A 288,358-nucleotide genomic window follows, 5' to 3' on the forward strand; every position below is an offset into this window, starting at 1 on the left:
ACTGAGACAGCCTTGGTCGCGTTGGTTGATGATCTCTGGAGGGCCAGAGATAGAGGTTGTTCCTCTATCCTGGTCCTATTAGATCTCTCAGCGGCTTTTGATACCATCGACCATGGTGTCCTTCTGCGCCGGCTGGAGGGGATGGGAGTCGGAGGCACCGTGTTACGGTGGTTCGACTCTTACCTCTCCGGCCGGATGCAATATGTGTTGACAGGGGGGCAGAGATCGACCCCGAGGCCACTCTCTTGTGGGGTGCCGCAGGGGTCGGTTCTCTCGCCCCTTCTGTTCAATGCATACGTGAAGCCGCTGGGCGAGATCATCCGTGGTTTTGGGGTTGAATACCATCTGTACGCTGATGATACACAGCTGTACATTTCAACCCCAAACCACCCCAACGAGGCTGTTGCAGTGATGACCCGGTGTCTGGAAGCCGTCGGGGTCTGGATGGGGGACAACAGACTCAAACTCAACCCCTCCAAGACTGAGTGGCTGTGGCTTCCGGCACCTCGGTTCAGCCAGCTGACTCCATCGCTGGCCATAGGGGACGAGCTACTGCCCCCTGTGGAACGGGCGCGCAATTTGGGCGTCCTCCTTGATGCCCGGCTGTCAATGGATGACCATGTGGCAGCCGTGGCAAGGGGGGCGTTCCACCAGGTTCGCCTGGTGCGCCAATTGCGCCCCCTACTGGACCGAGATGCCCTACGTACAGTCACTCATGCGCTGGTGACGTCTCGCCTAGATTACTGTAATGCTCTCTACATGGGGCTTCCCTTGGGACGCGCCCGGAGACTGCAGCTAGTCCAGAACGCGGCCGCGCGGGTTATCATGGGGAGGTCTAGATACTCCCACGTAACACCGCTCCTGCGCGAGCTGCACTGGCTACCTGTGGTTTTTCGGGTGCGTTTCAAGGTCCTGATTACTATCTTTAAAGCGCTCCATGGCTCAGGACCTAGTTACTTGCGGGATCGCATCCTCCCACATACATCCCTGCGGCCAATCCGCTCTCACAGGGAGGGCCTTCTCCAGGTGCCGTCCACTAGGCAATGCCAGCGGGTGGCGCCGAGGAGTAGAGCCTTCTCTGTGATGGGCCCAACCCTCTGGAATGACCTCCCCCCCGACATTAGAACCACCTCGGACTTCCGCTCCTTCCGTCAAAAATTGAAGACTCACCTGTTCCGACTAGCTGGCCTGGCATGATTATAAATGTTACATCTATGAACTCCTGGTAGTATATTCTCATCTGGTTATTTTAAGGGTAATGTTTTAGTTTTAATTGTTTTTAGGGCTTTTAGCTTCATATTTATTTATTCTTCTGTACAGGACTCTTAATTTTAACCTCCTCCACACATATACATACATACATATATTTATAACCCTATTTATATTTGTATTTTATCTGTGATTTATTGTGGAATGTACACCGCCCCGAGTCCCTTTTTGGGAGAGGGGGCGGTTTAGAAATGTGAATAAATAAATAAATAAAATAAATAAATAAAATCCCAAAGTTCAGCTCAATATAAATGCATCGTGGTAACTTTGGCTTTTTATACTTTAATAATTCAGGCTAACAAGGCCGCATAGCTATGATTTTTAAAAATTCTTTTAACAGTGTGTTCACTTTTCCCTTCATTGTAAATGAGCTCCTTTGATGTTGAGGGAGCCAAGATCCAGTCACAGAGAAAAATATCCAGGTAAGGAAAGGTGTGAACTTGCTTCAATTCAATTTCAATTTATTAGCGCTTATAGACCGCCCCCTCTCCCGAAAGCGACTCGGGGCGGTGTACAGTCCATGTCAAAGAACAAAATTAAAACAATTAAAATTACTACATGGAAAATATATATATACAAATATAAAATGGATAGATGCATAAGAGGAGGATAAAAGATGTGCAGGACTGTATTGCTAATAAATAATTAAAATAAACAGACATTAAGATCCCAATACCCAATAAAATTAAGACTATAGAATAATACCCTTAAAAACCAGTAAAATATAAATGCCAGGAGATAGGCGTTGAAATTATGCCAGGCCAGCCAGTCGAAACAGGTGAGTCTTTAGTTTCTGCCGGAAGGAGCGGAAGTCGGTGGTGGTTCTGATGTCAGGGGGGGAGGTCATTCCAGAGGGTTGGGCCCATCACAGAGAAGGCCCTACTCCTTGGCGTCGCCCGCTGGCATTGCCTAGCGGACGGCACCAGGAGAAGCCCCTCTCTGTGAGAGCGAATTGGCCGCTGGGATGTATGTGGGAGGATGCGATCCCGCAGGTAACTGGGCCCTATGCCATGGAGCGCTTTAAAGATGGTGGTCAAAACCTTGAAACGCACCCGAAAGACCACAGGCAGCCAGTGCAGCTCACGCAGGAGCGGTGTCACATGGGAGTACCTGGTACTCCCCATGACCGCCCGCGCGGCTGCGTTCTGGACTAGCTGCAGTCTTCGGGCGCGTCCCAAGGGAAGCCCCATGAAGAGAGCGTTACAGTAGTCCAGGCGAGACGTCACCAGTGCATGAGTGACCGTGCGTAGGGCATCCCGGTCCAGGAGGGGGCGCAATTGGGGCACCAGGCGAACCTGGTGGAACGCCCCCCTAGCCACGGCTGCCACATGATCGTCCATTGACAGCCGGGCATCTAGGAGGACGCCCAAATTGCGCGCCCGTTCCACAGGGGGCAACTGCTCGCCCCCTATGGTCAGCGTTGGAATTAGCTGACTGAACCGAGGTGCCGGTAGCCACAGCCACTCAGTCTTGGAGGGGTTGAGTTTGAGTCTGTTGTCCCCCATCCAGACCCCGACGGCTTCCAAACACCGGGACATCACTTCGACAGCCTCACTGGGGTGGTTTGGGGTTGAAACGTACAGCTGAGTATCATCAGCGTAGAGGTGGTACTCAACCCCAAAACCACGGATGATCTCACCCAGCGGCTTCACATATGTGTTGAACAGGAGGGGCGAGAGGACCGACCCCTGTGGCACCCCACAAGTGAGTGGCCTCAGGGTCGACCTCTGCCCCCCTGTCAACACACATTGCGACCGGTCGGAGAGGTAGGAGCCGAACCACCATAAAACGGTGCCTCCGACTCCCATCCCCTCCAGCCGGCGCAATAGGATACCATGGTCGATGGTATCAAAAGCCGCTGAGAGATCTAATAGGACCAGGATAGAGGAGCAACCTCTATCTCTGGCCCTCCAGAGATCATCAACCAGCGCGACCAAGGCTGTCTCTGTGCTGTGTCCGGGTCGGAAGCCGGACTGGCGTGGGTCTAGATATTCGGATTCGTCAAGGTGTCGTGGAAATTGCTGCGCCACCACATTCTCAACAACCTTCGCTAAAAAAGGAAGGTTGGAGACTGGACGATAATTAGCCAGCTCCATTGGGTCCAGTGAAGGCCTCTTGAGTAAGGGCCTCACCACCGCCTCTTTCAAGGCAGTTGGTAAGGATCCCTCACCCAATGAAGCGTTTACCAGGCCCAGAAGCCAGCCTCGTGTCACCTCCCAGGATGCCAGTACCAGCCGGGAGGGGCACGGGTCTATTAAACATGTGGTGGATTATCCACGGACGCAATAAGAGCGGCACTCTTCATTGGCTCATCATCGAATAGCCCTATATGGCAATATGTCATTTTCCAAAGACCCTAATTTTTGATTTTGACTTATCAATAATCAGATAATTCTTATGAGAATAGGAGCCAAGTCTTCTTAACAATATATGAAACCCAAATGTCATATTGGCAGCACCCTTGTATTACCTTCTGGTAAGGATCAATCGTACTTCTCAGAGCTCCATTGAGCCCAAATCACACTCTCTAACAAATGAACAAAGAACATGGAATAATTGGGATGGAAGGGATCTTGGAGGTTTTCTAATCGACCTGTGACAGATTAATTGTTAATTAATTGTTCTCGTTGTCAGTGCTTGTAGAGAGGGCGTTGAGCAGGGTCAACATTCTGAGTTCCATTTTAAGGGCAATCAGTTTCTTCTATGTTTCTTACTTTGTTGTAGTAAATACTCTAAAAGCAGCAAAACATTATTTCCTCTGATCGATATTTTTAGAGTTAGATTGTTCAAGATGACAGAATTGTCAATACTGGGTCAAATCTGGTTCTTCTACAAGGAATGCACTTTTCATTATTCAAGGGGAAGCTGATGTATATTCTAGTCACAATGTCTGTTAGAGATATGGGCCTGGAATTGCTTTTTATTCCATGTCTTTATCTATCAGAATTATTTATGACCCATATGGGCATGGCAGATATTATTTGTATGTGTAAATGAAGTTGCCAATAGAGGGTCCCACAAGTTGGGATATTTCTTGAATTGTTCAGCTGGTAGAAAATCCTCTCCACTAGCAAAGTTGTTCTTCAAACCTTTTATGATGAATTTGATCATGAGCATTTCAGGGTAAAAAATAATTAACAGCATGGCTAACCTATTTGTAGTTTTATGTAAAATGATTAATTAATGTTAGTGGTTCTAACAGGTTCATAATACCTAGTGATTTATCAACAGTAGGAAAGATAATCCAGTAAGGCTCTGTTTATACATCTTGGATTTGTTTGTGATTGAAAATACCATTATTTTGACTAAGATGATATTTTTAAAAAGTGAGCTTTCTTTTAGTGCTGCACCTTCCAATTGTACAGAAAACCCTTTGATTGAACACAGAACCTCTCCTCACCTTCACAATTATGCAGCAGCAGACTTCTAAGCAATGAGGATGGGGTCATGAGAAGAAATGTTTCTTCTGATCATTGCTCCCCCCTCACTGTATATCCCAATCCCTAGTCATGACACCTACAAATGACATGGTGAAAAGCAGTTCTTAAATTCCATAAAGAAGACATGGTTGGATCTATTCCTCACAAACCGACACCCCACTTACTTTATCAAATACAGAAATGCAAACACAAACCTGTGGGACTTTGTAGGGGCCTGCTAACGTTGACATCTGGATGGAGATGTTATCAACAGTTCCATCAAGAAGAGCCAAAAGGTTGTCCTTCCTTCCACAGCTGTAGTTGGGAACATTGGCTTCTCCGGTAGAGAGCACATCCAGCAAGGCATTTGAAGTTCCAAGTGTGTTCTAATAGTTGTCATGGATGTTATAGCCAAGTGTGAGATTGAGCAGGAGCTGGTATTCTTTGTTAACCATTTCAACGTTGAAAATCATTATTTCTTTTTGATAAAGTAAAGTTCTGTAAAACCATGCTCATGTTAACATTAAGATCATCAACAGCAAAAACTAAATACTTCTCTCTATTTAATCCTTTTTTTTCTCCACAAGCTAATTGAGACTTAAGCCAATATTGATCCAAAACCTGAGGTACATTATAGTGACCTATCACCCTTCAATATTTCCTAGTATTGAGAAAACCAGATAGAGATAGTTTTAGGATTAAAAATTCAGACATACACTAAAAGAATTTTTTTAAAAAAAATCAGGCATACACCATTATTTGTAGAAATCCTAATTTTCCTCAGCCCAGTAAAAGGTTGCAGAATAATCATTAAAGTAGAACAATCATAAATGGAAGATAATTTTTGATGAGCGATCCAGAAAAGTTCTAAAAACAAGTTATTCCTATAAAAACCAGGCACAGAATATCAGTGAGAGGTTATAAAAATATGGAAATGAGCTGGGCAGGGAAAATTACAACAATCACTACTTTCATGGTCAGAAGCATTTGTGACCAGAGGTTCTACTGTATTCAAGTCATGAATTTAGGAATGAATAGAGAGAGGAAAATAGTGTGGACTTCTTTCAGGTTTTATTTTCCTTATGTTGGGATTTGAGCCTCCTCCATATAATAAAACAAAAAAGTGAGAGGCCGTGGAACTCAAAAGGATTCAATAAATTAGTCAGGTCCTACATTACAGGAGTAAGTAAAATAGGAAAGAAAAAAAGGAGTGTAAGAACTGCAAATGGGGGGACTGAAACTCCATCACAGTGAATGACTTACCCCCACATCTGAATAGAAGGAGCCACGTTTGACCAGGTCTGTGTCCATAGTGTGGTGGATGGTGTGACCCAGTGGTGGGTTTCGGCAGCTGCTACTGCCGGTTTGTTCAGGGAGGTACTGCACGTGTCAGCTTGATGCGCGCTGTGCATGTGCAATACAATGAAAATTGCTATGTGCATGCACAGTAGCCAAAAACAAAATGATTGTGCCTATGGTGCCTATGGTGCCTATGGTGCCTATGGTGCCTATGGTGCCTATGGTGCCACCGGGACCAGCCTTGGTGTCTGCCAGGTTCCAGCAACCCAGGCTGCCAACCTACTACCGGTTCTGCCAAATTGGGCCGAACCGGTAGGAACCCAGCACTGGTGTGACCTGATTTCTTGCCACAACCATCCAGAAATTGGCTTAGGGGGACCTCTTAGCAGTTCCTCTGTGGCTTCTTACCCCCTTGCATCTTCACAGAAACCTCTAAGGAGAAGGTGAATCATCTTTCATTGGCCATGGAGTCCCTGAAAATATTACTGAGTTTTAAAAAGTATTTCATACATTGCAGTAGCTGGGAATCTTGTCCTGTGCGGATGTGCAAAGCAGAGCATTGTGCTAAGACCAGTGTTTTGTTTATATATTTTGGCATGGCACATTATGCCAATGTAGCAGTTCTCTTTCCTTAACCTAAGTTAAGGGTGTTGTGTGAAGTCACCCAGATTTACCACAAACCATCTATGCGATGGCCAATGCAGTCTATTTTCAAATACAATTGAAAACTTTCTATATGATCTGCTTTTGGATTCAGGGTCCATGGTTCTCTACCATGGGAACATTCACAAAGGAATGTTGGGGAAAGGAGATGGAAAAGGGGGCCCTTTTGGTGAGGGTTGAGCCCAGCAGGTAGAAACATGGCTGAATTTGCATTCAGCTCTTATTTTCCCCAGTGTGGCACATTTTGATGTGTAGGAAGACAGACAGCCCTGATCTTTACTGGGGAGGGAATCCAAAGTCTGAAATCATCCAGTGACACCTTTTGCCTTGTTGGAAGAAATGTCCTTCTGGGTTCAGTTCCAAGTGGGGAAAAGAGACTGGAGGCTGCTTGGAAAGATGGTTTAATGGTGGACAGGATCACATGGCTTGAGCCTGAACAGAAAAGGAGGATCACATGCTTCCAGATGTTGGGTGAAGAAGAAAAGAGAGTGAGATGCTGAAAGTTCCTGGTTTTATGCCCTCTCTAGCGTTTGATCTTGAGCTTGTATTCTGATTGGTTGTCAGACTCCCATGGGGCCATGCAGGGGCAACTCTGTTGGCTGTGAGTCCATGTTTGGTTGAGCATTGCTTCTTCCCAGGTGCCCTGTGGTGAGATAGGTAAAGGGCTAATACTATCATGCCTTAATCCCATCACCCAGGAGCTGAAGGGGGAGATCTTTGTTATGTAGAATGGACTGGCCCAGGCTTTTTGATTGGCCCATTGACAAAGGTGGGGGCTATTAAGAGTGAGTCTGCTTCCTGCCTAAAAACACATTTCTCCATTTCTGATCCAGGGAAATATAATATTCTGCCTTTTCAATATTTCCCAGGATATTTCATTTTTGTAGGAGGGGGTGGATTTTAACCTACAATCCCTCCTTTTCTTTTCCCAAAACATGTGCATGGAACACACATGTTCTTGGAAAAGTTTAAAAATTGTTCATATCAGGGAGGTTTTAATTTTTTTTTCTGATACAAAGGGAGAGGTATTGAGAGAGGCAGCAGAGTGAATCCTTCAGTGGCTCCCAAAAGGAGAGCTTTCAACAATGAAGGTCTAGCAGCCAGGGCAAAAGTTATGGAAATAAATTCACATTATCCAATTTTCAATGCCACTTAATTTCAGATGTTGGATGTTACCTTCTGTGAGCTTCCAGACAGGTTACAAGCAAGCAGAAGTCCCAAAATTCTTCACAGCCATGGTTTTGCCTTTTAAATAACCATAGGTTGCCCATTTTCAAAGGATGATTCTTGAACCTGACCTAGCTCGTATTTTAGTGAGGCCAAATTGAGTTTAGCCAGTATGCAATCCAGGGTATTTAGTATTTTTAAAATTACACACAATGAGCCCTGGGACTCTTACTTATGAGACCACCAGTGCAACATATCCTGCTTTACTGGGCAACTGAGCATCATCATTTGTGAGTCACAGTCATAGCTTTGGTTTTGGAGATCCTTTCTGCTAAATGTTCAAGTGGGGGAATTGCCTGAGGGGTATTGCCCTTTCCCCCATGGGATTAACAGGCAGCGTGTTTAGCGACGACCCTTGTCCCTCCAGTCCAGTCTTACCTGTCCTGCTGCCTTGCTGCCTGCCTGCTCCCTGCTGCATCCATCCATTGCATCGGAGAGCTGCTGATTCTGCTTGCTGGTAAGTGACCAGGTTTTTTTTTCTTTTTTTTTAAATGTATTTTAAAATAATATTTTATTTATTGTGCATAGAATTTTTTAAAATAGTGGAGACAACTTCCGGTCCCCGAAGGCGACGGACGTGCGTGTCCGCTGCTCATCTCTTCGGTGGGCTCCTTTTAGGAGTACAGGGGGCCTTGGAGGGGCCCCCTGCCGTAGGGCGGCTTGTTGGGACCCCCTGGATCGGCAGCAGCTGCGGGGGGGGTTTCCAGCCTCGCCCCAGGAGCCGGGGAGTGTGTGGGGTGCATGGCGTCGCTGTGCGCTGTCACTGTGCGCCTTCGCCGAACGGATTCCAGAAGGAAAGAATGAATCAGATGTTACAGCTGAAGTGCGAGAGGTGAGAGGTTTGCCTGAATCTCTTTTAATTCTACGTAATTGATGAACAGCAGCTTTTCTAAATTGTGGATTCAATCCTTTGAAGTTGTAAGATTGGAGGGAGGATTTTCCACACACCCCTCGGAAAAGGCAGCATTCGGAATATCTCTCTCTCTCCAAGGAGAGAGAGTTAAAAGCTAACTGTTCACTTCTACTAGCAATGGGAGAATGATTTTTACTACAATTGCAAGAGATGACTGCTGAGTTGCTTTTCTAATTCACCTTATGGAAACTTTGGACATTTTGCTCCCTGGTCCCCTGTGAAGGCAGAGCCAAGATGGCCAACTTCCTCCTTCTTCTTTGATCTTATGAATGAAGTTTCCCCTTTGAAAGAATTTCTGGCTTTATATCTTCCTACACACCGGAGATCTCCTGGAGCCTCTCTTGTTATGTGGTCCCTTTGGATTTGGAGTATTTGATTCTTATCCCCTGGTTTGGAACTGTGTATGAGGACTGACTTTTACTTCTGGGCTTGTTTGCCTCCACGGACTCTCCCAGCTGTGCATTCCACAGACGCCATTTCTTTTGTACAAGATTTATAGCTATCTCTGAACTTAATATGGGATCTAAAAAGCCACCCCCTGGGAAGGCATCTTCGGCACTGACATCCTCTACGTCTAGCCCAATTACACAACAGACACAAATTGCCTCATTTCTACAACCTAAAACAACTGAAGAGAGTTCAAAGGACTTATCTGTTGCTCAAATGTTTCAAACTATTATGAAGGGGCAAGACGAACTGAAAAAACAACTGGCAGACCTAAATGAACAGCTCAGAGAAACGCAACAACAAGCAACACAAAATAAACAGAGAATTGGTGTGTTGGAGGAAGACACGACTGGGTTGAGGGAGGAGGTCAAGATAATCCAGAAGGGGAATAGAGAACTTGAAAATTTTATGATAAAGATGGACCTTGAAAGAATGTCTTTTTTTCTTAGATTTCAAAACTTACCAGAGACAGAAAATGAAGATCTCAAGGAGATCATGACTACAATTTTAGCAGAATATATCAAAAGAGATAAAGAACAGCTGTGGTGGGATATTGATTTGATTTATAGGATCAATTCAGCATATGCTAGAACACACAATGTTCCAAGGGAAGTACATGTTAAATTTCTTAGAAAGACTACAAGAGATGAGGTTTTAGGACCTCAAAGGGTGGGACCATTAAAATATAAAGATAAAGAAATAACCATTCTTAAGCAAATTCCGAAGAAAGTAAGAGATAAGAGGAAGAAATATTCCTCTTTATCAAAGAAACTATATAATAAAGGAGTTTGGTTTAGATGTTTATTGCCAGAAGGAATGTTGATTTTCTGGGAGAGCAGTATTTATTTATTTATTTATTTTCAAAATTTATAGACCGCCCCCTCTCCCCGAAGGGACTCGGGGCGGTGTACAGGCATCACATTAAAAACAGATACAAAAAATAAATACCCTTACATACCCTTAAAAGCGAATTAAACCTAAATTCAGCTGTACAGAACAATAAAAGTTAAAATCAGCTAAAAAGCGTATCCCTAAAAATTTAAAAATGCAGACTTGAGGGACTAAAATTGGGATTAGGCCAGGCCGGCTAGGTTGAACAGGTGGGTTTTAAGTTTCTTACGGAAGGAGCGGAGGTCGGTGGTAGTTCTGATGTCCGGGGGGAGGTCATTCCAGAGGGTCGGGCCCATCACAGAGAAGGCCCTACTCCTGGGTGTCGCCCGCTGGCATTGCCTAGTGGACGGCACCCGGAGGAGTCCCTCTCTGTGAGAGCGGATCGGCCGAAGGGATGTATGGGGCAGGATACGATCCCGCAAATGGCTAGGTCCTGTGCCATGGAGCGCTTTAAAGATGATAACCAGCACCTTAAAACGCACCCAAAAAGCCACAGGCAGCCAGTGCAGCCCGCGCAGCAGAGGTGTTTCGTGAGTATCTAGTGACTCCCACAATTGTCCGCGGGGCCGCATTCTGAACCAGCTGTAGCCTTCGGGTGCATCTCAAGGGGAGCCCCATGTAGAGAGCATTACAGTAGTCCAGTCGGGACGTCACAAGCGCATGGGTGACTGTGCAGAGGGCGTTCCAGTCCAATAGGGGATGCAATTGGCGCACCAGGCGAACCTGGTGAAACGCCCCCCTTGCCACGGCTGTCACATGGTCATCCATTGACAGCCGGGCATCCAGGAGGACGCCCAAATTGCGTGCCCGATCCACGGGGGCCAGCTGTTCACCCCCAATGGCCAGTGATGGACGCAACTGGTTGAACCGGGGTGCCGGTAGCCACAGCCACTCCGTCTTGGATGGGTTGAGCTTGAGTCTGTTACTTCCCATCCAGATCCGTACGGCTTCCAGACATCGGGACATCACTTCGACGGCATTGTTGGGGTGGTCCGGGGTAGAGATGTACAGCTGAGTGTCATCAGCGTACAGATGGTAATCTACCCCGAACCCACGAATGATCTCGCCCAGCGGCTTCATGTATGTGTTGAACAGGAGAGGCGCGAGGACCAACCCCTGCGGCACCCCGCAAATGAGCGGCCTCAGGCTCGACCTCTGCCCCCCTGTCAACACACATTGCGCTCGACCAGAGAGGTAGGAGGAGAACCACCGGAGAACAGTGCCCCTCACCCCCAACCCCTCCAAGCGACGCAGTAGGATACCATGGTCGATGGTATCGAAAGCCGCCGAGAGATCTAATAGGACCAAGATGGAGGAACAACCCCCATCTCTGGCCCTCCAGAGATCATCCACCAACGTGACCAAAGCCGTCTCCGTGCTGTGACCGGGCCGGAAGCCGGACTGGCGCGGGTCCAGATAATCAATTTCCTCCAAGTGCCGTGGGAACTGTTGCGCCACCACACTCTCTACAACCTTCGCCAGAAAGGGAAGGTTGGAGATGGGACGGTAATTAGCTAACTTGGCTGGGTCCAGAGAAGGCTTCTTGAGTAGGGGCCTCACCACCGCCTCTTTCAAGACGGCCGGCAAGAACCCCTCTCTCAGTGAAGCGTTCACTAATTCCTGGAGCCAGCCTCGTGTGACCTCCCAGGATGCCAGTATAAGCCAGGAGGGACACGGGTCCAGTAAACATGTGGTGGCTCGCAGTCGTCCACGTAACCTGTCCATATCGTCGGAAGTAACAGAGTCAAACTCGTCCCAGGATGGCACCTCAAGACCCACCTCTGACTTCTCTTCTAGACCGCTAACGGAGACCCACTCGCTGTGAATCTGAGCGATTTTGTCCTGCAGATATTCCCCAAATTCCTCTGCTCTACCCTGCAGGGGGGCTTCCCACGGCCTCTGTGAAAGGAGGGAGTGGGTCACCCTAAACAGGGCAGCAGGGCGGTTATCTGCAGATGCAATAAGAGTGGCACAATATTGTCGTTTGGCCACTCTTAATTCTTAAGTAGAATTAGAATTAACACAGTTGCGGAGGCGGAGGCCTTCATTAAAAAACACAGTGCTCTTTTAGATGGAACAGGGGACAGTACACAAGATATGAAGGAGGGAGGGGCTGTGGCTCTGCCAGAAGACAGGGGGGAGGAAGCAATATTGAAAAGACTCAGGTCAAAAAAATAAGTATATTTGAAACATTATTGCAATTGTTGATATAATGTAATTGTTGGAAGTGACATATGAGATAATTGAATATATGGTTGATACAATGTAAAACAAAAAGCTGGTAATGTTTATCTCTTACTTTTTGTTTTTTTTTTTCTGTAAAAGTTGTGAGATTTGGGGGGATTTATACCTTTTGCACGATGTAGCTGTCAAAAATTTTTGTATACCTACTTACCCTTTCCCATAAATGTTTGTAAAAACTAATAATTTTTTTTAAAAAAAGAATTTTTTAAAATAGTTTTACTTAAAAGTATTGAGTATAGAATATTTTAAAATGGTTTACTTCAATTTATTGTGTGTGGATTCTTTTTTAAAATTGTCTTAGACTATTTAAAAAAGATTCTATCCAAAATAAATTAAAATAAACCATTTTTAAAAATTCTATACTCAATACTTTAAAATGTATTGTGCTTGGAATTGTTTTAAATCATTTTATTGTAATTTATTGTGTATGGAATATTTTTAATGGTTTCATTTTAAATTATTGTGTGTGGAATAGTTTGAAATGGTTACAGTATAAATTATTGCTGTACCCTTAAAATGATTACAGTATAAATTATTGCTGGTGGAATAATGGTTACAGTATACTATTGCCTGTACAATACCTTAAAATGGTTACAGTATAAATTATTGCTGGTGGAATACTTAACAATGGTTTTTAAGGATTTTTTTTAATTTATAGAATATCCTTTTAAAAAATTATTTTTAGAGAATTTTTATTTTTTAATTGTTTATAAAATATATTTACTACAAGAAATGTTATTCCTTTTTGCAAATGCTTTCTTTGTGATGCAATATGTTGCTTTTAAGTGTTCAGACCAGGTTTATGTGTCTCAAAGTGGCTGTTTTTCTATGGGCAGGCCAGGTTGGTGCAAGGCAGCTTTGCCAGATTTAGTGTGTTTCACCCTTGTTGTTTAGGTAATTCTGAGGTGGTTGCTGGTTCTGTGAGCTTCCTGGCACTGTCCTTTATACTTTTCCACAATGACTTGATGGTTTTTATTCCAGTGGCTTTGTCTTTCCTGTCCTTAGGGTTAGGGAAAAAAACTGGTTTCATTTGCAGTCTTTTTTTTTTGGGGGGGGGGGGGGATTCTTATTTTTGGGTGTTTTCCTGGCACTGTCATAGTTTGTGTGGGTGTGGGTGTGTAATGTCCCACAGTTATCTATGCATTAATAATGATCTAGTAATATTTCCTTATACATTTTAGTGACCTTTCCTTATATAATTGGTGTTTTCTTTCATACTTTTGGATTTCTAATTTCTGTTTCTTTTAGTTAGCAATTGCTAAAACAAATCCCATGTGAAAAAGTATTCAAAGCCTTCTTGATTTTAATTGACAATTTATTTATTCCTGCAGATTGTAATGTTTATTCATTTTCATATTTGTTTTTCCACTGTTGTGCAAACACAATTCCAGCAGCTGATAACATATGTAAAATTAAATATATATTGTACTCCCTTTCAAATAGCCAACAAAATATTTCTGGTTTTAATTCCATATCTTGCTTTACCATTGCTTCTAACCGCTAACTTCTGAATAGCTACTTGGACTGACCTAAGTACTGAACTTAATTCATATATTCCTGTTTTTTTGAACTGAGAACTACATTTCAGAAAAAGGAAATCTGTATTGCTCTGGGAATATGACATTCATTCCTGAACTATCTTCTTGGATGAAAGACTATATCTTTCCTGTTTGTTTATATCTTTCCTGTTTCTCATCCTTCCTGGAAAGACTGTACATTGTTGGTTGAAAGCAGAGGTCCCTTCTGTTACCTGTAGTCCTCAGCTTACAACCACAATTGAGTCCAATATTGTTTTATTTCTTTGGCAGGCAGTTAGTATTACTTAGCATAATGAAGAAGAGGCAACAGAGTATGACCGCTTTCTTCTCCAAAAAAACAAGAGTTGAGGAATCAGCTGATCCACAACAATCACCAGCACCAGCACCACAAGCACCAGTCCCACAAGCACCAGCACCACAAGTACCACCAGCACCAGCACCACCAGCACCAGCACCACCAGCACCACAAGCACCAGCACCACCAGCACGACCACTTCCACCACTTGAGGTCAGAGAAAGCAGCAAGTCCATCAACTCCACTGAAGTTCCACAACTTCCTGACTGCTGGAATTTGCAGCAATACAGACACTTCAAGGACAAGTATGATGGACTGACAGTATCCGACAAGAAGATGGGTTGTGAGTACTGTGCAAAACCCATGTTCTCATTAGAGAAAGGTATTCATGTTTCTAGAGAGTGGAAACATTTCCAGGTTGTGCCAGCAGGGAAAATCAAGGATACACAACAAGCATCTCTCAGAAAAAAAATTAAGGGAACATTTTCAATCAAAAGCACACCTTATTTGCGTGGAGAGCAGTAAGCAACGGGAGCAGGAAGCTTTAACCAAATCTGTGGATAAGTCAACTGAGAAACATTTATCCAGTACTTGCACAATATTTTCTACTGTTTATGATCTGGCGCAAAGATGTAATCCATGCTCAGACATCGAAGCACAGGTAAATTTGCTAAATACGGTTGGAGTGGATGTGGGAGTTGGCTTGCATTCACGGAGATCTGCAGTGAAAATAGTTGAATTCATTGCGAACCAAATCAAGACCACCGTGTTTTCCAGGATTATTGCAAAGAATCTAAAGGTGTGCCTAATAATTGATGAAGCCTCAACACTTTCAATGAAAGCAGTGCTGATAGTTTTAGTTAGAGTTGAGGATCCAGAATGCCCAGCAACCGTCTTCGTTGAGCTTTTGGAATTAGAGAAACAAGATGCGGATACCATATATTCCGCATCGATGGGAAGCTTGCATAAAGTTGGATTTACCACCGAATATCTACGGAATAATTTAATCGCTTTCTGCTCCGATGGTGCCAACGTTATGCTTGGAAGAAAATCTGGAGTCAGCGCCAGAATAGCTCAAGACTTCCCAAACATCATCATCTGGCACTGCTTGAACCACCGCCTGCAACTTGTACTGGATGATGCAATAAGAGAAGTGAAGCAGATCAACCACTTCAAGATCTTCCTTGATAAAATACACACTATCTTCCAGAAATCCTGCAAGAGCCAGAATGACCTCTTCCAAATCTCCGAACAATTGGGCATAGAAATTGTGAAGATTGGCAGAGTTTTGGGACCAAGATGGGCTGCCTGTAGTTTTAGGGCAACCATAGTTGTGTGGCGTGCTTATCCAGTGCTACATCATTTTTTTCTGGGCAATGAAAGATTCCCAGGCATGGCTTCCCGTTTTGAAAATCTAAATTTTTTGAAGGATTTGGCCCTCATGATCGATATCCTAAGTGAGATTTCTCTTCTGTCAAATGCCCTACAGGGGAGAGAGACAAATATCATCATGGCCAAAAAGTTAGTATTGCGAACAATCAATGCTTTTGAAGTGCTTATACAGAGAAAGGGCAGATATGAAAAAGAACTTGTGGAAGTGCTAAAAACACAAGCCTTCAAAAACATCAATTTACCTCCAAATCAACGATTTGTTGCTCTTCCTCGTGGCAACATCACCAATTTGAAGAAACGGCTGATGGATTGCGACCATCTAAGAACAGGTAGCCTATTGCCAGCCGCAAACAAGTTACACTTTATCACATATTTGGAGCCAGATTACTGGAAAATTGAAGATGTAGTCATTCCATGGGCTGAGGCAGAGGAAGCATTGGTTGCATTTGGCAGCATTTTTAATTACGAAATTAATTTGAACGACTACAGAGATTTTTTGTAAAATGTGCTGAAAAATCCAGACAAGTACAAAATTCCTGACAGTATCAGAAAAGCTAGATATATTGTCAGGACAATTGCTATTAGTTCAGCAGAGGCGGAAAGGGGGTTCTCAAAAATGAACCTCATATGTTCAGAGCAAAGAACACACCTAATTGTTCCAAACATCAGTAATCTGATGGTGATAAGTGTGGTTGGCATACCTGTTGAGAGATGGGACCCAATTCCTGCAGTGAAAGTTTGGCTCAGAGCGCACCACCACACAGCTGATGATCCACGAGTAAAGACCAGGAAAGCTGCAACAGAGGAATCTGGAAGCCTAAGAACAGTATGGAAATATCAACAACCAGGAAAGCAATAACACAAGTAAATACTTGAGTGTATCTCTTTCATTGTGTTATTCTTATGTAAGGTGTAAGTGCAAGCAATTAAAGTCTGCTTTCTGTGTCTCTCCTTTGTGCAGGTTGTTGAAGCAAAGTGATAAGGTGGTGTGCAGAAGACCGGCAAGCCAGTGGTCCTTCCTCTGTAAGTAGCTGTCTTTATTGCTGGGTGTGCTCTGTGCTGGGTTCATCCTTGAGATAGTGAAGTGCAAGCAATTAAAGTCTTGCTTTCTGTGTCTCTCCTTTGTGCAGGTTATTGGAGCAAAGTGGTGAGGTGGTGGTGCAGAAGCCGCAAAAAAGGACAGTAATTTTCCTTTTCTATTATTTTGTGTGCTTGTTTCATCCTTGAGATAGTGAAGTGTAAGCACTTAAAGTTTTGCTTTCTGTGTCTCTCCTTTGTGCAGGTTATTGGAGCAAAGTGGTGAGGTGGTGGTGCAGAAGCCGCAAAAAAGGACAGTAATTTTCCTTTTCTATTATTTTGTGTGCTTGTTTCATCCTAATGCAGTGCATGCCATTAAAGTCTTGCTTTCTGTGTCTCTCCTTTGTGCAGGTTATTGGAGCAAGGTGGTGAGGTGGTGGTGCAGAAGACCAGCAAGGCAGTAATCTTCCCTCTGTAAGTAGCTGTCTTTATTGTTTTGTGTTCTGGTTTCATCACAATGCAGTGCATGCAATGAAAGAGTTCATTTCTGGGTCTCTTCTTTGTGCAGCCCATTCATTGGAGTCAGTGATACTGAAGACTGGCAAGAACAGTCATCTTCCTTCTGTAAGTAGCTCTTTTATTGTTTTTGTACTTATTTTAATCTTATTGTAGTTCATCCATTGGGGCAAAGAATTCAGTGACATTGTCTTGGCCACTCCCACCCAGTCACATGGCCAGCAAGCCACTCCCACCCGGTTACATGGCTGGAAAGCCACTCCCACAAAGCAGGCCACACCCACAGAGTAGTTTCCAAAAAATTTTGAAACCCACCACTGGTTGAAGCCCTCTGAAGCAGCTGGAAAAAGTACATGTGGGTTGGAGGGGGGGTGGAAGGAATTCAAACTTCATCCTCCTGGTGCAGTGTGGGGCTTTGGGCAAAGGCTGTGGGGAAGGGACCTGGCTCACTCATGCTCTCTCCCTCCCTAGTGTAGTTTGATGCAGGCAAAAGCTCACATTTTGCAAGCCTACAGTCAGTGAAGCTGGGCACCAGTGAGGGCTGTATTTTTGCCTAGCTTTATCCAGCTGGGGGGGGGGGAGAAATGGATGGGGGCCTGGGGAGGAAGTCATTCCCCTCCCCCGACAGCTCGATAAAACTATGCAAAAAGCCAGCCCAGCTTCACTCACTGCACGCTTGAAAAGGCAACATGGCTCCTCCTGCAATCAAACTAGATTGGGGAGGGGGAGCACGAGCGAGCATTGAGGAGACCACAGGAGGAGGGTGTCAGGCGTTCTAAATACCATGTATGAAATCAATCAGAGACCAGGCAGAATCATCCTTAAAGGTCCAATTTACTCATACAGGCAAGTTAGCACGTCTATGGAATTCCAACTCTAATGTTCTTCCTGGAATTCCACCCAGTTGAAAGTTCATGATCTATCCCCACACCCACAAATCCATCACATGTTCCAATCATCATCTTCCACGCTGGCATCTACACCCCTCTGCTTCCGGTCAGGTGTCGAGGTGCGGAGACAAAAGATGACCTTGAGCTTCTATAAAAGAATAACAACAATACATTCCACAAACCTACTCCTTTCTATTCCCCCCTCCCAACTACTACACTAATGAAACAGCATAGTAAATTAATAAAAAGTGTGGCAGGCCAAAGATCCTAAAAAGAAACATAACTACAGGCCTGACAGAGGGAAGCCATGCAAAGGGCCATGCTGTAGCATACACAGGAGGTGAGTGGGTGGGTTTTATTGCATTCCAGGCATTTCCCACCCTAAAGAGCACACTGTATTTGTGATGGAGGAGGTGTTTGGAGAAGGCAGCGGGGGAATGGGGGGGAGGTGGCAGAGGAGCTGCTTTCAAGCCATTGGGAGAGATATCCAATCCAACTTCTGTGTGTGTGTGTGTGTTTGAGAGAGGGAGGGAGGGAGGGAGGGAGGGAGGAAGGAAGGAAGGGAAGGGAGAAAAAAAGAGAAAAAGAAACTCACTTTTAAGTCGAGGTTCAGGAAAGGAGAAAAATAAATGCTATTGCTTTAAATTGGAACTGAGCATGCCTGGCTGTGGAATTCTGGGAGTTGAAGTCCACAAATCTTAATGCTGCAAACTTTAAATTAAAGTTTTAAATTGAAAAGCTGCTTGGAAGGGTTTGGATGATTCCCTGCTTGCGAATGGAGCCCAACTTTCTATAGGCTCATTATCTCATTATCTCCATCTGGCAGGAATGTGGAATGAGCCTCAGGCAGGTTTCTTTATTAGCAAAAAGAAAGAAAAACAGCACAGCAATTTAGAGCTAGAAGGCTTCTCAGAAGTGATCTAGTCCAACCTCCTGCAGCAGCAGGAAACCTTACATTGTCTGGATTATTTTGGTGCCTCTAACAGAGAGGAAAATAGCCAGAAAGGAGAAGCAGTTTACTAGGACAAGGCTGCCATGCAGAGGAAGGCAGAGATCGGCCTTGACTTATGACTACAATTGAGCCCAAAATTTTGGTTGCTAAGTTAAAGTAGAATAAAATATGAATTAAAATATAAGAATGAAGACGTGGTATAAAAGGGACAGTTAGAAGCTTGCTTAAAGGGACAGGGAAATGTCATCAGCCTCTAACCACAAGATGTTCCAGCCAACGTCCCTATGTCAAAAGTCCAAACCACAAGGTTCAAGTAAAGTTTGTTAAAGACACGTAGTCCATACCTGTGTCCCAAGAACAAAAGGAGAAATAAGACCCCCATCTACTTATAAGGCTTTCCCCCCAAAATAACCAATAAGAAATGAGTTAAGTATTTCCGTGATGCACTTCTTTTGAGAATGTATAAGAACGCGTGTTTCGATAATGAAAGTTGTTCAGAATTTCCAATGCTAGCTATGTGCTAGCTTTCTGAACCTGGCTGCCAAATACACTTTTCCTGTATCCTGAGAAGTCTAAGCTTGTCATTTTCTGCAACAAAGTAAGAGCATTGTTAAGTGAGCTTCACCATATTTTGCCCAATGCATGACATCTCCTGGTGATTGACATCAAGTTGGCCATGCCCACCCAGTCACATGACCGCCAAGCCTTGCCTACAAAATAGGCCAGACCCACAGAATAGATAGTAAAAAACCTTTGAAACCCACCCCTAGTAGGGACCCTGCTACTTAGTCTGGAGTTTGCCATTCTGTTCTTTTCCTCTGGCTTTTACAATATTTGGACATATAGCCATTTCCCCCACAACTGTAACAACTATGGGACCCTCTGACCTCCCATTGTCTTCCTTTAGTTTGGGAAGCAGCTCAAGTATTTTATTTTGAAGATTTTTTTTTATTCTTTACATATAAATATATTGAATACAGTCTAATTGTCCTGGCATTCCACTTACCATAAAACAAAAGTAAAAACACATATACTAAAGTAGAATAAAATATGAATATGACAGTTAGAAGCTTACTTAAAGGGACAAGGAAATGTCATCAGCCTCTAACCGCAATATGTTCTAGCCAACGTCCCTATGTCAAAAGTCCAAACCACAAGGTTCAAATAAAGTTCGTTAATGACACGTAGTCCATACCTGTGTCCCAAGAACAAAAGGAGAAGTAAGACCCCCATCTACTTATAAAGCTTTTCCCTCAAAATAACAAATAAGAAACGAGTTAAGTATTTCCGTGTTGTGCTGCTTTTGAGAATGTATAAGAACGCGTGCTTCGATAATGAAGGTGTCAGCGTTCCAAATATCATGCAGAATTAAATCAGAGTCCAAGGCAGAGCTATCCTTAAAGTTCCAATTTAATAAGACAGACGTGTTGGGATCGTGCTGTGAAAATCCCAATTCTGGAAGTTACCTAAGATTCCCACCCAGTTGAAAGTTCATGACCTTGTCCCCACACCCACTAATCCATCATATGCTCCAATCTTCTTCCACACTTTCATCTCCACCCCGCTGGTTCCGGTCAGTTGCCAAGGTGCGGAGACAAAGAATAACCTTGAGCTTCTAGAAAGGAATGTTTTATTTTGAAAACAACACATTCTACCCATTGCTATCCCCCACTTACTGAATATGCATACTAAAGATGAAGCTAGAAGAGAGAGTGTGGCAGGCCAAAGATTCTTAAAGGAACTGCTGCAGGCCTGACAGGCGGCCTCTCTTCAAAAGGGAAATCGTTTCTGGAAAAGAGAATTAAAATTAGAAGTTACAATAACACAATTAACCACCTCTGCCTCCACCAGGGGGACCCTTTGGCTTATCAGGGAACTTATGGAATTGTTTCACTAATTTATCCGCTTTTAGATCCCAACTTTTCACCCACGTAGCTTCAGACAAAGGGTACCCCTTCCAATGCACTAAATATTGTAAGCGACCTCTATGCAGCCTGGAATCTAAGTTTTTTTTCACCTCATAATGTGTTTCCCCTTCTACCACTACAGGAGGCAGGGGAGCTTGGGTGGATGGTCTTATGCTAGACCACATTACTGGTTTCAACAAGCTACAATGGAATACCGGGTAAATTTTCCCTAGAATTCTGGGTAGGCTGAGTTGAACTGTAACTGGGTTAATTATCTTTTCTATTGGGAAAGGACCTGGAAATTTTGGACCCAATTTCTTACTAGGCATCCTGAATCTTATGTATTTGGTAGATACAAAAACTTTGTCCCCCACCCGGAAGGGGGGTTGGAGGAAGCTATGTTTATCAGCTTGCTTCTTGTAGGCTTCTGCCGCATCTGCTAGAGCCTTCTACATATTTTCCCATTCCTTCTTTAGTGTGTCCATTCATTCAGAGACATGGAGGAGGGAGGTTCTTTAGGCAGCTCAGGCATGGGTACGAATTCCATGCCACTGGTAATCTGGAAAGGAGTTAATCTGATACTGGTGGCATTGTTGTATGCCACTTCGGTGAAGGGTAGCAAGTCCAACCAGTTGTCTTGCTGATAGTCCACATAACACCAGATGTATTGCTCCACCATCGCATTGGCCCTCTCCGCTGTGCCATTTGTGCTGGGATGAAATGCTGAGCTGAGTCCCTGTGTGGACCCAATTTATCTGAGGAACTCTCTCCAGAACTTGGCGGTGAACTGAACTCCGTGATCTGAAATGACCCTTTTTGGCACCCCATGCAGGCGATAAATGTGTTTCACAAATATTTTCGCTAATTTCTTTGCAGATGGCAACCCTGAGCAAGCGATGAAATGTGCTTGCTTGGAAAACAAATCAATAACTGTCCAGATGACTCTATTACTGTTGCTGGCTGGAAGCTCGACGATGAAGTCCATTGCAATCTCTTCCCATGGTTGCCTAGGGTTGGCCACTCGTTGTAGTATTCCAGGGGGCTTTCCCGGCTGGGTTTTCATTGTAGCGCAAGTAGCACAGCTTTTTACATAATCTTCCACCTCCGATTTCATCTTTGGCCACCAAAATTGATGCCTGGCGAGGTGGAGCATTTTTAGGAATCCGAAGTGGCCTCCTAGTTTCGCATCATGACTCCACTGTAGAACTTGCAGCCTCATCCCTGCAGGGACGTACAGTTTGGACCCCTTCCAGGCTAAGCCATCATTCACCGTTAGGATGTCCTTGTTGTTGTTGAACCATGGGTCTGTCCGGAGTGCCGCTTTCAGGTCGGTCGTCAGCTTATTTTGGCTTTGAGTGGTGACTTGAACTGCCTTTTGGTGAGAGGGAGATATGATGGGGTGGATAACTTCTTCCTTCTTACTGTCATATTGCGGTTTTCTCGACAGAGCATCTTCTAACAAGTTCTTTCCTGTGGGGATGTGTTTAATTTCAAATTTAAACCTTTGGAAGTATTGTGCCCAGCAAACTTGTTTGGGGGATAACCTCCGATGGGCTAGGAGAGCTTTGAGGTTTTTATGATCAGTCCGGACCTCAAACGGTATATCCCCCCCCTTCTAGGAGATGTCTCCAGGTGAGCATACTCCACCTGATCGTGAATGCCTCTTTCTCCCAAATGGCCCACCTTCTTTCAGTAGCGGTGAGTTTCTTGGAGATGTAAGCACATGGCAAGAGGTGGCCTTCTTTACTCTTTTGCAGTAGTACCGTGGCTATCGCTACATCACTGGCATCTGTCTGGATTATGAATGGTCGCTCTGGGTCGGGGTGTTGCAATATGGGCTCTTGGACAAAGAGCCGTTTTAACTTCTCAAAGGCTTTTTGACAGTCCATTGTTCACTTTAGTGGTTGGTTTGCTTTTGGCTTTAACTTTAACTTTATTTAGATTTATAAACCGCTCCCTCTCCCCAAAGGGACTCGGGGCGGTGTACAGTCAGAGTAAAAACATACATATAGATAGAGGAGGCAATATACAAACTGTACAGTAAAATAAAATTAAGAACAACGTTAAAATCAACCCCTAAAATCTACCCCAAAGTTAAAAATAATTAAAAATAACTGCCAGGAGGATAAGAGTAGAACTATAAATGGGCAAGGCCAGCGAATTGGAACAGGTGGGTCTTGAGTTTCTTACGGAAGGAGCGGAGGTCAGTAGTGGTTCTAATATCGGGGGGGAGGTCATTCCAGAGGGTTGGGCCCATCACAGAGAAGGCCCTACTCCTGGGCGCCGCACGTTGGCATTGCTTGGTGCACGGCACCCGGAGGAGTCCCTCCCTGTGAGAGCGAATTGGTCGCAGGGATGTATGGGGTAGGATGCGATCCCGCAGGTAACTAGGTCCTGTGCCATGGAGCGCTTTAAAGATGGTAATCAACACCTTGAAATGCACCCGAAAAACCACAGGTAGCCAGTGCAGCTTGCGCAGGAGAGGTGTTATGTGGGAGTATCTAGTACTCCCCATGATAGCCCGCGCGGCCACATTCTGGACCAGCTGCAGTCTTCGGGTGCATCTCAAGGGGAGCCCCATGTAGAGAGCATTGCAGTAGTCCAGACGAGACGTCACCAGCGCATGAGTGACTGTGCGAAGGGCGTCCCGGTCCAATAAGGGGCGCAATTGGCGCACCAGGCAGACCTGGTAGAACGCCCCCCTCGCCACCGCTGCCACATGGTCATCCATCGACAGCCAGGCATCTAGGAGGACGCCCAAATTGCGCGCCTGCTCCATGGGGGCCAGTTGCTCGCCCCCAATGGCCAGCGATGGAGTCCACTGGTTGAACTGGGGCGCCGGTAGCCACAGCCACTCCGTCTTGGAGGGGTTGAGCTTGAGTCTGTTGTCCCCCATCCAGACCCGAACGGCTTCCAGGCACTGGGACATCATTTTGACGGCCTCGTTGGGGTGGTTCGGGGTGGAGATGTACAGCTGCGTATCATCAGCGTACAGCTGGTATCCAACCCCAAAACCACGAATGATCTCACCCAGCGGCTTCATATATGTGTTGAACAGGAGGAGCGAGAGGACCGACCCCTGTGGCACCCCACAAGTGAGCGGCCTCAGGGTCGACCTCTGCTCCCCTGCCAACACGCATTGTGTCCGGTCGGAGAGGTAGGAGCAGAACCACCGCAAAACGGTGCCTCCCACCCCCACCCCCTCCAGCCGGCGCAATAGGATACCATGGTCGATGGTATCAAAAGCCGCTGATAGGTCTAATAGGACCAGGATAGAGGAACACCCCCTATCTCTGGCCCTCCAGAGATCATCCACCAACGCGACCAAGGCCGTCTCCGTGCTGTGACCGGGCCGGAAACCGGACTGGCGCGGGTCTAGATAATCGATTTCCTCCAGGTGGCTTTGTTGGGGAAGGGCCCGTCTTTAATAGCTCAGTCAATGGTAGGGCAATTTCCGCGAAAGTTGGAATGAACTGTCTATAAAAATTTGCAAATCCAAGGAAGCTTTGTAGTTGTTTGCGAGTACTTGGAGGTTTCCAATCTCACACCGCTTTCACTTTTTCTGGATCCATTTCTACCCCTTCGTTGGAGATACAATACCCCAGGTAATCTAGCGAGGTCTTGGGGAACTCACACTTCGACAATTTTGCGTATAGTTTGGCAGCTAGAAGTTTTTCAGGACTTGCCGTACAAGTTTCACATGTTCTTCCAGGGTCTCAGAGAAGATCAAGATGTCATCTAAATAAACGAGTACTCCGCGGTACAGGTGATCATGTAGCACCTCATTTATGTACTGCATGAAGACTGCGGGTGCTCCTTGTAGTCCAAAAGGCATGACTTTGTACTGGAAGCTGCCATGGGGAGTGTTAAAAGCGGTCTTCCACTCATCCCCTTTTCGGATTCATATGCGGTAATACGCCTCTCTCAAGTCCAGCTTGGTGAAGATCTTCCCTTTAGCCAAGTGGTTCAACATATCTTTCATGAGGGGGAGGGGATAGGTGTTCTTTTCGCATACCGCATTCAAGCCTCGCAGATCCACACAGAGGAGAACCCTGCCATCTTTCTTTTCTCTGAAGAGCACTGGAGTCGCTACTTTTGACTTTGCGGGTTCAATACAACCCCTTTTTAAATTGGTGTTGATGTACTTCCTCAATTCAATCATTTCCTTGGGAGTCATAGAGTACATTTTTGGCTTTGGTAAGGTTGCCCCAGGTTTGAAGTCTATCGCACAATCTGTGGGGTGGTGAGGTGGAAAGTAGTTTCCGTCTTCCTCACTAAACACCTCCGCCAAATCCCAGTAGATCTTTGGGACTCGTTGGATCCCCAGAGGTTTGGTGTCTGCTGCGGGTGCTGCAGGTTCCGGATGGTTTGGGCTGTTAGGTCCAATCGTTCCTGGGTGGCCTTTTGGCTCCACCAGTGGTAACGGCCCAAACCCAATAATCAATTGTCTAACACCGTCCTCCCACTTTATAGTGGGTGCCCACTTGTCCAGCCATGCAAGGAGGATCAGGCAGCTCTCTTGCTCGCCCGCCCCCCTCGGGCTTCCCCACCACTCTGGCTTCCTCCGTCTGTCCGCGCCCGCAGCTGCAGCGACCTCATCAAGACAAAGTGGGAGCGAAGGGAGGCGAAATGGCCTCCCTTTGATCACTCGCTCCCCCCGCCTGTCTGCACTATGCTAGCCCTGCTCTCACTGATTGGCTGGCTCACCAATCATCCCGCCCACCTCTAAGAGCCCTATCTATAGAAAGCCAAGCAGAAAAAAAGTTAACTGGTTTTAGATAGGGCTCTTAGAGGCGGGCGGGGCGATTGGTGAGCCAGCCAATCAGTGAGTGGGCAGGCCTAGCATAGTGCAGATGGGCGGGGGAAGCGAGCGATCGAGCAGCTTCTGGATGGGCGGGGGTGAGTGAGCAAACTTGTTCTGAATAGCTCGCTAGAGGAAGCCACCTCCAGCACTCCTTTGCCGCCCCCCTTGCATCTTACCGCCCCCCTGCCGCCCCCCTGGCCTCTTACCGCCCCCCTAAGCCATCTCACCGCCCTCCAGAGGGCAATAGCACCCACTTTGCAAACCACTGGTGTAGACCAAGAGTCTCTCTGGCCAGTAACGTAGTCTTCCAGCTATTCTCCAGAACTACCAAACTAATTCCTTCATGGGACGACCAGCCTGTCGCAATGCCTGGATCTGGTCTTCAGCATCCACATGTTGGGCCACATCATTCAATCAGGCACGCATCAGTTGGATGAACCCAGTTACATCATCTAGCTCTGGAGCCGCTTCCTAATGAAGCTCCACTATCCATTGTGCAGCCTCCCCCTCATTCATCCCCTCAGCTATTTCTTGGATCAACTCTCGATCAGACGGGTATTGTGGGCCTGCTTGATCCACGTATGCCCATACTCAATATAGGAAGTAAGCCAGCTTATCTGGGGTCCTGTCGAATGTTACACGAAACCGGGGGGGGTGTTGGAGGAGGGGGCGCTGGTGGTTGAACAGGGGCAGCCTGTTGGCCTGCTGCCTGAGGTGGTAAGCCCCTTTGTTGGGCCACACCCATTGGTTGGGTAAAAGCCTGTTGAGGCATTGCTGGGGGGGCTGGACCCGGTGGCGGTCCCCATCCCTGGTTCTGCCCAGGGGCAGTTATCTGGAGTGGCGCCATCTGCTGGGAGGGGGCAGGCATCCACTGACATTGAGCCCATCCATGACCCGGGAAGAAAGCCCACCCTGGGGTTGCTTGATTCATGGGCTTGGAGCCACACTTTTGCAGCTGGGGGGAGGTGACTGATGTTGGCTTTACTCCAGCAGTAAGGGGTTGGTTTGATTTGCTGGTTGCTATGTGGAAAGAGCCAAGATCTCCACTCCACTGCGTAGCAAATTCTCTGCTAGGAAAGGAGAATGTGGGCTGTGCCAGGTTCCACTTAGGTGGTCCCAAGGGGGCGAGGGGGTTGATTCCACTCACGTTTAGCTGTCCGAATTGGTCTGAGAGGCCCATCAGAGAATGGCTGTGTGAGGGTGGCTGGGATCTCCATGCCTCAGACCTTCTGGCCATCATCCAGTCGTCTGTCGGAGCTTTCCTGGTGCCCCTCTATCCTTCTAGCAGGCATTCTTTAGAAGTCATAAATCCTGAGGCTTCATCTCGCAGGTCTAATTCCGTCTGCGAGGGAAGTCTGGGGTTAGTTCCTTTGGCCCGGCTCCCAGCTGGAATTTCTTTTCCTTAGCCTCTGCAGCTTCAAATATTTCTTTAGAAGGACCATAGATAGTATCGACAAATACAAGCGATCTGTTATCTTTGGCCTTCTCTGCTGCACTCTTTTCTTCCTCCATCTTCACTGAAATTTCGTACTGTCCAGGGTTGGGTCAGCACTGGGATTCAGTACCCCTATAAAAGTAGGTTTAAGGGAGAATTGGGATAATATCAGCGTTCCAAGTATGATGCAGAATTAAATCAGAGTCCAAGGCAAACCTTTCCTTAAAGTTTCAATTTAATAAGTCAGACATGTTGGTACATCTGTGGAAATCCTAATTCTGGAAGTTACTTAGGATTCCCACCCAGTTGAAAGTTCATGATCTTGTCCCCACACCCACTAATCCATCATATGCTCCAATCTTCTTCTTCCACGCTGTCATCTCCACCCTGCTGGTTCCGGTCAGTTGCCAAGGTGCGGAGACAAAGAAAACCTTGAGCTTCTAGAAAGGAATTTTTTATTTTGAAAACAACACATTCTACCCATTGCTATCTCCCCCCCCCCCCTTAATGAATATGCATACTAAAGATGAAGCTAGAAGAGAGTGTGGCAGGCCAAAGATTCTTAAAGGAAACGCTGCAGGCCTGACACTCTGTTTTATGTTATTGCTCCTGGGTTGTCTCACATAGTCACACTGTGCGCACTCTCACAGGTTATGGGCCCAGTCCAGAGAGAAGAGAAACCCAGTGGGAGCTTGCACCAGAGCCAGAGGGGCTGTGCATCATGGCTTGTCAGTGGTTAGTGCTTTTAACGGAAACAAGCAGCATGGATTCTGTCAGTGTAATAGGAGGAGTTTTCGTGGTGTCTTGGCTGAATGAGACAAACTACCAGTGAAGTTTCCAAGAGTTGCCCTAATTAATTTATGAGCCCCGAGACAAGGTTCAAAAAAAACCCATTCATTTATTAGGACTAACATCTTGGCACGGACTTCTGTGTAGCTGAAACTAAATCACACTTAATGGCATTTGACCTTTACCCCTGTGCCCGCTCCCCTCTGGCTGAGGTCATCAATCACATTCTCCAATAGGACGTTATGGCAGGGTTCTGGACATGCGCATTCACATCCCAGTACAGAAATATGAGACTTTTACTCTGGCCAAAAGTATGCATGGCATCCCCCCCCTTCTCAAGTTGATAGTAGTCATGGAAACACCTTAGGCATTGACACTACCTCTCTTGGAGAGTAAATATGGAGATGTACCTGCAAAGAGAGGAGTTGTGGATGATAGTTACTAACCCAGCAGTCCTGGATAATGGGGACTGGAAAAGAAATGAAAAGGCATTAGCCAGCATAATTCTGGCTTTGGAGGACAATCAGCTTATACATGTGAGGGGTCTCCAGTCTGCAAAAGAGTGCTGGGAGGTGTTGCTCTGTGTGTATGTTAGAGAGACTGTGGGCAGTAAAGAATTGCTGACAAGGAGACTGTATAAAGCACAACTGAAGCTGGGGGGAGAGCATGTCCACACATCTGCAGGCTATGAGAAAGACATTCCTGGCATTAGAGGAAAGAGGAATGACGTTTACTGAGGCACACAAGGTATATGTGGTGCTCAGTTCTTTGGATGCTTCATGGGATGTTCTAGTGACTAGCCTAGAGTCTCTGCAAGAGAGAGCGTTAACAATGGCATATTGACTGGCCAATTGTTGGAGGAAGAACAGAGACGGCTGGAGAGGCAGCTAGGAAAGAAAGGAGCTAATGTGTCAGGGAAATGATTTAATAGCTGACCAGCTGTTGTAATGCTGTAATACTGTAATGCTGTAATGATGATGCAATGGTAGTAATGAGTCAGCAGGGTTATCACTTTAAGAAGCTGTCTATATAAGAGAGGCCCTATGAGGGCATCTCTCTCTCTCTATGTGTGCTTCCGTGCTATAGTTGATGATTGATTACCTGAAATTGCCTAGTACGTGTATGTATATATTCCTTGTATATAAACCACTGTTTGAAAGACAAACCTCTGTTTACTGTATTTTGCTCCTGGGTTGTCTCAAAATAGTCACACTGTGTGCACTCTGACATAATGCTCAGCACAGGCCAACATCTGCAACATCTCAAGATGCAAGCAGAGCAGCTGACACTGTTTACACAGTGAAATGTTGCTTCACATGTGGTTCTACAGAGAATCTCCAGAGACACTGCCCTGAGAGGAGAAACAGGAGCAGTGAGACAAGGGCATAGGGCTATTCAACAAATGAGGAGTGGTTCTTCATTGTCATATTTTTCTTTGGCAGCAGCAGCATTTGAAAACACCAGAAACACCTGGTTGTTGGACAGTGGGATGAGTCAACATATTGCAAATGACCCACCAATGTTTTCTGGCTTGAGAGGGACCAATCTACTCAGGGAGCAACCCCAGGGCTGCTCCCACTAGTACAATCCAGCGTGCAGCTGAGTCTCCCCAGGAGGCCCCAATCTACTTCCTTGATAGCCCGGCCTGTCAGCCCTCCGCCACCTACATCAGAGACCCACCAGTTCAGTGGGGCAGCCCCAGATGCTGCCAGCAGGGCAGGTACCACCTGGATGGGCATACTACCCAGGTCAAGGCTGTGTCCAGCTCCAGTGGATGCCTGCTCCTGTTCCCGTGCCCCAGCCATCTCCCCCACCCATGTGGCCTGCAGCCCCACCTCGCTTCAGGGCTGCCTTTAACAGAAGCCCAGACAAGTTGGCCTTCTATCTGAACTGGGTCTGGACCCACATTGACCGCTATGGAGTTTATTATCTCACCGACCAAGAAATGATCTCGGCCATCACAGACAATCTAGAAGGTGAAGCAGCAGAGTGGGTTACCCAACTCCACGATGAGGGCACCCCAGAGCTCAAGAACATTGTTGACTTCCTCCAGGAGTTAAGGACGAGGTTTGAAGACTTAGCCCAGGGCCATGAAGCAGAGGTGGAGATTTAGGTGATTAAGCAAAGGGGCCACCTGGCAAAAGAGTACGTTGGAGAGTTTCGGAGGCTCTCTGGAAAATTGTGGTACTGGCCTGAACACCTCCTGGTCCACTACTTCAAGGAGGGTCTGGACCAGGAGCTGTGCAATGTATGTGTCTTCCAGGGAGTCCCCAACTGCATCCATGACTGGTACTGGATGGCAGTGGCCATGATCATCGAGATCCACCCACACCCAAAAGAAACATCAGAGAAAAAGCTGAAGAGACAACTCGGCCGGTGACCCGCCTCCTGCCGAGCAGAAGGGCCACCCAGGGGGACCTTGATGGCACTGATCAAATGTTTTCAGTGTGGGCAACAAGGCCATCATGTGTTGGAATGCCTGGCGCTGGCACACGTTCCCCAGCCCAAAGCTCCTGGACCGGCAAAGCCCAAAAGGCCACTGTCGAGATCCACAAAAGGAGGGAAAATAGCCCACCAAGCTGCTGAGGTCTCCCCCACTCTGGAAAGGGAGGGGGCAACTCCAGCCCAAGAGGCACCACCACTGATAGCAGACGACAGCAGCAGCGGAAGCAAGGATGACCCGATGGTGAGTAAACCCATCCGTCCATTCACCATCAAGTCAAGATTAGTGGTGCCCAACATGGGAGCCCAAGGTGAAGTAGAGGCTGTCATAGATCTGGGATGCACCTGTTGCCTGATCATCCTCCCCCTTCTAACCAGTACGCTTAGAAATGGGCTGCCACTGGGAACTTATCTGATTTGTGGTAGAACCAAAAATGCCAGATGCAATCATCCTGGGACTGGCGTGACTGGACAAATGGTGTCCCACCATCTCCTGGGAAGATGGCTACCTGAAAATAAAGCTGGGACTAGGCCTCCTTCCCCCCCCAACCCTGTGGGGGAAAAGGGCAAAAAAGCAGCCACCTCAGCAGAAGTGTGCTCGGGAAGCCTCCAGGTCCCCAGGGAATATCAGGACCTAGCAGATACATTTAGAGAGGAAGAATGCAATGCCCTCCTCACCGACCTACCGACTGCGCCATAGAGTTTGCACTAGGGGCTAAACTACCCAAATCAAAGATGTATTCTATGACCCCAAGAGAGATGACTGAATTAAGGGAATACATAGACGCCAATTTGGCCTGAGGGTTCTTCCAATCTGCCAAATCCAGAGTAGCTGCCCCTGTCCTATTTAAAGAGAAGAAAGATGGGTTGATGAGATTATGTGTCGATTTTACAGGTATTAACGCCGTGTGCCTGGAAAACACCTACCCACTGAGCCTCATGAAGGACATGCTAGCCCACCTGGCCCTTCAATTGAGGGGGGGAAGCCTGTCAACCCTGAACCTGACCTGGCCAAAGCCATCTTGGAGCTTCAGTACTAACACACTGGAGTGAGGGATAGGGAGGGGGGATTGGAGATAGGGGTTGTGTAGTCAAAATAAAATACTTTCTCTTGGGAACCAAGGACGTTCTCACACCTGGCCGGAGGAAGGAGGAGTGATGTCACCAGACCAGTGGATGCTGCCTTGATTGGGCCATGTGGCTGATTGTTTGGGGTTGAGGGAGAAACGTTTGCTTTTTGTTTAACAGTTTATTTATATATTTTCACATTACATACATAAGCGCTTAGTGAACAGCGTATTGTCTGGATTAATTTATTTATATTTAGTAATACTTTTCCCACTCCTAATTTCTACCTCTACTATCCAACTGAGCTATGCTGTAACTTTGGTTCAGGCAAAATAGCTGAGCCGTAATATTAAAGGCCCGAAAAACTCTGGTCAAGGCTAGGTTCCTTTTCCTGTTTGTAGGAATTGCTGAAATGACAAATGACTATTTTTATCTGCAACAGAGCAGACTGACCCAGACGGGTGTATCCTGTTGTTCGCTTGTTCACTTCTCCTTTTCTCCCCTCAAGCAGTAGATGGAATACGATAACGTCGGCATAATTCATTAGATGCATGTAACCCCCTTTCCTTTCTGTTCCTTTCTGTAATCAGCACTTAAAGATCTGTACTAGGCGTTTTCAGTTCCCTTTCGAACCATATATGTCAAATGTAACACCCAGCTAATGTATACGTAATTTGGGGTATAAAACCCTGTTTGTGCTAACCCTTCGGGGTCCAAACACATTGTCCTTTTCGTGACGTTTGGGCCTATGCATAATAAACTCATTCCTACACTGAAAGGCTTGGCCTGTCCTTCCCTTTTCCTACATCAGATGGCAACCGCGGCAGGACTTTGGGCTGAGGCAATATTTTGCTGAGGAACGTTCAACCCCTCGGGCCCTTGGGGCAGCCGCTCCTGAACATCCTCCAGGTGCCACGGGAGTTTCCTGACTTCCGGGAGGCGGCAGCGACTTCCCTGTGAGGCCGACAGTGCTGTGAACGAGTCCAAGAACCCTGCGGTGTAGGAAAGAGGGTTCGTGTGATTCCTGGCCAGGACGCGTGAAGTGACGCCTCAGGCGAGTATTTGTAATAATTGTTACCTGTCTCATTTGAAGACAGAAGAGGGGACTTGATCTCTCCCCTGGACTCGGGACGGCTGTCCTAACGAAGTCCATGTGAGGTAACTGTGTGGGAAGGTTAGGTCACCGCAGTTCTCGTTAGTGGCCGTGAGAACCGGGGCTGCGAGTCGGTGACAGTGTGTTAGAATGGGGGGGAATCAGAGTGTGCCCAACACACCGTTGGCATGCATGGTGAAAGGCTTTGATAGCTATTTTAGAGACCCCTCGTATCCCAAAGTAACAAAGGATAGATTGAAGTATTTGTGTAAACATGTGTGGCCAACTGTGGGAGTAGGGTGGCCACCTGAGGGATCTTTTAAGGAGGATGTTGCTGATGAGCTGTGGGGGGTAATAGCAGTAGCTCAGGAGAAATACCCAGATCAGTTTCCATATATAGATCAATGGGTGAATGCTTTGACTGAAAAAGCTGATGATTTGTTGCAATGTCAGGCAGAGATGGTGCGTTTGTGTGTGGCTCCTTGTGCGCCGCCGTTACCGCCCTATCAGCCCCCCCAGGGGAGAGGTGCTATTGGAGGAGCGATGGGGGTAGATCAGGCAGGCAAACGTGAGGATGTGACAAGGTCACGAGTTAAAACTAGCCCGTCTACTGATGGAAGTGGACATAGTGATGTGGAAGAGGAAGATGAGGGGGCTATAGGGGCAGTTGGAGGAACAGAGGAAGCAGCAGTGGGGGTGCAAACCCGTGCAGCCAAAGCTAAAGCAAAGGTTGCTGCTGCTGAATTCACTGCTCCTTTGAGGCAGGTGGACCAGCAGGTAATAAATCAGCAGGGTGTTGCAGAAATAAAGCCTATGTTTCAGTACGTTCCGTTCTCCACTACTGATCTTTTGAATTGGAAACAACATTATGGGCCCCTCTCTACTAAGCCTACAGAGATGGCAGATCTTTTTCAGACCATTATGCAAACTCATAGCCCCACATGGACTGATATTCAGCAGTTGCTGAATGTTTTACTGACCCCGGAAGAAAGAGAGAAGTGGAAAGCAGCTATGAGGAAAGGGGTTAGAGAAGCGTTTGATAGAGCTGCTGATTTTGCTAGGGAATTACCATTGAGAGTACCAGAGGAGGACCCTGGGTGGAATCCCCGGGATGACAATGATTTGACCCGCCTAACTGAGTATCGGACGGCAGTGGTGAAAACTCTCAGGAAGGCAGGGAAGCCTCCGGTAAATATGTCTAAGCCCTCATTAGTACTGCAAGGAGCTGATGAAAGTCCTGAAGGTTTTCTGCAGAGGTTGATAGAAGCATATGAGTTGTATACCCAAGTAGATCCAAGACTTCCAGAAAATGTAAGAATGTTGAATGAAAGATTTATTGCTCAGAGCTATGAAGATATCAGAAGAAAATTGCAGAAACAGGAAGGGGCTTTGGGAAAGAATACTAGTGAGCTGTTGGAAATTGCGAGGAAAGTGTATGTGAATAGAGATAAGGTAGAGAAAAAGGAAAAAGAAGCTAAGATGCAGAAAAAGGCTGAATTGTTGGCTGTAGCTTTACAAGGGGGAATGTCCTTGGGCCCAAACCAGTGTGCCTATTGTAAGGGTGAGGGACATTGGCAGAGGGAGTGTCCGAAACGAGTGCAGAGAGGAAGGGGGGCATGGAGAGGAGGAGGAAGACTGCAGCCTGAAGGAGGAGGCCGAGGAGGCCAGGGGAGTGGTAGGTTTACTGGCAGAGGAGGATTTAGGGGAAGAAGAGGTGGTAGGGGATTCAATAGAGGCTTTGGAAACCCTAATCGGCTCCAAGGGGTATCAGAAACGGTGGGGTTGGCTGAAACAGACTGGACGGATTGACGGGGACCAGGCTTGGAGGAGACCCCATCTGAGCCCTTAGTAACCGTAAATGTCGGGGGTCAACAGACAACTTTTTTAGTGGATACTGGAGTGGGAAGATCTGTGGTGAATAAGCCCATATCAGTACCTGGACCATATACGATTCAGGTCCAGGGGGTCTCAGGACAGGTTTTGGGTCACAAGGTTTTGCAGCCTGTCTCGTGTGATTTCAAAGGAGCCAAAATACAGCATGAGTTTTTATATATACCTGAATGCCCAATTCCGTTGTTAGGTAGGGACCTACTTAGCAAATTGGGAGCCACTATTTCTTTTGACGAGGGCCGGCAGAGAGTGACAGTAAGACATTCACCGGAAGAGACATGGAGACTGATGGTGGGCAGACAGATTGGGAAGGTGATTCAAGATGGTATCTGGTACCAGTTTGATGTGCCAGGGCTGTGGGCGGAGGACAATCCGCCAGGATTTGCGGCCCACCATCCCCCAGTGGTGGTAGAGGTAAAGCCAGGGGCAGTCCCTGTATGCATAGGGCAGCGGCCTGTTTCTAGGGAGGCGGTTTATGCTGTGTATGAAAGCATTCATAAATATTTGGAGGCTGGAGTCTTAGTGCCTGCCCAATCCCCATGGAATACCCCAATAATCCCTATCAAAAAGGAAGATGGGTCTTACAGGCCTGTGCAAGATTTGCGCCCCATGAACGCCCTAACAGTGACCCTACATCCAGCTGTGTCAAACCCCTACACCAGTGGTGGGCAACCTTTTTTTTCAACTGAGCCAAATCTCGCCAAAACCACGATTGAAATTTACTTTGAGAGCCACATTTTTAAAACCGAAAATACATAGGATGGTACACTGTTTTTAGTTTCAATGAGTTTTTATTGAGAATATTCTGCATGCAAGTATCCACATAGGTCGGGAGGATACAAATAACACAACTAATAAAACAAAAACTTTAGAACGATATTATTTATCGATAACGTTAAATTCCGTAAAATTTGCCTTACAATGTAGAGAAAATTACATCCTGACATTGACTGACAAAGTCACAACCACTAATGTGAACATTGGCCTTGCATTTCCTTGGATAGTTTGAGTAAGTCAGGTTTGTATGTTGTTGTTTTTAATTTCATCTCTCTCTCCCACTTTCTTTCTTTTTTTCTTTTTCTTTCTCTCTCTCTCTCTGGCTCTTTGTCTCTCTCTCCCTCCCTCCCTCTCTGTCTCTCTCTGTCATTTTCTCTGGGTGTCTATCTGTCTGTCTCTCTCTCTCTGTATCTCTGTCTCTCTCTCCTCCTTCCCCCATCTCTGTCACTCTGTGTGTGTGTCTGTCTGTCTGTCTCTCACTCACTCTGTGTGTGTGTGTGTCTGTCTCTGTCTCTCCCCCTGTCTCTCTCCCCTCCCTTCCTCTCTCTCTGTCACTCTGTGTATGTGGGTGTGTCTGTCTCTCACTCATTCACTTAATCACTCACTCTGTGTGTGTCTCTCTCTCTGTCTCTCTATCTTTCTCTCCCTCCCTCCCCCTCTCTGTCTCTCTCTGTCTCTCTCTGTCTGTGTGTGTGTGTGTGTCTGTCTGTCAGTCTCTCTCTGATTCCCTCCCTCACTCCCTCTCTCTGTTCCTCTCTCTGTCTGTCTGTCTCACTCACACACACACACACACACACTGTGGTCACCTTGTTGAGTGTTCCAATCACATTTGAAACACTCAACAACTGGCCTGCATTTATGGTATTTTGCAGCATTCTGCAGTCATAGGACCAAAATTGGTTGTCACTCGCCCGGGCTTTTGCAGAAGCTTCCCTCCGAAGCCCGAGAGGAGGGAGGGGAGCGGGCACCAGGCACACAGAAGAGCCGCATTAAAGGGTGTAAAGAGCCGCATGTGGCTCCTGAGCCGCGGGTTGCCCACCACTGCCCTACACCCTCCTTAGCTTAATTCCACCTGGAGCTGCTTGGTTTTCTGTTATAGATTTGAAAGATGCTTTTTTCACAATACCAATACTTCCTGTTTGTCAACCTCTGTTTGCATTTGAATGGGAACATCCCCATACTGGAACGAAATCACAGTATACATGGACTAGGCTTCCCCAAGGATTTAAGAATTCCCCCACTCTCTTTGGTACTGCCTTACCAAGAGATCTACAATACTATGTACCTTGTCAGCAAGGGGATACAATTTTGCAGTATGTAGATGATGTTTTAGTGACAGGAATGACAGAAGATACTTGTTGGGATAATACCAAGGCATTGTTGGATCTGTTGGTAGAGTGTGGGTATAGAGTCTCTCGGAAAAAGGCCCAGCTTGTGATGAAGCGTGTCAGATATTTAGGGTATGTCATAGAACAAGGCAGCCGTGCATTAGGACTGGAAAGGAAGCATGCAATTTTGGCTTTGGCTGAGCCTCGGACAAAAAGACAGTTGAGGAGTTTTCTGGGATTGGCAAGTTTTTGTCATATTTGGATTCCAAATTTTGCCCTGATGGCAGTTCCTTTGTATGCTGCAACCAAAGGTGCAAACCTGGAACCCCTCGATTGGGGAGGGGAACAAAAGAAGGCATTTTATGATGTTAAGGAAGCTCTAACACAGGCCCCGGCATTAACATTACCAAATTTACAAAAGCCCTTCAACCTATATGTAGACACAAACAGAAACATTGCATTAGGGGTGCTGACCCAGCCCCTTGGGAGCTGGCAGCAGCCAGTAGCCTATCTCTCTAAGCAATTAGATGGAGTTGCAAAAGGTTGGCCTCATTGTTTGAAGGTATTAGCTGCCATTGCTGAGCTGATCCAAGACTGTAATAAGCTCACTTTCTCAAGTACTATAAATGTACACACACCACATGCTGTGCAATCTGTTTTGGATGCGAAAGGGCATCTGTGGATTAGTGGGCAGCATTTAGCCAAATACCAAGCAATCATGATTGAAAACCCGCAAGTGAGACTAGTGATTTCAAATAGATTAAACCCTGCCACTTTATTACCAACAGAGACAGCACCAATACACAATTGTTTGGAGGTTCTGGACAAAGTGTATTTAAGTCGCCCAGATCTGACAGACATACCATGGCCAAATGCAAAACTAAATTGGTATACCGATGGATCCAGCTACATGATAGGGGGAAGAAGGGTGTCAGGATATGCAATTGTGAATGATGAGGACGTGGTAGAAAGTGGTCCATTGGGACAAGGGTATAGTGCACAGGTAGCAGAATTATGGGCTTTGATAAGAGCATTGGAAAGAGCTAAGGGAGAGACTTTAAATGTGTGGACAGACAGCAAGTATGCTTTTCTTATGCTACATGCACATGGAGCTGTATACAAAGAAAGGGGATTTAGAGACTCAGCAGGACAGTACATTTTGCATGGACATCTAATTAGTCGGTTGCTTGAAGCAGTACAGAAACCCAAAAAGGTAGCAGTGATGCATTGTAAAGGACACCAGAGAGGAGATGATAGGGTGGCATTGGGAAATAGGGCAGCTGATTTAGAAGCAAGGGAGGCAGCTAAGAGATCTGAACCAATACCTGATTTATCTGTATGTGTGGCCATGGTTTTGGGGGTGATTCCACCTGAGATCAAACCTACATATTCCCAGCAAGAAAGTGTGAAAGCTGTGACTGATTTGAAGGCTAGAGTGGAAGATGGGTGGTATGTCTTACCTGACAACAGAGTTTTTGTGCCGTCATCCGTAGCTTGGACACTAGCTCAATTGGCCCATGATGCTACTCATATGGGGAAAACGGTGTTGGAAGCCGCATTACAGAGGGATTATTATATCAATGGCCTGGCTGGCATTGCTGCTGGGGTGGTAGCTAAATGTGTCACTTGTGCACGGGTAAATCCAAGGCAAGGACCCCTGCTACCCCCAGGAGCAATACCACGTTCATATATCCCTATGGATTATGTTATGGTTGATTTCACTGATATGCCAAGATGTGGATTGTTTAAAGCTATGTTGGTCATGATAGACATGTACACTGGATGGCCAGAGGCCTTCCCTACTAAGACTAAACAAGCTAGGGAGGTGGCAAGAGTGTTGTTGAAAGAAATAATCCCAAGGTTTGGGATTCCTAATCATATGTCATCTGACAATGTGCCAGAGTTTGTACATCAGGTCAATCAAGCTGTAGCAAGTGCGGTGGGCATAAAATGGAGGCTCCATAGTGCATTCCACCCACAGAAAGGGGGTTCTATTGAACGCATGAACAGGACCCTAAAAGAACGAATAACAAAAATATGCTCATAGAGCCATTTGAAGTGGCCAGATGCTTTGCCATTAGCCCTCTATGCAATTAGAAGCTCTCCTAGAGGACAGCACAAGTTATCACCTTATGAGCTGATGTTTGGACGGCCTCCAAACCTCCTGAGAAGGAGTTTAGCAGGATGGCCTGATTTGGGTCATAAGGGGGGTGTTTGGAATATGGAAATGGTACAGGAACTGAGTAAACAAGTTGAGAAACTCCAGAACTATGTAATGGAACAGGTGCCCCCTAGGTTAGTGACCCGCTGTCACCCATTTAAACCAGGAGATCAAGTATGGGTAAAACACTGGAAGAAGGAACAGCTTGAGGGAAGGTGGAAAGGGCCATTTATTGTTGTTATGTCTTCTCCGCTTGCAGTTAAAGTTGCAGGGTCTAAGTCCTGGATCCACTGGACATGAGTTAAAGCTGCAGCTGACATGAGCTGGAAGGTGTCCGTGGACCAGAAGGACCCAACCAAGCTTACTTTTAAACGTGTCTAGATGATATGTGTTGTGTATGTAAATAGGATGCTATTAACAGGCCAAGGTGTAAAGGTTGAAGATTTGCCCTGCTGGACCACACCGGAAGCTGGTCTCCTGCGCAAGGCAGAAGATTGGTAAGGACCTATGTGGGAGTCCTGGGTGTGGGGACTTTGGCTGGTGGCAATAATATCATTGGCTTCAATTTTATTCTATCATTATAAACTCCTATTTTGTGGACAATTAAAACCCTTTAATAATTGGGCTAACCAGCCCCAGTCAATTTCTCCTCCAGAGCTGATTACCTGGCGTGAGTTCCTTGAAGAAAGAAAAGACCCTTGCTAAGTCACACCGGACACTGACTTTCTATGCACGGGGGAAGAACGGATGAGAAGGTTTTTGATCTTACTAATAATCATTAAGAATTTCCTTTTATTGCTTATATGTGTTGATTTTGCAAGTGTAAATGTGGATGTTGTTGTTGTGCACATTGTATTGATTGTGTTATTTGCATACATTGTAATGTGGAGTGTGACGTGGTAATTATAGAGGATAGATTACAGCATTATAAAGTAGTAGGTGTAGATAAACCCTCCTATTATACACTCAAATCTTGCCCCACCATCAGGACAGTACTGGAAGAAGCTCGCAAGGAAGATCAAAGGGAACGTGAAGCTGATAATCATGCTCCTAAGATATGGTACTGTATGGATATGGGTAAGTGCCATGGTGCAAGGAGTGAAGAGTAACCTGGTATGTGTTAGCAACTTAGGCCAGTGGAGTAAACCAGAAGAACAGCCTCGTATAATACAAGCATTAAACATCGGAGCAGGGAGCTGTGATGGTCCACCACCTATCTTGTTTACCCCAGAGTGTTGGAATGGCATTCTGCCCCACCCTTGTACAACTCCTAAACTGTTTGACAAAATAGCTGCAGTTGCTTGTCAGGCTCGAGGGTATTCCAATCCTAAGGCTTGTCAATATGTGGGGTATGTCTTAAGGAAGGGGATTTGTGGGAAAAACCCCTCAAAGGATGGGAGCACCTCACTCACCTTGGACTGTGGAACACCTTGGTATTGGGGATGGAGACATGTGACTTCCCCCTCCCAATTACGGTCTGGATGGCAGGGGACATGTGTTTTACAGGTGACTTCTATTGAATTTGAAATGACAATAAAAAACCCACGAAACCAAAGGAAGTCAATAATAATAATAATAATAATAATAATAATAATAATAATAATAATAATAATAATAATAATAATAATAATAATAATAATAATAAATATTTATTTCTTAGCCGCACCCTCTCCCGAAGGACTCGGGGCGGCGTACAATAAAACATATGAAATAAATATATAGACAAGACATACATATTACAAAAACATATACCAAGACATGTACTTGGAATAAGTGGGTCTTGAGCTTTATACGAAAGGAGCGGAGGTCAGAGGTATTCCTAATATCCGGAGGGAGGTCATTCCACAGGCTGGGCCCGCCACAGAGAAGGCTCTACTCCTAGGCGCCGCCCCTCGACACTGTCTGGTGGACGGCACCTGGAGGAGGCCCTCTCTGTGCGAGCGGATTGGTCGCAGGGATGTATGGGGCAGAATAGAGAAGAATTAGAGAGACCACAGGCTATACAGGATTAGGTCCATGTACTCCATGCGTAAGTCAGGATGGCCATACCATCCAAATGAAGGTGGGAGTACCTAAAACATGTGAACAATTTGACCTGACTACGTGTGTATTCGGCACTGACCACCCCCTAATGGTTAACAGATGCAATGGGACAAAGGGAGTGCTGTGTTACACCCCAAGGAAGGGAAAATTTGCATTGGAGGAAACACTTGGGGAACGCACAAAAAGGACCACCTCCTTAGTACCCACACAACACACTGGGGGGAATTATGTTTCAGTAACTGAAGCATACCCTACAATAAAGCCCCTAGTGACACCTATGGCAAAATCAACAGTAGAAAGGCAGACAGAATGCAGTCCCTGTATTAAGGTTACAGTCCAAGGTACTTTAATATCTAACACCCTGATATACCACACTAGTAAGCCTGATGGATGTTCATCTCATACACCACCTACATGTCAAGTAAACTCTACTATATATCACATGTGTACTTTAAAGGGCAAGGTTCAGTGTTATAACCCAGCTGAGGCTAAGTCCATTACTACATATGAAATGTCCATATATACAACTGAATGTGGAAGGGAAGAATTATTAAATAAAACTGAATTTAGGTTCTTGAACAAACCAGTAGAATTAACCTTTGATGCCTGCATGGCTATTAATCGTAATTGCTTAAAAGCTACATGTGGGACGTTAGAATGGGAAAGGAGTTATATGTTGGAACAAAAATACATGTGCCATAATAAGGGAGAATGTTTTGACCGAGATACTTATAGCTACTGTCCCTATTGGTCTTGTGTAATTATGTGGTCAGGAGACCCACCAGGAGGTAATCAGATGTGTAAATTGGAAACAGGGGTGGCAAGTAGCAATTGTCAGAAAAATGGATGCAACCCTGTAAAGCTAACTTGCACTCCCACAAAAAACTGGGAGGGGTTGTACGGATTAGGAATTTATGCAAAAGGAGCAGACCCTCATGTAACACTCAAATGGAAAATTACCAAAATCACAAGAAAGGTACAGGACACTAAGGGCTTATTTTGGTCATTTTATCTGGAAATGGAAAAATTGAACATACCAGAAATTCCCCAATATGTCACCAATACCTTCGTTAAATTAGCTGAAGACATAGCCCATACTCTGAATATAGCTAACTGTTTTGTGTGTGGAGGAACTAACATGGGAGAGAAGTGGCCATGGGAAGCCCAAGAACTTAACCATTCTAAAGTGTTAGAAATGGAGCAACAAGGTAACCTCTCCTATAATCAAGGAAAAAATGGAGACTGGACCCTTACCACCAATTTGGTAGGAAACGTGTGTTTCAGGAGGAAAAGTATAACCGGATGCAAGGAAGTAGGTAACTTAATATGCATCGGAAAATGGGAAAGTGGAATATGGTGGTCGGAAAGCAATACCACAGAGGGAGTTGATGAACAGGCCCTGTTTCAAATCAAGGGGCTGGAGTTTTTGAATGATCCTGATAATCGAACCCTCGTATGGTTAGCCCCCGATGGACTATACTGGATCTGTGGGAAAATGGCATATGGATCACTACCTGAAAATTGGTGTGGAACATGTGTTCTTGGCATAATTAGGCCTGGATTCTTTTTACTTCCATTAAGAAATAGGCAGGTCCTGGGGGTCCCCGTTTATGATGAAGTTGGAAATGTAAATAGAAGGAAAAGAGATGTAGACACATCCATTATAGGGAAAGTTAATGTTGGAGGTAACCATCATAGCTGGGGAGATGAGGAATGGCCTGCAGAACGAATCATCCAGGTATATGGACCGGCTACATGGGCGGAAGATGGCATGCATGGCTATCGCAGCCCTGTGTATATCTTAAATCGCCTGATTCGTTTGCAAGCAGTGGTGGAAATCATAACTAATGAAACAGTAAAGGGTCTCACCCAGTTAGCCAGGGAAAGTGCAAAATCAAGAACTTATATCATGCAAAACAGATTAGTTTTAGATTACTTGTTAGCTAAGGAAGGAGGAGTATGTGGACAGTTCAATTTGACCAACTGTTGTTTAGAAATAGATGAAAGTGGCAAGGTAATTAAAGAAATCACTGATAAAATGGTTAAAATAGCCCATGTGCCAGTACAAACCTGGAAAGGTCTCAATTTACAAGATATATTCTCAGGATGGTGGCCTAAGTTGCCTGGCTTACAAGCTATTGTGGGTCTTGTAGGGTTAATTGCTGCTGGTTGTGTACTACTCCCGTGTGTATTACCTATCTTTGTTTAAACTATCACTAACAGTTTATCCTTATTACCAGAAAGGAAAGCAACCGCTCAGGTAATGGCTATGTGGGAATATGAGAGGCTTCGTCCAAGAGAGGAACCCTAAGGAGAACCAGAATATGTGACTCTTCTGGATATGTCAGATGAGTCACAAAGGGGGGAGTGAGCTAGGCTGTAACTTTGGTTCAGGCAAAATAGCCGAGCCGTAATATTAAAGGCCCGAAAAACTCTGGTCAAGGCTAGGTTCCTTTTCCTGTTTGTAGGAATTGCTGAAATGACAAATGACTATTTTTATCTGTAACAGAGCAGACTGACCCAGACGGGTGTATCCTGTTGTTCGCTTGTTCACTTCTCCTTTTCTCCCCTCAAGCAGTAGATGGAATACGATAACGTCGGCATAATTCATTAGATGCATGTAACCCCCTTTCCTTTCTGTTCCTTTCTGTAATCAGCACTTAAAGATCTGTACTAGGCATTTTCAGTTCCCTTTCGGATCATATATGTCAAATGTAACACCCAGCTAATGTATACGTAATTTGGGGTATAAAACCCTGTTTGTGCTAACCCTTCGGGGTCCAAACACATTGTCCTTTTCGTGACGTTTGGGCCTATGCATAATAAACTCATTCCTACACTGAAAGGCTTGGCCTGTCCTTCCCTTTTCCTACATCACAACCATTTATACTAAAAGTCCCATGTTCAAAAATACTCTGTATCTTCTTTTTCTTTTATTTTTAGTGCCAATCTGTCCATTTCTGCAATATCTAAAAAAAATTAATTACATCCTCCTCTGTAGGTGTTTCCTCATTTTTCCAGTACTGTGCAAATACAATTCTTGCTGCTGTCAAAACATGTAATATTAAGTATAGATTCCCTTTATCATACTTTTCAGATATTATGCCTAGCAAAAATATTTCTGGCTTATAAACTTTATGTTGTTTTAACATTTTTTCCAACCATGTATGTATTTTTGTCCAATATTTCTTTGCTTTTACACATGTCCACCACATATGATAATACATCCCTGGTGTCTGGTTACATTCCAAACATCCGGCGGACATGCTTTAAAACATCTTTGCTACTCTGGCTGGTGGTAAATGCCACCTATAAAACATTTTATATAAATTTTCCTTATATGTAGTTGCCATTGTCAACTTGCAATTTCTTTCCCAAGTTGTTGCCATTTATCTAAGTCTATAGTAGGTCCAAAACATTTTACCCATACTATCATTGTCTCTTTTACCTGTTCATCTTCCATTTTTAAGCTTAACAAGAAATGGTATATTTTCTTTATCAACTTTTCATCTGCTCCTAATATTATTTGATCAAATATTTAAGCTCTTTATAGAAACCATAGTTCTTGGTATCTTTCTCATATCTCGATTTTATTTGCATATGTGGCCACCATGATAGCTCCACACCTTGATTCTGCAACTCTTGTTTGGTTTTAAGTTCCCCTTTCACATTTAAAATATCTTTATATGTTAAGATTTTTTCCAGATTTACTACATTTGGATGTATAAATGCTTCCATTGTTGAGAGCCAAACTGGAATTTTAATGTAAATTTTTGCTTTCACCTTTTCCCATACTGAGAGTAGAGCATTTCTTATATAATGTCTTTGAAAGTATCTATGAGTTTAGCTTTTATTATACCATAAAAAAGAATGCCATCCTAACTGGAGATCGTAGCCTTCTAAAAGCAGTAATCTTTTGTGTCTAAGAGTTATCCATTCAATCACCCATGTTAATACAGCTGCTTGATAATAGAGCTTCCAATCTGGTAGCCCAAAGCCCCCAATGTTTTTGGACTCTTGCAACATTTTCAATCTTATTCTTGCTTTTTTTCCCTTGCCAAACACATTTCAAAATTATTGTATTTAATTCATCAAAGTATTTTTTCCTATTTTTATGGGGACTGTGAGAAAAATACTTCTCTATTTCTTAAAGAAACAGTCAAACTAGGAGACCATGAACAGTAAAAAGCATTTATTTAAAATAAGCTTTTGCAAAAGGATTCTCAATCATGAAAGATAGAAAGAGAATGTCTGATTGGTCCAGATACAGCATTTAAATACAGTTTTGGGGTACAGGTTCCTGGTTTCCGGTTCTGGCGGCTGACCGCGACGGGCAGGCTCTGCTCGCCCCGCGCTTTCCCGGTGGGCCCCTCACTCCTTGGGGGGCACAGGACGCCCCGTAGAGGCTCCTGCCGAAGGGGTGGCACCGCGGGGGATCCTCCGAGTCGGTGGCGGCCGGGGAGGGCCCCCGCATCGCCCTAGGCATCGGGGAGCATGATGGGGAGGCGCTCCGGCGTCTTCGCAGCGAGGCAGCTGGAAGAATGAGCGATCAGAAGGACGCGGCTGCGGTGCGGTGAGGCGGAAACCTCTCTCCATTCCCTTTGCTTGTTTGAAAGAAATTGCCAGCTATTTAAAACTTCCTTTCGACTTGCTTTGAGAAGCGCGGCTGGAGGGAGGGGGATTCCCCCCCCCCTTGGACAGGTGGCTGTAAACTATTTTTGCTCTTAGCCCTAGGGGAGGAGGCAGGGACAGAGCCAACTAATGACGCCACGCTCATAGCAAAGGCGAATTTCGGATTTAACCTTACAATGGAATGATGATCTGGAAACTTTGGAAACTTTGAAACTTTTGTTATGCCTCCTAAACCCGAAGCTGGCAGGGCAAGATGGCACACTTCCGTTGTCTTTATAAACAGTGAAAGTTGACTCCATCTATAAAACTTCAGGCTTCCGGTCTTTGTCTCCGTGCTACTCAGATAAATCTCTTGTTGATTGTGACTTTTTGGACTCCCTGGAGTGAAAAACTTTACTCTACTGCCAGTGTGATTAGAAAAACCTCCTTCTGCCTGGACCTTTAGTCTCCTGGACTCTCTTGGCGGTTCTACCTTATTTATTTTATTTATTTATTTTATTCAATTTATAAGTCGCTCCCTCTCCACGAAGGGACTCGGGGCGGCGTACAATTAAATATATAAACATATGGTATGGAGGAGGTATATACATAAAACATTTTTACAATTTCATAAATAAATAGCTATAAAGTTAAAACAGTACAATAAAATTAACAATTAAAATACCCAAAATTTACCATTTAAAATTGCCAGGGGGGATTCGAGAATATAGTTCTTATTTAAGCCAGGCCGGCTAGTTGGAACAGGTGGGTCTTGAGTTTCTTACGGAAGGAGCAGAGATCGGTAGTTGTCCTAATGTCGGGGGGGAGGTCATACCTCTCTGACTGATCATTCTGTGTATTGACTGAACTCTTTACTGCATATATAATGTCACGTAAAAAACCACCTCCTGGGAAGCCTGGCTTTGCTGTCTCTGCCCCGACATTTACAACATCCAGTCCCAGTACACAATCAACAATAATATCTCTGATGCAGCCAAAAACTACTGAGACTGAATTCCAGCAAATGTTTCAACAAATTTTACAGGGACAAGAGGAGATAAAAAGACAATTAAGAGAGATGAAAGAAGAAATCAAAGAGAACCAGGCCCAAATTAATAAAAACTCACAGAGACTGGATCTTTTGGAGGGGGGGGGGACGGCTGAGATGAGGGGGGAGATGGAAGGGGTGCAGAAGGGGAACAAAGAACTTGAGACCCAACAGATGAAAACAGAATTTGAGAGAATGTCCTTTTATCTTAGATTTCAAAATGTGGTAGAGACAGATGATGAAGATATAAGGGACATTATGATAAGCATTTTGGCTGAATACACTCAGAAAGAGAAGCAACAGATGGGGTGGGAATTAGATCTGGTTTATAGAGTGAACTCAGCATATGCTAGAACACATAATGTACCCAGGGAGGTACATATTAAATTTATCAGAAAAACCACAAGAGATGAAATTCTGAGTGCACAAAGGGGGCAAGCTTTGAAATACCAAGATAGGGAAATAACCATTCTGAAGCAGATCCCCAAGAAAGTGAGGGAGAAAAGGAAAAGTTATTCGCAATTAGCGAAGAAACTTTACCAGAAGGGGGTGTGGTTCAGATGGCTGATGCCTGAAGGTATGTTAATATTCAGGGAGGACACAAGAGTTAGAATTAATACACCCATAGAGGCGCAGGCCTTTATGGAAAAAAATAAAGTACTCCTAGATAAACCAGATGATCTAACAACAGACACACAGGACACGGGAGGGGCAGGAGCTCTGCTGGCGGGGGGAGAAGGGGCAATACCGAGAAAACTCAGATCACAAAAATGAGTAAGAAATCTGCTTGACATAAATTGATTGAAATTATTAACTGAATTTATATGCTGACTATATACTGCAATTGAGTACTGAATTTTTTGTAAATGTACACTATGAGTATGGAGGGAGGGGACACCTGCCGCACACTGCAACTGCCAAAATTTGAAACCTTTCCATTACCCCTTTCCTTTTTTATATCCTAAAAAACCAATAAAACTTTGTTTTTTTTAAAAAAAGTATTTTTTCCTATTTTTATGGGGACTGTGAGAAAAATACTTCTCTATTTCTTAAAGAGACAGTCAAACTAGGAGACCATGAACAGTAAAAAGCATTTATTTAAAATAAGCTTTTGCAAAAGGATTCTCAATCATGAAAGATAGAAAGAGAATGTCTGATTGGTCCAGATACAGCATTTAAATACAGTTTTGGGGTACAGGTCATTTCCTTAAATTTATCTGTTACATAAAGGTGTGTTACATAAAGGTGTGTTATATAATGGCATTTGGCTATTATTCAACCAAGTTCTCGTAAACATCCCCATAAACGGAAAGTCCCCGTTATTTTAGTCCCCATTACATGAAGATAATAGAATAACAGGATAATCAGTCTACTTATGACAGCCTCTTGAGACTGAGACTGACGCCAGCACTTTCTGTCCCATCCAATTTCCCCTCAGTTAAACTTCACGTTCTGGAAATCCCCTAACAGTTTCATTGTTGCTCTATAATTGGTATTAGCTGAATGTGTTACAGAAGTCCCTGCGGGGAGAGGGGGGTGGTATATAAATTTAATAAAACTCAAACTCAAACTCAAGGCACTTATGAGAATGCTGTCTTTGGCATTTTAGTTTAGCTCAGTGCTTCTCAAATAGTGGGGCGGGCCCCCCAGGGGGGGCACGAGGCTCCGTAAAGGGGGGCTCAGCTCAAATTATTTTATATATTTTTGTTTTGCAGGTTAAAGTTTTTTTTAATATTGTGTTCCTTTAAATCCTGTGCTCCTTTAAATCTTTTCTGCTACAGTTAATAAAGTTATTCTTTGTTGTAAATTGATCCACATTTCTTTCTTTTTTTATTCTCTTATACGTTAATAAGGATACAGTGTTATGCAGAGGTGTACTTATAACAATTTTATAGACAAATGATACTATTTACAGTTGCGCGGGGGGCGCGAAATGTTTTCTTCTTCCTAGGGGGGGGCATGACAGAAAATAATTGAGAAGCACTGGTTTAGCTAGAGTGTAAAATGGAGTCTGTCATGTAAAATGGAGTCTGTCATGTTCTTGCTCTTTTTACATGAATAACCTTATTTCCCTCATTCCTGTTTGGAACAGGAAAAGTAACTTCGGCAAAATATTCATTTTTATAGTTGCGATTCTTCCTACCATTGATAGCTGCAATTTTTTCCATTTATCTAAGTCTGTTTTAATTTGTTATAGCAGTCTTATGTAATTATCCTCTTTGTTACACATCTTGCTGTTAAATATATTCCCAAGTATTTAACTTTCTTAACTATCTGAAAGTCTAATTTCTTTGTCAATTCTCCTTTCTGTTTTTCTGTGAGGTTTTTAGCTAAATTTTTAGTTTTATTTTTGTTTATTTTCAGTCCTGCGACTTTTCCATATTCTTCTATTATTCCCATTAATTTAGGGACTGTTTCCAGTGGTTCTTCTAAAATAAATACTAAGTCATCTGCGAATGCTTGTAATTTGTATTTTTCCCTTTTTATTTCCATATATTTTATTTCTAAGTCTTGTCTAATAGTTCTATTTAACACTTCCAATGTTAATATAAATAGCAATGGGCATCCTTGTCTTGTGCCTTTTTTATATTAAAATTCTCCTTCCAGTCCCCATTAACTATTACTTTTGCCATTTGCTTATGATATTTTGCTTTAATAATTTTTATAAACTTCTTGCCAAAATCCATATAGTCTAACAGTTGTATCATAAATTGTCAATTTACATTGTCAAAGCCTTTCTGTGCGTCTAAAAAAATCAGTGCCATTTGTTTTTCCGAGTGTATTTCATAATATTCCAATGTGTCTCGGATAAATATTACATTGTTTTTTATTTGTCTTTTTGGACGGAACCCGTTTTGATCCAGGTGGATGAATTCATTCAGAAATCTTTTTAATCTCTCTGCCATGATTGATGCAAAAAATTTGTAGTCTGCATTTAGCAATGATATAGGCCTATAGTTCTTTATCTGTGTCAAATCTGAATCTTCTTTCAGAAGTAAAGTGATATAAGCATCTATCCAAGTGTTTGGTATCTTAGCTTCTAGCAAAACCTCATTATAACCCTCTAACATTGAGAAACTCAATGTATCCTGTAATTGTTTATATACTTCAGGTGGTAGTCCAACTAGACCTGGGCTTTATCGCCTCTGTCAACTCCATCATCATTATTTTTTCATTTAGCATATTTTTAATGTTTTCAGTCACTTTCGGTAATTTGGCTTTTCCCAAGTATTGAGTTATCCTTTCCTTCAGAATTTTTTCTTTATCATATAATTTTTCGTAGTATTCCTGAATTATTTTCTTTTTAATCTCATTTTGAAACTGTAAGTTTCCTTTTCCATCTTGCAATTTGCTTATCAATTTCTTCTCTCTCTCTTTTTCAATTTATAACCATCTTCTTGGTTTGTTAGCATTTTCAAAAAAGTTTTGTCTTGCTCTTTTAATTTGCTGGGCCATTTCTTCTTTTTCTATTAAGTTTGGTTTGTGTTTTATTATTTCCATTTGTCTTTTTAAAGTTTCCTTTTTTGGATATGATCGAAATTGCAAGATTCTTTTGTTCTTTTCATGCTCTTTCAATTTACCAACAAAAGAATTGTAATTTTTGTTCTGGGCGGAACTTGACTAAGATGGGAAATTGACATGAGATTTTGTTGTCTGACCTCGGCGTGAATTTAAAAGACTTTCAAGGCGCAAGTCCTCTTGTTGAGCTAAAACTAGCTATTTATAAAAACTGGGTTTTAAATACAGCCGTTTATCCTCCCTCGATTTGTTAGTGTCTCAGTTCAGTAACACAGCTGTCCCTTGTTCATCAATGGATCACTTTTCTCACAGTCCCCCCACCCTTGCTCCCACACCTCAAATTAAAACAAGACAAGCACAACTGGTTCTATTTACAAGTCACAAAACAGGGAAGAAAAGTGTGTTCAGAAGCTGGGGAATTAGAGCAGGGGGTAGAATGGGGAAGATTGATTATTTCTGCCTCTATGTGTAAAGGTTGCTGAGTGAGAGATAGAGAGACTGATTTTCCCCCCAAAGTTTTAGGAAGTATGGTCACTGGTGCTTCTCTTTCTGATGCAATATTCCCAAGGCTTTTTGGGCAAACCTGGGATAGCCAATAGGATGAAGCAGGATCCCCCAAAGATCAGAATTGCTCCTGCAGACACTGCACAAGCCACAGACCAGGAATACTCGTATTCTAGTGGGATGGTCTCATTGGAGGTGATCAGCCACCAGACTGATAGTCGGAAAATCTCCAAAGTCACCAACACCATCAGTCCTGGAAGGAAACCAAAAGAAAGAGAGGTATAGGAAAAGAGCAGACAAAGTTGGAAAGCAGAGTTAAACATGTCATCAGTTTAGAATCCTTGTATTGCCACAAGAGATCCAAGTCCAGCCCCACCCCACCCCGCCAAAGAATTCCATTGAGCCTTATCTAGTGCCAATTTAGTGCTGACAATTAGTTGATTAGATTCTTGTCTATAAGTTTGAATAACTCTTCTATGATGCAGCTTTATGAATGCTCCTGATTCCTTGGGCCTAAAAAGAAGACAGTGTAGGGCAAAGTTTTTCAAATGTGGCATCTTTAAGATGTGTGGACCTCATCTCCAAGATTTCCCCAAGCCATTCTGGAAGTTGAAATCCACATGTCCTAAAGTTAACAAGTTTGAAAAATCACTGGTGTAGGATGTTCCCCTTGAGATATTTCCAGCTGTGAACGAAGGCCACAAACAAGCAGTATAGGGAGGGACACTGGATTAAGATGGACCACTTAGAAGAGCCTTGTGTGGCTCCTTTTATCTATCCTTAGATGGCTCTGTGGCCTCCTTATGTTTTAAGGCAGGGGTGTCCAACCGTGGCAACTTTAAGACCTGTGGATTTCAACTCCCGTGAGCTAGGCTAAAACTTTGGTTCAGGCTAAATAGCTTTGATATTAAAGGCCCCGAACTTTGGTCAAGGCTATAGTTCCTCCTTCTGCCGGGAAGGAGTTGCTGAGATGACATATGGTATTTTTGTCTGTAGCAGTGCAGACTGACCCAGACGGGTATATCCTGTTGTTCACTTCTGCTTTTCACCCCAAATGCAATAGATAGAATTTGAGAAGGTCTGCACAATTCTTGAGATGCCTGTAACTCACTTTTCTGTCATTAACTGTAACCAAATATCTGCATGAGGCATTTTCCAGTTCCTCTTAGGACCATATATGTCAAATGTAACACCCAGTTAATGTATACGTAATTTGAAGTATAAGAACCTGCTTTTGTAAACCCCTCGGGGTTCAAACAATTTGCTCTGGCTGTTTGGACCTATGCATAATAAATTCTTTCCTGCATTGAAGTGCTTGGCCTAGTCCCTTCTTTTCTACAACACCCAGAATTCCTCAGCCAGCCATGCTTGCTGGGGAATTCTGAGAGTTGAAGGCCACAAGTCTTAAAATTATCAAGATTGGACCCCCCCTGTTTTAAGGAATATCATGGTTAAAAGAACATCCCCCATTCCTTCCATCCCACATACTTCAGTAAAGAAAAGAAGTTTCTGAAGAATTCATACCTGATATTATAAAGAAGCACGATGCTGGCTTCAGGAGGAACTCGACTCCTTTGCTCAGGGCCATTGTGATGCAAAGGGATCCCATGGCCATCAAGGTGATGCTGAGGAGGGACGCAACGGCTGCCGTGATGCTCAGTTCTATGCAGTGTTACCGAGCAGGGGAGAAAAAGTCATTTCATTCCACCCAACATTTCACAGAGGAAAACAGGGGCATACTGGCAGGATAACCTGTGCCCTACTTCTTTTTTTTAATTTTTTTTTTTATTTTCAGACAAACACAAACACACAACACATATAACATAAAAGCCTCTTCAACTACACACAGTGTGTCGATTGGTTACAAGGTCTTTCTGTGTCCTTTCCATAGTCATCACTTGAATTTTATCAAAATTCACATATTGACAAGCAAGATATCTTTGTATACATTGTTATTATGCTTCCTCCTATTCTAAGTCATTCTATTATTTTAGCATTGATCACATTCTCTAATAATTTTCAATTCCATGTTTTCCCCCATTATTAGTATCATCAATCTAATATACATGTATACAAATTCTTATAATTATTAAACATCCATTAAGCCTAGCTATCATTACATCTTTTCAACATAAGGCATATTAAATTTGAAGTAAATTTATACTATGACATTTTATTACATCATCCTGAAATCATCCAATGATATTACATCTTTATATTCTATTCTATATAGATTTGTTTATCTTTTATAAAAAGGCTTTTCAACATCATCTCCATAATCCTCACTTACAGTATTGTATAAAATTTCATATTATCAATCTACTATATATAAATGCTTTGTTATCATTATTAATCATTTATTTGACTATAGCTATTATTACATTGTACATAGCACTCAAAATTTAGCTACATTTAACTAAAATTTATTGTGACATTTCATTTCATCATCCTGTATCCTTCCAGAGATAGTGTAGTCCAATATCTCTTGCCATTTGTAAAGTCTGTATTCTAAGTGTTTTCTTGATAAGTCTTATGTGGACTCTTAAGAACTTGTTGTTCATTGCATGTCTTATAAGAATTCGAAACCTTCTATCTGCTCTTTTTATCAGCTTAACTTTTGTTATCATTAGTGCTTCTGCCGAGATTACTCTCATCATTTCTGCCAAATTTTCTCTCCTTTCTTCATCTATTTTCTGACATCTGGAATAAAGTTCCGTTCATCGATTTCTCCTTTCCATATTTCACACTTGTCATTTCCCTCCACTCTCAGTTTGCTGTCAGTATCAACAATTTTCTTATCACTTTCATATGTCTCTGTTATTTTTTCAGGTCTGTCCTCAACCTTCATCACTGTCCCTGTAATTTCTGTATTTTGAGCTATAATTTCAAGTCTCTTTTCAATTCTTTCTGTAATTATTAAAACTTTTTGAATTTCTAAGAAAATTCTTTGCAAAGTTAGTGCCTTTTCTTCTTCATGTTGTGCCATTTTCCAGGTTATAAACACTGCCAAAACATCTGAGGCTTTTTAGGTTTCAAACAAATTCAGTGGAGTTTTTCAAATCAAAGCTTACTCTTTCCTTCAAAGGAACACCTGTATAAACAAAACGTTTTCCACTGAGCCTTTCAGTAAACAAAGCTTATAGCTTTATCAGATATTGCCAAGCCTCTAGCCACTAGATGGCAGTGTTACCTCTTTTCCATCTGTTTCTGCCTCTCTCTGTAAACACCAAGTTCCGAGAGAGGTAAAAAAAAATGTTTAAAAATTATGCTCCGTCGAAGCCTTGCGAGAGAAGAAGCCTTTAATCCACGAGTACAAAAAATGGAAAAAGTATAGAGGAAGAAGGAAAAAAAGAGACCAGTCCAGTTTAAAAGTAAGAGGCATTTGTAAAAAGTCCATCCATAAAAAAGTTAAGGTAGAAAAGATAATACGATAGTCTTAAACCAGGGTTAATTCACCGCTTATTTTCTTCTGTCTTCAATTTTATTTTAAATTCCAATTCTTTTGGGTTTTCCCTTCTCTAATAATAAAAAAAATTCTCACCATTTTGGCACACTCCTGTACAGCTTCTGTTTCAGAGGCTTGTCCCAACCTTCTGCAGCCATTTTGGCTGCTTCTCTTGTAGCTGGCAAAAAGAGCTTTCTCCTGGATCAATCAGGGGCTTTGTGATGCCCCTGAGATCAGCAGAACATGGTCTTCTCTATCACTGTTCCTCCAGAACAGTTTAGGTCCAAAAGGACCATCCAGGAACAGAGATATCGACAGCAATCCTGGAGCCCCAAGATTGCATGTTGTGTTGTTGCGACGTCAAGCCCCACCCTCTCAACCTGTGCCCTACTTCTGATGTGGCCAGAAAGAAATCATCAATATCTAGAGCAGTGTTTCCCAACCTTGGTAACTTTTAAGATGCAGTTACAGCCCTAAAGATTTCAATTAGCAGAATTCCCCAACCAGCCGTACTATGATCTCTCTCTCTCTCCTATCTATCTATCTATCTATCTATCTATCTATCTATCTATCTATCTATCTATCTATCTATCATCTATCTATCATCTCTCTCTCCATCTTTCATCTGTCTATCTAGGTTTCCCATGTCTAGTTATGTCCGAATCTCAGGGGTGGTGCTTATCTTTGTTTCTTAGTTGAAGGAGCCAGCATTGTCTGAAGATACTTCCATGGTCATGTGGCCAGCATACCTATACGCCAAGGTGAATGGAACTCCGTTACCTTCCCAATGAAGTGGTACCTATTTATGTACTTGCATTTGCATGCTTTCAAACTGCTAGGTTGGCAGGAGCTGGAGAAAGTAACGGGAGCTCACTCCATCGGATGGTGCTTGGGTCTTGAACTCAGGCTGTCAGCTTTCCAGCTGGCAAGCTCAGCGTCTTTAACCACTGAGCCATCACATGCCCTACTATCTGCCTGCCTATCTGCCCCTCTCCCCACCCCCTCTCTATCATCACTCTAGCACATATCTAATTTAATCTATCTCTGTCTATCATCCATCTATCTGTCTTTTAGGGATATAATCATATTCCCCAAAAGATAAACAGCTATTTCTTCTTGGTCTCAGCAACTTTCAGTGTAATTTGAGATCTTTTGAATAATACCCTGGGAGCATTTTTCATGATCATTTAAAGATCTTTTTTTGATTGAAAGCTACAGTTACAGCCCTAAAGGAAAACTGCTGTGATGAACTATTTGAGATTTTTCAAAAGTGTAATGACTAAAATACTCCCCAGATTTATTGGGTGGTGGAGTTTTTGCATTTAAACCATGAAAGGTGGCAGAAATTGATTTCAACATAATTTGTAACTGGCTTATTGCATTATGACTGTGCCATTATCAACTCAATGTTTTCTATAGTTAGGAGAGCTATTTATTTATTTAATGCATATAGCCAACCAATTCACACACAGTGACTGGGCAGTGGACAGCATTAAAGATCATCAGTTAAAAATTCACAAGTTAGCCATTTAACCCCCTTGCACCCTTTAAGATTACAAGGTGTTAGTACATTTGTGCATAGGAGCATCAACAAATTTATCTTTACAAACATTAAACAGCCATTCATTTTCTAATTAGCTGTAATTATCTGGGCCTTTTTTATGCTTTCCAAATGATTTGGACTTCAATTTCCACAGTCCCCCCCAGCCAACATGGGTGACAGTCTGAGAATTATGGGATTTAGCCCAACACATCTGGAGGGCATTTAGGTGTCAGGCCTGCAGTTATATCACTTTTTAGGATCTTTGGCCTGCCACACTCTCTATTATTTCATTATGCTGTTTCATTAGTGTAGTAATTGGGAGGGGGAATAGAAAGGAGTAGAATTGTGGAATGTGTTGTTGTCATTCCTTTCTAGAGGCCAATGTCATCTTTTGTCTCCGCACCTCTGCACCTGACCGGAACCAGCTGGGTGGAGATGCCAGCGTGGCCGAAGATGATTGGACCATGTGATGGATTTATGGGTGTGGGGATAAGATCATGAACTTTCAACTGGGTGGAATCCCAGGAAACTTTTAGAATTGGGATTCCACAGTCTGTGCCAACATGTCTGTCTTATTAAATTGGAACTTTAAGGATAGCTCTGCCCTGGACTCTGATTTAATTTTGCATGATATTTGGAACGCTGACATTATCCCAAATCTCTCTTTAAAATAAATCACCAGCACCCCGGCATAATCTGTTTGAAAAATTGTAGCATCTGGAAGAATGCAGTGGGGGAAAGATTCTACACACAGCTGGAAGCGACAAGATGTTTGGAATCCCAGACCAACTTCTTCAGCCAAACATGAGTCAATCTCCCCCCCTCCCCCTTCATTAGTGAAAGCTGCAATGGACTGGAGGACTGAAGTGGAGATAATTACTCCTTCCAAACAGCGATAAATGAAATGACCCATTACCCTGCAACTGAGTTGAAGACAGATTCCCTATCAAAATGGGAAATTCAACCCAGCCACCAAGAAGGGATTTGGCCAGCATCTTTCACTTGCCAGCCACCAGAAATTTGGCTGCAGCTTGTGAATGAAGCACCACCAAATTGGGCTTTCTTCCCAGAGTATGGATGGAAAAGATGCCAGTGGGCACCTGCTTGGCAACCAGCATGGGAAAATCCGCCAAGCCAGCAGAAGGGGCCTTGGCCCATAACTCCTCCAAGCCAGCAGAGGAGGCCTTGGCACACACACACACCTGCAAGCCATTGTTGGTTGAACTGCAACCTATGAATCAGGAACCCCCGGGATGGGTCTTAACCCCAGGTCATGGATGCAAGGGATGCCAGTGGGCACCTGCCGTCCCTCAGCAGATGGCACCATGGCAGATAACTGGGCAGTGGCCAACCGAGGGATTGACCTCCCCACTGGTTCCAGTCTTCCCAGAACTGCCCCAACAGGTTCTTACCCCACCTTCCTACAGAGAAGGGTTCTTGACAAAGGAAGAAGGGATTACCAAGGGGGAAGCTACAGGATGGATAGCGGAACAATGTGATGAGGCAGTTCCTAAGTTTAGAAATGTAACTAGGTTCCTTTCCTCGTGGGGGCCAATAAAATGCCACCATTGCTGTCAACTTGGCCACAGAGCATCAGAGTGCTTGGCTCCAGCCCCAATGCCACAAACGTGCACACCAACCACCACGGCGGTAAAGAGAAGGCCCCAGATGCCAGCAAAAAAGAGTCATCTGGGCCAACAACCTCTGGAAGAGGATCCCCAAACTAAGGTGACGAAAAGTCCTACCAAGGGGGAGGCCTCGGAGGAGGAAAAGGGCAAACAACCTCTGGAAGAGAATTCCCAACCTAAGGTGATGAAGAGTCCTACCAATGGGGAGGCCTCAGAAGAGTAAAATGCCGAAGAACAAACGTGCACACCAACCACCACGGTGGTAAAGAGAAGGCCCCAGATGCCAGCAGAAAAGAGTCATCTGGGCCAACAACCTCGGGAAGAGGATCCCCAACCTAAGGTGACGAAAAGTCCTACCAAGGGGGAGGCCTCGGAGGAGGAAAAGGGCCAACAACCTCTGGAAGAGGATCCCTAACCTAAGGTGACGAAAAGTCCTACCAAGGGGGAGGCCTCGGAGGAGGAAAAGGGCCAACAAACTCTGGAAGAGGATCCCCAACCTAAGGTGACGAAAAGTCCTACCAAGGGGGAGGCCTCGGAGGAGGAAAAGGGCCAACAAACTCTGGAAGAGGATCCCCAACCTAAGGTGACAAAAAGTCCTACCAAGGGGGAGGCCTCGGAGGACGAAAAGGGCCAACAACCTCTGGAAGAGGATCCCCAACCGAAGGTGACGAAAAGTCTACCAAGGGGGAGGCCTCGGAGGAGGAAAATGCTGAAGATGACCCAATGGTGAGTGCACCCATCCGCCCCTTCGCCTTCCAAGTCAACCTCCAAGTACCTGAGACGGGGGTGGAAGGGGAAGTTGAAGCAGTTGTGGACAATGGTTGCACTCGATGCTTAATCAGCATGTCGATTGTCAAGCAACTAGGCACACGCACAAGACCTCTAGCCTGTCCCATTCGGGTTGAGCAGGTAGATGGAATGCTAATTGGAGGGGCCCCAGCCACGCTAATAACTGAACTGGTGAAATTACAAGTGGGCCGCCACTATGAACTTCTCAGATTCATTGTGACTTCAGAGATGCCGGAATCAATTATCTTGGGGCTTGCATGGCTTGACAAGTGGAAGCCTACGATAAAGTGGGAAGACGGTGGTAGGAAATTGATGATTGCGTTTGGGCCGCTACCACCAGTGGAGGAAAAGGGCCAGCCAGGGATGATTGAACCCAAGATCCCAGAACCTACAGCACCTGCAACAGAGACAAAAACCCCAGGGGTCCAACAAGTACCAAAAAACTTGTTGGGGGATGTTTTGTCGAGAAAACCACAGTACAACAGTAATGGAAGCCAGGATAAGCTGATGACAGCTATGAAATTGGTGCTCCCAACAGACCAGTGGCTCAACAATAACCAGGATATCCTAACGATGGGAAATGGATTAGCCTGGAAGGGGTCAAAACTGTATGTCCCTGTGGGGTTGAGGCTGGAAGTTCTACAGCAAAGCCATGAGGCAGAACTAGGAGGCCACTTTGGATTCCTAAAAATGCTCCACCTCGCCAGGTATCAATTTTGGTGGCCAAGGATGAAATTGGAGGTGGAAGATTACGTAAAAAGCTGTGCTACTTGCGCAATGATGAAACCACTGCCGGAGAAGTCCCCTGGACTGCTAAAACGAGTGGCCAGGCCTAACCGACCATGGGAAGAGGTCGCAGTGGACTTCGTCGTCGAACTCCCAGACAGCAGTGGAACTAGAGTAATCGGGACAGTTATTGATTTGGTTTTCAAGCAGGCACATTTCATTGCTTGCTCAGGATTGCCATCCACAAAGAAATTAGCGAAAATGTTTGTGAAACACATTTATCTCCTTCACGAAATGCCCAAGAGGATTATTTCAGACCGCGGGGTCCAGTTCACAGCCAAGTTCTGGAGAGAGGTCCTGAGATCCATTGTGTCCACACAAGAACTGAGCTCAGAGCTTCATCCCAGTATGAACTGCATAGCGGAGAGGGCCAATGTGATGGTGGAACAATACATCTGGTGTTATGTGGACTATCAGCAAGACAACTGGTCCGACTTGCTACCATTCACCAAAGTGGCGTACAACGATGCGGTCCACAGCAGCACTGAATTAACTCCTTTCCAGATTACCAGTGGCATGAAATTTGTTGCCATGCCTGAGTTGCCTAGAGAACCTCCCTCCTCCATGTCTTTGAATGAATGGATGGACATGCTAAAGAAAGGATGGGAGAATACGAAGAAAGCTCTAGCAGATGCGGCAGAAGCCTACAAGAAGCAAGCTGATAAACACCACTCGCTCCAAAACACCTTTCGTGTGGGGGACAAAGGTTTTGTATCTACCAAATGCATGAGATTAAGAATGCCTAGTAAGGAATTTGGTCCAAAATTTCTAGGTCCATTCCCAATAGTGAAGATAGTTAACCCAGTTACAGTACAACTCAGTCTACCCAGAGGTCTAGGGAAAATTGGCCCAGAATTCCATTGTAGCTTGTTGAAACCAGTAATTGGGTCCAGCATAAGACCATCCACCCAAGATTTCCCTCCTCCTGTAGTGATAGAAGGTGAAATACAATCTGAGGTGGAAAATATTATAGACTCCAGGCTGAATAGGGGTCGCTTACAGTATTTAGTGCATTGGAAGGGTTACCCTTTGTCTGAAGCTACTTGGGTGAAAAGTTGGAACCTAAAAGTGCAGAAGTTAGTGAAACAATTCCATGAGAAGTTTCCCAATAACCCAAAGGGCCCCCCTTGGGGGGGGGGGGAGAGGTGGTTAATTTTGTTATGTTAACTTTTATGTTATTCTCTTTTCAGGAAATGTTTTTCTTCTGAGGAGAGGCCGCCTGTCAGGCCTGCTGTTATATTCCTTTTTAGGATCTTTGGCCTGCCACACTCTCTATTATTTCATTATGCTGTTTCATTAGTGTAGGAATTGGGAGGGGGAATAGAAAGGAGTAGAATTGTGGAATGTGTTGTTGTCACTCTTTCTAGAGGCCAATGTCATCTTTTGTCTCCGCACCTCTGCACCTGACCGGAACCAGCTGGGTGGAGATGCCAGCGTGGCCGAAGATGATTGGACCATGTGATGGATTTATGGGTGTGGGGATAAGATCATGAACTTTCAACTGGGTGGAATCCCAGGAAGCTTTTAGATTTGGGATTCCACAGATATGCCAACATGTCATTCTTATTAAATTGGAAGTTTAAGGATAGCTCTGCCTTGGACTCTGATTTAATTCTGCATGATATTTGGAACGCTGACATTCAGATGACTACAACAAGAAATCTAGATGAAGCCAAGTTGGAAGCAGGAGCTGCATAACCTGAAGAGCAAAAGCATGTTTATTCCCCAAAGTGGTCATTGCATAGTTTAAGAATTTAATCCAGGAAAAGAAGAGCCAATGTCACGACGTGACAACGTGCGGTCTCGACTATTCGAGCCCGCCATTGATACTTTTATCATCACATGGTCCAAACGGACCTAAGCTGTCCCGAAGAGAAGGCGAACAGGGAGACAAAGCCTTGCTGGTCTCAGGTACATCGCAAGGTCCCTGATTGACCCAAGGGAAGCACTCCAAGCTGGCAATCAACAGACAGCCCCGTGCTGACAAAGTCGGAGACGGCTCTGGAAAGAAGGCAGCTGAAAGTGAGTCAATCTGGTGAGGCTTTTTTCTTTGAGAATGATTGCCCAAAGGGATTTTCTTTTTAAAGATAAATTAGTCCTTTAAGCAAAGAATAAAGCGACGGAATTTATCTTTATTGGACTGCCTTGGAAAGTTTTTATTTCTTTTTTTTCCCTGTTAACGATGTTTTGTGGATTGAAGTGACTGTAATGCTTTTTGTCTCTCTTCGTAAGTGAACGAACTGTTTTTTTTCCCTCCTATTTTCTGCTGCCTTATCTGTGGGCTGGAACTAAAACCTTCTTTATTCTAATAATTCTTCTTACTACTTCTCATTAATTTTCATTAAAGACTTTTAAAGATTGTTGTTTTCCATAAGCTTGAGATAAATAGGAGAAGAATTGAATCTGCCATTCGGAAGTTAGAACTTGATTTTTTTTTCTCTTTGAAACAATGTATCTGTCAGCGTTCGAAATATCATGCAGAATTAAATCATTGTCCAAGGCAAAGTAGTCCTTAAAACTCCAATTTAATAAGACAGGCATGTTGGCATTAAGCTGGTGAATTTCAACTCTAATGTACATCCGGTGAATTCACCCAGTTAAAAGTTCATCATTTTTCCCCACACCCCATAATTCATCACATGGTCCAATCTTCATCTTCCATGCTGGCATGTACACCCCTCTTCTTCCGGCCAGGTGTCGAGGTGCGGAGACAAAAGACGACCTTGAGCTTCTAAGAAATTCATAACAATACATTCCACAATCCTACTCCTTTCTATTCCCCCCTCCCAACTACTATACCAATGAAACAGCATAATATATATATGTTTTAATTATGTGGCAGGCCAAAGATCCTAAAAGGAACAGAATTACAGGCCTGACAGGCGGCCTCTCCTCAAGAGAAAAACGTTTCCTGAAAAGAGAATAACATAAATGTTAACCATCAAAATTTAACCACCTCTTCCTCCCCCAGGGGGACCCTTTGGCTTATCAGGGAATTTCTCATGGAATTGCTTCACTAATTTATCTGCTTTCAGATCCCAACTTTTCACCCACGTAGCTTCTGACAAAGGGTATCCCTTCCAATGCACTAAATATTGTAAACGACCTCTATACAGCCTGGAATCTAATATTTTTTTCACTTCATAATGTGTTTCCCCTTCTACCACTATGGGAGGAGGTGGAGTTTGGGTGGATGGTCTCGTGCTAGACTCCCTTACCGGCTTCAATAAGCTACAATGGAATACCGGGTAAATTTTCCCTAAGAGTCTGGGTAGGCTGAGTCGAACTGTAACTGGGTTAATTATCTTTTCTATTGGGAAAGGACCTAGAAATTTTGGACCTAATTTCTTACTAGGCATCCTGAATCTTATGTATTTGGTAGATACAAAAACTTTGTCCCCCACCTGGAAGGGGGGTTGGAGGAAGCGATGTTTATCAGCTTGCTTCTTGTAGGCTTCTGCCGCATCTGTTAGCGCCTTTTTGGTATTCTCCCATCCCTTCTTTAGTGTCTCCAGTCATTCATTCAGGGACATGGATGAGGGAGTTTCCTTAGGTAGTTCAGGCATGGGAACGAATTCCATGCCACTGGTAATCTGGAAAGGAGTTAATCCGGTACTGCTGTGAACCGCATTATTATATGCTACTTCAGCGAAAGGTAGCAAGTCCGACCAATTGTCTTGCTGATAGTCCACATAACACCGGATATACTGTTCCACCATCGCATTGGCCCTCTCTGCTGCCCCATTTGTGCTGGGATGAAATGCTGAGCTGAGTCCCTGCGTGGACCCGATCGATTTTAGGAATTCTCTCCAGAACTTGGCGGTGAATTGAACTCCGCGATCTGAAATGATCCTTTTTGGAACTCCATGTAGGCGATAAATGTGTTTCACAAACATTTTCGCTAATTTCTTTGCGGATGGTAGGCCTGAACAAGCGATAAAGTGTGCTTGCTTGGAAAACAAATCAATAACTGTCCAGATTACTTTATTACCACTGCTATCTGGAAGTTCGACAATGAAGTCCATTGCTATCTCTTCCCATGGTCGGCTAGGGTTGGCCACTTGTTGTAGTAGTCCAGGGGGCTTTCCCGGACGGGTTTTCATTGTTGCACAAGTAGCACAGCTTCTTACATAATCTTCCACCTCCGACCTCATCTTTGGCCACCAAAATTGATGTCTAGCGAGGTGGAGAGTTTTCAGGAATCCGAAATGACCTCCTAGTTTCGCATCATGACTCCGCTGTAGCACTTGCAATCTCATTTCTGCAGGGACGTACAGTTTGGATCCCTTCCAGGCTACGCCATCATTAATCGTTAGGATGTCTTTGTTGTTGTTGAACCATGGGTCTGTCTGGAGGGCTGCTTTCAGTTTGGTTCTCAGTTTAACTTGGCTTCGACTGGTGACTTGAGCTGCCTTTTGGTGAGAAGGAGATATGATGGGGTGGAAAATTTCTTCCTTCTTACTGTCAAACTGGGGTTTTCTCGACAGTGCATCTGCTAACAAGTTCTTCCCTGCGGGGATGTGTTTAATTTCAAATTTGAACCTTTGGAAATATTGGGCCCAACGGACCTGTTTGGGGGATAACTTTCGATGGGCAAGGAGAGTTTCGAGGTTTTTATGATCAGTCCATACCTCGAACGGTATATCCCCCCCTTCCAGGAGATGCCTCCAGGTGAGCATGCTCCACCTGATCGCGAATGCCTCCTTCTCCCAAATGGGCCACCTTCTTTCCGTAGTGGTGAGTTTCTTGGAGATGTAAGCGCATGGTAAGAGGTGGCCTTCCTTATTCTTTTGTAGTAGCACCGCGGCTATCGCGACATCACTGGCATCCGTTTGGATTATGAAAGGTCGCTCTGGATCGGGGTGTTGCAATATGGGTTCTTGGGCAAAGAGCCGTTTTAATTTCTCAAAAGCCTTTTGACAGTCGATTGTCCATTTTAATGGTTGGTTTGCTTTTGGTTTAGTAGGAGAAGGCCCCGTTCTTAATAGGTCATTCAATGGTAGGGCAATTTCAGCAAAGGTTGGGATAAACTGCCTATAAAAGTTTGCAAATCCAAGGAAGCTTTGTAATTGTTTGCGAGTGCTTGGAGGTTTCCAATCTAACACCGCTTTCACTTTTTCTGGGTCCATTTCTACTCCTTCATTGGAGATACGATATCCCAGATAATCTAGCGAAGTCTTGTGGAATTCACACTTTGACAATTTTGCATAAAGTTTGGCAGCTAGAAGCTTTTTCAGGACTTGCCGTACCAGTTTCACATGTTCTTCCATGGTCTCAGAGAAGATCAAGATGTCATCTAAATAAACGAGTACTCCGCGGTACAGGTGGTCGTGTAGCACTTAATTCATGTACTGCATGAATACTGCGGGTGCTCCTTGTAGTCCGAAAGGCATGACTTTATATTGGAAGCTGCCTAAGGGAGTATTAAAAGCGGTCTTCCACTCATCCCCTTTCCGGATTCGTATACGGTAATACGCCTCTCTCAAATCCAGCTTGGTGAAGATCTTGCCCTTAGCCAAGTGGTTCAACATATCTTTCATGAGAGGGAGGGGATAGGTATTCTTTTCGCATACCGCATTCAAAGCTCGTAAGTCCACACAGAGGCGAACCCCCCCATCTTTCTTTTCCCTGAAGAGCACTGGGGCCGCTACTTTTGATTTTGCTGGTTCAATAAACCCTCTTTTCAAATTGGTGTCGATGTACTTCCTCAATTCTATCATCTCTTTAGGCGTCATAGAGTACATTTTGGGCTTTGGTAAGGTTACCCCAGGTTTGAACTCTATGGCACAATCTGTGGCGCGGTGAGGTGGAAGGTAGTTTCCGTCTTCCTCACTGAACACCTCCGCCAGATCCCAATAGATCTTTGGGACTCGTTGGATTCCCAGAAGTTTAGTGTCTGCTGCGGTTGCTGCAGGTTCTGGATGGGTTGGGCTGTTAGGTTCCAATGTTCCTGGGTGGCCTTTTGGTTCCACCGGTGGTAACGGCCCAAGTCCAATAGTCACCTTTCTAACGCCATCCTCCCACTTTATGGTAGGTTCCCACTTGTCCAACCATGCAAGCCCTAGGATAACTGACTCCTGCATTCCCGGGGCCACGATGAATCCTAAAAGGAACAGACTTACAGGCCTGACAGGATCATTTGCTCTCTGTCTCCAATTTCACTGACGCTGTAACGGAGAGCTTTGCAGCTTTGGAGCTTATCTGTGCAATTTGATAAGGAGCCAAGGGTACAGTTGTTTTTAAAACACACTTGGCAAGGGAAGGAAATTCTTTTTTTCCCCTCCTTGCTTTTTTTCATTTGGAAACATGTATCAATCTTCAGATGAGGGAACACTGAGTCTTCAAGATTTGTTGATTGAAATTCAAAAGTTATTGGAAAGATCTGAGAGATTTGATAAGAAGTTGGATAGACTTCTATCTCCTACAATAAAGGATGATGGAGTTGGAGTCCCAAAAAATAAAGAACTGAATGAAGATGAAGAAGATAAGGATGAGATAACAGATGAGTTTAATGATGGAGCAAACCTGTGTGAAAATGGAAAGAAGCGAATATGGAAAAGTGAATTTGATATGCAGGAGCTCTATTCCTTTCTTCAAGATACAGAGGGGGGGGGGGGGGAAAGTGATGATGATGGAACTAAGACGAGAAACTGTTTCAGAAATACGTCTAATCAAAGACAAGCTAATTTTAATACCAGTTCAAGGGCAACAAGGTTTTTTGAGAGATCTTTCAAGCAAAAAAGTACGGAGAGAAGTTTATAAAAACCTTATAAAGGAATTAATAAGAAGATTGACACAACAACTGGCAAAAGAGACAAGATTCTTTTTTTTTACTGGAAAGATACAGGTTGATAATGAATGTTGATGATAAAAAATGTAATTAATTTTTGGTGATTAATAGGTAGGAACCTTAATATTTTATAGATTCTTTTTAGATTGTTTTTAAATGTTTATTTATTAAAAAGTAATACATTATGACAATAACAATGAAATAATAACTCTAATCAGTTAAAACAACTTGGATATAAATAGCAAATTGGGACCTGGGGGGGGGATTTTTTTTTTATGAATGTTAACAATAAACTTTTGTTTAGATTTTGTTATAAAGAAGTACATTTTTCTTGGGTCTAACAAGAGGAGAGGTGACATAAACAGTAAATAATCCTTAGTTACCTATAATAATAATGATAATAGTAATGAAATAATGATTTTGACTAGTAAAAGCCATCTGGATATAAATTGCAAATTGGGACCTGGGAAAAAGACTTATAAATCTTATTAACAAATCCTTGTTTATTATGTATAAAAATGTAAGTCTTCTTGGGCCAGATGAGAGGAGATGTGACATACATAATAAATATTTCTTAATTAGTTACAATAATAACCAAAGAAATGTTAACGGATAATGTTTAATGATATTTATATGTGTTGGCATTGGTAAAGGCAATTGTATAAAAGCTTTAAATGGTGAATTGCGGGGGGGGGGGGGAGGGAGGGAAATGCTTACATATTTTATTAATTGATTTTTTCTTTTAGAATATGTTATAAGATGTAATGTTACAGGAGGTTTGTTGAGATTGCCAATGAATGCCAGTGGGTGGTTGTGTTTTTGAATGCAAATGATATCAGATAAAAGCACGTTTAAATAATTTTAGCTAAATGAGAATGGTGGTGTATTGACAGTAAAATACATGAAGATTTTTGATGTAAAATATACTATTCAATGGGAAGGAAATATAACAATTATGTAACAATTATGATAGAAACACATGAAAACTGTTTGTAACCAATCGACATGCTTTCGACAGGATGTAATGAAGGATGATTCTCTTTTGCGTTTTTGTTTATTTAAAACACTAAAAAAAATTTAAAAAAAGAATTTAATCCAGAAATAGAATAACAGTGTTGGAAGGGAGCTTTGAGGTCTTCTAATCCTACTCATTGCTCAAGCAGGAGACCCTATACCATTCCAGACAAGTGACTGTTTAGCCTCTTCTTAAAAGCTTCCAGTGATGGAGCACCAACTACTTCTGAAGGCAAGCCGTTCCACTTATTAGTTGTTCTACCTGTCAGGAAATTTCTGCTTAGTCCTAAATTGCTTTTCTCCTCGACTGGTTTCCATCTGTTGCTCCTTGTCCTGCCTTCTGATGCTTTGGAAAATAGGTTGATGCCCTCTTCTTTGTGGCAGCCCCTTAGATATTGGAACACTGCTATCATGTCACCCCTAGTCCTTCTTTTCACCAGCCTCCAGTCCTAAGATAGCCCACTAAGATAGATAGTGGATATTTATGGAGAAAGACTTGACGGTGATGCAATAATATATCACAATCATGAGAACCATGAGCCAAACCAAGCAAATCAAGGGTCTGACCCACAGGGGGTCACCTTTGGGACAACATGACCTAGATGATTGAGGTTAGGATTGTGTCAGTCATTTAAAGCAGGGTTTCTCGCTCAGCAGCTTTAAGAAGCTAGCCCATGCTAGCTGGGGAATTCTGGGCATTGAAGTTCATATATCTTAAATTTACTTAGATTGAGAAACACTGGTTTGGAGGGATGCGTTGCAAGGTGAAAAAATGGTTCGCTCTTTTCCCCTTCTATTCAGCATGATTCAGCATGATTAGTGAATAATAAACAGCTGATTCAACAAGAGATCCTTTAGAACAACAGAAATGTGATGCTTTGTCCTTAATGGTGGGTTTGAGGACAACTGTGGTGAAGACCTCTCATCAATTCAGGTAGCCTCTCTCCAAACCTCCTTGAAGCAGCATATGGACCAAAACCTTTCTAATTTCAAAAGTATGGGATGCAGAAGCTCTTGACTGACACACATAGCTCCTTTCCTTCCTGTCACACAACACTTCAACCTGAATGCCTGTGATGGACTTACCCTTTTTTGTAGTCCTTAGGAAGATGTTGGCATTCTCCCCAGTGGTGAAGAATTTGAAATAAGAACAATTAGCTTCTGAAAAGAAAGAAAGCATTTAACTTGTTTGTCATTAAGTTATACCACAGGTAATCCTCGACTTACAACCATTTGTTTAATGACTGTTCAAAATTACAATGGCGTTGAAAAAAGTGACTTACAACCAGTCCTCACACTTCCAACTATCACACGTCCCTACGGTCATGACTCTGTGGTCAGGTGATCAAAATTTAGGTGCTTCACAATTGGCAAGTATTTATGATGGTTGTAGCATTCTGAGTCGCATGATCATCATTTGTGCTTACCAAAGGGGCTTCTGACAAGCAAAGTCAATGTGGGAAGCTAGATTTGCTTAACAACCATGGTAAAAAAAAGGTCTTAAAGTCAGATATGACTCACTTAATAACTGTAGAAAATTAACCAGTGGAAGAGCTTGCCTTCAAAAATTTTAGGTGTTTTAGGTGAAAGGAACAAAGTATAAAACAAATAACTCAGATGACACATTATTAAATTGGGGGGGGGGGGGGTTGGAAAGTATTAAAATGCAAGTATACAAGTTAAAAATTATACAAGTGGAATTATTATTAGAAATAAAATGTAACAGAGAAAATGATATGTATGAAAATATAAAGTTGGGATTGTTGAAATGCAACCCTGGGAACCCATCAGAGAAAGTAAGCAAGGGCAACAATGGAAAGGAGGAAGGATGAGAAGGGAAAGGAAGAAAGGGTAAAGCAGAGGAAGTAAGGGAGGAGACGTAAGAGTAGGAGAGAGGGTAAGAAGGAGGAGGAGAGAGGAGGAGGGGAGAAAGAGAGGGGAAGAAGAAAGGAGGAAGGAAAGGAGGAAAGAAGAAGGCAGAGAAGGGAGATTGAGAAGATAGAAGGAGCAAGGTTGTTGCAAAATAAGATGGAGGCATGGGGTGGCAAGAAAATAACCCAAACTGTATTCTATATATTTGTAAGTAAACAACGATAAAGATTAATGATGAATAGATAAATGTTAATAGTAATTATAAGAGTGCATATTTGTGAATGAATTTGAAAGAGAAAAATAAAAAAAACTTTTAAAAAAACAAATTTTAGGTGTTTCATAACTGGAGGTTTTTAAGAAAAGACTGGATAGCCACCTATCTGAAATGGTATAGGGTTGTGATGGTGAACCTATGGCACATGTGCCAGAGGCGGCATGCAGAGCCCTCTCTGCTGGCACGCACACCATTGCCCCAGGTCAAATCTCCACGGCGTTCTTTCGTGAGCTTCTGTTTCCCTGCAAATGATGAAACAGAAGCTCACGAAAGAAAAAGATCTTACCTCTTGCTGCGCTGCCAGTGTTGGGTTGCCGTGCCTCCCACCAGCCAGCTGGTCTTCTGGTCTCTGCTGCACATGTCCGTGCATGTCCACGCATGTCCGCACATGTCCATGGGCATGTCTGTGTGCATGTCCATGCATGTCCGTGTGCATGTTTCAGTTTGGACATGCACATGTGCAGTTTGGGCACTCGGTGTCTAAAAGGTTCGCCATCACTGGTATAGGGTCTCCTGCTTGAGCAGGGGGTTGGACTAGAAGACCTCCAAGGCAATGGACAGTTGGACAGTTCCAACCATAGTCATAAATCAATGACTAACTTACTATATTACTACTACTACTATTCCTTCTAATTTCTTTAAATTATCTCAAACAAAATTAATTTCTCATAAATCTCAATATTTCTTCTACTTTAGGTACTAAAAAAATAACATTATGTCCTTGTTTTGTTTTGTTTTGTTGTTTGCTTTCCAAATACTGGCTATACAGAACAGTTCTAGCAATAAAACTTGAAAATTGCCATGCCCCTTTACTTTATCTGTGGAAACTTTTTGCCATCTCATATAGACTACCATAAATCTCCCTATTGGTATCAATCTTTGCCAAATATTCATGATAGAAGCATTAAATATCAAACATATGCTGATAAATTCAAGCAATGCACAAGATTAGAAACATTTTTTTTTAATTGAAGCCTTTAAGATTGGATGAAGGAACGTTACATAGTGGACAATAACTTGAGTAGGTTTTATCTTTACGTTTACATATTTTACAGGAACTGGGCCTGGCTAGTCTAGTGAAGAGAAGGACCAGGGGAGACATGATAGCAGCGTTCCAATATTTGAGGGACTGTCACAGAGAGGAGGGGGTCAAGCTATTTTCCAAAGCACCTGAAGGCCAGCCAAGGAATAATGGATGCTAAACACCCTCTCAACGAACCGGTAGTAAACTGGTAAGGAACCCACCACTGACTACATGTAACTGATTTCCTATGCAAAGGGGAGGTTACTTTTATTCTGTCCAATCAACTTTCCTCTTGCATTTTCTTTGTTGGGTTAACTATAAAAAGGAGAGAAACATGGGGCTCGAGGTTCTCTGTTCCTTTGTTTTCATAGAGAGACCCCACTTTATCAGGGTACCCCTGGCGATCAATGGATGTCGCAGCCAGATCACCCTCACATCATCAACAGAGTACATTTAGAGCAAAAGCCCATTTGAATTTACTGCTTAAACTAAAGAACCATAATTACCCAGGCTCCCTAGGCCCATTAATTAAGGTTTATAAAGCTGAGGTTACCCCTATGTTCTTGTATGGAGCAGACATTTGGGGTCTATACTCAACCACAGTCCTAGAACAAACACAGTCCCAGCACTTCAGATGTATTTTGGGTGTAGATCAAAGAACATCTGCTGCAGCAGTTAGAGTTGAATTGAGAATTCATGCACTATCCAAAATTAGAGCATAAAATTACTGGTGCAAAGTCAATGAAATGGAGACTGATAGACTCCTCAAGTTATGTCTACTAGAGCAAATAAAATTACAATCACAAATCTCCTGGATCACCAAATTAACAAATTTTATAAGAAGCTGTGGCCTTCCTGTCTCCTGCATAACAGGAGAACAACTCAAAAAAAGAGCTGCCCAAAGAATTAAGGATATAGAAACACAAAACGATATAGCTATCCTTAGTAAGGTGGGTAACTTGAAATGGCTGAGTAAATACAAACGTACTTTCCAAGTAGACAGCTATTTGAAGTTACAACTGCCAAAACAACTTAGGGAGATATTTCCGCAAGCAAGATTTGAACAGCTTGACACAATGGTCAGATATGGGAAATTCCATTCTATACCCTACAATGAGTGTCTCTGCATTTGTGGAGCGGCAGAGGTAGAAGACCTGGCTCACATCCTATTTGATTGTTGCTTGTATAAGGGGGTGAGAGACAGGTACCTTGGTCTATATACCAAATGAATGACCCATTGGGATCCCCATATCAAAACAAGTTACCTTATGTGCAGCCAGAATCGGAAAATAACATTTAACAAAGGACAGTACTAAAACAAAATGGTTCGGTTGAGATCTGCATATGTGGGACTGATTGGGGTAGATTACAGGGGTGACACCGAAATATAATTTTATCATATTTTATCTATATCTTAAATTATTGTATTTTATTCCAATTTCATTTTAGACTGTATTTTATTCCAATTCCATCTTAAATCATATTTTATTCCAATTCCATTTTAAATTGTATTTCATCAAATTTCATTTTAAATTGCTTTTATCAAAGTTTAGTAATAATTTGTTTCTGGAACTTTGCACTTTGATATGGTCCAAGGGCTAATCAATAAAGACTCAATGTCAATGTAATCGTCAGGGTACCCTAATAAACTGCTTTTAAATGATCTTCCGACTCAGTTGCTTATTGGGAAGGTAAACTGAGGCAGAACCTATGGTCAGATTTGGCTATTAAATGGCGAGTCAGCCAGGAGATATTCATTTATTTTTATCTGAAGTTGAGAGGACTGCTGTCAGAGATGCAAAAGACCTTTTTAAGGAAAATCATGAATTATAAAGGGGCACTAAAAGATTGAGCAGGTGTCCCTCCAGATGTAGTTTATTCAAAAGAAGTTTGGTGAGTGTTGAGAAATTTGTTGAGTTGCTAACTTTTCTTTCAGTAGTGTGGGACACTAGTTGACTCTGAAGAGAGGTAAATCTTCTGAGTCGTAAAACTAATTGAAGTTCTAATGAGTGAAGTAAGTTCATTAGTTCTGATGGATCATAAAAAACAATTTGGGGCCCACATGACATGGAAAGCCATTGTTGACAAAGGTGGGGGCTGAGTTTCTGCCTCCCTTTTAGGGGAAATATTCTGCCCTTTTAAATATTTTTATATTTTAAAAAAATTATATTTTAAAAAAAAAATGTTAATATTTTTAAAAATATTTCATTTTCCTAGGAGAGGGGTGGGTGCTAACTTCCTACAACCCCCCCTTTTTTTGTCAAAACATTAGTGGAACACACATGTTTTTGGTAAAAGGTTAAAAATTGATCAGATCAGGGAGACTTGATGGGTGCTTTTAATTTTTCTGATGCAAAGGGGAAGGCATTGATGAAGGCAGCAGAAAAGAATCCCTTCAGTGGCTCCCAAAAAGGGAGCTTTCAACCATGAAGGTCTAGCAGCAAGGGCAAAAGTTCTGGAAAGAAATTTACAGTACCCAATTTTCTATGCCAATTAATTTCAGATGTCAGATATCACTTTCTGTGATCTTCCAGTCAGGTTTCAAGCAAGCACAACTCCAAAAATTCTTCACAGCCATAGTTTTCCTTTAAATGACTACAGGCTGCCCATTTCCAAGGGATGGTTACTAAACCTGCCTTAGCTCTTACTTTAGTGCATCCAGGATTTGTGAGTCCAAATTGAGGTTAACCAGTGTGCAATCCAGGCTATAGAGTATTTTTACAAATTACACACAATGAGCCTTGGAACTCCTACTAATGAGACCACCAGTGCAACATATCCTGCTTTACTGGGCAACTGAGCAGCATCATTTGTGAATCACAGTCAGGCCTTGGGGTTTGGAGATCTCTTTTCTCCTATCTCTTCAAGTGAGGGAATTGCCTGAAGGGGATGCCTCTCCCCCATGGAATTAGCAGGGAGTGACTGCTTGGGCCTTAGTGCCACAGAGCAAAAAGGAGAAGCTTTGTGAGGAGATAGGTGAATGGGATAGTTTCAGTCTAATTCTGAATGGTGTGTCTCTCTGTGTGTGCATGTGTATGCAACTACCTTTACAATACAGGCAATACAAATAATACAAACATGCTGGACAAATTTCCCTACCACCAGATAGAAGTCAAAGGTATTCAGAACTTGCTGTGCCAGCCACTCTCAAATGCAATCCTTACATGAGTACATTAAACTGATTACAATAAAAATGAGACAAGAAAGAAAACCTTACAATGAATTTCCACCCTCCCCCTTAGTCTTTCCAGCTATCTTCTGGAGATTGAAAAGAATCTTTTAGTCTTTTACTTGTCCATCTCAAGGTCCTTTCTTTCATGTCTGCTGCATGGCATTAGGCTTGGCTTGGTGGTAAGGGTGGTCAGTCAGACTTGGGAAGGTCTGCTCAACTCTGGTTGCTGTGATGACTTTTTAGTGGAGGGCTGGATCCAAACCCAATTCTCTGGCTCAAATAAATGGAAGGTCTCCTCTGGATCAGTGTGATCTGCTTCTACAGGTTGCAGAGTCATCTGTGCAGTGCTGAAAGACATGAGAACAGGGTCCCCACCCCCATGTGTGAGCGAGGAAAGGCATTGTAGGGGAATACGAGGTGGAGAGATAGAGTGGGGGTGGGTAGATGGCTTGCAGGTAGAGTTTGAAAAGGAACAACACTTCAGTATTGCAGTTACTAAACAGATACACTGGTAACAATATGGGGATATCACAGATGAGAAAAGGGAGATGGATTCACATGCTTCAGGAAAGAGATGAACAGGTAAAACCATTTAAACACGTAGAGTAAGTGCAAGACTGATTTTTTCTGTAAATGAACTTAAAACATTCCCTCATATCCTTAGGTTGTTACTTTAAGGTACAGAGACGGAAGGAAAAAAGAATACTTCTCTTTACTCTGTTTTTGTTGGCCAAACAAACAAAGGACAAAGGCGCTCCCCCCCCCCCCGCTTCTTCACTCATTTTTGTGGGCCCAACAAAACGGAGCAAGTACAATTTCTGCCAGTTTACTCTTTTCTTTCTTTTAACAATTTAAAATTCTTGTCTTTTTTGGATTGGAGACATTTTACAGTTACAATTACCTCAAGGGTGTACAAAGATGTAGACATACACACACACAAAAGCAAGGAGGACAAAGAGAGGAAAACAGAACTCTGAGGTTTATACCCACACTACACATTCCCACCATAACTCTCAGTTAAATTAGGGAAGGCACAAATCTCAACAAACATACCACATAGTTGCATAGAAGACAGAGAAAGAGACAAACAAGCAAACAAAAAAACCCCAATGTTCCTATTTATATATTTCCCTTTTCTTTTAAGTACCTTTATTTAGCCAAATTTGTCTTCCTGTGTCATCCCTCAGTGAAGTCCATCTTTTACACATTCTTTTTGCTTTCCTCTTATTCATACTGGCCAGGACTGGCATGTGCTTTTCGTCCCATGCCTCGAGCAAATTTCCTAAAGGGGTATGTCACGTTCCGGCAATCACGTTGAAACACAAATAGGGAGACAGGTTGTTTGAAACAAAGGTTTATCTCTCTCTAGCAAATCAACTGTTAACCGGCACTGAATGACAAATGTATGATACAAACAAAATTCAAGTCAGTTCTAAACCAGGTTAAACCCACCACCATATACAGTATATGCTCCTCACCCCTCCCATTTCCACCCACATACATTAACCCCCTCCATCCCTCCTTCCATCATACCCAATCAGCAATATGTGCGCAGAACATCCCACCCTCCATCCCGCCCCCACATGAGGGTGTCTCATTAACTCAGACACTCCACTCGGGAGAATCGCCACGGGGCTGCCTGCTCGTAATCTTCAACATGCGGAGACCGCTGCCAAGCCGCGCTGACATCAAAGGAGAGCCGCCATCAATAAGAAGATGGGGAAGCCTGAGAGCTCTGTTGAGATGCACCCCGAGAAACAGGAAAGGAGAGGGAGGGCATCGGTGGCACCATAACAGCAGCAGCGATGTGGAATGGTGGCAGCGGACCCGCACATCGGCAGATGGGCCCCGCAGGAATGGCAGCCTGAGGGCTGACATGCTGCCCCCCCTATCACTAGAGAGGACCCTGGAAGACAAAAGGCACCATTAGCGGTATCCTCCCCAGGTTTATCAGGGTAGCGACAATGGAACTGGGTTCCATGACATGGGGCGAGCACCTCTGATGACCTCACACACGAGCCATCTGTAAACAGGTAGCCATTCCATACTACCAAATACTGTAAAGTCCCATGCCGTCAACGGGAGTCTATTATCTGATCAATTTTATAATGTCATTCGCCATCTACCTGTACTGGAGAAGGCGGGGTTGGAGGACTACATAACCTGATCGTGTTCACCGGTGTGAGTAAAGTGCTGTGAAACACTGGGTGGATTCTCCCCAACAGAGGAGGCAGTTTCAGTTTTACTGTAACTGGGTTAATTACTTGGACGATAGGAAATGGCCTGATGAATTTGGGTACCAGCTTACGGCATGGTACTTTCAGGCGTATATATTTGTTAGAGAGGAATGCTTTATCTCCCACCTGAAACACTGGCTGTGGACTACACTTTTTATCAGCATGTCTCTTGTACATTTCTGCTGCTACCTGCAATGCCTTTCAGAGATTTTCCCACACGGGGTGGGGGTGGGGGTTCTTGCTACTGGATGCTGGCCGCTAAAGCTATAACTGATGACTGGGGAACCATAGGTTGAATTGTCTCCTCTCGACCACTATTAAACTGTGGCTTCCACGACAAGGCATCTGCCATGAAATTCCATCCACCTGGATTATATTTCATTAGGAAATTAAATCTACGAAAGTAGAGCACCCATCGTACCTGCTTGGTTGATAACTTCCGGGGAGATTGGAGAGCCTCCAGGTTCTTGTGGTCAGTCCACACCTCGAAGGGGACCACAGTCCCTTCAAGCAAATGTCTCCATGTGAGCTTCCCATTGGACCGGGAAAGCCTCCTTTTCCCATATAGCCCATCGTTGTTCTGTGTCACTCAATTGGCGGGAGGTATAAGGACACAGCTGCAGCTTTCCCTTATCATATACCTGGAGTAAGACAGCACCCATTGCTACATTGCTAGCATCTGCCTGCACTATAAATTTCCGGGCCAGATCAGGGTGTCTCAATATTGGCTCCCGTGCAAATAATTCCTTCAACATTTCAAAAGCTTTTTGACAAGCCATATCCCACTGTAAGGGCTGTTTTGGATAAGGCTTTCCTTGCAAGTGTCTTGTTTTCAATCCCTAAGGGGTAACGCAACCTTAGAGAAGAATGGAATGAATTGGCAGTAAAAGGTGGCAAACCCCAAGAAGCTCTGTAATTGTTTCCGAGATCTTGGGGCCTGCCAATCCATTACCGCCTGTACCTTTGCCGGATCCATTTCAATTCCTGTCTTGGAGACTCTATAGCCTAGATAGTCCAAACGGGTCTTGTGAAACTCACATTTTGATACTTTAACATACAAATGGGCTTCCCGTACCAATTTAATGTGCTGAAGATGTAACCACAGCACCATCTCCTGGCAGAAATAATTTATTACAGAGGGCCGATATGCACGTTAAAATTCAAGAGCAATTGAAATCACTGCAGCAGACTCTTTCACACATGTCATTAGATTACTCAGACATTCAGGCTGCAACGCATCACGTGCCTCCACAGGCCAAATTTTCAGCACCCCCTGGTGGTGCACGTGCCTTCTCAGATGGAGCACGACAGTACTTAATGCAGCCTCCAGCAAGCCATGCTTTTATTCCTCATCAAGCACCAGCCCCAGCTGTCAGATTTCAGCAACCACAGGTGCAACAGCAGCAAACTTTTCAAATGCACATCCCTCAACAGGCATTTTTTGTTCCTTCATTGACTGGTGAGTCAAAACTAAAAATGTCAGGACAGAATTATAAAGCCTGGGTCAGTGAGGTTTCACTTTTGCTTCGCAGAGAAGGTACCCATTGTATGGTGTTTAATCCTCCTGCCCAGCCATGGACTCCTGCAATAAGAGACTTAGAGACTAAGGCTTGCACAACATTATTAATGTCCATGGAAACTGAACTGCAGGTTATTTTTCCGCCTAATGTAACAGCCCAACAAATTTGGGCCCATTTGGAAGATTGCTACAGGCCCTTTTCAATTGAATCTTCATGTTTGCTCATGTCTGAGTTCCATGGTTCGAAATTGAAACCAGGTGAACAAATTGGTGGACATTTGACCAAACTGAAAGGAATGAGAAGAGAATTGAGAGAAAGAGGCCATTTTATTGATGATGTTCAAATGATCAGCATTATCATTAACTCATTGAATTATGAATGGAAAGATGCCATTGCAAAGATTAACCACGTGCCTATTGCTCAACGCACAGTGGACAATGTTTGCAGGCTCTTAATTGAAGAGGGGGCCCTAATGTTAGCCATGCCGCATTTGTGAGGACCACCCGCATCAAGAGCTCCAGCAAGACGTCCCTTCCGAGGAAGAGCCTACGCTCCAAGGATGCCAAGATGCTACATCTGTAACCGTGTGGGACATGACACCCGGGATTGTCCCCAACGAGTTCCAGCTCCCGTCACATACCAGCCCAGAGGAACAGACTCCAGAGGCAGAGGTAGAGGCGGAAGACAAGTTCATCGTGGTCCAAGGCGTGATCCACAAGCTCCACTCGCCACATTGGCCTTAACCAACGATCCAAAACCTGATCCAGAGTACGACAGATGACTTCTGTGGACTTTGGACAACGGAGCAGCGTTGCATGTTACCTACAGAAAGGAAATCTTCACAGAGCTGCACGAGCCTGAACCTCATCTACGTGAACTTTATTCTTTCTCCAATCATCCTTGTAAGGTCATGGGAAAAGGAACTGTTTATGTTGAAGAGCTCGGTGCATTCATCCCTGATGTTTATTACATACCTTCAGCAACCAGTAATTTGCTTAGTCAAAGTCACTTGTCTAGAGTGTTAAAGTTCCAGGTAAACCACCTCGAAAAAGCAAGTTACATAGTTAAAAATGGAGACATTGTTGCTGAAACCATGCTAATTGGTGGTGTTTATGACATAAAACCAAAGCCTAAACTGCAAACACAGGCAAGTATACAAACTCCAAAAGAGGAGAGCACAGGCCCAGAGAAAGTTGCTTCAGTGAGAGATCCTGTTGCTACTCCAAAGGCTCCTAAAGCCAACAAATAGAAAATAAGGAAGCAAGTTGCTCAGAGCAAGCCTGAGGTTCCTCATAAAACTGTTAATGTTGAAAATTCACTAATTGGTAAACCTTTGCATTCCAGGTGTATCCACAAGTGGCATAGAAGATTGGGGCACGTCAGTTTCCGTGTTCTTAGGAAAATACCGGAATTCGCAAAAGGTTTGGATCTAAAGAGGTGTAAGGTGTTTTTGGATTGTGCAGTTTGCAAGAAGGCTAAATCCAAAGCAGCAGCCATTTCCAAACACGCTACACACCTGTCAACACGCATTTTTGATTTGGTACACACTGACATAGTGGGTCCTTTTCCACCAACACTTGGTGGTAAAAAATATTTTCTAACAATTGTTGATAATTACTCTAGATATGGATTTGTATATCCTATGAAAGAGAAATCTGAGACCTTTCAGATCTTTAAAGACTTTGCAGCACTTGTTTCTACCCAACACCAAGTTCGCATCGCCAAAATCCAGAGTGACCGTGGTGCCGAATTCATGTCTCAGCGTTTCCAGGACTGGATGCGTAAGAATGGAATTCTTCATCAGACATCCTGTTAGGGTTCTAAATACCATGCAGAAATAAATCATTGTCCAAGGCAAAACATCCTTTAAGGTGCAATTTATTCCGCAGGCATGTTAGTACGGCTATGGAAAATTTCAACTCTGAATTACATCCTGTAAGTTCACCCAGTAGAAAGTTCATGATCTCTCCCCACACCCACAAATCCATCACATGTTCCAATCATCATCTTCCACGCTGGCATGTACACCCATCTTCTTCCGGCCAGGTGTCGAGATGCGAAGACAAAAGATGACCTTGGCTTCTACAAAAGAATGTCAACAATCCATTCTACAATCCTACTCCTTTCTATTCCCCCCTCCCAACTACTACACTATTGAAACAGCATAGAAAATTATAAGAAAGTGTGGCAGGCCAAAGATCCTAAAAAGAATATAATTACAGGCCTGACACATCCTCTCCTTACACACCGGCTCATAACGGAGTCGCAGAACGAAGACAAGGGGTCCTACAAACCATGATGTGTTGTCTCCTAGAAGACGCCAATCTCAGTAACCCATACTGGGGGGAAGCTATCAAATATGCAAATTACATTTTCAACCGTACTTGGAGCAGTGTAATAAATCAGACTCCTTTCTTCATGATGTATGGCTACAAGCCTGATCTCAAGAACCTCCATATTTTTGGTTCATATGCTATGGTGAACATTCCCTTAGCTCAAAGAAGAAAAGGAGGTCTAGCAGCAAAGAGACTGAGATTTTTGGGTATTGATGATAATTCAAAATGGAGCAAATTTATTGATCCTAAACATGTAATTGTGATTTAAACAATCTGCTAATTTTGAGGAAGATATTGACTGGTCTAGGATTCATTCCAATGATCCTGGAGCCTATTTTCCTAGAGATGATGTTGTTGATGCCACGCAGCCTGATGACCAAGATTCACAGGCAGATATTCCATCTACTTCTTCACAACCTGATGTTCCGTCTTCGCGAGCCGCCGATGCTGATGGTAGCGACGAATGTGAGGACGAGGATGAAGAAGAAGAAGAAGAATGGACTGTTGTTCCGAGACGTTCCAAGAGGGTCACAAAAGGAATCCCTCCACAACGATATTCGTGGCAACTGACAAAAACACCCTTGCCTTTGATTTGCTCAGGGTTTCGCTCAATGTTATCCTGAGGACTACACAAACACCTACTCACCGACAGTCAGAACTGAGAGTGTAAAAATTGCTTTAACCACTGCAACTATACTTGGTTTAGAAGTTTTCCAGTTTGATGTGGACACAGCTTATCTACATGCAGACCTAGATTAAGAGATCTACGTGAGAGGCCCTCCAGGATTCCGACAGCAAGAAGGGGATATCTGGTTCCTAAACAAAAGTCTTTATGGTCTGAAACAGTCAGGTTTAATGTGGTACTTATGTCTTACTGACAAACTAAATTCAATGGGCTTTATTAAGTCCGAAACTGATGAGTGCGTGTTCACAAAAAGGTCTAACAATGCATATGAGATAATTCTTGTTTATGTTGATAATATTGTTTATATTGGTCCAAATAAGAAAATGAGTGAGATTTTGAAGTTTGAAGAGATACTTCACATTGAAATCTTTAGGTCATATTAGCACTTATTTAGGTGTTCAGATTGACAAAACACAGAAGGGGTTTAGTCTTTCACAAGAGGATAAAATTGACCACATCCTGCATCATTGCAATATGAAGGATGCTAACACAACAAAGACACCCATGCAAACAGATTTTCACAACTTGACACATGAATCAAGTCCTGAGTTCGAGGACCAAACACTTTATCGTTCAGTCATTGGGTCACTGTTGTACATTAGTAGTTGGACCAGACCCGACATTGCACTTAGTGTTAATCTCTTATCTCGACACGTAGGTAAGGCAACACAATTTCATTGGAGATGCGTTAAGAAGTTATTGAAATACCTGAAACACACTAAACACATGAAGTTATTGCTAGAACCAACACATACCGATTATGCAGAATTATGTTGTTATGCAAATTCTGATTGGGCGAGTGATAAGAAATCACGCAAGAGTACTTCAGGTTACATGATGTTCCTGAATGGATGTCCTGTTTACTGGCAAGTGAGAAAACAGAATTTTGTTTCATGTTCATCTACTGAAGCTGAATATGCTTGTGTTTCAGATGCATGCAATTCTCTAACGTGGTTTGATGCTTTGATTGCAGATATCTGAACACGTCCGATTCGACCAATCACCGTGATGGAAGATAATGAATCGGTGGTTTATATTTCTGAGTCACATTTCACAGGTTCTAGGTCCAGACACATTGACATTCGTTATCAAAACACAAAGCAATTAGTTAAGCAAGGTTTTGTTAAATTGCAATATGTTTCTACACATGATCAAATTGCTGACATGCTCAACAAACCGCTTCCAGCAGCTCAACACGAGTATCTGTGGAAGAAGTTGTGCCTTATTTGATGTTATCCGCCCAACTGGCAAAAGAAGGGGTGTCACTGCTTTTATTTGGTTTGCCAGCTGTACCTGCATTCTGAGTTATACGGTAGAATGAACTGTTTTCTTATCAGCAAATGATTTACTGCGCAGGTCATTACATCACATACCTTCTTCCTTCCTTCCTTTGTCTGTATGCAGACAGACAAAGGAGCTCTGCCAAGATGTGATTAATTTAGTTAGTAAGTTTGTATTTTTACTTTATTTACAATTAAAATGGTTTTTATTAGATTATGCCTCGGGTTTATTTTCGCTTTCTTCAAAGGTATGCTTTCAAGGAATGCCAAGATCCACACCTCGTTAATTCAGGGCGGAATTCACACCCTGACATGGAGAGTATACAGGTAGCCCTCGACTGATGACCACAATTGACCCCAAAATTTATGTTGCTAAATGAAACAGTTGTTAAGTGAGTTTTGCCCCATTTTACCACTTTGCTTGCCACAGTTGTTAAGTGAATCATTGCAGTTAAGTTAGTAACCCAGTTATTAAGTGAATCTGGCTTCCCCATTGACTTTCCTTGTCAGAAGGTCACAAAAGGTGATCACATGACCCCAGGACACTGCAGCCGTCATAAATATAAGCTAGTTGCCTAGCATCTGATTTGATCATGTGACCATGGGAATGCTGCAATGGTTGCAAGTGTGAAAAATGGTCATAAGTCAGGTTTTTTGTGTCATTGTACATTTGAATGGTCACTAAATGAACTGTTGCAAGTCGAGGACTATCCTTAACATGTAACACAATTCATCAGCCAGTGTACATTTTATTAGTTTTCTTTTTTAAAAAAACAAAGTTTTTTAAAAAAATTGTTACATTATGGAAGTGTCGCAATGGGAACAGTTGGGAAATAGGGGAGCTCTGATGGGCTCTGCGAAAAGCCAACCGGACATCCACTGCCAAGGACCTTTGGGTCAGAACCATTCTGGAGGAACAGGTGAAAAAGAAGAAACATCTCAACGACCAAAGAGGAACCAGCAGTTCCTCGAAAGGTCTGATATAAAGTTCTTCAAACTGGCAGCGGAAGCAGCAGCAGCCACATTAATGGCTGCTTTAAAGTCGGGGCAACCAGACCAAGTAATTTGAGCAGGAGTGGTGCTGGAACCAAGTGTTGGACCTGGGTGAAAGAGTGATCAACTCAAGGTAAAGAAACTTAAAATTTGGATTTAAAAGAGACCCAGAGCGGAAATTAGCAGCTATTTGGCAGACGGGGGATTTAACAGAGGAAAATAGAAAGGGCAGAGACTAAAACGGAAAGACCTAGAAGACTTTTATTCCCAAATTTGGACTTGGAAACATCAAAAATAATAAAAGAACTTGAGCGGAAATTTCCTTTCTTTCTTTTCCTACCTTTTCCTATTTTTTGTGGAATAAATATGGATTTTGACAGCTTTTGACAGCTAGAACACATTGCTTACAGCAGAGAGGGAGACATCTACTGGTGAGAAGAGAATACTACAAGTCTTAATAGAAAATAACAGAGGAAAGTACAGCTGACTTTGTTTGTTTGTTTGTTTGTTTGTTTGTTTGTTTTATTGGATTTATATGCCACCCTTCTCCCAAAAGACTCATGGCGGCGTACAACATTAAAAAACACATATCACAAAAGTTAAAAGGAAAGTAGATAAATATCCAAAAAAACAAACCCAATTAATATGACAATAACATTTAAAAATTAGATAAAATTAACAGGCCAGGCTGGCTTGCTGGAAAAGCCAACTTTTTAGGGCGCGTCGGAAGGACCGGAGGTCAGGGATTATGCGAAGCTCCGGGGGCAGCTCATTCCAGAGGGAAGGCGCTCCCACAGAGAAGGCTCTCCCCCTGGGGGTCACCAGTTGACACTGTCTGGCCGACGGCACCCTGAGGAGGCCAACTCTGTGGGATCGTATTGGACGGTGGGAGGCTACTGGTGGCAGTAGGTGGTCTCGCAGGTACCCTGGGCCTAAGCCATGGAGCGCTTTAAAGGTCATAATTAATACCTTGAATCGCACCCGGAAAACAACCGGCAACCAGTGCAGGCCGCCTAAAAGGGGTGTAACATGGGAGTACCTAGGTACCCCCATGATAACACATGCGGCCGCATTCTGGACCAGCTGAAGCCTCCGGGTGCTCTTCAAGGGCAGCCCCATGTAGAGAGCATTGCAGTAGTCCAGGCGAGAAAGGACGAGGGCATGAGTGACTGTGCACAGAGCATCCCGATCCAGGAAGGGGCGCAACTGACGTACCAGATGAACCTGGTGAAAGGCCCCCCTGGTCACGGCCGTCAGGTGTTCTTCTAAACTAAGCCGCATATCCAGGAGGACTCCCAGATTGCGGGCCCCCTCTGAGGGGGCTAAAATTTCTCCCCCTATCATCAAAGATGGGACAAGATGCACAAATCGGGATGACGGAAACCACAGCCACTCAGTCTTGGAGGGATTGAGCTTGAGCCTGTTCCTCCCCATCCAGATCCGCACAGCCTCCAGGCATCGGGACATCACGTCGAGGGCATCGTTTGGGTGGTTTGGGGTAGAGATGAAAAGTTGGGTATCATCAGCATATTGATGATACCGTACCCCAAAACCATGGATGATCTTGCCCAGCGGTTTCATATATATGTTGAACAGGAGGGGTGAGAGAACCGACCCCTGGAGCACCCCACAAGTGACGCGCCTGGAGGTCGATCCCTGCCCTCCAGTCAACACGAATTGCGACTGATCCGACAGGTAGGAGGAGAACCACCGTAAAACGGTGCCTTGACCTTGACTGTAGCGCGATAAAGATACTTTGAAGCTATGTGAAATAACAGGGAGGATTTGTTTTTGCAACAGTGTTGTGGATTGGATTTACTGTTTCCGTGGAAGAGAAAAAGTAAATAGAAGTAGAATTGGACTTTAGAAATTGGAAATAAGAAAAGAAAGCACATTTGTTTTCTGTTTTTCATTTCAATCTCCCTTTGTAGCCTGTATCAAGATCAACAACAATTTTTTTAAAAAAAATTTCAAGCACCGGAGCAGTTGCTCCATTATTCAGATATCCCCCTCCATCTTTGGGGACTCTTATTTCATCCTCTTTTCTTTCCCAGAATTCCCTGAGGTGTGTTCTGCATCTTGCAGATAAGGAGGATTTTTCTCTAGCTTTCAAATCAGAAACTTCTGTTTGCTCAAAGAATCTATCTATTCTCCTTAGGGATTCTTGCAGATGTATTTTAGATCTTCCCTGATCCAAACTCAGGCTATCCTGAAGCATTAATGCTATTATTTCACCATGTTAAAAAGTTGGGGCAAAAACATTTGAAGGAAAGCAACACTATATTGCACTTCCATGCCATTATTTTTAAGGAGCCTTCTTGGATCAAATATTTGGTTCTTGTGGTCTGAGATTCTTAAAAAGTACATGCTTTCCATCAGATACCCAATACAGCCAATAGTCCTTGTATGGCAAAGTTTTCTCTAAATTATTTCAAAGCTCTTTTGTGTCTCTCAGTTTTCTGAGAGAAACAAGCACATTGCAGATTACAGAACCAGAGATATTTGCATGGGTGTGCCTCAGCTCTAGAGTCTTTTACATTTCCGGAACTTCCCATAATTTAAAGGCTTCCAAGAATATCTCAATAATGATTCATCTGTTCTTCACAACACTGAGAAGATAAAAATGGTCTGGGGTATATTGCCTTGGGCAGGGTGACCTTCTCTGCCTGAATAATAATTATAAGAAAAAAACAAAAGTGACCCTCCCTCTTGAGTTAATTTGCTTGCCTTTCTGCACTTTGTCAAGTCAGAGATTGACACGCTTTTGTAAAATTGTGTTCCTGATTAATCAGTAGCTTGAAGCTTTGCAGGTAGGTTTCAGCAAGAGCTTAGAGCCGTGATGGCGAAACTATGGCACATGTGCAACAGGTGGCACATGGAGCCATTTCTGAGGACATGTGAGGTATTGCCCTGTCAGCTGCGGTGCACATGTGTGTGCTGGCCAGCTGATTTTTGGCCATTTTGTACCCTCCGGAGGCTTCAGGGAAACCTCCTGAAGCCTCAGGAGGGAGAAAAATGGCCCAAGGGGCAACCCAGAACCCAGCCTCTGGAGACCTACCAGGCCCACCGGAACTCAGAAAACGGGCTGTTTCTGGCCTCATAAATATAAACTAGAAAGCCCCTTGAGCCTGGGGAGGGTGAAAAACAGATCTACTGGGCCCAACGGAAGTCAGAAAATGGGCCGTTCCTGGCCTCTGGAGGGCCTCCAGGGGCAGTGGAGGCCGTTTTGCCCTCCCCAGGCTTCAAGCACACCTGCACAGGGCAGCGGGGGGGGGGGCACACATGCATGCACAGGGGGCACGGCATGGGGGGGCATTAAATTATGGAGTTGGGCACATGAGTGCACACAATAGCATGCATGCACGTGCTTTTGGCACCCGAGTTGAAAAAGGTTCGCCATCACTGGTTTAGAGGATATGCTTCTGAACCTATACAGAGTGTTGAAGGAATACAGGTGGTCCTCAGCTTATAACATTTGTTTAGCAACCATTCCAAGTTACAACAGCACTTTAAAAAGTGACTTACGGCCATTTTTCACACAAGGGTGTTGCCGCATCCTCATGGTCACATGATCAAAATTTGGGTGTTTGGCAACCAGAAAATATTTAAGATCATTACAGTGTCCTGAGATCATGTGATCACCATTTGCGACCTTCCCAGCCAGTGTCCAACAAACAACACAATGGAGAAAGCTGGATTTGCTTAATGACCGCATAATTCACTTAATAACTGCACTGATTTACTTAACAACCATAGCCCAAAAGGTTATAAAATTAAATTGTAGACCATCCCACTTGTTGAATATTCAAAGTGAAGTGAAGACTTCACTCAGGTCCACCTGTCAGCAGGAAAATAGTTTAAATTGATTGGCTGAGCCATCTGACAGCTTCCCATAAAAAGGGCAGCTGCTAGGCAGGCTCAGCAAGATGCTTTTACTAACCTAAAGAGAGTTACTTTGTAACAATAAAGAGCTGAAACCACAGATGGAACTCCGTTTCTTCAATCACCCACAATGTAACACTGACGACGAAGGTGGGATTTGCAGAAAAGAAACAAAGAAAATGATTGCGATCCAGCACAAGCAGCAAGACAGCAAATAAAGATGGGTTCCCGCAGCACCAGCATCTCACGGCCATCAACGCAGCTTTACCTGCATTGGTCCTCTTGAGATGACTATGCAAGTACCACCTGAGCCATTCAACTCAATCACAGAAACCTGGGACTGTTACCTGACTTGGTTCAAGTGTTTTTTAGAGTCTAAGGACCTCTTGGGACTTTCGGTCAACAGGAAGTGAGCGCTATTCCTGAGCTACTGTGAGTCAAAGGTATTCCAGCTAGCCAAGGCACTCGGGGCACCCACAGTCCTGCAGACTGTACCCTGGGTGATGCTACAGAATACTCTCTGGACACACTACTGTCCGTGCCATCCCGGATCGTCAGAAGACACAAATTCTATCACTGGAACCAGGAGGAAGGCAAATCAATAAATGAATACATCATGACATTGAACACAGCCGCCTTACACTGCAATTTCTGAGAACTAGATGAAATGCTCCAGGATCGAATAATCTGTGGGGTAAGAGACCTAAACCTCCAGAGACATCTGCTAGCCAAGCCAAACCTCACCTTGCAGACGGCACTAGACAAAGCCAGAGCTGCGGAACACTCGATGAAGTCCACAGAAGTCATATAAAAACCTTCTATCTCAACTTTTTCGTGCCAAAATGCCACCGTCCATCATGGCAGCCCCAAGCAGGAAGAACCAATGGCTGAAGAAAGTGAAGTTTGCCACATCCGAATGGTATTAAGAGGAACTTCAGGAGGGACAATGGCGGGATGCATGGGATGCGGCAGAAATCACCCGAGATCAGCCTGCCAATTCAAAGATGCCATTTGCCGAAATTGTGATAAGAAGGGGCATTTGGCAAGAGTCTGTTGTGTCAGGCAAACTGCCATGTACCGGACAAACTCTTACTGTGCAAACCACCCGCCCTACCCGACTGGCCCCAGCAACCCGCCAGTTACAGCACAAACCACCCGCCCTACCTGAACAAAAGAGCACAGCCCCGAGGACCTCAGCGGAACGAGGAACAATATGCAGAGCCCAATACATATCACACCACCGGTTACAGCTGCCGATGTAGGCAGAGAATGTGCCAAAGACAGAACATTGGCACAAGTGCTGGGGTGGGTCTGGAGGGGGTGGCCGAAGGGACTGGTTGGCACTGACCTGCAACCTTATTACACTCGACAACATGAGATTTCAGCTCAAAAAGGGTGCCTGTAGGGGGATCGGGTAATAGTATCCCCTAAATTAAGAGGAACAATATTAGAAGTCCTAACTTCCTGTGGTGATGTCATAGTGTAGAGGGTTGAGGAAAGGCAGCTCCTGTAATACAAAACCCAAATTTCTTCGTTGGGGCTCGATTTCGAGCACCGCGGGACCCGAAGGGATCGGCGGATTCAGGGGGAAACTCTGAAGACACTGAGGTGGTAAGGCAAACCCTTCAGTGGATAGGAGAAACTCACTAAACCGACGAAGAACTGCCCTGTCATTTTGACAGGACCAGAGTGATGGCATGCGCATAAGAGGGAAGTGAAGAGTAGAGAAAGCAGCGGAAATCGGAGATACTTTCAGCGAGAAACAACCCAGGAAAAGAGGAGAGCGATTGCGAAGTTGGTAGAGCGGTGAAGTAGAAAGAGAAAGACTCTATAGAGAAGACCATTTACAGTCTGGATCGGCGGTGAAAAGGCAGCATGAGCGGAAGCAAAGAGTGGAAAGTGACAGCGCAAATAAGTACAAGAGGAGTGAATGCAGAGAGAAACCTGACAGGAGACTGAAAAGAAAGTAGAAAGAGACGGTGCTTCCAATGAGATCGGGAGATATTGGTTGTAGACAGGCACACTGAGGATCAAATCAGATCTGGATACAGTGTTCCTCCGAGAACAAGCAGATATTGAACAGTGTAACAACCACATCACAAGCAACAAACACAGGTAATGAAGAATCTAACTCTTGGGACTATAACTATAAACATTATTGGGAGTTGGAATCAGCTGGGGGACAGCTGGAACAGCATTTTTGGAGTAACTGGAGAAGTTTCTTGTTTCTTTTCCTAAACGTATGGATAGTGACATTGAGATGAAGGCACCATCTAGTGGATTATAATTTTGAACTGTAAAGACTGATGCAAGAACAAGTGACAGTGACATAAAGGGAAAAAATATTTGGGGGAAATAGAAGAATCATGACCGATAAAGATGTAATTGAATACTAAATGAAAGGGGAACTATTGTTATCACTGAAACTATATATTTTTATACATAGGAATATAGAAGAATAATATAGATAAAGGAAAAATAATGATAATAATAATAATAATAATAATAATAATAATAATAATAATAATAATAATAATAATAATAATAATAATAATATAGGATTGATAAAGATAGCTATTTAGGAGGAAAATTATATAGAGTTAGGCTATTAGAACTGTGTATTGGTATAATTGATTATAGGTATTTATATAAGATAGTACTGTGATATATAATATATATATTATATAGATTAGATTAGATTAGATTAGATTTATTGCATTTCTAAACCGCTCCCTCTCCCCAAAGGGACTCGGGGCGGTGTACAATCGGAAGTTAAAAGCATATATAATTACATAAGCATTGCATAATGTATATACAATTACATTTATGTTGTATTTGTGCTGATAAAATAAAGGGAGACTAGTATAGATCCATTTCGAGCTATTTAGCTCTCATCAGCTAGCCATACCCTTACTGGGATTCGAACCTGGGCTGTATTATGCACTAGGCAGGAGTCTTAGCCACTATGCCACAGGCTTCTCCTCCTTTATCAGCTGAGCCAGGGAAATAAGTATGTGTTTGTGTTACAACCCCTGGTATGACCTAATATGGGAGGGAGCTCACTCCTCCCTCTTTCTGTCCTTTCGGCTCATCACAGAAAACCATCCAGGCAGAAACCCATATTTTTATTTTTAATGTTGCCTTTTTATATTTGTGTTGTATTTGAGCTGATAAAATAAAGGGAGACTAGTATAGATCCATTTCGAGCTATTTAGCTCTCATCAGCTAGCCATAAATTACATGTATATTTATATAGAGGAGGCATTAGGACTCATAAAACCAATTCATTAAAATCAATCCAATAATGGTAAAATTAGTCCAGTAATGGTAAAATATAATACAACATTAAAAACTACCCTATAGTTTAAAATAAATGCCAGGAGGATTAGAAGGTAATACTATAGTTGAGCCAGGCCGGCTAGTTGGAACAGGTGGGTCTTGAGTTTCGTACGGAAAGAGCGGAGGTCGGTGGTGGTCCTAATATCTGAGGGGAGGTCATTCCAGAGGGCTGGGCCCATCACAGAGAAGGCCCTACTCCTGGGTGCCGCCCGCTGGCATTGCTTAGTGGACGGCACCCAGAGGAGTCCCTCTCTGTGAGAGCGAATTGGCCGCAGGGATGTATGGGGTAGGATGCGATCCCGCAAGTAACTAGGTCCTGTGCCATGGAGCGCTTTGAAGATGGTAATCAGCACCTTGAAACGCACCCGGTAGACCACAGGTAGCCAGTGCAGCTCGCGCAGGATAGGTGTTACATGGGAGTACCTGGTACTCCCCATAATTGCCGCGCAGCCGCATTCTGAACCAGCTGTAGTCTCCGGGTGCATCCCAAGGGAAGCCCCATGTAGAGAGCGTTGCAGTAGTCCAGACGGGACGTCACCAGCACATGAGTGACTGTGCGAAGGGCGTCCCGGTCCAATAGGGGGCGCAAATGGCGCACCAGGCGAACCTGGTGGAACGTCCCCCTCGCCACGGCTGCCACATGCTCATCCATCGACAGCCGGGCATCTAGGAGGACGCCCAAATTGCGCACCCACTCCACGTGGGCCAGTTGCTCGCCCCCAATGGCCAGTGATGGAATCCACTGGTTGAACCGGGTCGCCGGTAGCCACAGCCACTCCGTCTTGGAGGGGTTGAGCTTGAGTCTGTTGTCTCCCATCCAGACCCGTACAGCTTCCAAGCACCGGGACATCATTTCGACAGCCTCGTTGGGGTGGTTCGGGGTGGAGATGTACAGCTGCGTATCATCAGCGTACAGGTGGTATCCGACCCCAAAACCACGAATGATCTCACCCAGCGGCTTCATATATGTGTTGAACAGGAGAGGCGAGAGGACCGACCCCTGCGGCACCCCACAAGTGAGCAGCCTCAGGGTCGACCTCTGCTCCCCTGCCAACACGCATTGCGTCCGGCCGGAGAGGAAGGAGCAGAACCACCGCAAAATGGTGCCCCTCACCCCCAACCCCTCCAGCCGGCGCAATAAGATACCATGGTCGATGGTATCAAAAGCCGCTGAGAGGTCTAATAGGACCAGGATGGAGGAACAACCCCCATCCCTGGCCCTCCAGAGATCATCTACCAACGCGACCAAGGCCGTCTCCGTGCTGTGACTGGGCCGGAAACCGGACTGGCGCGGGTCTAGATAGTCAGTTTCCTCCAGGTGACGTGGGAACTGTTGTGCCACCGCACTCTCTACAACCTTCGCTAAAAAGGGAAGGTTGGAGACGGGACGATAATTAGCTAGCTCCGTTGGGTCCAGAGAAGGCCTCTTGAGTAAGGGCCTCACCACCGCCTCTTTCAAGGCGGCCGGTAAGGACCCCTCACTCAATGAAGCGTTCACTAGCACCAGGAGCCAGTCTCCTGTAACCTCCCAGGATGCCAGTACAAGCCAGGAGGGACACGGGTCTAATAAACATGTAGTGGCTCGCAGTCGCCCAGGCAACCTGTCCATATCGTCGGCGACAACAGAGTCAAACTCCTCCCAGAATGGTCCCTCAAGACTCGTCTCTGACGTCCCCCCTAGCCCACTGAGGGGGATCCATTCCCTCCGGATTTGAGTGATTTTATCCTGCAGATATTCCCCAAATTCCTCTGCCCTGCCCTGCAAGGGGGCTTCCCGCAGCCTCTGTGACAGGAGGGAGCGGGTCACCCGAAACAGGGCGGCAGGGCGGTTGTCTGCGGACGCAATAAGAGCGGCACAATGTCGACGCTTGGCCACTCTTAATGCCACAAGGTAGGTTCTTAAGTAGGTTCTTACCTGTGTTCGGTCAAATTCGGAATGGGAGGATCTCCATCTGCTCTCTAGGCGTCTCTTGTGGCGTTTCATCACCCTTAGCTCCTCGGTAAACCAAGGGGCCAGGGTGGTTCGTTGCCGCAGGAGAGGCCGCAAAGGCGCCACCCGGTCTAACGCCCCGGCGGCCGCACTATTCCATGCGGCCACCAGGTCCTCCATCCGGGAGCGGGTCAGGTCTACAGGAAGTGGCCCAAGCTCCGTCTGGAACCTATCTGGTTCCATCAGGCGCCTGGGGCGGAACCATCTAGGACGATCTGGTTCCGCCTCCCCGTGGTGGGGGGTAGCGCCAGGGAAGTCAAGCCGGAGAAGTGAGTGATCTGACCATGACAGGGGCGTAATAACTAAGTCCCCTATTCCCAGATCACTCGTCCACTGGCCAGAGACAAAAACAAGATCCAGCGTGTGGCCTCTCTCATGCGTGGGGCCCTGAATTAATTGAGTCAGGTCCATGGCTGTCATGGAAGCCATGAACTCCCGAACCACCTCGGATGCTTCTCCCATCGACGGCAGGTTGAAATCCCCCATAACCAAAAGTTTGGGGGTCTCAACCGCTATCTCTGCGATCAGGTCGAGGAGTTCAGGCAGGGCCGCTGATGTATAGCGAGGAGCCAAGTATACCATCAGCAGGCCCAACTGTCTCCCTGGGCCCCATCTCACGCCAAGAGACTCGCACCCGGATATCTGTGGCACAGTGAACTCTCTCGGTTCCAGGCCTTCCCGTATAATCACCGCTACCCCACCGCCCCCCTGGGCCCGTGGCTGGTGGAATGCTCGGTAGCCTGGTGGGCACATTTCCACGAGGGGTAAACCTCCCTCGTGGCCCAACCAGGTCTCCGTTATTCCTGCGAGTAATAGTAATTAATAGGACATTTTGGATATTCCCTGGTCATAATTAACTATTGTTAACTATATATATATATAGTTGATTTATCTATCTATTGATATTTATTATTTATTTAATATAGAATTATTGAGAAGAATATATTGGGAAAGAGAGTCTGGAAATTGGGGAGTTTTGGAGATAGAATCTGAAACAGGGAGCAGCTGAAGTAATCACAGGGTAATTTTATCCTGTTGAATCTGTGAATTTGTATGCAACTGTGGGCAGGTATTTATAGAGGGATAAGAATGGCAACTATTACCACCTTAACTAAGACAGGGAAGAAGACAACATCAAACCCTGCATCAGCATCATCCTCACCATCAAATCAAAGAACAATTGAGAGTGCACTGGGGTTGGAGAAAGGTGGAACAATGGCAGGAACATTGGGATCGGCTCAAACAATACAAAATATGCAAGCAATGCTCCTGATGATCCAAGAGGCGATGATAAAAATGTTGCGGCGGATTGGGGCCTAAGACCTCAATTCGCCAGGAATGGGACGTGAGACCACAAGGTTCAAGAGAAAACAGGTTTATTGATGCATCCGAGTTCAGAGCGTTAACACAGCAAAGTCTGAACTGTCCTGGCTAGGCCCAGGACAGGGGTTTTATACCCACCTAAATTTAGGGGGTTCACACAGGCATGTACTTCTGAGAAAAAGGAGGTACTGGGGGAGTATCAAGGGAGGTTACATACCATATTTGATAATATTGCACATTCTACATAAAAGTGTGGAAAGCACCCTTTGGAAAAGTACATAAGCAGAAGTGAAACCATGGGCATCAGCACCTTCCTAATGCAACAGTTTATTAATACACAAGCTGGCAGATTCAAATCTTGCACAAGTCACATCTGTTTCCTTTGTCCGTCTCTTGAAGCATTTTGCAACTTCTTGTTTCCGCATAATTTGTAACAGTTACTAAGCAGCTTAAATCAAAGGTCAATAATATGCTGACTTGAATATCCTTCTGATCTAAGGGGGCCTGAGGGGCTCCCCTACCCTTCAGGTAAGGTACCTACCTACCTGCTGCCTCATTCCCCCCTTTTGAAACTATACCTTAAACCCTAACGTGTAGTTTCATAAACCGGGCTCAGCAGAGCTACGTACTCCCCTTCTTGTTCACACAGCGCTAGGGCTTTTACCGCTGCCCTTCGATCTACCAAAAGTGACAAACTATTACTTATAGTCCTAACAAACATGGGGAGAATGCAGGGGAGAATGACACATCCGGCCGCAATGAGGCCAATAAGGGCCACTATTGCCTGCAGTCCTGGAAGTTTCGGAAACCATGATCCAAAGGCTGAGGAAAAGTCAAACCCCTTCCAATCCTGCCCCTCAAAATGGGTAAATTGTCTCATTTTGGTGGTCAATTGTTTAATGACAGACCCGGTTTCATCAATCTGGAGACAGCAATTTGTAAGGTTGAATTTACCACACACACCTCCTTCTTTGGCCAAAAGATAATCCAAGGCTAGCTAAAATGTTAAGCGATTTGTCAATTCGTTCTCCGGCTAAGTCCAAGACTGCCTGGAGCCTAATAATACGATTTAGCATGTAAATGGGGGTGCGGTATCCCCATGATCCATCCTCCGCCCATGTGGCTTTCCCATAGGTACAAACTATACGTTCTGAATCCCAGAACGTTAGTTTTTCGTATTCAGCCACTTCTTTGCAAGGGAAGTTGGAGAATGCATTATCGGTATCCCTCTTTTTCCTATTGGCACCTATGTGTTCGTACAAAGGTACCCCCAAGACATACGAGAGTGTTACCTTGCAGGCAGAAGCTATACATAGTACTATTATTTTCACAGGTAGTTGATTGGGGCACACAATTTGGAGGGGCTTGTGTGTGATAAACCAACGTCTGAATAATCCGAGTACCCACCAACGCCTTTTTCATACATGGTTCACAATTATCGGAACCTGGGGGTTTCGGAAGGTAACAGAGAATGCCATCCGGACTCTGGCACCTTTTATACACCTTCGGCGTCATGGGTACCTGGGTACAGTTCTTAACCCCTGATCGACCCTTACATATTTTTACCCGAGGGTGATCATATCCAAAAGTGCAATCCTGTAATGGGGGACTCAATACAGAGGTACTACAGTCTTGCGGTTTTCCTATTTTAAACTTAAAAATGTTTTTGTTTTGACCTTGCATACATGAGGTGCACGGGGGGATTTTCCTGTTACCTGTGGTTGTGCCTTCCCCTGATTTGTCAAGAATCGTAATACCCGATTTGGCTGTTTTATTGGTGTTTTGTGCACGTTTGTGTCTGGGATGTTTTATTCCTGAAAGTTGTATCCCTGGGATTATCTCAGGAATGGGCCTTAAGAGGTGACATAGGACAGATGAGTTATAGAGGTGATCCGGGGCCCACTTCGTAATCAAAAACACAGGAAGCAATAGCTACCAACCACGAAGAGATGAGAAGTCATCATGAGGAAATTAAAAATGAAAGGGGAGAATTGAAAGGGGACATTAAAAATATGGATGATAACATTGGAAAAATACAAAATGCTATAACAGTTAATGAACAGAAAATACAGACCATTGAAACAAAAATAGAACATACAGATCAGAAGATGGAAAAAATAGACCTGAAATACGCACAAGCAAATAAAGAATTAGAAGAATCCATAATCTTCCTCAAGATGGAAAGAGCTTCATATTATTTAAGATTTCAAAACATAGCTGAAGAAAAGGAGGAGGATCTGAAAGGAAAATGATGGAAATGTTCACAGAAATCTTACAGAGAATTAAGCAAGAGATGAGAGGAGATATCGATGAGGTGTACCGGGTGCACACCAACTATGCAAGAAGACAGACTGCCGAAGTACGTTCACGTAAGATTTGCAAAAAGAACAACCAGGGACGAAGTGTATAGGAAAACTAGAGAGGGGACAATAACATACAAGGGAAAAGAGTTAATCACACTTAAATAGATACCACGAAGAGTCAGAGAACAATGAAGGTAGTACCAATTTTTAACTAATCAATTAAACAAAAGTAGAGTAATGTCCAGATGGTTGGTACCAGAAGGGATACTTGTTTCATGGCAAGAAAAAAATACAAAATTGACAGCACAGAAAAAGCCCAAGAATTTTTTGAAAAATATTTTACAACGGAAGAAGAACACAGAAGCAGAAGCTTTATAGGAGCCTGGGGAGGGCAAAAAAAGCATGCAAAAAATGGGGGGAGTGCCTCTCATGCACGCATGTGCACTGGGGGGGGGGTGTCACGCATTGCATTATGGTTGCGGCATGCCTGTGCATGACCTCCCCCCCCGGTGCTACCCCATCTTATGGCACACGAGCCAAAAAAGGTTCACCATTGCTGTTTTAGGAGAAGCTAAGATTCCTGACTCATGGATGGAAGCAGTAATATCGCTCATCCCTGAAGAAGAAGCTAACGCACAAGAAATTCAAAACTACAGACCAATCTCACTATTAAATTCCAATTATGAATTATTTGCAGCAATTATGGCAGAAAGGATCAAACAAGTGCTAAATGAATGAATTCATCCAGACAGAACGGCTTTCTACCTCACAAACACATCAAAAACAATACGAGAATCATTCTGGATACACTTGAATATTATGAGGCACATCTGGAAAAACAATCTGTATTGGTTTTCCTTGATGCACAGAAAGCATTTGATAATGTATTTTAGAAATTTATAATATCACAATTAGAGATGATGAAATTTGGAGAGAAATTTAGAAAAATGATAGGAAAATTATACAATGCTCAAATAGCCAAAGTTCTTATGAATGGAGACCTAATGGATAAGATTGAAATAAAGAAGGGAGTTAGACAGGGATGCCCCCTCTCCCCCTTGTTGTTTATATTAACTTTGGAAATACTGTTAAATGAAATCAGAAAAGATCAGGAAATAAAAGGATTAAGAATCAAAAACGAAGAATACAAGACCCAAGCATACGGTGATGACCTAATATTTATACTGGAAGACCCATTGGAATCTGGCCCCAAATGAATTCACTAAAATCACTAAAAACATGATGAAAAAAGAAGAGGCGCAGCCGCATTCTGAACCAACTGCAGTCTCCGGGCGCGTCCCAAGGGCAGCCCCATGTAGAGAGCGTTGCAGTAATCCAGGCGGGACGTCACCAGCGCATGAGTGACCGTGCGTAGGGCATCCCGGTCCAGTAGGGGGCGCAATTGGCGCACCAGGCGAACCTGGTGGAACGCCCCCCTCGCCACGGCTGCCACATGGTCATCCATTGACAGCCGGGCATCAAGGAGGACGCCCAAATTGCGCACCCGTTCCACAGGGGGCAATTGTTCGCCCCCTATGGCCAGCGATGGAATCAGCTGGCTGAACCGAGGTGCCGGTAGCCACAGCCACTCGGTCTTGGAGGGGTTGAGTTTAAGTCTGTTGTCCCCCATCCAGACCCCGACGGCTTCCAAGCACCGGGACATCACTTCAACAGCCTCGCTATGTTGGTGGCATACAAGGAGAACCAGTATAAGATGTTTTACAGATGGCACCTACACCCCGCAAGGTTAGCAAAAGTATCACCAACGATATCGCCAAAATGCTGGAAATGTGAAAAAGCACACGTAACATATTATCACACATGGTGGACGTGCAAGGTGGCAAAAAATATTGGAAAAATATTAAAAATTGGTTGGAGTCGGTAATAGGAGACCAAATTGACTGGAAACCAGAGGCATTTTTATTAGGAATAATGACCAAATATAAAAAAGAGACTTTAAATTTAATTTTACACATAATCACAGCGGCTAGGATTGCTTTTGCTCAGAAATGGAAAAATACATTGACACCAAATGAAGACGAAATAGTAAGAAAGATTCTGGACTGTGCCGAGATGGACAAGTTAACAAAAGAAATTCAGGGAAAGGAAGAGACAGAATATTATCTGATATGGGAAAAATGGTATAGATGGTTGGAGGAAAGAAACAAAGATTAATGATAAGAACCTAAGAAAGATAAAAATCACAAGCTAAGGATAAATGTAATATATATATATATATATATATATATATATATATATATATATATATATATATATATATATATATATATATATATATATATATATACATATATACATACATACATACATACATACATACATACATACATACATACATACATATATATATATATATATATATATATATATATATATATATATATATATTAAGAGGAACAAAACTTACCAGAGGTAAACAGCCAAAATACTAGATAGATAAGTTAAAGATAATGAAATAAGCGGGTTAAAAATTGTGAAATTAAAGTGAAACATATTAGGAGGGAAAACATTGTAAAGAAGAATGTACCGATTTAAAACTGCTACAAGAAGGAACAGGAAGTTCCAGTGTGTTGTATAAATGTAGTCTAGTTTATGTGTATGTCTTTATATTTGCATGTCTAAAAATAAAATATACACAATACAATAGTAGAGTTGGAAGGGACCTTGGAGGTCTTCTAGTCCAACCCCCTACCTAGGCAGGAAATCCTATACCGTTTCAGACAGATGGCTATCCAACATCTTCTTAAAGACTTCCAGTGTTGGAGCATTCGCAACTTCTGGAGGCAAGATGTTCCACTGATTAATTGTTCTAACTGTCAGGAAATTTCTCCTCAGTTCTAAGTTGCTTCTCTCCTTGATTAGTTTCCACCCATTGTTTCTTGTTCTACCCTCAGGTGCCTTGGAGAATAGTTTGACTCCCTCTTCTTTGTGGCAACCCCTAAGATATTGGAACACTGCTATCATGTCTCCCCTAGTCCTTCTTTCTCTTAAACTAAACATACCCAGTTCCTGCAACCGTTCTTCATATGTTTTAGTCTCCAGTCCCCTAATCATCTTTGTTGCTCTTCTCTGCACTCTTTCTAGAGTCTCCACATCTTTTTTACATCGTGGCGACCAGAACTGAATGCAGTATTCCAAGTGTGGCCTTACCAAGGCATTATAAAGTGGTATTAACACTTCACGTGATCTTGATTCTATCCCTCTATTTATGCAGCCTAGAACTGTGTTGGCTTTTTTGGCAGCTGCTGCACACTGCTGGCTCATATTTAAATGGTTGTCCACTAGGACTCCAAGATCCCTTTCACAGTTACTACAACTGAGCAAGGTACCATCTATACTGTACCTGTGCATTCCGTTTTTGTTGCCTAAATGTAGAACCTTACTCTTTTCACCATTGAATTTCATTTTATTAGATAGTGCCCAATGTTCAAGTTTGTCAAGATCCTTCTGTATCTTAAGCCTATCTTCTGGAGTGTTGGCTATTCCTGCCAGCTTGGTGTCATCTGCAAATTTGATGAGTTCCCCATTTATTCCCTCATCCAAATCATTGATGAAGATGTTGAAGAGTACTGGGCCTAAAACAGAGCCTCGGGGTACTCCACTGCATACTTCCCTCCATGTAGATGCAGTTCCATTGAGGACTGCACGTTGAGTGCGGTTGGTCAGCCAGTTACGAATCCATCTGGTGGTGATGCTGTCTAACCCACATTCTTCTACTTTATCTAGTAGTAGTAGTAGTACTGTGTATATATATATATATATATAGTCCTACACACAGGCACTGTTCCCTCTAAGGTGCGCGGCTGCGTGCCCGCGCAGGTGGCAAGAAAACACCGCGCAGCAGTTTCCAACTGCCGGGCAGTGCTTTCTGCTGTCACAGGCGCCGGAGGCTGGGGAGGTCCTTTGCAGACGGCTAGAACTGGCCGACTGACGCCAGGAAAGCAAGCCCAGGGAGGAGGTCCTTTGTGGGCAGCCAATCCTAGCTGCTTGCGCCCGGCGCTGCAGCTAAAGTAAAGCCCCTGCCGCTACCAGAATATTTGCTGCCGCCTCCTCCTCCTCTAACAGCACCTGACGCTGCGGCAGAGGTGAAGCCGCCAAAGCTCCCGCCGGCGCCACCGCCCATGGCAGCGGCGCCTCCCCCTCTGTTCGGAGCACATGAGCTGGGCCCCGCGTTACTCTGCCCCCTCCTCCTCTGCTGTGCTTTTGAGGAGCCATGAGGCCGCGGGAGCCAGTAGGAAGGTGGCGGGGGGGGGGCAGGAGCAGGAGAAAAAGGCCTCATGGCTTCTCAAAAGCATGGCGGCGGTGGAGAAGGCAGCAGGGGTAACGCGGTGCTCCGAGTGGAGGGGGCGCCAGCGGGAGCTTTGGCAGCTTCACTCCAAATGTAGTGGTGCTGTTGGAGGAGGAGGAGGAGGCAGCTGTTATTGTGGTGGCGGCAGGGGCTCGTCGTCGGCATCTTCAGCAGCAGCCCTGCCCCCTGTGAAAAAAGCCGAAGATGGATCCACGCAGATGACGTCGCCGCAACTGACTGGAGGAGGAATTCTGGGAGTTGAAGTCCACAAGTCTTCAAGCTGTCAGGTTTGAAGACCCTGGGTTTTTTTCTTTTTTCTAAAGGGTTAGGGGTGCAAGGGTCTTGCAACTTGACAGCTTTAAGACTTGCATGCTTCAATGCCAGAGTTCCTGAGCCAACATGACTGGAGGAGGAATTCTGGGAGTTGAAGTCCCCAAGTCTTCAAGCTGTCAAGTTTGAAGACCCCTGGGGTGTTTTTTTTCCCTAAAGGGTTAGGGGTGCAAAGGGTCTTGCAACTTGACAGCTTTAAGACTTGCGTGCTTCAAATGCCAGAGTTCCTGAGCCAACATTTTGGTTGCTAAGCAGGAGCGTTGTTAAGTGATACTGACATTATATAACACTTTTAATTAAGTGGGTACCTTGAAGAAATATAACTTTGAGTTTCAAATAATACTGATTTCGTTGTTTTAGGTGACATTTGTGAAAAAAATTCAGGTGCTCAGGCATAAAAATGTGCCGCTCAAACACTATACTTTTCTGCTCACACTGAAAAAAAATTAGAGGGAACATTGCACACAGGTCACACAGGGATAGTAAGAATGAAGACATTGGCTGGAAGTTACATTTGGTGGCCAAACATGGACCGAGATATTACAGATTGGGTAAACACATGTGCACGATGCCAGGAATCCAGACCAGCACCGCCTCCTCCACTCCGGCGAATGAATGGGAAACACCAAGGGCCCCATGGTCACGGGTACACATTGATTTCGGGGGGCCTTTCCATGCGCATACATTCCTAGTAGTAGTCGAAGCATACTCAAAATGGTTAGAAATAGTGCTAATGACATCCACAACAGTGGAGGCAGTAATCAAGGTACTACGAAAATTATTTTCCACACATGGACTACCAGATGTCATAGTTTCCGACAACGGGTCACAGTTTACAGCCACCCATTTCAAACTATTCTTAGCAGAACAAGGAATTCACCATGCTCTAATAGCACCCTTCTATCTGGCTAGTAATGGTCAGGTAGAAAGAATGGTGCGATCAACCAAAGAAGCAGTATCTCAAATGGGTCAAGGGGACTAGAAAGCGCGGATCAATAAATTTCTATTAATCCAACACATAACCCCTAGCGCAACCACAAATAGAAGTCCATCCGAACTCTTAATGGGGCACAGACTCAGAACAAGACTAGACCAATTACACCCACATTAAATGCAAGCAGTCCCCACCAACTCAACCAGCTAACTCCGATCTTTTAATATAGGAGACTGGTGTCAGATCTGTGTATCTGCCATTCTTTGGTGGACGAAGAGGAGAGGGTTGGATTTGATACATTTTGTTCTGTCTCTTTTTTCTATGTATCCTAAGTATCCTAGGTCTTGCCTTGCCTGTTTGTATACCCTTTTGCCTGATTTATAACCGTGGCCTGGCGCCTCAGAGGTCTGGAAAATCCTCATCTCTTGGAGGATGCAAAGGGGAGTGGGGGGAGCCATGTGGGTTGCAACTCCAGAAGATGATCCTGAGAATCCCTGCTTATGTGCTTCTCAGAAGCTGGTACAAAAATATTTTCAAACATGCGGATTGGTGGGAATCCACATTGGTCAGGTGGGAGGGGTTCCTAAGTTCCTTTATCATGGATTGTATAGCCTGAGGGTCCCAGAGCCTGCTTTGAATGTTGACTTGCTTTCACCACTTTTCAATAAAAATATTCCTTTTGAAATACCAGGTTTTCAAGAGTCTACACTTTTTTGAAGGGGGGGTGAGGCAGGTCCTTCCATAGGGTGTATGCCCAAAATTACACTGGAGGGAGGGGGGCTCTCTGGGTTCCAGCCAAGGTGGTAACCATCACAGGCCCTGTGATGTACCCCTCGTGGACCCTCGTGGACATGTGCCCACCAGGTTATCGAGCATTCCACCAGCCACGGGCCCAGGGTAGGGGCGGTGGGGTAGCGGTAATTATCCGGGAAGACTTGGAGCCGAGAGAGTTCACTGTGCCACAGACATCCGGGTATGAATCCCTTGTCGTGAGATGTGGCCCAGGGAGACAGTTGGGCCTGCTGATTGTATACCTGGCTCCTCGCTATACATCAGCGGCCCTGCCTGAGCTCCTCGAGCTGATCGCAACGATGGCAGTTGATACACCCAAACTTTTGGTCATGGGGGACTTCAACCTGCCATCGGTGGGAGAAGCATCTGAGGTGGTTCAGGAGTTCATGGCTTCCATGACAGCCATGGACCTGACTCAGTTAATTCAGGGTCCCACACACAAGGGAGGCCACACACTGGATCTTGTTTTTGTCTCTGACCAGTGGACGAGTGATCTGGGAATAGGGGACATAGCTATTACTCCCCTGTCATGGTCAGACCACTCACTTCTCCGACTTGACTTCCCAGGTGCTACCCCCCACCGCGGGGAGGCGGAACCAGAATGTCCTAGATGGTTCCACCCCAGGCGCTTGGGCCACCTCCTGTAGACCTGACGCGCCCCCGGATAGAGGATCTAGTAGCCGCCTGGAATAATGCGGCTGCCGGGGCCTTAGACCGGGTGGCGCCTTTGCGGCCTCTCCTGCGGCAACGAACCACCCTGGCCCCTTGGTTTACCGAGGAGCTAAGGGTGATGAAACGCCACAAGAGACGCCTAGAGAGCCGATGGAGATCCTCCCGTTCCGAACTTGACCGAACACAGGTACGAACCTACTTAAGGACATACCTTGTGGCAATAAGAGCGGCCAAACGTCGACATTGTGCCGCCCTTATTGTGTCCGCAGATAACCGCCCTGCCACCCTGTTCCGGGTGACCCGCTCTCTTCTTTCACAGAGACCGCGGGAAGCCCCTTTACAGGGCAGGGCAGAGGAATTTGGGAAATATCTGCAGGATAAAATCGATCAAATCCGGAGGGAATGGGTCCCACTCAGTGGGCTAGGAGGGATGCCCCAGGCGAGTCTTGAGAGACCATCCTGGGAGGAGTTTGACTTGGTGGCCATCGAGGATTTGGACAGGTTACGCGGGCGACTACGAGCCACCACATGTTCATTGGACCCGTGTCCCTCCTGGCTTGTACTGGCATCCTGGGAGGTTACACGAGACTGGCTCTTGGTGCTAGTGAACGCTTCATTGAGTGAGGGGTTCTTACCGGCCGCCTTGAAAGAGGCGGTTGTGAGACCCTTACTCAAGAAGCCTTCCCTGGACCCAACGGAGCTAGCCAATTACCGTCCTGTCTCCAACCTTCCTTTTTTAACGAAGGTTGTAGAGAGTGTGGTGGCCCAACAGTTGCCACGTCACCTGGAGGAGAATGATTATCTAGACCCGCGCCAGTCCGGCTTCTGACCCGGGCACAGCACAGAGACGGCCTTGGTCGCGTTGGTTGATGATCTCTGGAGGGCCAGGGATAGGGGTTGTTCCTCTATCCTGGTCCTATTAGATCTCTCAGCGGCTTTTGATACCATCGACCATGGTATCCTCCTGCACTGGCTGGAGGGGCTGGGGGTAAGGGGCACCGTTCTACGGTGGTTCTGCTCCTACCTCTCCGACCGGACGCAGCGTGTGTTGGCAGGGGAGCAGAGGTCGTCCCTGAGGCCTCTCATTTGTGGGGTGCCACAGGGGTCAGTCCTCTCGCCTCTCCTGTTCAACACATATATGAAGCCGCTGGGTGAGATCATCCGTGGTTTTGGGGTGGGATATCATCTGTACGCTGATGATACACAGCTGTACATCTCCACCCCGAACCACCCCAATGAGGCCGTTGAAATGATGTCCCGGTGTTTGGCAGCCGTACGTGTCTGGATGGGTGACAACCGACTCAAACTCAACCCCTCCAAGACGGAGTAGCTGTGGCTTCTGGCCCCCCGGTTCAACCAGCTAATTCCAACACTGGCCATTGGGGGCGAGCAACTAGCCCCCATGGAACGGGCGCGCAATTTGGGTGTCCTCCTGGATGCCCGGCTGTCCATGGATGACCATGTGGCAGCCGTGGCGATGGGGGCATTCCACCAGGTTCGCCTGGTGCGCCAATTGCGCCCCCTATTGGACCGGGACGCCCTTTGCACAGTCACTCACGCGCTGGTGACGTCCCGCCTAGACTACTGTAATGCTCTCTACATGGGGCTTCCCTTGAGATGCACTCGAAGACTGCAGCTGGTCCAGAATGTGGCCGCGCGGGTGATTATGGGGAGTACGAGATACTCCCATATAACACCTCTCCTGCGCGAGCTGCACTGGCTTCCTGTGGTCTATCGGGTGCGTTTCAAGGTATTGATTACCATCTTCAAAGCGCTCCATGGCACAGGACCTAGCTACATGCGGGATCGCATCCTGCCCCATACATCCCTACGACCAATTCGCTCTCACAGAGAGGGACTTCTCCGGGTGCCGTCCACTAAGCAGTGCCAAAGGGCGGCGCCCAGGAGTAGGGCCTTCTCTGTGATGGGCCCAGCCCTCTGGAATGACCTCCCCCCGGATATTAGGATTACCACCGACCTCCGCTCCTTCCGTTCAAAACTCAAGACCCACCTTTTTCAACTAGCAGGCCTGGCTCAACCATAGTTCCATTTTATTCCCCCTGGCAATTTTTAAACTTATAATCTCTATTGGGGTTTTAATTTAACTTATTTTAATATTTATATGTTATTATAATATTGTATTGTGTTTTATACCTCCTCTGTACAATGTGTACAATGTGTAATTTTTATAACATGTGTTTTATTTATTGTACGCTGCCCCGAGTCCCTTTGTGGAGAGGGAGCAGCTAACAAATTTAATAAAATAAATAAATAAAATAAATAAGGCCCCTGCTCATATAGCCTACAACTAGAAGATGGTCAAATATGGAGAAGGCACATCGACCAACTCCGGGGCAGAATAGGCACGTCAGCACACTGACACCCAGAAACAAATCAGAACAAAAACAATGCCCCTGTAAACTCCCACCTCGAAAATACAAAAAAAACAACAACACCCCAATTACAACAGACTTAAACCCACATAACCAATGGATGCACTCATCTGAAGAACCGGGAATCCAGCAGAGTCACGGATGAAACAGCTTCAGAGGATATGGCCATTCCCAAGTCTGTAATCCAGAAAGATCCATTGGAGGAACCAGGAGCAGCAACAGGTCCAACCAGCTTGACCGTCACCAATACACCAATTGATCTGTGCAGGTCGGAGCGAGTCACATGATGCCCCGCCTACTTGCTTAACTACGTGAGTTAACAAATCCTGATTGATCGATAACTCATCTGGGTGGGGAGGGGTGTTGAATATTCAAAGTGAAGCGAAGACTTCAGTCAGGTCTGCCTGCCAGCAGGAAAATAGTTTAAAATGATTGGCTGAGCCATCTGACAGTTTCCCATAAAAAGGGCAGCTGCTAGGCAGGCTCAGCAAGAAGCTTTTAGTAACCTAAAGAGCTGGAGTTACTTTGTAACAATAAAGAGCTGAAACCACAGATGGATCTCCGTTTCTTCAATCACCCACAATGTAACACCACTAAAAGGAATGAACTGCTCATAATATTGGATGCAGAATACGAGCCCAGCTATCACTGAATGCTAACAGGCTGTCCCTTGCTTCTATCTCAATTATATCTTGAAGACAGGAAAGGTGAAGGGGGGAGAGGGAGAGGGAGAGGAAGCTCTTTTCATCTTGTAAACACAGAGACTCAACTATCTATCAATCAATCAGAATAGAGCTGGAAGGGACCTTGGAGGTCTTCTAGTTCAGCCCCCTGCTCAAGCAGGAGAAACAACAGTAAGCCAAGTGAGAAACAAACACAGAGACAATGTGGAGACATTTTATTTCTTTGTCATTTGCCCCAGTGGTTGAAAACAGCTCCTGGGGCAGAAATGAGGCACTTTCCAGCAATAGTATTAACTTCACATTGTCTCTTATGCTGCTGCATCATGTGCAAAGATATACAGATAGTCCTTGACTTACAACCATTCACTTAGTGACCATTCAAAGTTACAATGGCACTGAAAAAAGTGGCTTCCACACTTGCAATGGTTGTAGCATCCCTGTGGTTATGTGATCAAAATTTGGATGCTTGACAACTGGCATGTATTTATGACGGTTGCAGTGTCCCGAGGTCATGTGATCCTTTGGCGACCTTCTGACAAGAAAAGACAACAGGGAAGCCAGATTCACTTAACAACCATGTTACTAACTTAATAACTGCAGTAATTCACTTAACAAGTGTGGCAAGAAAGGTCGTAAAATGGGGCAAAACTCACTTAAAAACTGTCTCGCTTAGCAAGGGAAATGTTGGGCTCCATTTTGGTCATATGTTGAGGACTGCCTGTAACACAAAAAACATCTTGCATATGTTGAGGACTACCTGTAACACAAAAAACATCTTGTTGACCTGTATACCATCTTGAATTGGCAGCAAAATATGCAGAATGAATTTGCATTGTGCAAATTCCAGTGCAGGTGCAGAATGCAATTCTTCCAGATGCCAGGGGTCTGAGCAATGGCTATCCCAGTCAGATGGCGTTTCTTTCCAGACAGAACTGAATCTGATGTCTAGAAATATCTCTCTCCAACATTTCATTCTTGAAATAGAGATATTGAGGGCTAATCTGTTTGAAAATGCCTGTGTGTCCATCCATCATTCCAAGTCATAAGGCTGGCCTGAAATTATTATGCCTCCCTGGGGAGAGAGGGCAGGAGCGAAGCCAGACAAAATAGTGCCCCTTGGCTATCATTTGTGCATAAAAAGTGAATGGGGAATAGAAGTATAGCATAAACTTGGAGGGCAGAATTAAATTGAGCTTGGTATCTGCTGAGTCCTTCGGTCAGTCATCTAATTTCAGTTTGATGGACTGTTCGCTGTCTGCCATAGCCATCTGGTCAGACTTTGCTCCTGTTGTCAATACCAGTGGCCTCATTTCTAAACTGTAATGTATCCAGATATAACTTTCACACTTTCATTTCCAAGGCTCTGAGCAACCTTCACTTTTGTACAAAGGTTAGTTTAGTGGCTTCTGTCCAGACTGCCTTGCCAAACCTGTGTTGTGGGACTGTGTTGTGGCCAAATCGGTCCATATGCTCGATTATGTGACCAAGAAAATGGCTTTGTCTGGGATACCATCAAAAGAGACCCTCAAGGAGGGAGGCTCCCAAGGACCACCCACTGTAGCCTGGCCTTGTCCACTTCCAGCTGGCCAAGTATAGACTGGATGGGCACTAGACATTAAGCTGCAGGGTGGGCAGAGGTGGTATTCAGCAGGTTCTAACCAGTTCTGGAGAACCGGTAGCAGACATTTTGAGTAGTTCAGAGAACCGGTAAATACCACTTCTCACTGGTCCCGCCCCCATCTATTCCCTGCCTCCCAAGTCCCAGCTGATCGGGAGGAAATTGGGATTTTGCAGTAACCTTCCCCTGGAGTGGGGTGGGAATGGAGATTTTACAGTATGATTCCCCTGCCATGCCCACCAAGCCCACCAAGCCACACCCATAGAACCGATAGTAAAAATTTTTGAATCCCACCGCTGAGGGTGGGGCCTCATTCCCATGGCTATCACTAGCCTTGCCCTTAGGCAAGTGACAATTGTCAGTCATATCTGGAGATTTGCAACAAAGGGCTGGAGGAGTGAGGTGATTAACACAGATTAGAACTCAGCTTCCCAGTTTCTAGCCCAATGCTTTAACCGCTGCACAAAATTGGCTCTTTCACGTTTCATAAATGTTAACAATTTGGGGAGTGGGTGAAGTTAAGCATTAACTTTGCAGAACTAAATGCAGCAATGTAGCCATTTCAAAAGATTTTTTTTTCTTTTGGTGCTTTAAGATGATATCAAATAGATACAAGGAAGAAGATTGCATAGATAAGATGCCACCCTGGATAAATGTTCTCTTTTGCTGAATTACAGGTAGTCCTCAACTTACAACAGTTTATTTAGTGACCATTTGAGGTTACAATGGCACTGAAAAAAGTGACTTATAATTGTTTTTCACACTTATGACCATTGCAGCATCCCCATGGTCATGTGATCAAAATTCAAACATTTGGCAACTGGCTCATATTTATGACAGTTGCAGTGTTCCAGGGTCATGTGATCACCTTTTGCGACCTTCTGATCAACAAAGTCAATGGGGAAATGAGATTTAGTAAACAACTATGTTACTAACTTAACAATTGCAGTGATTCACTTAACAACTGTGGCAAGAAAGGTCATAGAATGGAGCAAAACTCACTTAACAACTGTCTCGCTTAGCAACCTAAATGTTGCGCTCTACATGAAATACATATAGTGAAGTATTTATTACCTACCTGTCTCTGTATGGCTGAATTTGAGAAAATACAGGTAGTCCGAGACTTACAACCACAAGTGAGTGCAAATTATCCCAGATAATTTTACAAAGAGAAAGAAAACCAAAACAAAGAGATTAAAAGCAACAAAAAGCTTTATTTATTGATAAGAGGCTTCTTATCAATAGACTGCATGCGCATGTAGGATTCTCTAGGCAAAGCGAGAATGGTTACAGGTGGAACAGGTAACCCTTAAATACACAAAATGACATCTCATAATACATCATCAAGCAGGTACAAAAAATGCATGTGCGTGTTACATGTGATGCTGAATAACAATGTTGGCAGATAGCATGCGACTGGCACGTAAATATCATGTCTTAAAATACATCTGAATATTTTTAGGTAGTTTCCAGTGATATGCATGTGAAACGTCAGCTGTATTTATGGAACGTCCCCAAAACACCCCAAGAAACCCCTGTTCAGGTACTTTCTCATGTTTTAGACCAGTGGTGGGCAACCTTTTTTTCAACTGAGCCAAATCTCGCCAAAACCACGATTGAAATTTATTTTGAGAGCCACATTTTTAAAACCGAAAATACATAGGATGGTACACTGTTTTTAGTTTCAATAAACTCTGGCATTTGAAGCACGCAAGTCTTAAAGCTGTCAAGTTACAAGATCCTTGCATCCCTAACCCTTTAGAAAAAAAAAACCCAGGGGTCTTCAAACCTGACAGCTTTAAGACTTGTGGAGTTCAACTCCCAGAATTCCTCCTCCAGTCATGTTGGCTCAGGAACTCTGGCACTGAAGCATGCAAGTCTTAAAGCTGTCAAGTTACAAGATCCTTGCATCCCTAACCCTTTAGAAAAAAAAACCCAGGGTCTTCAAACCTGACAGCTTGAAAACTTGTGGACTTCAACTCCCAGAATTCCTCCTCCAGTCATGTTGGCTCAGGAACTCTGGCATTGAAGCATGCAAGTCTTAAAGCTGTCAAGTTGCAAGACCCTTGCACCCCTAACCCTTTAGAAAAAAGAAAAAACCCAGGGTCTTCAAACCTGACAGCTTGAAGACTTGTGGACTTCAACTCCCAGAATTCCTCCTCCAGTCAGTTGCGGCGACGTCATCTGCGTGGATCCATCTTCGGCTTTTTTCACAGGGGGCAGGGCTGCTGCTGAAGATGTCGACGACGAGCCCCTGCCGCCACCAGAACAACAGCTGCCTCCTCCTCCTCCTCCAACAGCACCACTACATTTGGAGTGAAGCCGCCAAATCTCCCACTGGCGCCACCCTCCACTCGGAGCACCGCGTTACCCTTGCTGCCTTCTCCGCCGCCGCCATGCTTTTGAGAAGCCATGAGGCCTTTTTTCCCTGCTCCTGCCCCCCCCCCCCGCCGCCTTCCTACTGGCTCCCGCGGCCTCATGGCTCCTCAAAAGCACAGCAGAGGAGGAGGGGGCAGGGTAATGCGGGGCCCAGCTCAGGTGCTCCGAACGGAGGGGGAGGCGCCGCTGTCATAGGCGGGGGCGCCGGCGGGAGCTTTGGCGGCTTCACCTCTGCCACAGCGTCGGGTGCTGTTAGAGGAGGAGGAGGCGGCAGCAGATATTCCGGTAGCGGCAGGGGCTTTACTTTAGCTGCAGCGCCGGGCGCAAGCAGCTAGGATTGGCCGCTCAAAAGGCAACCGACAAAAGCCACTTTCCCAGAGGGGGGGGGGGGCTGTTGGAAGAGGGAAGTTGCTGCCGTTTCCCGCTTGCTGCTTTCAGAGTCGTTTTGAGGCTGAAAGGGAGCAACTAACACGTGTCCTTGCCACAAAGTGTCATTGAAATGCATTATCTTCTGTGTCTTCTCCCCCCCCCAATACCGAGGGCGATTTAAACAGATTAAGGCCGAAGGAGATAATGCGAAAGTACAGTTTGTTAGCGAGTCACTCCCCCCCCATGTCTTCCTCCTTAAAACCTGTAGCGGCAGGGGCTTTACTTTAGCTGCAGCGTCGGGCGCAAGCAGCTAGGATTGGCCACCCACAAAGGACCTCCTCCCCGGGCTTGCTTTCCTGGCGTCAGTCGCCCCGCGCTCACCAAAACAAATCCGGGGAGGTCCTTTGCGGGCGGCCAGTTCTAGCAGCCGCGCACCTTAGAGGGAACAGTGGGAGGGAGGGGAGCGGGCGCCTGGCACACAGAAGAGCTGCATTAAAATGTGTAAAGAGCCGCATGTGGCTCGCGAGCTGCAGCTTGCCGACCACTGATTTAGACAATAGCATGATGCTAGCCCCCTTCTGTCAAAACAACTCTGGAACACAGGGGACTTGCCAAGGGGACTTCCAAAAACCATTAAGATATTTACAGCCAGGTCATCATAACCTTGGCCCATCAGCTTCTGCATTTCAGTTCCAACTTGTACTTTTCCTAGCAAATAAGCAATTTATGCTAAGCTTGTAGCATAATCAAAATGGAGATTCAGACTCAAAATGGAGTTTCAGACTTTATCCAAATAATCCAATTCATCCTTTTTCTCTCAATTCACCCTTTCTCCAATTAGGACAGTTGTTTGGAAAACCTTAGAAATTAACTCAATACTCAATCTCCTGCATCATAATTCTAGCTTCCCTATTGCTTAATTTCTTCTTCTTAGAGCACTTAGATCCTCTACAGCAAATCAAGCAGCACTGGCTACATTTAAAACATTTGAAGCACAAAGGAGCACATCTCACACAGACACAAGTTATTAGGCATAACACAATGATCACAATGGCTCCCACAAACACTTCTTTCAACCAAGAAAAGTCTGGCAACCAAGAAGTCAAGAAACTCCATATACTCCTGAAAGCTGAGCTTTCAGTTACATGCCTTAAATGGGTGGTTATGTTATGCAAAGCTTTCAGATTAGCTTCAATAAATTGTGACTTATCTTCAACTTTAAAACAGCAAAGCCCCTCAAATTCCTCGCACCCATGACCAATTCGCAACAATCAATAGCAATACGATTTTGCAATAATGATTTGCAAATCTCACCCATCTCATCAGCCAATGCTGCAATGGCTGATGAAGTTTCATTAATATTCTTAGCTAAGGCACAAGTGAGATGACCAATCTGAGCGGCATTGTATTGAGTAGCCAGCCATGGCACTAGGCCCAGGACTGCAGCTTGGACTTTATCCAAGACTACAACCTCATCACTGCATCCTGCATCAGAAGCATCGCTAGATAGGGAGTGCTATATACATTCAATTGAATATTCTGTGTAATATTCACTGGCTGGATAACCCATCTAATTGGACCCCCAAAGTCCACTGGCTGAATAGCCCACTGCGACTCCTTCTTCCTAATAGATGGGTCCCCATGTTCATGTTCCTTCCCCATATCATGTGTATGCACTGGATGCTCATGTCCATGGTTCCATCCACAGGTTCTTTACCTGCTATGGCATCCTCAGTATTATGATTAGGATTAGTCTCACGATCATGATGTATATGGGGAGGTGTCACTTTCTTAGGTAGCATTCTGCTTTTATAATAAAGATCTCAATTCATCATCTCATAATAAAAAGCAGTCTTCTGATTAATGTTTTGCCCCACTGCCAGATATGTAGTCAGGCGTCCTATAGTACAAGGACTTCCTATGGCATGTGAAGGCACATATTCATAAGCATGCAGACCACAGAATAAAAACCATCCTCTTGGTAAATACAACACTGGTCCCACTGCCTCTATCTCTTCCACCTCAGTGCATGTGATGGTATGATCAATGGGTACCTGCACATAGATCACCTTCTCCTGTCTCTTTTCAGGATGTTTATAATAAACACAATCATAGGCAGGTAACACTGTCTTCAGCTCTATTATTAGTTTTTTCTGGTTAGTCCATTTGTTGGGCTTATGTGGACTTCCAAAGAGAGTGATAATATGTGATAGATTATAACTATTGGGCTCAATAGTAACCTTTGCCTCATCAAATAAAAACTTCCCAGGCACTGGTACTCCCACAAAGCATGTTGTCATTATATCAGACACTGTGGTTTCTCCCTTCACACAAAAAGAAGAGCTATTTAAAGCTACTTGCATTAGATCCAAAAAGACATTTCCCTCCTTTTTGCTCGGATCTAACGATATTGGTTTGTCACTTCCAGGTTTTACAGGTCCAACCACATTTCTCTTTTGCCTTCCTTGACATGCAAGCATATGTGGGATACGTTTGACATACACAATTGCACATCTTCCTTTCCACACATAAGGTAAATTAGTGAGGCCTAGGCCTCCACACAAAACATCAGTTTAGATGGGGCGTTCAATTCCACATAAGGAAGAAGCAAAGCTTCCTCAATAACTCTAAATCTTTTATATGCAGGGGTATAATTTCCATATTTCTCTGTGCATTGCTCATGCATGATTTCCATCTTATCTGATAACTCAGTATGCCTGGTGACAATATCATATGTCCAGTTACATCCCGGATATCTACCCAAGGGCACAACTTCCTCAAAGGTTGAACTGATACATATTTCAGCCTCAATAGTGGTTTCAATCAGTGATAACTGTGGCTGCACTTGAGAATAATTACTATCAGGCTCAGAATTGAAGCATAACTGTTGCCATGTAAGAGGAAAACTGGGTAACACCCAGACAGGCTCCATTCCCACCTGATAGACATCCACCAAGGCAAGCACTAATATCACCGTAAATCTCATTGTCCTAATGAACTAGGCCAGTCCCCCTTTGTTTAAGATGTATATGTGTAAAGCAAAAATGCTTACCCTCAAACGTCCAGGGTCTGTACTGGCTGTTCTTTCATTGGACACAACATAGATATTAACCACTCTGCCAATTCTTTTCTGAGCAAAAGCAAAAGCACGATAAAGAAATTTATTACCCCCAGCCAACGAAGCAATTCCCACGCCCAATGTTCCATAAGCTGAGCTAACGCTGGTCTTCAAGAAGCTTGCTTCAATGGTTTAACTCAGTTCATCTTTAAGGCACAGCTGTTAGGGTGTAACCAACAAGTTGGGTAGACAATATATTGCACAAGGCATGTTATATATCTTTAAGAGAGGAGATCTACTAATTAGTAGATTACAGCATATAAATTGCAGCTGATGTTCTCTCTCTCTCTCTCTTGCCTGATGTATGATAACTGCTGTCTAACTGTTATTACTGTTGCTACTACTTACTGTGTGTAAGTTATTGGACTGTTTTTCTCTGTGTATGACTTTTTGGCTGTGTTTATGGATTTTGCTATATTCTTCAGAAAGTAAAGTTTATTTTTGTTACTTTACTATCCATTATTCAGTGTGGTTGCTTTATATATCGCACGCTGCGTATACTTTACAGGGTTGCTCTGTTATAACCTCGACCTGGGGTTCATTGCTAGTGCTTAATCGCACTAGTACCACTAACAACAGCCACCGGTCCCTTCACTCTGGAGTAGTGGACCCAACCTCTCTCTTTTGTCCGCACAGCTGATTCAGTTGTCAACAGGCTGCATTTCTGTAATTATGGACGTGGAAATCAAGCGGAGGAGTCTGGGCCAAAAGTCCCCTTGACCTTAAATGAGAAAAACACTGGGACAGTCCTTGCACATATTTTCTTAGAAATACATCCTTAAGCTCAATTCGTGGCATCCCCATGCTCCCAGTGTAAGGCAATGCAAACATCATCTCATAAGGTGAAATTCCCACATCTTTTCTCGGACTGGTCCTCATATGCAAAAGAGCTAGAGGCAAACATTTAGTCCAAGGTAAATGGAGCTCTAACATTAATTTCTTTAATGTACTTTTTAGGGTTAAATTCTGCCATTCAATTTTCCCAGAGGAACTGGGCGTGTGAGCAATATGATATTTCCAATCAATTCTCAATTGATCCATTACCTGCTTCACCACATGTGATGTAAAATGTGTACCTCTATCACTGTCAATGGTCTCCACCAACCCATATCTAGGTATTATTTGCTCCAATATGATTTTTACAGTCATCTGTAAAAGAGCACAAGGAAATGCTTCTGGCCATCCGGTTAGGTGATCCACAATCACCAGTAAGTACTTCAAGGTACCAACTGCTGGCATTTCTGTATAATCCACTTGGATTCTTTAAAATGGCCAAACAGCTAACTCTCTACCCCTCTTGATTTGTTGTTTCATGATCTTCTTGTTAATGTGCGCACAATGCAAGCATTTCCTAACAATCTGCATTGCCAGAGTATACATGCCCCTACAAACATATTTCCTCTTCACAAAATCAATCAAAGCTTGAGTCCCCCAATGACTTCCCTCATGTAGCTTCTCCAGTATATTTCTCATAAGTGGCTTGTTTACTATCTGCAATTCATTGCTTGTAAACCATTTACCCTCTATCTTTTTGGCCCCTTCCTCAGCCATTTTCTTCTCTTCTTCATCTGTGAATTGGGGCGAAATATCTCATTCCAGATTTGGAATGAGAACAAACACTTCCTCCCCCATTTCTGCTGCTTCTTTAGCTGTTTTATCAGCCAACCTGTTTCCCATGACAAGTTTCGAACCACCTTTCTTGTGGGCTTCCACATGAATGACTGCCAACCTCTTTGGATATTCTGCTGCCTGTAAAACTGCCTTGATCAAATCTACCTGTTTGATCTCCTTCCCTTTGCTAGTGATCAATCCCCTCTCTAACCAAATCTTTCCAAATGTATGTAAAATGCCATATGCATATCTGGAATCTGTGTAAATGTTGCCAACCTCAGTTTTCAACAAATCCAAAGCTCTTAACAAAGCATACACTTCACAGGTCTGAGCAGACCAATTAGGAGGTAATCTCCCTGCCTCTAATACCTGTGATTCATTCACCACAGAAAACCCATTCAGCCATTTTCCCTCCACAACTCAAGAAGATCCATCTATAAATAAATCAACACCACCATCTAGCGGACAATCACTCAAATCATCCCTGACTTTAGTCTGTAATTCAATTGTGGAGACACAATCATGTGCTAGGTCATCAAAAACCGCTCTTTGGACTGCCTATTGAGGAGCGTGGCCGAAGTCACAACAATCTCAATGCTCTGAGATCTCAATCGATACTTTTGTGACTGGGGAGGTCCAAACGGATCTAAACTGTCCCGAAGAGACAGTGAACAGGAATAATACATCTTGCTGAACTTGGGGATATCGCAAAATCCCCGAAAGAAGCAAGAGAAATTTCTTCAAGCCGGTGACAAAAAGTCCAGCCAAGGCTGATGAAGTCGGGGTGGCCCCAAAACGGAAGGAATGGAAAGTGAAAGTGTTTCCAGCTGGTGAGGAATCTTTGTTGTTTTAAAAGAGAGACTGCCTATAAAAACTTTAAAATTGATTTAAATTGAAGAATAGAAGAATCAAGTGGCGAAATTAAACTTGCAACGGTTCTGGACAGTGGCTATCCCATTTTTTTATATGTTATTTTCATGGATGGAATCTTTACAAGCTTTTTAAAATGGACGGGTTAAGTCTTCTTTTTCTACCTTTCTTTTACTGTGACTCTCAGTGATTCATAGACCAAAGCTTTCCTCTTTCATCGCTGTGAGTATTATTTTTTAAAATTCATTTAAAGACTGGACCTCTTTTTCTAATTTGAAATATAAAACAGATATAAAAAAAGAAATATTTTAAAAGTGCTACGTGCCGTGAGGTTTTGTTGATTGGAGCTTTGTGTATTTAAGTGGAACTTTTCCCTTTTTTCGTGGTTTGTTTTGACGGCTCGTTGCAGAGCGATAGGGGTAAGCCAAATGTCCCTTTGAAGCATGTTTTCAACCAGAGAAGAGGGGAAAAACGGCTTTTGTGAATCCATGTTTTAACTTAAAAAAACCTTCCAAGCGACAGCACTTTGTTTAAGATGGCAAAATGTCAAGAATATAGAGAGATTGTAAGCTTGCAGACAATATTTTCAGAATTACTAAAATTAACAAATACATATGAGAGAATTGAACAAAAATTGGAATTTTTGGAACAGCTAACAGAAAAACGTGATCGAAAATTTGATGATGTTCACCAAATGCAAAATGAGGGGATTAAATTCCAAAGAATTGAAGTGGAAAATGAATATAAAACGATTAAACTTGCTGACATTTATGATAATTGGTTTGTTTTTGAAAAAGCAAAGAATGGAATATTGAAAGAGGAAATAAATGGAGAGGAAACCTATTTCAAAGGGCAAGTCATAGAAGAAGAAAAAATTAAAGAATTAAGCAATTTATGCTAAGCTTGTAGCATAATTATCACTGTGTTAATTGTTTGCTAGCTGTGCTGCAGATATACTGCGCAGGTCATAGGTCTTATCAGCAAGTGATTTACTGTGCATGCTTCTTAACACGTTTCTTAATACATCACACATTCCAGAGACTTCTGTACTTCTGATCTTTTGTTCGTCTGCCAAGAAGGTGGGCGACAATTGCTCTTGCCAAAATGTAACAATTAGATAGATTTCTTTATTTTTATTTTTCATATTAAAGTTTGTTTTTAATTAGAATGACCATTGTCTTACCTGAAGGGTCCTTTTCAGGGCGCTGCAACGGAGAGTCCAAAGAAGGGTTAAACACAGCCAATCTGCCCAGAACTGAATTGAAACTTTAAGCCACGCCTCTGGTGCCGACTCTCCTCAGATTTATTCAATGAAGACGTGGAACAGTTGTGCGCTGAAACTTCAACTGGAAGTCTAATATGGAACAAGTCAAAAATAGTCCAACAACAATAACAGAAACAACAAACAACACTGTGACTTCACAAACACCAGCGGAGAATAGACCCCAGGGCGGGGTGGACTCTCCGTTGCAGCGCCCTGAAAAGGACCCTTCAGGTAAGACAATGGTCATTTTCCAGGGCGCTGCTCTGGAGAGTCCAAAGAAGGGACATGCCCAAGCTAACTGTCACTAGGGCGGGAAGGCTCAGCCATCAGGGTCGCTCCGCTGGTATGGATGCCCTGAAGAACACGCCTCCCAAAGGCCCCTTCCGCCGATGCAAAACTGTCCAGTTTGTAATTTCGGACAAATGGAGACAGAGAAGTCCAGGTGGCCGCCTTGCAGATCTCTTCAATCGGTGCCTGTGTAGACCAGGCAGCTGTGGTGGCGGCGCTTCTAGTCGACTGTGCTGTGATATTGCGAGGCACAGGAACGGACTGTAAAACGTGGGCAAGAGCAATGCAGGCTCGCAGCCATCCGCCGATGGTAAATGAAGAGACCTTCTTGCCTTGAGAAGCTGGTTGAAAGGAGACGAATAGAGATTCGGATTTCCGAAAACTGGCCGTGCGCTTGATGTATCTGCGAATAGTCCTGCGCACATCCAGCATGTGCCAGCGCTTTTCCCTCGGGTGCCGAGGATGCGGACAAAAATCCGGAAGGACCACCTCCTGCGCCCGATGAAACCAGGAATTGACCTTCGGAATGAAGGAAGGGTCCAGCCTCAGGATTACTCTGTCGTTACGAATGAGACACAAGTCCTCTCTGACTGACAAGGCAGCCAGTTCCGATATGCGACGAGCAGACGTGATAGCGACCAGAAAAACCGTCTTGAATGTGAGGTGTCTGAGACTGGCCGTCTTAATGGGCTCAAACGGGGGCCCGATGAGGGACCGCAACACTACACTGAGATCCCAAGATGGGTATCTGTGGACCACTGGGGGTCTCAGGTTGGTCGCTCCCCTGAGGAAACTGCGGATGGTCGGATTCCGGCCAAGAGATGCGTAGCCCTCAACTGAGAGGATGGTTGACAGGGCTGCTGCCTGGCGCCTCAGGGTGTTAGGTGCCAGGCCCTTGTCCAAACCTTCCTGCAGGAAGTCCAGGATGACAGGAACCGAAGCAAGGGGCGCAGACGTACCATGAGCCGTGCACCAGCTGGCGAAGGATTTCCAAGTGGCGTCGTAGATGCGCGTCGTGGACTGCCGTCGTGACGCTTGGATGGTGCCAATCACCTTGTCTGACAACTTGCCTCTGCTTAGGAGATCCCTCTCAAGTGCCAGACGGCCAGCTGCAGCCACTGGGGTTCTGGATGTTGAAGGGCCCCCTGGCTGAGAGAGATGTCCTGTGGAGGAATCCGCCACGGTGGTGTGATCGAAAGACTCACCAAGTCTGCAAACCAGGTTCTCCTGGGCCAGTACGGTGCTACCAGCAGCACCTCCGCCTCCTCTGCTAGGATCTTCCTGATGACTCTGGGAAGAAGAGGTAGCGGGGGAAAAGCGTAAAGCAGACCTTTCGGCCACGGGCCGTGCAGCACGTTGACTCCTTCCGCCCTCGGGTCGTGGAACCTTGTGAAGAACCGCGGAAGATGCGCGTTGGCCGCGGTGGCGAACAGGTCCACCAGCGGGAGGCCGAACCTCTGGGACAGTTGCTGGAACAGCAGCGGATGTAGACGCCACTCCGAGTGGTCGACTGTGGATCTGCTCAGCCAGTCCGCCTGGGTGTTGCTCATGCCCGAGATGTGCTCCGCCTGAAGAGAAAGGAGATACCTCTCCGCCCATCGACCCAAGAGCTCCGCCTCCTTCATCAGGGATCTGGAGCGCGTTCCCCCCTGTCGATTGATGTGCGCCTTGGTGGCGACATTGTCTGTCATGATGCGCACGTGGTGGCCCTGAACGGTGCTCTGGAAGCGCTTCAGCGCAAGCCTGACTGCCCTCAGCTCCAGCCAGTTGATGCTGTGAGCGGCTTCGGAAGGGGACCACCTGCCCTGTGCGAGCTGGTTGTGGCAGTGGGCCCCCCAACCGAACAGGCTGGCATCCGTTGTGATGGTGAGCCTGACTGGCTCCTTGAATGGCGACCCCTTTAACAGGGCCGGAGACAACCACCACTTAGAGAGCGACGTACCTCTGCTGGAACTGGAATCAGTCTTGTTGAGCTGCTTTCGTTTGTTCTTTGATATGGGAGCAGGAGCCACTGAAGGGGACGGGAGTGAAGTCTCGCCCAAGGCACGATTGACAGGCACGAGATCATCTTGCCGAGGAGCTGTGAGAGCTGAACCACCTTGACTAGACGTGACTGCTGCACCTGAACGACCATCTCCCGAAGGCTGGCCACCCTTTCCGGGGACAGGGATACCGTGCACGAGGTGGTGTCGATGACGGCCCCTAGATGCTTCAGTCTGGTCGTGGGAACGAGATGACTTTTTTCCAGGTTGATGGTGAACCCGTGGTCCCGGAGGTAATGGAGGCCCGCGTAAGAGGACCTCAGGAACTTGCGGTGGGCTTTGCGGATAGGGATGTGGAGGTAGGCCTCTTTGAGGTCTATGGACGTTAGTATATCGCCTGGCCTGATGCCCCCAAGATGGACTGGAGGGACTGCATCTTGAACCTGCGATATGTCACGTGGTGATTGAACCTCTTTAGATCTAATATCCCCCTCCACCCTCCTGAGTTTTTGGGGACCAGAAACAGGATGGAGTAAAACCCTCTTCCTTCCTGGCCTGCTGGGACAGGTTCTATGGCCCTGATCTCCTTGAGGTGCCTTATCTCCTGTTCCATGAGGGATCTTTTGACTAACCCTGAGGGAACTGGACACCGGATGAAGTGGCGGGGAGGGGGGGACCAGAATTCTAAAGTGAGACCCATGCGGACCATTTGAAGAACCCACTGGTCCGACGTGGTCTGCTCCCATTTGGCGTGGAACAACTGCAACCGCCCTCCTATGGGAGCTGACCTGTGATGGTCATTTATACCTCCTAAAGGGTCGGGAGCCGGAGCCCCCCCGAAATGGCCGCTTGGAGAAGGGCTGCTGGCGACCTCTGTCTCGAAAGGACTGACGGTCCTGAGACCGCTCACCCTGCTGGGGATACGCCCGATGATAGGGGGTGGAGCTGGTGGAGGGCTCATTGTTCCGAAAGGCCTGCCTCCTGTAAGAGCCAGGACCTTTACGATCAGGCTTTTTGGTGACTGATGGCATCACTTTCTTTTTGTCCTTGTTTTCCACAAGGACTGGATCAAGGACCTCACCAAACAGCTTGTCCCCTTTAAAGGGGGCAGTAACAAGCTTCCATTTGGAGCGCATATCCACATTCCAGTGCCTAAGCCACAGGAGGCGTCTGGAAGTAACATTAGACGCTAGGGCACGCGAGGCAAACTTAGCAGCATTCAGAGTGGCATCAGCAGCGTACTCTGTGGCTGCCATGATTTTATTGATATCCTGCCTGACTTTAACGTCCTTGGCAGGTATCTTCCTCAACAACTGCCTCAGCCACAGGAGAGCCGCCCTGGAGAAAAAGGAGGCTGAAGCGGAGGACTTAATGGCCCATGCAGCTGCCTGATGGGTCTTGTGACAAGCAGTTTCGGTTCTCTTGTCCTCAGCCTTGAGCCCCTCCAACAGGTCAGGAGGGAGCACAGAAGAGGAGGTAAGAGCCGCTACAGGGGGATCGATAGGAGGGAGCTTGAGCAGCTCCTCCAGGCTGGCATCCACCGTATATAGCTTCTTGTCATGGCTGCTGGGGGTAGCCATGGTAGCTGGCTGCGCCCACTGTCTTTGAACTAAATTGAGGAACATCTTGGGTACAGGAACTATTTCCTGGACCGAAATGGGTTCCTCAAAGAGATCCCCAGATAGATCATCAGGGTCTACAACCACCTGAGCTGGGGGGGTGGACCCCATGTGAGTTGAGATCTTAGCCTTATCTAAAATGGTTTTGAAATTATCCAAATTAAATAAGCCTGAAAAGGCCGGCTTTTTGGCGGGGCTTGCCTCATCCCCAGAGAATTCAGCTTCCTGCCTAGGAAGAAATTCCTCTTCTTCCTCCCAGTCTGACTCATCGGAGGCCACTGAAGAATGCAGGGACGGAGGTGGAAGGCTAGGAGTCATCTCTCTGGAATCCTCGTGGGGTTGCAAATGGTGGATCTTGCGAGTGCGCTTGCCACCTTTTCGCATGCCTGCCTCAATGCCCTGGGAAATGGCCCTGTTAATTATTTCCTGCATTTCAGTGGATAGGTTAGGCCCTTGGTCCTCAATGGGGCGAACCCTTTGAGTGGGCCCGGGGATCGGCTGTTGAGGGGCTAAGGGCCCCATTGGAGCTGGTCCCTCCTCCATATCAGAGGGACAGGCAAAGAGATCAGCCTGATCAGCCATGGAATGGCCTGGAGAAGTTGCCATGGCCAAGGAATCCCCTTCTTCTTCACTATCAGAAATGGGGCCTCCCTGGGCTGTAGGAATTTCCCTGGAGGGCTCCCCAGGAGACACCGAAAGGGAAGATTGTGCCTGCTGTTGGGCTTTGGAAAACTGTTTTTCTAAGGCCTTCTGTTGCCTTAATGCATCTTTGTCTAGGCCTGAGCCCTGCTTGGGGCCATGCCTGGAGTAAGGCTTATTCCCTCTAATGGCCTCCCTGGCAGCTTTCCCGGCCTGTCTTACAGGGGCTCTGGAAGAGACACCCTCAGAAGTCTCAGGGGCCTGATCTGCCATGGTAACAATCACTGGTTGGGGCAGTAGGGGGATGGGAAAACCACCACTCACCACCTCCAGAAAGCCCACCGCAGCACGATGCTCCTGAGGAGACAGAGAAACTGCAAGGCCTGAAGTAGCTTGGAATCTTTTAGGCGCGAGCAGAATTCGCTCCCAGCGCCTGCAGGAGAGTAAGGGAGGCGACCCAGCAGGCCACGATCCCACGCCGCTATCACTTGCTTGGATTGGGGCCCAGGTCGCCGGTCACACCGGCCAAGTCTGACTCCACGCGGCTCCTGCAAGGAGCCAGTCACCAGGCAGCTGCGGCAAAAAACTTTTAAAAGTAAAGCCGGAAGATTGCGCAATCCAAAATGGCGGCCGGAACTCACTGGAGCTCTGCGCGCCAAATTTAAAGAGGGAAGAAGCCAAAATGGCTGCCCTGGAAGCCCACGCAGCAATTTGACTTGCTAGAAGCACAAATTGCAACGGAGGGCTTCCAGTGGGAATCGGCCCCCAGTAGGGGTGCCCCAACAGCGCTGGCATCGGCACTCCGACCCACACGCTTCCCCCAACAGCTGCCTGTGGCTTCTAGGAGCCAGAGCAAAGCCCCGGACTCCAGGAGAGCCGAAAGGGTGAGAAAAACCCAATTAAAAAGGGAAAAAAAAAAACCTTAAATTTAAACTCACCAGCCTGCTCTAAAAATCCTTAAATATGCTCTTTCAAAAAATTATTCTTCCTCTGGAGAGTCCAAGGAATCAATCTTAGAACTGGAGAAAATCTTAAAGCGTCTACTGGGCTAGCTGAATTGAAAAAATCTGGGAGAGTCGGCACCAGAGGCGTGGCTTAAAGTTTCAATTCAGTTCTGGGCAGATTGGCTGTGTTTAACCCTTCTTTGGACTCTCCAGAGCAGCGCCCTGGAAAACATGTTATCGGTTTTTATTTCTTATCTGGAGATATGCTAACAAGGAGGGGCGACGGTCCGCACCTGGATCGAAGGTGGAAGGGAAACTTTCCATTCCTTCTCATATTGGCAGCAGAGTTCGGTTTCCTAAGAAATAGCCTTCTTCCTTGTTAAGCTATCTCTAACAGAGATAAAAGCGTTTAGCTTTAATTAGCAGAAGAAATGATTTATAGCTACTGAGGTACACTTAAATCAACTTCCTAACCATGCCGAAGAAGAAAAAGAAAAAAGGAAAAGATGAAGCACGTTCTGAGGGGTCCCTCTCCTCTGACACAGAATTGGAAGATTTATCAAGCTGGCTTCCAAATCTCCAAATTTCTTCAACAGCCGGGCTGAAAGGAGAATCTGCCATGGGAGATGCATTGTTAGACCTTTTTGTGAACACGCACTCATCAGTTTTGGACTTAATAAAGCACATTGAATTTAGTTTGTCAGTAAGACATAAGTGCCACATTAAACCTGACTGTTTCAGACCATAAAGACTTTTGTTTAGGAACCAGGTATCCCCTTCTTGCTGTCAGAATCCTGGAGGGCCTCTCACGTAGATCTCTTCATCTAGGTCAGCATGTAGATAAACCGTGTCCACATCAAACTGGAAAACTTCTAAACCAAGTATAGTTGCAGTGGTTAAAGCAATTTTTACACTCTCAGTTCTGACTGTCGGTGAGTAGGTGTTTGTGTAGTCCTCAGGATAACATTGAGCGAAACCCTGAGCAAATCAAAGGCAAGGGTGTTTTTGTCAGTTGCCACGAATATCGTTGTGGAGGGATTCCTTTTGTGACCCTCTTGGAACGTCTCGGAACAACAGTCCATTCTTCTTCTTCTTCTTCGTCCTCGTCCTCACATTTGTCGCTAGCATCAGCATCGGCGGCTCGCGAAGACGGAACATCAGGTTGTGAAGAAGTAGATGGAATATCTGCCTGTCAATCTTGGTCATCAGGCTGCGTGGTATCAACAACATCATCTCTAGGAAAATAGGCTCCAGGATCATTGGAATGAATCATGGACCAGTCAATATCTTCCTCAAAATTAGCAGATTCAGAAATCACAATTGCATGTTTAGAGTCAATAAATTTGCTCCATTTTGAATTATCATCAATACCCATAAATCTCAGTCTCTTTGCTGCTAGACCTCCTTTTCTTCTTTGAGCTAAGGGAATGTTCACCATAGCGTATGAACCAAAAATATGGAGGTTCTTGAGATCAGGCTTGTAGCCATACATCATGAAGAAAGGAGTCTGATTTATTACACTGCTCCAAGTACTGTTGACAATGTAATTTGCATATTTGATTGCTTCCCCCCAGTATGGGTTACTGAGATTGGCGTCTTCTAGGAGACAACGCATCATGGTTTGTAGGACCCCTTGTCTTCGTTCTGCGACTCTGTTATGAGCCGGTGTGTAAGGAGCGGATGTCTGATGAAGAATTCCATTCTTACGCATCCAGTCCTGGAAACGCTGAAACATGAATTCGGCACCACGGTCACTCTGGATTTTGGCAATGTGAACTTGGTGTTGGGTTGAAACAAGTGCTGCAAACTCTTTAAAGATCTGAAAGGTCTCAGATTTCTCTTTCATAGGACATACAAATCCATATCTAGAGTAATTATCAACAATCGTTAGAAAATATTTTTTACCACCAATTGTTGGCGGAAAAGGACCCACTATGTCAGTGTGTACCAAATCAAAAATGCGTGTTGACAGGTGTGTAGCATGTTTGGGAATGGCTGCTGCTTTGGATTTAGCTTCCCTGCAAACTGCACAATACAAAAACACCTTACACCCTTTTGCGAACTCCGGCATTTTCCTAAGAACACGGAAACTGGCATGCCCCAATCTTCTATGCCACTTGTGGATACACCTGGAATGCAAAGGTTTACCAGTTAGTGAATTTTCAACATTAACAGTTTCATGAGGAACCTCAGGCTTTCTCTGAGCAACCTGCTTCCTTATTTTCTGTTTGTTGGCTTTAGGGGCCTTTGGAGTAGCAACAGGATCTCTCACTGAAGCATCTTTCTCTGGGTCTGTGCTCTCCTCTTTTGGAGTTTGTATACTTGCCTGTGCTTGGGGTTTACGCTTTGGTTTTATGTAATAAACACCACCAATTAGCATGGTTTCAGCAACAATATCTCCATTTTCCTTTCTGTAGGTAACATGCAATGCTGCACCACTGTCCAAAGTCCACAAAAGCCATCTGTCGTACTCTGGATCAGGTTTTGGATCGTTGGTTAAGGCCAATGTGGCAAGTGGAGCTTGTGGATCATGCCTTGGACCACGATGAACTTGTCTTCCGCCTCTACCTCTGCCTCTGGAGTCTGTTCCTCTGGGCTGGTATGTGACGGGAGCTGGAACTCGTTGGGGACAATCCCGGGTGTCATGTCCCACACAGTTACAGATGTAGGATCTTGGCATCCTTGGAGCGTAGGCTGTTCCTCAGAAGGGACGTCTCGCTGGAGCTCTCGACGCGGGTGGCCCTTGCAAATGCGGTATGGCTAAAATTAAAGCTTCCTCCTCAATTAAGAGCCTGCAAATATTATCGACTGTGCGTTGATCAATAGGCACGTGGTTAATCTTTGCAATGGCATCTTTCCATTCATAATTCAATGAGTTAATGATAATGCTGATCATTTGAACATCGTCAATAAAATGGCCTCTTTCTCCCAATTCTTTTCTCATTCCTTTCAGTTTGGTCAAATGTCCACCAATTTGTTCACCAGGTTTCAATCTTGAACCATGGAACTCAGACATGAGCAAACATGAAGATTCGATTGAAACGGGCCTGTAGCAATTTTCCAATTGGGCCCAAATTTGTTGGGCTGTTGCATCAGGCAGAAAAATAACCTGCAGTTCATTATCCATGGACATCAATAATGTTGTGCAAGCCTTAGTCTCTAAGTCTCTTATTGCAAGAGTCCATGGCTGGGCAGGAGGATTAAACACCATGCAATGGGTACCTTCTCTGCGAAGCAAAATGAAACCTCACTGACCCAGGCTTTATAATTCTGTCCTGATATTTTTAATTTTGACTCACCAGTCAATGGAGCAACAGAAAATACCTTTTGAAGAATTTGCATTTGAAATACTTGCTGTTGCACCAGTGGGGCCGGTGCTTGAGCAGGAATAAAAGCATGGCTTGCTGGAGGCTGCATTAAGTACTGTCGTGCTCCATCTGAGAAGGCTCCAACACCACCAGGGGGCACTGAAAATTGGTCCTGTGGAGGCACTTGTTTCATTGCAGCCTGAATTTTAACATGCATATCGGCTCTCTGTAGTAAATTATTTCTGCCAGGAGATGGTGCTGTGGTTACATCTTTTGGCTGTAACATTTCTGCCTGCATGGCATGTGCAATTGGAGAACAAAGGAGATCATGTGGCAATTGTGACATGTGCACAGCTCTCTGTTCTGATTTGCCTGACACAATATCCTCCAGGGGGTGTGTCTTAGGCTTTGGGGAAGAAGGCAAGATGGCGTTTTCAGAAATTTGAAAAGCATGAGAATCCCTCTTCTCTGACTTGAGCATGGAATAAACATTTTTGGCCTGGAACAGCTGGCGTTCATAATATTCTATTTGATTACGATAGCTTTCCATAGCTTGCTCAGAGCTTCGGAGAGAATCATACATTTCTCCCTCTGTGTGGGAGTGAAATTTCTCCGGCTGTGAAAGCTTTGGCCTGGCACCGAGCGTTTCAAAATCTCTAAGAAGTGTTTGGGAGCATGCATAATTAGGAAGATACGTTACTGACCTCAGGGTGCCTTGTATGGGTGTCCTGCCGGAGGGGCTGCTTGCTGGAGCCCCCTGGAGCGGCGGCAGCCGCAGGGGGGCTGCCAGCATTGCCCTAGGCGCCGGGAGGCATAGGGGGTGTGCAATGCCATGCGCGCCTTCATCCTGAGGAGATCGGAAGAAACGCTATGTGAAGGCAACAGCTGAAATGCGGTGAGAGGGGAGTTCCCCCGGGGTCTCCTTTTTTCTTTTCTGAATAAACTTGGAAATAAGGATTAGCAGTTTTCCTAAGACTCTTCGATCCTGGAAAAGTGTTAAGATTGGAGAGGGGGTATTTCTCCCCCCCCCTCTCGGAAAAGCGGCTTTATACGATCTCACTCTCGGAGGAGGGAGAGAGAATTGGAAAAAAACTCTTTTGATACTCACTTCTCTCAAGCAATGGGGCAAAGACTTTCTAGAACAATTGCGAAAGAAAGAATCTGAGCTGACTTTATAAACTATGTATGGAAACTTTCTGAACTGTTGCTCTCTGATCCTCTGGGAGGGCTGAGCCAAAATGGCGTTTCTTCCCCCTTTCTCACTGCGTTTACAAATGAACTGTCTCTTCTGAAAAATCTTCTGGGTTGGAATTACTATACCACAGTGAATCCTAGAGGCATCTCTTCGGATAATCTTCCTTGGATTGGAAAAAATTGATTTTAACTGGCGGGGAGCTGTATTGAAAGACTAATATCCCACATTGGACTTTGCCTGCCTGTGGATCTCGCCTGATGGTGCACTTCTACAGACGTCATATTTTTGTCTAGACTTATAACTTTCTCCGAGTTTCGCAATGCCTGCGAAGAAGCCCCCCCCCCCCTAAATCGGCGTCGGCTCCAACATCCTCTGTTTCAAGCCCTGTTCCCCAACAAACACAATTATCTTCTTTTTTACAACCTAAAACTTCTGAGAGGGAACAGCATGTTCCAGACGCTTATAAAGGGACAGGATGAAATTAAAAAGCAGCTGGCCGATTTAAAGGAACAACTCAGAGAAAATCAACAACAAACGTCACAAAATAGACAGAAAATGGATGTCCTGGAGGAGGGTGCTGTGGGGATGAGAGAAGAGGTGAAGGCACTACAAAAACAAAATGCTGGAACTGAAAACTATATGGAAAAAATGGACTTTGAAAGGATGTCTTTCTTTCTTAGATTTCAAAATATACCTGGAGGGTGGAGATTTGAGAGAGACTATGACAACAATGTTAGCAGACTATATTAAAAGAGATAAACAACAGCTAGGGTGGGATATTGACTTGATATATAGAATTAATTCAGCATATGCTAGAACACACAATGTTCCACGGGAAGTTCACGTTAAATTTTTTAGAAAGACTACAAGAGATGAGATTCTAAGGGTTCAAAGGGGGAAACCTTTAAGATATAAGGATGAAGAAATAACCATTTTAAAACAGATACCAAAAAAAATAAGAGATAAGAGGAAGAAATTCTACTCTTTAACCAAAAAATTGTATGAAAAAAATATCTGGTTTAGATGGCTAATTCCAGAAGGGTTGTTAATTTTCTGGGAGGGAGGTAGAGTGAGAATTAATACAGTGGTGGAGGCGGAAGCCTTCATGGAAAAAGACAAGACTCTTCTAGACGGAACAGGAGACAGTGCGCAAGATATGAAAGAGGGAGGGGCCATGGCTCTGCCAACAGACAGGGGAGAGGAGGCAGCAATGAGGCTCAGGTCACAGAAATGAATTAAAAGTACATTGCAATTGTTAATACAATGAAATGGTTAGAAGTGATGTAATAAATGATTGAAGATGTTAAAGAATTTGAAATCTAAACTGCTAATGTGTATGTAGTAATGATATTTTGATATGTATAAAATAAGAGAGAGATGTAAGATCCCGGGGAGGCACCACCTTCCGTATGATGTAGCTGTCAAAAATTTTCTCCATACTTATGTACCCTTTTCCCCAAAATATTTGAAAAAACCAATAAATTTTTTTTCAAAAAAAAAAAGAAGAAGCAGCTTTATCTTCTTGAGATTTGTATCCCACAGCAGATTCTTCACCTGGTCCGGTTGCATCAAGAGTTGTAACTCTTTGTAAAATATTTTTCTTTTCTTCATCGCAGAGGCTGAAGCCATCTGAATGCCTTGCAGAAAGTTTTTTTAGTTTCTTTTTTTCTTAGGCATCTTAGAAGCGATTTAAATCAGCATACCTCAGTCACTAGATAAATCATCTGTCTTAATTAGCCCAGGCCCGTGATGGCGAACCTATGGCACGTGTGCCAGAAGTGGCACACAGAGCCATTTCTCCTGGCACGCGGAGCCATCACCAGTTTCTCTTCCGGGTTCGGGCACAGCAGCCAGCTGGTCTTGACACGCATTGGCGTGCCAGAAAGCAGAAGTGGAGCCGCCCGGTGCACATGCGCACGCTAGAAAAAATGATCTTTTTGTTTCCAGGGTGCACATGCATGTCGGCGATTTGGTGATCTGGTTCCTGGCACGCATGCACACCAAAAACTAGCAACAGGAAGAGCAACGGCTGCGCGTGCCAAAAGACACAGAGACGGGTTCCTGGCCATCGCTTCTTAGTAGAGCTGTGGTCGGGGCTTCCCTCCCTCCCCCGCCTGAGTGGGCTTCTTGCATAGAAGCAACCGGGCAGCCACCGGCTGGAAGCAGCAGCGCAACAGTTGCCGTTACCAGGGGCGAAGGGGTGGCAGTGGCGAGAACGGGCGACCGCCACCCCTTTGTCTCTTCCTCAACAGCAGCTGTTGCGCTTCCGCTTCCAGCTGGGATGCTGGCGGAGGAGCTGCTGGCGGGGAGGCGAGCTACCCGCATAAAGACGTCGCCGAGGGTCTGGCAGAATATATCCCGGCTGGAAGCGGCAGCGCTCCGGACCGCGGATCCTCATCAGAGCTGCAGGCTGGAGCTCTGAAGAAGTCTGCTCAGGCGGGGGGAGGGGAGAGAGGGACGCCTGGGACTGCCCGTCCTTGTCATCGCTACTCCTTTGCTGTTGCGCTGCTTCTTCCAGCTGGGATATATTCTGCCAGACCCTCGGTGGTGTCTTTATGCGGGTAGCTCACCTCTCCGCCAGCAGCTCCTCTGCCAGCATCCCGGCTGGAAGCAGAAGCGCAACAGCCACTGTTGGGGAGAGGATGAAGGGGCGGTGGTCGCCCGTTCTCTCCACTGCCACTCCTTCGCCCCTGGTAACAGCAACTGTTGCGCTGCTGCTTCCAGCCGGGACTGTGCGAGCTACCTGCATAAAGACGCCACCAAGGGTCTGGCAGAATATATCCCGGCTGGAAGTAGCAGCGCTCCAGACTGCAGATCTTCATTAGAGCCGCGGGCTAGAGCCGTGCAAGCAGCCCGCTCGTGTGGGGAGGGAGGGAAACCCTTGCCCATGCTTGCCACCACCGCCCCCTCACCCCCAGAGTCTGTCACAGTGCTACTTCTGGCTGGGATGCTGGAGCAGCCAGAAGAAGGAGAAGCTGCCGTGGGGGAGGTGGGGAGGGCAGACACCGATTGCAAATGCTTCTCCCCCAGTGCTGTCCGAGAGACAGCAAAGAGCCTCGGGAGGGTGGGGGAGGCTGTTTTCACCCTCCTCAAGCTCCTTGAAAGCTTCTCGAGCCTGGGGAGGGTGAAAAACGGGTCTATCGAGTGCCAAAAGGGAGGGGTCACATGCATGCGCAGGGTGTTTGCGTGCATGCGCAATGGGGGGGTCACGCGCATAGCATTATGGGTATGGCACGCCTGCGTATGACCCCCTTGCTCTCCCCCCACTTTTGGCACGGGAGCCCAAAAAGGTTCGCCATCGCTGGCCTAGGCGTTTATCTTCAAAAATAACTAGCAAGGAAAAGCCATAGATCAACCATCCTCTGTTACCATATGTCAGGGTGTGAATTCTGCCCTGGAAATTAATGTATGGATCTTGACAAACCTTGCAGTATACTTTTGAAGTAAGCAAAAATAAACCCGAGGCATAATCTAAGAAAAACATTTTAATTGTAAAGAAAGTAAAAATACAAACTTACTAAGCTAATTAATTACATCTTGGCAGAGAGTTTCTGTCTGCCTTGCATGCAGACAAAGGAAGAAAGGAAAGAAGGTATGTGATGTAATGACATGCGCAGTAAATCATTGCTGATAAGAGACAGTTCATTCTGCCATATAACTCAGAATGTAGGCACAGCTGGCAAAACAAATAAACGCAGTGACAAGCACATTGAAGGTTTCTTCCTAAGTTCTTTTTCCCCAATGGTTTGCAACCATTTCGTCCAGAAGCAATTTAAAACTTGGTCTTCAATGAGGAAACAGAGTAGAAAGAATGTTTGGGTGTGAGAGAAAAACAGATTTTCTGAATAACCTAGGGCTAACCCAAAATATGTTCTGGTGTCTCTGGGCAGCACAAGCTGGCTTTATACATCATATTAGAGCAAATTATGGTTTGTGTTTACTTCTGGGACTCCTGGAAATGCGTTTTGTAAATCATTTTTTAATGTTTTGATGAACCTAGATAACCATGAATAAGATTATTGATTCAGGAAAACGGTTTGCACCACCTCAGGCTCAAGAATAAACAGGGCAACCTGTATACATTTGGTGATATTTAAACCTCAAGATAATCAAATTGTAATTTTTTTCCCCTGAGAGGAGAGGAATTTATTGTGTAACTCAAAATTATTCCAAAACAAATACTGGACTAAAAAATTTCAGTTAGCTTATGAATGAAGGCATAAGGAATGCTACAATTTATTCAAAGCTAGTTTAATAAAGGGGGAGTTAAAGCACAAGAATAGTAACATGTTAAAATCAGTTAGCTTATGTTAGCATATGGTTGTTAAATGTTTATACCCTATATTTTGCTTTGGGGGGTCGGGGGGAGGGAGGGTGGGAAGAGGGAAGGGTAAGGGGGGTGATAATTGTAAAACCTATTAAAAAAAATTAATAAAAAAAAATATTCATTTGTAAATGAAATGATATTAAATCTAATCTATCTTTTGCCCTGCCAATGATGCTTTTGGAACAGGCCTCTAACTAAATGCAGTATACAATTTAGAATATTTCTACACCACCAAAATAGACCATGATGAAGAAATGATGGTTTAACAAGATGAGGGGGTGCCTTCAAGGGCTGTGTAAAAAAAAATTAACAAGATGGTATAGTATATCCAAAGTTTTTTGCCCATGCTATCATTGTTTCTTTCACTTGTTCATCTTCCATTTTAAGGCTTAATAAATAGATTAATAAATAAATTAGATAAATGGCAAAAACTTTGGGATAGAGATTATAAACTGACAATGTCAACTACTTACAAGAAAAACCTGTATTAAATGTTTTACAGGTGGCATTTGCCACCAGCAAGGCTAACAAAGATGTTTAAAGACATGTCCGCCAAATGTTGGAAATGCAATCAGATACCAGGCTCATACTACCATATGTGGTGGACAAGACCAAAGGCAAAAAAAAATTGGACGAAAATACATACATGGTTAGAGAAAATGATAAAGCAACACATAGATTTAAAGCCAGAAATATTTTTGTTAGGTATATTACCAGAAAAAATATGACAAAGAAAACATATATTTAATACTACATGTCTTGACAGCAGTGAGAATTGCATTTGCACAACACTGAAAAAATGAGGAAACTCCTACAGATGAAAATATGATTTAAAAAATATTAGATTGTGCGGAAATGGATGGGTTAACATTAAAGATAAAGGATAAAGAAGACACATAATATTTTTCAACATGGGATTTGCTTTACCAATGGTTAGATAATAGAGGTAGAAATTAGAAGTTGGAAGAATACCACTATGTGCAAGTAAATAATATTATTATTACTATTATCATGTACACTGTATTTTTCGGAGTATAAGACACACTCCCCCCCCCCAAAAAAAGAGGGTGAAAATCTGGGTGCGTCTTATACTCCAAATGTAGCCTACCCACCCACTCTGCGCGTCACATTTTCGGGTGGTTACAGGTGGCGGGGATCTTCACTTCTACTCGTGCTACTTGTTATCAAAAACCGAGGGGAAGTGAGGATCCCTGCAGCCTGGAACCACCCGAAAATGCAAGGCACAGAGGTGGCGATGGTCTGTAGCAATCCCTGGAGCCTGGAACAGCTGATTGGTGGTATTCCACCACCAATCAGCTGCTCTTGCTGAATCAGGCTGCAATATTGTGCTGAAGCTGACCAGGCCATTTGCTGTTTGCTGCAAGGATGCTAGCAAGATGAATACTGATGCATGCTGGAAGACAGAGGCAGAATTTCTTTTTCCTGTTTTCTTCCCCCAAAATTAAGGTGTGTCTTATACTCTGGTGCATCTTATGCTCCGAAAAATATGGTAAGTAAATTGACCCATACAGTACACTGTGTCAGGCCTGCAGAGGTTCCTTTAAGAATCTTTGGCCTGCCACACTTTCTTATAATTTCCTATGTGTTTCATTAGTGTAGTAATTAGGAGGGGGGATAGAAAGGAGTAGGATTGTGGTATGTATTGTTGTCATTCTTTCTTAGAAGCCAAGGTCATCTTTTGTCTCCGCACCTCGACACCTGACCGGAAGCAGAGGGGTGTAGATGCCAGCGTGGAAGATGATGATTGGAACATGTGATGAATTATGGGGTGTGGGGATAGAGATGAACTTTCAACTGGGTGAACCCACAGGATGTAAAATAGAGTTGACATTTCATAGCATAATGCCAACATGTCTGTCTTATTAAATTGGAGCTTTAAGGATAACTTTGCCTTGGACAATGATTTAATTCTGCATGATATTTGGAACGCTGACATTATTTCAACTCTCCCTTTAAAATAAACCACCAGACACCCCCCCCTCGTATGGGGGGGGGGGCTGGTGAGGGGTACTGATCTCCCAACGCTGACCACATCAGCGTAAAATATCAGTGAACAATTAAGATAAAGAAGCCAATGATGAATTGCTTCTCTGAAGTTCTTCCGAAGTGCAAAAGAATTTTCGTGGGAGGAAATTTTCACTTGTATAGCATCTGGGAAGATGCACGCACAGCCGGAGGGGGGTGGCTGGAGGGGCCTCTCAGACCGACTTCTTCAACCAAACGTGAGTCAATCTTTCCACCCCTTCACTAGTAAAAGCTGCAATGAGCTGGAGGACTGGAGTGGAGATAATTACTCCTTCCAAACAGCAATAAATGAAATGACTCATTACACGGCAACTGAGTTGAAGGAAAATTCCCTATCAAAATGGAAAATTCAACCCAGACAGCAAGAAGGGATTTGGCCAGCATCTTTCACTTATAAGCCACTGCAAATTGGGCTGCAGCTTGTGAATGAAGCACCACCAAGTTGGGCTTTAACCCCAGGTCATGGGTGGAAGAGATGCCAGTGGGCACCTGCCCTCCCTCAGCAAATGGCACCATGGACGATAACTGGGCAGTGGCCAACTGAGGGATTGACCTCCCCACCGGTTCTAGTCTCCCCTGCAATGCCCCAACAGGTTCTTGCCCCACCTTCCTACAGAGAAGAGTTCTCAAAAGTGGAAGAAGAGGTGAATGAGGGGATTACTGCAGGATGGGTAACAGAACAATGTGATGCAGTTCCAAAGGCTAAAGATGCAACTAGGTTCCGTCCCTCGGGGAAGCCAATAGAATGCCAGCGTTGCTATCAATTTGGCCACAGAGCATCAAAGTGCTTGGCTCCAGCCCCAATATCACAACCGTGTGCACCAACTGCCAGAGCGATAAAGGGAAGGATCCAGAAGCTACCACAGACGAGCCTTCTGGGCCAACAACCTTCAGAAAAGGATCCCCAACTTAAGGTGACAAAGAGTCCTACCAAGGTGGAGGCCTCGGAGGAGGGAAATGCCAAAGACGACCCAATGGTTAGTGCACCCATCCTCCCCTTTCAAATAAAAGGCAAACTCCAAGTGCCAGAAACTGGAGTGGAAGGGGAAGTTGGGGCAGTTGTGGACACCGGTTGCACCCGATGCTTAATAAGCATGTTGATTGTGGAGCAACTAGGCATACGTACAATACCCCTAACCCATCCCATTCGGTTCGAGCAAGTGGATGGAACACTGATTGGAGGGGCCCCAGCCACTAAAATTACCGAGTTGGTAAAGTTGGTGATAGGGCTCCAATATGAATTCCTCAGATTCATTGTAGCTCCAAGAATGCAGGAATCAATTATATTGGGGCTTGCATGGCTGGAAGTTGGGCACCTACAATAAAGTGGGAGGACGGCGTTAGAAAACTGATTATCGGCTACGGGCCACTGCCACCGGTGGAGCCTAAAGGGCACCCAGGAACGTTGGAACCCAACAGCCCAGACTGTTCGGAACCTGCGGCAACCGCAGCAGACACTAAACCTCCGGGAATCCAACGAGTCCCAAAGAGCTATTTGGATCTGGCGGAGGTGTTCAGTGAGGAAGACGGAAACTACCTTCCACCTCACCGCCCCACAGACTGTGCAATAGAGTTCAAACATGGGGTAACCTTACCAAAGCCAATAATGTACTCTATGACTCCAAAGGAGATGATAGAATTGAAGAAGTACATTGACACCAATTTGAAAAGAGGCTTTATTGAACCAGCCAAATCGAAAGTAGCGGCCCCAGTGCTTTTCAGAGAAAAGAAAGATGGGGGATTTCACCTCTGTGTGGACTTACGAGCTTTAAATGCGGTATGCGAAAAGAATACCTATCCCCTCCCTCTCATGAAAGATATGTTGAACCACTTGGCTAAAGGCAAGATCTTCACCAAGCTGGACTTGAGAGAGGCGTATTACCGTATACGAATCCAGAAAGGGGATGAGTGGAAGACCGCTTTTAACACTCCCCTGGGCAGCTTCCAATATAAAGTCATGCCTTTTGGTCTACAAGGAGCACCCGCAGTATTCATGCAGTACATAAATGAAGTGCTACATGACCACCTATACCGTGGAGTACTCGTCTATTTAGATGACATCTTGATCTTCTCTGAGACCCTGGAAGAACATGTGAAACTGGTACGGCAAGTCCTGAAAAAACTTCTGGCTGCCAAACTATACGCAAAGTTGTCAAAGTGTGAATTCCACAAGACCTCGCTAGATTACCTGGGGTATTGTATCTCCAAAGAAGGAGTAGAAATGGATCCAGGAAAAGTTAAAGCGGTGTTAGATTGGAAACCTCCAAGCACTCGCAAACAATTACAAAGCTTCCTTGGATTTGCAAACTTTTATAGGCAGTTTATTCTGACATTCGCTGAAATTGCCCTACCATTGACCGAACTATTAAAAACGGGGCCTTCCCCAACTAAACCAAAAGCAAACCAACCGTTAAAATGGACAATGGATTGTCAAAAGGCTTTTGAGAAATTAAAACGCCTCGTTGCCCAAGAACCCATATTGCAACACCCCGATCCAGAGCGACCTTTCATAATCCAAACGGATGCCAGTGATGTCGCGATAGCCGCGGTGCTACTGCAAAAGAATAAAGAAGGCCACCTCTTACCTTGCACTTACATCTCCAAGAAACTCACCACTACGGAAAGAAGGTGGCCCATTTGGGAGAAGGAGGCATTCGCGATCAGGTGGAGCATGCTCACCTGGAGGCATCTCCTGGAAGGGGGGGATATACCGTTCGAGGTATGGACTGATCATAAAAACCTCGAAGCTCTCCTTGCCTATCGGAAGTTATCCCCTAAACAAGTTCGTTGGGCCCAATATTTCCAAAGGTTCAAATTTGAAATTAAACACATCCCCGCAGGAAAGAACTTGTTAGCAGATACGCTGTCGAGAAAACCCCAGTTTGACAGTAAAAAGGAAGAAGTTGTCCACCCCATCATATCTCCTTCCCACCAAAAAGCAGCTCAAGTCACCCCTCAAAGCCAAGATAAGCTGAAAACCGAACTGAAAGCGGCCCTCCAGACAGACCCATGGTTCAACAACAAGGACATCCTAACTATGAATGATGGCGTAGCCTGGAAGGGGTCCAAATTGTATGTCCCTGCAGAGATGAGTACTACAGCGGAGTCATGATGCGAAACTAGGAGGTCATTCGGATTCCTGAAAACTCTCCACCTCGCCAGACGTCAATTTTGGTGGCTGAAGATGAGGTCGGAAGTGGAAGATTATGTAAAAAGCTGTGCTACTTGTGCCACAATGAAAACCCGGCCGGGAAAGCCCCCTGGACTACTACAACAAGTGGCCAACCCTAGCCGACCATGGGAAGAGATAGCAATGGACTTCATTGTCGAGCTTCCAGATAGCAAGGGTAATAGAGTAATCTGGACAGTTATTGATTTGTTTTCCAAGCAAGCACACTTTATCGCTTGTTCAGGCCTACCATCCGCAAAGAAATTAGCGAAAATGTTTGTGAAATACATTTATCGCCTACATGGGGTACCAAAAAGGATCATTTCAGATCGCAGAGTTCAATTCACCGCCAGGTTGTGGAGAGAATTCCTAAAATCGATTGGGTCCACACAGGGACTCAGCTCAGCATTTCATCCCAGCACAAATGGAGCAGCAGAGAGGGCCAATGCAATGGTGGAACAGTACATCCAGTGTTATGTGGACTATCAGCAAGACAATTGGTCGGACTGGCTACCCTTCTTCGAAGTAGCATATAATAATGCGGTCCACAGCAGTACGGGATTAACTCCTTTCCAGATTACCAGTGGCATGGAATTTGTTCCCATGCCTGAACTACCTAAAGAACCCCGCTCCTCCATGTCTCTGAATGAATGGCTGGAGGCACTAAAGAAGGGATGGGAAAATACGAAAAGGGCGCTAGCAGATGCGGCAGAAGCCTACAAGAAGCAAGCTGATAAACATCGCTCCCTACAACCCCCCTTTTGAGTGGGGGACAAAGTTTTTGTGTCTACTAAATACATAAGGTTAAGGATGCCTAGTAAGAAATTAGGTCCAAAATTTCTAGGTCCTTTCCCAATGGAAAAGATAATTAATCCAGTTACAGTTCAACTCAGCCTACCCAGTCTCCTAGGGAAAATTTATCCGGTATTCCATTGTAGCTTATTGAAGCCAGTAAGGGGGTCTAGAATAAGGCCATCCACCCAAGCTCCACCTCCTCCGGTAGTGGTAGAAGGGGAAACACATTACGAAGTGAAAAAAATATTAGATTCCAGGCTGTATAGAGGTCGCTTACAATATTTAGTGCATTGGAAGGGATACCCTTTGTCCGAAGCTACGTGGGTGAAGAGTTGGGATCTGAAAGCGGAGAAATTAGTGAAACAATTACATGAGAAGTTCCCTGATAAGCCAAAGGGTCCCCCTGGGGGAGGCAGAGGTGGTTAAATGTGTATAATAATTTATACTTTTATTTCTTTTGCAGACAACGTGGGTTTTTTGGAGAGAGGCCGCCTATCAGGCCTGCAGAGGTTCCTTTAAGAATCTTTGGCCTGCCACACTTTCTTATAATTTCCTATGTGTTTCATTAGTGTAGTAATTAGGAGGGGGGATAGAAAGGAGTAGGATTGTGGTATGTATTGTTGTCATTCTTTCTTAGAAGCCAAGGTCATCTTTTGTCTCCGCACCTGGACACCTGACCGGAAGCAGAGGGGTGTAGTTGCCAGCGTGGAAGATGATGATTGGAACATGTGATGAATTATGGGGTGTGGGGATAGAGATGAACTTTCAACTGGGTGAACCCACAGGATGTAAAATAGAGTTGACATTTCATAGCATGATGCCAACATGTCTGTCTTATTAAATTGGAGCTTTAAGGATAACTTTGCCTTGGACAATGATTTAATTCTGCATGATATTTGGAACGTTGACACACTGTTTACTAAGCACTTATGTATGTTAAAGAAAAATGTATAAATGAATTTTTTTAAAAAAATCAGGACGGTGGCCATAACCACACCCGATGAAGAGAAAAACTATATGGAACTTTTGCAATATTGGCTGAAATGTGGTAGGTTGTATCTTCTACAAGGCATCCCTGGGCGGGTGTGTGTGACAAAAGTTAAGATGGTGGCCATAGCTGTGCCATCAAACCCTGCCCCTTTGGAGATGTGCAGTGCATGTGATGCATATTGAGAAGGGGTAGGGCTTTGATTCACACAATTAAAGTTCCACTCTTTTTTTACCTGCATTGTATGTGTGACACATAGTAAAAGGAATGGGCTATGACTATGTGGTTGTGGCCCCTGGACATAATGGAAAAATCAGGACTTAGTGCTTAAGGAAGTAATAAGGCCATGTGTCTGACTCAGCACATTTGCCCTTTTTAAATTTTCTGACATTCAGGTTGTAAATACAGGTAGTCCTTGATTTACAACAGTTCATTTAGTGACCTTTCAAAGTTACAATAGCACTGAAAAAAAAGACTTATGACCATTTTTCACATGATTGCAGCACCTCCATGGTCACATGACCAAATTTCAGGCACTTAACAACTGGTTCATGTTTATTTATGACCCTTTAGTGATCTCCCAGGTAGCCCATCAAATGCTTCCACTGCAGTCAGCAAGGCCACCGAGTGGCTGAATGCCTGACTCCAGCCGCTATGCCAAAAGCTGCAGAGCCAGCAAAGCCAAAAAAACTGCTGTGGAAGGCACCCAAGAGGGGGAAATTGGTGCGCCAAGCCATGAGGTCTCCTTTCCACCTAGTGGGGAAGAAGGAATTCCAGCCCAGGGACCTTGAATGCTCATGGCCTACGACAGCGACGAGGAAAGTGAGGATGACCTGATAGTAAGTGACGCCATCCAGCCCTTTGCCATCCCGTCAAAATTAGTAGTGCCCAAGATGGGGAAAGAGGGGGAGGTGGAAGCCATCATAGATATGGGTTGCACCCATTACCTAATCAGCCTACCCACAGTCCTAAAGCTAGGGATCAGGACAAAAATGATGGCTCAACCCATAAGATTCGAACAGGTTGATGGATTGCTGATAGGGGGAGCCCTGCCACACTCCTCACCAAACCTGTCAGACTAGAGATGGGCTGACACTGGGAACTCATCCGCTTAATCGTGGCACCAAAAATGACAGAAGTGGTGATTCTAGGACTGGCTTGGCTAGACAAATGGGCCCCCACCATCTGGAGGGAAGTGGGCAACAGAAAACTGAGGTTGGTAGTGGGTCCCATCCATCTCACCAACACAGCCATGGGAACCCCTGACCGACGGCTAAATGTCACTAAACGAGACAACAAAGCCAAAACCATGTCGGAGCAAACCCCAGGAACACCCCAAATCCCCAGGGAGTACCAGGACCTAGCGGGGGGTTTCAGCAAAGAGTAATGCAACACCCTACCACCCCACCATCCCACCAACTGTGCCATTGAATGTGTGCCTGTGGCGAAACTACCCAAGCCAAAATTGTATTCCATGACCCCAAAAGAAATGAAAGAGCTAAGAGAGTACATCGACACGAACCTAACAAGGGGATTCATACAGCCCGCCAAATCAAGGGTAGCCACCCCAGTCCTGTTCAAGGAGAAAAAGGATGGGTCGATGAGGTTATGCATAGATTTTAGAGGAATTAATGCAGTATGCATGGAAAATATGTATCCTCTCCCCCTCATGAACGACCTGCTAGCCAACCTAGCAAAAGGAAAGGTGTTTACAAAGCTAGACCTGTCAGAGGCATACTACCGAGTGTGGATTAGGGAAGAAGATGAGTGGAATACTGAATTCAATTGCCCCCTAGGGAACTTCCAATTTAAAGTAATGCTGTTTGGCCTCCAGGGTGCCCCTGTGGTGTGTATGCAGCTAATGAACAAGGTGCTCCATGAGCACCTCTGTAAGGGAGTTATTGTGTATTTGGATGATATTCTCATATTCACCGAAACCTTAGAAAAGCACATTAAACTAGTACAAGTACTGAAAAAACTCTTGGCGGCTAAACTGTACGCCAAGTTCTCAAAATGTGAATTCCACATTTGCCTAGACTGCCTGGGCTACCAGGTATCTAGTAAAAGAATAGAAATGGACCCATGCAAAGTTAAAGCCTTTTTGGACTGGCAAGCCCCTCGCACCAGCAAACAGCTTCAAAGCTTCTTGGGGTTTGCAAACTTCTACTGACAGTTCATCCCTTCATTTGCTGAGATTGCCCTCCCCATCACCAAATTCCTAAAAACAGGAGGTGGGGGTCAAACTGCGGCCCGGCCAACCATTGAACTAGACTTTAAAGTGCCAAAAAGCATTTGAAACGCTAAAAAGACTTTTTGCTGTGGAGCCAATCCACAAACACTCAAATCCAGAGCACCCGTTTATTTTCCAAGCATATGCCAGTGACATGACAGTGGCCACAGTCCTACTTCAAAAGAATTCCAACTGCCATCTGCAGCCCTGCGCCTACATCTCCAAAAAACTGAAAGAGAGCGAAAGGAGGTGGGCAATATGGGAGAAGGAAGCATATGCTGTTTGATGGGTGTTATTAACTTGGTGCCACTTTCTTAAAGGCAACCAAGTCCCATTTGAAGTATGAACAGATCATAAAAACCTGGAGGCACTTAGGGCCCCATGGAAGCTTTCCCCTAAGCAGGTCTGGTGGGCACAATACTTCAATTTCATGATGAATTACATCCCTGGGGGGAAGAATCTACTAGCCAATGCATTGTCACAAAAGCCCCAATACAACAGCAAATGGGAGGAGGTGGTTCATGCCATGTTTCCCCCCTCCCAGCCAGCCACTCAGGACACCACCCGAAGACAAATGCAACCACAGAGGACCAGAGAAAGATGTGCCACCTGTGCAGCACCGGCTTGAGCCCTTTCCAAGTCACCAGTGGCATGGAATTTGTCCCCATGCCCGAACTCCCCAGTGAGCCAACCTCCTCCATGTCTGTAACCGAATGGATGGAGTCTTTAAAGAAAGCCTGGGAAAACACAAAGCGCGCCGTTCAGGAAGTGGCAAAACCCCATAAGGCACAAGCTGATAAACACAGAGCCCCCCAACAGCCTTTTCATATTGGGAACAAAGTGTACCTCTCAACAAAGTACTTAAGGCTGAAACTCCCTTGCAAGAAACTGGGGCCAAAGTTCATAGGGCCTTTCCCAATAGTGGAAGTATTCAACCCAGTTATAGCGCAGCTGAAACTTCCCTGCCTGCTAGGGAAAGTGCATCTGGTCTTTTACAGCAGTTTGCTAAAGCCGGTGGTAGGATCCCAGCTGAGACCGGTAGACTAGCCAGCCCCCAAACCAATCGTAGACACACTACAAAGTAAAGAAAATCTTAGATTCTAGACTGTACAAGGGGAGTCTGCAGTACTTAGTACAGTGGAAGGGATATCCACTCTCCGAAGCTACTTGGGTAAAAAGCTGGGATGTGAAAGCTCACAGGTTAGTCAAACAATTTCATGACCAGTACCCCCCAGAAGCCAAAGGAACATTTGGGAGAGGGAAGAGGTGGCTAGTCAAATGCTGATTAACCCCATTTGGTTTCTTTTCCCTCCTAGGAGCTACTCATCAACTAAGAGGTCTGATTGCCACTCCTGAAGTGAACCTGGCTGAAACCATCTTGGAGGCTTTAGGGTTGCCACACAGCAGTGGGAGGTGGGGAATAGTTAGATGGGGTTTTGTAGCCAAAACAATAAAGTTTTCCTGTGGGAGTCAAGGACATTCTCACAGATGGGTGACCAGAGGAGGAGCCAGTAACACAGCAACCGGGCAGCATCTGGGCAGTGTGACCACTGACTGGAGGGGGAGGGGAAAACTACTTTTAATTAGGTGAAAGCCACAGGAAATCTCAGAGTCTGCTTTCACCAGTTTGTGCCAATATGATGTATCCAATCAACTGTTATTTGAGGAGCTCGAGTGCCTCAGAGTTTGTTTTCTATGGGTGCATTACTTGGAATGCTGACATCAGTGTGAAAACCAATCATAAGTTACTTTTTTCAGTGCCTTTGTAACTATAAACGCTCACTATGAAAATGATTGTAATTCGAGGACTACCTGTAACACTGGAGACCTGCTTTGCCCTTCTGTGATCTTAGAGTAATGCAAGCCAATCCAAGCCACATGATTCAGCACAGTGGTGGGATTCAATTTTTTTTACAACTGGTTCTGTGGCATGGCTTGGTAAGCGTGGCATGGCTTGGTGGGTGTGGCTTTGTGGGCGTGGCAGGGGAAGGATACTGTAAAATCTCCATTCCCACTCCACTCCAGGGGAAGGTTACTGCAAAATCCCCATTTCCTCCCGATCAGCTGGGACTCGGGAGGCAGAGAATAGATGGGGGCAGGGGCAGTCAGAGGTGGCATTTATCGGTTCTCCGAACTACTCAAAATTTCTGCTACCGGTTCTCCAGAACTGGTCAGAACCTGCTGAATACCACCTCTGATTCAGCATCACCTCCACGCAACCTCATTCTGCATTAAACTTATCAAAGAAAATATTCTAATTGGAGAGAAAAGCTCAAATGAGGTTTTCTTTGCTATTAGAGACAGCACCTAATTGACATCGAGTTCAAAAGTGAAGTAGAATCAGGTTTGGTCTGTTAGTTAAACTGGGAAGTTGAAAACATGTCCCAGACTAGAGGAAGGCAGTGGTAAACTAGTTCTGTGTGCAAGGAAATTAAATGGGTATGTCCACCAAGTCAAACTGAATGAAGTTTGACTCAAGAGAGCTCTTACTTCTTCCACAGTATTAATTTAACCCACCCTCTTAATTTTGTGCTCCTGTCAGCCTCTGCTTCGCTTGCTTACTATCGGCTGCCATAGAAACGGGGAGGGTGGAGAGGAGGAGCCGATGTCGCGACGAGACGATGTGTGATCTCAATGCTCTGAGATCGCAGTTGATACTTTTGCCACTGGATGGTCCAAACAGACCTAAACCGTCCCACAGAGACAGTGAACAGGAAGAATACATCTTGCTGATCTCAGGGACATCACAAAGTCCCTGATCGATCCAAGAGAAGTTCTTCAAGCCGGTGACAAAAAATCCAGCCATTAGGCCGATGAAGTCAGGGCGGCTCCAAAATGGAAGGATACGGAAAGACAAAGTGTTTCCAGCTGATGAGGATTTTTTACTGTTTTAAAAGAGACTGCCTATAAAAAACTTAAAATTAATTTAAATTGGAGAACAGAAGAAATAAGCAGTGGAATTAAATTTGGAATGGTTTTGGACAGTGGGTTATCTTACTTTTTAAATGCTATCTTCACGGATGGAATTTATGCAAGCCTTTTAAAATGAATGGATTAAGTTTTCTTCTTCTATTTTTTTTTCTTTTACTATTCTTTGTAACCTATGGACTAAAAGTCTCCTCTTTCATTACTGTGGGTGTTTTTCTAACTCATTCAAGAATCAGACTTTTTTTTAACTTGAAATACAAAAAAGATACAAAAAGAAACAAAGAAAATTGCAACATTGCAACAATAACACTGCTACTCGGAGGCTGGAGGTTTGTGTATTGGAAACGAAACACTTTTATTTTTTTCACTGATTATCTTGGCTTGGCACTTCAAGGTCTCACTGCTTGTTTATAGAGAGTGATAAGAAGAAAAGCACACAGATGTCCCTTTGAAGTATATCTTTAACCAGAGAAAGGTGAAAATGAAATGTTATTGTGAATCTATGCTTAATCTTGTTAAAACCTTCTAAGCTAGAGCAGCAGTGTTTGTTAGCTGGCGATAATGGCACAATTTCAACAGCAGAAAGAAGTTTTAAGTCTGCAAAAGATATTCTCAGAAATACAGAAATTATCAAATACACGTGAGAGGATAGAGAAGTTGGAAGACTTAGTGCAGCTAACAGCAAAATATGATGAAGAAGTTGAAGATATTTATCAAATGGAAAAAGTGGTGATTAAAATCCTAAAAATCGAAGAGGTAAATGAATATAAAGAAATTAAAATTGCTGATATTTATGCTGATTGGTTTGTCTCTGAAAATGGAAAGAGTGGAATACTGAAAGAGGAATTAAATGGAGGGGAAATCTACCCCAGATGGCAAGATACAGAAGAAGAAAAAACAAAAGAATTTATGGATTTAAAGAGCGAAATTTTATTAGCAATATCATTGATAACACTACCGACAATCAAAGATAAGCTGATTAAGGAAACAGAAGAAGGGCATCGAAATTACATGAGAGATTTTATAAGCAAAGAGTTGCTAAGAGGAGTCCATACAAAGTTGATTAAGGAGATGATTAGAGGACTGACACCACAAATGGCAGAAGATATGAGACTGTTTTGCTACTGGAAAGATACAGGCAGATAGATGGAAGTGTATAATTTAAAACTAGTTAAACTTGGTGAAATGTAGTGACAATAGATATAGTTAAATAAATAATTGATAATGATAATAATGTATACAATGTGTAGTGTTATGATAAGTAATAATGGGATATGAATATTGAATGGTACCCATGAAAGGAAGATTAGAAATCCTTTTGGATTATATATAAAGGTTAATAAAAAAGAACTAAGTTAGATACAGTTAAGTCTTGATTATTAGGGGGAAAATGTTATGATACAGGATATAGTTAAATAAAGGAGGGATAATGATAACAACGTATATTGAGGTATTGGTACAACATAAGGAAATTGGATTCAGGATTGGAATAAGGATTCAGTGTTATTGGAGGATTTTAGAAATAGCAAATGAAATGCCAGTATGTGGTTATGTTTTAAATTTTGATATATTTTATGATGAAGGACGTTTAAACAATTGTAGTCAAATGAAAATGGAGGTATGATGATGGTAACATGTATAAATATCTGAGTTAAAATACTTGAGTTAATATGAATTATGTTTGTTGACTGTGGAAGAGATGCACGTAAGCCTTTTTGTAACCAACTGATATACTTTCTACAGTATGTAAAGAAGGATGTGTTGTGTTTGTTTTGAAAATTAAAAAAAAACTAAAAAAAAAGAAACGGGGAGGGTGGGGGCTTATGGTATTTGGGAAGGGAATCGTATGGTACTGGAGGAGTTATGCAGAAGAGAGTTTTGTTCTCACCATCTTCTGCACATGCTGATGGCCTGTGTTTGGACTTGGTCAAGGCCAACCATCTCACATACCAACTTGATGAGGCTTTTGAAGATGCAACCCACATGACACCTTAGGGAGTTGCAGATTGGACATTGGGTTGGGGTAATTGGGGGGAGGGTGCTGGGTAATCATTTGATATATTCTTGTTCGCATCTTTTTGACTCAGATCTTGCTTTTCTTTCGCTGCTATCTTTTCATAACCAGTAAAAGTATCTTTAATTCCACAAACAATGGAGTTGGGAGTTTTCTTTCTTGGTTATTGATGGAGGTACGCCTGACATTAAACAAGATCTCCATTTGCACTCATCCCGGAGCTAAAACCTTCTGTGGGGAGTGCACATAGAAAAAAAAATTCTAAAACCCCTCAAAGAAGATGTCCAATCCCTGCAGTGACCAGGAGGACATGGGGGCTACCAGATCATCTTATCCCCTGGAAATGGAACAGATAGCTGAACTGGATTTGTGTCAAGTCAAATGTGCACGAAATAGAAATTTAAAAAAGCACTTGGGCAGATCATAATCCAATTGGAGTTAAGTGGAAAGGACAAAAGAGAAAATGGAGATGGACATTGAATCAATCAATACTAAAAGACAAGGAATTCATACAAAGTATGGAAAAAGAAATTGAATTTTTTAAAAAAGAGAATAGAAAATAAGAAACTTCACTACAAAATATATGGGACACTGCCAAGGCATACATTCAGGACAGTGATGTGCGGTCAGGGGAGGCAAGGGAGACGGAGCCTCACCTCTCTTCATGAAATAATAGTATATAATATTATATACTATATATATATATATATATATATATATATATATATATATATATATATATATATATATATATATATATATATATATATATATATATATATATATATATACATAATATTATAATATTATACATCCGTCCGGGCGCGCCCGGGAGCTGCCGAGGGCGGAGGCAGAAATGTTGTCGGCGCTCCCGGATGACGAAGGCACGAAAGCGACAGTCGACAGTCGCTTTTGTGCCTTCGCCATCTGGAAACACCAACATTTCTGGCTCCGCAGCTCCCGGGCGCGCACGGACGGAGGTAGGCAGAATGGCGCCGAGCCGATCCGGCGAGCGAGCAACCGAGGATCGGGCTGCCTTCCTCGCTCTTTCGTCCGCCCAGATTGCCTCGGTGTCGCTGTGGCTACCTCCGTCCGTGCGCGCCCGGGAGCTGCGGAGGGCGGAGGCAGAAATGTCAGCGTTTCCGGATGACGTCATCCGGGAGCGCTGACAACATTTCTGCCTCCGCCCTCTGCAGCTCCCGGGCGCGCACAGACGGAGGTAGGCAGAATGGCGCCGAGGCGATCCGGGCGGACGAAAGAGCGAGCGAGGCAGCCCGATCCTCGGTCGCTCGCCCGCCGGCTCGGCTCGGCGCCATTCTGCCTACCTCCGTCCGTGCGCGCCCGGGAGCTGCGGAGGGCGGAGGCAGAAATGTTGTCGGCGCTCCCGGATGACGTCATCCGGAAACGCTGACATTTCTGCCTCCGCCCTCCGCAGCTCCCGGGCGCGCACGGACGGAGGTAGCCACAGCGACACCGAGGCAATCTGGGCGGACGAAAGAGCGAGGAAGGCAGCCCGATCCTCGGTTGCTCGCTCGCCGGATCGGATCGGCGCCATTCTGCCTATCTCCGTCCGTGTGCGCCCGGGAGCTGCGGAGGGCGGAGGCAGAAATGTGTGCCTCCAGCACACGTGGTCCCATTCCCCGCCTTCCTGATGACGTCACCAGCCTCAGCAGCCATTAACCTCACCGCACGTCACTGTTTCAGGAACTAGATATAACATACACATGGGGGAAAAAACAAGAAAAAGAGACAAAACCAAAATACATTAATAGAAGAACGTAAGAGACTGGAACTAGAATTACAGAAAGAACCAAACAAGATGATTTTAAAAAATCAAATGGAACTATTAAAACATAAAATAAATTTACTAAAGAAGAATTGGCACAAAAAAACATAAATGCTAAACAGAACTTTTTAAAAATATATATTTATTTTTGAACAAAGACAAACATAAAAATAAAAAAAGCCATCTTCCATTACAAATTGTAGAAAGTGTGTCAGTTGGTTACAGTATTTCCATGCATCTCTTCCATAGTCATCACCTGTTTTTCATATCAAATTGCATATTTTAAATCCACATATATTAATGTATATCACAATTATTATATCTCAACCTTAATTTGACAATAATTGTTTTATATCCTTTTATATATAATATCAATATATATCAAACTAATATATTTATATGTATTGTTATCATTATTAATCATTATTTAACTATAGCTATTGTCACTTCATTTTATACATACTACTAGTAAACTAAATTTAGCTTAGCTTTTATTATACATTTTCATTGCATCAATCTGTATCTTTGCAGTAATAGTGCAGTCGTATATCTCTTGCCATTTGTAGCATTAATATTCTAGTTACTTTCTTAATAAATCTTGTATGAACTTCTCTTCACAACATGTTGTTCCTTTCGTATCTCATAAAAGCTCAAAACCCAGCATCTGCTATTTCCATCAGCTTATCTTTGGTTATCACTGGTGCTTCTGTCAAGATTTCTCTTCTTATCTCCGTCAATTTTTCTCTTGTTTCTTCTTCTGTGCTTTGAAGTCTGGGGTAGAGTTCCAATCCATCTATCTCCCCTTTCCATATTCTGCTCTTGCCATTACCAACCATGCTCACTTTATTGTCAGTATCCACAGTTTTCTTATCTCTTTGCTCATTTTTTTCTTCCATTTTTTGAACTCTGTCCTCCACTTTCTTCCTTTGATAAACATCCTCAGTTTTTCCATCCAATGTTTCTGTTTGTATTCCATATTCTCCAATCTCTTTTCAATTCTCTCTGTCACAACTAATAGATTTTGAATTTGAAACATAATCATTTGCAATGTTACAGTTTCTTTTTCCTGCTGCACCATTCTTCCAATTTTGCAAGCACTGCCACTATAGGATTCAAAGCTATTTTAATAAACTTCAAACAGATTCATTTATTATCTTTCAAGTCAAATTGTCTTCCCTCCAATAGCTAGTGATAGAACTCCCAAAAAGCACCTGTATAAACAAATTGTGCTCTTCCTACTATCACTCTCAGTAAACAAACTGGAAGAACCTTGAATCTCAAGTGATCAAAGAGAAAGAAGAAAAAACAATGGAGATCAAAAACTATCCAATCAATCCAATCAAGCATTATAAAAAGAAGAAGGAAAATTTTAATCCATAGGTGTAAGCAAAAGTGGAAAAAGAAGAAGAAAAAATTAATCCATTCAGTTTAAAAAATAGGGAGCCTTTGCAAAAATTCCATCCATGAAAAAAATTAGAAACAGGATAACACACTAAGTTTAATGTAGATTAATTTCACCCCTTACAGTCTTCTATCTTCAAATTTAATTTAACTTTTTTTTTTGGGGGGGGGGGGGTAGTCTCTTTTTCTAATAATAAAATTTCCTCACCAATTCGACACACTTTCTCTTTTCGCTTTCTTCCCATTCCAGAGCTGTCCCAACTTCAGCAGCTTCATTAGCTGTGTTTCTGTCGCTGGAAAAAAGGCTATTCCTGGATCTTTCAGGGACTTTGCAGTGTCCCTGAGATCAGCAAGAGGTGCCCTTCTCAATCACCGTCTCTGCAGGATGGTTTAGGTCCGAATGGACTGTCCAGTGGCAGAAATATTGACTGCGATCTCGGAGCACCAAGATTGCACGTCGTGCCGTTGCGAGCTCAGCCCCTTTTCCCCTAAACAGAACTTTTTTGAAAATGCAAATAAACCAGAGATGGTTGGCATACAAATTAAAAACAGAGAAAGAGAAGAAATTGATACATAGGGTAGTAGATGAGAAAGGAACTTTATACTATCAAAATGAGAAGAAGAATAATAATTCAAGATTATTATGAAAAGTGGTATGAGCAAGAGAAAGTTTCAGAAGAGAAAATTAAAGAATATTTGGAGAAAGCGGAACTACCTAAAATACCAGAAAGGTAAAGTTTATGTTAAATGAGCAAATATCAATGATGGAATTGTCAGAAGTGATTAAGAGTCAAAAGTGCAATAAAACACCAGGACTAGATGGGCTGCCTGCAGAATTTTATAAATGCTTTCAAGATACTCTAGGACCATCAATGTTGGAAGTTTATAATGAAGTATTAATTGATGTGAAGTTACCAAACTCGTGGATGGAAGCAAATATTACTTTGATTCTGAAAGAAGATTCAGATTTAATGCAGATAAAAAACTACAGGCACATATCTTTACTGAATGCTGACTGCAAAATATATGCTTCAATAATGGCAGAGAGACTAAACAGGTTTCTAAATGAATTTATTCATCCAGATCAAAATGGCTTCTTACCTAAGAGACAAATTAAAAACAATATGAGAATGATTTTAAATACATTGGAATATTATGAAGCACATCCTGGAAAATAAATGGCGTTGATCTTCTTAGATGCACAGAAAGCATTTGATAACGTAAATTGGCAATTTATGTTGTTACAACTAAAATCTATGAACTTTGGTGAGAGATTTGTTAACATAATAAAGGCAATATACCATAAACAAACAGCAAAGGTAATGGTAAACGGAGACACGGCAGACAATTTTAATATAAAAAAAGGCACAAGACAAGGAAGTGTTAAATAGAAATATTAGACAAGATATAGAAATAAAAGGTATGGAAATAAAAAAGGGAAAAATTACAGACATTTGCAGACTAGTTGGTCTTTATCTTGGAAGTCCCACAAGAAAATGGACTTAAACTAATTAGGAAAATAGAAGAATATGGTAAAGTTGCAGGACTGAAAATAAATAAAGAAAAAACCAAAATAATATTTTAAAATGTGTAACAATTAAAAAAGATTATAATAAACTGGTACAACAAATTAAAACAGACTTAGAGAAGTGGAAAAATCTACAACTATCATTGATGGGAAGAATAGCCACTATAAAAATAAATATTTTGCCAAGATTATTATACTTATTTCAAACAATACCAATAAAACTGGAAAAAATATTTTGAAGAATTAAATAAAACAATATTAAAATATATCTGGCAAGGGAAAATAGCAAGGATAAGTTTGAAAATGTTGGAAGATTCTAAAAATAGAGGTGGTTTTAGGCTACCAGATTGGGAATTGTATTACCAGGCTTCGATACTTACTTGGGTGAAAGAATGGATTGGTTTGAGGAACAAAAGATTATTGACTTTGGAGGGACATGATCTTGAATTAGATTGGCATGCCTTCTTATGGTATGGGAAAAACAAAATACATAGCTATTTCCAAAGACACTATGTTAGGAATGCACAATCAGTTTGGGAGAAAATTAAACACCACTATTTTAAAATACCAATCTGGCTTTCAACAATGGAGGCACTGATTTATCCAAATGTTATTGATATAGAGAATGTTACCAGATATAAAGATATTTTAAATGAAAAATGGGAACTTAAAACTAAACACCAATTGAGTGATCAAGGGATTGAGATAACATGGTGGTCATATGTGCAGATACAATCTAGATATGAGAAGGATGTTAAAATGTATAGTTTAAATAAAGAATTAACAGAATTAGATCAGATATTAACAGGGACAGATGAAAAATCAATAAATAAAATACATAGCTATTTTTTAAGTATTAAGATGGAAGATGAGCAAGTAAAAGAGACAATGATAGTATGGGCTAAACAATTTGGTTATTCGACTGAATTAGATCAATGGCAGAAATTATGGGATAGAAATGATAAATTAACAATGTCTACTGCATACAAAGAAAATCTTTATAAAATGTTTTATAGATGGCATTTTCCACTTGCCAGGTTAGCAAAGATGTTTAAGGATAATTCTGCAAAATGTTGGAAATGTCACCAGATACCTGGTTCATACTATCATATGTGGTGGACTTGTCAAAAAGCGAAGAAATGTTGGACAAAAATACATGCATGGCTGGAAACAATGATAAAACAACATACAGACTTGAAACCAGAGACATTTTTGCTGGGCATTTTACCAGACAAGTATAATAAAGGGAATATATATCTGATTTTACATGTATTAACGGAAAGTGAAGAGATCCCAACAGACAAAGATGTGATTAGAAAAAAATATTAGAATGTGCAGAAATGGATAAGCTAACACTTACAATTAAGGGGAAAAAAGAAGCTGAATTTTTTTTTACTTGGGACTTATTTTATCAATGATTAGCTGTCAAAAACAGGAGCTAGAAACAGGGAAACATGAAAGGATCAGTGATATAAGGAAGAAATGTTAAATTGGCTAAACAAATAGTATGATTATTACTGTGATTAATATTAGTATAATTGATATTAATGCAATGAATATTGTGGTAAACACTTTGATTATTACTTCCTAAAATGACTTGTACCCAGACAACACACTGTTCAATTGAAGTTGGAATTTTTACATGTTATAAAATAAAATAAAACTTATTACAAATAAGTGACCACAATTGGGACCAGAAATTCAGTTATTAAGCAAAGTGATCACTAAATGAAATCAAGACTGTGTTTTCAGTTTTACTTCAGTCTTTGTTTGCCTTACAGATCTGCAAAGGTTGTAAATATGAGAATCACTTGCAAAGTTTCTTTTTCATCACTGTTTTAACTGTGGACAGTTGCTTTATGAGGCAGTTACTAAAAGGACTACCTATACATTCTTACTGTGTTGTAGGGAAACCTTGGAGGTAGAGACAAAGAGACTTTCATGCCTTTATGCTATTTATGTTCATGGAGAAAGGAAAAAGATACAGTCAATAATGCTGTCTCTGAATTCTTTTTTCTATCCATTTCTGTGTATATAAATGAATAATTTGGAGACAGAAAGTTAAAAGCTTTGGTATTTTCATCCTGTTCTCAGGAGAAATCCAGTAAGCAGCAGGTATCAAGATCATCCCCTAACATGTTATCAAAAATAAATAGCTACTATGATTTGATTTCCTTAGGAAAAATGGCAAACTAAGGAGAACCTAGGCTAGTGGTTGACAGTTTCAAGTAAGGCAGAACAAATAGTGACAAATTAGAGCAGTGTTTTCCAACCTTGGGAACTTTAACATGTGTGGACAACAATTGCCAGAATTGTCCAGCCAGCCATGCTGGCTGGGGAATTTCAGCAATTGAAGGAGGGGTGAGTTGCTGCCGGCATTACTGCTGGTTCGGCGTGCAAAAAGAAATGATGAAAAGCAGTGTCATGGCAGCTGCTAACACCATACCACACCGCCTGAGGCCATGAGGGTGAGTGGAGATTGTCAGGGGAAGATTTCACCCTGAACTAAATGAGGTCTTAGATCGCGGTGTTTCCAAACAGCATTATCTTTAAGGTGCGAAAAAAAGAAATAAAAATTCCGGAAAACATATTCAAATTAAAAACAAGCTTTAATACAAAAATAAGAAATAAAGAAATAAAACAAATCTATCTAATTGTTACATTTTGCCAAAAGCAATTTGTCTACCAGTTTCCTGGCAGACGGACAAAGATCAAAAGGGAAGAGAAGTCTCTGGAATGTGTGAAGAGCAGGCGCAGTACATCATTGTCAGATAAGACCTTATGACCTGCGCAGTAACTCTTTCAGTAATTATTCAGTTCAAGCTAGCAAACAATTTAACGCAGTGACACCCCTTCTTTTGCTAGTTGGGCTGACGTCATCAAATCATCAATTAAGGCACATCTTCTTTCGCAGATACTCGTGTTGACTTGGGGCAAGTGGTTTGTTAAGCATATCAGCAATCTGATCATGTGTAGAAACATATTGCAATTTAACAAAACCTTGCTTAACTAATTGCTTTGTGTTTTGATAACGAATGTCAATGTGTCTGGACCTAGAACCTGTGAAATGTGACTCAGAAATATAAACCACAGATACATTATCTTCCAGCACGGTGATTGGTCGAATCGGACGTGTCCAGATATCTGTGATCAAAGCATCAAACCACGTTAGAGAATTACAAGCATCTGAAACACAAGCATATTCAGCTTCAGTAGATGAACATGAAACAAAACTCTGTTTTCTCACTTGCCAGTAAACAGGACATCCATTCAGGAACATCATGTAACCAGAAGTGCTTTTGCATGATTTCTTATCACTTGCCCAGTCAGAAGTCTTTTCAGGCGCTCCGCTCCGCTGAGGAAACATCTCCGTTCCCAGCCGAGCTGGTGGAGCGCAGGCAGGCGTCGTTGCTTCGCCAGGGGCGGGGCAAGACTGTACTTCCGGTTTCAGCGCCGGAAGGGAGCGCGAGAGCCAGGTGGAGCGCTGAAAGGGAGCGCGCAAGCCAGGTGGAGCGCTGAAAGGGAGCGCTCGCGATCCGGTGCGATCCAGCAGGAACCCACCACTGGTGTGGAGTATCTCTGCAAACTTTTTGCAAAAATCTCACTCATTTTCTTATTTGGACCAATGTAAACAATGTCATCAACATAAACAAGAATGATCTCATATGCATTGTTAGATCTTTTTGTGAACACACATTCATCAGTTTCGGACTTAATAAAGCTCATTGAATTTAGTTTGTCAGTAAGACATAAGTACCACATTAAACCTGACTGTTTCAGACCATAAAGACTTTTGTTCAGGAACCAGGTATCCCCTTCTTGCTTTTGGAATCCTGGAGGGCTTCTCACGTAGATCTCTTCATCTAGGTCCACATCAAAGCATGTAGAAAGGAGTTTGATTGATTACACTGCTCCAAGTACGGTTGACAATGTAATTTGCATATTTGATTGCTTCACCCCAGTATATGCTACCGAGATTGGCATCTTCTAGAAGACAACGCATCATGGTTTGCAGAACTCCTTGTCTTCTTTCTACGACTCCATTATGAGCCGGTGCATATGGAGCGGATGTCTGATGAAGAATTCCATTCTTACGCATCCAGTCCTGGAAACGCTGAGACATGAATTCTGCACCACGGTCACTCTGGATTCTGGCGATGCGAACTTGGTATTGTGTAGAAACAAAAGCTGCAAAGTCTTTAAAGATCTGAAAGGTCTCAGATTTCTCTCTCATAGGATATACAAATCCATATCTAGAATGATTATCTACAATTGTTAGAAAATACTTTCTACCACCAAATGATGGTGGGAAAGGACCCACTATGTCAGTGTGTACCAAATCAAAAATGCGTGTTGACAGGCGTGTAGCGTGTTTGGGAATGGCAGCTGCTTTGGATTTAGCTTTCCTGCAAACTGCACAATCCAAAAACACCTTACACCTCTTTAGATCCAAACCTTTTGCGAATTCCGGCATCTTTCTAAGAACACAGAAACTGGCATGCCCCAATCTTCTGTGCCACTTGTGGATGCACCTGGAATGCAAAGTTTTACCAGTTAGTGAATTCTCAATATTAACAGTTTCATGAAGAACCTCAGGTTTGCTCTGAGCAACCTGCTTCTGTTTTCTCTGTTTGTTGGCTTTAGGAGCCTTTGGCATAGCAACGGGTTCTCTCTCTGAACCAACTCTCTCTGGGCCCGTGCTGTCCCTTTTTGGAGTTTGCATACTTGCCTGTGCTTGCCCTTTAGGCTTTGGCTTTAAGTAATAAACACCACCAATCAGCATGGTTTCAGCAACAATATCTCCATCTTTAACTATGTAACTTGCTTTTTCGAGGTGGTGAACCTGGAACTTTAACTCTCTAGACAAGTGACTTTGACTAAACAAATTACTGGTTGCTGAAGGTATGTAATAAACATCAGGGATGAATGTATCGAGCTCTTCAATGTAAACAGTTCCTTTTCCCATGACCTTGCAAGTGTGGTTGGAGAAGGAGTACAGTTCTCGATACTCTGGCTCTGGCTCGCCCATCTCTGTGAAAAGTTCCTTTCTGTGGGTAACGTGTACAGCTGCTCCACTATCTAAAGTCCACAAAAGACGTCTGTCGTACTCTGGATCAGGTTGTGGAACATTGGTTAAGGCCAATGTTGCGAGTGGAGCTTGTGGATCACGCCTTGGACCACGACGACCTTGTCTTCCGCCTCTACCTCTGCCTCTGGAGTCTGTTCCTCTGGGCTGGTATGTGACGAGAGCTGGAACTCGTTGGGGACAATCCCGGGTGTCATGTCCCACAAGGTTACAGGTGTAGCATTTTGGTATCCTTGGAGCGTAGCCTCTTCCCCGGAAGGGACGTCTAGCTGGAGCCTTTGATGCTGGGGGTTGTTGCAGATGTGGCATAGCTAATTTAATAGCTTCCTCCTCCACTAAAAATCTATAAACGTGGTTAACCGTGCGTTGGGCAATAGGCATGTGGTTAATCTTTGCAACTGCATCTTTCCATTCATAATTCAATGAGTTAATGATGATGCTAATCATTTGGATATCGTCGATTACATGGCCACTTTCTCTCAATTCACTTCTCATTCTTTTCAGTTTGGTCAAATGTCCACCAATTCGTTCACCAGGTTTCAACTTCGAACCATGGAACTCAGACATGAGCAAACATGAAGATTCAATTGAAATGGGCCTGTAGCAATCTTCCAAAATAGCCCAAATTTGTTGGGCTGTTGCATCAGATGGAAAGGTAACCTGGAGTTCAGTTTCCATCGGCATGAGCAAAGTAGTGCATGCTCTGGTCTCTAGGTCTCTCATTGCAGGAGTCCATGGCTGGGCAGGAGGATTAAAAACCATACAGTGTGTGCCTTCTCTGCGAAGCAAGAGTGCAATTTCACTGACCCAGGCTTTATAATTCTCTCCTGACTCCTTTAATTTTGACTCACCAGTCAAAGGAGTGACTGAAAATGCCTGCTGAAGGATATGCATTTGAACAACTTGCTGTGCAGGTTGAAAAGCTGGTTGTTGAACCAGGGGGTGCTGTAATTGCACCATTGGCCTTTGTGTGGCAACATTAAATTGGCTTGCTTGCATTTGCCTTTGGCTTTGCCTTGTTCCATCTAGGGAGGATCCAACACCACCAGGGGGCGCTGAAGACTTAACCTTTGGAGGCAAAGCTTGGGCATCTGGAAGACTTATAGATAAATCTGTCCAGTTTCGGTGCAATTCCTTTAACTTTTGCTCTAATAAATTTTCTCCGCCAGCAGATGGCAGTGCAGCTTCACTTCTTGGCTGCATCAGGCCTTTGTACGTGGCAGAAGTAGTAGAACAAAGGAGATCACATGACCTCGGTGACGTGTACATATCTCTCTGTTCTGATTCGCCTAAGGCAATGTCCTTTATGGGGTGTGTTTTAGGTTGTTTAGGAGAAGACAAGATGGCGTCCTCAGACATTTTGGGAGTGGGGAAACCCCTCCTACTTCTTTCCAATCTTTCATAATATTCTCTAGCTTCTCGGGCTTGTTTTTCAAAACGCTCTATCTGGTCACGATAGCTTTTCATTTCTTCCGTAGGGCCTAAGAAGGATTCATAATATTCACTTTCTGCGTGGGGGTGTTTTTCCTCTGCCGGCAGTTGCCGCGAGGGCTTTGGCCAGACATCAATTGTTTCATAATCTCCAAGAGTTTGGGAGTGAAGTTGCTCTGGTAATGTGGAACGTCTTGGCTTTGCCCCCAGCATGGTATCATCTCTTGAAGATATTTGGGAATTTGCATAATGAGAAGGGGGAACTACTGACCTCGGTTCGTAGATCTCACCTCCTGTAGCTCCTTCCCCCACAGCAGGGTCTTCATCCAGTCCAGTTACTGGAGTTTGGGAAGTTGGAAGCCAGCATGAAAAGTCTTGCATTTCTGTGTCAGAAGAAATGGATCCTTCCGAGCGCGTTTCATGTCTGCCTTTTTTCTTTTTCTTCCTTGGCATGGCTAGTTAGCCTGGCCGCTTATCTCTTAAAGATAGCTTTGAAGGAAACAGCCGTAAATTATAACCATCTCTGCTTCCATTAATTGTCAGGGGAAGATTTCACCCTGAACTAAATGAGGTCTTAGATCGCGGTGTTTCCAAACAGCATTATCTTTAAGGTGCGAAAAAAAGAAATAAAAATTCCGGAAAACATATTCTAATTAAAAACAAGCTTTAATACAAAAATAAGAAATAAAGAAAATAAAACAAATCTATCTAATTGTTACATTTTGGCAAAAGCAATTTGTCTACCAGTTTCCTGGCAGACGGACAAAGATCAAAAGGGAAGAGAAGTCTCTGGAATGTGTGAAGAGCAGGCGCAGTACATCATTGTCAGATAAGACCTTATGACCTGCGCAGTAACTCTTTCAGTAATTATTCAGTTCAAGCTAGCAAACAATTTAACGCAGTGACAGAGATTGCAGCAGTAACTGGGACAACTTCAGAGCAGAGTTTGAGAATTATTCCCTAGCCACAGGCTTAAATGATAAGCCAGCAGCAGTGCAAGCAGTGACACTGAGAAGGTTGATGGGCAGTGAATGTCTCCATGTTTACAAACACAATTTAACCCTTACAGAGGAGCAAAAATATAATACTAAAGCCATCCTAGATGCCTTAGAAGTCTTTTTCAGACCCTATAAAAATGTCATATATGAAAGATATATATTTGGCAGCTGTAAGCAAGAAGAAGGTGAAGCAATAGACAGTTACGTCACATGGCTAAGAGAAAAAGCTGCAAGCTGTGAGTATGGGTCTCTGACAAATGAACTTATTTGTGATAAAATAGTTCTGGGTATCACTAGTGAAAGCACATGCTGCCACCTTTTGAGGGAACATAATTTAAGTTTACAAGCAGCGATTGAGATATGTTGTACCACAGAACTTACTGACAAACGGATGAAAGCTTTGGAGCAGGATAAACAGATTGACAGTATCAATGCAGCCTCCAAACAACAGCTAAGCATAAAGAACCACCACCACAAACTCCATCACAAAATTCACCTGCACAACTCACCTGGGAGCAATCCAGTATCATGTAAGTACTGTGTCGGTGTGCATGTACAAGAGAAAGAGCAGTGTCCTGCATATGGGAAAATCTGCAGAGCATGTGGGAAACCAAATCATTTGCAAGAGTGTGTGTATCTCTCAAGTAAAATGGAAGTGAGGCAGCTGCATACAATTGAGCAAATGTCAGATCCTGAGGATGCACACTTGTTTACCAATGATGTGGTTTACATGAAAGAATGCATTGGTGCAGTACACTCTAAGGGCAAAAAGTGGTTCGTAAATCTCAGATTTAACAATGTAACCCAACCTTACCAGCTGGACTCGGGTGCAAAATGTGATGTCATGAGTTTAAAGGAAAAAATGAAACTGGCACCTGAGATACCTCTTCAGCCTAGTAGCACCAAACTGAAGTTGTATTCAGGGGAATTAATGGAATCATTGGGACTTTTCCAAAAAGAATGCAGAATATGTGGGGGTATTCACAAACTTGAATTTGAGATTGTGGAAGCTGATCAGAAACTGATATTGTCAGGATCAACATGTGAGCATCTGGGTTTGATGCAGTTCATCATTCTGGCAGAGTTACACAATGTTGGGATTCACCCCTCAAAAACTTTGGTGAGGCCACTGACAAAACAGCAAATCCTCCGAGTCTACAATGAGGTGCTTGAGGGCCCCATAGTATCTGTTCCAGGAGAGGTTCATTTTGAACTTGATCCTGCCATTTCTCCAGTACAAAGTGCCCCACGCAATGTGCCTATGGCCATCAAACCACAGATCAAAATGCAACTGGACAAGTATGAAGCTGAAGGACATATTCCTTCAGTATCTGAGCCCACCGATTGGATAAGCAACATGGTTGTTATTTGGATGCCTGAGAAGATCAGAATTTCCATTGATCCCAAGTTTCTGAATATGGCCCTGAAACAGTCACTCTACCCAATGCCAACACTTGATGATATTTTGCACAAACTACCCAAAGCACAGGTTTTCACACTTTCAGACACCAGAGATGCCTTTTTACAGTGCAAACTGGATGAAAAGAGTAGCTACATGACCACGTTCCAGACTCCTTGGGGCAGAAAGAGATGGCTCAAGCTACCCTTTGGAGCCTCTGTAGCACCAGAGGTGTACCAACGAAAGCAGCATGAACTATTAAATGGGCTCAGTGGAATTGAGCCAATAGCTGATGACATTCTTGTACTTGGATGTGGTGAAACAGATGAAGAAGATGAGCATGACCATGATGAGAAGCTCATAGCACTACTAGACCTGTGTAGGCAGGTGAGGCTGAGGCTCAGTGCAAAGAAATTGCAGTTCAAGGTGCAAGACGTCCATTTCCATGGACATATCCTGTCCTCACAAGGCTTAAAAGCTGACCCTGATAAGATTCGAGCCATTGTAGACATGCCACTGCCTGCCAATGCCAAATCAGTGCAGAGATTTATCGGTTTTGTCACATATTTAGCAAAATTCCTGCCGCACCTATTTGAGATGTGTCAGTCATTGAGACATCTTATGGTCAAAGATGCAGTTTGGCACTTGCTTCCCAAGCATGACCAGACAGTAAAGGAGGTCAAACGCTTGGACACCACTGCCCCAGTGTTGAAATACTATGATCAGTGGTGGGTTCCTACCAGTTTGGACCGGTTCAGCTGAACCGGTAGTAGCTTGGCGGCCTGGGTCGCTGGAACCAGCAGCAACCCAGGTCTGCCACACCTCTAAATCAGTTCACCCGTCTTGGGTTTCTTTTGCTTCTGCGCATGCGCAGAGCAATTATGGTTGTACTGTGTAAGCGAAAAACTGGCGGGCCGGAGGGGTCCAGCCCACAAGCCCCCTCTGGCCCTGGTGCAGGAGCAACTTAAGCCAAAGAGAGCTGAGCCGACTGTAGCTGGGCTGCCTGACCCCAGGAACAGACGAATCGAATGGCAGGCAAGGCCGCAGGAGGCATAGTCAGAGCCACGGGCAACCAGAGCCATGGGCAGCGGGTAAGCTCGCTGCAGGCCTGGGTTTCGGGGTTGGTGGGTGGAAGTTTTGCTCCTGGAGTTCATGCACCTCTTTCTGAGCTGCTCGGGGAGCATCTTCCGACCAGGTTTTCGTGCCACCACTGTCCCTTCTTCTGTTTTTGCTCACTTGCCCATCTGGCCCCGTGGACTCCAGAGAGGTCCTGCCTGGAGTCAGTCGTGGGGGCCTTGAGTGGCGGAACAAGGGGTCGGGCATGAAAGGCTTGGACTGAACCAGCACAGGCAAAAAACACCACAGGGCATCTGGATCCGTCTTCCCCAACCAGGAGGCTCCACTGCTCCCCAAGCGGTGGCGCTCTTGGAGGATGATGTGTTGCCGAGCCTGGAAGTTGCTTCCGATGCATGGAGAGGCTTTGGTTTTTCTCCTCCCCAGTGAGTGAAAAGCTGGTGGGCCGGCGGGGTCCAGCCCACAAGCCCCCTCTGGCCCGGGTGCAGGAGAAACCCCAAGCCAAACAGAACTGAGACAACCCTACCTGGGCTGCCTGACCCCAGGTCCCCCATGACTGACTCTGGGCAGGACCTTCTCTGGAGTCCACAGGGCCAGATGGGCAAGTGAGCAAAACCATAAGAAGGGACAGTGGTGGCACAAAAACCTGTAGTCGGTCATGGGGGACCTGGCGTCGGGCAGCCCAGCTACAGTCAGCTCAGCTCTGTTTGGCTTGGGCTGCTCCTGTGACTGGGCCAGAGGGTGCTTGTGGGCTGGACCCCACCATCTCCTGAAGCTGTCGACATTGCAGGAGTAGCTGTTGCTACTGTCTGTGCCGGGCGTCCAGGAAAACTCCCTGGCGTGCAGTGGTGGGTTGCAGGCGGTATGCCCTGGTACGGTATGGTGCTCCGGAGGGCCCACCCACCCACCAGTGCTACTTAACATGCTTTAAAGCTGTCGGCGCTTCCGCGCACGTGCATGGTACATACAGCACCTGCGCAACACTCCGCTGAGCAGCTGGAGCGACGTGGCTTCCAGAAGCGTCATTTGATGCTACAACGCAAGCGCACACTGTGTGTGTGTGCGCACGCACCATGCGCATGCATGTAGGTGACGCTGGGGCCGTTCCAACCATACTGGCTCAGCTCTGCTTGGCTTGGGCTGCTCCTGTGCCCGGGCCAGAGGGTGCTTGTGGGCTGGACCCCGCCAACTCCTGAAGCTGTCGACATTGCAGGAGTAGCTGTTGCTACTGGCTGTGCCAGGCGTCCAGGAAAACTCCCCGGCCAGCAGTGGTGGGTTGCAGGCGGCACGCCCTGGTTCCGGTATGGTGCTCCAGAGGGCCCATTTTTTATCTTCCATATTTATATTTTATAAGTAGGATTTATTGCTCTCGTAGATCTTGGTTCTCGTTGTTCTCTAATGTCAATGCCGCCTACTGCTCCTTCTTTCTCAGTCTCAACTGTAGACACCTCTTGAAATTCTATCAACGATTCTTCTTTTCCTGCCTCCTCAGCCTTCCCTCTCAGATGCTCTGCAAATAATGATTCTGCTTTCTCAGTTTTTTCTATTCTATATCTTTGTCCTTGCCATACAAACATAAGACGTTCTGGTATCAGCCATCTGTAATTAACACCTTTTTAAAGTAGGATTTAAGTCAAACATTTGCATTCTCTTCTCATCTCTCTCACTCTTCTTGGTATTTGTTTCAAAACTACAATCTTCTTGCCTTTGTATTCCATTTTTTTGTCTCCTGCCTTCTGTAGTATTAGTGTCTTAGTTGCTTTCTTAGTAAATCTTACATGGACTTCTCTTGGGAGACCATTTCTTGCTGCATATCTTGTACAGACTCGAAACACCTCGTATATAACGTCCATCATCTTCTCTTGGGTTGTCTCCAAAACGTCTGTCAAAATGTCTGTCATTATTTGTGCCAAATTCTTGCCTTTTTCTTCTTCTATATTTTGGAATCTGAGAAAAAATTCTGACCTTTCCATCTCCCATCCCAGTATTCCACTGTTGTCTTTTTCCACCACACATAATCTGCTGTCGATATCTCCAATTTTCTTCTCTCTTTGGTCATCTTTTTTCTTCAATTTTTTGTAGTTTGTCCTCATATTCCATCATCATTTGTTGGATATTTTCAATTTTTTCATCTGTTTTCCTGTTTTTTGTTCAATGTTTTCTGCTCTCTGTTCTACCTTCTCTATTTTATTTTCAATACTCTCTGTTCTCTTTTCTATATTCTCTGTTCTTACTTGTATCTTTTGTATTCCTTGCATAATCATCTCTAATGTTACTCCCTTGTCGTTTTCCTGTTGCAACATTGTCTGCATTGATCTTTGTCCTCCTGATGGTGAAGAAGAGGAGGTTGTTGTTGCAGAGCCAGTGGTCATTATTTTTTTGCTCATCTTCAAATTCTTCTATGCTTTAATCTGTTTATTATGGAGGACAATTGTAATCCCAAATACCCATGGAATAGTCAATGGAAAAAAGCATGGAAAGAAGAAGAAGAAAAAAAGGATTTTTGTAAAACAATCGCAAAAAGTAAAAAGAAATTATTTTTTAAATTTTTTTAAAAAATGTATATTTAAAAATATTTAGATTCTCCCTTAATCCAATTCAATAAAGCAAAATGCAGATGTATCCAAAAAATAGAGGGAAAAAGAAAAAACAGAGGCGCAGCACAGCTTCTTTTTCTTTTTTTCCTTCCCCTTTAAAAAAAAAGAAAAAGCCAAACTTCTACAAAAGGCCTCAAATCAGCTGGGAATTGCTAAATGGAGAGGAAAGCAGGGAAGCGCTGGTGACGTCTCGCCTGGACTACTGCAATGCTCTCTACATGGGGCTTCCCTTGAGATGCACTCGGAGACTGCAGTTGGTCCAGAATGCGGCCGCGCGGGTGATTATGGGGAGGACTAGGTACTCCCATGTAACACCTCTCCTGCGCGAGCTGCACTGGCTTCCTGTGGTCTACCGGGTACGTTTCAAGGTTTTGATTACGATCTTCAAAGCGCTCCATGGCACAGGACCTAGTTACCTGCAGGATCGCATCCTGCCCCATACATCCCTACGACCAATCCGCTCACACAGAGAGGGACTTCTCCGGGTGCCGTCCGCTAAACAGTGTCGGGGGGTGACACCCAGGAGCAGGGCCTTCTCTGTGATGGGCACAGCCCTGTGGAATGACCTCCCCCTTGACATCAGGATTACTTCCGATCTCCGCTCCTTCCGTGTAAAGCTCAAGACCCACCTTTTTCAATTATCTGGCCTGGCTCAACCGTAGTTTATCCTTTCCTCCTGACAGTCCTTTTGAATTTGTAATTTTATTATGGGGTATTTTTAATGGTTAATTTTATTATTATTATTGTGATATATGTAATTGTTACCTCCTCCGTGTCCATGTACGTGTATGTATATGTATGTGTATGTGTGTATGTGTATGCTTATATGTATTTATGTTATGTTTTTTATTGTACGCCGCCCCGAGTCCCTGTGGAGAGGGAGCGGCTAACAAATTAAATTATTATTATTATTTTTAAGCAAAAGGGAAAAATAAAATAAAAAGAAAAGCAAGGGAGGAAGGTAAACACTGCCACCAAAAAAGTCCAAAGCTTTTATAGAAAGTTCAAGCTTTTATAAAATGAAAGCCTTTTCAAGGTCACACTAGGCTTTTTTCTTTGAATTTCTATTTATTCTTTCAAAGCAAGACTCCACACATTGATAGTATCACAGAAGAGCACCTGTATAAACAACCTCCATGCTCATCACACTATCCTTCCTTGGCCAGACATTGTGTCCTTGAAAGGAACAGCTTTTCTCCAAACACTTATGTGAAAATAAAAACAATGTTTCAAAACCTCTAGATGGCAGTGTTACTTATTTTCCCCACTTTCACTCTCCTACTCTCACTCATAAAAAGTTAAAAAAAAGATTCAAAAGAGAAAAAGTACAATAAAACATTAAAGAAAAATAGGACAAAAGAAGTCTTAGACAATAAAACTTAATTATGTCAGTATATCCAAAAATAAAAGGAAGAAAAGAAATCAGTCCAGTTTAAAAGGTAAACTGCATTTGTCCAGTTAAATTCCAATAATAAAAAGGGGGGAAAAAAACCTCAGTTTGATTTTGGCTTAAATTCGCCACTTATTCTCTTCAGTCTTCACTTTTAATTTTCCTCATTTAGGGTGTTCTCTCAAATAAAAAAAAGAATTCTCACCCAGACGACACACTTCTCTCCTGCCCTTGCGTTCCGGAGCTGTCAACAGTTTTAGCAGTCATTAATGGCTTTGCGATGTCTCTGGGATCAACAGGATGCGCCCCTTCCTGTCACAGTCTCTACACAGCTTAAAGTCCAGTAGGAAATCCTTTCCTTTCCTGATGATAGATAGATAGATAGATAGATAGATAGATAGATAGATAGATAGATAGATGATAGATAGATAGTCCTTGACTTATAACAGTTTGCTTAGTGACCATTCCAAGTTACAAAATACACTGAAAAAAGTGATTTATTACCATTTTTCACTCTTACAACCATTGCAGCACTCCCATGGTCACATGCTCAAATTTAGATGCTCGGCAACTTTTTGATGGTTGCAGTGCCCCTTTTGTGACCTTCTGATAAGGAAACTCAATGGGGAGGCCAGTTAGTAACTTAAAAACTGAAATGATTCACTTAACAACTGTGGCAAGAAAGATTGTAAAATGGGACAAAACTCACTTAACAAATGTGTCACTTAGAAACAGAAGTGTGGGGTTCTATTGTGGTTGTAAGAGGACTACTTGTATATTCTGGCTCTTTTACTCCCCCCAAATATCATGCTTGTGACTAAAACTTCCTTCCCACACAGTCTCTTTTTCTTAATCTAGCTATCAGATATCTGTTTTATCATTGTCAGACTTTTTTTAAAAATCACTTTTAATACCAAACAGTATCAGTTTCTGGGGGTGCAGATCAGTGGTGGGTTGCTCCCGGTTCAGCCGAACCAGTAGTAGCAGCGGCGGGAGGCCACCCACTCGGACACTTCTGCGCATGCACAGAAACATTGCACATACGCATGAGCGCTCCTGAACCGGTAGTGCATGATCTCTGGAGGGCAAAGGATGGGGGTTGTTCCTCCATCCTTGTCCTATTAGACCTCTCGGCGGCTTTCGATACCATCGACCATGGTATCCTATTGCGCCGTCTGGAGGGGTTGGGGATCGGGGGCACCGTATTGCGGTGGTTCCGCTCCTACCTCTCTGGCCGGATGCAATGTGTGTTGACAGGGGAGCAGAGGTCGACCCCGAGGCCCCTCACTTGTGGGGTCCCACAGGGGTCGATCCTCTCGCCTCTCCTGTTCAACACATATATGAAACCGCTGGGCGAGATCATCCGTGGTTTTGGGTTGAGATATCATCTGTACGCTGATGACACTCAGCTGTATTTTTCCACCCCAAACCACCCCAACGAGGCTGTTGAAGTGATGTCCCATTGTCTGGAAGCCGTGCGGGTCTGGATGGGTGACAACAGGCTTCCTGTGGCCTACCGGGTGCGCTTCAAGGTGTTAGTTACCATCTTCAAAGCGCTCCATGGCACAGGGCCTAGTTACCTGCGGGATCGTGTCCTGCCCCATACATCCCTGCGACCCATTCGCTCACACAGAGAGGGTCCCCTCCGGGTGCCATCCTCTAGAGATTGTCAGAGGGCGGTGCCCAGGAGTAGGTCCTTCTCTGTGGCGGGCCCCACCCTTTGGAACGACCTCCCCCCAGACATTAGAACAACAACCGATCTCCGCTCCTTCCGCAGTAAACTGAAGACCCACCTGTTTCGGCTAGCCGGCCTGGCATAATTCGACAACTTTTCCACCCCTAGGTCATTTTTAATTGTCAATTTTAGTTTTTAAACTATTAATGTTATTTATTGTAATTATTTATTTATTTTTTACCTCCTCTGTATGTCACTGTGCTAACTGTTGCTTGTGTACGTCGCCCCGAGTCCCTGTGGGGAGAGGGGGCGACCAATAAGTTTAAATAAATAAATAATAAATAAATAGTTAAAATATTTGGAACACACCACTGGTGCAGATGCATGTGTGAATTTCTTTATAATTAAAGAACAAACTAGAAAGGACAAGGGAAGAGCTATCAGCCAAAGTGTGAACACATATAACATATAAATATAGGAAACAAATAACTTTTTAAGAGAGTAGAGGAATCACAGGGACATTTAAACAGGCAACTAAAGTGCTCATAATTGCATGTCAATGAATATGAAATGAAATTGTGTTACCTAAAAAATAGAAAAGATCAGTGTATATGTCTATGCTGAAGAAGACATGCAAGACAATATGCAAATTACTGAATAATTGCCCTAATTTCTCAAATAGCAAAGTATTTTTTTTCCAAAGTATGGAGCTGTCACTGCGTTAATTGTTTGCTAGCTGCGCTGGAGATTTACTGCGCAGGTCACAGGTCTTATCAGCAAGTGATTTACTGCGCCTGCTCACACACATTCCAAAGGCTTCTGATCTTCGTCTGCCTGCCGGAGAAGGTGGGCAGCAATTGCTCTTGCAGAATGTAAGAATTTAAATAGTAAGGTTTATTTTTATTTTCATATTAAAGTTTGTTTTCATTAGAACATGTTCTCGGGTTGTTTATTTCTTATCAAGAGATATGCTTCTTGGAAGGGCTGGCGATCCGCACCTCAATCGAAGGTGGGGAGGAAATTCCTCCCTCCCTTCACAAATTGGTAGCAGAGGATGGTTTTCATAATTTACAGCCTTCTTCCTTGTTAAGCTATCTCCAAGAGATAAAGCGGCTAGCCTAATTAGGAGAGAATGAATTATAGCTACTGAGATACGCTTAAATCAACTTCCTAACCATGCCGAAGAGGAAAAAGAAAAAAGACAGAAATGAAGCACGTTCCGAGGGGTCACTCCCCTCTGATACAGAAATGGAAGATTTCTCAAGCTGGCTTCCAAATCTCCGAACCAGGCCGAGAGGAGAATCTACCATGGGAGGAACTTCTCAAAGAGATAGAGCTGCTTTCGAAGCTGAAACAAACAGACCAAGGTCAGTTATATTCCCTTCTGATTATGCATGCTCCCAAATATCTCCAAGAGATTATGAAATGCTCGGGGCTAAACCAAAGCGTTCCTTGCCAGAGCAAATTCACTCCCAAATATCTCTTAGAGATTATGAAACATTTGATGCCTGGCCACAGCTCCCAAAGCAACAGCCGGCAGAAGATTTTCACCCCCACCTAGAAAGTGAAACTTATGAATTCTTCCCAAGCCCTGGGCAAGATATGAAAAGCTATCGTGACCAGATAGACCTTTTTGAAAAACAGCTTTTTCAAGCCAAAAAGGACTATGATAGATTAGAGGCAAGTAGGAGGGGTTTCCCCATTTCCAAAATGTCTGAGGACGCTATCTTGCCTTCTTCACAGCCTAAGACACACACCCTGGAGGATATTGTGTCAGGCAAATCAGAACAGAAAGATATGTACACGTCACAGAAGCCATGTGATCTCCTTTGTTTTCCAGCTTATGCCACGCAAGCAGAAATAATACAGCTGAAAAGTGAAGCTGCACTGCCATTTCCTGGCAGAAATAATTTACTACAGCAGCAGTTAAATAAATTGCAACAGTCTTGGTTAAATATATCTGTAGCTCGTCCAGATGTCCAAGCAACAATGCAAATGCCTCCAAAGTTTCAATCTTCAACGCCCCCTGGTGGTGTTGGATTTTCCCTAGATGGAACAAGGCAAAACTTAATGCAGCAAAGGCAAATGCCAGCATTTCAAGCAAGCCAATTTAATTTTGCTGCACAAGCTTCAAATGCACCTGTAACTCAGAGACCACTGGTCTGATTACAGCGCCCCCTGGTTCAACAACCAGCATTTTTACCTGCTCAAATGCATATTCCTCAACAGGCACCTTCTGTCACTCCTTTGACTGGTGAGGCCAGATTAAAGATGTCAGGACAGAATTACAAAGCCTGGGTGAGTGAGATTGCACTCTTGCTTCGCAGAGAAGGTACCCATTGTATGGTGTTTAATCCTCCTGCCCAACCATGGACTCCTGCAGTAAGAGACCTAGAGACTAGGGCCTCCACAACATTATTGATGTCCATGGATACTGAATTGCAAGTTACTTTTCCACCTGATGCAACAGCCCAACAAATTTGGGCTATTTTGGAAGATTGCTACAGGCCCATTTCAATTGAATCTTCATGTTTGCTCATGTCTGAGTTCCATGGTTCGAAGTTGAAACCCGGTGAACAAATTGGTGGACATTTGACCAAACTGAAAGGAATGAGAAGTGAATTGAGAGAAAGAGGCCATGTTATTGATGATATCCAAATGATCAGCATCATCATTAACTCATTGAATTATGAATGGAAAGATGCCATTGCAAAGATTAACCACGTGCCTATTGCTCAACGCACTGTTAATCATGTATGCAGACTTTTAATTGAGGAGGAAGCTATCAAATTACCCACACCACATCTGCAATGACCCCCAGCATCAAAAGCTCCAGCTAGACGTCCCTTCCAAGGAAGAGGCTACGCTCCAAGGATGCCAAGATGCTACATCTGCAACCATATGGGTCATGACACCTGGGATTGTCCCCAACGAGTTCCAGCTCCTGTCACATACCAGCCCAGAGGAACAGACTCCAGAGGCAGAGGTAGGGGCGGAAGACAAGGTCATCGTGGTCCAAGGCGTGATCCACAAGCTCCACTCGCAACATTGGCCATAACCAACATTCCACAACCTGGTCCAGAATACGACAGACATCTTTTGTGGACTTTAGATAGTGGCGCAGCTTTACACGTTACCTACAGAAAGGAACTTTTCACAGAGATGGGTGACCCGGAGCCTGAATATCGAGAAATGTATTCTTTTTCAAACCACACCTGTAAGGTCATGGGAAAAGGAACTGTTTACGTTGAAGAGCTAGATACATTCATCCCTGATGTTTATTACATACCTTCAGCAACCAGTAATTTGCTTAGTCAAAGTCACTTGTCTAGAGAGTTAAAGTTCCAGGTTCACCACCTCGAGAAAGCAAGTTACATAGTCAAAGATGGAGATATTGTTGCTGAAACCATGCTAATTGGTGGTGTTTATTACTTAAAGCCAAAAGCGCAGGCAAGTATGCAAACTCCAAAAAGGGACAGCACGGGCCCAGAACGAGTTGGTTCAGAGAGAGAACCCGTTGCTACTCCAAAGGCTCCTAAAGCCAACAAACAGAGAAAAAGGAAGCAGGTTGCTCAGAGCAAACCTGAGGTTCCTCATGAAACTGTTAATGTTGAAAATTCACTAATTGGTTAAACTTTGCATTCCAGGTGTATCCACAAGTGGCACAGAAGATTGGGGCATGCCAGTTTCCGTGATCTTAGAAAAATGCCGGAGTTCGGAAAAGGTTTGGATCTAAAGAGGTGTAAGGTGTTTTTGGATTGTGCAGTTTGCAGGAAAGCTAAATCCAAAGCAGCTGCCATTCCCAAACACGCTACACGCCTGTCAACACGCATTTTTGATTTGGTACACACTGACATAGTGGGTCCTTTCCCACCAACAATTGGTGGCAGAAAGTATTTTCTAACAATTGTAGATAATCATTCTGGATATGGATTTGTATATCCTATGAGAGAGAAATCGGAGACCTTTCAGATCTTTAAAGACTTTGCAGCTTTTGTTTCTACCCAATACCAAGTTTGCATCGCTAGAATCCAGAGTAACCGTGGTGCAGAATTCATGCCTCAGCGTTTCCAGGACTGGATCCGTAAGAATGGAATCCTTCATCAAACATCCACTCCATATAGGAGGAGGGAGGAGGAGCTTCCGGGGAATGGCAGCTGACTTCTGAGCTCCGAAAATGCTCCGGAGCTCTTTGACAAAGGAGGGGTTGCTGCCGGCCCTTTTTCCACCTTTTGGGCCGGGATTGAGCCTCAATGAACATCAACAGCACCCTGACTTTGTCATAGCTTTTTACGTATTCGAGGTCGGACTTGCTCCAGCTGCGGGAATCCCCCCTCTCGCAGGCATGGCCCTTTGCCCCCTCCGGGGCCCACCTTGATGACGGGTTTGTGAACCCAGAGAGGTGGAGGAAGCGCAAACTTAGGGGGTTTTTATCTATCAGTTCACCTCCTCCTTGTATATGTCGTATATATGTCTTGGTATATGTTTTGTTATATGTATGTCGATATATTTATTTCCTATGTTTTGTTGTACGCCGCCCCGAGTCCTTCGGGAGAGGGTGCGGCTAAGAAATAAATATTTATTATTATTATTATTATACACCGGCTCATAACGGAGTCATAGAAAGAAGACAAGGGGTTCCAGAAACCATGATGCGTTGTCTCCTAGAAGATGCCAATCTTGGTAGCATATACTGGGGTGAAGCTATCAAATATGCAAATTACATTGTCAACCGTACTTGGAGCAGTGTAATAAATCAAACTCCTTTTTACATGATGTATGGCTACAAGCCTGATCTCAAGAACCTCCACATTTTTGGTTCATACGCTATGGTGAACATTCCCTTAGCTCAAAGAAGAAAAGGAGGTCCAGTAGCAAAGAGACTGAGATTTATGGGTATTGATGATAATTCAAAATGGAGCAAATTTATTGATCCTAAACATGCAATTGTCATTTCACAATCTGCTAATTTTGAGGAAGATATTGACTGGTCCAGAATTCATTCCAATGATCCTGGAGTTTATTTTCCTAGAGATGATGTTGCAGATGCCACGCAGCCTGATGACCAATGTTCACAGGCAGATATTCCTTCTACCAGTTCTTCACAACCTGATGTTCCGTCTTCGCAAGCCGCAGATGCTGATGCTAGCGATGAACGTGAGGACGAGGACGAGGACGAAGGAGAAGAAGAAGAATGGACTGTTGTTCTGAGACATTCCAAGAGGGTCACAAAAGGAATCCCTCCACAACGATATTCATGGCAACTGACAAAAACACCCTTGCCTTTGATTTGCAATGTTACTCTTCCTCCTGATACATTCACACAAATCAAGCAGCTTCCTGATTCGGAGCAAGACAAATGGTATGATGCAATGCAGGATGAAATGGACAGTTTAAAGAAACTCAATGTATTCACACCTGCAAAACCTCCAGCAAACAAGAAAGTCATTGGCACTCGATGGGTCTACAGAATTAAGAAGAAACCGAATGGTGAGTCTTTGTACAAAGCCAGACTTGTAGCTCAGGGTTTCGCTCAACGTTATCCTGAGGACTACACAAACACTTACTCACCAACAGTCAGAACTGAGAGTGTAAAAATTGCTTTAACCACTGCAACTATTCTTGGTTTAGAAGTTTTCCAGTTTGATGTGGACACAGCTTATCTACATGCAGACCTAGATGAAGAGATCTACGTAAGAAGCCCTCCAGGATTCCGACAGCAAGAAGGGGATACCTGGTTCCTGAACAAAAGTCTTTATGGTCTGAAACAGTCAGGTTTAATGTGGTACTTATGTCTTACTGACAAATTAAATTCAATGGGCTTTATTAAGTCTGAAACTGATGAATGTGTGTTCACAAAAAGATCTAACAATGCATATGAGATCATTCTTGTTTATGTTGATGATATTGTTTACATTGGTCCAAATAAGAAAATGAGTGAGATTTTTGCAAAAGGTTTGCAGAGATACTTCACATTGAAATCTTTAGGTCATATTAGCACTTATTTAGGTGTTCAGATTAAAAAAACACAGAAGGGGTTTAGTCTTTCACAAGAGGAGAAAATTGACCACATTCTGCATCATTGCAACATGAAAGATGCTAACATAACAAAGACACCCATGCAAACAGATTTTCACAACTTAACACATGAACCAAGTCCTGAGTTCGAGGACCAAACATTATATCGTTCAGTCATTGGGTCACTATTGTACATTAGAAGTTGGACCAGACCCGACATTGCACTTAGTGTTAATCTCTTATCACGACACGTAGGTAAGGCAACACAATTTCATTGGAGATGCGTTAAGAAGTTATTGAAATACCTGAAACACACTAAACACATGAAGTTATTGCTAGAACCAACACACACTGATTATACAGAATTATGTTGCTATGCAGATTCTGTTTGGGCAAGTGATAAGAAATCACGCAAAAGTACTTCAGGTTACATGATGTTCCTGAATGGATGTCCTGTTTACTGGCAAGTGAGAGAACAGAGTTTTGTTTCATGTTCATCTACTGAAGCTGAATATGCTTGTGTTTCAGATGCATGTAATTCCCTAACGTGGTTTGATGCTTTGATCACAGATATCTGGACACGTCCGATTCGACCAATCACCGTGATGGAAGATAATGAATCGGTGGTTTACATTCCTAAGTCACATTTCACAGGTTCTAGGTCCAGACACATTGACATTCGTTATCAAAACACAAAGCAATTAGTTAAGCAAGGTTTTGTTAGATTGCAATATGTATCTACACATGATCAAATTGCTGACATGCTCAACAAACCACTTCCAGTAGCTCAACACGAGTATCTGCGAAAGAAGATGTGCCTTATTTGATGATTTGATGACATCAGCCCAACTGGCAAAAGAAGGGGTGTCACTGCGTTAATTGTTTGCTAGCTGCGCTGAAGATTTACTGCGCAGGTCACAGGTCTTATCAGCAAGTGATTTACTGTGCCTGCTCACACACATTCCAAAGACTTCTGATCTTTGTCTGCCTGCCGGAGATGGTGGGCAGCAATTGCTCTTGCAGAATGTAAGAATTTAGATAGTAAGGTTTATTTTTATTTTCATATTAAAGTTTGTTTTCATTAGAACATGTTCTCGGGTTGTTTATTTCTTATCAAGAGATATGCTTCTTGGAAGGGCTGGCGATCCGCACCTCAATCGAAGGTGGGGGGAAAATTCCTCCCTCCCTTCACAGGAGCCATAGATGGAGAGAAATTCCAAGCTAACATAAGAAGGATAATAAAAGAAACAAGAAAATACAAAAAAGAGGTGGGATTTTTTTTCCATTGAATTGTAGGCTGATGGTGTGTCTAAACAAAATGATTCTTCTAAGGAGTCTTTAGGGAGGGGGAGGGGGAGGGGGGGAGTGGTATAACAACAGATTTTGGAGAAATAGAATAGAATATAGAATATAATACAGATATATTCCCAGAACATACAGTGAATGGAAGTGATGACAGCTGAAGTTAAGATCTGAAATTGAAAACACCAATTTGAAATACACATTTGATATAAATTTCTTAGCTGGAGGTATAGAAAATGTCGATGAGCTCTTAATGAAAGTAAAATGGAAATTAATATTTGAGGTTATAGTCAAATATTAAAAAGACCAAGATCATGTCAACCTACAGACTTAATGAATAAAAAGGTGAAGTTGGTAGATGATTTTCTTTTTTTCTTTTTTTTGAACAAAAATTTTATTGGTTTTACAAAATTTTTAGGAAAAAGGGTAGTGGAAAAGGGTACAAATTATGGCAGCTACATTGTGCAGAGAATGGCACTCCCCCCGACTCTCGTAATTTTCACTTGTTAATACATTAAGTAAAATACTACTTAACAATTTTTTGACAGCATATTTACCTTATATCTTCCAATATTTTCAATCTATTTTATATCTAACAGAAAGAAATTCCCTGTATCAGCAATTGCAGTGTTTTTCTAGCTCACTTTTGTGATCTAAGTTTTCTCGATGCTGCCTCTTCGGCACCTCCCGTGTCCTGCGTGTCCTGTATAGTGTCAACAGCTTTATCTAGGAGAGCATTGTTTTTTTCCATGGAGGCCTCCGCCTCCATAGTTGTATTAATTCTAACTCTACTGCCCTCCCAGAATATCAACATACCTTCTGGCAGAAGCCATCGAAACCAAACCCCTTTTTCAAATAGTTTTTTCGCTAAAAACAAATATTTTTTTCTTTTATCTCTGACTTACTTTGGGATTTGTTTCAGGATGACTATCTCTCTCTCCTTGTATTTTAATGTTTGCCCCCTTTGTGCACTCAGAATCTCATCTCTTGTAGTCTTTCTAAGAAATTTAATATGAACCTCTCTTGGAACATTGTGTGTTCTAGCATAAGCTGAATTGACTCTATAGATCAGGTCAATATCCCACCCCAACTGCTGTCTGTCTTTTTTGATGTATTCAGCGAGTAAGTTTGTCATAATCTCCCTCAAATCTTCATTATCAGCCTCAATTACATTTTGAAATCTAAGGAAAAAAGACATCCTTTCAAATTCTATTTTTATCTGATGGTTCTCAAGTTCTTGGTTTCCTCTCTGGACCCCCCTCACCTCCCTCCTCATCTCAGCCGTCCCCTCCTCCAAAAGTTCCAGTCTCTGTAAATTTTGGGCCGTTCGGTTTTGGTTGTCTCTGAGTTGTTCATTCATTTCTTTCAGTTGATTTTTCAATTCCTCCTGCCCCTTTAAGATCTTTTGAAGCAACTGCTGGGTTAGGTCCTCCTCAGGGGGTTTTTGTAATAGAGATGTTAATGTCTGTTGTCCACTGGGGCTGGATGTTGAAGATGTTGGAGCAGAGCCAGCAAAGCCTGGTTTCCCAGGTGGAGGTTTTTTCGGTGCCATCTTAATGAAGAGAAACTCAGCGGTGTTTGTGTCCTTATGGTAGAATGGCAATGATGAACAGGGGATAGCCGAGAGGGATCACGAGGCAGGGAGTCCAGACAATAATAGAGACCTTTTCTATAGTTCAAATCCAGACAATAAAATCCATCAGTCCAAGTCCAAGGTACAGTATTTCAAGAGATATTTCTGGGTGTCACGGAGACAAAGACAAAATGCCAGCAATTTCTGTGGGTGGAGTCAAATTTCAAAGTGCATAAAGACAATGGAAGTGTGCCATCTTGCCTTGCCAGCACGGGATCAAAAGGCAGCAAACTAAAAGTTTTCAAAAAGAACAGATCGTCACTTGTCTTTCACAATTGCAACAGGGTATTCACCTGCTTGCTTGCTATGAGTGTGATTTCATTTTAAAGCTCTCCCCCCTCTCCTCCAGGGACAGATAGCAATCCAAAGCCACCCATCCAAGGGGGGGGAAAATCCCCCTCCCTCCAATCGCACTTCCCAGAAACCGATTGAAAGTCTTTAAAATGCTGTCAATCCTTCACCAAACAGTCAAAGAAAGGAGTCGGGGAGGGTTTCCATTTCACCACCTCGCAGCTGCAGCCTTCAAGTTGCTAGATTCGTCCGGCAGCCCTGTTGCGAAAGCGCGCAGAAGCATAGAGCTCCCGCGCACCCCCTTTCGCCTCCTGGCACCTAGGGCAATGCCAGGAGCCCCCCCCCCCCACGGCCACCGCCGACACAGGGGACCCCCAGCTAGCCGCCCCCTCAGCTGGGCGCCCCTACAAGGCACCCAGTGCCCCCCCGATCAAGGAGGAGCCCACCAAGAGCGCACAGGGCGAGCGGAACGCGCCCGTCGCTCTCGGGAGCCAGAACCGGAAGTGTAGATGATTTTATTTTTGTGTGGTTCAAGAATAGATAAAGGTGGACAGTATGCTGGAGTAGAAAAATGGAGTTTAAGCTTAGAATTATAAGCAATAACAAGATTAGGCGAAATCATTAAAGAGAGGGATTGCTAGAGTCATGGATATTTTATTACTAGATGTTTGCAAGTAAAGTTTGGACAGCCATTTGTCTGGGATGATATGAGGTTTCTGTCAACTCGCAAAGCATTTCTAGTCGGCTCTCGAGTTGCCTTCCCTGGGTGGGAAGTTGAACTAGAGAAGGGCCCTTCCAACTCTCTGATTCTAGGATATTTAATAAAAAGAAAAAGTGAAGAAAGAAAACAATATAGGTAGTGCTCGACTTAGGCCCACAACTAAGCCCAACATTTCCATTGTTAAGCAAGACAGTTGTTAAGTGAATTTTTCCCTATTTTACAACTTTCCCTGCCACAGTTGTTAAGTGAATCATGCAGTTGTTAAGTTAGGAATATGGTTGGTAAGTGAATCTGGCTTCTCCATTGACTTTGCTTGTCAGAAGGTCACAAAAGGTGATCACATGACCCTGGAACAGTGCAACCATCATAAATGCATGTCATTGCCAAGTGTCTGATGCTGCTGATTGTGAAGAATAGAGTGACTGCATGGAGAACCCCACCAATCAATCCTAAATTAAATAAATTGCTTGCTCAAGGTAGTAATCAGCAAATAAAATACTTGGGGCATGTGATGAGACTGATGATGGAATAGAAAAAGACTATTCTTGTTGAGGAGCGGCGCAGTGGCTCAGCAGTTAAGACACTGGGCTTGTTGGCCATAAACCTAGCAGCCCACATTCAAGGCCCAAGTGCCACACGATGGGGTGAGCCCCTGTCTTTGCCCCAGCTCCTGCCAACCTAGCAGTTCAAAGCCATGCAAATGCGAGTGGATAAATAGGTGCCACTTTGGTGGGAAGGCATCAGCACTCCATGATGTCATGCTGGGTACATGCCATGGAAAGGTCTTCAGACAGCACTGGCTCAATGGCCTTGAAATGGAGATGAGCACTGCTCTCTATAGCTGGCAATACCTAGCAGAATAAAATCCACAGGGACTCATTTGCCTTTATGATAAAGGTTGAGGGAAAATGGTGACGTGGATGGGATCGAAGAAAAAAATGTGCTAATCAGAAATATTTGCTTCCTGGGACCCTACAAGGCAGGGGTGGGTTCCTGCCAGTTCTAACCTCTTCTATAGAAGAGGTTCCACAAATCTACTGTGCTGTTTAAAACCGGTTCCAGCTCCCTCCCTCTGCCTGTCTGCACATCATCAAGATGAAGAGCGAGAGGAGGAATTCTGGGAGTTGAAGTCCACAAATCTTAAAGCTTTCAAGTTTGAACACCCCTGGTTTTTTTTCCTAAAGGGTTAGGGGTGCAAGGGTCTTGTAATTTGACAGCTTTAAGACTTGCATGCTTCAAATGCCAGTGTTTCTGAGCCAATATTTTGGTTGCTAAGTAAGAGTGTTGTTAAGTGAGTTTCACTACATTTTATAAGTTGGCCACACCCACCCAGTCACATGGCTGGCAAGCCACTCCCACCCAGTCACATGGCCATCAAGCCACTCCCACAAAGCAGGCCACACCTACAGCAGAGGTTCTAAAAAACTTTGAAACCCACCACTGCTACAAGGGCTCTGAATTCAGACACTCATGAACTGATGCTGTCCTAATCTAAACAATCATTTTTACCAATTCAGTGGCCTCTAGCTACGTTGGGATATCAACTCCTATAATCCTCCAGACAACAGGACAACTGACTATAGTGCACAAGGATGGGAAACCACCTGGATGCAAAAGGCTGTTGTTAAGACAATTCTACATTGAAAGAGGGAATATGCTTGTGGAAACCGGAAACTGAAAAATGTGCTAGCAGGGCCTTAGTCACCCATGTAAGAAACTGATGAAGATAGTGTTGTTTTTACAAAGTAAGCAACTTTTGAGAGATGTGTGTTTAAAAGTTCAGTAGGGCATTGGGACACTAAAAGCAAAAAGGTCAAGACTGGAAAACAGGAAGGGTGTGCTATTCTGATAAGCGAGTCAGCTTGGGCATGCAGACTAGCTGACAGTTTTAACCACACAGTCTGGCACATAATAGAGAAATTAACATCTTGCCTTAATTTATTATGCTTATACTGTTGAGATTGTAAGGAAACAGGAAATGTAGGTTAAAAAAATAAATCTTAAAAGGGACAAAAGGTAGTCTAGAAAAAGGGGAACTGGGCAAAAGATGAGGAAACAGATTAAACATGGGGAAGTTCATGGAGAGGGGAAACAGGCATTCCGAGAAGATTGTGACCCTATTAAAGTAGAATAAAATATGGATTAAAATATAAGAATGAAGACGTGGCATAAAAGGAACAGTTAGAAGCTTGCTTAAAGGGACAGGGAAATGTCATCAGCCTTCAACCACAACATGTTCCAGCAAATGTCCCTATGTCAAAAGTCCAAAACCACAAGGTTCAATTAAAGTTCATTAATGGCACGTAGTCCATACCTGTAACAAAAGGAGAAGTAAGACCCCCATCTCCTTATAAGGCTTTTTCCTCAAGGTAACCAATAAGAAATGAGTAAAGTCTTTCTGTGTTACACTGTCTTTGAGAATGTATAAGAATGCGTGCATCAATAATAAAGATTGTTCAGAATTTGCAATGTTAGCCATGGGCTAACGTTTCTGAACCTGGCTGCCAAATAAACTTTTCCTGTACCCTGAGAAGTCTAAGCCTGTCACTTTCTGCAACAATTCTGGCGACCACGGCAGGACTTAGAGCGATATTTTGCTGAGGACGGAACGGACGGACTGGTGCCCCATCGAGGCCATCTCGCCCTTCTTCAGGCGCCATGGAGATCTTTCTCTGGAAGGGGGCCGATGACCCCTCTTGGGCATCCGGAGGACACCACCGATCCAAGAATCTGACCAGGATCAGGACAAGTTAATAAAAATTACGCCGGCTGAGAAAGAAGACGCCTGCAGGCAAGTATCAAAAGAATTGTAGACCCACTCGGTTAGGAGTGGAAGATGGGGCCCGATCACCCCCCTGAGCCCGGGATAGCGTCCCTTCCAAATGGAACCGGCGTACCCTAATGAGGCTCTAGGTTTGTGTGGGTGGTTAAGTCATCACAGTTCCTGAAGTCGACCGTGGTCTTCCGGCACCCCAGGTCGGTGACAGTGTCTTAGAAATAGAACATGGGAAGGTGGGGAGCGTTCCTCGAACGCCTCTCCAATGCATGTTGAGGAGAAAAAAAAGCTTTGAGAGAGTTTTAGCAAAGTCTCAACGAAACATTTAGTTCCTGTCTGTTTTAACTTGCATGGTTGTCCTTGATGATGTGTTTAAGTGTTTTTTTTGTCTTGTTAAAAAGAAAGAACAAACAGTCCCATTAGGTGGGGCGAGGAGAAAGAAAACCAAAAAAGGTTATCGAAGGGATAGATCAAGTGGACCACAAACCTGGTCCAAGGGAGCAGTTGAGATAAAAACTCAGATTGCCCCTAAGGGAATTTTATTGCCAGAAGCTGAGGGGGAGCTACGTAAGGTGTGGATATATGCTCCATTCTCAATGGCTGATTTATGTAATTGGAAAAATCAAATTCCTGCTTATAGAGAAAATCCAGATGAGATGCATGTCCTTTTTGCATCCATTTTTCTGAACTCACCAGTCTGCTTGGGCTCACATAAAAAGTCTGATGGAAATTTTATTAACCACAGAGAAAAGAAGGCTGGTAAAGGTAACCATGAATAAGCCTTTGCAGAAGGATCATGTAAAAAAAAAATCCAGACTGGACATGGTTACTGAAGGAACCAGATTAGGAACCTAGTACATTCAGCTACAAAACTATTGCACCTTAGTTTTGTTAGTATTCAAACAAAAGTTAAGAATTTAGGGAAGGTCTATTAAATTCAACAGAAACAGGATGAAAATCCAGGGGAATTCCTAGAATGCATTTATCAAACCTTTAGGCAATATACCACATTAGATCCTGAGGTTGAAGAAAATAAGAGAATGGTCAATATGATCTCCAGAAGATAGGCTAAATATACAGAAGGATCTTGACAAACTTGAATATTGGGCACTATCTAATAAAATGAAATTCAATGGTGAAAAGAGTAAGATTCTACATTTAGGCAACAAAAATGAAATGCACAGGTACAGTATAGGTGGTACCTTGCTCAACAGTAGTAACTGTGAAAGGAATCTTGGAGTCCTAGTGGACAACCATTTAAATATGAGCCAGCAGTGTGCAGCAGCTGCCAAACAAAGCCAACACAGTTCTAGGCTGCATAAACAGAGGGATAGAATCAAGATCACGTGAAGTGTTAATACCACTTTATAAGGCCTGGTAAGGCCACACTTCAAATATTGTATTCAGTTTTGGTCACCACGATGTAGAAAAGATGTGGAGACTCTAGAAAGAGTGCAGAGAAGAGCAACAAAGAAGAGGGAGTCAAAAACTATTCTCCAAGGCACCTGAGGGTAGAACAAGAAGCAATGGGTGGAAACTAATCAAGGAGAGAAGCAACTTAGAACTGAGGAGAAACTTCCTGACAGTTAGAACAAGCTCAGTGGAACAGCTTGCCTCCAGAAGTTGTGAATGCCCCAACACTGGAAGTCTTTAAGAAGATGTTGGATAGCCATTTGTCTGAAACGGTATAGGGTTTCCTGCCTGGGCAGGGGGTTGGACTAGAAGACCTCCAAGGTCCCTTCCAACTCTGCTATTGTATTGTATTGTATTGTATCTTCATTGGTCACTCTGCAGATGACATTAGGGAAAAAAGGGGGGCCAGGAAAGGCATCTCTGAACTTGTGGAATGAGCATACAAAGCGTAGATTAATTAGGGCTCAAAACCTCAGAGAAGAAGGAACTTCAAAAGGCAAGAGGAAACACATTTTTTCTCACCAAGGCTCTTAGATAGAGTGGGAGACAAGGAGACCTGCTGGAAGAATTGTCGAGGAGGTTGTTTGCGGGGATCGGTAGTTAGAGACACACATGCTGTTGTTAATCAGGTTGCTGCAGCCTGTCTCTGTTGTGACAAAACAACCCAAAGACAGGATGGAAACTTCCTTTGGAAGTCCTTCTACAGGGCTCCCAGGTGCTGTGTGGCAAATAGATGTCCCCACAATTTTCCTAGAAAGTGAGATTTAGAGATCTCTTGGTTTTGTGTGTTCTAAAAGACATCAGATGAATCAAAAGCCCCACCCAGATGCAAACGATGTGTTAATGAAAGTCTCCATATATCTGGATCTTTAAAAATTAGAGATCCAAATTAGAAACGGAACACCCAGGGCAGAGACAGGTATTAACAATCTAGTACTTAAGGAGATAGAACAATGGGCATAACTTCGAGCAAAAGTAAGAAATTTAGCAGGTCATAAAAAGGTAATGCCTATTGAATAGGAAGATCTAGGTAATTGGACTTGATTAATTTGATGTAATTCTTAGGTGTGTATCTATACTAATAACATGTAGAATTGAATGGCGTTCAATTGATTTTGATATGTTTGACCAGCGGGCAAAATAAGTAAGCTTCTCAGCTTAGACTTGAAGTTGTGGGGAACGGTAGTGTAGTGAGGATTTAAACTGCTCTCTAAGTTTTCCCATGCTTGGAGAATGACCCACATGTTTCCCAAGGAAAGAAAATTGGAGATTTAAAGGGACGGAACCTCCCCCAGGTCTGAAAGTGTTGTTTCAGGGTATTTGTGCATGTAGGTCTGTGTGGATTGAATAAAATGGAAATTGCATGAAAGGTCTTTGTGAAAAGTAAAAGAGAGAAAGAGAGATGACAGGATGCAAAGTAAAGCTGAATTGCTGACAGTTGCATTGTCAAATAATTCCAAAGCCCAAAGCAGAGGTCAATGTAATTGGTGTAAGAAAAAAAACAGCCACTGGCTATAAGAATGTCCCAAGACATGCTTGAATGCCCAGTTCCTCTTTTGGGTCATGATATCCTATGCAAAATGGGAGCTACACTGTCCTTTGAGGAAGATAAAATGGCTCTAATGATGAGGCACTCCCCCAGATGAGATATGGCAATGGTGGTTCAAGTATCCACCAGGCCATGCATATCATCATGCACCAATAATTATACAAGTGAAGCCTCTAGCCATGCCTGTTTGCCTATGCCTTCTTCACCATCTCAAATACATAGAAACAACTAAAAACTGTTTGCTTGGACTAGGTTTCTCCAAGGATTTAAAAATTCACCTACCTTTTTGGTGAAGCCTTCGGCTTAGACCTAGAAAATTTCCAGCCTTGCGAAGATGGAAATGTACTACTCCAATATGTAGATAATATCCCAGTAACCGAACAGACGAAGGAGATTTGTTGAAAAAAAATACCAATCGATCAATTGCTTCATCTGTTAATGGACAAGGGACACCGTGCCCCAAGGCAAAAAGCTGGAAGGCAGGGACAAAAAGGCCCAAGTTAAATACTTAAGAGTAATAGGATGTGAGTGAAAAAAAGCTGTATGCCAAATTGCGAACCCATGAACAGGAAAGAGTTGCGAGAATTCTTAGGTGCAGCAGGATATTGCAGAATGAGGATTTCAAATTTCGCGCTTCTAGCCAAACCTCCTTACGCATCTACGAAGGGGGGTGGGGGAAAAAAAAGAAGAAGAACCCTTGCTTGCGGTTTAAAGCAGAAACAGGTGTACAAAGCCCTAAAGTCAGAATTATCTTAGGCTCTGGTAAGAAAAAGGAAGTTGGCAACAACCTGTGGCTTATCTATCTAAACAACTGGACTGTTGCAAAAGGCTGGCCACATTGCCTAAAATTCTAGCCGCCATAGCTCTCCTAATGGAGGAAGCTAATAAATTAAGTTTTAGACAGCCTACCAATATCTATACTAGCCACGCAGTTCAAGGAATTTTAGAAATGAAGGGACATTTACAAATATCAGGCACTCCTGACTCAAAATCCACAAGTGACCTTGAAGCAAACAAATGCCCTAAACCCTGCCACCCTTTTGCCAATACCAGGACCCGAAATTGAGCATAATTGTATGAAAACCATTGATAATCAGTTTTCATGCAGACCAGACTTAACTGACCTGCCGTTGAAATATGCAGACTATAACTTGTTCACTGATGGATCAAGCTTCATTACTATGGGAGAACATTATGCAGGCTATGCAGTAGTCTCCCTTGCCCAAGTCTTTGAGAGTGGACCTCTCCCAAAAGGCACTAGTGCCCAAGTAGCAGAATTATGGGCTTTAATCCGTACATTAGAGAGGACAAAGAATGAAAGGGTGAACATCTGAACTGACTCTGTATGCCTTCCTTACTTTGCATATCAATACTGCTGATTATAGGGAAAGAGGTCTTTTAACTGCCTCAGGAAAGAAATTAAGCAAATGTGTGAATTGCACTGTTAAGGAAAAGATAAGGTGTGTTTTGTCTCTACATGGGGCTCCCCTTGAGATGCACCCGAAGGCTCCAGCTGGTTCAGAATGCAGCTGCGTGGGTTATTATGGGGAGTACTAGGTACTCCCATGTAACACCTTTCCTGCGTGAGCTGCACTGGCTGCCTGTGGCTTTTCGGGTGCGTTTCAAGGTGTTGATTGTCATCTTCAAAGCGCTCCATGGCTCGGGACCTAGTTACCTGCGGGATCGCATTCTACCCCATACATCCCTGCGACCAATCCGCTCTCACAGAGAGGGTCTCCTCCGGGTACCTTCCGCTAAACAGTGTGGGCGGGCGGTGCCTAGGAATAGGGCCTTCTCTGTGATGGGCCCAACCCTCTGGAACGACCTCCCCCCCGATATTAGAACCACCTCGGATCTCCGCTCCTTCCGCTAGAAACTCAAGACCCACCTGTTTCGATTAGCCGGCCTGGCCTAATTGTAATTGCAATTGTATTTACAGGGAACATCTATTACTAACCTTCCTGGATGGCTTTTTAAATTTTAAATTGGGGTTTTAAACGGGTTTTAAAATTGTTTTAATTATTTAAATTGGTTTTGGGTTTTATACACAGACGGCATGTGTGCGTTGTTTTGTTTGATGTCTTATGTTATGTTTTGTTGTCTTGAACATGAACGGTCTGTACACCGCCCCGAGTCCCTACGGGGAGAGGGGGCGGTCTATAAATTCAATAAACCATAAACCTTAAACCTGATGCCTTACCCTTAGCTCTCTGCTGTGTGAGATGTACTCCATGTAAAGAACTTAATTTATCTCCTTTTGAAATGATGTTTGGACGGCCACCAGTAATAAGCCATAATTTGCAAAATCATATAAGGGACCTAGGACAGCTGGGGTCCTCATGGGTGAATCAAATGGTGGGATAATTGAATAAATAAATACAAGAAATCCAACAGTATTGTGTCTCCCTTACCCCCACCATTTTTAACAACTTCCAGTCATAATATTCAGATGGGAGACAAAGTGTGGTAAAACACTGGAAAGGGAAGAATTTGAAACCTAGATGGAAGGGCCCATATACTGTGGTCATGTGTTCTCCACTCACAGTAAAAGTGTTGGAATCCAAGTTTTGGATTCACTGGACTCGAGTTAAGCCAGCTGCTGATGAGTATTGGGAGGCAGACCAGGAAGAAGCCCGTCCTCTAGTGATATGCTTAAAGAAACGCCCCCTAAAAACTGCCCTACCGGCAATGGGCAGGATTACGGGGCAGAAGAGGCCCTACTGAAGTCACACTTGGAAGCTGACTTCTCGACGTATGGCTGAAGATTTGGAGGAGGAAGACAACGTTTCATTTATTAGATATAAGATGCATTAGAAAGTGTGAGCACCTGTCAGGAAATGGCAAGCCAAGTATTCATAGTCAAAACTGTACTATCTCTTGCTTTAGTGAATGTACTTATTTGTTGTAGTGCATATTCATCCCTCAGGAATTGTCCCCTCCAGAGGAAGACAGGTGCTGAGGCTAAGATCATTAATTGTAATCAAGAGGAAAACGAATCATCTGATGACACTTATGTTTGAGGAACCGTGGAAATAGGAGTTTTCGGATTGTGGGTGATATGTTTAGCAAATAAGATTTGGTTTTGTGGATTGCCCACAGCTCATATTGCCCTTCCTCAAACTATATATAACCCCTGCCTTCTCCCTGATGTGGTGATTCAGTAGGATAAAAGAATTGTGTTAGGAGAAGTATTGTGTGAGGGACAATTATGAGCCTTTTGTGGCTCTGGCTGTTATTGGCAATGAGCTTGTTAAGTGATAACGTCTTGAGTATTGCGAAAATACCCTAGCAACCCCCCTTACTCTTGAAGAAAGATCCGTGGATGCTATAAATCCCGAAGAACAGGGTGGAATCAAGTTACAGGATGTGGTACAGGTCTGCTTCTGCCAACGATGCATCATTTATGCTTGGGGACAGAACCGTAAGCCAATCCCAACACCTAAAGTCAATTATCTGACAAACCGTGTAAGAAAAAATGCAAAGCATAGGGAAAACAGACCCCTGCAACAATTGAGAAAAGGGGACTATAAAGAGTGCTGGAGTTAGGTCAAAGCTTAATCAATCAGTCTGATCCTGCCCTGGGTCAAAAATGCTGGTTGTGTCTGTCTGCTGGATCTTTACCTTATCATGCTGTTTCAGTTGAGCAAGATCTTTGAAAACAACAACAACAACAAAGCTAAGATAGTCCTTGTGCATCAAACAATATCAGGAACCTGGCATTCCTGTGGGGTCACTATCAGAGGAACAATGCCCATCTGAAATGTACCTTGCCCCCGGGAAAACCCTTGTAGATGTGAAATTAACTCGCAGCATGTCTCCCTCTGCTCACAAGCTCTTCCAACAGAGGGTCACTTTCTTGCTCCCAACCCCTACTCATTTTTAACCATTGGGAGGGGAATCTGACTACTGGAAGGTGCCCAAGGCCATTCCAGCCACCCCGACTTCCCATTTGGCTTTCAATACAATCCACCATGGGATTTTGTGTTCATTTTCCCCCTGGAAACACCAGTTCCCACTATCTCTTTGAAGGACCAGTTCTCAGGGATAGGCAAATGGACCCTAACCAAGAAGTTCCATTACAGCCCCTAACTGGTATGTACTTGGCAGGAACCTTACAGGTCTGGACTAATGAAAAGAACCTCCGTGCCCATGCCTTTTCTATGAACATAGGAGTGTGTGTAGGGGAAAATGGAGTCTTCTTCTTATGTGGGAAAAGCTTGCTGTTTCCATATGAATAGATCAGGGAAAGTCTGGGGGGTGGTCGAAGAACTACGAGTTTGAGCTTCCTCTATTGGTCAAAAAGTACAAGGAACAGATGTGTGGGTTGGATCAAGCTAATGGAATCGCAAGTTTAGCCTTCCTCCCTTGCATAATACCCTTGCTTAAACAACTCGTTATGAGGTCTGTAAAGGAAACACAGGGTGAAAAGTAATTAATGTTAATGGAAAGCCTAATTCCACATACCCTCAAGGAAGATGAAGTCTCAGATACTAGTTCCTATATTCAAATTGCCCTCTTGGAAGTAGAGAAAGTGATTCCGGAAGATAAGCCCTAAGATGTGTATTGCTTGTACTCTTGCTTTTTCTGCTATTCTGTATCCTGCATGCTTATATTGTTAATCTAACAGGCTAGACTCAATTGTGGGCCTTAATAGAGTCTAGAAGGGGGAAAATAAAGTAGAATAAAATATGGATTAAAATATAAGAATGAAGACGTGGCATAAAAGGAACAGTTAGAAGCTTGCTTAAAGGGACAGGGAAATATCATCAGCCTTCAACCACAACATGTTCCAGCAAATGTCCCTATGTCAAAAGTCCAAAACCACAAGGTTCAATTAAAGTTCGTTAATGGCACGTAGTCCATACCTGTAATAAAAGGAGAAGTAAGACCCCCATCTCCTTATAAGGCTTTTTCCTCAAGGTAACCAATAAGAAATGAGTAAAGTCTTTCCGTGTTACACTGTCTTTGAGAATGTATAAGAATGCGTGCATCAATAATAAAGATTGTTCAGAATTTGCAATGTTAGCCACGGGCTAACGTTTCTGAACCTGGCTGCCAAATAAACTTTTCCTGTATCCTGAGAAGTCTAAGCCTGTAGTTTTCTGCAACACTATAGTCTTTGTCAAAGTGGGTTGCAGGGGAGGGATTTGTGCTTCGGGTGGAGGGAATAAAAACCTGGAGAAATGTATTCCTGTGCGTGCCTACTTTGATAGCCACCCACTCTTGCTACATATAATAAACTGCTTGCTGCTTCACTTCATGACTGTCAAATTTCTGACTGGTGTGTGTTTCTCACACTCATCATTAGCCAAAGGGAATAAACACTTCAGCAATTATTGACAGCAAGTTATTCCCCTATCCTTGCAAAAGATGCCAAGCCTGAAGTCATGAGCCTTGGATTATAAGCAGTCTTGGTATATGTGGAATGGAAGGGAGGGGGAGAAAGAGAAAAGAAAGATGCTATGCATCAGTTTGGTTTTGTGAACAAATGAGGAGAGTGAATATGTCTAAGCAAAAAAATTAATATTACTGCAACAATGTTCTTCTCCACTGGTCTTGCTAGCTGAAAAGTGGAACTGCTGAAAAGTGTAATTTAGTGAGCCCTGCATTTATTCCATTACATTAAGAAGAGCCCCAGATTTACTGATGGCTGCTAAAACCTCATCTTCAAATCACTATCGTTACCTTTCCTGTGCCATGCCTTATGATTCTATGTAAGATGCACATGTCATGCTTCCATGTAAAAACACTGAGAAGCAAGAAATATAGCCTATTGATCTATTAGATTCAATAAGTCCTATGGATAAAAGAAGGCTCCAGAAGAAAGAGATATGAACCAAAATTTTCAGCTAGGATGATTTCAAAATTTACCAGAACTATTTGTAATCCTGCTGAACTGTTGCTAACTGTGAAATATGTTTTTCTAAAATATGCACTTTTGTGGATTCATTTAAAACAGGAAGAATGAAACTGTTGGAAATGAGGTATTGAAAGTAATGTTACACAGGTGTTCACAGAAAGTGACAGTTAGTGAACTTGTGAAGCATGTATGTGGTTAGAACAACAGTATAAAGGATAGGGTTCAAGGTCGGCTCGGGGCTCTTTGATTTATAGCAGTCCTTGTAGGACTTGCTATATCTCATTGGCCCTCTGTATTAATATGTCAATGCAGTGTATTACTACTATTATATCTTTTATATCTATTCATGTCTAATGTTCCAAATTATTAGAAACAATAAACCTCTGATCTTAAAGTAAGTATTTTTGCTTGTGTTGCTGCCTTTGTTTCCTATTGGAATTTGCCTATGACAGTTTTTGGTGCGTCGGCCGGGAAAGGATGGTTGCTGGAAGAGATCTGGTGTCCATCTGGGATTTTTTTACAACTTCCTGGCTTTTGGCCTCCAGATAACCAGAACCTGCTCCTTTCTGGACACAATCTACTTTGGATCAGAGGTAAACTGTAAGTTCCCTCTTTGGGGACATAGAGTAGTTAGATAGGAAAATTGCTGTGGTTTACTTAGCTTTAGCTAAGACTGTCTCACAATTTGGCTGCAAGGGAAGGGTCACACCTGGACTTGCTTTAAGGACAGGTTTCTCTTTCTTTCTCCCTTACCTGTCGTGCCTTCTGGGCAAAACAGTCAGGGCTGGTCCCGTGGCTGGGACCCCAGAAGGAGCTGACTCCCTGGGAACTGATCACTCCCTTGTATTGGAAGTTGTGGTTGGGGTCGTGCCCCTGTGTGTTTTACTATACTTTCCTTTCTTGAAAGATGAATACTTTCTCATGTCTCCCCTTCATTGACAATGTGTGGTAAGGTTCAATCTTTTTGATATTTTATGCATTTAATTGATATGTGTATTTTCTGAGATTGTGTATTTTTTCCTGATGTTGCTACTATCATTGCCTCTTTGTTGGGTTTTTTTTTATAGACACTGTATGTATGTGTTTACATTAATATTGTGAAGTGTTTCTTGAATCCCTTTTGACCAGATCTTTCCCACAGCCTTATTGTATGAGCTGGGTGGATTGTTATTCACCCTGCCTTTTTCCTTGGTGGTCATGTGTAGGTTTTGTGATTGTTACGTTGATCATGCAGTCTGTGTTTCTTTTAATGATTCCTGTAATAAGATTTCTGAACATATGACTCTTGATTATTTTGCTACTGCTTTTCTCCTGATTAAGGTTATGCCTCAATGTAACTGGATCATGCCTCTGTCAGAGTCCTTTTTGCCTTCTTCTCATTATCTATCATCTCTATTGACTCCTTTATTTCAAATTGTTTACTTCTTTACACTATGCTCAATTTGTTATATTGGTTTATTTTTCTCTTCCTTATTGTCATTTAGTCTTCTTTATGATGCTGCCAAATTTAATCAGAGGAAGCTTAACCTTGCTGCTAGGATTGAGTTTTCCATTCCTTCTTTTGTCTGAATTGCTATTTTTCATCCTGGGTACTTTTTCCTTTGGCACTATGATTTTTCTTTACCTGACCCTGGTTTTTCCTTTCTGTCTTTCCTTATAATAATCTCAAATTATTATTAGTGTCTTTTAGCTTGCTTTTATAAGTGTCTATATCCCAACTTAATTACTTCCTGCCATGTCACCCCTTTTTCCTGTAGATAAGGGTCAGCTTGTTTGCTGGAAGGGTGCGTTGTTTTATTTCCTGTGCCTGCTACCTTTCCTGTAGATAAGGGTTGGCTCTCTTGCCGAGGTGGCACGTCTTTCTCCTTAATTTTTCTTTGGGAAGGAGTTGATCTTTTCTATACATAAGGACTGCCTGTATTGGGAGGATTCAATTGCCTTTCATTTTCCTCAGGTGGCTGGTTCCCTGGGCTCTCTTAGTGGAGGAAAACAAACAGAGATGGGGGAAAAAGAGAGAGAAAGAGAGAGAGTGAAGAAGAAGAAAGGAAACCTAATGTGGAATACCTGCCTTTAGATCAGCAAGCAAATACTAACAGAAATACACTGAGGTCCAGTGTATCCAGTGAGATCCAGATCCATCAATGTAAGCACAAGCATTTGAGCCAGACCACTTTTCCATAGATAAGGAAGGCCTTTTCCATTGACCTGTGGTCTAGAATTACATTCACTATTCATATAGTTAATGTGTGTTGCCTTTTTCTGCTCGTTTTCTGTTGGATGTTCTTGCTTTGTGATGGGGGGCTCCTGGTCTAAAATGGTTATGTCTATGATTTGGTAAAGACATCTGTTAGATTGGGTAATGAAAGGCACAAAGGCTAGTGATTACACCTCTTTATTTCAGTGCATGCAAACATCCAACAGAGGAAATGGTCGGACAGCTCCCTTTTTAAAGGGGAGCTGTCCAGCCTCTCAGCCAATCAGGTTACCCTATTTTCCCACTGGCAAACAGAGGACCTGAGTGGAGACTTCTATTGTTCAGCAGTGGGGGGAGTATCTAACACCCCTCCCCTCTAGGATGGAACATCCTAACTCGTGATGTAGTCACGTAAGTAGGCGGGTCTTTGAGTTGCCCTGCCAGACTTGCGCAGTTCAGTCTGCTGGAGACCTTCACGCAGGTCATTCGGACCTGTTGCTTGGTCAGACCCGCCTGGTGGAACCTCCTGGAAACTTTCGCGGGCCTCAGTGAGACTTTCTGGTGGTGGAACCCCCTGGCCTTCACCGATGTCAGATAAGTCGCCCAATGTTTCCGGAACTGTTTGGGGGTGGTGGCGTTGGGGTTGCAGAGGAGTTATGTGTGGTTGCCTGACCATGGAGTTAGCCAATCGGCCTCGGAGTTGGTCTATGTGCCTCCTCCAATTCCTTCCGTCCTCAAGTCTTACGGCGTAGGACCAAGGGCCGGAAATGCCGACTACGGTCACAGGTATCCACAAGGCTCCCGCTGTATAATTGTGTGCGCATACTGGGTCGCCTATGTTGAATGACCTGACTTTGCTCGTGGAGTCAGGGGGTGTTTCGGTTGAATAGTTGGGGTGCAGCCGGTTCAGGTGGGACCTGAGGCGGTGCCCCATGAGGAGTTCGGCTGGGCTTCTCCCGGTGGTGGCACTGGGTGAGATGTGTTGTGTAAGCAAGTAGTGGTCTACTCGTGTCTGCCAGTCACCCAGGCCCATCCTATTTAGAGCTTCTTTGGTGGATCTCACCATCCGTTCAGCCTGGCCATTAGAAGCCGGATGAAATGGCGTGACCAGGGCATGTCTAATTCCCTGTCTTGCTAAGAACTCCTTGAATGATATGGCCGTGAACTGTGGGCCATTGTCTGACACTAATGCATCGGGGAAGCCGTGTGTTGCGAATAGCTTCCGTAGTGCCTTGATGACCATGTCCGTGGTGGTGGATTACATCAGGACTACCTCCAACCATTTGGAGAATGCGTCCACGACTATGAAAAAGGTTTGGCCGTGGACTGGCCCAGTGAAATCTATATGTATCCTGGACCACAGTGCTTTTTGGCTCTCCCATTCCTTCGCGGGTGCCTCTGGGGAAGCCAGCCTGGATACCTGGCAGGGTGTGCAAGTGGCCATCCACCCCTGTATATCTTTGTCTATATTCAGCCACCACACATAACTCCTTGCTAACACCTTCATCTTAACAATCCCTGGGTGACCCATGTGAAGTGCCTCTAAGACAGCTGTTTCTAGATGTTTGGGAATGACTACCCGCCTCCCCCCCACAACAGACAGCCCTTAATTACCGACAGCTCATCCCGCTTAGCCAAATACAGTTTAAAATCGGCCCCAACCAGCCCTTTGGGCCACCCCCTCCACACCCAGTTCAAAATTTGTTTGATTATGGGGTCCTTTGCGGAGTCACGTGAGACGTCGCTGGAGGAGATGGGTCCTGAGTCCAGGCAGTCCAGCAGGAGGACCACGGCCTTGGGGGTGGGATCACTGAGCAGTTCTAGCAGGGGGCAACGGCTCAATGCGTCGGCATGCCCTAGTGTGGTGCCAGGGCGGTGGATGAGCCGATAGGAATAGGTGGCCAGGAAATCGTCCATCTGGTCATCCGGGGGGGGGGGGGAGTGACACCGGGGTGGGGTGGTCCCCCACCAATAGTCCAAGCAGAGGCTTGTGATCTGTGATCAGTTCAAAGTCTCTGCCATACAGGTATTCGTGGAAGCATTTAACACCGGCCACTGCAGCCAGGGCCTCGCAGTCGAACTGGCTGCAGTTCCATTTCGCAGCAGACAATGTCCTGGAGTAGAATGCGATGGGGGATTCCGTACTGTTTGGCATTCGATGGCTCAGGACGGCACCGACCTCGAAGGGGGAGGCGTCACAGGTCAGCACCAGGGGCAGGGTTTGACTGTATTGGACTAGGAAGGAGTCTGCGGATAACAGTCTTTTAACAGCGGCAAATGCTTTGGCTTCGGTTTCGCCCCAGGCCCACTCCGCGTTCTTTGCCAACAGTCGGTATAGCAGTTCAGCCACTGTCACTTTCTGCTTGAGAAAGACGCTATAGAAGTTAAGGAGCCCGAGGAACGCCTGTAGCTCGGTCTGATTCCTCAGTGTGGGGGCTTCCTTAATTGCCTTTATTTTTTGGTTTGTTGGGTGAATCCCACAACCATCAATCATGTAACCCAGGAATTCCACTTTTGGTACATTTAATTTAGATTTTTCTTTTTTGAGACAGAGGCCCTTGTCTCTGATTCTATTTAAAACGGCACATACTCGCTTTAAAAGTTGTGCTTCATTTGCGGCTGATACCAATATGTCGTCGAAATAGGGGACGACTCCTGGTATCCCCTGCAAAAGTCGCTCCATGAAGCTTTGGAACAGTCCAGGGGCAATACTAATGCCGAATTGTAGGCGGTTGCATTTGAACGCCCCCCTGTGCGTCACAATGGTTTGGGCCTCCGCGGTAGCACCATCTACTGGCAGCTGCTGGTACGCCTGCGCCAGATCTAATTTTGCAAAGATCTTCCACAGACCAAGGGAATGTAATAAATGCTGGACTACCGGTACGGGGTACGCACTTTGTTGTAACCCCTTGTTGATTATACATTTATAGTCTGCACACAATCTAATGGACCCGTCGGATTTTATGGAGGTCACGATCGGCGTCTCCCAGCATGCATGATCGACTGGTTCGAGGATGCCTTGGCTTACTAGTTTGTCAATTTCTTTGTCAATTTTTGGCGGGAGAGCGAAAGGTACTCTCCTGGACTTAAGCCAAATTGGGGCTACGTTTGGGTCTAAGCTAAAGGAAATGGGGTTTCCTTTGTACTCACCCAGACTGGAGGCGAAGATGTCCTCGAACTCCTTAAATATAGTTTCCGCAGGGCTCCCGATGGCGGCTGGTCCTTCTCTTGTCTGCTTCCCTTCTAAAGCGTTGACTTCGGCCACGACTGTTCCCAAGGCTTGGAACCAGGCCAGGCCAAATACACTTTGTAGGTCGTCTCTGTAGCGTGTAGATCGCGTGTAGATTTTTACTGATCCCTTTGTAGCGCACCCGGAACGTGCCTTGGCCCACGAGGGGAACCAGGTTGCCTTGGTAGTCGCGAAGGCAGACGTCTGGGCTTCGGAGGTCCTTTTTTTTGTATGGTCAGGATCGTCTGCTTCAGTACTGACCACGAGATTATGGTCAGAGATGATTCGGTATCGGTCTCCATTTCGCAAGGGGCATCTTCGATGAAAACGGTGACCTTCAGTTTTTTGGGTCGATTTGTCTGGATGTGCCTAACTGGAACAGTGATGTTCGGTTTTTGGGCATGACCCGGGTGGCCTCGGGTGGTCAACGTGAGGTTGGCGATCCTGTCGTCAGCCTCTGACCTCCTGGGGTACCTCTGGTTGGGTCGTTGTTTCCAGCCTGACCCCTTCTCTGTCTTCTCAGGTCGACCTGTGACTGCGGGAAACTCACTGTGGCATACTTTGGCGATGTGTCCCTTCCGCTTGCACCGCTGGCATGTCGCGTCTTGGAAACGGCAGGATGATCTGATGTGATCTCCTCCGCAGCTAGCGCAGGGCAGGCCTGGAGGCTTGAATTTTCATGCCGGCGTTGTTCGGCTACTGCGCATGCGGTGGCTGTCTTCCTCCTCGCTTTCGGAGCTCTCGGGTTCCATGGTTTCGCGGTGGACGCGGGTGCTTTTCGGTGCCACCATAGGTGCGTTGTGGTGCTGGAGGGTCTCGACGGACTTGTTGGCTGACTCCGCTGTTCTAGCCTCGTAAAGTGCGATCTGCAGGGATAGATTGGATCTGGCCAGAAGTCTTGTCTGTAGACCTTGATCTCGGACTTTATGCGATCTATGAGTAGATCGTCCAGTTCGCGGAACTCACAATGGGTTGCGGCTTTCCAGAGTGCTGCCACATACTCGTTTATGGATTCGCCCTCCCTCTGGTTCCGCATGTTGAACTGGTACTGGCGAACGTACTTCAAAGGCTTCGGCGCGTAGTGGGTCTTCAGTGTTTGTTGCAGAGCAGACCAGGAGACGGCGTGCAGAGACATTGGCTCTGAAAGGGTTTTCGCTGTCTCCATAACTTCGGGGCCGCAGTACCCCAGGAACAAGTTTTTCTTCTGAATTTCCAGGACGCCCCCGAGATCGTTCACCTCCAGGAAGACTTCGAACCACAGTAGATATGCATCCCAGTCATCCGTTGCTGGGTTGAACGGAGGCGGTTGGCCATATCTGGCCATCTTAATCTCTCTGGCTTGGTTGGTTCTCTCTGGGGAATCCGCGATGGCTCTTTGGCTGCCTCTCCTGCGCTACGGGCGGAATGCTACTGCACGATAAGCTCTTTATTTGCAAGCTTTGCTCTCTTTGTCTGCCTAATTGCCTTCCAATCCCACCTTCGTCGCCAGTGTTAGATTGGGTAATGAAAGGCACAAAGGGTAGTGAGAACAGCTCTTTATTTCAGTGCATGCAAACATCCAACAGAGGAAATGGTCGGCCAGCTCCCTTTTTAAAAGGGAGCTGTCCAGCCTCTCAGCCAATCAGGTTACTCTATTTTCCCGCCAGCAAACAGAGGACCTGAGTGGAGACTTCTATTGTTCAGCAGTGGGGGGAAGTATCTAACACCATCCTAGATGCCACCATGCAAACTTTTGCCAAACGTTTGGAACTTTCAGTGAAAAATTTTTAGCCATGGAAAATTTAACTGCTTTCTAGTTTACTTCCAAGCTGCAAGCTCACAATCTTTGTCTTATTCAATTGTGAACTGTACGAATAGACTCGGCTATGAATGTGACTCATTCATAGAGGAAGTCTTGTGTGTGTGTCTGTGTGTGTGTGATATTTGGACAAAGTTTTTGAAAGAAAAAACAAAAAACAAAAAACTCTGCTACAAATTTAAGCTGTGTAAAGTACAACTAAAGGAATCTGGGTTTTAAAAAAAGAGAGGGGGGACATGCACAAAGAAAGGATGCAGTCTTTTTATCCATTGGGATTATAAAATTCATTATGCAATTTGTAATTTTTTAAGCTTGTTCAGTGGTGAGGGAGAAACAATTTAGCAATGAAATCATTAATTTGACTTCTTTCCTGATTTCTTTCCCTCCCCCAATTATAACTTTATCTTGGCTTTTCACTTCACAACAACTAAGTAGTCATCTCTGTTTCTCTCTTGTCAGTAACTCACTGCATTTTACCATGAATTTCTTTCACACATCTTCCATAGAACTTTTCTCATTTCTTTCCCTTGAAAAACACATGCTATTGCCTTTCCACTGAATGTATTAAACATATTACATCCTTGGTTTGGGAATTTGGGCAGAATTGATTAAAATAATTTTAAGTAGTGTTAAGGAGTGCCTAAACCAAATAATATTAGTGTCCTCTGTTCCAGATACTATTATGCTTCTGTTACATGAATTTTAATCAGAGGATAGTAGACTATGCTATACATACAATGCAATTCATGAAAAAAAATGAAGAGCAAATGTTTGAAAATGTGGGACCTGGATGAAAAAATTAAATCAAGGATCTCCAATAAAGAATGCTGACTATGTTAAAGATCTGTTGGATGTGCTGCACCTGCCCTCTCAACTTGCTTTTGTGAAGTGCCTCTACTCCTACCTCTGAACACTGTGTATGGTGCAATTCTGACTGTACTGTTGATTCCATAGGGATGTGGCATCACCTGGATGGCTGCCCCATTTCTCCATGCTCTCTTTTGCCCTATCTTGTTCATCTCCAACATGGGCCTGCCCATGTTGGCCATGAGGGAGTGTCTTCTGCTATCAACCAAAAAATGGTTTGCTCCTAGAGTTCATGTTCTGGCTAAACATTTTGCTCTAACTGTATTGTCTGCTTCTCCTTAGTCTGTGGTGAACCTGGCTGACATACAAGCCTAACCTGCCCTTGTCACAATCTTAAAGACATGTCATTCAGAGGTTGCTGCTATGCTTCCAAAAAAAAAGAAGAAGACTCTACATCCTTGCCACCCCTTGACAACTGGTGAAGGTATTTCAACAAAAGAATTCCCTGGCTCTTTGTTGGAAGGGTCCATTCCAGATCATCTTGACCACCAATACTGCTGTGAAGTGTCAACATCTGGCCTCCTGGGTGCATGCTTTACACTGTAAGAAGGTACCAACCCCAGACAAGGAAGCCATCAACTCAGGTCACCTGACTGCTACAAGGCTTTGCCCAACAGGGAGGCAAATGTTAGTAACCTCGGCCCTTGCTCTCCAAAACAACCTTCACCCAAAGCCATGCCAGCATCAAGTAACAGCTACACGGAAGCCCAGTGATGATTGCCAGAAACAGCCTGCATTAAGAGAGATCTTCTGCCTGCAGTTTGGACCAGCGCTGCATTGCTCCTCTTCAGTACCATGTACCTGTATTTAGAGTTGCACGTCCCACCATTCAAATGGGTCAGCCTGTCTATCCTCTTTTATGTATTTGCCTTGCTCAAATACCTTTTAGTCAAAGTAATTGTCCTCCTTCATCTCAAATTAAGGATTTTGGTTTATTTCACTTACTTCCATAATTGATATAAGGTAGCTTATGTGCAGAAATTGATTTGTAAGTTGCATTTTGTGTTGTTCTTACGAACAAGAAGTGAGGATTGTGAGAACCAAGAAATATAGCTTATTGATCCATTAGGTTCAAAAAGTCCTATGGATAATAGAAGGCCCCAGAAGAAAGAGATATGAACCAAAGTTTTCAGCTAGGATGATTTCAAAATTTACCAGAACTATTTGTAATCCTGCTGAACCGTTACTAACTGTGAAATATGTTTTTCTAAAATATGCACTTGTATGGATTCATTTTAAAAAGGAAGAATGAAACTGTTGGAAATAAGGAATTGAAAGTAATGTTACACAGGTGTTCACAGAAAGTGACAGTGAACTTGTGAACTATGTATGTGGTTAGAAGAACAGTATAAAGGATAGGGTTCAAGATCGGCTCGGGGCTCTTTGATTTATAGCAGTCCTTGTAGGACTTGCTATATCTCAAGGCCCTCTGTATTAATATGTTAATGCAGTGTATTACTGCTATTATATCTTTTATATCTATTCATTTCTAATGTTCCAAATTATTAGAAGCAATAAACCTCTGATCTTAAAGTAAGAATGTTTGCTTGTGTTGTTGCCTTTGTTTCCTATTGGAATTTTCCTATGACAACACTATAAGGAATTTTGTGTGACATCAGTGCCCACAAACTGTATCTGAAAGCTTCAGTGAAGTCCCTTCCCCCATGGCACATTTCTCTTCAGCTACAAAACTCTCCCATGAGTGGCAGCAACATCTTCATAAATTACCAGGTGGCATAAAAGTTATAATAATAATAATAATAAATTTGGATTTATTAGCCGCTCCCTTTCCGGGCAGGACTCGGGGCGGCGTACACTAAGACATATATAAACATACATATATACAAAGACATACATGCACGGAGGAGGTAATAGATTAAAACATTTAGACAAATTAAAACCATTAACATGCCCCGTTTAATAAAAACCCAATATACAATAAAAATTTAAAATTTAAAAAAGACAGTCAGGAGGAATATGAAAAAATTACGGTTGAGCCAGGCCGGATAATTGAAAGAGGTGGGTCTTCAACTGTACACGGAAGGAGCGGAGATCGGAAATAATCCTGATGTCACGGGGGAGGTCATTCCACAGGGCTGGGCCCATCACAGAGAAGGCTCTGCTCCTGGATGTCGCCCCCCGACACTGTTTGGCGGACGGCACCCGGAGAAGTCCCTCTCTGTGTGAGCGAATTGGACGTAGGGATGTGTGGGGCAGGATGCGATCCTGCATGTAACTAGGTCCTATGAGGAAGACACCACTCAGGAGCAGGAGCTGTTTGGCTGGCTAAGAGGAATCCACTGGTGATGGAGTAGTAGATGGTGAGTGACTATAGAAGTGCAAAGTCTTTCCAGTTACATGTGTGTGCATGTGTATATACATGAGACAGAAAGAATGTGTGTGGAAAGTTGGGATGGGTTTTCTGGGGAGGTGAGCCGGACAGTGGTCTCACCGGTCTACTGTTGACCTCATTCATCCCAACTCCAGACATATCTCCTGGAACAAAAGTACAAATATAAAGTCTTCTCAATTACTTATTTCTGCGTGTGTACATGTATGAAAGACAGAAAGAATCTGTGTGGAAAGTTGAGTTGGGAGGTGAGCCGGATAGTGGTCTCATCTGTCTACTGTTGGCCTCATCCATCCCACCTCCAGGCACATGGAACAAAAGTACAAACACAAAGTCTTTTCAATTACATGTATGAGTGTGTGTGTGTATGTGAGACAGAAAGAATGTGTGTGGAAAGTTGAGTTGGGTTTTCTGGGGAGGTGAGAAGGGCAGCAATCTCACCTGTCTTCAAAGTTCTACAAAGTCTACAGAGTTCTACAAAGTCTACTGACGTCTACAAAGTTGACTATTTCAAACAGAGTTGGAGAACATGTTTCAAAGAATTGCTGAAACTTAGCAAAGAGAAGAAGAGCAAATAGGAAGGAAATTCAAAGCACGCTTACCACCAGGCAGCTCTGCAGGCCCACAGGTGTCTCTCTCTTCTCCCACATCATAGACCCAGAGTTTCTTGTAGCAGAATTTCCACAAACCCAAGTGGGCGTTCTCGCAGATGGCAGAGTGGTTCTGCTTGTAGGTGTTGAGTTCCACCCAGAATTCTGTTCCCACTGCCAGCACCATCAGGGTCATCCCCACAATGGCCACAAAGAATGCCAGCTTGATCTCGCCTTCCTGCTCATCCATCAGAACTCCCCCTGCCTGTGCAAAGCTAGTTTGTCTGCTGCCTGTTGAACACCCAAGCTCTGAGCTAGGTTTTGTGTTTGGGTTCGTTGCCAGGCTTTTCCTGAGTTTTATCTAGGTCAACACACTGCAAGCAGTGCCGAAAAGTTGTCGAGCACTCTTCCCACACCCCTGTCTTTTTGAGGCAGTGCCCCAAACTTGGCAATGAATACAGCAGCTACCTCAGCTACTCTGGTGCCTTGGCAAGCCTTCAGAGCACCTGTTACTGTTTCTCAGCCATCATCCAGGCAGCAAGAGTTATTTTAAGCTTTGAGGTTCATAGACAGTATGGATGTGTTTGTGTGCAGGGGTATGGCGCTGTTTAAAAAACAGATGCTTAAATTGGACCCTTTCAGGAAAGGGGGAGGCCTTCTTGTGCCAGTTGCCCACTCCTACAGCACCCTACAGCACCCCCTGTTGGGCATGGAAAAGCTCAAGGCACCCTCATCTGTCCCTTCTTCTCAATGTGCCAGCTGTTTATCATGGGTAAACGTATTAAATCTTTTCACTCTCCTTTTCATGCATGCACTTGGTGGGGTTGACTGAGGCAATGAATTGTCCTGGTCTGGTTTATTATGTTGAAGTCTTACAAAAAAATTAGATGTCCCCTGGAGAAAGCACTGATTTATTTTCACAGCAGGGTGCTTGCATGTCTTGATGTGGCACTCAGTTGTGACTGTTGCCTTTACCATGCCATTACTTTAAAGCAGGCACATTTTGTGGAGTTCTTGGTGCTGTCTGAACTTGGTTGTTTGTTTGCAGACATTTAATTACCCAACTAGGTACCATCATCAGTGGTAGTGATTGTGGTGTCTTGCTCTCTTTTTATATATAGTAGCTTGCCGGTGTTGGTGGGGGCTTTGTTTTCTCCTTGGTAATTCCTTGTTTAGGATATTGTTTTCTCAGGGTACAAGTAGTCCTTGACATACGACCATTTGTTTGGTTACTGTTCAAAGTTACAAAAGCTCTGACTCACAGCCACTCCTCGCACTTACAACAATTACAGCATCCCCATGGCCATATGATCAAAATGTGGGTGCTTGACAACCAGCATGTATTGTATGACTGTAAGCTGTCTAGAGCAGGGGTGTCCAAACTTGGGAACTTTAAGACTTGTGGAAGTCCACAAGTCTTAAAGTTCCCAAGTTTGGACACCCCCTGCTCTAGAGTCACCTTGGTGAGATGGTGGCATAAAATTTAAACAAACAAACAAACAAATAAATTTGCAATAGTAGCAACAATCCAGTGTCATGTGATCACCACCCTCCCAGCCCAACTTCCAGCAAGCAGAGTTTATGGGGGGAAGCCAGATGCATTTAACGACTGCATGATTCACTTAACAACTTCAGTGATTTGCTTAACAACTGTGGCAAAAAAGGAGGTAAAACTAAATGCATTTCACTTAACAACTGCCTTGCTTAGCAACAGAAATTATGGTCCCACTTTTGGTCGGAAGTTGAAGACTACCTGTATTAGGAGAGTGAGTCCTTGGGGTACGGAGTCCTTAAGGTATTGAGATATGTTTCTCTGTTTCTGTTGCCTCCTATATTTCTGTGGAGATAATTACAGAGTTGTAATGGTGGCCACAGTAAAATACAGGTAGTCCTTGACTTACAACAGTTCACTTATTGACCGTTCAAAGTTACAATGGCAGTGGAAAAAATGATTTATGACCATTTTTCACACTTATGACCATTGCAGCATCCCCATTGTCACATGATCAAAATTCAGATGCTTGACAACTGGTTCATATTTATGATAGTTGCAGGGTCCCAGGGTCATGTGATCACCTTTTGCAACTCTTTTTTCTGCTTATCTGTAAGGTTTTTCACTAAGATTTTAGTTTTCTCTTTATTTATTTTCAGTCCTGCTACTTCACCATATTCTTCTATTTTTTTAGATTAATTTAGGCCCTGTTTATTGTGGATCTTCCAAGATAAATACAAAGTCATCTGCAAACGCTTGTAGTTTATAATTTCCCTTTTTTATTTCCATGCCTTTTATCTCTGTATCCTGTCTAATATTTCTATTCAATACTTCCGGTTTCATTATAAATAACAGGGGACACAAGGGACATTCTTTTCTTGTACCTTTCTTAATATTGATCTTCTCAGTCATGTCTTCATTTACTATCACCTTTGCATTTTGTTTAAAGTATATCACCTTAATCATATTAATAAATCTCTCCCCAAAATCCACATCTTTTAATTGTGTTAACATAAATTGCCAGTTCACATTATCAAATGCTTTCTGTGCGTTTAGAAAGACCAACACCATTTGCTTCTCTGGATGTGCTTTGTAATATTCCAATGTGTTTAAGATTATTCTCATATTGTCTTTAATTTGTCTCTTAGGTGAGAAGCCATTTTGATCTGAATGTATAAAATGGTTTAAACATCTTTTTAGTCTTTCTGCGATTATTGGAGCAAATATTTTATAACCAGCATTCAATAGAGAAATCGGTCTATATTTTTTTATCAGTTGCACATTTGAATCTTCTTTTGGTATGAGAGTGACAAAATCAGTGGACCAGAGGAATGCTGTCGATATAATTTACTTGGACTTCAGCAAGGCATTTGATAAAGTAGTCTATAACCTACTACTAGATAAAATAGAAAAATGTGGGTTGGACAGCGTCACTACCAGATGGATTCGTAACTGGCTGACCAACCGCACTCAACGTGTAGTCCTCAATGGAACTGCATCTACATGGAGGGAAGTATGCAGCGGAGTACCCCAAGGCTTTCTTTTAGGCCCAGTACTCTTCAACATCTTCATCAATGATTTGGATGAGTTTTGATCGCCACACTGTAAAAAAAGATGTGGAGACTCTAGAAAGAGTGCAGAGAAGAGTAACAAAGATGATTAGGGGACTGGAGGCTAAAACATATGAAGAACGGTTGCAGGAGCTGGGTATGTCTAGTTCAATGAAAAGAAGGACTAGGGGTGACATGATAGCAGTATTCTGATATCTCAGGGGCTGCCACAAACAAGAGGGAGTCAAACTATTCTCCAAAGCACCTGAGGGTAGGACAAGAAGCAATGGGTGGAAACCAGTGGTAGGATTCAAATTTGTTTACTACCGGTTCTGTGGGCGTGGCTTGGTGGGCATGGCATGTGTTAAGTAATTAAGCTCTCTGTTAGAAGAGCGAGTATGCAGAGAAGCATAATGAGAGTGATATGGAATAACACGCACAAACCAGCATACAGAGACACTGAATAGTATAAAAATATAGTAGTTTACTATGTAGAAATATAGAGGTATTCAGAGTCCGGTTAACAGTCCAAGTCATACACAGTTCAGTAACTCAGTTATCAAAATAGTCAGTCCAGCACACAAAATATAGCTAAACAGTAGCAAACCACAATACCTCAAAATACACCTGATCAGCTTCTAACAAAACAGAGTTAACAGCCATTCTGGCTCCCTCTTATAGCTGCATGAGGTAACAAGCCAATTACATCTCTCTAACATTTAAAGTAACAGTAACATTTGTAACAATCATAGCTTATATACATTGCGAAGCCAAGCCTAGGGTTACATCCCTAACAGCATGGCTTGGTGGGCATGGCAGGGGAAGGATACTGTAAAATCTCCTTTCCCTCCCAACTCCAGGGGAAGGTTAGTGCAAAATCCCCATATCCTCCTGATCAGCTGGGACTCAGGAGGCAGAGAATAGATGGGGGCGGGGCCAGTCAGGGGTGGTATTTACTGGTTCTCCGAACTACTCAAAATTTCCTCTACTGGTTCTCCAGAACTGGTCAGAACCTGCTGAATACCACCTCTGGTGGAAACTAATCAAGGAGAGAAGCAACTTAGAACTAAGGAGACATTTCCTGACAGTTAGAACAATTAATCAATGGAACAACTTGCCTTCAGAAGTATTGAATGTTCCAACACTGGACGTTTCTAAGAAGATGTTGGATATCCATTTGTCTGAAGTGGTGTAGGGTTTCCTGACTAAGCAGGGGGTTGGACTAGAAGACCTTCAAGGTCCCTTCCAACTCTGTTATTCTATTCTATTCTATTCTATTCTATTCTATTCTATTCTATTCTATTAAGACCTTAGTAAAAAATCTTACAGATAAACAGAAAAAAGAGTTAATGAAGAGAATAGATATTCAGTAATATATGCCTCCATCCATGAATTTGGTACTTTTACTTCTAACAGTAGTTCATTAAATACATCCAACATTGGCGTACTTAGAGTATCTTGTAAGCCTTTGTATAGTTCTGCTGGTAGTCCATCCAGGCCTGGTGTTTTACCATTCTTTTGTCTCTTGATAGCTTCTGTTAATTCCATCATTGTTATACATTCGTCTAACATTATTTTGACTGTTTCAGGAATTTTAGTTAAATCCGCTTTTTCTAAATATTGTTTTATTTTATCTTCTGTAATTATCTCTTGATCATATAGTTTCCCATAGTAGTTTTGAATCACTTTCTTTTTATCATCATTTTGATAGTGAAGAGTTCCTTCATCATCCATTAACTGATGTATCAATTTCTTTTCTTTCTCCTTTTTCCATTTATATGGCAGCCATCTTCCTGGTTTATTTGCATTTTCAAAGAAATTTTGTTTAGCGCTTTTAATTTTTTATGCTAATGCTTTTTTATCTATTAAATTCAGCTTATGTTTTGTTAATTCCATTTGATTTTTTATATTCTTCTTTTGTGGTTCTTTTTGTAGTTCTATCTCTAATCTCTTATATTCTTCTAATCTCTTTTGTTTTTGTCTCTTTTTATTTTTCTTTCCCATATATGTTATAGCTAGTCCTCTAATATCTACATACCTTAGCTGTGTCCCATACATTTTGAAGTGACGTTTCTTCTTTTCTGTTCTCTTTTTATTTTAAATCCAACTCTCTTTCTATAAATTGGATAAATTCCTTTTCTTTTAGCATTGATTGGTTCAAGGTCCATCTTAATTTCCTTTTTTGTCCCTTCCATATAGGTTTTATTGGATTATGATGTGCCCAATTGCTTATTTCTATATTTATTTCCTGTACATTAGACTTTAGCTCTGCTGACATCCATGTCATGTCTATTCTGGACAAAGACATACTGTATGTCTGTTTGCATAGAATGAATATTGATTTCCCTTGGGATGAATCTCTTCCCATACATCTTGAATAACTAATTCTTCCACCATTTAAAAAAAAGCTTTTGGAAGTGTTTTTCTGTCTTTTTTTGTTTGCCATTCTAGTTTTATAGTCTTGTTCCGCATCTACAATTGCATTAAAGTCTCCTACTACACATATATTTTCATAGTCCAATTCTATTTTTTTTAAATGGAGTTTACCATAAAAATCCTCTTGATTGTTATTTGGTCTGTATATTGCTACTAAAATTATCTGTTTGTTATTAATACAATACAATAGCAGGGTTGGAAGGGACCTTGGAGGTCTTCTAGTCCAACCCCCTGCCTAGGCAGGAAACCCTATACCATTTCAGACAAATGGCTATCCAACATCTTCTTAAAGACTTCCAGTGTTGGGGCATTCACAACTTCTGGAGGCAAGCTGTTCCACTGATTAATTGTTCTAACTGTCAGGAAATTTCTCCTCAGTTCTAAGTTGCTTCTCTCCTTGATTAGTTTCCACCCATTGCTTCTTGTTCTACCCTCAGGCGCCTTGGAGAATAATTTGACTCCCTCTTCTTTGTGGCAACCCCTGAGATATTGGAACACTGCTATCATGTCTCCCCTAGTCCTTCTTTTCATTATAGGAGCCTGGGGAGGGTGAAAAGAGCCTCCCCCGCCCCACCCGGAGGCCCTCTGGAGGCTTCATGAGCTTCCCTGAAGCCTCCGGAGCGCAAAAAACTGGCCCTACGGGCAAACCACAAATTTGGGAACGGACTTCCAGTTTGCTCGGAGGGTCGTTTTGACTGCTCTGGAGGCTTCAGGGAAGGCTCTTGAAGGTCCCTGAAGCCTTCGGAGCTCTTAAAACGACCCGCTGAGCAAACCGGAAGTGACTTCCGGTTTGCTCGGAGGGTCATTTTGACTGCTTCGGAGGCTTCAGGGAAGCCTCTTGAAGGTCCCTGAAGCCTCCCGAGGGCTTCCCAGGGGGCAGGGGAGGTTGTTTTCACCCTCACCATGCTCCTATAAAGCCTCTGGAGCCTGGGGAGGGCGAAAAAAGCATGCAAAATGGGGGGGGGTCGCGCCTGTAGTGTGCACATGCGCACGGGGGGGACGTGCATTGCATTATGGGTGTGACATGCCTGCACATGACCCCCCTGCGCTCCCTCCACTTGTGGCACATGAGCCAAAAAAAGGTTCGCCATCGCTGCCCTAGAATTTGACCACCAGCTATTTTATATCCACCAGTGGAGAATTCACAGAGCAAAAGTAGTAGCAAGGGAAATATATTGCTGTTCTAAGCTTCTGTTTTGTTTTACATTTTTCATTTCCATTTAAGTTCCAGGAGCTACACTTTTAAGAATAAAAAAAATCTCAGTGTTTCACTCTCTGTCTCAGTTGTTCAGTCTAAACAATTGTAGTTCAAAAGTAGTTTATCTGTCAGCTGTTATCTCAGCCTTCTCAGCCAGTCAAGGTTATAATGTATAACCCTTCACCATAAATCTCCCATTTAAGAAGGGCCCACAAGTTCTCAATACCGTTTAGGTCAGGTGAGGAAGGGGGCCATGTCATTATTCTTTCATGTTTAAGGCCTTTACTGGCTAGCCATGCAGTGCAGTACAGTGGAGTACTTTTGATGCATGTGATGGAGCATTGTCCTGCATAAAAATCATGGTCTTCTTGAAATATGCAGACTTTTTCCTGTACCACTGATTGGAGAAAGTGTCTTCTAAAAACAGGCAGTGCCTTGGGGAGTTGATTTTGAGTCCATCTTGTGAGGAGTAAAATCTTGACTCCAAAGTTCATTTCATTTATTAGACTTATAAACCGCCCCCTCTCCCCGAAGGGACTCCCCGAAAGTTGTTGGAATACAAAATAATTTTATTCAAGTGTTTGCAAAGGCTGGTGGATTGCCAAGCAAACAACCAAGAGAAACCTCACTGGTTTCAGATCTCAGCATATTTTATACATTCCTATCATCAGCCGCTTGTCCATCCTTCCCAGGCTCAGTTGATAGGCCCAGGTCAGTCACATGCTAACAGTCTGCCTATAATCTGCTATTCCACCTAAAAAATTTAAAATATGATAAGCCCTTGTTGCTAGGCACTCAGTCCCTTCATTTCTCACCTCCTTGGTATTCTTTTATGAGCTCTCTTTTTTTTAATTGTACAATGCAGTACCTGGTACATATCCCAAGCCAGAAGCTGTGTATGTCCAGGGTTCATACATCAGATAAACATGGCTGTGCTTTGGATATGTAGTAGTTTGGCTATTCTTTAAACTACCAACTTTAGGTAGTTTGAACAAAGAATAAACTGTATATAAATTAACAGATTAACAGAGTTGGAAGGGACCTTGCAGGTCATCTTGTTGCAGAAAATGACAGGCTTTAGACTTCTCAGGATACAGGAAAAGTTTATTTGACAGCCAGGTTCAGAAAAGTTAGCCCATGGCTAACGTTGTGAATTTCTGAACGACATTCATTATCGAAGCACGCATTCTTATACATTCTCAAAGACAGTGTAACACGGAAAGACTTTACTCATTTCTTATTGGTTACCTTGAGAAAAAAGCCTTATAAGGAGATGGGGGTCTTACTTCTCCTTTTGTTACAGGTATGGACTACGTGCCATTAACGAACTTTAATTAAACCTTGTGGTTTTGGACTTTTGACATAGGGACATTTGCTGGAACATGTTGTGGTTGAAGGCTGATGACATTTCCCTGTCCCTTTAAGCAAACTTCTAACTGTCCCTTTTATGCCATGTCTTCATTCTTATATTTTAATCCATATTTTATTCTACTTTAATCTAGTCCAACCCCCTGCCCAAGTAGGAGACCCTACATCTGCCTCTACCTAGGATCGAACTCACAACCTCCTGATTATGAAATCTATATAATATGTAATTCATAAGCTATATGCTAGTCTACATTATGGAAAATTACAACTTATTATATTGTATCTGTTCCAATATAATTTTGGTGGCTACTGCTGCAGTGGTCCTCATGGCTGGATAAGCTTCAACCCATCCAGTCAAGTGAACCACCATCACCAATAAATATTTAAGTCTCCCCACTTGAGGTAATTCAGTAAAATCAACTTGAATTCATTGAAATGGTCTCACACTAAATGTCGTCCTCCCCTTTCTTCATGTTGTAGAACTTGTTTATTAACTCTTTTACATACCATGCATTTGCCACATATTTGTTTAGCTACTGTATACAATCCACAGCATCCATAAGCTTCCAAAAACAAATCACATAATGCCTTAGTCCCCCAATGACTACCCTAATGTAGTACTCTCCAAATCATCATTTGCCTTCCATCAGGTAATACCCATTTACCTCCTCCACTTTCTATGGCTCTCACTTTCTCTAACTCCCTTTTCTCATCTTCTCTAACTCCCTTTTCTCATAACATTAAACATTCAGTTCTTTCTGATGCTGCCACCTTGGCTTCCAATTCATCAAAATCAGGGGTCCTCAAACTACAGCCTGTGGGCCAGAATCTGGCCCATGTGGGACCACAAGCCTGCCCTGTCCACATTGCCCCCACCACCCATCAGCCCCCACCCTTCAGCCGAGTGCAGGCATTACCTTTGTGAGCCCTGTGGGCTGGAATTGGAAGGTAAGGCCAATGGCGGGGGAGGGAAATCCTCCCTGGACCCACTGTGCTTGGCTGAAGGACCGCCTGGAGGAGGGGTGGACACAGCAAGGCTCAGCTGCCTTTCGGGCCTGCCTCTTGGCTTCCGCGGGGCCTCCAGGCACCTGCTGCCTGCTCACCTTTGGCCCAATGCAGGGGGACGTCAACCCTAGCTTTGGTGTCCATTGCAGCTAGGAATCTAAAATAAGGCCGAGAATGAATGTTTGTGTTGTAGCCAACCCAAGTGCTAAATCGGCCTCCTGTGAAGTCCTCATTTGCCGAGGAGGCCAGCTGAGGCCTGGCTCATTGCCCCCTGAAGCTACTAAACAGGTGACCAAGCTAAGTGCCTGAAGGACCCCATCCCATTACTGGGCGTCCAAGCAACTCAGCGATTGGCAAGCAACACCTCAGCCAGGCTCCTCAAGAGACAAGGAGTTCTCAGGGGGCCGATCTAGCACCCGGGCTGGCTACAACACAATGTTCATACTTGGCAATTATTTGAGATTCCTAGCTGCAATGGATAGCAAAGCTAGGGTTGACCCCAGCTGCTTCTCTCCACCGCAGTGCTTGCTGGATGCGGCTTATAGCTCCATGCTTGAAGCGGCAGGAGCCTCAGGCTCTTAGCAGTCCACGGAGGATGCACTTGAATTGGCGCTGAGACCAGGGGCCTGGGAGGGTGCAGGCAAAGACTTTTACAGCTTGCTCTCTGCCTTGCAGAAGCAGAGATGGGCAAGAGGCCCAAGAGCCTCCATAGTGCCACAGTGCGGTGCTCTCCCCTGGGAGTCGCTCGCTGGCCCATCCAGCCTGTGACCAGGTGACGCACCACGTCCTGGCTAATCTGGCCAGCGGGTGGGCTCTTGGGCCTCCCACCCATCTCTGCTTCTGTGAGGCAGAAAGAAAGTCATAAAAGTCTTCCTCCATGCCCCCCCCCCGGGGCCCTGGTCTCGGTGCCGATTTGAGCACATCCTCTGCAGACTGCTAAGATCACGAGGCTGGTAGTACCAAGGCAGCCCTTGCCTCCTGCCACTTTGAGCTTGGAACTGTAAGCCGTGTCCAGGAAGCACTGCAATGGAGAGAAGCGGCCAGGGTGAAGCCTACCTTTGTTGTCCACTGCAGCTAGGAATCTCAAATAAGGCTGAGTATGAATGTTTTGTTGTAGCTAGACTGGGCGGTAGATCGGCCCCTGCAAACTCCTTGTCTCTCTCTTTTTTTTTCTTTTTTTTTAAATTTTTATTTTATTTTTTCTTTGAAAAAGACAAAACATGCTAATCTTCTCTGTATCGTTCCAATTTTAGTATATGTGCTGCCGAAGCGAGCACTTCCGGTTCCGGCGGCTACGGCGACAGGCAAGCCTTTGCCTGCTCCCGCTCTCCCGGTGGGCTTCCCCCGTTTCTGGGGGGGCACAGGACGCCCCGGAGAGGCGTCCTGCCGAGGGAACGGCTCGCGGAGAGTCCTGGCGTCGGCGGGGGCTGGCGGGGGCTTCTCCGCTTCGTTCTAGGCACCGGGGAGCAGTCTCGGAGGGCGCCCATGTGTGCGCGTCTCGCCCCATGCCGATCGGAGAACGTACTCTTGAACGAAGCAGCGGCAGTATGGTGAGAGGCTTCCCTTCTTCACTCCCCCTTTCTTGAATTGATGGACTTTTCAGCATTTTTAAAAAAAAAGTTAAACTTTCGGATTCCTGCTAGAGGTGCGGCTAGAGGGAGGGGGATTTCCCCCCCTCCCTTGGACAAGCGGCTTGAGAAGATTTTGCTTTCACCCCCAGGGGAAGGAGGAGGGGGGAGAGCCAACTAATGATGTCTCACCCTCATAAAAGTGACTTTCATTGGACTTAGCTCTAGAACTTATGGGTGAACTGAGAACTTTCTGAACTTTTAAAATTTTATTATGCCTCTGAGCCCAAAGCTGGCAGGGCAAGATGGCACACTTCCGTTGTCTTCATGAACTGTGAAACCTGACTCCACCTTTAAAATTCAGGCTTCCGGTCTTTGTCTCCGAGTCACCCAGAGGAATCTCTTGTGGATTGTTATTTTCTGAACTCTTTGGAGGAAAAACTTTCATCTATTGCTAGAGTGACCAAAGAAACCCCCATCTGTTTGGATCCTCTGCCTTCTGAATTCGCCTGACTGCTCTACTTCTCCAGCTGCCCAGTTTCTACTCTGACTGATCTCCTTGCTTCATAAACCATGTCTCCAAAAAGACCACCTCCTGGAAAGCCTGGTTTTGCTACTTCTGCCCCAACGTCTGCAACGTCTAGTCCAGCTACACAGTCAAAGATAACAGAACTGATGCAACCCAAGACTACAGAGATAGACTTTCAACAAATGCTTCAACAAATTTTACAGGGCCAGGAGGAAATTAAGAAACAGTTAAGGGAAATGAAAGATGAAATTAAACAGAATCAAGCCCAAATCTTTAAGAACTCACAGAGACTGGACCTTGTGGAGGGTGGGGTGGCGGAGGCGAGGGGGGGGGGTAGAGGCTTTACAGAAGGGGAACAAAGAACTCGACATCCAACAAATGAAAGCAGAGTTTGAGAGAATGTCCTTTTATCTTAGATTTCAAAATGTAATAGAAGCAGATGGGGAAAACATAAGGGACATTATGACTAATATTTTAGCTGAATACATACACAAAGATAAACAACAGATGGAATGGGAGATAGACCTAGCCTATAGAGTGAATTCAGCATATGCCAGAACACATAATGTACCCAGGGAGGTTCATATTAAATTCCTTAGGAAAACCACAAGAGATGAAATTCTGGGTGTACAAAGGGGGCAAACATTGACATACCATGACAGGGAGATAACCATTCTAAAGCAGATTCCCAAAAAAATTAGGGAAAAAAGGAAAAGCTATTCGCAATTGGCGAATAAATTATACCAGAAGGGGGTGTGGTTTAGATGGTTGATGCCTGAAGGTATGCTGATATTCTGGGAGGAGACAAGAATCAGAATTAACACACCCATAGAGGCACAGGCCTTTATGGAAAAAAATAAAGCCAACCTAGAAAAAACAGAAGACAACACAACGGTCATACAGGACACGGGAGGGGCCGGAGCTCTGCCAGCGGGGGGTGAAGGGGCAACACCAAGAAAGCTCAGATCACAAAAATAAATAAGAAAATCACAATGTTATAAACAGACCGAAAGTAATAATGAATTTATAACTAGACTATATATTATAACTATATAAACTGATTGAAAATTATTTTTTCTAGAATTAATATGCTGATTTTTTTCTTTGATTATGTATTATGGTTTGATATCTTGATGTAACCTAGGAGTCTGGAGGGAGGGGGCGTCTGCCACACTTGCAACTGCCAAAATTTGTAATCATTCCACTTACCCTTTTCCGCATAAATGTTTTTAAAAAAACCAATAAAACTTTTTGAAAAAAAAAAAAGACAAAATAACACATACAGAACAAGAGCAAGGAGAGGAAAAAAAGAAAAAAAACACAATTTCATCAAGCATGTCGTTTGGTTACAAGTTTTTGTGCAACAGTTTTTACAATTAGGAATAAAGTCACTGATTATCCATTAAACATAGTTAAATATTTCATTGAGCATTGTGTGTTCAAGTTACCATTAATATTCTTTCATTTGTGACAACCCTTATTTCTTTACCTCCAAAATTATCTACTAGGTAACAATAAGTCTTTATAAAGTTATATCATCAATCTCGAAAAAATAAAGATAGAAATTAAGTCAAAAGAAAAATTAATATAAGACATTTCTACTTTCCATTAACCATAAAATGAACAAGGACAATTGCACTATGGAAATATGGAAAAAAAGAAAATTATTCAAGATTACTATGCCAAGTTGTATGAACAAGAGAACATAAAAGAGGAAGAAGTGAAACAATATCTACAAAATGCCAAACTCCCCCAAATACCAAGTGATATTAGAACTATACTAGAAGATAAAATAACAATGATGGAACTAACCGAGGCCCTTAAAAGACAAAATAATGGGAAGGCCCCGGGACCGGATGGCCTTCCTGTGGAATTCTACAGAACACTAGAAAAATCTTTGGCCATTCCATTACTAGAAGTCATGAATGAAGTAATGATTGAAAGCAAAATACCTAATTCATGGTTGGAGGCATATATTACATTGCTACCCAAAGAGGAGGCAGACCATATGCAAATTAAGAACTATAGACCTATTTCTTTGTTGAATTCAGATTATAAGCTATTTGCTTCTATACTGGCGGAGAGACTGAAAAAATACTTAAATGGGTTCATTCACTCGGACCAAAATGGCTTTTTACCAAAGAGGCAAATTAGAGACAACACAAGGACAATTCTGGATACCTTGGAATATTATCAGGTCCACTCTGGGAAGCAAATGGCCTTGATGTTCCTGGATGCGCAGAAAGCCTTCAATAATGTGAATTGGATGTTTATGATACAACAAATGGAACAAATGAACTTTGGTAAGAACTTTATTCAAGCTATACAAACGATTTACCACAAGCAAACTGCCAAGATAATGATAAATGGAGAACTGACAGATCCAATCGAAATTAAAAGAGGTACGAGACAAGGCTGTCCACTTTCACCACTGCTTTTTGTTTTAACATTAGAAGTACTAAATAGAAAGATTAAAGAAGAGGAAGAAATAAAGGGAATGACCATTAAAAAGGAAGAATACAAGCTGCAAGCATTTGCTGACGATTTAGTCTTCATTCTTGAGGAGCCATTTCAATCTGCACCTAAATTGATAGGAGAAATTGAGGCGTACGGAGAAGTTGCAGGTTTGAAAATAAATAAAGACAAAACAAAGATCTTGGCAAAAAATATACCCCGAAAACAAAAAGAAGAACTGGCGGAAATTTTGGAAATGCAAATTACAAATAAAGTTAAATATTTGGGGATTCACCTAACAGCCAAATGCAGCACTCTCAAAGAAGATAATTATCTTAAATTGAAGCAACAAATTGCAATAGACTTGGCAAAATGGGAGAATCTTCAATTATCAATGATTGGTAGAATCGCAACAATCAAAATGAATATCCTACCTAGACTGTTATATTTGTTCCAGACTATTCCAATTAAGTTGGGGAAAGGCTATTTTGAAGAATTAAATAAAATGGTGTTGAAATTCATATGGCAAGGGAAAAAAGCAAGAATAAAACGTAAATTGTTACAAGCGCCAAATCAAGGGGAGGGTGGGGCTTACCCGATTGGGAGTTATACTACCAGGCAGCTAGCTTGATGTGGATTAAGGAATGGATAATGCTAAGAAATGATAGGCTTTTGAATCTAGAGGGTCATGACCTGTTGTTGGGATGGCACGCATATTTATGGTATAAGGGAACTAAAACGCATGGTTATTTCAGAAGGCATTTTATAAGAGAGGCTCTGTTATCAAATTGGGAGAAGGTTAAGAGGTTGCACTACTTGAAAATTCCAGTCTGGATATCAACTATTGAAGCTTTTTCATATCCAATAGTATATAAAAGGGAAGAAACAGTTAGATATGCTGAATTATTGAATACAGAGGGTGAACTCAAATCTATACAAGAATTGAAACAAGAAGGTATTGAACTCAATTGGTATTCATATGTGCAAATACATTCTAGATACAATGAATATCGAAAAAATGAGGGCTTTTATGATAAAATGACTGAATTAGATAAAATCTTAACAGGTAATGATGAAAAAGTAATTAAAATTTTTTATGATTATCTATTAGAGGTGAAATTATATGAAGAACAAGTGAAAGGAACTATGTTAGCTTGGGGAAAAAACTTTGGACATGGGATTGACTTAGAAAAATGGCAAAAACTGTGGACTCAAAATTATAAAATGACAATGTCAACTGCATATAAAGAGAACTTGTATAAGATGTTTTATAGGTGGCACTTATCCCCATCGAGAATAGCAAGAATGTCGAAGAATAAGTCTGAAAAATGCTGGAAATGTCAACATACGCCGGGCACATTCAACCACATGTGGTGGACTTGTCCTGAAGCTAAAAGATACTGGACTAAAATACACATGTGGTTGGAGAAAATGATACATAAACATATAGACTTGAAACCAGAACTTTTTTTATTGGGAATAATACCAGAAATATACAATAAGGACTTGAAATATCTGATCATAAATGTGTTAACAGCAGCTAGAATTGTATTTGCTAAAAATTGGAAAAACGAGAAAGTACCAACAGAGGAAGAAATTCTTCGGAAAATAATGGACTGTGCTGAAATGAGTAAACTTACATTTGAAATTAGAGAACTAGAGGATGAGCAATTCTATAAAGTATGGGATTTGTTTTATCAATGGTTGGATAAAAAAACCTGGAAATGAATTTTCTTTTTTTCCCTCTATCTTATCTTATATGTAATAATAATAGAAAGCTATGCTTAATGTTATGAAAAAAAATCCTTTCTTTTTTCTCTTTTTATAGGTGTTATGAAACACACTACTTACTTATACGATATAAGACTATTTTATAATATAAAATGGAATAATGATGATGTAATGAATAATGGATATAAATATAGACTGAAATACTTAATGACCACATGGATTGACAAACAATAATGGCAAACTCCTTGTCTCTCAAAGAGCCCGGGTGAGGTGTCACTCAACAATTGCTGAGTCTCCTGGACTCCCAGTGACGGGATGGGGTCCTTCAGGCACTTAGCTTGGCCACCTGTTTAGTAGTTCCAGTGGCTACAACACAAACTTTCATTCTCGGCTGTATTTGACATTCCTAGCTGCAACGGACAGCAAAGGTAGGGTTGACCCCAGTCGCTTCTCTCCACCGCAGTGCTTTCTGGATGCGGCTTACAGCTCCAAGCCTGAAGCGGTGGGAAGTGAGGGCTGCATTGAGTCTTAAAGTTTCAAATGACAAGAGATGTTTTACTTTTGGGGAGACTGCGTGACTGCCCTGCCTCCCCACCAGCCAACTGGTCTTCAGCACGCAGCTCATTGGCCTCTGGACATCAGATTCCCACCACCCAGCACCAGTTCAGGGGTTCCTTTCCCTCCCCCCAGGGGGAAGAGAGAGAGAGAGAGAAAGAGAGAGAGAGGGAGAGAAAAGAGAGAGAGAGGGAGAGAAAAGAGAGAGAGAGAGATGTTGATTGTAAGCACCTTGGGGCTGAGAAGAATTGCTGCAAAACTGAGTTTCCTGAACTGGACCACTAGACTCCTAAACTACTTAAAAAATCATCTAGTAAAAAGAAGAGTCAGCCAAAAGAGCAACATGCACACAAAAGCAAATAAAACACCCCCAGTAGCAAAACAAATTAAAGTTTAATTTGTGCGTATTGTTTAATGGACTGCTATATTGGCAACGCCCAGCCAGCCAGATGACCACCTAGCCACACCCACCCAGTCACATGACCTAACCACGCCCAGCCAGCCGATCTGGCCCCCCAACAGTCTGAGGGACCATGAATTGGCCCCCTGTTTAAAAAGTTTGAGGACCCCTGAGCTAAATTATTGCCTCGAGCATCCAAGGAATTTGGCAATCTCTTCAGGCAACATTAAATTGTCCAATACTTATGTAATCAGTTCCCCATGAACTAAAACCTTCCCTTTGCTATTAATCAACCCTCGTTCAAAGCATACTTTGAATTAGTGTATAAAGTCTGTCCCTGTTAAGTAAGTAAGCTCCCTGTTAGGAGAGTGAGTGTGCAGAGAAGCGTAATGAGAGTGGTATGCAAGAACACGCACAAACCAGCATACAGGGACACTGATTAGTATAAATATATAGTAGTTTACTGTTGTGGCCCAGCAGGAGCAGTTGGAGCTGTCACCAGACTCCGACAGCGAGCGTCCCTATGAGTCGGCTCTGGAGGATGTGGAGGACCCTGGACAGGGTTCCGACTCCGAGCAGGGCTCAGAGAGGCTGGTTGGCCACCAGGAGGCGCCTGAGGCATGGAGCAGTGGTGAAAGCCAAAGGGAGTGTGCTCCTGATGTCATGCTTTGGAGCAGTGGGGAGGAGACAAGGGAGTGTGAGTCGGACGTCAGCAGTGAGTTGTTGCTGGATGCTCGTCACCATAGAGCTAATAGGCGTCAGGAACAGTTGCGCAGTTACAGGAGGTAATTGCACTTGGCTGATGGTAATTAGACTCCTCTCCAGACAATAAAAGGACTGCTTGTGCACATGCCCTTTTGCAGAAGTCAACGCATTAACTAATGTTGGAGAACAGTATTGTGGCTTGGCAGGCTGGATTGCTGCTGAAGCTTATCTGTGTTGGATTGCTGCCAAGGACCTGTCTGTCTGTAAATAAATTCTGTAACTTATCTTTGGCTCGGAGTGTGTGTTGGTGGGGGACGAGGGGGGTCAGAACAGATTGACTTCTGCCCCAAACGAAGCTCCATTAAGCTGCAATGGAGCAACAACATGCTGAGAATGCCCTCTTGGCACAACAATTGGCTTTGTTGACTGGGCAAATAGCCCAGCTCCAGGGGCTTGCTAACCACCCCCACCCCAGCCAAGGAGGAAATCTCCAGTGGCTACTCCAGACAAGTTTGATGGCAAACAAGCTATGTTTGCAGCGTTCTTGGGACAATGCCAGCTGCTTATCAGCTTGAGAGCAGAGGACTTTCCCACTGACCGGACAAAGGTGGGATTTATTATCAGCTTGCTCTCAGGCACAGAAGCTCGTTGGGCTACTCCATTATTATCTCAGCCTAGCCCTCTGCTGGATGATTTCCAGGGCTTTTGTAATCCTTTTAGGCTGATGTTTGAGGATCCCATTAAGGAGGAAACAGCCACCAGACTACTCAAGTCGCTGCAGCAGGGCCGTGGCTCCTTGCAGGAGTATGTCAGTGGATTCCGGCTGCTTAGTCAGGACTCAGCTTGGAATGAGCAAGCCCTCATGGACACTTTTCAGGACCGGCTGTCAGATGACCTGCAGGATGAGCTGGTGAGGGTGGACAGGCCTCCGACGTTCGACGCGTTGGTCCACTTCTGCCTCCAGATAGATACCCGGCTGCAGAGGCAGAGGCCTCGCCATGCGTCCCAGGAGACCACCAGGGTGCCGGTCTCTCAGGAGACTGCAGTTACACGGGAGGAGCCCATGGAGTTCGATGCCACCAAACCCCGAGTGTCACGCATGGAGATGGACAGACGACATGCAGGAGGGTTGTATTTCTATTGTGGGGATCCTGGACACTTGGCTTTGGTTTGCCCCAAAAAGAGTAGGCAGGCTGCGCGGTCTGCAGCCTCCCCCTCAATTCCGGAACAACGTGTTGAGAACTGGGCGGGGCCCGCTCTGAAGGAAACTTTAGGTCGGGCGCAGGCCAAAACAGAGGTGGACAGGCCGCCACGGCACATGGTGTTAGCAGCATACATCCTCTTGTCGGGTAGTCCACAGGGAATTCTGGCCCTAGCCTTGGTCGATTCCGGGGCTACCACGAACTTTATGGATGCGGCGTTTGCTACCAAATACAACATCCCTCTGTGTCCGGTGGACCCACCAATGCAGGTTGAGACTATTGACAGCCGGTTGCTTCTATCTGGGCCTATCAAGGCCGCCACACAGCCTTTGTGCCTGATCCTCGGGGAGCACGAGGAGGCCATCCAATTTTACGTGGCTTCGGGCCTGCATTTCCCCGTGGTCTTGGGCTTGGCTTGGCTGCGGACACACGACCCTCAGAACTACTGGTCACAAAATCTGATCACGTTCCCATCCCTGCAATGTGTCGACCACACCCGGCAGGTCTGTGCGGCCCAGGTACCCAGCTCGCCCAAGGTGGCCGTGCCGCCGGGTTTAGCGGAGTTCGCATGTTCATCCAGCACGTGTTCCGGCTGCACGGCCTACCTGACCGGGTCGTATCAGATCGTGGGACACAATTCACGGCCCAGTTCTGGAAAGGGCTGATGGCCACTCTAGATGTCCAGGTTTGTTTATCCTCGGCGCACCATCCCAAAACCAATGGGCGGACGGAGAAGGTGATTGGGATTCTGGAACAATATCTGTGTTGCTTCGTGAACCAGCAGCAGAACAACTGGGCGGAGTACCTGGCCGTGGCAGAGTTCGCGTTTAACAACTCGCAGCACACCTCCACACGGACAATGCCCTTCATGGCGAACGTCGGGTACCACCCTCGCTTTTTCCCTCTCACCCCAGTGGACTCTCCGGTCCCCGCAGCGCAGGACTTCCTCTCTGAGCTCCAGCCGGTCCACCAAGTGGTGCGCCGCTATCTGAATCAGGCAAAGGAGGATTACAAACAGGTAGCGGATAAGTCTTGACGTGCGGTGCTGGAGTTGGCTGTGGGAGATCGCGTGTGGCTGTCCATGCGGCATCTTCCGTCCCACCGGCCGACGAAGAAGTTGGACCACCGGTATCTTGGCGCGTTCCCCATGGAGGCCGTTATCAACCCGGTGGCCTATCGCCTGACCCTCCCATGCTCGATGCGAGTGCCCCCGGTGTTCCATCACTCGCTCCTGATCGGCTTGTCCTCTCCGACGTCCCTCTTCCCCCCAGCCGTCATCGTGTGAGGTGGACACGCAGCCACTGCACAAAGTGACCTAGATCCGTGACTCGAGATGGCTCAAGGGGCGTTTCCAGTATTTGGTTGACTGGACGGACGAGGGGTCGGACGGGGGGACCTGGACCGATGTGACGGCTGTGCATGCCCCTGCTCTGGTGCGAGCCTATCATGCACAATTTCCCTTGAGGCCACATCCCGAGCGTCATACCTAGGGGAACGGCCCTGCGGTGAGGGATAGTGTTGTGGCCCAGCAGGAGCCATTGGAGCTGCCACCAGACTCCGACAGCAAGCGTCCCTATGAGTCGGCTCTGGAGGATGTGGTAACTTATCTTTGGCTTGGAGTGTGTGTTGGTGGGGGACGAGGGGGGTCAGAACAGTTTACTATGTGAAAATATAGAGGTATTCAGAGTTCAATTTACAGTCCAAGTCATACACACTTCAGTCAGTCAGTTATCAATGTTCTCAGATAAGGAATGATCCTCCGAAGACAGTCCAGTATCTAATAGTCAGTTTAGCACACAAAGCAGCTAACAGTAGCAAAAACACAGTACCTCACAATACACCGATCAGCATCTAACAAACAGAGCTAACAGTCATTCTCGCTCCCTCTTATGGCTGCTTGAGGTAACAGCAACCAATCACATTACAGCAGTACTTAAAGCTACAGTACTACCATCATGGTTTATATATTGCTGACCCAACTGTTAGCTTACGTTAGCTTACATTCCTAACATTCTCCTCTTTGGGTAAGCAATATATCTAACCTTACATTCCTAGTGTCAGCGTTCCAAATATCATGCAGAATTAAATCATTTTCCAAGGCAAAGTTATCCTTAAAGCTCCAATTTAATAAGACAGACATGTTGGCATTATGCTATAAAATTTCAACTCTATTTTACATCCTGTGGGTTCACCCAGTTGAAAGTTCATATCTTTCCCCACACCCCATAATTCATCACATGTTCCAATCATCATTTTCCACGCTGGCATCTACACCCCTCTGTTTCCGGCCAGGTGTCGAGGTGCGGAGACAAAAGATGACCTTGGCTTCTATAAAAAAATGACAACATACATTCCACAATCCTACTCCTTTCTATTTCCCCCTCCCAACTACTACACTATTGAAACACATAGGAAATTATAAGAAAGTGTGGCAGGCCAAAGATTCTTAAAGGAACCTCTGCAGGCCTGACAGGCGGCCTCTCTCCAAAAAACCCACGTTGTCTGCAAAAGAAGTAGAAGTATACATTACTATACACATTTAACCACCTCTGCCTCCCCCAGGGGGACCCTTTGGCTTATCAGGGAACTTCTCATGGAATTGTTTCACTAATTTATCCGCTTTCAGATCCCAACTCTTCACCCACGTAGCTTCGGACAAAGGGTATCCCTTCCAATGCACTAAATATTGTAATCGACCTCTATACAGCCTGGAATCTAATATTTTTTTCACCTCATAATGTGTTTCCCCTTCTACCACCACGGGAGGAGGTGGAGCTTGGGTGGATGGCCTTATGCTAGACCCCCTTACTGGCTTCAATAAGCTACAATGGAATACCGGGTAAATTTTCCCTAGGAGTCTGGGTAGGCTGAGTCGAACTGTAACTGGGTTAATTATCTTTTCTATCGGGAAAGGACCTAGAAATTTTGGACCTAATTTCTTACTAGGCATCCTTAACCTGATGTATTTAGTAGACACAAAAACTTTATCCCCCACTCGAAAGGGGGGTTGTAGGGAGCGATGTTTATCAGCTTGCTTTTTGTAGGCTTCTGCCGCATCTGCTAGCGCCTTTTTCGTATTCTCCCATCCCTTCTTTAGTGCCTCCATCCATTCATTTAGAGACATGGAGGAGGGGGGTTCTTTAGGTAGTTCAGGCATGGGAACGAATTCCATGCCACTGGTAATCTGGAAAGGAGTTAATCCCGTACTGCTGTGGACCGCATTATTATATGCTACTTCGGCGAAGGGTAGTAAGTCCGACCAATTGTCTTGCTGATAGTCCACATAACACCGGATGTACTGTTCCACCATTGCATTGGCCCTCTCTGCTGCTCCATTTGTGCTGGGATGAAATGCTGAGCTGAGTCCCTGTGTGGACCCGATCGATTTTAGGAATTCTCTCCAGAACTTGGCGGTGAATTGAACTCCACAATCTGAAATGATCCTTTTTGGTACCCCATGTAGGCGATAAATGTGTTTCACAAACATTTTTGCTAATTTCCTTGCAGATGGAAGGCCTGAACAAGCGATAAAGTGTGCTTGCTTGGAAAACAAATCAATAACTGTCCAGATTACTCTATTACCCTTGCTATCTGGAAGCTCGATGATGAAGTCCATTGCTATCTCTTCCAATGGTCGGCTAGGGTTGGCTACTTGTTGTAGTAGTCCAGGGGGCTTTCCTGGCCGGGTTTTCATTGTAGCACAAGTAGCACAGCTTTTTACATAATCTTCCACCTCCGACCTCATTTTCGGCCACCAAAATTGACGTCTGGCGAGGTGGAGAGTTTTCAGGAATCCGAAATGACCTCCTAGTTTCGCATCATGACTCTGCTGTAGTACTTGCAGTCTCATCTCTGCAGGGACGTACAGTTTGGATCCCTTCCAGGCTACTCCATCATTCATTGTTAGGATGTCCTTGTTGTTGTTGAACCATGGGTCTGTCTGGAGGGTCGCTTTCAGTTCGGTTTTCAGCTTATCTTGGCTTCGAGTGGTGTCTTGAGCTACCTTTTGGTGGGAAGGAGATATGATGGGGTGGACAACTTCTTCCTTTTTACTGTCAAACTGGGGTTTTCTCGACAGCGCATCTGCTAACAAGTTCTTTCCTGCGGGGATGTGTTTTATTTCAAATTTGAACCTTTGGAAATATTGGGCCCAACGAACTTGTTTCGGGGATAACTTCCGATGGGCAAGGAGAGCTTCGAGGTTTTTATGATCAGTCCATACCTCGAACGGTATATCCCCCCCTTCCAGGAGATGTCTCCAGGTGAGCATGCTCCACCTGATCGCGAATGCTTCCTTCTCCCAAATGGGCCACCTTCTTTCCGTAGTGGTGAGTTTCTTGGAGATGTAAGAGCAAGGTAAGAGGTGGCCTTTTTTATTCTTTTGCAGTAGCACCGCGGCTATCGTGACATCACTGGCATCCGTTTGGATTATGAAAGGTCGCTCTGGATCGGGGTGTTGCAATATGGGTTCTTGGGCAAAGAGCCGTTTTAATTTCTCAAAAGCCTTTTGACAATCCATTGTCCAGTTTAACGGTCGGTTTGCTTTCAGTTTAGTTGGGGAAGGCCCCGTTTTTAAGAGTTCGGTCAATGGTAGGGCAATTTCAGCGAATGTCGGAATAAATTGCCTATAGAAGTTTGCAAATCCAAGGAAGCTTTGTAATTGTTTGCGAGTGCTTGGAGGTTTCCAATCCAACACCGCTTTAACTTTTCCTGGATCCATTTCTACTCCTTCATTGGAGATACGATACCCCAGGTAATCCAGCGAGGTCTTGTGGAACTCACACTTTGACAACTTTGCGTATAGTTTGGCAGCCAGAAGTTTTTTCAGGACTTGCCGTACCAGTTTCACATGTTCTTCCAGGGTCTCAGAGAAGATCAAGATGTCATCTAAATAGACGAGTACTCTGCGGTATAGGTGGTCGTGCAGCACTTCATTTATGTACTGCATGAATACTGCGGGTGCTCCTTGTAGACCAAAAGGCATGACTTTATATTGGAAGCTGCCCAGAGGAGTGTTAAAAGCGGTCTTCCACTCATCCCCTTTCCGGATTCGTATACGGTAATACGCCTCTCTCAAGTCCAGCTTGGTGAAAATCTTGCCTTTAGCCAAGTGGTTCAACATATCTTTCATGAGAGGCAGGGGATAGGTATTCTTTTCGCATACCGCATTTAAAGCTCGTAAGTCCACACAGAGGCGAACTCCCCCATCCTTCTTTTCTCTGAAAAGCACTGGGACCGCTACTTTCGATTTGGCTGGTTCAATAAAGCCTCTTTTCAAATTGGTGTCAATGTACTTCCTCAATTCTATCATCTCCTTAGGAGTCATAGAGTACATTTTTGGCTTTGGTAAGGTTACTCCATGTTTGAACTCTATTGCACAGTCTGTGGGGCGGTGAGGTGGAAGGTGGTTTCCGTCTTCCTCACTGAACACCTCCGCCAGATCCCAATAACTCTTTGGAACTCGTTGGATACCAGGAGGTTTAGTGTCTGCTGCGGTTGCCGCAGGATCCGGACGGTCTGGGCTGTTGGGTTCCAACGTTCCTGGGTGCCCTTTTGGCTCCACGGGTGGCAGTGGCCCGCAGCCGATAATCAGTTTTCTAACGCCGTCCTCCCACTTTATTGTAGGTGCCCACTTGTCCAGCCATGCAAGCCCCAATATAATAGCTTCCTGCATTCTTGGAGCTACAATGAATCTGAGGAATTCATAGTGGCGCCCTATCACCAACTTTACCAACTCAGTAACTTTAGTGGCTGGGGCCCCTCCAATCAGTGTTCCATCCACTTGCTCGAACCGAATGGGATGGGCTAGGGGTCTTGTACGTATGCCTAGTTGCTCCACAATCGACATGCTGATTAAGCATCAGGTGCAACCGGTGTCCACAACTACCCCAACTTCCCCTTCCACTCCAGTTTCTGGCACTTGGAGTTTGCCTTTTATTTGAAAGGGCCGGATGGGTGCACTAACCATTGGGTCATCTTCAGCATTTCCCTCCTCGGAGGCCTCCCCCTTGGTAGGACTCTTTGTCACCTCAAGTTGGGGATCCTTTTCTGGAGGTTGTTGGCCCAGGAGGCTCCTCTGTGGTAGCTTCTGGATCCTTCCCTTTATTGCTCTGGCAGTTGGTGCACACGGTTGTGGTATTGAGGCTGGAGCCAAGCACTTTGATGCTCTGTGGCCAAATTGATAGCAATGCTGGCATTTTATTGGCTTCCCCGAGGGACGGAACCTAGTTGCATCTCTAGCCTTTGGAACTGCCTCATCACATTGTTCTGTTACCCATCCTGCAGTAATCCCCTCATTCACCTCTTCTTCCACTTTTGAGAACTCTTCTCTGTAGGAAGGTGTGGCAAGAATCTGTTGGGGCATTGCAGGGGAGACTAGAACTGGTGGGGAGGTCAATCCCTCAGTTGGACACTGCCCAGTTATCTGCCATGGTGCCATCTGCTGAGGGAGGGCAGGTGCCCACTGGCATTTCTCCCATCCATGACCTGGGGTTAGGACCCATCCCGGGGTTGCCTGCTTCACTGGTTGCAGCTCAATTTGTGGTGGCTGGCAAGTGAAAGAAGCTGGCCAATTTCTTTCTTGCTGCCAAGGTTGAAATTCCCATTTTGAAAGGGAATCTGTCTCCCACTTAGTTGCTGGGTAATAAGTCATTTCATTTATTGCAGTTTGGAAGGAGTAATTATCTCCATTCAAGTCCTCCAGCTCATTGCAGCTTTTACTAGTGAAGGGGGGAAAAGATTGACTCACGTTTGGTTGAAGAAGTTGGTCTGAGAGGCCCCTCCAGCCTTCCCCCTCCGGCTGTGCGTGCATCTTCCCAGAGGCTATACAAGTGAAAATTTCCTCCCACGCAAATTCTTTTGCACTTCGGAAGAACTTCAGAGAAGCAATTCATCATTAGCTTCTTTATCTTAATTGTTCACTGATATTTTACGCTGAAGTGGTCAGCGTTGGGAGATCAGTACCCCTCACCAGCCCCCCCGTACGATGGGGGGGGGGTCTGGTGGTTTATTTTAAAGGGAGAGTTGAAATATTGTCAGCGTTCCAAATATCATGCAGAATTAAATCATTTTCCAAGGCAAAGTTATCCTTAAAGCTCCAATTTAATAAGACAGACATGTTGGCATTATGCTATAAAATTTCAACTCTATTTTACATCCTGTGGGTTCACGCAGTTGAAAGTTCATATCTTTCCCCACACCCCATAATTCATCACATGTTCCAATCATCATTTTCCACGCTGGCATCTACACCCCTCTGTTTCCGGCCAGGTGTCGAGGTGCGGAGACAAAAGATGACCTTGGCTTCTATAAAAAAATGACAACATACATTCCACAATCCTACTCCTTTCTATTTCCCCCTCCCAACTACTACACTATTGAAATACATAGGAAATTATAAGAAAGTGTGGCAGGCCAAAGATTCTTAAAGGAACCTCTGCAGGCCTGACACCTAGTTTATATGCTTCACAACAATGTTTATGTTTTACCATACCTTGAGCTTTGGTAAAATGATCTGCAATGTTTTATTCCGACATATAATACTCTAGTGTAATCATTTTACTACTAACACTTTGCCGTACATTTGAATATCTTAAGTCAGTATGCTTTGCCCTTGTCTTTACATCAATATTTGATTCCATTTGGATCGCTGCTTGGTTTTCTTCGTATACAGCAATGGGCTCCCGTACATTAATTCCCATATCCATTAGGAGTTGCTTGTAACAAATCAAATCAGTATATAACAATGATAAACATGAAAATTCAGCCTCCATTCTTGATAAACCTAAATGTTTTTGACGAATAGACCGCCATCCAATTAATGCCTTTCCTAAGAATACTGCAATACCTGACGTGGAGTTACGTGTAGACACGTCAGTTGCAAAACTTGCATCAGCGTATGCAGTTAATCTCAGTTCATCCTTAGGGTCTAAATATAAGGCATAGTGTATTGACTGTTTTAACATATCTCAATACACGTTTAGCAGCTTGCCAGTGCCTTTCAGTAGGTTCAGCATTAAACCTGGCCAATTGATTAACACTATATCCAATATCTGGCCTAGACCAATTGCTAAGATAAGATAAACTACCAATTGGGGATTGATAAATACCCTTATCAAAAACTGGGCTTTTGATATCATCATGGCTAAATTCTTGACTCATTGGAGTTTTAGCCGGTTTACACAGTTCCATTTTGAAAATCCTGAGTAACTGATTGATCTTCTCAGTTTGTGATATTTTATATCCTCCCCTAGTCTTATCTATCTTTAAACCAAGATATTTCTTAATTTCACCAAGGTGTTTCATTTTAAACCGCGTTTTAATAGTGTAATAATCTCAATAGCCTTTTGCTCAGTTTTAGTAATCAATGCAATATCATCTGTAAACAATAGCAATAATGAAATCATACCATCACTTTCTTGCTTAAATAAACAAGGATCAGCCATTCCAGCTTTAAAACCTATCCTTGCTAATTCCTTCACTATGCATTGATTCCACTCATAGCCTGATTGTTTTAAACCATACAGACTCTTTTTTAACTTCCAACAATCAGTGTTGCTATCAGTGTTTAACCCTGAAGGTTTCTTTAAATATATAGTATGTTGCAACGGTGCATGGAGATATGCCGTCTCAACATCTAAATGATTTATTACATATCCATGCTTAGCTGCCCAAACTAATGATGCACGTAATGTTGTAGCTTTTAAACTAGGTGCAAATACCTCATCATAGTCATTTGCTGACTGATTGAAACCTTGTGCTACTAAACTACCTTTATGGGTAACAGTCCCATCTACACTTGTTTTAATCTTGTAAATCCATTTACATCCTATTACATTTTTACCTGGTGGTAACCTAACATTCTCATATACCTCCAGATCTTGTAAAGATTTCAGTTCCCTGTTCATTGCTGCTTTCCTTTAACTTTTTAACTTTATTTAGATTTATAAACCGCTCCCTCTCCCCAAAGGGACTCGGGGCGGTGTACAGTCAGAGTAAAATAGAAACATATAGATAGAGGAGGCAATATACAAACTGTACAGTAAAATAAAATTAAGAACAAGGTTAAAATCAACCCCTAAAAGGGACTCGGGGCGGTGTACAGTCAGAGTAAAAAACATACATATAGATACATATAGATAGAGGAGGCAATATACAAACTGTACAGTAAAATAAAATTAAGAACAACGTTCAAATCAACCCCTAAAATCTACCCCAAAATTAAAAATAATTAAAAATAACTGCCAGGAGGATGAGAATAGAACTATAAATGGGCTAGGCCAGCTAATTGGAACAGGTGGGTCTTGAGTTTCTTACGGAAGGAGCGGAGGTCAGTAGTGGTTCTAATATCGGGGGGGAGGTCATTCAAGAGGGTTGGGCCCATCACAGAGAAGGCCCTAGTCCTGGGCGCCGCCCGTTGGCATTGCTTGGTGGACGGCACCCGGAGGAGTCCCTCCCTGTGAGAGCGAATTGGTCGCAGGGATGTATGGGGTAGGATGCGATCCCGCAAGTAACTAGGTCCTGTGCCATGGAGCGCTTTAAAGATGGTAATCAACACCTTGAAACCCACCCGAAAAACCACAGGTAGCCAGTGCAGCTCGCGCAGGAGAGGTGTTATGTGGGAGTATCTAGTACTCCCCATGACAGCCCGCGCGGCCGCATTCTAGACCAGCTGCAGTCTTCGGGTGCATCTCAAGGGGAGCCCCATGTAGAGAGAGTTGCAGTAGTCCAGACGAGACGTCACCAGCGCATGAGTGACTGTGCGAAGGGCGTCCCGGTCCAATAAGGGGCACAATTGGCGCACCAGGCGGACCTGGTGGAACGCCCCCCTCGCCACGGCTGCCACATGGTCATCCATCAACAGCCGGGCATCTAGGAGGACGCCCAAATTGCGCGCCCGCTCCACGGGGGCCAGTTGCTCGCCCCCAATGGCCAGCGATGGAGTCCACTGGTTGAACCGGGGCGCCGGTAGCCACAGCCACTCCGTCTTGGAGGGGTTGAGTTTAAGTCTGTTGTCTCCCATCCAGACCCGTACGGCTTCCAAACACCGGGACATCACGTCAATGGCCTCGTTGGGGTGGTTCGGGGTGGAAATGTACAGCTGCGTGTCGTCAGCGTACAGATGGTATCCCACCCCAAAACCACGGATGATCTCACCCAGCGGCTTCATATATGTGTTGAACAGGAGGGGCGAGAGGACCGACCCCTGCGGCACCCCACAAGTGAGCGGCCTCAGGGTCGACCTCTGCTCCCCTGCCAACACACATTGCGTCCGGTCGGAGAGGTAGGAGCAGAACCACCGCAAAACGGTGCCCCTTACCCCCAGCCCCTCCAGCCGGCGCAATAGGATACCATGGTCGATGGTATCAAAAGCAGCTGAGAGGTCTAATAGGACCAGGATAGAGGAACAACCCCTATCTCTGGCCCTCCAGAGATCATCTACCAACGCGACCAAGGCCATCTCTGTGCTGTGCCCGGGTCGGAAGCCGGACTGGCGCGGGTCTAGATAATCAGTTTCCTCCAGGTGACGTGGGAACTGTTGGGCCACCACACTCTCTACAACCTTCGCTAAAAAGGGAAGGTTGGAGACGGGACGATAATTAGCTAGCTCAGTTGGGTCCAGAGAAGGCTTCTTGAGTAAGGGCCTCACCACCGTCTCTTTCAAGGCAGCCGGTAAGGACCCCTCACCCAATGAAGCGTTCACTAGCCCCAGGAGCCAGCCTCGTATGACCTCCCAGGATGCCAGTATAAGCCAGGAGGGACACGGGTCCAATAAACATGTAGTGGCTCGCAGTCGCCCACGCAACCTGTCCATATCATCGGCGGCAACAGAGTCAAACTCCTTCCAGAGTGGTCCCTCAAGACTCGCTTCTGACGTCCCCCCTGGTCCACTGAAGGGGACCCATTCACTCCGGATCTGAGCGATTTTGTCCTGCAGATATTCCCCAAATTCCTCTGCTCTACCCTGCAAGGGGGCTTCCCGCGGCCTCTGTAATAGGAGGGAGCGGGTCACCCGAAACAGGGCGGCAGGGCGGTTGTCTGCGGACGCAATAAGAGCGGCACAATGTCGATGTTTGGCCGCTCTTAATGCCACAAGGTAGGTCTGTAAATAGGCTCTTACCTGTGTTCAGTCAGATTCGGAGCGTGAGGACCTCCATCTGCTCTCTAGGCGTCTCTTGTGGCGTTTCATCGCCCTTAGCTCCTCGGTAAACCAAGGGGCCAGGGTGGTTCGTTGCCGCAGGAGAGGCCGCAAAGGTGCAACCCGGTCCAAGGCCCCAGCAGCTGCACTATTCCATGCAGTCACCAGGTCCTCCATCCGGGAGCGGGTCAGGGCTACAGGAAGTGGCCCAAGCTCCATCTGGAACCTATCCGGTTCCATCAGGCGCCTGGGGCGGAACCATCTAGGACAATCTGGTTCCGCCTCCCCGTGGTGGGGGGTAGCGCCAGGGAAGTCGAGCCGGAGAGATGAGTGATCTGACCATGACAGGGGTGTAATAACCAAATCCCCTATTCCCAGATCACTCGTCCACTGTCCAGAGACAAAAATAAGGTCCAGCGTGCGGCCTCCCTCGTGTGTGGGGCCCTGAATTAGTTGGGTCAGGTCCATGGCTGTCATGGAAGCCATGAACTCCCAAGCCACCTCAGATGCTTCACCCGTCGACGGAAGGTTGAAATCCCCCATAACCAGAAGTTTAGGGGTCTCAACTGCCGTCTCTGCGATCAGCTCGAGGAGCTCAGGCAGGGCCGCTGATGCATAGCGAGGAGCCAAGTATACAATCAGCAAGCCCAACTGCCTCCCTGGGCCCCATTTCACGTCAAGAGACTCACACCCGGATATCTGTGGCACAGTGAACTCCCTCGGTTCCAGACTCTCCCGTATAACTACCGCCACCCCACCACCCTTACCCAGGGCCCGGGGCTGATGAAATGCACGGTAGCCCGGTGGGCACATTTCCACGAGGGGTAGACCACCCTCGTGGCCCAACCAGGTCTCCGTTATCCCTGCAAGGTCCAGCTCCCCCTCTGAGATCAAATCATTAATGAGGGGGGCCTTATTGACAACGGACCTTGCATTGCATAATATCAGCCTCAGGCCCTGGCTCTGTAGGTCCTGACCACCTAGAGTGCGGGGGTTGGTACAAGTGACCGGGCGTGTCCAACAGCCACGGTCTCCCAACCGGTTACAAGATTTTCGTCCATCCTCGCACCCACCCCTCCCTATGACCGTTGGAATAGGACAACCCTCCACTGGAATATCATTCTTCCTCCCCTCCCCCACTCCGCTCACTCCCCTCCCGACCACACCTGTTCGCCTGGCACTAATCCCCCTCCTGGCCTGATTAACCCTCCCCCCCACCCTGGAACCCCCTAAAACAGATAAAAAACATCTTGTTAAAAAACCCCTGAGTCTCCGCTTCCTCCACCTCTCTGGGTTAATGAACCCGTCATCAAGGTGGGCCCTTGAGAGGGCAAAGGGCCATAACTGTGAGAGGGGGGACTCCCGCAGTAGGAGCAGGTCTGACCTCAAATAAATGATGGTTTTAAAAGCTGCAGCAGGGCTAGGGTGCTGTCGATGTTAAGTAAAATTAACAAGCCAGGGTTCCATGCGAAGGGAAAGCAGTGCCAATAGTCACATCCTAGATGGAAGGGATGGTTAGCTGGTCAGCTGGTCGGTGATCAGTGGATCAGTGGATGGAGCCTAGGAGGCAGTCCATGGTGTGCGGTAAGAGGCAAATAGTCCATGGTAGAATTGATGGTAAGCGGAGGAGGTAGATGAATAGTAGATGCATAGTAGGACGATAGGGGCGAAAGATGGTAGGGGGTAATCCAGCAGGTACACACCGACAGTCCGCTGGAAGCAGATGGACACGGCCAGATATCAGCAGGGCCGATAATCGGTGGATGGTCACCGAGGAGCGAATGGGCACAACCATGGCAGGCAGCTGGCAGGAGGCCGATGAATCCTCTGCCAACCTGGCGTTAAGCCTCCTGCCAGTCCCCAGGGCGAGCCCTGTCCTGCCCCTGTTGCCACAGGTCTCCCTCCTCCTGCCAAAACTCCGGCGCGAACCTCCAGCGTCTGGTTCCCTTCGTGGCCTGCCTCCCCATGCTTGGCGACCCCCAGCCGCTGCTCCAGGCCTGAGCGCCGCTCTGGCTGGCCTACAGGCCTCCCGCAGACCTTTCATCGGCCTCCGGCGCCTCGAGCCTCGCTCAGCCCCCACACGGCCCTCAAACGGCCCTCGCCAGGCTTCCCGTTAGTTTGCACTCACAGCGGCTGAGAATTTGGCATTCGGCGTCTCCTCAGTCACCATCGCTGTTGTCGTTGCCGCTCAGGTCGCCGGATCGCGTGCTGTCACCGCCCGGGTCGCTTGGGACGTCGCCACCACGCCCTTCGTCATTCCTCCGCCGCCGCCGGCCTCCAGCTCCAACTCCATCTCCAGCCGGCACGTTCTCCTTCCCCCCCCCGGCTGTCCGACCACCCTGGAGGACCAATTTAGATCCTAGGAAAAGCCAGGGTGGTCGATGATCTGATTCCCGGCCCTCAAGGTGGAAAAGAGGGCCGGCAGCATCCCTGCCCCATCAAAGAGCCCCAGTAAACATACGGAGCTCAGAAGCCGGCCGCCATTCCCCAGGAAGCTCCTCCTCCTCCAAACTATTTGCTCCTCTTTAGGATACGTTGATAGTTCATGATACATAGCAGGAACTTTATCTACTTGACATGCTATACTAGCTTGAAATCTGTCAGGTGGTCGTGTTACATGGGTAGAACGCCTAGGCAACTCAGGGCTCACCAGTGGACTCTCCTGTGGCATCTGCTCCCATTCTTCTAACTCCTCCTGACTTTGCACTTCCTCCTGACTTTGCACTTCCTCTTTACTTTTTATAGCTGGTCTTTCTATTTCGCCACTAGGAAATACCTGGGTGTCAATAACTACGTCATTGTTATATTCCAATTTATCCCACCCAAAGGATTAAATAAACCGAGCACTAGCGCTACAGTGTACTTTCGTAGTGCCTTTTCCCCAAAATCTAAACGATCTATGATTTGCTTCGTAATCTATGAAAAATAACTGTCGAGCTCTATGTTGTCCCTTCAGTCTTACTTGTGAGGGAATATGCACCCATGCCGGAGCTCCAAATGTGTGAAGATAGCTTAAATCAGGTTTTCTACCATGCCAACAAGTGAATGGTAATTCACCAGTTGCTGTATTAACCACATTATTTAACACATGGTTACTACACATCAAAGCTTCACCCCTCAGTGTTTCAGGCAATCCTGAATCAACTAACATGGTTCGAGCCATGGCTTGTAATGTTTGCCCCCTTCATTCTATAAACGAGTTATGTTGTGGCCTATAAGGAGCAGAACGTTTATGCTCAATACCAGTTGATCTCAACATTGTTTGAAATTTAAAGTTTGTAAACTCAGTTCCGTTATCGGTTACAACAGTAATCACCTTAGATTTCATTTTTCTTTCAGCAAATCTTAACCAAATTAAATTTCAGTTTAGTTATATACAACATGGATAAATTCTCATTTACAAATGAACAATTTGCCATACCTTCACCAGATGCTTTCACCCTCCATCCATTTGCCAAAGATACATGTTGCTTGCTGGCGGACAATTTTACAAAACAATTCTTATTTCTATTAATGCACTGTGATGCTCCACTGTCAACAACCCATGAATCATGGCTTATTGGTGCATTTCTAGAGATAGTCAAAGTAGACATACCTAAATAACCATTAGCATTTTTCGTAGCTTTTCTAATATTCTGGTGTTTTGCATGTTTACAGAATGTAGCTATATGCCCCTTAGCCCCACAAGAAAAAACATTTTCTAACACTATAGGCAGTTGAAGGTGACTCTTCATGTTGTGGTCGTTTCTCTCTCAGTTGTTCTCTTTCCAACCTTCTCCTTGACTCTTCCAACAGGTGTGCAGTTATGTCACACAATGTTAGTTCATTTCGAGTTAGGACCTCAAGGGACGATACAAAATCATCATAACTCTCATCCAGTGAGGACAGAATGATGTAGACTTGATGTAACTCTGAGAAAATAAGTTCCTTTTCATGTAGCTCTTGGAAAACTCCTTTCATAAAGTTTAAATGAGCTAACATATCTTCACCCTTCAGAAGACGTGCCCTAAACAGTTTACGGGTGAGATGTATATGTGCACCTACGGTGTCAAGTACATATATCTTCTTCAAATTCTCCCAACATCTTGCTGCAGAACTGTCCCCACGAATATGAACTAATTGTTGGTCAGTCAGTGTTAGACCAATTATACACAATGCTCGTTCGTTGCATCGTTGAAACTCTGCTATCTTCTTGGCATCATCCGCGACATTTGGATCCCAAGAAGTTACGTCTGGTGGATTCTGTACAGCATCCCATAATCTCTCACTACGCAGGAGTAGGCTGCACTTCATAGACCAGGAAACATAGTTTGTTCCATACAACCGGATTATTAGAGATAGACTTGCTGATGGGGCGTGTGCCATCTTCTCCAAAATAGTAACACTTACAAACTAAACAGCTGTCTGTATATGGTATTGCGTATCGACACCAACTCTGTTTTAGCTATGTCTGGTACACTCAGGGCCCATAACCAGTGTTAAGTAAGTAAGCTCCCCGTTAGGAGAGTGAGTGTGCAGAGAAGCGTAACAAGAGTGGTATGCAAGAACACGCACAAACCAGCATACAGGGACACTGAATAGTATAAATATATAGTAGTTTACTATGTGGAAATATAGAGGTATTCAGAGTTCAATTTACAGTCCAAGTCATACACACTTCAGTCAGTCAGTTATCAATGTTCTCAGATAAGGAATGATCCTCCGAACACAGTCCAGCATCTAATAGTCAGTTTAGCACACAAAGCAGCTAACAGTAGCAAAAACACAGTACCTCACAATACACCGATCAGCGTCTAACAGAGAGCTAACAGTCATTCTGGCTCCCTCTTATGGCTGCTTGAGGTAACAGCAACCAATCACATTACAGCAGTACTTAAAGCTACAGTACTACCATCATGGTTTATATATTGCTGACCCAACTGTTAGCTTTCATTCCTAACAGTCCCTCTTTGTTCCTTCAACAATTTCAAAGCTTGATTTAATGCATACAATTCACAAGTCTGTGCAGACCAACTTAAAGGTAACTTTCCAGCTTCTACCAAAACTCCTTCTCTTCCTTCTACTATTGCATATCCATTTCTTTGCTTCCTTTCTACCACTTGGGAGGACCCATCTATAAACAAATTAACTCATTCTCCCAAGGGAACATTCATTAAATCAGGTCTAAATCTAGTCTGTAATTCAATTTCTTCAACACAATAATGTTCAATATCAGATCCTCCTTCTAAATCTCCTCTTAAAAACTGAGCTGGATTCAAGCTAACATCAGTGGTTAATACTAAATCATTGTGTTCCATAAATATACTATCATATTTCAAAATCCTTGAATCTGTCAGCCTTCGACTGGCTTTTTGGGTCAAGATCGCCCTCCTTTGATGAGGGGTGCTAACCACCAAGGCTCCTCCAAAAGTCAATTTTCTGCTTTCCCTCACTAACACTGCCGTAGCCGCCACCGCTTGACCACAATCTGGCCATCCTCAACAGACAGGGTCTAACATTTTAGACAAAAATGCCACTGACTCTCTCTTTCCTCTCCACTTCTGGGTTAAAACCCCCAAAGCCATTTCCTTATCTGTGTTTACAAACAAATGGAACGGTTTACTTAGTGAAGGAAGAGCCAACACAGGAGCGCTTACCAAACTCTGTTTGAGTTTGTTCAGTAATTCATTTTCCTCTTCAGTCCATTGTATAACATTAGACTCTTCTTCTAATAGTTTTGCATACAAGTATTTAGTCAAAATAGCATAATTATCTATCCACAGCCCACAATATCCAGTCAATCCTAGAAATTTCCTCAACTCCTTCATTTTAGGCAAGGGTTGCGTTACTATTCCCTCAATTCTTTCAGGTGTTATTTTTCTACTTCTTTCACTAATCAAATGTCCTAAGTATTTGATCTCTCTTTCTATATATTGTAATTTCTTTTTAGATACTCGGAGCCCTTTTTTTCCTAGAAAATTTAGTAACTCATCTTTGTAACAATTCCTGAAAGGGCAGCAACTTGTGCTGCTAATTAAAAAAGAAAAAGAAAAGTACCATAGGATGGAGCACCTTCACTCCTAAGTATTCAAAATCAGTGTGTCCCACACACAGACATAGAGACATAAAGGAGGAAGTAAGAAGAGCAACTTCAAAAAGTAACAATCTTAATGAGGTATTCTGAGCCAATGCACTGAAATATATGTGGGTCAAATTTAGTATCAATTCTCTGCTTTTAGTAATAATTGAGTCAGATTCAGATCCCATTCAGATGGAAGCAAATTCTCATTAAGTAGGTTAAAAACATTTACAACATTTCATTTCTTTTGCTTGATGGATGTATAGTTGTAATGAAGCATTTTCAACCTCAAAGATTTACAGAAAAAAACCAAAATTGTAACAGAAAAGTAAAATATATCTGCATAGCTTTCTATATGCAGACCAAAAACAGTGCAAACCAAAACTGCAAAAGCAGGTATCAGATGTCACATTTACCTCATCTTTCTCAGATGAGCTCAGTGTTTCAACTAAGCAGAGAAAAAAAAAATGGCTAAAAGGAACAGAAAACCCACACACATCCCTTTTCCACTTCTGTTGCTCTTCCATGGCAAAAAGTTATTGTCATGCCCTAGCATATAACCTTTATATACTGTTGTTGCTCTCTAGCCCCATCTAGTGGCCGGAGGGACAAATATACCCCAACATATGATCTTTAGATACTGTTGTTGCTCTCTAGCCCCATCTAGTGGCCGGAGAGGCAATTACCAATTATATTGTTTGAAGCTGACCCCCACCCCATTACCCATCTGCCCACACTCTCAAAACAAGTGCACGCAGGGAAGCCAGACTCCATTTCCTTTAGCATTTGGAGAAGGCAGAAGCACAAAGAAGAATCCAAGGACAGAGCATCGTTGGTGAGGTTTACATTGCTTGTACAGTATTTATTAATTGTTATGTTCAGCGGTAACTCAATATTGCCTATCTTGCATTTGGTTCTCATTGTATGTATTCCTATTTGTTCCAGTTTCATCGTATCCTGTTCTTTCAATAAAGCATCCAGATCTATGCACACAGTCTGTTTTATTGGAGGATAAGTGGGTTTAGCTGCATGTCAAGCTGCACACAGACTAACATGTAGTGGGGACAGAACAGTGAAACAGCGACTACCCAGCAAGTGGGATCCAGGGTAATGACTATACAGACACCTGCTACTCTGCCAATGCAGCTACCTGCATTCGCCCATACAGCAGCCTCAACAGTCAAGCACCTCCCGAAGAGACCATGTCACAGAGCCAGGCATCTTCATACAAGAGAAGGTCTAAAGTCTCCAATTCTTCCAAACAGTCATCAGCCAGTAATACACTTAACATTGCCAGTGCAAAGGCTAATGTAAGCGTTCCAAATATCATGCAGAATTAAATCAGAGTCCAAGGCAAAACTATCCTTAAAGTTCCAATTTAATAAGTCAGGCATGTTGGCACATCTGTGGAATCCCAAATCTAAAGCTTCCTGGGATTCCACCCAGTTGAAAGTTCATGATCTTATACCCACACCCATAAATCCATCACATGGTCCAATCTTCTTCCTCCACGCTGGCATCTCCACACCGCTGGTTCTGGTTAGGTGCAGAGGTGCGGAGACAAAAGATGACCTTGGGCTTCTAGAAAAGAATGACAACAAGACATTCCACAATTCTACTCCTTTCTTTTTTTTTTCAAAAAAAATTATTGGTTTTTACACATATATGGGGAAAGGTATAGGGATATACGAAAAATTTTGGCAGCTCCCACACTAGTGATAGAAACCCATCCAACACTCACAATTTTTACAATCTTAAAAACAAAAGATAAAAGATAAGCAGAAAACAAGGCCTTATTCTATATTGTCAACCATGTGTTCATTCATTTTCCTTTGTCACTTTCTAGAATATCACCAATTGCTATTTATTTCAAATGCTTTTATTTTTGTGATCTGAGCCTTTTCGATATTGCTCCTTCCTCCCTGTCCCCAGAGGAGGCCTCAGCCCCCCCTCCTTCTTATCTTGCACCATACTGTCCCTTCCACCAGCTTCGCTATGTTCATCCTCTAGGAGGAGAAAATTCTTTTTAATGAAGGCTTCCGCCTCCTGCACTGTATTAATTCTTATCCTGTTTCCCTCCCAAAAGATCAACATTCCTTCTGGCAATAGCCATCTAAACCAAATTCCTTTCTTGTATAATTTCTTTGATAAGGAGGAATACTTCCTCCTTCTCTCTTATCTTTTTTGGAATCTGCTTAAGAATGGTGATTTCTTAATCTTTATATTTCAATGGTCTCTCCCTTTGGGTCCCAAGCACCTCATCCCTTGTGGTCCTCCTGAGAAATTTAACATGTACCTCCCTTGGAACATTATGACTTCTAGCATATGCTGAATTTATCCTATAAACTAAGTCCATATCCCACCACAGTTGATTTTTATCTCTCTTAATATAATCTGCTAAAATTGTACTCATGATATCCTTAAGGTCTTCATTTTCTGTCTCTGGTAGGTTCTGGAATCTAAGAAAAAAGAACATTCTTTCAAACTCTACTTTTGCCAAAAAGTTTTCCAAGTCTACATTTCCCTTCCGGATTGTTTTAATTTCTTCCCCCAACCCAGCCGCTCCCTCCTCCAACACCACAATCCTTTGTTTATTTTCTGCAATATGATGTTTAACATCTCTGAGTTCTTCTTTAAGCTCTGTCATTTCTTTTTTCAAATCATTTGGCCCCTCATAAGTTCTTGAAACATTTGAGAGACAGATAGTTATTTTGATCCCTCTCCAGACCCCTCTTGCTGTAACATTGAGGTGATTTTTGTTTGTTGCATACTAGGACTGGAGGAGACAGATGAGGGGGCAGAGAGTGACTTGTCCGCTGGTGGCTGCTTAGGCCCCATTTGTTTAAAATTCAGAGATGTAAGTCTTTTCCCAGGAAGATGGCGTCCGAGAATTGCCCAGCTCTGCTGATCCCAAAATGCAAAACAAAGCCGAAAGTGACAGTTCACAGTTCCAAGGCACCGAGGCAAACCAGATGAAGGGTATCAAATAGTCAAAGTTCAGAAGAGCCACATTCAGGGAGGGGTCTCAGTTTCCCTCAGAGAGAGTAATAAGGCAGAGTAATAAGTTTCAAAGAGCAGACTTCATTTATAAGTAAACAAACAGAGAAGGGCGGGTGCCATCTTGGCTCCTCTTTCCACAGGGAGAAAGAAAACAGATATCTCTTATCAAAGCTTTTAAAGGAAAAACAGCTCCACAGTCATTACTAGCAGTTGTGATAAAGATCTTTCTCCGTTGGCTAGCTGAAGTGACAGGTCAGCCTTTGTTCTCTCTCTTCTAAGAGAGATCGTTCAAACTCCGCTTAATCCGAGGGAGGGGTAGAAGAAAGAAACACCCCACTCTAATCTCCATTCAAATAGGTTGAACACAGGACTTACAAAAGTCTGCTGCTTTTCTTTTAAACGATCAGAGAGTTCAGGATGGGTCCCCTACCACCAGGATCCAGCCGCACTTCTCCAGGTACGCTCTCTCCTCCGGGTCCATTCGGCAAAAGGACGGGCAGCACAACGCTGTCCCTTGCCCCCCCCCCTCTGCTCCCCGGCTCCTAGGCGAAGCTGAAAAGCACCCACACCAGCTGCCGCCAATTTCAGGGGGCTTCAGCAAGCCGCCCTTCGGCAGAGAACCCCTCCAGGGCCCCCTGTGCTCCTTACGGAGCCAGCCGGGGAGACAAGCAGCGGACAACACGTCCGTCGCCTTCAGGAACTGGAAGAAGGAGAATTCTACTCCTTTCTATTCCCCCCTCCCAACTACTACACTAATGAAACAGCACAGTGAAATAATAGAAAGTGTGGCAGGCCAAAGATCCTAAAAGGAACATAACTACAGGCCTGACAGGCGGCCCCTCCTCAGAAGAAAAACGTTTCCTGAAATGAGAATAACATAAAAGTTAACATAACAAAATTAACCACCTCTCCCCTCCCCCAAGGGGGACACTTTGGCTGCTCGGGAAACCTCTCATGGAATTGTTTTACTAACTTCTCCACTTTTAGATTCCAGCTTTTCACCCAAGTAGCTTCAGACAAAGGGCAACCCTTCCAATGCACTAAATAATGTAATCGACCCCTATTCAGCCCGAAGTCTACGATTTTTTCCACCTCAGATTGTGTTTCCCCTTCTATCACTACAGGAGGAGAGAAAGCTTGGGTGGATGGTCTTATCCTGGACCCAATTACTGGTTTCAACAAGCTACAATGAAATTCTGGGTCAATTTTCCCTAGACTTCTGGGTAGACTGTGTTGAACTGTAACTGGGTTAACTATCTTCACTATTGGGAATGGACCTAGAAATTTTGGACCAAATTCCTTGCTAGGCATTCTTAATCTCACGTATTTGATAGATACAAAAACTTTGTCCCCCACACAAAAGGGGGGTTGGAGCGAGCGATGTTTATCAGCTTGCTTCTTGTAGGCTTCTGCCGCATCTGCTAGAGCCTTCTTCGTATTTTCCCATCCTTTCTTTAGTGTGTCCATCCATTCATTCAGAGACATGAAGGAGGGAGGTTCTCTAGGCAATTCAGGCATGGCAACAAATTCCATGCCACTGGTAATCTGGAAAGGAGTTAACTCAGTGCTGCTGTGGACCACATTGTTGTACGCCACTTCGGCGAAGGGTAGCAAGTCCGACCAGCTGTCTTGCTGATAGTCCACATAACACCGGATGTATTGTTCCACCACCACGTTGGCTCTCTCTGCTGCGCAGTTCATGCTGGGATGAACCTCTGAGCTCAGTTCTTGTGTGGACCCAATGGATCTCAGGACTTGTCTCCAGAACTTGGCTGTGAACAGGACTCCGCGGTCTGAAATGATCCTCTTGGGCACCCCGTGCAGGCGATAAATGTGTTTCACAAACATTTTTGCTAATTTCTTTGAGGATGGCAACCCTCAGCAAGCGATGAAGTGCGCCTGCTTGGAAACCAAATCAATAACTGTCCAGATTACTCTGTTCCCACAGCTGTCTGGGAGTTCCACGATGATGTTTGTTTGTTTGTTTTTGTTTTATTGGATTTATATGTCGCCCTTCTCCCAAAGGACTCAGGGCGGCATACAGCATTAAAAAACTCATATTACAAAAGTTAAAAGGAAATTAGAAACAATCCAAAAAACAAACCCAATTAATATAACACTAACATTTTAAAAAATTAGATAAAATTAACAGGCCAGGCCGGCTTGCTGGAAAAACCAACTTTTTAGGGTGCGTCGGAAGAACCAGAGGTCAGGGATTATGCGAAGCTCCGGGGGCAGCTCATTCCAGAGGGAAGGCGCTCCCACAGAGAAGGCTCTCTCCCTGGGGGTCGCTAGCCGACACTGTTTGGCCGACGGCACCCTGAGGAGACCAACTCTGTGGGATTGCACTGGACGGTGGGAGGCTACTGGTGGCAGTAGGTGGTCTCGCAGGTACCCTGGGCCTAAGCCATGGAGCGCTTTAAAGGTCATAATTAGTACCTTGAATCGCACCTGGAAAACAACCGGCAACCAGTGCAGGCCGCCTAAAACGGGTGTAACATGGGAGAACCTAGGTACCCCCATGATAACCCATGCGGCCGCATTCTGGACCAGGTGAAGCCTCCGGGTGCTTTTCAAGGGCAGCCCCATGTAGAGAGCATTGCAGTAGTCCAGGCGAGAAAGGACGAGGGCATGAGTGACTGTGCATAGAGCATCCCGATCCAGGAAGGGGCACAATTGACGTACCAGGCGAACCTGGTAAAAGGCCACCCTGGTCATGGCCGTCAGGTGATCTTCGAAACTAAGCCGCGTGTCCAGGAGGACTCCGAGATTGCGGGCCCTCTCTGAGGGGGCTAAAATTTCTCCCCCTATCATCAAAGATAGAACAAGATGCACAAATCGGGATGACGGAAACCACAGCCACTCAGTCTTGGAGGGATTGAGCTTGAGCCTGTTCCTCCCCATCCAGATCCACACAGCCTCCAGGCATCAGGACATCACGTCGAGGGCATCGTTTGGGTGGTTTAGGGTAGAGATGAAAAGTTGGGCATCATCAGCATATTGATGATACCGTACCCCAAAACCACGGATGATCTCGCCCAGAACTTTCATATTGTCAGCGTTCCAAATATCATGCAGAATTACATCAGAATCAAAGACAAAACTTTCCTTAAAGTTCCAATTTAATAAGAAAGAAATGTTGACATTGTGCTATGAAATCCCAAATCTGATTTGCTTCCTGGGATTCCACCTAGTTGAAAGTTCATGATCTTATCCCCACACCCACAATCCATCACATGGTCCAATCTTCATCTTCCACTCTGGCACCTACACCCCTCTGCTTCCGGTCAGGTGTCGAGGTGCGGAGACAAAAGATGACCTTGGCTTCTATAAAAGAATGACAACATACATTCCACAATCCTACTCCTTTCTATTCCCCCCTCCCAACTACTACACTAATGAAACAGCATAGGAAATTAATAAAAAGTGTGGCAGGCCAAAGATCCTAAAAAGAACATAACTACAGGCCTGACACATATATATTTTGAACAGGAGGGGTGAGAGAACCGACCCCTGGGGCACCCCACAAGTGACGCGCCTCGGGGTGGATCCCTGCCCTCCAGTCAACACGAACTGCGACCGATCCGATAGGTAGGAGGAGAACCACCGTAAAACGGTGCCCCCCACTCCCAACCCCCCGAGTCGTCGCAGTAGGATACCATGGTCGATGGTATCAAAAGCCACCGAGAGGTCTAATAGGACCAGGACAGAGAGCAGCCCCTGTCCTCGGCCCGCCAGAGATCATCAACCAACACGACCAATGCCGTCTCCGTGCTTTACCTGGGCCTGAAACCCGACTGAAATGGATCCAGGTAGGCAGCTTCATCCAAGTACTGGGGAAGCTGACGTGCTACCACACTCTCAACAACCTTTGCTACAAAGCGAAGGTTGGAGACCGGACGATAGTTGGCTAAAGAAGCTGGGTCCAGGGATGGCTTCTTGAGGAGGGGCCTCACCACCGCCTCCTTCAAGGCGGTGGGAAGGAACCCCTCTCTCAATGAAGCGTTGGTAATCGCCTGGAGCCAGCCTCGTGTCACCTCCCTGGAAGCCCAAACTAACCAAGAGGGACGTGGGCCCAACACACAAGTGGCAGCACTGAGTCTCCCCATAATCCTGTCCATGCCTTCGGGGGTCACAGGGTCAAACTCATCTCAGATTGTCTCCACAAGATTCATCCCCGTCGACTCACCCGAATCTACCCAGTCAGAGTCCAAGCCTGTCCGGATCTGAGCAATTTTATCCTGCAGATACTGAACAAATTCTTCAACCCTACCCTGCAAGGGGTCTTTCCCAGTTCCTTGGTTAAGTAAGGAACGGGTCACCCTAAACAGGGCGGCTGGGCAGTTATCTGCGGACGCGATACGAGCGGAAAAATGTTGCCGTTTTACCGCTTTTATCGCCACTAAGTAGGATTTAATATGAATTCTTACTAGTGTTTGATCAGATTCGGACCGGCTGGCCCTCCAGCCACTCTCTAGGCTTCTTTTCCGGCTTTTCATCTCCCGGAGCTCCTTGGTAAACCAGGGAGCCACCCGGGATCGACACCGGGTCAGAGGCCACAAAGGCACAATGTGATCCAAGGCCCCAGTGGCCGCCCTATCCCAGGCTTCCACTAGGGCTTCGGTCGAGTTGTGAGCAAGGGATTCAGGAAAAGTCCCAAGCTCCATCAGGAACCTTTCAGGGTCCATCAGGCACCTGGGGCGGAACCATCTAGTTAGTTCCGCCTCCCTGCGGCGACGGGTAGCAGTATGGAAGTCAAGCCTGATGAGGAAATGATCAGACCATGACAAGGGTTGAATAGAAATATCCCCTAAATCTAGATCATTCATCCACTGCCCAGAGACAAAAATCAGGTCGAGCGTGTGTCCCCTATTATGGGTGGGGTCTTGAATTAACTGAGTTAGGTCCATAGCCGTCATGGAAGCCATGAACTCCTGAGCTGACTCGGATGTCTCGCCAATGGAAGGCAGATTGAAATCCCCCAGGATCATAAGCCTGGGGAAATCAACCGTCAATCCAGCTAATATATCCAGGATCTCCGGCAGGGCCGATGAAACGTAGCAGGGAGACAGGTACGTAACAAAAAGGCCCACCTGAACTCCAAAGCCCCATTTCACAAAAAGGGACTCACACCCGCCTATCTGAGGCACAGTGACCGGGGTGCAAGAAGGGCGATGAGGGTCGGAACGTGCGATCGCTCTTAAACAGCGAACCCGTGTCCCCCGAACATAATTTGGCCCTCGGCCCCCACCATATCTGCCTCTCCCACAAACAGTAGAGATGGTAACCCCCCCCCCCCAATGGAATGGCTTAATGTCTCCCCCGGAATCCCGACCCTTCCCAGCACTCCCGACCCACGCCCATTAGTTAGCTCTGTCCTGTGCCCTGGCAGACTCCCCCCAAGCCTATCTGAGCCATCTGAATCAACCCCCCTTGCCCCCCCTTAAAATTTGATTTAAAAACCCCTGTAAAAAACCCCAAAGAAATCTCTTCTTCACATGAAGTCCATTGTGACCTCTTCCCATGGTCGGTTAGGGCTGGCCACTCATTGTAGCAGTCCAGGGGACTTCTCCGGCAGTGGTTTTATCATTGCACAAGTAGCACAGCTTTCTACGTAATCTTCCATCTCTGATTTCGTCTTTGGCCACCAAAATTGATGCCTGGAGAGGTGGAGCATTTTCAGGAATCCAAAGTGGCCTCTTAGTTTCGCCTCATGGCTTCACTGTAGAACTTCCAGCCTCAACCCTGTGGGGACGTACACTTTGGACCCCTTCCAGGCTAATCCATTTTCCATTGTTAGGATTTCCTGGTTATTGTTGAGCCACTGGTCTGTTGGGATCGCCAATTTCATAGCTGTCATCAGCTTATCCTGGCTTTGGTTAGTGACCTGGGCTGTCTTTTGGTGGGAGGAAGAAATGATGGGGTGAACAACTTCTCCCTTCTTACTGTCGTATTGTGGGTTTCTCGACAAAATATCCCCCAACAACGGTTTTGGTATTTGTTGGATCCCTGGAGATTTTGTCTCTGCTGCAGGTGCTGCAGGTTCTGGGCTCTTGGGTTCAATCATCCCTGGGTGGCCCTTTTTCTCCACCGGTGGTAGCGGCCAAAACGCAATCATCAATTTCCTACCACTGTCTTCCCACTTTATCGTAGGCTTCCACTTGTCAAGCCATGCAAGCCCCAAGATAATTGATTCCGGCATCTCTGGAGCCACAATGAATCTGGGAAGTTCATAGTGGCAGCCCACTTGTAATTTCACCAGTTCAGTTATTAGCGTGGCTGGGGCCCCTCCAATTAGCGTTCCATCTACCTGCTCAACCCGAATGGGACAGGCTAGAGGTCTTGTGCATATGCCTAGTTGCTTGACAATCAACATGCTGATTAAGCATCGAGTGCAACCGTTGTCCACAATTGCTTCAACTTCCCCTTCCACCCCTGTCTCAGGTACTTGGAGGTTGTCTTGGAAGGCGAAGAGGCAGATGGGTGTACTCACCATTGGGTCATCTTCGGCATTTTCCTCATCCGAAGCCTCCCCATTGCTGGACTCTTCATCACCTTAGGTTGAGGATCCTCTTCCAGAGGTTGTTTCCCCTTTTCCTCTTCTGAGGCTTCCCCCTTGGTAGGACTTTTCGTCACCTTAGGTTGGGGATCCTCTTCCAGAGGTTGTTGGCCCTTTTCCTCCTCCGAGGCTTCCCCCTTGGTAGGATTTTTCGTCACCTTAGGTTGGGGATCCTCTTCCAGAGGTTGTTGGCCCTTTTCCTCCTCCGAGGCTTCCCCCTTGGTAGGACTTTTTGTCACCTTAGGTTGGGGATCCTCTTCCAGAGGTTGTTGGCCCAGATGACTCTTTTCTGCTGGCATCTGGGGCCTTCTCTTTACTGCCATGGCAGTTGGTGTGCACGTTTGTGGCATTGGGGCTGGAGCCAAGCACTCTGACGCTCTGTGGCCAAGTTGACAGCAACGGTGGCATTTCATTGGCCCCCACGAAGGAAGGAACCTAGTTACATCTCTAAACTTAGGAACCGCCTCTTCACATTGTTCTGCTATCCATCCTGCAGCTTCCCCCTTGGTAATCCCTTCTTCCATTGTTGAGAACCTTTCTCTGTAGGAAGGTAGGGTAAGAACCTGTTGGGGCATTGCAGGTGCACATTGTCCTGCCATCCATCCTGCAGCCTTCCCCTCATTCATCCTTTCTTCCATTGTTGAGAACTCTTCTCTGTAGGAAGGTGGGGTAAGAACCTGTTGGGGCATTGCAGGGGAGACTGGAACTGGTGGGGAGGTCAATCCCTCAGTTGGCCACTGCCCAGTTATCTGCCATGGTGCCATATGCTGAGAGAGGGCAGGTGCCCACTGGCATCAATTCCATCCATGACCTGGGTTTAAGACTCATCCCGGGGGTTCCTGATTCACAGGTTGCAGTTCAACCAACAATGGCTGGCAGGGTGGGGTTGTGTGCCAAGGCCCCCTCTACTGGCTTGGAGGAGTTATGGGCCAATGCCCCCTCTGCTGGCTTGGAGGATTTTCCCATGCTGATGGCTGGGAAATCAGCACCCCCTCACCAGCCCCCGTGTTGGGGTGCTGGTGATTTATTTTAGAGAGAGATTTGGGATAATGTCAGTGTTCCAAATATCATGCAGAATTAAATCAGAGTCCAAGGCAAAACTATCCTTAAAGTTCCAATTTAATAAGTCAGACATGTTGGCACATCTGTGGAATCCCAAATCTAAAGCTTCCTGGGATTCCACCCAGTTGAAAGTTCATGATCTTATACCCACACCCATAAATCCATCACATGGTCCAATCTTCTTCCTCCACACTGGCATCTCCACACTGCTGGTTCCTGTTAGGTGCAGAGGTGCGGAGACAAAAGATGACATTGGGCTTCTAGAAAAGAATGACAACAACACATTCCACAATTCTACTCCTTTATATTCCCTCCTCCCAACTACTACACTAATGAAACAGCACAGTGAAATAATAGAAAGTGTGGCAGGCCAAAGATCCTAAAAGGAACATAACTACAGGCCTGACAGCTGAAGCAACAAAAGCAGAAGCAGGCTTTGCTGAGCAAGAAATAGAAATGAAAAAAGAGAAAGCCCTGTTAGAAGTGAGCCTAGAGCGGATCACCATAAAGAAAGAAGTAGCAGCTGCCACAGCTAAAGTCAAAGCCCTAGAGGAGCTAGCTAATTATCGTCCAGTCTCCAACCTTCCGTTTCTAGCGAAGGTTGTAGAGAATGTGGTGGCGCAGCAGTTTCCACGACACCTTGACGAATCCAAGTATCTAGACTCAACCCAGTCCGGCTTCCGACCCGGGCACAGCACAGAGACAGCCTTGGTCGGGTTGGTTGATGATCTCTGGAGGGCCAGAGATAGAGGTTGTTCCTCTATCCTGGTCCTATTAGACCTCTCGGCGGCTTTTGATACCATCGACCATGGTATCCTATTGCGCCGGTTGGAGGGGATAGGAGTCGGAGGTACCGTTTTGCGGTGGTTTGGCTCCTACCTCTCCGACCGGAGGCAATGTGTGTTGACAGGGGGACAGAGGTCGACCCCGAGGCCACTCACTTGTGGAGTGCCACAGGGGTCGGTCCTCTCGCCTCTCCTGTTCAACACATATGTGAAGCCGCTGGGTGAGATCATCCGTGGTTTTGGGGTTGAGTATCACCTCTACGCTGATGATACTCAGCTGTATATTTCAACTCCAAACCACCCCAACGAGGCTGTCGAAGTGATGTCCCGGTGTTTGGAGGCCGTCGGGGTCTGGATGGGGGACAACAGACTTAAACTCAACCCCTCCAAGACTGAGTGGCTGTGGCTACCGGCACCTCGGTTCAGCCAGCTGATCCCATTGCTGGCCATAGGGGGCGAACAATTGCCCCCTGTGGAACGGGCGCGCAATTTGGGCGTCCTCCTTGATGCCCGGCTGTCAATGGATGACCATGTGGCAGCCGTGGCAAGGGGGGCGTTCCACCAGGTTCGCCTGGTGCGCCAATAGCGCCCCCTACTGGACCGGGATGCCCTACGCACGGTCACTCATGCGCTGGTGACGTCCCGCCTGGATTACTGCAACGCTCTCTACATGGGGCTGCCCTTGGGACGCGCCCAGAGACTGCAGTTAGTTCAGAACGCAGCCGCGCGGGCTGTGATGGGGAGTACGAGGTACTCCCACGTAACACCTCTCCTGCGCGAGCTGCACTGGCTGCCTGTGGTTTTCCGGGTGCGTTTCAAGGTGCTGATTACCATCTTTAAAGCGCTCCATGGCACGGGACCTAGTTACTTGCGGGATCGCATCCTCCCACATACATCCCTGCGGCCAATACGCTCACACAGGGAGGGACTTCTCCTGGTGCCGTCCACTAGGCAATGCCAGCGGGCGACACCGAGGAGTAGGGCCTTCTCTGTGATGGGCCCAACCCTCTGGAATGACCTCCCCCCCGACATTAGAACCACTTCTGACCTCCGCTCCTTCCGGCAAAAACTGAAGACCCACCTGTTCCGACTAGCAGGCCTGGCATAATTCAACTGTCCCTCCTGGCAAATGTATTATATCTGGTTATTTTAGGGTTTTTTAATTTACTGTATTTGTTTTTAGGGGTTTGAATTTATTTTATATCTGCTTTGTACAGTTCTTTTAACTACATTTTAACCTCCTCCATGTCAATTGTCAACTGTACATATTTAATTTTATTTTATTGTATCCTGTTATATTTTGTATGAACTGTACACCGCCCCGAGTCCCTTGCGGGAGAGGGGGCGGTCTAGAAGCATTAAATATTATTATTATTATTAGAGAGAGCTATATATTCTGACGACGAATTCAGTAAACACAACAATATGCTTGAGCCAGAAGCTGAACCCCAGATCCTCTGCAAACGCACAATCAGCTAAGCAAGCCACCATAGACCTTGCCAGGTTCCTTGCACGACGTTAGCTAGTCACACAAGGACTTGAAAAGTTTAATGAGCATCCTGAAAGCTACAGATCCTGACAATCTTCCTTCCAAAATGCCATCAGAAGCTTAGATTTGTCATGCAGTCAGAACATAGATTTGATAATTAAATGGCTTGGAATTAAATCTGCTGAGCATGTAAAACGAATCAGGACAATAAATATAAACTACCATGAAAGAGACCTTAAATCAATCTGGGACAGACTTGATGAGTGCGGCTCAGCAGAAGAAGTGGAAAATGCACTGTTCAAAAGACTTGATAACTTTCCCAAAATACCTAATAGAGCCTATCAGAAACTTAAGGAACTTAATGACTTACTAATGGAACTTCAAGTAGCTAAGTCAGAAGGGGACTTGCAAGGACTTGCATTCCTTGACACAGCCAGAGGTGTCAACCCCAACATACAAAAGTTATCCTATAACTTACAAGAGCAGTAGTTCACACACGGCTCCAAATACAAAAGAGAGTACAATGTTCCATTCCCCCCCTTCTCCGTTTTTGTGGACTTCGAATGCCAACAAGCTAAAGCAAGAAATGATCCTAGCTTTGACTTCGCATTGACATGTGCTGCTCCTTCAGAACATAATCCTCACAAGCCTCCAGTAGCAGTCCACAAAACTAATGACTCCTGGGAGAACGAGCCAGACGTCGCGATGACACAATGTGCGGTCTCGATAGTCCGAGACCACCGTTGATTCTTTTACCAGCTGCACGGTCCATATGGACCTAAACCGTCCCAGAGAGACGGTGACAGGGAGACAAATCCTTGCTGGTCTCAGGGACACCGCAAAGTCCCTGATTAACCCAAGGGAAGTTCTCCAAGCCGGCGGTAAACAGACAGCCCCCAGGCTGACAAAGTTGGAGACGGCTCCGGAAAGAAGGCAGTGAAAGTGAGTCCAGCTGGTGAGATTTTTTTCTTTGAGAATGATTGCCCAAAGAAAATTTTTTAAAAAGATAAATTAGTCCTTTAAGCAAAAGAATAAAGTGGTGAAATTTATCTTTATTGGACTTCCTTAGAAAGTTTTTTTTTTCCTCTTCTATGTAACAGCGTTTTGTGGATTGAAGTGATTGGAATGCTTCCCGTTTCTCCTCTTAAGTGAATGAATTGATTTTTTCTCCTAATCTGTGCTACCTTTATTTTTTGGCTGATTTAAAACTTTTTTCACTTTAATAATCCGTCCTCTTACTGATTATTACATTTTATTAAAGACACTTACAGATTTTTGTTTTCCTTAAGCTTGATACGAATAAGAGAAAGTTGAATCTGTCATTCGGAAGCCAGAACTTGTTTTTTTTCTCTTTTTGAAACAAAGTATCCTTTGCTCTATTTTCTCTGAGTTTGTTGACATTGTAACTAGAGGGTTTGCAGCTTGTCTGTAGAGACTGATACCAGCTCAAGGACACGAACTGTTTTCTTGCAGGTGTCTTTGTGGAATATTTTGGACAAGGGAAGGGAAAGAAAAGAAAAGATAGAACCCTCATTTTTTTTTTGAAAAAAATTAAAAGGATCTTATGTTTAAGCAAATTTAAAACAAAAATATTTTTATACATAAAAGAGAAATTGAAGGTGAGAGTGGAAGTGGATTTTAAACCTTTTCTTTTCTTCTGGGAAATATGCATTCATATACAAATGAAGAAACCCTAAGATACCTGGATTTTTTGGATGGAATTCTAAAGATATTGGAAGGATTTGAGAGGTTTGATAAGAAGTTAGATAGATTATTGTCTGGCTCAACAAAAGATGAAGGGACAAAAATTAAAGAAGAGAGTGAAGATATAGAAGATAAAGACAAGACAACAGATGAACCTAATAATGGAGCACCTATGAGTGAAAGTGGAAAGGAGGGAACATGGAAAAGTGAATCTGATTATTATTATATACTTGATGATCTGGAGCTCTTACCCCTCCTGTCAAGATATGGATTTGATGATGGAATTAAGAAGAGAAACAGCTCTAGAAAGACATCGGATAATTAAAGACATGCCAATTTTAATACCAATTCAAGGGCAACAAGACTATATGAGACATCTTTCAAGCAAAAAAGTGCAGAGAGAAGTTTTTAAAAACTTTATAAAGAAGTTTATAAGAGAATTGACACAACAACTGGCTAAAGAGATAAGACAGTTTTGTTCCTGGAAAGACACAGGCTGAAGATGAAGGTTGATAACTCAAAACGTAGTTAACCTTTGGTGATTAATAAGTAGGATTTCTTAGACACTTTTAGAATGTTTTCTTTAAAATGTTTATTTGTTAATTAATAAGTCATTATGATAATAATAATGAAGTAATAATCTCAATTAGTAAAAAATAATTTGGATATAAACTGCAAATTGCGACCTGGGAAAAGATTTATCAATTTCACTAATATATTTTTGTTTAGATTTTATTATGAAGATGTAATTTTTCTTGGGCACTTATAAACTTTACTAACAAACTTTTGTTTAGACTTCATTATAAAGATGTAATTTTTCTTGTGTCGGTGGGGAGGAGATGTGATATAAATGAAAAAAAAATGTTTCTGTTTTTTTTCTTTAGATAACTATAATATCAATAAGAACATATTAATGGATAATGTTTAATGATTTTTATATGTCTTGGCATTGGTAAAAGCAATTAGATATAAGCCTTACATAGTGAGTTGGAAAAAAAAGGGAATATGTTATAAAAGGGTAATTATTGGAGGTTTATAGGAATAGCTAATGAATGCCAGTAGGTGGTTGTGTCTTCAAGTGCAAATGATTCTAGATAAAAGCATATTTAAATAATTATAGCTAAATGAGAATGATGGTACATTGATGGTAAAATAGATAAAGATCTTCGATTTTAAAATATAAATTAAAAATATGAAGGATGTATAGTAACGCACGAAATTCATTTGTAACCAATCGACATGCTTTCTACAAGATGTAATGAAGAATGGTTTTTTTTGTATTTTTGTTTAATTAAAACAATAAAAAAATTTCTAAAAAAACCCAAACTAATGACTCCTCCAGATTCCCTTCACAGGTCTGCCAGCTCCTCTCACATAGAAACTGAGACCAGAGATCCTGGTAAGCAGTGTCCTCTACACCAGAAGCCACATCCTCTCCTAAAATGCAGAGACTTCAGGGAGAAGACCATGGAAGACCACAAAGCTTTCCTGAAAGCAAACATTTGCTACAAGTGCTGCTCATCAGTCCCTCACTTTGTCAATGACTATAAGGTCAGTGTAAAATGCATGGAATGTGGCAGCACAGGCCACAACACAGCTTTGCACCCAGGGCCAACAGCATGGACTTTACAACACACAGTGGCAGTGAGCATGGCAGGGAGGAAGAACACCCTGCTGCAACCAGAACAGAAATCAATACAAAATGCACAGAAGTCTGCAAAGAGATTGCAGACGGCAAGTCCTGCTCCAAAATCTGTCTAGTCACAGTCTACCCAGCAGGCCAAAGAGACAAAGTCATTAAGCTTTATGCTATTCTAGATGACCAAAGTAACAGGTCTTTAGCATGTTCAGCCTTCTTTGATTCCTTTGGCATTAAAGGCCCCAGCACTCCATATTCCTTAAAAACCTGCACAGGAATTGTGGAGCCAGCAGGAGAAGAGCATCTGGTTACCAAGTCGAGTCAGTAGATGGGAAAACATGCCTGACTTTACCAACTCTTATCAAATGCAACCAGATCCCTGACCATAGTTCTGAAATCCCTACACCAGATGCAGTGATTCATCACCCACATTTGAACCGCATAGCGCATCTGATACCAGAGCTTGATCCTCAGGCTCAGATAGTCTTGCTCCTAGGGAGAGATATTTTACAAGTCCACAAAGTGAGAGCTCAGATCAATGGTCCCCACAATACTCCTTACACTCAGAAATTAGACCTAGGGTGGGTCATTATAGGAGATGTCTGTTTAGGAAGCATGCAGAAACCAACTTCTGTTAGCAGCATGCTGACAAGAACATTAGAGAATAGACATCCTTCTATTTTTCAGCCATGCCACAACCAATTCCTCTTAAAGGAATTGCCATACACTACTTACTTACCTTTTCCCTTCATAGGCTACCCTTAGTCACAACCTTGCCTGTGACAGTGACCAAGGTCATTTAGGGTGCACAGTCTTCCAAAGGACAAAAGATGACAATCGGGTGGCAATGTCTATTGAAGACAAACTCTTTTTAGAAATGATGGAGCAGGGACTAGTTAAAGATGACACTAACAGCTGGGTTGCCCCTCTTTCCTTCAGACCATAGAGAAGACGCATACCTAACAATAGAGAACAAGTGCTGAAATACTTCTTTTCCCTTAAACATAATTTCCAAAGAAAGCTAGAAATGAGAGAACACTTATTTTCCTTTATGGGGAAAATCTTCGAGAAGGGCCATGCAGAAATAGCTCCCCCTCTCAAAGACTATGAGGAATGCTGGTATCTACCACTATTTGGGGTATATCACCTTAAAAAGCCAGGTCACATTAGAGTAGTATTTGACTCTAATGCCAAATTTGAAGGTGTTTCCTTAAATGATGTTCTCCTGTCAGGTCCAGACCTCAATAACAAACTTTTAGGAGTGCTCTTGCGATTTCGCAGAGACTCTGTTGCCTTCGTAGCTGACATCCAACAACTGTTCCATTGCTTCTTTGTTAGAGAGGAACACAGAAATTTCTCAATATTTCTTTGGTTCAGGGACAATGATCCCTCCAAAGACATCATAGAGTACCTTATGAAAGTACAAATCTTTGGCAACAGCCCTTCCCCTGCAGTCGCTATCTATGGACTCAGACATTCTGCCAAAAAAGGTGAGACAGAGTATGGCTCCAATGCCAGACAATTCATAGAAAAGGACTTCTATGTAGATGACTGTTTAAAATCGATGCTTTCAAATGAGTCTGCAATCAGCCTTCTCAAAAGAGCACAGGAAATGCTTTCCTGTTCAAATCTCAGGCTTCATAAAATTGCTTCCAACAGTAAGAAAGTTATGGAAGCCTTCCCTTCTCAAGAGTACTCTAACGATCTAAGAGACTTAGATTTAGGGACAGATTCTCTATCAGTCCAAAACAGTCTTGGTCTTCTTTGGGACTTGAGAATTGATTCCCTTACCTTCCAAGTAAGTACAGAACAGAAACCTTTCACTCATAGGGGTGTCTTGTCTGCAATAAATAGTCTGTATGACCCATTAGGATTTGCAGCCCCCATCATGATTCAAGGTAAAGCATTACTCACATACTTAACCAGTGAAACATCTGACTGGTTTGCTCCACTTCTGAAAAAATGAACTCCTGGGCAGAATGGAAGAATTCCTTAACAGTTTTATCTGATCTTTGGGTTGCACACCCATATGCCCTTGTACCCTCTACAGAGGTACAAAGCCAAAAGCTCTGTATATTTTCTGGTGCTTCTATCAAAGCCACAGCTGCTGTTGCCTACTTAAAAACAATAGATACTGAAGCACAGTGTCACATAGGATTCGTTATGGGCAAAGCAAAAGTGGCTCCATACCCTGAACACACTATACCCAGACTATAACTTTGTGCTGCAGTATTAGCAGTTGAGCTAGCTGGACTTATTTAATCAGAAATGGATATTGAACTTAAAGATATAGAATTCTACACTGACAGCAAGGTAGTGCTAGGTTACATCTACAACGAGGCCAGGCGATTTTATGTCTATATTGACAACAGAATGCTAAAAATTAGGAGATCTAACTCCCCTACACAGTGGCATTATGTACCTACTGATCACAACCCTGCAGATCACACTACAAGAGCTGCTGCTGCAAGTCACCTTAAAGACACTACCTGGTTATCAGGGCCTACATTCTTGTGCAACACAGATCAGACTGTTCCTTAAGTTGATACATTCAACCTGGTAGATGCAGACTCAGATGCTGAAGTCTGTCCTACAATTCTTACGTTTCCGACAGTGGCCTCAGAGGCTCAACTTGAATCACATAGATTTTGCAGATTCTCAACTTGGAATTCAGTCATCCGGGCTATTACTTGCCTGACTCACATAGCCCAGTCATTTAAAGGAGCCACACACAGCAACTGCAAAGGCTGGCACCACTGCCAGCACATCCGTTCGGTAATAGAACATCAGCAATCTCAAAACATCATCATTCGCACCGTGCAGTATGAAACGTATTCCCAAGAAATTGACTGTATGCTAAACAAAAAACGTATCCCTAGAGACAGCTCCCTGAGGAAACTGGACCCATTTCTTGAACAAAATGGCCTATTGAGAGTAGGTGGCTGCCTTAAGGAAACAAAGGCAGAATCAGAGGGGGGAAAACCCCTCTGATAGTTCCTGGCAATCATCACATTGCTTCTTTGATTGTGCTACACTATCACCATCACGTCAAACATCAAGGACGACTATTTACAGAAAGAGCTATAAGAACTGCTGGTTTGTGGATCGTTGGAGCTAAAATATGTGTGAGTAGGGTAATCTTCAGGTGCATCACCTGTCACAGGCTCCGTGGTAGGTTGCAAATGCAGAAGATGGCCAATCTTCCAGTTGACAGACTCAGTACAAATCCTCCTTTTACTAATGTTGGCCTTGACGTCTTTGCCCCCTGGTCCATGACCACACATCACACATGTGTGGTGGTGTAGAGGGTGTCCAAGCAAGTGGTAAGCAGTGAGGCATTCTATTCACCTGTATGACCATTAGAGCTGTCCACTTTGAAGTTATTGAATCTATGGACACTTCTAGCTTCATAAATGCCCTCAGGCATTTTATTGTTATCCGAGGCCCTGTAAAATGCATTTGTTCAGAAACAGGCACCAACTTTTTTGGAGCAGCCAAAGAACTATGTGTTTCTTCAAATATCAACACCAACAGCATAGAGAGATATCTAAGAGACCAAAGCTGCACATGGACCTTCAACCTACCTCACCCTTCTCACATGGGAGGGGCCTGGGAAAGAATGATAGGCATAGCCCGCAGCATCCTTGATTCTATCTTTCTAGAAGTAGGAGCTACAAGACTGACCCACAAGAGTCTGACAACCTTCATGGCAAAAGTATCTGCTATTATTAACACCAGACCTATAACTCCTGTCCCAAATGACACAGAGGACCCTTTCTTACTCACTCCAGCAACTCTCCTGACTCAGAAAACTGGAGCAGTCAGTGCTTCTTCTGGAGATTTCAGTACCAAAGACCTATACTTGCACCAGTGGAGACAAGTACAAAGTCTTTGAAATACCTTCTGGGACAGACTAGGAGCAAATGGCAACTTGACAGACCTAACTTGAAATCTGGTGATGTCATTCTTATGAAAGACTGCCAGTCTCAGATGAATGAGTGGCCTCTAGGTCACATCATCAAAACTCTCCTGAGTAAGGACGAGAAAGTCAGGAAAGTTAAAGTTATTTTTTTTACGTAAAAATAACAGAACTAAGTTGTTCCTCAGACCAGTTTCTGAACTGGTTTTGCTGTTACCGTCTGAAGACTCAAATAGTGGTATCTGTTGATACCAGGCAGGGAGTGTCATGCCCCAGTATATAACCTTTATAAACTGTTGTTGCTCTCTAGCCCCATCTAGTGGCCGGAGAGGCAATTACCAATTATATTGTTTGAAGCTGACCCCGCCACATTACCCATCAGCCTGCACTCTCAAAACAAGTGCATGCTGGGAAGCCAGATTCCATTTCCTTTAGCATTTGGAGAAGGCAGAAGCACAAAGAAGAATCCAAGGACAAACCCACATCCCGCACACAGAGCATCGCTGGTGAGATTTAGATTGCCTGTATTTATTAATTGTTATGTTCAGAAGTAACTCAATATTGCCTAACTTGTATTTGGTTCTCATTGTATGTATTCCTATTCCCCCCAGTTTCACCATATCCTGTTCTTTCAATAAAGCATCCAGATCTACGCACACGATCTGTTTTATTGGAGGATAGGTGGGTTTAGTTGCATGTCGAGCTGCACACAGACTAATGTGTAGTGGGGACAGAACAGTCATTGAGTAAAAGAATGAAAAGCAACAACCAGCGAAACAGAATACAGGAACCAAAATCTCACCCCCTTTCTCCACTCAGCATCCTTTCAACAAAATAATTTTCTCTGTTTCTCTCTCTCTCTCTTTTCGCTAAATCATTGCATTTTGCCTTTCCACTTACTTCAGAACAAGAAAAAAAATCTGCAATTTACTGTTCCTTTGTAAGAAAGGGAATCAAAGTACTAGCCCCTTTCATGGAATTGCTTAACTAGTCTATCTGCCTTTACATCCCAACTTTTGACCCAAGTAGCTTTAGACAAAGGGTACCCTTTCCAATGAACTAAGTATTGTAAACAACCCCCATATAACCTAGAGTCTAAGATTGTTTTCACTTCATAATGGGTTTCTCCGTGCACTGGTGGAGAAGGTCTTAACCTAGACCCAAGGGCTGGTTTCAGTAGGCTACAGTGAAACACAGGATGCACTTTCCCTAGTATGCGGAGGAGGATAAGCTGAACTGTCACTGGGTTGATTACTTTCACTATTGGAAATGGACCTAAAAATTTAGGTCCCAGCTTTTTACTAGGCAGTCTCAATCATATATATTTGGTTGAGAGGAAAACTTTGTCTCCCACTCGGAAGGGGGGTGTAGAGAGCAGTGTTTGTCTGCCTACTTTTTGTATTCCTCAGCAGCGTCTGCCAGTGCTTTCTTTGTATTCTCTCACCCTTTCCTCAGGGATTCAATTCACTCTGTCAAAGTCATTGAAGAGGTGGGCTCTCTGGGCAGCTCGGGCATGGGGACAAATTCCATGCTGCTGCTAACTTGGAAAGGGGTCAATCTGGTCCTGCTATGCATGGCATTATTGTAAGCCACTTCTGCAAACGGCAATAGGTCTGCCCAGTTCTCTTGTTGGTAGTCCACATAGCATCTTATATACTGTTCCACCATTGCGTTCGCTCATTCCACGCACCATTGGTACTCAGATAAAAAGCCGAACTAAATCCTTGTGTGGACCTGACGGATCTCAGGAACTCCCTCCAGAACTTGGCCATAAACTGGACTCCTTGGTCTGAGGTGATTTGGCGAGGTTTTCCGTGCAGTTGGTAGATATGTTTGATGAACAACTTAGCTATTTTCTTTGCCGAAGGCAGTCCTGAGCAAGCGGTAAAGTGGGCTTGTTTGGAAAACAAATCAATTACTGTCCAGATTATTGTGTTCCCCCCACTTTTTCAACTATGGAAACCATTGCAATTTCTTCCCAAGATCTGCTGGGGCTTGCCACTTGCTAAAGGAGTCCAGGGGGCTTGCCTGGTCTCATTTTCATGGCAGCACAAGTGACATAGCTCTTTATGTAATCTTCTACATCTGTCTTCAGCTTTGGCCACCAGAATTGCCTCCTAGTAAGGTGAAAGTTTTTCAGAAATCCAAAATGTCCTGCTAGATTCGAGTCATGGCTGTGCTGTAACACCTCCAGTCTCATGCTCGCAGGGACATACAGTTTGGATCCTTTCCATGTTAGTCCATCCCTCATGGTCAAGACATCTTTATTGTCAGTGAGCTAGGGGTCAGTTGGCAGTGCGGTTTTTAACGCAGCTGTCAGTTTCTCCTGGCTGGGATCAGGTGGCTGCCTGGTTTGGCTTCTGGTGGTGACTTGTGCTGTTGGTTGTGTGGGAGGAATGATGGTGTGGACTACTTCCTCCCAGCGGTTGTCAAAGTGTGGTTTTCTTGACAAGGCATCTGCTAACAGTTTTTTTCCTGCTGGGATGTACTTCAGTTCGAATTTGAATCTCCTGAAGTACTGCGCCCAGCAGACTTGTTTGGGAGACAATTTCCTGGGTTTTTTTAGGGCTTCAAGGTTTTTGTGATCAGTCCAGACCTTGAAAGGCACTTCCCCACCCCCTCTAGGAAATGCCTCCATGAGAGGAGGGCCCACCAGACTGCATAGGCTTCTTTCTCCCAAATTGCCCACCTCCTCTAGGTGTCGGTGAGTTTTTTGGACACGTAGGCACAAGGCAAGAGTTGTCTGTTTGGGTCTTTTTGCAGAAGCACTGCTGCCACGGCTACATCACTGGCATCTGCTTGGATGATGAACTGTTGTTCTGCATCCGGGTGCTGAAGGATCGGCTCCTGGGCAAATAGCTTTTTTAAATTTTCAAAGGCTTTTTGATAGTCCATTGTCCAAGCAAATGGCTGGTTTGGCTTTTGAGTCATTGGAGGAGACCCCATCTTCAACAGTTCTGTTAGGGGCAGGGCAGCCTCCACAAATGCCGGGATAAATTGTCTGTAAAAGTTGGCAAACCCCAGAAAGCTTTGCAGTTGTCTGCAAGTGCGTGCTGGCTGCCAGTCGAGCACTGCTTTTACTTTTCCTGGGTCCATTTCCACCCCTCTACTGGATATCCAGTAACCTATGTAATCTAGGGAAGTTTTGTGGAATTCACACTTTGACAGTTTCGCGTAAAGCTTGGTGGCAAGGAGTTTTTTCAGTACCTGCCGTACTAGCTTTACATGCTCATCTAGGGTTTCACTGAATATGAGAATGTCACCCAGGTAAACGAGGAGCCCTTTGTATAGGTGCTCATGCAGCACTTCATTGATTAGCTGCATGAATACTGTAGGGGCTCCTTGCAGGCCGAATGGCATGACCTTAAATTGGAAGCTACCGAGCGGGCAGTTGAAGGCAGTTTTCCATTCATCTCCCTCTCTAATTCTTATGCAGTAGTAGGTTTCTCTTAAGTCTAATTTGGTGAACACCTTGCCTTTGGACAAGTGGTTTAGCATGTCCTTCATGAGGGGGAAGTGCTAGGTGTTCTCTACACATACAGCATTAATTTCACAAAAATCAATGCAAAGCCTCATCCCCCCCCCCCCCCCAATCTTTCTTTTATGTGAAGAGTACCGGGGCTGCTATTTTGGACTTCGCGGGCTGGATGAAGCCCCACACTAGTTTGACATTGATGTATTTTCTCAATTCCTCCATTTCTTTAGGAGTCATGGAGTACATCTTAGACTTGGGTAGTTTAGCCCCTGGCACAAACTCTATTGTGCAATCGGTTGTGCTGTGAGGGGAGAGGAAGTTGAAGTCTTCTTCACTGAAAACCCCCAATAGGTCTTAATATTCTTTTGGCACTTGCTGGCTACCAGGTGGTCCATCAGTGGTGGGGGCTGCAGCTTCGGGACTGCTGGCGCTGCTAGGGGTCAACGTCAATATTTATCTTCCTATAGCCATCCTCCCAGGTGATGGTGGGTCCCCACTTGTCCAGCCATGCAAGCCCTAATATAACTGATTCAGTCAATTTTGGGGCTATGACAAATAAGATGAGTTCTCGGTGGCGACCCATCTCCAGTCTGACCAACTCGGTGACTAATGTGGCAGGGCCCCCACCAATTAGTGTTCCATCAACCTGCTCGAAGCAGATGGGGCATGCTAGGGGTCTCATGCATATGTCTAACTGTTCAACTATGGGGAGGATGATTAGGCATCGAGTGTAGCCCGTGTCTACGATGACCTCTACTTCACCTTGGACCCCCGTTTCTGGTACTACTAGCTTAGTTTTGATAGTAAAGTGGTGGATGGCTGTACTTACCATCGGGTCGTCATCACCGGTGCTTTCCCCTGTGGGGTTTTGAGGTGTTTCACTTGCTGGAGTTACTTCAACTTTGATGGGAAGGAGCAGAACCTCTACAGCCTGCTTCGTGAGTCATCCTTTATTGGGTAGCTTCCACAGGGTTCACCTTGTCCCAGCTGTGGCTGGAGGTCGAGCTTGGGGAACTGGGGCTAGGGCGAAGCATTCGGAAGCCCAGTGTCCATGTTGGCCACACCGGTAGTATTTGGCAGTCTTGGGCGGTGTGGGAGGTGGCACTTAGCCTTTTTTCACTTGGGCCAGGCACCCCAGTGGCCTTCTCACTGGCTTGTCCGTGGCTGGCTTCCTATGGGGGTGGAGTTCCAGGTCCAAGGTGACAGCTGTGATGCACCAAGCCTGTATACATTCCGGTACTGATGCTGCAAGCTTGTCTGAGGTCTGGGTCGAGGGCCTCCTTAAAAGTATGTACTAGGAGGCATTCTGGTCAGTCTCTGAAATTCTCAAATTAATTCTTTCCGAGGTTGGCCGGCTTGCTTCAGCACCTTAATCTGAGACTTGGCTTCCACTTGATGGGCCATGTTCTCGAATCGAGTCCACATCAGCTGTACTCACTCATTGGCATCTTCTAGCTCAGGGGCTTCTTTGTTGTGAAGCTCAGCTATCCACTCTGCTGCTTCTCCTTCATTCATGCCGTCAGTGATGGGAGAAATCAATTCTTGATCAGATTGGTATTGATTCCCGTACTGGTCAATGTGAGCCCAGACTCAGTTGAGAAAATAGGCTAGCTTCCCTGGAATCCTGTCAAACGTCTCCTGGAACTGTGGAGGGAGAGTGGCTGGTGGGGCCTGCTGCTGAGCTTATGTGGGTTGCTGGCCTGGCACCTGCTGCTGAGCTGGAACCTGTTGCAGGATCACTGGCACCTGTTGCTGGGCTGGGGTCATGGCCTGGGGTTGAAGCTGCGGCTGTGGCTGGACCAGTGCCTGCTGTGGAGCAATGGCTGGTGGCTGGAAAGGCCCAAGTTGCTGGAAAGGCATCTGCTGTGGGATCAAGGCCGGCGTCCACTGATATTGCACCCATCCCTGGCTGGGATAGAATTTCCATCTAGGAGGGATCTGGCCCGCTGGCGGCAGTCCAAAGTTCGGTTCCTGTGGTGAGGTAGTGAGACCCCAGAAGCCTTGTTGTAGTCCTGGAATTCCCTGGCTGGGTTGGTTCAATGCGGTCAGTTGTTGGATCATCTGCATTCCTGCAGTGAATTCCCCATGTGGCTGGCCCAGTGAATTCCCCGTGCAGCTGGCCCGGTCTGAGGCGTGAGGCTGTGGATTGAGCCACTCCATGCTGAATGGAAGGAGGCTGAAGCTCTGCTCAGCTGCGCTGTAAATTCTTGGCCTGGGTAGGTGAATTTAGGCTGTGCCAATGTCCACTTGGGCTGTTCGGTGCTCAGGGGTTGAGTAGTGCTGCTCACGCTGAATGGCCAAACTGCTCCAGGAGGCCGGCTAGCTAGTGGCTGTGTGATGGTGGCGGGAATCCCCATTCTCCAGGGTGCTTGCGGTGCATCCACTTTGGCATTCTGCACTTGAGGGTCAGGGCCTGTCCCGCATCCATTTGTGGTTCCAACAGCATCTCCTGAAGTGGGGTGGCTCCCATAGCTTCGCCTTGCAGGATCAGGTCCGCTCAAGCATCAGCTCTTTGTGCCGGGCACCCAGCTGGTGCTCTTTTTCTGTGGCTTCCTCAGCTTCCACCATGGCTTGGGAAGAGGAGTAGATGGTCTCAACATAAATCGCTGAACCATTTCTGGTGGCTCCCTCCGTGGTTTTCTTGTCTTCTTCCATCTTCCCTGAGTCTTTGCACAGCCCGTGTTCAGGTCAACGCTGGGGCTCAGGACCCCAGAGAGCACCCTGGATTTGGGGGGAGCTGGCAAAGTTTTTAAAAGGGATTTGGGTCAACGTCAGGGTTCCAAGTAACACCCCCAATGAAAGAAGACTCCAAGGTTTGAGTTTCCTAAAAGTTCCATTTTATTTGAGATGTCATATTGGCACATCTGGGAAAACCAGAATCTGAGAGTTTCCAGGTTTTCCCCACCCAAATGAAAGTTCAAGTCCCTGCCCAACACCCACATGTCCATAACATAATCTAATCAGGCACCATCTAAAACTGGATATACCTCCCAGTCACATCACTCCAGGTGCAGGGCAAGATGTCATTGACTCTCTGAGAAAAGAATGTTATTTTGACTATATTTCACCCATACTCCATATAATCCCCCGCTCCCATTTTTCTACAGTAGAAATTGTGGCAGGCCTGAAGGCCCAATGTAAAAGATGGCTTCCAGGTCTGACATCATGTCTAGTAAAACCAAAGCCTTCTCTTTTACACCACTCCTTTAGCCACACATTAAACTCCACTACACAGTGGCCTTTTCCTTTTTGTTCCTTATAAACTGGTAAAACCTCTGAAAAAATAAGCCTACAACCTATACTACTAAGTTCATACCCCAAGCTCTGGAAAACATTCTGCAAAGAAAGTACATCTTTTTGGGACAGATCATTTGTGCCAAGATGTACTGTATAATAGCATCAACATCACAGTCCTTATTGGCATTCTTGACTATCTTAAGAATATGCCTCTTGTCTCTGCTGGCAGTAGCACCTGGCAGACACCTGACCTCTTTTAAAACCTCCATATCCTTTCCTCTTCTTGGGTGACTGATGTGTAATACCTGATTCACACTTTTCCCTTTCCAAAGTAAGTTCTTCAACTCGGACCACAATCCCCTGCTTATTTGAGTTATCATTATCACAACTACCTTGACCTGTCACTGTAGTGTTCCTATTAAGGTCAGCAAGGGCACTGTATCTGTTATGCTGGGACAGAGCGAAAGCTTTGCATTTATGGTTCACAGCTCTCACCCTGCCAGATCCCATGGTTGTCCATACTGCCCTTTTCCTGCAGGATCTTTGTGGTAGAGGGGGCTGATAGCACGGCAGCTCAGTAAAGTGGACTGGCTGAATTGAGCACCTAATTTCTGCTTGGAGAGCACAGATTAGAGATTCTAGATAGGTAATCTGTCCATGTAGACTAGTAATTTGTTTACAAAGAGGACAGTATCCAAATTTGAAAAGAGCACTGCGAAAGACAGCTGCAAAACAAGTATTACACTGAACTAAGCTGGTCATTTTGAAATAAAATAAAATCACAATCTCAAGCACAAGAACACTGAATGTATTATTGGTAATTTTGGTTTATAGTTATATGATACTTTGTCCTCTGTACTTCCTCTCAGTCTCACCCACTCACAAGCAGCAGCTCATCCCACCAGCCTCTGGGAAGTTAAAATGCAATGGAGGCAGGTTCACTCTACCTTTGTCCTCTGTACTCCCTCTCAGTCTCCCCCACTCAGATCTTCCAGAAGTGATGATAGAATTACTGGCAGGCGCCCTAAAGATAGGGAAACAAGAGATGGATGCAGAGATAGACAAAATATTTAGAATAAACACAAGCTACATGAGAAGACACAAACTCCCAAGAGAGGTGTATGCTGTTAAAAAGTCAATAAGAGATGAAATACTTAAAAAAGCAAGTGATGAACCATTGCAACACAGAGAGAAATAAATTGTGGTCCTGAAGCAGATCCCCAGAAGAGTCAGAGACCTACAGAAGCAATACCAATTTTTGACCATGAAGCTAATTAAAAGAAATGTAAATTTCAGATGGCTGGTACCTGAAAGAATACTAGTAAACTGGGATGACAAAAGATATAGATTGGATTCATTAGATAAAGTGATGGAATTCTATGACAGCTATTTTAGCACGAATGAGGAACAAGAAAGGAGAGGAGAAATGGAATATGTGGAGCTAATTGGTTACTCAGTAGCTGGCAAACCACACTGCAGGATCAATCAAAGTCAACATTTCTTCCTCTTAATCCTTTGCCCTCAAGAAGGTACGATGGAATTTGCACGTAGACACATTGCATACAGCAGAAGATTAACTCGTAGAGAGTCACGTATCTATATCATGAATTGTTCACGAGGACAGCATGTATCTGTAAAACAATCAGTATTTGCCAAGTGGATTTTCTTTCCAATGAGCTTTTGCTATTCCGAGAAGCTTGACAATAAAAGGGAGCACTGGGGACATCACTTCCGGGATCGGACGACGACGGACGTGTTTGTCCGCCGCTCGTCTCCCCGGTGGGTCCCTTAAGGGACACAGGAGGCCTTGTAGGGGGCTCCTGCCGAAGGGCAGTCGGCCGAGGCACCCCACATGTGGCTGCAGCCAGCTGGGGTGCTTTTCGGCTTCGCCTAGGAGCTGGGAAGCGGAGGGGGGGCGAGAGACAGCTTCACGCTTTTCACCCTCTCGTCGGATGGCTCCGGAGACTAAAAGAAAAGTCGGAAAAGTGCAGCTGGAGACTGAAAGTTGGGATCCTGACCGGTGCTCTTGGAGGACTTAGGAGAAAAGCAACAGTAACTTTGTGAGTTTTTTGCGTTTCTGTTCTTGAAGAGAGATTAGAGGGGGGGTTACCATTCCCCCCCCCTCGGACTAAGCGGCTTTGAAAATGGACCCTCGGGGAGAGGATAAAAGACTGATTTGTCATTTTGGACTTTTAATTGAAAACGACTTTCACAATTGCTGGAAATGACTCTGAACTGTTGTTTTAAAATAAAAAACTTTCGGCGACCTCTTTTCCTGCGAAAGGGAGGGCCAAGATGGCGCTCGCCCCTCTTTCTTTGTCTTTATGCAAATGAAGTCTGTCCTTTGAAGCTACTCCCAAAGAGAGAATAAAGGAAAGAGAATTGTTTGTTTACTCTCCCAAAGGGAAACTGGGACCTCCTCCTGTGTATGGATCTTCTAATCTTTGCCTGACTTTTCTTCTCATTTATCTTGGTGTATTTTACTCTTGGAACTGCACATTGGGTGCCTTTGCGATTGTTTTCCTTTGGAGACCAGCGTAGCTGTGAAACCCTCTGACATCACCTTTCTTGGCAAAGACTTGCATCTCTGAATTCAAACAAATGGCTGCAAGGAAACCCCCGACCGGCAAGGTGCATTCAGCCCCCTCATCTGCTGCCCCAAGCCCTACGATGCAACAGTCTAAGATCTCGTCAATGTTGCAGAAAGCAGTGGCTGGGGAGGACCCAAAGGAACTATCTGTTACGGAAATGTTTAAAGAACTTATGAAGGGACAGAATGAAATGAGGGCTGAGAACAAAGAAGAACTCAGAGTGGTTAAAGAACATATAGCTGGAAATACACAGCGAATTTTGGTGTTAGAGGACGGAATGGCGGGGCTGGGGGAAGAAGTGAAAACAATGCGTAAGGGAAACATAGATATGGAAAATTTTCAGACAAAAGTAGAATTTGAAAGAATGTCCTTTTTTCTTAGATTCCAGAACTTACCAGAAGCAGAGAACGAAAACCTTAAAGATATTATGAGTACAATCTTAGCAGATTATCTTAAGAGAGATAAAAAAACAAGTATGGTGGGATATGGATCTAGTATATAGGATAAATTCAGCGTATGCTAGAAGACACAATGTTCCAAGGGAGATACATGTTAAGTTTGTCAGGAGATCCACAAGGGATGAGGTACTTGCGACACAAAGGGAGGGACCATTGAAATGCAAAGATCAAGAGATCACCATTCTCAAACAGATCCCGAAAAAAATAAGAGATAGAAGGAGGAAATTTTCCTCCCTAGCAAAAGAATTGTATGAAAAAGGGATCTGGTTTAAATGGTTGATACCAGAGGGGATGTTAATCTTCTGGGAGGGAAATGGGATCAGAATTAATACAGTTCAGGAGGCGGAGGCCTTCATCAAAAAGAATTTCCCGCTCTCAGAGGAGGAACTGAGTGGGAGTAGTGAAAGAGACAGTAAAACACAAGACAGCAAGACTCAAGACGGGAAGGAGGGGGGCACTGGGGCTCTCTCTGGCGACAGGGAGGAAGAAGCAATATCGAAAACGCTCAGATCACAAAAATAAAACTATTTGGAACAACAGCAATTAGTGATATATTAGAAAATGACAAAGAGAAACATGTAGGAACACAAGACTAACAATATAGAGTAAGATTTGGTTTACTGTTCAGGGTGACCCGTTCCTTACTTAACCAAGGAACTGAGGAAGACCCCTTGCAGGGTAGGGCTGAAGAATTTGTTCAGTATCTGCAGGATAAAATCGCTCAGATCCGGACAGGCTTGGACTCTGACTGGGTAGATTTGGGCAAGCCGACGGGCATGAATCTTGAGGAGACAATCTGGGATGAGTTTGACCCTGTGACCCCCGAGGGCATGGACAGGATTATAGGGAGACTCAGTGCTGCCACTTGTGTGCTGGACCCGTGTCCCTCGTGGTTAGTTTCGGCTTCCCGGGAGGTGACACGAGGCTGGCTCCAGGTGATTACCAACGCTTCATTGAGAGAGGGGTTCTTTCCCACCGCCTTGAAGGAGGCGGTGGTGAGGCCCCTCCTTAAGAAGCCTTCCCTGGACCCAGCTTCTTTAGCCAACTACCGTCCGGTCTCCAACCTTCGCTTTGTAGCGAAGGCTGTCGAGAGTGTGGTAGCACGTCAGCTTCCCCAGTACCTGGATGAAGCTGTCTACCTGGATCCGTTTCAGTCGGGTTTCAGGCCCGGGTACAGCACGGAGACGGCATTGGTTGCGTTGGTCGATGATCTCTGGCAGGCCCGGGACAGGGGCTGCTCCTCTGTCCTGGTCCTATTAGACCTCTCGGCGGCTTTCGATACCATCGACCATGGTATCCTACTGCGACGACTCGGGGGGTTGGGAGTGGGGGGCACCGTTTTACGGTGGTTCTCCTCCTACCTATTGGATCGGTCGCAGTTTGTGTTGACTGGAGGGCAGAGATCGACCCCCAGGCGCGTCACTTGTGGGGTGCCCCAGGGGTCGGTTCTCTCACCCCTACTGTTCAACATATATATGAAACCGCTGGGCGAGATCATCCGTGGTTTTGGGGTACGGTATCATCAATATGCTGATGATACCCAACTTTTCATCTCTACCCCAAACCACCCAAACGATGCCCTCGCCGTGATGTCCCGATGCCTGGAGGCTGTGCGGATCTGGATGGGGAGGAACAGGCTCAGGCTCAATCCCTCCAAGACTGAGTGGCTGTGATTTCCGTCATCCCGATTTGTGCATCTTGTTCCATCTTTGGTGATAGGGGGAGAAATTTTAGCCCCCTCAGAGAAGCTGAAATTGAGCAGTTACATGCTCAGAATGCCCTCTTGGCACAACAATTGGCTTTGTTGACTGGGCAAATAGCCCAGGGGCTTGCTAACCACCACCACCACCCAGCCAAGGAGGAAATGTCCAGTGGCTGGTTTTGTTGTATTCGGGTCTTTTCCCGTGTAAAGTTGAGATTGTCTTTGCAACGTTTCGGCACGATCGCACCTGCCATCCTCAAGCGTGGGCTCAAAATGTGGGCTTAAAATTTTAACCAGCATACCTACACCCGTGAAAATCAGCATACCTACACCCGTGAAACCAGCATACCTACACCCGTGAAAATCTACGAAAACAAATATATATATATATATATATATATATATATATATATATATATATATATATATATATATATATATATATATATATATATATAAATATATATATATATAAATATATATATATATTGTTTTTACATTTAAAACAATGCAATGCCGCTGAGTCGGAGTGATCATACATTCACATTATGTACAGCTAGTTTCAACCATTAACAATTAATCTACTTAATACATTGTCTGTCCTTCTGTTCAATCACAATATATACATTGGTTCCAGTCTTGTCATCTTGTCTTATACCAATCATAAAATCTATTCCATACCTCAAAATATTCTGATTCCCCTTTATTTTTAAGTTCAAGAGTGAGCCTATCTGCTTCTGCACAGGCCAACACTTTTCTGATTATATCTAGCTCTGATGGTGTATTTTCTTTTTTCCAGTACTGTGCATAGGTTATGCGCGCTGCAGTTAGTATATGTATAATTAGATAAAGTGTATCTTTCTTAAACCCCTCCGGTATTATGCCTAGGAGAAAAGTTTCTGGTTTAAACATAATTTGTTCTCCCACCATTTGTTCTAACCACGACTGAATGATTTTCCAATATTTTTTTGCCTCATTGCACGTCCACCACATATGATAGAAAGTGCCTGGTGTTTTTTTATACTTCCAACAGTTTGGGGCCAGATTTTTGAACATTTTGGAAAGCCGTGCTGGAGGGAGATGCCATCTGTAGAACATCTTATAAAGATTTTCTTTATACGCCGTAGCCAATGTTAGTTTCTGATTAAGTATCCAAAGTTTTTCCCACTTAGCCAATTCCACATTGTAACAGAAATTTTTCGCCCAGGCAACCATGGTTTCTTTGACATGTTCTTCCTCTAGTTTATATTCCAACAAGAATCTATACAGCACTTTGATCAGTCTGTTTTCTGTCTGTATCAACAGTTTATCTAATATTGTGTAGTCTTTGGCAATACCTTCGTTCTTCCTATCCTGTGCATACCTTGATTGTATCTGTAAATAAGACCACCATTCTACTTGTAGTCCAGGCTCAGGCTCAATCCCTCCAAGACTGAGTGGCTGTGATTTCCGTCATCCCGATTTGTGCATCTTGTTCCATCTTTGATGATAGGGGGAGAAAGTTTAGCCCCCTCAGAGAAGGCTCGCAATCTGGGAGTCCTCCTGGATACGCGGCTTAGTTTAGAAGAACATCTGACGGCCGTGACCAGGGGGGGCTTTTACCAGGTTTGCCTGGTACGTCAGTTGCGCCCCTTCCTGGATCGGGATGCTCTGTGCACAGTCACTCATGCCCTCGTCCTTTCTCGCCTGGACTACTGCAACGCTCTCTACATGGGGCTGCCCTTGAAGAGCACCCGGAGGCTTCAGCTGGTCCAGAATGAAGCCGCGCGGGTTATCATGGGGGTACCTAGGTGCTCCCATGTTACACCCCTTTTAGGCGGCCTGCACTGGTTGCCGGTTTTTTTCCGGGTGCAATTCAAGGTGCTAATTATGACCTTTAAAGCGCTCCATGGCTTAGGCCCAGGGTACCTGCGAGACCACCTACTGCCACCAATAGCCTCCCACCGTTCAGTACGATCCCACAGAGTTGGCCTCCTCAGGGTGCCGTCGGCCAGAGAGTGTCGGCTGGTGACCCCCAGGGGGAGAGCCTTCTCTGTGGGAGCGCCTTCCCTCTGGAATGAGCTGCCCCCGGAGCTTCACATAATCCCTGACCTCCGGTCCTTCCGAACCGCCCTAAAAAGTTGGCTTTTCCAGCAAGCCGGCCTGGCCTGTTAATTTTATTTAATTTTTAAAATGTGAGTGTTATATAAATTGGGTTTGTTTTTTGGACTGTTTCTAATTTCCTTTTAACTTTTGTACTATGTGTTTTTTAATGCTGTACGCCGCCCTGAGTCCTTGGGAGAAGGGCGGCATATAAATCCAATAAATTCAAATCCAAATCCAATACTGTTTTCTTTTATAATTTTGTTTGTACAATGTTATATATGTGAGTATCGTGCTGGGACCTCTACTAACAGTATGAAAGCTGCCAAAAAAATTTGTATACCTATTTACCCTCCCCTATATATTTGAAAACCAATAAAATTTTGTTTAAAAAAAATAAATAAAAAAATAAAAAAGGGAGCACTGGGGAAATACTCATGGTGCCTTTTCCCATCAACCTGATTCCTGTCTGGATCCTCATTTCTACGTCACCAAAATCTTGTGACCCTGACGTGATTCCCTCATACTCATTCGGCCAGATGAGCCCAGGTGCACCACAGCAAACTTCGCTCCCAATATTTCGTGGGGGGGGGGGGATTGTCAGCTCCGCAGAAGGTTCATGCAAAAGAGCTGCAAAAATTACTTAAATATAATGAGGTGACAGGAGTTAGTCTACATGAGTTAGAAAACTTAGTACGTGAAATAGGTTGTCAATGTCCCTGGTACCCCGAGACAGGAACTTGGGAATTAGAGGACTGGATAAAAATTGGAATACAATTACATACCGAGCCACGAGCTATTCAACATTTATTGTTGTGGCAAAAATGCAGGGATATAATAGAGAAGGTGAGGACTCATAAATTCAAGGCACCGTTCCCATCGCTCTCTTTAATCCCAGAGGAGGGATTTGCTCCCCCTCCATATATGCAACTAGCTTTGCCGGCACCAACTACGTTGAAGCCGGGGGAAGTTAGTTCCGCGACCGCTCCCATATTAAGTGGTTCTTCACAAGGATTAATGAGTGCAGTCCGAGCAGGATTTCAAGAAGAACAAAGGAAAGGAAACCTCACAGGACAATAAAGTAGAATAAAATATGGATTAAAAATATAAGAATGAAGACGTGGCATAAAAGGGACAGTTGGAAACTTGCTTAAAGGGACAGGGAAATGTCATCAACCTTCTACCACAACATGTTCCAGTAAAAGTCCCTATGTCAAAAGTCCAAAACCACAAGGTTCAAATAAAGTTCGTTAATGACACGTAGCCCTTACCTGTAACAAAAAGAGAAGTAAGACCCCCATCTCCTTATAAGGTTTTTTCCTCAAGGTAACCAATAAGAAATGAGTTAAGTGTTTCCGTGTTACACTGTCTTTGAGAATGTATAAGAATGCGTGCTTCGATAATAAAGATTGTTCAGAATTTCCAATGCTAGCTATGTGCACCTGGCTGCCAAATAAACTTTTCCTGTATCCTGAGAAGTCTAAGCCTGCCATTTTCTGCAACAATTCTGGCGACCGTGGCAGGACTTAGAGCGATATTTCGCTGAGGATGGAACGGACCGACCGGTGCCCCATCGAGGCCATCTCGCCCTTCTTCAGGCGCCACAGAGATCTTTCTCTGGAAGGGGGGCGATGACCCCTCTTGGGCATCCGGAGGACACCACCAATCCAAGAATCTGACCAGGATCAGGACAAGTTAATAAAATTTACGCCGGCTGAGAAAGAAGACGCCTGCAGGCAAGTATTAAACGAATTGTGGACCCACTCGGTTAGGAGTGGAAGAGGGGGCCTGATCACCTCCCTGAGCCCGAGATAGCGTCTGTTCCAAATGGAACCGGCGTATCCTAATGAGGCTCTAAATTTGTGTGGGTGGTTAAGTCATCGCAGTTCCTGAAGGCGACCGTGGTATTCCGGCACCCCAGGGCGGTGACAGTGTCTTAGAAATAGAACATGGGAAGGTGGGGAGCATTCCTCGAACGCCTCTCCAATGCATGTTGAGGGAAAAAAAACCTTGAGAGAGTTTTAGTAAAAAGTCTCTGGCAGAGAATTACCCTCACCCCTATTATAAAAGCCTCAAGGAGGAAAGAAAAAAAGCTTTGAGAGAGTCTCAACGAAACATTTAGTTCCTTCCTTGATGATGTGTTTAAGTGTTTTTTTGTTTTGTTAAAAAGAAAGAACAAACGGTCCCATTAGGTGGGGCCAGGAGAAAGAAAACCAAAAAAGGTTATCGAAGGGATAGATCAAGTAGACCACAAACCTGGTCCAAGGGAGCAGTTGAGATAAAAACTCAAATTGCCCTAAGGGAATTTTATTGCCATAAGCTGAGGGGGAGCTACGTAAGGTCTGGATATATGCTCCATTCTCAATGGCTGATTTATGTAATTGGAAAAATAAAATTCCTGCTTATAGAGAAAATCCAGATGAGATGCATGTCCTTTTTGCATCCATTTTTCTGAACTCACCAGTCTGCTTGGGCTGACATAAAAAGTCTGATGGAAATTTTATTAACCACAGAGAAAAGAAGGCTGGTGAAGGTAACCATGAATAAGCCTTTGCAGACAGATCATAAAAAAAAAAATCCAGACTGGACATGGTTACTGAAGGAACCAGATTAGGAACCTAGTACATTCAGCTGCAAAACTATTGGACCTTAGTTTTGTTAGGATTCAAACAAAAGTTAAGAATTTAGGGAAGGTCTATTAAATTCAACAGAAACAGGATGAAAATCCAGGGGAATTCCTAGAATGCATTTATCAAACCTTCAGGCAATGTACCACATTAGATCCTGAGGTTGAAAAAAATAAGAGAATGGTCAATATGATCTCCAGAAGATAGGCTAAAGATACAGAAGGATCTTGACAAACTTGAACATTGGGCACTATCTAATAAAATGAAATTTAATGGTGAAAAGAGTAAGATTCTACATTTAGGCAACAAAAATGAAATGCACAAGTACCTTGCTCAACATTAGTAACTATGAAAGGAATCTTGGAGTCCTAGTGGACAACCATTTAAATATGAGCCAGCAGTGTGCAGCAGCTGCCAAAAAAAGCCAACACATTTCTAGGCTGCATAAACAGAGGGATAGAATAAAGATCACTTGGAATACTGCATTCAGTTTTGGTCACCACGATGTAGAAAAGATATGGAGACTCTAGAAAGAGTGCAGAAAAGAGCAACAAAGAAGAGGGAGTCAAAAACTATTTTCCAAGGCACCGGAGGGTAGAACAAGAAGCAATGGGTGGAAACTAATCAAAGAGAGAAGCAACTTAGAACTGAGGAGAAACTTCCTGACAGTTAGAACAATCAATCAGTGGAACAGAAATTGCCTCCAGAAGTTGTGAATGCCCCAACACTGGAAGTCTTTAAGAAAATGTTGGATAGTCATTTGTTTGAAACGGTATAGGGTTTCCTGCCTGGGGTTGGACTAGAAGACCTCCAAGGTCCCTTCCAACTCTGCTATTGTATTGTATTGTACCTTCATTGGTCACTCTGCAGATGACATTAGGGAAAAAAGGGGGGTCAGGAAAGGCATCTCTGAACTTGTGGAATGAGCATACAAGGGCTCAAAACCTCAGATAAGAAGGAACTTCAAAAGGCAAAAGGAAACACATTTTTTTCTCACCAAGGCTCTTAGATAGAGTGGGAGGCAAGGGGACCTGCCGGAAGAATTGTCGAGGAGGTTGTTGCGGGGATCGGTAGTTAGAGGCACACATGCTGTTAATCAGATTGCTGCAGCCTGTCTCTGCTGTGACAAAACAACCCAAAGACAGGATGGAAACTTCCTTTGGAAGTCCTTGTACAGGGCTCCCAGGTGCTGTGTGGCAAATAGATGTCTCCACAATTTTCCCAGAAAGTGAGATTTAGAGATCTCTTGGTTTTGTGTGTACTAAAAGACATTGTGCCAAGATTTGGAGTGCCTTTGAATAGGGCCTCAGATTCTGGCCACCATCAGATGAATCAAGAGCCCCACCCAGATGCAAACGATGTGTTAATGAAAGTCTCCATATATCTGGATCTTTAAAAATATGCCAGCGCTGCTGGGAGATCCAACCTAGAACCCTGGCTGAATGCAAACAATGTATGGACAAACATATCTATACATTGTCTCTATACATCTTGATCTTTAAAAATATGCCAGCGCAGCTGGGAGGTCAAGATAGAAACGGAACACCCAGGGCAGAGACAGGTATTAACAATCTAGTGCTTAAGGAGATAGAACAAACGGGCATAACTTCGAGCAAAAGTAAGAAATTTAGCAGGTCATAAAAAGATATAGCCTATTGAATAGGAAGATCTAGGTAATTGGACTTGATTAATTTGATGTAATTCTTAGGTGTATATCTATACTAATAACATGTAGAATTGAATGGTGTTCAATTGATTTTGATATGTTTGACCAGCGGGCAAAATAAGTAAGTTTCTCAGCTTGGACTTGAAGTTGTGGGGAACAGTAGGATTTAAAGTTTTAATCTCTAAGTTTTCCCATGCTTGGAGAAGACCCACATGTTTCCCAAGGAAAGAAAATTGGAGATTTAAAGGGACAGACTCTTCCCCAGGTCTGAAAGTGTTGTTTCAGGCTATTTGTGCATGTAGGTCTGTGTGGATTGAATGAAATGGAAATCGCATGAAAGGTCTTTGTGAAAAGTAGAGATGACAGGATGCAAAGTAAAGCTGAATTGCTGACAGTTGCATTGTCAAATAATTCCAAAGCCCAAAGCAGAGGTCGATGTAATTGGTGTAAGAAAAAAGAAAAGGCCACTGGCTACAAGAATGTCCCAAGACATGCTTGAATGCCCAGTCCCTCTTTTGGGTCATGATATCCTATGCAAAATGGGAGCTACACTGTCCTTTGAGGAAGATAAAATGGCTCTAACAATGAGGCACCCCCCAGATGAGATATGGCGAGTGATGGTAATTCAAGATGACCAGATCCCCGATACCTGGCAGGAATTTAAAGTACCTTAACTTTCGGCGGAAGACAACCCCCCCGGCCACGCATCTCATCATGCACCTATAATTATACAAGTGAAGCCTCTAGCTGTGCCTGTCCGCCTGAGACAGAAAAGTTATCCCCGCTCCGTTACGCAGGCAATTCAGGACCATATTGTCAAATATTTGGAAGCTGGCATTCTGAGAACAATACAGTCTCCCTGGAATACCCGAATTTTGCCCATACCAAAACCAGATGGCTCTTACAGGCCAGTTCAAGACCTGAGAATTTTGAACATCGCCACGGTAACTGTACATGCCATTGTCCCCAATCCATATACTCTTTTGAGTCTGATTCCAGCCTCAGCTACTTGGTTTTCAGTGGTAGATTAAAAAGACGCCTTCTTCACCATCTCAATACACAGGGACAGTCAAAAACTGTTTGCGTTTGAATGGGAGGATCCTTTAACAGGTCGTAAGAGGCAATACGCTTGGACTCGGCTTCCCCAAGGTTTCAAAAACTCACCTATCCTTTTTGGTGAAGCCTTGGCCTCCGACTTGGAAAATTTCCAGCCTTGTGAAACCGGAGATGTACTACTCCAATACGTAGACGATATCTTAGTGACAGGACAGACGAAGGAAACTTGTTGGAAAAATACCAACCAATTACTCCATCTATTAATGGAAAAGGGATATCGGGCCTCCAGGAAAAAGGCACAATTAGTAAAAACCCAAGTTAAATACTTGGGATATTCCATAAGTCAGGGACAAAGAGCAATAGGACATGAGCGAAAGGAGGCTATTTGCCGAATTCCGGAACCAACAAACAGGAAAGAGTTGCGAGGATTTTTAGGTGCAGCTGGATATTGCAGAATCTGGATTCCAAATTTCGCTCTTTTGGCCAAACCTTTGTATATCTCCACGAAGGGGGGTGAAAAGGAACCCTTCATTTGGGGGCTGGAACAAAAACAGGCATTTGAAGCTCTAAAAGCAGAATTATCTCAAGCTCCGGTAATGGGGCTCCCCAATTTGGAAAAACCTTTTAATCTTTTTGTGGATTCAAAAGGCAACACTGCTCTGGGAGTCCTGACACAGGAAAAGGGAAGCTGGCAGCAACCGATCGCTTATCTATCCAAACAGTTGGACTATGTTGCAAAGGGATGGCCCCATTGTCTAAAAATTCTAGCCGCAACTGCCCTCCTGATGGAGGAAGCTAATAAATTAACTTTCGGACAGCCCACCACTATCTATACCAGCCATGCAATTCAAGGGATTTTAGAAACAAAGGGACATTTGTGGTTAACAAACCCTAGAATTTACAAATATCAGGGACTCCTGACTCAAAATCCACAAGTGACCTTGAAGCAAACAAATGCCCTAAACCCTGCCACCCTTTTGCCAATACCAGGACCCGAAATTGAGTATAATTGTATGAGAATCATTGAGAATCAGTTTTCATGCAGACCAGACTTAACTGACGTGCCGTTGAAATATGCAGACTATAGCTTGGATCAAGCTTCATTACTATGGGAGAACATTATGCAGACTCCCTTGCCCAAGTCTTTGAGAGTGGACCTCTCCCAAAAGGCACCAGTGCCCAAGTGGCAGAATTGTGGGCTTTAATTCGTGCATTAGAAAGAACAAAGAATGAAAGGGTGAACATCTGAACTGACTCTGTATGCTTTCCTTACTTTGCATATCAATACTGCTGATTATAGGGAAAGAGGTCTTTTAACTGCCTCAGGAAAGAAATTAAGCAAATGTGTGAATTGCACTGTTAAGGAAAAGATAAGGTGTGTTTTGATGCCTTACCCTTAGCTCTCTGCTCTGTGTGATGTACTCCATGTAAAGAACTTAATTTATCTCCTTTTGAAATGATGTTTGGATGGCCACCAGTTATAAGCCATAATTTGAAAAATCATATAAGGGACCTAGGACAATTGGGGTCCTCATGGGTGAATCAAATGGTGGGAGAATTGAATAAGTAAATACAAGAAATCCAACAGTATTGTGTCTCCCTTACCCCCACCATTTTTAACAACTTCCAGTCATAATATTCAGGTGGGGGACAGAGTGTGGTAAAACACTGGAAAGGGAAACCTAGATGGAAGGGCCCATATACTGTGGTCATGTGTTCTCCACTTGCAGCAAAAGTGTTGGAATCCAAGCTTTGGATTCACTGGACTCAAGTTAAGCCAGCTGCTGATGAGTATTGGGAGCAGAGGAAGAAGCCCTTCCTCTAGTGATATGCTTAAAGAAACGGCTCCTATAAGCTTCCCTACCGGTAACGGGTAAGCTCTTACGGGGCAGAAGAAGCCCTACTGAAGTCACCCCCTGGAAGCTGACTTCTCGACGTATTGCTGAAGATTTGGAGGAGGAAGACAACGTTTCATTTATTAGATATAAGATGTATTAGACAGGTGTGAGCACCTGTCAGGAAATGGCAAGCCAAGTATTCATAGTCATAACTGTACTATCTCTCGCTTTAGTGAATGTACTTATTTGTTGTATTGCATATTCATCCCTCAGGAATTGTCCCCTCCAGAGGAAGACAGTGCTGAGGCTAAGATCATTAATTGTAATCAAGAGGAACCGAATCATCTGATGATACTTATGTTTGAGGAACCGTGGGAATGAGTTCTTTGCAGTATAATAGGAGTTTTTGGATTGTGGGTGATATGTTTAGCAAATAAGATTTGGTTTTGTGGATTGCCCAAAGCTGATATTGCCATTCCTTAAACTATATATAACCCCTGCCTTCTCCCTGACATGGTGATTCAGTAGGATAAAAGAATTGTGTTAGGAGAAGTTTTGCGTGAGGGACAATTATGAGCCTTTTGTGGATCTGGCTGTTATTGGCAATGAGCTTGTTAAGTGATAACGTTTTGAATGTTGTGAAAATATCCGAGCAACCCCCCCTTGCTCTTGAAAAAAAAGATCCGTGGATGCTATAAATCCCGAAGAACAGGGTGGAATCAAGTTACAGGATGTGGTACGGGTCTGCTTCCGCCAACAATGCATCATTTATGCTTGGGGACAGAACCGTAAGCCAATCCCAACACCTAAAGTCAATTATTTGACAAACCCTGTAAGAAAAAGGGCAAAGCATAGGGAAAACAGACCCCTGCAACAATTGAGAAAAGGGGAACAGAAAAAAAGTGCTGGAATTAGGTCAAAGCTTAATCAATCAGTCTGATCCTGCCGTGGGTCAAAAATACTGGTTGTGTCTGTCTGCTGGATCTTTACCTTATCATGCTGTTTCAGTTGAGCAAGATCTTTGAAAACAACAACAACAAGAAGAAGAAAGCTTAAGATAGTTCTTGTACATCAAACGATATCAAGAACCTGGCATTCCTGTGAGGTGACTATCAGAGGAACAATGCCCATCTGAAATGTACCTTGCCCCCAGGAAAACCCTTGTAGATGTGAAATTGACTCACAGCATGTCTCCCTCTACTCACAAGCTCTTCCAACAGAGGGTCACTTTCTCGCTCCAACCTCCACTTGTTTTTAATCGATGGGAAGGGAATCTAACCACTGGAAGCTGCCCCAAGGCCATTCCAGCCACCCCGACTTCCCGTTTGGCTTTCAATACAATCCACCATGGGATTTTGTGTTCATTTCCCCCCTGGAAACACCAGTTCCCACCATCTCTTTGAAGGACCAGTTCTCAGGGATAGGCAAATGGACCCTAACCAAGAAGTTCCATTACAGCCCCTAACTGGTATGTACTTGGCAGGAACCTTACAGGTCTGGACTAATGAAAAGAACCTGTGAGCCCATGCCTTTTCTATGAACATAGGAGTGTTTGTAAGGGAAAATGGAGTCTTCTTCTTATGTGAAAAAGCTTGCTGTTTCCATATGAATAGATCAGGGAAAGCCTGGGGGATAGTCCAAGAACTAGTTTGAGCTTCCTCTATTGGTCAAAAAAGTACAAGGAACAGATGTGTGGTTCTCTTGGCTACAGGGAACAGGTTGGATCAAGCAAATGCTATTTCTTTTATTATGTGGAATCACAAGTTTAGCCTTCCTCCCCTGCATAATACCCTTGCTTAAACAGCTCGTTATGAGGTCTGCAAAAGAAAGGGATCTGAAAAGGAATTGATGTTAATGGAAAGCCTAATTCCACATACCCTCAAGGAAGATGAAGTCTCAAATACAAGTTCCTATATTCAAATTGCCCTCTTAGAAGTAGAGAAAGTGATTTTGGAAGATAAGCCCTAAGATGTGTATACTTTTATCCTTGCTTTTTTGCTATTCTGTATCCTGCATGCTTATATTGTTAATCTAACAGGCTAGACTCAATTGTGGGCCTTAATAGAGTCTAGAAGGGGGGAAATAAAGTGGAATAAAATATGGATTAAAAATATAAGAATGAAGACGTGGCATAAAAGGGACAGTTGGAAACTTGCTTAAAGGGACAGGGAAATGTCATCAACCTTCTACCACAACATGTTCCAGTAAAAGTCCCTATGTCAAAAGTCCAAAACCACAAGGTTCAAATAAAGTTCTTTAATGACACGTAGCCCTTACCTGTAACAAAAGGAGAAGTAAGACCCCCATCTCCTTATAAGTTTTTTTCCTCAACGTAACCAATAAGAAATGAGTTAAGTGTTTCCGTGTTACACTGTCTTTGAGAATGTATAAGAATGCGTGCTTCGATAATAAAGATTGTTCAGAATTTCCAATGCTAGCTATGTGCTTGCTTTCTGAACCTGGCTGCCAAATAAACTTTTCCTGTATCCTGAGAAGTCTAAGCCTGTCATTTTCTGCAACAACAAGAAGGGCTTCAAGCCTTCCCAGTGGTACAAACAGTTGACCCACAAGGCCAGGCCCAATATCAGTGGAATCCGTTACCATATCAAGTATTAAGAGAATTGCGGAAAAGTATCACTGAAACGGGATTACGTTCTACCTATACAGCAGGCATGCTGGAAGGTATTTCTAATGGTTATCAGTTGATCCCACAAGACTGGAAAGATTTGTTTAGAATGCTTCTTACACCAGCACAATATGTAGTTTGGGATTCAGAATACCAAGGAGAGGCTTATTCTGATTTTATTGATAAATTACAAGAAGCCATCCAACAGCAAATAGATAATGAACAAGCTAGCGGGGAATTGATGAAACGACTAGCTTATGAACATGCTAATGCAGATTGTCGTAAAGCTTTGATGTCTATTATAAATAAAGGAGAATATACTTTAGCGGACATGCTGAAGGCATGTTCAGACATAGGCACAAATGCATTTCAAATGGATACATTAGCAGCTGCATTACAAAAAGGGCACTTTGGCAAGCCCAAAGGAAATTGTTTTAATTGCAAAAAACCTGGACATTTTAAACAGCAATGCCAAGCTCCAGGTGGAAGTGCTTATCAAGGCAATGGGCCGGGGGGGAGGGGGGGGGGAAAGGTGCCAGAAAGGACAAACCTCTTTTTGCCGAACAAACCTCTTTTTGCCTTTACTGTCCCAGTTATAAATTCAGAAAAGCCAACAGAAAGATATCAATGGACAGTTTTACCTCAAGGTATGCTGAATAGTCCAACATTATGTCAGCACTTTGTATATAGAGCTTTAGAACCTTTTAGGAAAAGATATCCTCAGGCTGTAGTTTATCATTACATGGATGATATTTTAGTATCGGCACCAAAGATTCCTTTAAATTGGTTACCTGAATTGACTCAAGATCTTGCAGTTTATGGATTGCAAATAGCACCAGAAAAGGTGCAAGTTAAAGAACCCTTTCTTTATTCAGGTCATAAGCTATTACATACCTATTCACACCCACAAATTCCTCAATTAAAAATAGAGGATACATTGTCATATGTTAAATTACAACAGCTTTTAGGTTCAATTAACTGGTTACACCCATATGTGGGTCTTCCTACCAGTATACTTAGCCCTTTATTTGGTGCATTAAAACTAAGAGATAATCCTTCTGATTTAATACAATTGACAGCAGCGCAGAAGGAAGTATTTGACCAAATAAACAATGCATTAAAATTAGTCTGGGTGGATAGATGTCAAGACAACACGCCTTTAACTATCATATTCATTCCCACTCAGAAACAACCTACAGCTGTCACAGCTCAAGAAATCACACCACAGGGCAAGACTAAAAGTTCTTTATTAATTATAGAGTGGTTATAACTTTCACATAGTCCAGGACATACAATTAGTACACCAGCTCACATGTATGCAGAACTACTATTCAAGGGAAGAGAGCGATGTAAAATACTCATAGGGCAAGATCTGGTTAATGTTGTAGTGCCTCTTCCTTTGAAGGATTGGGAACGAATGGTTAGTTTATCTCCTGCATTGCAAGCGGCATTTACAGATTTTGTAGGAAGGGTTTCTTATCATGTACCTTCTGATCCACGCCTGCTAGCTTTTAATCAGGTTGACATTAAGGTTCAATCAGGGATTTCATCTACTCCGATAGTTGAAGCACTCACCATCTTTACAGATGGCGGCCCTAAATGGGGCGCCACTGCCTGGATGGAACAAGAGAAATGGGTGACTAAAATAACACCACCACAAAAATCCGCTCAGAGGGCTGAGATGGCAGCTGTGATTTTGGCCTTACAGACTTTTCCAAATATAGCTTTAAATATTATCTCTGATAGCTTGTATGTTTGTCAGGTTGTTTGTTCTCTCCCAGGGGCATATGTAACTCCTTCGTTAGATGACAATTTACTATCCCTCTTTTTGACCCTGCAGCAAATAATGCAAGGTCGAACATCGCAACTTTATATTGCACATATTAGAAGTCATCAATCTTTTCCTGGCATGTTATCAGAAGGAAATGCTGTTGCCGATGCTGCTACCAAGCAGCAGGTATTGACTATCACTCCATGGGATAGTTATCCAAGCTATTGGTTATGGGGGATTTCAACCTGCCGTCGACAGGGGGATCATCCGAGGCGGCTCGGGAGTTCATGGCTTCCATGACAGCCATGGACCTGACCCAAGCAATTCAGGGCCCCACACACGAGGGAGGTCACACGCTGGACCTTATTTTTGTCTCTGACCAGTGGAGGAGTGATCTAGGAGTAGGGGAATTAGTTATTACACCCCTGTCATGGTCAGATCACTCACTTCTCCGGCTCGACTTCCCGGGCGCTACCCCCCATCGCGGGGAGGCGGAAGCAGAATGTCCTAGATGGTTCCGCCCCAGGTGCCTGCTGGAACCTGATAGGTTCCGGATGGAGCTTGGGCCACTTCCTGTAGCCCTGACCCACTCCCGGATGGAGGACCTGGTGGCCGCATGGAATAGTGCGGCGGCCGGGGCCTTGGACCAGGTTGCACCTTTGTGGCCTCTCCTGCGGCAGCGAGCCACCCTGGCCCCTTGGTTTACCGAGGAGCTAAGGGTGATGAAGCGCCACAAGAGATGCCTAGAGAGCAGATGGAGATCTTCACGCTCCGAATCTGACCGAACACAGGTAAGAGCCTATTTACGGACCTACCTTGTGGCATTAAGAGTGGCCAAGCGTCAATATTGTGCCGCTCTTATTGCATCCGCAGATAACCGCCCTGCCGCCCTGTTTCGGGTGACCCGCTCCCTCCTTTCACAGAGGCCACGGGAAGCCCCCTTGCAGGGTAGAGCAGAGGAATTTGGGGAATATCTGCAGGACAAAATCGCTCAGATCCGTAGTGAGTGGGTCCCCTTCAGTAGTCTAGAAGGGACGCCGGAGGCGAGTCTTGAAGGACCATTCTGGGAGGAGTTTGACTCTGTTACTGCCGATGATATGGACAGGTTGCGTGGGCGACTGCGAGCCACTACATGTTTATTGGACCCGTGTCCCTCCTGGCTTATACTGGCATCCTGGGAGGTCACACGAGGCTGGCTCCAGGAGTTAGTCAACGCTTCTTTGAGAGAGGGGTTCTTGCCGGCCGCCTTGAAAGAGGCGGTGGTGAGGCCCCTACTCAAGAAGCCTTCCCTGGACCCAGCTATGTTAACTAACTATTGTCCTGTCTCCAACCTTTGCTTTTTGGCGAAGGTTGTAGAGAGTGTGGTGGCACAACAGTTCCACGCCACTTGGAGGAAATTGATTATCTAGACCCGCGCCAGTCCGGTTTCCGGCCCGGTCACAGCATGGAGACGGCCTTGGTCGCGTTGGTGGATGATCTCTGGAGGGCCAGAGATGGGGGTTGCTCCTCCATCTTGGTCCTATTAGACCTCTCGGTTGCTTTTGATACCATCGACCATGGTATCCTATTGCGTCGTCTGGAGGGGTTGGGGGTGAGGGGCACCGTCTTGCGGTGGTTCTCCTCCTACCTCTCCGGTCGAACGCAATGTGTGCTGACAGGGGAGCAGAGGTCGACCCTGAGGCCACTCACTTGTGGGGTGCCGCAGGGGTCAGTCCTCTCGCCTCTCCTGTTCAACACATATATGAAGCCGCTGGGTGAGATCATTCGTGGTTTTGGGGTCGAGTACCATCTGTACGCTGATGACACTCAGCTGTACATCTCCACCCCGAACCACCCCAACGATGCCGTCGAAGTGATGTCCCGGTGCCTGGAGGCCGTACAGGTCTGGATGGGAAGTAACAGACTCAAGCTCAACCCCTCCAAGACGGAGTGACTGTGGTTACCGGCGCCCCGGTTCAACCAGTGGGTTCCATCACTGGCCATCGGGGGCGAACAACTGGCCCCCGTGGAGCGGGCACGCAATCTGGGCGTCCTCCTGGATGCCCGGCTGTCAATGGATGACCAAGTGACAGCCGTGGCAAGGGGGGCGTTCCACCAGGTTTGCCTGGTGCGCCAGTTGCGTCCCCTACTGGACCCTACTGGACCGGGACGCCCTTCACACAGTCACCAATGCGCTAGTGACGTCCCGACTGGACTATTGCAATGCTCTCTACATTGGGAGAAGGAGGAGCTTCCAGGGGAAATGGCTGCCGGCCTCTGAGCTCCGTACGACTACGGAGCTCGCTGAAGCAGGGGGGGTGCCCCCGGCCCTCTTTCCACCTGGAGGGCCATGGATTAAGAGCAGCGACCACCCTGGCTTTCCATAGAGCCTAATTTGGCTTTCCAGGGTGGTCAAATAGCCAGGAGGACAAGAAGCTTGTCCCAGCTGGAGCCGAGATGGGAGTTGGAGGCGGAGCTATGGTCAGAACTCCAGCTGGAGGGCGGCGATGGCGGCGAGGAGCGAGGCAGAGTGAAAAGAGTGGCGGCGACGGCTCCCAGCAGCCCGGGCGGCTAGACGGCGGTATCGGTGATGCCAGCAGGGCCGAATGGAAGGGTGAGGACGGCCGGAAGGCTGTTCGGGGGGCGGAACGAGGCCTGTGACGCTGGAGGCCGAAGAAGGCCTGCGGGAGAGCCGCAGGCCGGCCGGAGCAGCACTGGGCCTTGTTCCAACAGCTGGGGGTCGCTGAAATAGGGGGTGGGCAGGCCACGACAAGTCCAGCCCTTAATGATCTATGGAGTCTGGAGCCTAGAGCCTGGAGCCTGGCAGAGGGGGGAGACCTGTGGCACCAGGGGCAGGGGACATAGAGCTAGGAGGCAGAGGATTTATCAACCCCGGCCATCAACCCCTGCCATCTGCCTGCCAAGACTGTGCCCAGGTGTCCCTCGTTAATCATCAACATCTTTTTACAACTACCTGCCCACTTGTCACTGTGACTATTTACAACTGCTCCTGAGCAAACATCTGTGTGCACCTGCATGACTACCCCCACCATTTTCCACCAGCCCACTAGCAAAAATCCATCAAATATCCATTTAAATCGTCTGCCTACCCACACCATAGATTGCCTCCCAGCCTCCATCTTTTTACCATCTTCCTACTATCTTCTCATCATCCCTTTATTTATCATCTGATGTGGAACCTGGCCCGCTGACTCATTTTAACATCCATGGCACCCTGGCCCTGGTTGCATCGCTTCCAGCATATATTCGAGGTCGGATTTGCTCCAGCTGCGGGAGTCCCCCCTCTCGCAGATATGGCCCTTCGCCCTCTCAAGGGCCCACCTTAATGACGGGTTTGTTAACCCAGAGAGGTGGAGGAAGCGAAGACTCAGGGGGTTTTTAACTAGACGCTTTTTATCCTTTTTAGGGGGTTCCAGGGTGGGTGGGAGGGATCAGGCCAGGAGGAGGACTTTAGCCAGGCGAACAGGTGAGGTCAAGGAGGAAGTGAGCGGAGTGGGGAGGGGGAGGGAAAATGACATTCCTACAGAGGGTTGTTTTATTCCAACGGTCGTGGGGAGGGGTGGATGCGAGGACCGAACAAAATCCCGTAGTCAGTTGGGAGACCGTGGCTGTTGGACACGCCCGGTCGCTCGTACCAACCCCCGCAGCCTAGGTGGCCAGGACCTACAGAGCCAGGGCCTGAGGCTGATGCTTTGCAATGCAAGGTCCGTTGCTAACAAGGCCCCCCTCATTAATGAGTTGATCTCAGAGGGGGAGCCAGACCTTGCAGGGATAACGGAGACCTGGCTGGGCCACGAGGGTGGTTTGCCCCTCGTGGAGATGTGCCCGCCAGGTTACCGTGCATTTCATCAGCCGCGGGCCCTGGGTAAGGGTGGCGGGGTGGCGGTAATTATACGGGAGACTCTGGAACCGAGGGAGTTCACTGTGCCACAGATCTCCGGGTGTGAGTCCCTTGGTGTGAAATGGGGCCCAGGGAGGCAGTTGGGCTTGCTGATTGTATACTTGGCTCCTCGCTATACATCAGCGGTCCTGCCTGAGCTCCTCGAGCTGATCGCGGAGACGGCAGTTGATACCCCCAAACTTGTGGTTATGGGGGATTTCAACCTGCCGTCGACGGGCGAAGCATCCGAGGTGGCTCGGGAGTTCATGGCTTCCATGACAGCCATGGACCTGTCCCAATTAATTCAGGGCCCCACACACGAGGGGGGCACACACTGGACCTTGTTTTTGTATCTGGACAGTGGACGAGTGATCTGGGAATAGGGGATCTAGTTATCACACCCCTGTCATGGTCAGACCACTCTTCTCTCCGGCTCGACTTCCCCGGCGCTACCCCCCACCGCGGGGAGGCGGAACCTGATTGTCCCAGATGGTTCCGCCCCAGGCGACTGATGGAACCGGATAGGTTCCAGATGGAGCTTGGGCCACTTCCTGTAGCCCTGACCCGCTCCCGGACGGAGGACCTAGTGGCCGCTTGGAATAAGGTGGCTGCGGGGGCGTTGGACCGGGTAGCGCCTTTGCGGCCTCTCCTGCGGCAACGAACCACCCTGGCTCCTTGGTTTACCGAGGAGCTGAGGGTGATGAAACGCCACAAGAAACGCCTAGAAAGCAGGTGGAGGTCCTCACGCTCCGAATCTGACCGAACACAGGTAAGAGCCTATTTACGGACCTACCTTGTGGCTCTGAGAGAGGCCAAACGTAGACACTGTGCCGCTCTTATTGCGTCCGCGGATAACCGCCCTGCCGCCCTGTTTCGGGTGACCCGCTCTCTCTTATTTCAGAGGTCGCGGGAAGCCCCTTTGCAGGGTAGAGCAGAGGAGTTTGGGGAATGTCTGCAGGACAAAATCGATCAGATCCGGAGTGGATAGGCCCCCTTCAGTGGACCAGGAGAGACGTCGGAAGCTAGTCTTGAGACACCATGCTGGGAGGAGTTTGACTCTGTTGCCCCCAAGGACTTGGACAGGTTATGTGGGCGGCTGCGAGCCACCTCATGTTTACTGGACCCATGTCCCTCCTGGCTTGTACTGGCATCCTGGGAGGTTACACGAGGCTGGCTCCTGGGTCTGGTGAACGCTTCACTGGAGGAGGGGTCCTTGCCGGCCGCCTTGAAAGAGGCAGTGGTGAGGCCCCTGCTCAAGAGGCCTTCCCTGGATCCGGAGGAACTAGCTAATTACCGTCCTGTCTCCAATCATCCCTTTTTAGCGAAGGTTGTAGAGAGTGTGGTGGCGCAACAGTTCCCACATCACCTGGAGGAAGCAGACTATCTAGACCCGCGCCAGTCCGGCTTTCGACCCGGTCACAGCACGGAGACGGCCTTGGTCGCGTTGGTAGATGATCTATGGAGGGCCAGAGATAGGGGTTGTTCCTCTATCCTGGTCCTATTAGATCTATCAGCGGCTTTCGATACCATCGACCATGGTATCTTATTGCGCCGGCTGGAAGAGGTGGGCGTAGGGGGCACCGTTTTGCAGTGGTTCCGCTCCTACCTCTCCGACCGGACGCAGTGTGTGTTGGCAGGGGAGCAGAGGTCGACCCTGAGGCCACTCACTTGTGGGGTGCCGCAGGGGTCGGTCCTCTCGCCCCTCCTGTTCAACACATACATGAAGCCGCTGGGTGAGATCATCCGTGGTTTTGGGGTTGGATACCATCTGTACGCTGATGATACACAGCTGTACATTTCCACCCCAAACCACCCCAACGAGGCCGTCGAAATGTTGTCCCGGTGTTTGGAAGCCGTCCGGGTCTGGATGGGGGACAACAGACTTAAACTCAACCCTTTTAAGACTGAGTGGCTGTGGCGACCGGCACCCCGATTTAACCAGTGGACGCCATCGCTGGCCATAGGGGGCGAATTACTGCCCCCCGTGGAACGGGCGCGCAATCTGGGCATCCTCCTTGATGCCCGGCTGTCGATGGATGACCATCTGACAGCCGTGGCGAGGGGGGCGTTCCACCAGGTTCGCCTGGTGCGCCAATTGCGCCCCCTATTGGATCGGGACGCCCTACGCACAGTCGCTCATGCACTGGTGACGTCCCGCCTGGACTACTGCAATGCTCTCTACATGGGGCTTCCCTTGAGATGCACCTGAAGACTACAGCTGGTCCAGAATGCGGCCGCGCGGGTTATCATGGGAGGATCAAGATACTCCCATATAACACCATTCCTGCGCGAGCTGCACTGGCTGCCTGTGGTTTTTCGGGTGCGTTTCAAGGTGTTGGTTACTATCTTCAAAGCGCTCCATGGCATGGGACCTAGTTACCTGCGGGACCGCATCTCACCTCACACATCTCTACGACCTATCCGCTCTCACAGGGAGGGACTCCTCCAGGTGCCATCCGCCAAGCAGTGCCAGCGGGTGACGCCTAGGAGTAGAGCCTTCTCTGTGATGGGCCCAACCCTCTGGAATGACCTCCCCCCCCCCGATATTAGAACTACTAACGACCTCCGCTCCTTCCGACAGAAGCTCAAGACCCACCTGTTCCAATTAGCCGGCTTAGCCGATTTATAGTTCCATCTTCCACCTCCTGGCAAATATTTTATTGGGGAATTTTTTAAGGGAATTTTAATTTTATTTGTATTTTAACTAAATATTGTACAGTATATTTTCTACCTCCTCCGTCTACGTCTATGTCTATGTCTATGTATTTGTATATGGTTTTAATAATGACTGTACACCGCCCAGAGTCCTGCTTAGGAAAGGGTGCGGTTTAGAAATAAAAGCTTATTATTATTATTATTATTATTATTATTATTATTATTATTATTATTATTATTATTATTATTATTATTATTATTATTGGGCTTCCCTTGAGATGCACCTGAAGGCTGCAGCTGGTCCAGAATGCGGCCGTGCGGGCAATTATGGGAGGTACTAGGTACTCCCATGTAACACCTCTCCTGCGCGGGCTGCACTGGCTACCTGTGTCTTTTCGGGTGCGTTTCAAGGTGTTGACTATCATCTTTAAAGCGCTCCATGGCACAGGACCTAGGTATCTGCGGGATCGCATCCAACCCCATACATCCCTGCGGCCGATTCTCTCTCCCCTAGAGGGGGACTCCTCCGGGTGCCGTCCACTAGGCAGTGCCAGCGGGCGACGCCCAGGGGTAGGGCCTTCTCTGTGATGGGCCCGACCCTCTGGAATGACCTCCCCCCCGACATCAGAATGACCACCGATCTCCGCTCCTTCCGCAAGAAACTTAAGACCCACCTGTTCAACTTAGCTGGCCTGGCCTAACCGTAGTTTTAATCTTTCTAGCCTGTATTTTAAATTTTTAGGGGTAGGTTTTTAGGTTGTTTTTTAATTTTTATCACTGTACAGCCTAACATTTAATCTGATTTTAGGGGTATTTAAGATTATTTATTTTGTATATGGTTTTTATCTTGTCGTCTGTACACCGCCCCGAGTCCCTTCGGGGAGAGGGGGCGGTCTATAAATTCAATAAATTCAATTCAATTCAATGCTATGTTCCATCAAAATGCTAAGGCTCTTGCAAAACAATTCAATATACCTTTGGATCATGCTCGAGCCACTATACAACAATGTCCTCAATGTTCACAGGTAACCCCATCACCTTCTATTGGGGTTAACCCAAGAGGACACAAAGCCAATGAATTTTGGCAAATGGATGTTACCCAATATCCTTCCTTTAACCCCTGGAAATATCTTCATGTTACAATTGATACTTCTTCTAATTTCATTTGGGCTACTCCACAAAAAGGAGAGGCCACAAAACATGTTATAAATCATTGTATTAGAACATTTGCTGTTATGGGCCTACCCTCTACTTTAAAAAACAGATAATGGTCCAGCATATTGTAGTAAACTCTTTGCTGAATTTTGTGAGAAATGGCAAGTTAAACACATTTTTGGCATTCCCTATAATTCCACAGGGCAGGCTATCGTAGAACGAGCTAATCATACCCTAAAATCAGCTTTGGAAAAACATAAACAAACAGGGGGAAACCCCGTAGGCCTTCCTGGGAAACAGGAATGGCTGAACAAAGTTCTATTCACATTAAATCATCTTAATATAAAAAATTTATCTACTCCAGTGGATAATCACTTTGGCCATAGAACAAGTCATCCTCAGCCACAAGTAATGTATAGATTGTTACCTAATCCTGAATGGCATGGTCCGGTTCCTTTGTTGACATGGGGACGAGGATATGCTGCTGTGCTTGCTCCAACAGGACCTGTGTGGATTCCAGCGCGGTGTGTAAAACCTTGGAAAGATGTCATGGCACGAAGGATTGAAAAATCCGATACCCAACTTCTCCCTCAGCCTGCAGAATTCTCAAACAGATCAAGAACGGGCATCTTGGAAGAAACATAATCCAACTAGGGGACAAATTAAGGCTTTGTCTGCTCAAGCCAGTCAGCTCTTGCAAGATCAAAATATGGAGCCAACACCAGAGAACTTTTTAGTGGCTGCTTTTTCTTGCTTAAATGCGAATTCTCTCACTATTGTAGTGTGTTTACATGTCTTTTCCCTCCAATTTTGGCAACGCTATCTCCACAGAAAGGAATTCCAGAACAAGGACTTTGGGACCAAAATTGCCTTCTGTGGGATATTCAAAATGTTTCAAAAATGATTAATAGAACTGACTGTTGGATTGTAATCATGGTAATAATTGGTTAAATTTGTTGCTGTTGCTGCATTCAATGTGTACCTGCATTAATAACAATGTTTCGGCCCAGAATTCGACCTCACAGACTTGACGTAATGTATGCATACAAATTGCTAAAACAAAATGAATTAAAATAAAAGAAAGGAGGAGATGTGGAGTTAATTGGTTACTCAGTAGCTGGCAAACCACACTGCAGGATCAATCAAAGTCAACATTTCTTCCTCTTAATCCTTTGCTTACAAGAAAGTACGATGGAATTTGCACGTAGACACATTGCATATAGCAGAAGATTAACTCGTAGAGAGTCACGTATCTATATCATGAATTGTTCATGAGGAGAGCATGTATCTGTAAACCAATCAGTATTTGCCAAGTGGATTTTCTTTCCAATGAGCGTTTGCTATTCCGAGAAGCTTGACAATAAAAGGGAGCACTGGGGAAATATTCAGGGTGCCTTTTCCCATCAACCTGATTCCTGTCTGGATCCTCATTTCTACGTCACCAACAGAATACAAAGGACAAGAGGAACAAATAAGAGAAGAAATGAGTATACAGTAAGAAGAAAGTGAAGCCAAGAAAATAGAACAAGCAGAACGAGCAAGACCAAAAGAACAGAGAGAAATAAGAACAACTAGGAGCATAAGACCTACATATAAGTGAAGGAGATGGAAGGAGAAATTGAGATGTTGTCAATAAACACCAATGCATTGAACTCCCCTATGAAAAGGAAAAAAATCTACACACAATTACAAAAATTAAAATTTGACAAAATTTGCCTTCAAGAAACCCATATTAAAAAGCCACACAGTAAACTATTGGAATGCCCTAAATTGGGGAAGCTATATTTTTCATTAGCACAACAAAACAAAAGGGTAGTTTTATACATTAAGGAAAAAATCAATTGTATTAATTAAATGAACAGTGCAAAGAAAAAGAAGAAAACAATAGAATAGGGAGGAGCAGAGATCTCTTCAAGAAAATTGGAGATATGAAGGGAACGTTTCATGCAAAGATAGGCATGATAAAGGACCAAAATGGCAGGGACCTAACAGAGGCAGAAGAGATTAAGAAGAGGTGGCAAAATTACACAGAAGAACTATACAAGAACGAGCTTAACGTCCCTGATAAACACAATGGGGTGGTCACCCACCTCGAGTCAGACATCCTGGAATGTGAAGTCAAATGGGCCTTAGGAAGTCTGAACAACAACAAAACTAGTGGAGATGACAGTAATCCAGCTGAGCTATTCAAAATCTTAAAAGACAATGCAGTAAAAGTGTTACACTCAATTTGTCAGCAAAGTTGGAAAACACAACAGTGGCCACATGATTGGAAAATGTCAGTCTACATTCCAATTCCAAAGAAGGGCAATGCCAAAGAATGTTCAAACTACCGCATCATTGCACTCATTTCACATGCTAGCAAAATTATGCTCAAAATCCTACAAGCTAGGCTCCAGCAGTATCTGGACAGAGAACTACCAGAAGTACAAGCAGGATTTTGAAGAGGCAGAGGAACTAGAGATCAAATTGCCAACATACGCTGGAGGGAGTCCCAGAAAAACATCTACTTCTGCTTCATTGACTATTATTTGCCTCTCTCTCTTTTTTGTAATAAGTTTTTATTTTATTTTATAGCATACAAAAATCCCAGTTTCAATTGAACAGT

General features: G+C 44.5%; 1 protein-coding gene across 1 annotated transcript; it reads right to left on the reverse strand.

Moving 5' to 3' along the window:
• Positions 1–50,318: 50,318 nt before the first annotated feature.
• LOC309400278 (voltage-dependent calcium channel gamma-6 subunit-like) lies at positions 50,319–199,790 on the reverse strand (the record flags this gene model as incomplete). Its single annotated transcript, XM_081968692.1, has 5 exons — positions 50,319–50,644; positions 51,916–52,053; positions 67,473–67,547; positions 197,399–197,677; positions 199,763–199,790. The coding sequence occupies 5 exons, from the start codon at positions 199,788–199,790 to the stop codon at positions 50,406–50,408; spliced, it is 759 nt and encodes a 252-aa protein (XP_081824818.1). The 3' UTR covers positions 50,319–50,405.
• Between the last annotated feature and the right edge of the window lie 88,568 nt (positions 199,791–288,358).

The sequence above is a fragment of the Natrix helvetica genome (genome assembly GCF_964273705.1).
Source record: "Natrix helvetica genome assembly, chromosome: W".
Lineage (NCBI taxonomy): Eukaryota > Metazoa > Chordata > Lepidosauria > Squamata > Natricidae > Natrix > Natrix helvetica.